This window comes from Dromiciops gliroides, chromosome 2, assembly GCF_019393635.1.
Source record: "Dromiciops gliroides isolate mDroGli1 chromosome 2, mDroGli1.pri, whole genome shotgun sequence".
In the NCBI taxonomy this organism is placed as follows: Eukaryota; Metazoa; Chordata; class Mammalia; order Microbiotheria; family Microbiotheriidae; genus Dromiciops; species Dromiciops gliroides.
In genome coordinates this window covers 566,995,552-567,283,909 of record NC_057862.1, presented here as the reverse complement: position 1 = coordinate 567,283,909, position 288,358 = coordinate 566,995,552, and the positions used below count along the sequence as shown (strand labels likewise).

Below are 288,358 nucleotides of genomic sequence, written 5' to 3'. Positions count from 1 at the left end.
AGGGGTATAGGAAGCAGGTAACACTTAAACTTAAGTTTCATCTGAACTAGTCAAAGAGAAGTATACATACCTACCCACAATGGAGTACAGAAATACATTTTACTAAATGGAGAAACAGGAGGTAAATGAGAGAAGGAAGAGGGGAAAATGAGAGAGGAGACTAAGAAAAGGACTACTATTCAGTAGTTTTTTAGTCATTCAACTCTGTGGGGCTTTCTTGGCAAAGATACTAGAGTGGCTTACTATTTCCTTGTCTAGCTCATTTTATATATGAGAAAACTGACCCCCAAGATCACACAGCTGGAATGTCTGAGACCATATTTGAACTCAGTTCTTCCTGACTTTAAGCCCACTATGCCACCAGGTGACCCTAAAAAAGGAACTAGTCCCAAGCTAAGCATATACTAATAATGTACAGTCAGTAAATACATATTTATTAAGTGCCTACTATGTGCCAGGCATGTGGTAAATGCTGGAGATGCAAAGAAATGTAAAAGACAATCCCTGTTCCAAAGGAGCTCAAGTCTATCGTGGGAGGAAACATGTGAACAAATAGGTACGAACAAACCATATACAGCATAAATTAGAAACAGTCAACAGAGGGATCGAGAAAGGAGTGCTGTAGGTGGGATTTGAGTTGGGACTTGAAAGAAGCGAGGGAAGCCAGAAGGCAGAGATGGGAAGGAAAAGCATCCCAGGCAAGAGGAACAGCTTGAGAAGGAATGAGTTGTTTAAGGAACAGCAAAGAGACCATTGTCACTGGATCATAGAGAACATTGGGGCAAAGGAGGGTGAAAGGCATAAGAATATTGCAAAAGTACAGGGAGGGGTAGCTTACAAAAGTCAAACAGAAGATTTCATATTTGATCCTGTAGTCATTAGGGAGCTACTGGAGTTTACTGAATAGACAGGCAATATATCCAGACCCAGGCTTTAGGCAACAATGTTGTAGAGAGGGATAAAGGAAGAAGAAGGCACAGGCCAGAGTTGAATGGGACAGCTACAGGTGGCAGGTCTGACTTATACAAAAATCCAGCAAAGGAGAATGAGAAGTGGTCAAATAGGTAAAAGAGGAACCAGGAGGGAACAATTTCACAAAAACCTAGAGAGAACAGAGTACTAAAGATGATTTATAATATTAAAGGCTGCAGAAAATTCAAGATGATTGAAGGCTAAGAAAAGGACATTAGATTTGTCAATTAAAAGATAATTAGTAACTTTGGAGAGAGTAATTTGGTTGAATGATGAGGTTGGAAGCCATACTTTAGATAGTAAAGAAGAAAGGGAAGAAAAAGGGAAAAAGAGGCACCTATTGTAGATGGCCTCAAGGAATTTAGCCACAAAAGAAGGGGAGAAGCATTGTTTGATAGTTGGTGGGGTAGATGGATTAAGCAAGGGTTTTTTTTTTTTGTTTTGTTTTGTTTTGTGGGGCAATTGGGGTTAAGTGACTTGCCCAGGGTCACACAACTAGTAAGTGTCAAGTGTCTGAGGCTGGATTTGAACTCAGGTACTCCTGAATCCAGTGCCAGTGCTCTATCCACTGCGCCACCTAGCTGCCCCAAAGCAAGGGTTTTTTGAAAATGAGGTGATATGGGAATGTTTGCATGGAGTAGAGAAATAGCCAGTAGCCAGGAAAAGACTGGAAATTAGTGAGAATAGGGATGATACAGGGGGGCTATGTGTTGGAGAAGATGGGATGGAATGGGATCATCCCCTTTTGTCCAGGTAGAGGAGTTGGCCTTGGAATGGAGACATGAGTGAAGGAGGATATAATGGTCGAAGACATCTGGGTGATGTAAGATGAGGAGGAGGTAAGAGAAAGTTCCTGGCAAAATGTCCCATTTTTAAGGCAACATTTCACTGTCTCTAAGAACCTGGGACATAAAGGCAAACCTTAACTCCCTTCACCTTCTCACACATCATGTGTACTAAATTCTCTGCTGCGTTTTCCTAGTTAATTTTCATTAGAGAGCCTTGATTTCTTAGCTAATTTCCATCTCAATTAAACACCCCTTCTGGCAATACTGGAGTGACTTCCTCTGAGGAGTCCTAAATCACTAAAGGCCTTGGAAGTTGTTTTTCTTCCAAGTGAAGAAGAACTCTTGTCTCAGTACCATATCAATACTGGAAGGTAAAGTTTTCATGAACACTGGGAGTTTTAAAAAAAAACCTCTCTAGAAAGGAACAAGAGGGGAATTGGAGGAAGATTTCAGTGATGAGATTCTATAGCAGTTGCTGCAAAAGGAAGGTTCTCCCCAGGAAACTCAGAAGCTTCAAGGTGGCTAGAGAGGTTTCCTTTTCTTGCCTCATAGCTCAGCTCTTTAAAATAATCCAGAAAAGAGTGACTGGAGTTCTCATTTCTTGGAGACCAATGGGACAATGATGAATCTACTCCATTCTTCATTTCTCCCTTTTGTTTTTAGTTAATTATTAAGGGTTTCTTTATTTCTTATCTAAATAAAGGTAAGATTATTTTAATGGCATTGTACTTGTGTTTTTCCTATAGAAACTATGAGAGGGAAGGAAAACTTGTGGCATTCTATTGGGCATGTTAAATTCAACTGACAGATCAGCATCAAAGCTTGGTCATCAATATATTGCCTGGTATCTTAAAACATTTTATGATTTGTTTAAGCTTTGCAAAGAAAGGAAGCCATGTGGAACTGGAGCCTTTGCCTAGCCCTAGATTAAAATCTTCATCAGTTAATCTCATTCTTGCTATTGTTTAATTATCTCTCACAAATCCAAAAATTTCTCATTTTCACTGTGTATTTTTAGTCATTTTTTCTTCATATTATATAAAATATATATTCAACATGCTAAGATATTTTCTTTGAACTTTCACTAATTTTTCTTTCTGTCTTTTGAGTCTTGCTTTTGGTTGATCTGCTTGGGAACTAGATTTATATCCAGCCTTCCTCCCTTGGAATTTTTCTCTTTTAGCCTTTTTCTTATATTCTCATGAGGTTGTCTCTGGCTTCCTTTCTCCTGCTGAACAGACCTTGAGACTGGGTATCCTCAGCTTCTTTATATTGAAGGCTCTAAGTACATAGAAGGCTCATTGCCCAGAGTAAACTCCTGGAGAGAAGACTATGATCCCAAGTGGATTTCTGTTCACTTTCTCTTAGCATAGAAGCCCCAATGGCTTCCTCTCTAATTGACTCTAGTCTGCCATCTTCCATGCTTCAAATGCTCTTCCTTCAAGTACCCAGGCAGAATCAGTGTCTTCCACCTTGTGATTATATGAGTGTATGTGGCGGCTAATATTAACTCCAAGGGGATTCAGGCAAAACACACACACACACACACACACACACACACACACACACACACACACACACCCTGAAACACAAATTTGCGAGACGTCTTGGTTTGTACCTAGCCAGGATAGTGGGAAGAGAGTGAGGATTCTGAGTCAGAGCTTTAAGCAGTTTGGAAGTTCAATATTATTTTATGAGACTTTAAATGTATTTAGTGTATTCTTCTTATGTGGAGGATTTAGCTTTAATTAGTCTATATTTGTGCATATGTTTCTTCTTTTGAGACGATTAGGGTGGAGGGGTATGTAGAGACAACCACCCTACCATTTTGTTGATTATTTTATAAAGCTAGTCACAAATTCTTCACTAGTCATTTGACTAAATTCAACTGATTGACATTTTTCTGGCTTTCTCAGAGAGAAAAAGCCTGTTTCCCATAACTAGGATGCACTGCTCACAAAATCTCTAGCTCTCAATAAGTCTCAGCTCAAGTCTCACCTATTACACAAAGTGTATTCTTGATACCCTGGGCAGTGTCCTTCCCACCAAAATTACCTTGCATTGACTTTGTATATGTAATAAGAACCTTCCCAATGGACCTCCATCCTTCAGAGTGTTCTGCCTGCTCCCAGGCCAAATGGAATAGACTGAGGAACCAATTTCTAGAAAGGTGTGATTACATGCCTATGAAAGGGTACTGATACCCAATGTGGAACATGATATCCAATTTGGGAACACTTTTGAGCATATTCTGTGTGTGCCTGGTTCTGATCTGCTAACCATATGGTGAAGGGATACACTACTGATTATCTGCTGAGCTGAAACTGGGATGTATTTAAAAGGCACTAACTGGCTAAATCGAGTCTCTGGCTCTTCTTCTTTCCTGCCTGGCTGTGTTTGAGGAGAGAGACATGATGGAAGCCTCTAGATGGGAAGAGACCTCAAGTATTCCCTACTAGGAACTAACATGTGACTGATAAATATGGGCCTTTAGTCTTTGTCTCTTTGCATTTGTTCTTTCCCACTTTTAGTGAAAGAGTATTGGAGATAGCAATGACCTTGTAAACTTTAAAAGGCCAGAGTGTTGAGGCACCAGAGGGCTGGAAGTCACAGTTCACATAAAATTTGGGGGATAGCTGTGAGAAGTAAATCCCAATATATTTGACTGAGCTGAGATAATAGGCAGCCAAGAGGAAGGGATAGGGATTCTTCCATTAGTTATGCCACACATTCATAAGTGAATTTGATGGGACAGATGTCCATAGAATCTATGGCAAGTTTGGGTGCCCTCTCCCCAGAGATCAAAGTGGTTTAAGAGAAAATATAACTGCCCCAGGATGTTGAGGGAAATATTGGTCATTTTTGTTTTTACTATATCTTTTTGGTCAGTCAGAAGTATTTATTAAGCAGCTATTATGTGTCAAGTACAAAAAAGGCAAAAGACAGTCCCTGTCTTTGAAAAACCTACAGTCAAATGGGGGAGACAATGTACAAACAACTAGGTACAAAATATAAACATAAATATGAACATATATGTAGAATAAATTAAAGATAATCGACAGACAGAAGAAGCTAGCATTAAAAGAAATCAGGAAAGGCTTCTTAGGAAATTTGGTGGAATTTTAGATAGAACTTGAAGGAAGCCAGGGAAGCCATAAGGAAGTGATGTAGAAGAACATTCCAGGCATGGGGAACAACCAGAGAAAATATCCCACGTCAAGAGACTGAGTATATTGTTTGAGGATCAAGGAGACCAGTGTCATTGGATCACAGAGTATGTTTGGGACATAGGAGGAGTGATATAAGATATAAGAAGACTAGAAAGGTCAGGGGTGGGGGACTGGGTTAGAAAGGGCTCTGAATTCTAAACAAAGAGCTTTATATTTGATCCTGTAGATAATCCAGAGTCACTGGAGCTTATTCAATAGGAGAGTGGCATGGGCCTACTCTTTAGAAAAATAACTTTAATGGCTGAATGCAAAATGGACTGGGGTGGGAAAAGAGTGATGGCAGGCAGATAAAATAGCAGAATATTATAGTTAGCCCAGGTATGAAGAGATGAGGGACTGCACCAGGATGGTAGCAGTATCAGAGGAAAGAAGGGGGCATATATGAGAGATGCTGCAAAAGTGGCATTGACAGACCTTGGGGATATATTAGGTATGAGGAATTGTGAGAGTGAGAAGTCAAGAGTGGCACCTAGGTTGTGAGCCTGGAAGACTAGGAAAATTATAGTGCCCTCAAAAGTAATAAAGAAGTTTATAAAGTGGGGGAGGGAAGAACTGGGGAAAAGATAATGAGATCAGTTTTGGACATGTTAAGTTTGAGATGTCTACAGAATATATAGTTCAGGGTGTCTAATAATTAATTGAAGATGATAGAGTAGAGATGAGCAGAGACCTTAGGGCTGGATAAGTAAATTAGAGAATCATAAACACAAAGAAGATAATTGAATCGAGGAGAGCAACTGAGGTAACCAAGCTAAATAGAGAGAGAGAAGAGGACTCAATTCAGAGTCCCATGGGACACTCGTGGCTAGTGGGTCTGGATGAAGATCCAACAGGAGATTGAGGACTGGTCAGATCAGTAGATGGGAAACTAGGAGAAAAACACACAGATACATGTTTGTTTGTGTATGTAAACTTGTAACTAAAGGCAATTCCCCAAGAGATAAGAAGTCAAACAAAATAAGCAATTCTCAAAAGAACTGCAAACTATTAAGAACCATATGAAAGAACTCCAAATAACTAATAATAAGAGAAACGCAAACCAAAACAACCCTGAGGTTTTACCTCATAACTTGCAAATTTTTACAGATAACAAAAAGATGGGAATGGTCAATTCTGAGGGGGTTTGGGGAAGATAAGAACATACTAGTGCATTGTTGGTAAAGCTATCATGCAACTTGGAATTATGCAAATAAAGTGACTATAATGTCATAGTCTTTAATGCAGATTCTATTACTATATTTATATCCTAAGGAGCCCCATTGATAAGAAGAAAGTCCCCACATGTACCAATATATTTGAAGCAGCATGTTTTGTGATATGAAAGAATTGGAAACAAAGTAGATGGTCATCAATTGAGGAATGTGATACATAACCATACTGGAATATTACTGTGCTATAAGAAATGACAAATAGATACAGAGAAGCGTGGAAAGATATACATGAATTGATGCTTAGTGAAATGAGCAGATCCAAAGAAACAATATAAATAATGGCTATGATGATGTAAATGGAAAGAACTGCACAAAAAATCAAAAGTGAATGTTGAAAAATTACAAAGAACAAGTTTGACTGAAAAGAAGAGATAAAAGTAGATGCTCCCAACCCCATCCCTTTGCAGAGGTGGCAAGTCAATAAGTGTTGTATATTATACATATTTTCAGAATTTTTCAACGTATTCTTTTTTTTCTTTTCTTTATGTAAGATGGCTTCTCTGGCTTTCTTTTTCTTTGCTTTATGTAGGATGGCTCTCTGGAATAGGGAGGAAGAGGAATAATGGGGGAAATTATGGTTGCATAATAAAAAGATATTAAAAAAGAAAAGTAATAAAGGGACAATGTCTCTAATTTCCTCCTTTCCTACCAAAAAATGTAACTGAACACACACTCTGTCATCTGATGGACCATTACAATGAGTGGAATCTTCATAGCACTGGATTAGTCTCCTAGCAAACTAGTAGTTGTAACTTTCTCCTTGACTTCTGGACAATGATTTCTTCAAAGCACATTGTTTAATAACCTGGGACAAAAAGCATTTCAACCACCTCACCTATAAATTATAGTACAGATACATGAAGCATAAGATGCTTTGCTTACAAACTACAGCCAGGATAAAGTGTTCAATCATGAGCTAACAAGCCTAAGTGAGAGATTTTAAAATTAACTCAGTCAAATGGGTAGTGATTAAGAGATTTCTTCCTAAATAAATTTACTTTCTACCATCTCTCAAATAAATTATTCAAGAACCTTTGCTTAGGGAATGAGGAGATGTACTGCCATACATGACTTATGTGTTCAGTAGCTCTTACTTAACAGTTGTTAATGTGTCCTGGGGAAACTCTCTTACTTTTGTTTAAATGCTGCGTTCAAGAGACAGTATGCCAGAATGGATAGTATGCTAGATGTGGGGTGGGAAAGAACTGGGTTCAAGTCCCACTTAAGACCCGTACTAGCTCTATGATCCTGGACAAGTCATTTAAGATCTTTCTGCTGTTTCTTGTTAAATGTATGCAAGGTAAGGATAATGATATCTATAACAAAGCTTCTTAAACTGTGGGTCACAACCCCATATGGGGTTGTGTAACTGAATGTGGGGGTTGTGAAAAATTTGGCAACAGTAAAAGTTACGTATACCTATTTTATATACCTATATATCCCAGGTCACATAAAAATTTCTAGGGTGAAAAGGGGTCACAAGTGGGAAATGTTTAAGGACCCCTGATCTATAGTACCTATCTCATAGGTTATTGTGAGGATCAAATGAAAAGTGTTTGAACCTCAAAGCACTATGTAAATGTCAGTTGTTAAACTCCAGCCAAAAGATGGGGCCATAAAAACCTCAAATAACAATCAATTCCTTACATTTTGAAAGCTATCTTCAGGGAATAGTATGGTACATTATAAAGAACATAGATGGGGAATCAAAAAAACTTGGCTTCTAGTCTTTATTCTGCTGCTAAATGATGTTGGACAAGTTGATAAGCTTCCCTGGACCTGTTCTTGCATCTGTAAAATGGGAAGACTGGACATGATGATCTTCAACATCCCTTCTAGCCCTGAACTTTAGCAAATCACTTAGTCTCTGCTTGACTCAGTTTCCTCATCTATAAAATAGAGATAATATTAACACCTCCCTCCAAGGGTTGTTGTGGAGATAATGTAACGATTGGAATGATGCCACCTGCTGAAGAGCTACTATAGGAAAGCTCGGCCATGAGGAGAAGGCATCTGAGGGCAAGCCATGAGGTTTTTCTTTGGTGTCAGGAAGTGACATTTACTTGTGGGAAGAAGAAGGGGTGAGGCTGGCTCTCTCTCTTTTGCTTTTGCCCGGACTCTTGTGGAGAGCGGAGCAGGAGAACTGTAGATGCCAAGATAGATAGATGAATCTAGGCCTTTCTCTCTTCACCAAATTCTTATTTTCCTTAATAAATGCTTAAAAGTCTAAACTCTTGCTAAAGCTTATAATTTATTGGTAACCACTCATTAGATATTTTAGACAGAGTAGCTAGAATTTTAGCCCCTTACAATAAAATTGGGTAAAGTGCTTTGCAAAGTAAAAGTACAATATAGATGCTAGCCATTATTGCTATTACTAACATCCTGTGACCCCATAATTTTAGAAAAACATGGATATATTTGCATGAAATAATGAAAAGTGAAATGAGCAAAACCTAGAGGATGTTTTAAAGAGTAATGACAATATTGTTTTAAGAGCATTGACTAAGTCATTTTGACTATTATAAATACCCAAAATAACTCTAAAGGACCTATGAAGAAAGACACTATCTGCATCCAGAGAAAGACCTGATAAATAGAAGGATGCATAGAATAATTTTACATATATATGCATATATATGTATATATGTGTTATATATACATGTACATATTTATGTCTAATGGCAGCCATATCTGGGAGGAGGAGGAAAGAAAAAAGTTACATGGTAACTTTATTTTATATTTAAAAGGAATAGCAAGTTGTACATAATAGATTTGCAGTTTTGTGTGCAATCATCATTTTTTTATTTTATTATGTTATGGAAATGCCTGTTTTATTTCATAAATGGAAAAGAAAATAAGTCATAAGATCATAGATTTAGAACTGGAAGGTACCTTTGAAGTCACCTACTATAATCCTCTTCTTAAAGATGAATAAACTTTTTTAAGATGAAAAAAGACAAGTTAATTAACAGTGCTTAGCACATAGTAGGTCCCTGATAAATGCTTGTTGGCTGACTGAGTAACTGACTTACCCAAGGTTACACAGGTAGCCAATAGCAAGGGCTGGGATTTGAAAGAACTAAACTGTTGGGGGTTGGGGGGGGGCAGCAGAGCACAAAGGGTAACATTTCATGGTACCATAAGCATAAGATTATACCACTTTCTTATATGTGTTTTTGTCTTTGAAAATATATTTAGTGTTATGTCTCAAAATGCTCAGGATTAGCAGACTTTGTACCCTTCTTTGAAATGTTCCTCTCACATGCAAAGTGGACTCCTCTGGATTGTGCATTTGAGTTAGAATTCAAAGAACAATTAAGCCATGGCATGTAAGGCTTTAAAACAATCTTATAGATCAACACAATCCAACTTTCAGCCATGACTAATACTCAATAAAGAAGGTAATCTTACTGACGACCTCTTGTCTCATCATAACACTGAAAATGTGCTAGTTATGAAAGCCCTGCCAAATCAAACATAATTTTAAAGGTTTTGAGGCAAAGTTTACCTATTACTTATTTCCCTTCCATGTACCTTATGCTGAAGCCAAACTGGCCTACCTTCTGTCCTTATCTCTGCTCTTTCTTCTTTTCCAATCTTTACTGAAACTATTTCCTATGCTTAGAATACCCTCTACTCACCTTTGTCAGGTAAATTCCTACTCAGTTTATAAATCACAAAACAAATGCTACTTCCTATTCCTTCTCAGACCAAAACCAGCAATTTTTTTGTATCCTCTACTGTACTTATGTGTTATATCATATTAGTTAGGTATGCTTGTGCCTTATCCTCTACTAGACTGTATGCTCCATGAAAGAGTTACAGTTTTCAAAGTTTGTATTTCCTCCACTGCCTAGTGCAATGTTCTACATAACATAAAGTAAGAATAAGTTTTACTACCTTATTAAGATAGTAGAAATAAATTTGTTAGCTTAGCAAAAACCAACATATCTTCAAAAATATAAAATACCCAAACTATCAGAAGACTACATAAGGAACTTATAAAGCCTGATCTAAAAAAGGAAATTGATATAGCTATAAAAGAATTACCAAAAAGCAGGGGAAATTTGTGGTCTTAGTGAATTTATAGAAAAATTCTATCAAATTTTTAAAGAACAATTAGTACCTATACTTCAGAAATTATTCTAAAAAACTGAAAAATTACCCTACCAGAATTCTTTAATAAGATAAATATAGTCCTAAAACCTTAACCAGGGAAAGATAAGCATAGAAGGAAAACTATAGGCCAATATCATTAATGTATATTAATTGATATAAATTTTCAACAAAATTCTGCCACACCATGGTGATTCATCCAAGAAACCATTCATTATGAATAAGTTAGATTAATTCCATATATGCGAAGATAGTTCAACATTAGGAGAACTATTAAAATAATTAATCATATTAAAAACCAAAACATTCAAAACCACAATTATCTCAATAGATGCAGAAAAACCTTTTGACAAAGTACCCCATTCACTTATGCTGAAAAAAAGTACATTTATCAAGGGACCTTTTCTTTAATATCATAAAAATATGTCTCCAAAACCAAAACTTAGCTTCATATGCAATGAGGATGAATTAGAACCTTTTCCAATAATATAGGAATAAACAGATTCCAACTCTTCCTACTGTTATCTGATATAATTCTGGAAATGCCAGCAATAGCCATTAGACAGGAGAAAAAAATGAAAGGCATAAAAATAGGTAAAGAGGAGATAAAACTATCTTAATCTGCTGATATCCTATATTTGGAAAATCCTAGGAATCAGCAAAGACACTAATCAAAAAAATTAATGCCTTCAATAAAGTTGTAGGCTGTAAAATAATCCCTCAAAAATCAATTGCATAAGGGGCAGCTAGGTGGCGCAGTGGATAGAGCACCAGCCCTGGAATCAGGAGTACCTGAGTTCAAATCTGACCTTAGACATTTAACACTTACTAGCTGTGTGACCCTGGGCAAGTCACTTAACCCCAATTGCCTCACCAAAACAAACAAACAAACAAACAAACAAATCAATTGCATAAAGAATTGGAAATCACACATGTACAAAAATATTTATAGCATCTCTCTAGGTGGTGGCAAAGAATTGGAAATCAAGGGAATGCCTTTCAATTGGGGAATGGCTGAACAAGTTGTGGTATATGAATGTAATGGAATACTATTGTGCTGTAAAAATGATGAGCAGTCAGATTTCAGAAAATCTTGGAAAGACTTAAGTGGACTGAAGCTCAGTGAAGTGAGCAGAACCAGAAGAACATTGTACATAATAACAACAACATTGTGTGACGATTAATTGTGATGAACTTAGCTCCTCTCAGCAATACAATGATCCGAGATAATTCCAAAGGACTCGTGATAGAAAATGCTCTCCACATCCAGAAAAAAGAACTGTGGATTCTGAATGTAGATTGAACCAAACTGTTTCTGTTTTTGTTTGTTTGTTTGTTTGTTTGTTTTTGAGATTTCTCCCTTTTGTTCCTATTCTTCTTTCACAACATGACTAATGCAAAAATATGTTTAATGTGATTGTACATATATAACCTATATCAGATTGCTTTCTGTCTTGGGGAGGGGGGAGGGAAGGGAGGAAAGAAGAAAAATTTGGAACTAAAAATCTTGTAAAAACAAATGTTGAAAACTATCTTTACAAGTAACTGAAAAATAATAAAATACTTTTATGATTAAAAAAAGGAAATAATAAGCAGGTGAATTTCAGAAAAGCCTGGAAAGACTTACATGAACTGATGCTGAGTGAAGTGAGCAGAAACAGGAGAACATTATACACAGTAATAGCAACATTGTGTGATTATAAACCATGATAGGCTTAGCTCTTCTCAGAAATACAATGGAACTATGGAATCTAAATTCAGACTAAACCATACCATTTCTACTTTTGGGGTTTTTTGTTTGTTTTTCTGAGGTTTTTCCCTTTTGTTCTGATTCTTCTTTCACAACATAACTAATATGTAAATATATTTAACATGATTATACTGTATAACCTATATTAGATTCCCTTCTGTCTTGGGCAGGAGAGAGAGAAGGAGAAAAATTTGGAACTCAGAATCTTACCAAAATGAATGTTGAAAAATATCTTTACATGTAATTGCGAAAAATAAGATATGATTAAGTGAAAAAAAATCAACAGCGTGTCCATATCATAACAAAATCCAAGAGGCAATACTAGAAAGAAAAATCCCATTCCAAATAATTATAAAATGCATTAAATAGCTGGGAATCAATCTATCAAAGAACATAAAAGACTTGTAATGGATTAAATTACAAAGTGCTCCTTAATTAAATAAAAAACAATTTCAACAGCTGAAGGAATATTCAATATTCATGGCTATGTTGTACCAACATAAGAAAAATAATATTACCAAAATTAACTTATACTTTTAATGTTATACCAAACAAATTAGCAAGGGCATATTTTAAGGAACTTGATAAAATAATAGTAAATTCATTTGGAAAAACAAAATATCTAAAATATCAAGGGCAATGATCAAAGGAGAAAGAGTCAAAGCACTTCCAAAACCTCAAATTATATTATAAATCAGCAGTCATCAAAACCATCTGATTTTAGTTAAAAATTAGAGAGACAAATGAATGGAATAATTAAACAAAGGAAAATCAGAAATAATGGAAAACAATAACCAAATGTTTGACAAAGTGGAAAACATAAATTACTTAAGGAAAAATTCTTTATTTGATATAAATTGCCAGGAAAACTGGAAAATAGTCTGGGAAAATTAGACTTAGACCAACATTTTATTTTATATTCCACAATATGTTCTATTTAGATATCTGATCTTAATGTTAAGGATTATTAAATTATTAAAAAAAGAAAAGAAAAGATATCTCTCATAGGTATGAGTAGGAGATAAATTTTTAATAAGACAAGAGATAGAGGTAATTATAAAACATAAAATATATAATTGATTACATGAAACTAATAGCTTCTGTACAGACAAAATTAATGCACCTGGGAAAAGAAGATAAAAAGTTGAATGGGGAAAAGTCTTTTATCATAAAAGTATTTTATTCTTATGGCACAATGGTATTCTATTATATTCATATACCATAACTTGTTCAGCCATTCCTCAATTGATAGCCATTCCCTTGATTTCCAATTCTTTGTCACCATGTAGAGAGATGCTATAAATATTTTTGTACATGTGGATCCTTTTCCCTTTTCTATGATCTCATAGGGATACAGGCCAAGTAGTGGTATTATTGGGTAAAAAGGTTTGCACAGTCCCATAGCCCTTTGGGCATAGTTCCAAATTGCTCTCCAGAATGGCTGCATCAGCTCACAACTCCACCAATAATGTATTACTGTTGCAATTTTCCATTATTTCAACATTTATTATTTTCCTTTTTTGTCATATTAGCCAATCTGATAGGTGTGAGGTGGTACATCAGAGTTGTTTTAACTTGCATTTCTGTAATCAATAGTGATTTAGAGCATTTGGGAAAATTCTTTGTATCAAATTTTCCTGATAAGGGTTTGGGATCCAAGAAATATAAACAACTAATAAATATTTTAAGGCTCCAACATGTAAGTTTCAAATTGCTCTACTTGTCTTATATTATTTCTGGACTTCCTTTAGTAATTATCTGTACATTTTCTAAAAAGATGTTTCAACAACTGTCTTTTATATATATACATATACATATAGATATATCCTATCCCTATCCCCTTCTTTCTCCTATCCCACTCTCCAAATTGGGAAGAAAAAAAAAAGAAAAATTATGCATATTTGTTAAGCAAATATGCACAATTCAGCAAAGCAAATTCCCACACTAGCCATATCTGAACATATATGTCTTATTTTTTATCTTGAGTCTATCAATTCTCTATTATAAGGAAGATAACATGCTTTCTCATCAGTCCTCTGGAACTGCAGCATTGCATTGATCAGAGTTCTTATAAATTATGTTTTGTATTAACTATTCTACTAGTTCTGCTCACTTCAGTCGGCCTCAGTTCCATGTCATCCTTTCTTATAGCATAATGTTATTCCATTAAATTTATATACCCTGGGGCAGCTAGGTGGTGCAGTGGATAGAGCACTGGCCCTGGAGTCAGGAGAACCTGAGTTCAAATCCAGCCTCAGACACTTGACACTTACTAGCTGTGTGAACCTGGGCAAGTCACTTAACCCCAATTGCCTCACCAAATATATATACACCCTAATTTGTTGAAACATTCCCAAATTGATGAGCATTACCTAAGTATACAGTTCTTTGCCACTACAAAAAGTCCATATGGGTCTTTTTCCTTATTCTTTGATCTCTTTGGGATACAGGCCTAGGAGTAGGATAATGGGGTCAAAAGTTTTAGACAATTTAGTGACTTTGGGAGAATAGTTCTAGATTGTTTCCTAAGAACTTTTAGTGCAGATTTTTTTTTTGTTCCTAAGGACTTTTATATAATCCTTGTGACCAAAACATTACTTTTTCTACTTAAATTTGTAAAATTACTTCTTTTTTCTGGATTTACTTCTTAGGCTTCTCTCAATCCAATCTTAGGCTTGGTGACTCACATAAGTAACCTCCATTTCTAGATTCTGGCTTTTTGCTTGGGTCAAATACTACCACTTTTCATATTCTTGGATGATGTGAGCAGGCTCTGCTTAGTTCTAGATTCAGCAGCTAAGGTTCAGTACCTCTTGTAGAAATTATTAAGTTTGAGTTCAGTCTCTTGGTGGAAAACTCAGATTCTTGAGTCTCCTCGACTCCGTGCCAACTGAGCTGAAAACTGGTCTGTCCTGGTCTTCTGCTGTGTCTCAAGGATTCCTAGCCTTTCAGCTGCCTGTGTGCTGGGGTTCTGTACTAATTGGACATTAGTCTGGCCCTGTCCTCCACTCTAGGTCAGTTCTCTCCTCCTCAGACTTATCTCCAATCAGAGAATCCTCAGGATTCTGGAAGACTTTTTATGCAGTGCTGGATTAGATGAAGGAGTCTATAGTTCTTTCTTTTTTTGTTTTTCTTCATCATTGTTCTTCCTGATGCATTTTGGAGATTTTCTGGTGTGATTATGAGGGATCTATGCTCCTTTAGGCCCTAAACACATGGCCATCTTTCCCAAAATTTCTCATCCTCTTCATTTCACAAGCTGTAAGTCTATGTAGAAGGGATTTTTACCCTCTGGAAAATATCCAGGAAATAGTTGGAAGCAAATATCTGCACACTCACAGTAGTTAGTATAGTTTCCTTTTCATTTTATTCTATGTAAAATGTATCACAGAATGCTGTCTTTCAATCTATAAATGCATTGGGGAATGACAGAGAGAATAGAATCTTCTATTGAGTAGGGATTCTGAATGAGAGGCACATAGATTTAATATTTTTATAATTTCAGCAATATTCTATTCCGTCTCTTAGATGAAATTTGGACCCAGACAGCAAGGCATTGAGTGAAGCTATTTTAACACTGCCACTTCCACATGGGTTTGGTGATACAGAAGCAACCTATGCAAGTTGTGTGTGCTAGAGCCAGCTCAAATATGCTTCTGAAAGCCTAATGTTAAATTTTCAGTGTGAGCAGTTTAACCTCAGAAATTGGCAAAGGTTACAAATCAGGGTTTGATTTATTGTTGTCTTGATATATAGACTTAAGAAAATGGTGGAAAATGTGCTAATAAGGCAGATTAAACTTAAAAGTATGCCATGCTTACATTTGTAGGGTGGGAAGAAGCCAACTGTTAAACATTTACCAATACTTCCCTGAACTTATATGTTTGCCTACTAAGAACTCTGAGTCTTGAGTTCCAGAGTCAGAGGGTGCATCAAGTACAGTATCAACTAGAGGTCAATACAGATACTGAATTCAGGAGTCACTGATCTCAAAGGCTTGGGGCCCACCTAATGCATTGATGTTGATCCTGCCAGTACTTTATGTGATCCATTAGGGAGCCATCCCTCTGCTTTTGGGAAGGAGGAATCACCACTACCCTCACATAGTCATTCCTCTTGGGGGGCTGGAATCATTTGGGGGATCAAGTGTTGTTGCTGGACAAATACTGAATTCAAGTAACTAAATTCCTTGACTTAAAAATTAACATAGCAACATGCTACATTTTGGAGACTTAAGGAATACAGCACTTGAGTACCCACAGGTTAATATTGTGAGAAAATAATGGGGTTGTATGAGACCCAGAGAACCTTGCCTGATCTTTCTTAGGGCCAGCCCAAGGTCAGGAGAATTAAAAGGAAATGTAGTTGGACCTTGGATTGTGAATAGAGACAATTAGAGATTAAAACCACACCTACCTGAAAGCCTTCCCCTCAGAAGGTCTGTCCTCTGTACTGTGACCTCAGCACGTACTGCTCCGGACCACCTTCAAGTCCAGTAAACCAACAGATTTGAAGGATGCTAGCCAATTAGCTTTGAGCAGTGTGGAAGGGCCGCCTCTCTTCCAAACCCAAGAAGTTTATGCTCTCAAGCTCGCTCTCTTGGCCCTGGAACACTGGAGGGAGCAGACACTTTTTTTCTCTCTCTCTCCCCTCTGAACTTTTGGGGTGTGACCCCCTCTTTACTAGTATTTAATATGCTTTAATAAATGCTTAATACCCAAAACTGATGCTACAGCCTCAATTTTCTGAGTAACGATAAATTAGAAACCCCAGCTAAATTCCCTAAAACTTGGGACTGAAATAGGGCACCCCATAAATTTTTAAATGATATAATATACATAGGAAGAAAGAAGAATTGACAAATATATTCATTAAAGTTTTATTTATACTTCTACTAACAAGGCCAATCATTTGTTTGTTTTTAGTATAAGACCCATCATTAAATTAATGTGCTCATCTGCAAATTATAATATATTTGATTATCTTTTGGCACAATCTTTGAATTTCACAGCTAGAATCTAAAGCTTGGTTAAAATTATCCTGTATTGATATCTGTGATCAAGTCATAATATCATATGTAAGTTAACAAAATATTCTGTTGCAATATAAATATAAACAAGAAATGGGTTCATTAATTTGCCAATTGTTCTTTCTTTTTTCTACTTATTATTTAGCACTAACAGTTACATCAAATACAGGTTAGGGCTTCATCTATTTAGGAATATGAGACAAAAATAATTAGTATAGACATGATGTTGAAAACTTTAGACATATGCTATATTATATGCTAGTTATTAAAACAATTCTCTGATAGACATATCTATTAATTGACCAATTCTACTCAATTGCTGATGGCTATCAAAGACACCAGGGGAAAATCTAAGGTAAAGAGTACAAAAGACAAAGAGCTCTGATGCATAATACTCAATTCTTATATAGATTATGACTTATCACTCAGTATTACATTCCTAATGATACCTTTCTCCTTTTACAGATGAATAATAAAAGGATCCTGAGCAAATCAATAAAATTTTCATCTAATGATATCATTTCTTTTTTATAGTTCCTGGGAGAAAGGAATTATTGTTATACATGTTTTAATGATGAGCAAACAGACTCAATTTATAAACACAAAATAATCAAGAGTCTATAGGAACCAGGATCATAGCAAATTATGCTTAAATACCAAAGCATCTTTAAATTCCTCACTGTAAATCCCCACCACCAAACTATGATTCAGTAGATAAGTTCAAGGGAGTTGCCTGAGGCACACAAAAGTTAAGTGGCCTACAGTCCAGAGACCTAAAAAAATGTCATAAGCTGGATTTGAACCCATGTCATACAAACTCCAAACCTAGCACACTGTTCTGGCATGGTGCAGTGAATGGAGTGCTAAATTGGGATTCAAATTCTGATTCTGCCTTTTATTATCTTTGTGACCCAGGAAAAACTGCTTAAAATCTCTGGGTCTCTATTTCCTTAACTATAAAATGGAGGTATTGTACTAGATGACCTCTTTTTTTTTTTCAGGGCAATTAGGGTTAAGTGACTTGCCCAGGGTCACACAGCTAGTATCAAGTGTCTGAGGCTGGATTTGAACTCAGGTACTCCTGAATCCAGTACCAGTGTTCTATCCCCTGCACCACCTGGCTTCCCCTAGATGACCTCTAAAGTCATTCTAGTAGCCAAATTAATGTTGTTTTGTTGTTGTTCAATCATTTTATTAATAACTGACGCTTTATGACCCCATTTGGAGTTTTCTTGGCAAAATAACTGGAGAAATTTGCCATTTCCTTGTCTAGCTCATTTTACAGAAGAGGAAACTGAGGCAAATTAGATTATGTGACTTGCACAGGGACACACAGCTAGTAAATGTCTGAGGCCATATTTGAACTCAGAGAAACGAGTCCTCTTGATTCCAGGTATGGTAGTCTATTCACTGCACCCCCTAGCTGCCCCTTTAATGTTGTTTTATGGATATATTTTGTTGCTTTTCTTTAAACAAGACCAGCAATTTTATTGGTATAGGAAATACCCCATCAGGGAATATGCATAGCATCTACCTATGTAAATTAGCCCCTGCTTTGCAACTTATTGTATTAGAAAGTTGCCTGACATATCAATGCACTGTAAATGGGTCCAGCCATTCTGGAAAGAAATTTGGAACTACTCCCAAAAAGTCACTAAATTGTGCGTTCCCAATGACCCAGTGCTACTACAACTAGGTAAAAAGGAATCATATATGTGTGTGCGTGTGTGGACACACACACACACATATACATATACATATAAACATAGATATAGCAGTTCTCTTTTGTTTATACCAGTTCACTTTTGTTAAATCAAAGAACTGGAAACTAAGTGTGGGGCCCATCAATTAGAGAACAGCTAAGCAAATTAAAGCAAATTATGTAATTGGGATAACACTATGCTGTAAGAACTAAGGAAAGGAACAATTTCAGAGAAATCTGAGATTTGCATGAACTGAGGCATGAAATTATCAGAACTAGGAGAGTTTCCGTGATGAAAACAGTACTATAAAGGCAACTTTGAACAGCTTTAAGAATTCTGATAAATAGGGGCAGCTAGATGGCGCAGTGGATAGAGCACTGGCCCTGGATTCAGGAGGTCCTGAGTTCAAATCCGGCCTCAGACACTTAACACTTACTAGCTGTGTGACCCTGGGCAAGTCACTTAACCACAATTGCCTCACCAAAAAAAAAAGAGGAAGCACCTGAGTTAAACCTTAAGGAAGAGAAATCTAAAGTTGAAATGAGGAAAGAGTACATTCCAGGCAAAAGACACTCTTTGTAAAAGGCAAGGATAGATACCATATATGAAATGCAGAGTTCAGGGACAAGTAAATAGCCCAGTTTTCCTGGAACAAGGAGTAACATGAAATAAGTCCAGAAGGATTGACTATAACCAGATTATGAAGAGCTTTAAATGCAGAATGGAGAATGTCCAAAACAAAACTCATTATCTTCTCCGCTAAATCATCCCTTCTTCCAAACTTCTCTACCATAATACTTCTGGGCACCCATCCCTACAAAATCATTGTCATTTTTTATTCCTTACACTTGCCTCACAGAACAAATGTGTTTCCAAGTCCTGATCTGGAGTCAGGAATACATTAAGTTAAATCTCACCTCAGACACTTACTATTTGACCCTGGGTAAGTCACTTAACTTCTGTCTGACTCAGTTTTCTCATCTATAAGATAGGGATAATAATTAGTATCTCTCTCCAAGGATTGTTGTAAGGATTAAAATGATATAATATTTGAAAAACACTTTGCAAAGCTTAAAGTGCTATAGAAATGCCAACTATTATTATCATTATTTTTATTATTATATTATCTTATATTCATCAACTTCTCATCTAGGTATAGGCACTTATCATCTCATACCTGGACTATTGCAATATCCTGATGGTTAGTCTCCATGATTCAAGTCTTTCCTCATTCTAGTGCATTCTCCATTCAATTATTTCTGGGGGGGCAATGAGGGTTAAGTGACTTGCCCAGGGTCACACAGCTAGTACATGTCAAGTGTCTGAGGTCAAATTTGAACTCACGTCCTCCTGAATCCAGGGCTGGTGCATTATTCACTGCTCCACCTAGCTGCCCCTACACTCAATTATTAAAGATCAGGTGTGATCATGTTACTCTGAATCTTTTCTGACTTTTTCCAGTCTTATTTTTATTCTCTTTCATATACTCTACAATCCATTGGCCTTCTTGCTGTTCCCCAAACATGATACTCCACCTCCCAACTCAACCTTTTCCACTGACTGTCCTCAGAGCTTGGAAGGTTCTCCATCCTCAGCTCTACCTCCTGGCTTCCCTGGCTTTGTTTCAGACTCAGATCAACCAGTTAGTCTTCCCCATCTATCCCCTAACACCCTTACTGGTGCCTTCCCTCTGATATTCCCTTCCATTTGTATGATTTTTACATGTTGTCATCCCTATTAGAATGTGAGTTCCTTGAGGGCCAGGACTATTTTTGCTTTCCTTTGTATCCCAAATACTTAGCAGAAATATCTTTTTCATAGTAAACACTTAACAAATTCTTTTTGATTGACTGAGAAGAGTTTGTACTTCATCCCAGAGGCAATAAAAGACCACTGGAGTCATTTGAGAAGGTAAGTGATCTGTTCACACCTGTCACTTAGGAAAATTATTTTAGAAGCTGTGTGGAAAATGGTATATGGAAAGGAAAGAGTAGAAAGAGTCCAGTGAGGAAGTTATTACACTGTTTTGACAAGAAATTATGAGCGTCTGAAGGTTTTAGTAGAGTGAGTAAAGAAAAGTTGAAAGATGTGAAAGAAATGGTGGAGAAAAAATTAGCAAAACTTGGGAAATGACTATATAAGGGCTAAGTGAGGGAAGAGTTAAAGATGGTTCCCAAGTTGCAAATCTTAGTTATTAGAAAGATGAAGTGTCCTCAATATAAATATGGAATTTGGGGCAAAAGGGTGAATTTGGTGATAAAATAAAAAGTCCTTCTTTGAATACTTTTGAGTTGAGATATATTCAGGGATGGATATATTTAAGATGATATTTCTATCTGGATATCCATGAGGCAGTTAGTAATGTGGGAAAGGAATCCATGTGGTATGAATATATAAATTTGGAAATCATCTACATAGAAGTGATAATTAAATCCACATGAATTGATAAAATCACCAAGAGAGAAAATATATAAAGAGGCCTTGGAGAAGACCTACCGATACAGGACAAAGACTATGGGGTGATAATTCAGTAAAACTAAACAATAATAAGAAGCTTTCTGACAAGTTGAGAGAGTACTGGGAGAGAGCATTGTAATGAAAGCTAAGTTAGAAGATAGTATCCAGGAAAAAAATAGTCATCAAAAGCATCAAAAGTTGTGAAGCGTTTAAGAAGGCTGACTGAGAAAAGACCATTGGATTTAGCGATTAAATGATTAGCTTATAGGCTTCAGAAAGGAGTCAAATTGAAGAGCAAGAAGCCAGACTAAAAGGGGATGTACAGTGAGTAGGAGAAGAGAAATTAAAGGCAACTGATACAATTGAAAACAAATGTGTAGCAGTGAAAAGAAGAAAGATATAGGATAATAGCTTGAGGGGAAGAAAGGTCAAGTGAAGGTTTCTTAAGGGACGAAGTAAAGAGATAGAAGTCTAGACATATTTGAAAGCATCTGGGTAGGGAATGAATAATCCCAAAACTGTGTCCCATTCCACCAAATCCCACTGTGGTCTTCCTACCTCAGAAACATTCCTAGAAAGCTGAGGGACAGAAGTTAAAAATGTGGTTTTGTTTTGTTTGTTTGTTTGTTTTACTGGATCTGATATTTCATTGGTGAAAGGATCACCTGGTGAGAAATTTCATATGCCAATGCAGATGGGAAACTTCTCTACAATTCATAGTCTTAGAAAGTTGCCTAAGATAAAGTGAGGTGCCCAATGTCAAGGTCACACCTCCAAGTCATATGGTTGGTATGCATCACAGCTAGGAATTTAACCCAGTTCTTCCTAACTCCCAAGGCCAGCTCTCTATCCACGATACCACAGTGCCTAATAAAAACAGCAATTTATATCTATACAGTGCTCTAAATTTTGCAAACTACTTCCCATACTTATTTGATCCTTGTAACAACATTGTAAAATAGATCTTATTATGTGCATTTTATAAATGAAGAAACTGAGGCTAAGAGAGGGTCTATAACTTTACTGTGTTCACACAGCTAATTAAGTGTCTGACAGGATTGAAACCTAGGTTGTCCTGACTTTCAGTTAAGCATCATATCTTCCACGCTGTGGTAAAAAAAAAATGAAAGTTTTTAACAGTCGGTTAGGATAACTGAAAGACGCCAGTTTTTGAAGGACCACCCTTTCGGGGAGGAGACCAATGGCATGAGCTACACATGCCAGTCCACCTGCTGCGCACGTCAGACTGCCTGCTAGCACTCCACTTCCGGAGTTCGAGCTTAAAAGGCAAGGAGAAGACAGAAGTGGGGACTTTTTCCTGCTCTGCTGGTCTCCTGACTGCGCTGCACAGGCTGATGCTGATGAGAGTTCGACTGGGCCCGGCTCGGGGTTAGCAGCAGCACGCGCTTGACACGGTCTCTCTCTCCCCAAAGGTGGCCTTCGGCTTTTGGTGAGTTTTATACGGAATATAGACTAAGCTTAGACTTAAGACAATTTGTATTGTATTTCTACTTTCCTATCCTTCTAATCAACATCATCTTGTGACTACCATACAAAAAAAGCTCTAACTAGAAAACCAGAAGCTTCTTCCATTTACTAGTCTGGGAGATAAATTAAGGGAAAGGTTAAAGAGGGGAGATTTAAGATCTAATATCCAATTTTAAATCTCACAACGCCATGCTACCTTTCAAATTTTTTAGTTTTAAACCCTTCAGAAATATGGTAAAATGGAATTAACTACATAATATAATATAATTTTTTTGATGGTTAAGTCCATATTTTCTATTCTCTGTCACTGTTTCCATCTCAATTGAGCACGCCAATGAAGAGTTTATTATCCACATGGCCACAAGAGGTCAGCATAAGCTCAGCCACTGAAATATTTTCCTTCATGTCTTACATTGTTTCAGTTTCCCTCATAGCTTCAAGGGGATCCTAGCCCTCTAACATCAAAATTTTGGAGGGAAAAAATGAGTGAATGAATGTCCTATTCCCCCCAACTGTCCCTCCTGAAAGCACCTACAGGTTGTAGTATAGTGAGAGGAGCATGGATTTGGAATTTGTGTGGCCATGAACAAATGGTTTCTTTAACTTGTTGGCCCTTCAGATTCCTCTTCTATAGAATGAGGAGGTGGGGATCATTGACATCTAAGTTCTCTCCTTGCCCTAAAGCTACAAGGATTTTTAACCCAGAGTCTGTGTACTGTTTTATTTGTTAGACTGTATTATTCAACTTTCATTTTTCCAAGAGGACATCCCCTGTGGTGTCCTGAATTGCACAGGAATTGGGATTTCAGTGAGGCAGAGCTGCACGAAGTTGTCAGCCTTGCTCTCTCTCTTCCTGAGTCATCCAAATCCAACGGCAGAACAAAAGTCAAGACAAGTGTCTGCTGATATCCCAGGATGCAGAGGATGACCTTTGCATCTCAATGTTTGACCAAGTTATAAGCATTCCACAACACCTGCTTCAGCCACCTTCACAGAAGGAACAAATTGTTCTCACCCACCCATTCCACAGTAGAAAGTCTTCACATGCTTAAGGTAGACATCCCCCTGACTCACCAACGGGTTTGAGGCCTGTCAGTTACCCTCAACCTGGTTTAGCCCGTTGGCCAAGACAGTTTACTGGGGTGTGTCCTCTACACATACCACAGCTTCTTGCAGCCACAGGTGAGAGTCAGGTGAAGACAGACACCAAAGGTGGGTGAGCAGCCCTGAAAAAGGCTTGGCAAGCCCTCACATTCCATGTACCACAAGATATACTCAATAGTTGCTGGGGGGGGGTTATTATTCATTTTTTGCACCTCTCTCCAAAGAGGATTTCTCTCCTTCATTTTCTTCACTATCTATCCTCCTTTTCTGTCTACTCCAAACCTTCATAACCCCAGTACTTCAGTACTTGTCTGTACAGAACCCACCAAAGTGACCAATGAGAAAAAAAAGGGCAAAAGATTTGTCATCACCCTGATATAATAGAAAAAAGCTCTTCGGAGGAGAAAACTGTTTTAGTTGTTTTGTATTGCCTTTACATTTGTATTGTCTTTGTCCTCCTGGAACACAGCACAGTGCCTTGTACAACTAAGTACTTAATAAATGCTTCTTGTGTAATATTCCTTTAGGAATCACTCTCCCCCAAATTGTACTGGAACTAGCAGGTTGAGTTCCTAAAGGGTTGGCTGTTATTATTTTCAGAGCTCTAGGGAGGTTAACCTTTAGGTGGCTATCCTCCTAACACTAACTCACAAGCCCCTATCTATCAATGTGCTTCTTCTTAAGAGTCAGTCAGTAAATTTTATTATTTTCTCAACAAAAGCATTTATTTAAATTATGTAGCAAGACGAATAATTACAAAACCATTCACTAAAAGAATGTAGTGGGGCTCTCTCCCACAAATATACCAAGTCCATGGGGGAAAAGTAGGCACAAACCATATTTACTAGTCCACTGTTTTACTTTTCATGTTTGAAGAAACATCACAATTATATATATATATATATATATATATATATACACACACACACACACACACACACATATATACATATACACATATATATATATGCAAAAAGCCCCTGTTGATATCTCAGTACTAGAACTGTTCTCTACCTAAATCTTTCAACAAGCCGCCAATTGATTTCAAAAGTTCTATTCATTTTCATAGCTTTGCCTACCCTGGTTATTTCCCAGGATATTAGAAAGAATACCAGATTATCCAGACTTTCCAGGGTCTCCATCCTTCATTAGGCCCTATATTAACAGAATCACAGAATCTCAGTGTTGGCAGGGTCACCGAGGCTATCTAGTTCAACTTTTACCTGAATAAGACTCTCCTCTACAATATAATTATACTACTTCTGCAATAAGACCTCTAGTAAAGAGATTAATTTATCAGCAGAGGCTTCTAATGGGGTATATATTTAGTATCCTCACCTGATGAGGCTCCTAGGAAAAGGGAAGTCCTGGTTCGGTTGGTTCTCCAGAGAAAAATAAGTAATGAAAGGACAGGGGTCTTTTAAGTATTAACTTTGGTATAAAAATAGGATGCATACAACCAGAGAGTGATATTTTAGCTACTTAATACATATGACCCTAATAAGGATGAGTAACTGTATTGGAAGTGTTAACTATGATGTAGTCTTTCTATTTTTGGTTTTACTACTGTCTTTCACCATAAATTTACATTGAGAAACCCACAGTGAACTGAAAAGATTTGTCATCACATAGAATAGATCATTAAGATCTGGGACATGGTCTTTCTGAAGAGGGAAGGTGAAGACTAGGATTTCTGGTTTTTATTTTCTATATTCTATCATTCTTTCATGTATTCATTACCCTATTTCTTGTCCTTTTTACAATCTTTCTGCCTTTTTCTTTTTCTTTTATAGTGCTGCCTATGAAGGCCTCTCAAATTCCCATGGTCAATGTTGTTAGTAATGGCCCTAAGACTATTTAAGTGATAGAAAGTACTTAAGAAGACTTTTTAGAAGACCTTGCATGTAGTAGCAATAATATTTACCATAGGCAGGCTAGGATAGGGTGTTGGATTTTTTTCCCCCTTAAAAAATGGTGAAATCATCCTTGAAATTTAGTTGGGGGAGTTGGTGGACTAAGGTTAAAGCTGTTAACATAGCTTTCTCATAGCCTGAGTGCAAAAGGCTCCCAGGCTTACTTAGTACATATATTTGACCAGACTATAACAATCACCAATGTGGAAGCAGGGAAGTTGTGCTCACTTGAATCAAGGCTTTATTGCTGGTATATATCCTCCATGCAATCAAGTTTAAGTTAAGCAAATCTTTTGTTAACTTTCAAATTGACTTACAAGTCTCTCATTTCATTTTACCCCTGAATACAAACCACTTGACTGTCTTGGGTCAAGCCTGGCCCACACTATTCACCATACATCCCTTTAATCATGAATTGTACCAAGGATATGAATCAAGTTAACTAGTTTATTGTTTATAGACTTGATATTCTTTGTCTTCCTACAGTCCTGAGGGAATTATATTATTTTCCAGTATTGCTGACAGTGGCTTAGAAATCTCATCTATCAATTTCTTCAGGAATTATTTGTGGGCAGTAAGTTTTCCAATGTAGTTACCAGATTCCCTCTCTATGGTGTTAGTAGAAAAATTATTTATATTTTATTGTTTGCTATATGGACCTACTCATGCTCTGTTCTATATTGTTGGAACTCAGTCATGAGCCTTTCTTTATGCTGTAGAGGATTGGTCGTTTCCTCCTCCATAACCTAGGGACAAGACCTATTCCATATTCTTCTGTCAGGCACAGATCACCTCTGGAATAATTTTAGACCACCAGGAAGAGATGTTTAGAGATTGCACATGGAGTGTGAAATTGACTACTTTTGAATTTAGTGACATGCGAAATACTTTACCTCACGTGTCTTGGTTTCTGCATGACAGATGAATAATCCCAAACCTTCCTAAAAAAATAGATTATTTCCAAAAGTGTTCATACATTAAAGAAAATAGATGTTTAGGAAAACAAATGGCAAACTACATATAAACTCACAAATACAAACCCAGATATCAGATAAAGACAAAAAATGAAAAAGAAAAGACTATGAATGCATTTCGTTTTACACACTCAGATAAAAAGAAATCTTAAAGCTATAGTGCTGTTTTGCTCTTTTTTCACCAACAATTTACTTTGGCTATTCCTATTCAGCCCAATGTGATTTTTTTTAATTACCTAAATTTTGTGGAAGTGGTGTGGGGAGGGAAGTGTTTTACAACATCTGACTAATTTTTCTAGTTTTGCACTTAACTCTACATGTAAAGACATATACTTTGTGACCATGCTTGCTACTTGGTTCAAACATTTTCCCAACCACCTGGAATATTTGAGCAGATCCATGCTATAAATCTGTATATTTAATTTCCATGCAGATGTTCTTGCTGAAAAGAGATACAGATTCATTTCCAGAATTGGAAAATATGGTACATATCCTATTGTCAAGGAAAAATGCTGGTATGAGGTATGTATGAATTATTTTTGGTCCAGACCTGAAATTTTATCAGTGTAAGGAACTCTATCCATTTACTCCCTGTTCCAATACAGATTCTAAACTCATTTACTGTACAACTTAAGGTCCTGGAATTATTTAAATGACCTGCCTAGGATCACAGAGCTAGTGTGTCACATGAGAGATTTGTGTCAAGGCTTTCCTGACTCCAAGGCCAACCCTCTATTTACTGCAGCATTCTATACAAAATATAACCCATTAGTAAAACACATACACAGCAGAGAAGCAATAAGTGTGGTGAAAAGGGGTCTATTCTTAAAGAGACTTAAGCTTTCGTTAGAACTCATACTCTGGTACTTAATGTTGGAGTTATGTTACATTGGGCAAGTCAATTAAGCTATCTTAATTTCCTTGGCTAAGAAATGCAGATAAGAGCCTGGACTCTTTCTCCTACCTGCCTCATTTTCTGTAATGATTGTTATTACTTCATAGACTAGCTTTCTGCCTATTAGACTAAAGAGAAATTATTTTTAGTCCCTTTTATTCTAAAACTACCTTTGTAAAGCTCTGCAATTCCTTTGTGCCTCAGTCTCCTCATTTGCAAAATCAGAGACAGGGAAAAGGCTTATTGTTAAATTAGCTGACATTAAAATTCTACTAAATTAAATGAAAGCAAGATAGTAAAAAAAAACTTATCTGCAAAAAACCAAAAAACAAAAAAACACTGATCATTCACAAAGACCACAGGATATAAAATGATAGAAAGGCCAGCTGGGCAAAATTAACACAAGTTCTTCCAGAGAAACTGGCTACTTTCATTAGTTTTTTCTTCAGACAAAAAATTCACTTGAATGACTACATTGACTGCAACAGTTTATATTGGTTGACAAGTGTTTGGGAAGTCCCTAAAATCATGTGATAAGGGAAAAAGAAACAAAATCATAGTATCATAAGAACTTAAATTTAGAGCTAAAAGGAACTTCAGGCAAGCTAATTCAACTACCTCATTTTAAAGATGAGAAACTAAGAAGACCCAGAAATGTCAAATAACTTGGCTAAGGTCACGTACAAAATAAGTAGCAGAGCCTGAATTTCAACCCAGGTCTTCTGACTCCAAATATAACACACATACTACACTACTATACCATGCTGCCTCCTAAAAAAATAATTTAGGGGCAGCTAGGTGGCACAGTGGATAGAGCATTGGCCCTGGATTCAGAAGGACCTGAGTTCAAATCCGGCCTCAGACACTTAACACTTACTAGCTGTGTGACCCTGGGCAAGTCACTTAACCCCAATTGCCTCACCAAAAAAAAAAAAATTAACCACTGGAACAGAAGAGCAGAGTGCTAAGCACACAGTAGGCAGACTGTCCATAAATACTAGATAAATGTATATCAGATTATTTTCTGCCTTGGAAAGGGAGGAGGGAAGGGAGGGAGGGAGAAAAATTTGGAACTCAAAATCTTATAAAAACAAATGTTGAAAACTATCTTTACATGTAACTGGAAAATAATAAAATACTTTTAAGATAAAAAATACTAGGTGAATGGAATTGCTGGAACAAACTGAATAAAAAGCAGTTGAAAAGCTGCTTTCTTATAGAAAGCTGACTTCTTATAAGATTCTCAGATTCTTCTGAGACAACATCTTAACAACAATGACCAATATTGCAGGGCAATTTTTGTGAATGTTGTCTGAGTCATAGGTAATGACTAAGGTTAACACCTAGAATTAAGTATCCCCTTTACCAAGGACAACAATGTTGTGATTCTAATAAAGAAAAAGTCAATAACAAACATCCTTCCTATCTGATACAAAATGGCATCCATAATTCTCGGTGAGACATATGTGTGCCAAGAAGAATCTCCTTAGTTGCTCCACATTTGGGAGATATCTTAAGGCCAAGGATTTAAAATACAAACTCTTTGGCATCTTTCCTTCCCAGAAAGTCACAGGGTGACAAGATTTAGAACTGGAAGGAACCCCAGAAATCATAGTCTGACCCTCTAATCTTATTACTGAAGAACTGTAATCCCAGAAAAGTAGTGTGTTTCCTATAGATACAGAACAAGGTGCCTATAACCCTATGCACCCCTCTGGTCTTCGCAGTTCTTCCCAATATTCAAGAAAATAGGATGGAGTTCAAGGAAGTACTGCCAGAGAGCTTGGATCTTATGAAAAGCAAAACTTCAGGTGACAAGTATCTGCAGATATTTCATTTCTTCAGTGTCACTGCTAAAGGCACAAAGAGAAGGCTTATAGAGCAGGGAGTATGGTGCAGATACAGAACTAGACTCAGAGGAACTGGTTTTTGAGGTTCTCAGCTCCTCTAATTACTACCTAATGCGACCCAGGGCAAGTCACCTCTCTGGGCCTCTATTTCCTCATCTAGAAAAAGAGGAGGTTGGACCAGATGATGTCCAAGGTACCTTCTAGCATCAATGATCCCATGACAATGTCATGTCACCATGAGGACAAAGACTGTGAGAGACGCTATCATGTTGTTGTTACTTCCTAACTATTTTATCCACCAGTTGGAAGTCAGAAATACTAGCTTTTAGACATAATTACAACATCTTGGAGTTGGAGAGGAAAATAGAAGTCATCCAGTCCAACCCATATTTGAAGAATCTCATCTACAACACTGTCAAATAAGTGGTCATACAATTTGTTTCAGAATCTCCAAGAAGGGAGAAGATACTATGGCTGGATATAGCTCATTCCACCTTAGGACAATTTATTCTTAAGAAGTGTTTCCTTATGTCAGGCTTAAATCTGTAACCCCATCCTTCCCCCAACACACACACTTAATCTCTAGTCAGTGATCCTAGTTCTGTCTGAGTCCCACAGAATAAGTCAAACTCCTCTTATACAAGAAAACCCTTAAAATATTTGAAGATAGATGAATTTTCTCTTAAGCTATTTATCCCCTATTCCTTCAACCAATTTTCTTTCAGCATGATTCGGAGACCCTTCACCATTCTGCTCACCTCTAGGCACTATCCTTTTCGTTTAAGTCCTTCCTAAAATGAAGTGCACAGAACAAAACATGATCCTCGGGGTGTATTCTGACTACAGCAATGTACAGTGGGATTTCCAGCTCCATTGTACCTATCTTACTAAAGAAGGTTCAGTAAGCAGATGGAAGGAGAACATGGAAAAGTAAGTTATTTTTTCACTGAAAAATATCATGTACCTAAATACATGCAACCTAGAAGAAATCACAGTCCCCATGAAGGTAAATGGATATCAGATATATTGAAAATCATTAAACACTCCAAAAGCAGTGTTAAAAAACTCAAATAGAAATATGTACATAAAGATCCCTGCAGGTCATATATTGACTTAGTTTTTAAAACCTAATAGTATCTATGTTTCATTGTATTTTTATTTATTGTGTTAATTTCCCGATTCCATTTTATTCTGGTTTGCACCACACTCGGTTGTGTTGTGGGCCGGGCCCTATGTTTGATACCTCTGGTCTTAAAAGATCTAAAGAAAAAAATCAAGGGGGAAGCTATGTGGCTCAGTGGATAAAGCACCAGCCCCATATTCAGGAGGATCTGAGTTCAAATCCAACCTCAGATACTTGACACTTACTAGTTGTGTGACCCTGGGCAAGGCAATTAACTCTCATTGCCCTGAAAAAAAAAGAAAAAGAAAAGGAAAGGAAAAAAATCAGTATGGTATATTGGGAAAAGCCTGGGACTTGGAATCAAAAGATGTGAGTTCCAGTCTCCTGGCTCTGCTTTTTAAATACTTTTGTGCCCTTAATCAATCTAAGACTCATATTCTTCATCCTGTTAACTAAGAATATAATACTTTCCCTCCCGCCACCAACTGGCAAGGATTCTGTGGGACCAAATGAGGTTACATTTGAGACATACTTTTAATGTAAAGCATAATATGAATGCTAGCTATTATTAATTTGAATATACAGTCCCTTTCTATCCTTTATAAGTTCAAATTCCAGTAGAATCAGTGTTTCTCAAAGCCAGATAAAAATATATTTACTGCTTCTGGGGAACAGAGCAGTAGATGGGCAATGGAAACAATACTAGATTTTTAATCCCTTCTCATTTTCTCCCTGTTTTGGCCTTTAGAGTAAATCAAACACTTCATTTCTCTGATCCTTAACTTCCTCTCTATAAATGAGGGAGTTTGAGTCTATGACCTTCTCAGGTGTCTCTTCCAGGCTGAAATCTATGATCCTATAAGGACAGAAGACAGCAGGATGGTTATAAGGTACTGAGAGAGAAGAGAATGTTTGTTTTATAAAGATTTTTTTATCAGATATGACTCAATGGGAGAAATAGAGATTTAAGGAATTTAGCAGATAAATGTTAAAATAACCAAGAATTTAACAAACATAGCACTGCATGAGCGCTTGGGGAGACAAGGTTTAAATAAACCAGTCCCTATCCTCATGAAACTTAAAAACATATCCAGGGCAGCTAGGTGGCACAGTGGATAGAATACCAGCCCTGGAGTCAGGAGTACCTGAGTTCAAATCTAGCCTCAGATACTTAACACTTACTAGTTGTGTGACCCTGGGCAAGTCACTTAACCCCAACTGCCTCACTTAAAAAAAAAATCCAAAAATGAATTAACTTTCCCCCAAAACCTATCCCTCTCAATCCTGCCCTCCCTCCCCCCCACACACACACCTGTATTCAATCTGTTACCAAGGCCTGTCAATTTTACCTTCATTACATCTCTTGTATACTCCCCTTCCTCTCCTCTGACAATGATGCCACCCTGCTACCATTCCTCATTGCCTCATAGCTGAACTATAATAATAATAGACTGCTGGTTGGTGTCCTTTCCTCAAGTCTCTCCCCACTCCAGTCCATTCCGCACTCAGCTAACAATCTGAACTTAATAAAATATTGGTCTGAACACGTCACTTGTCTATATAATAAACTCTAGTGGCTCTCTCACCTCCAAGGTCAAACATAAAATCCTCTGCTTGGCATTCAAGTCCTTCACAACCTCCTCTGCCTACCTTTCAGGTGTTCTTACACCTTACTCCTCCCAAGTATGCTGCAATTCAGTGACCTTGGCCTCTTTACTGTTACTTCTATAAGACATTCCATCTCCTAACTCCAGGCATTTTCACTGGCTGTTTCCCAGTGCCTAAAATATTCTCCTTCCTCATCTCCACTTCATGTCTTCATTCAAGGCCCAGTTAAAATACCACCTTCTCCAGAAAGCCTTTTCTGATATCCCTTAATGTTAGTATCTTGCCTCTATTATTTCCAATTTATCATATGTATACACACACACACACACACACACACACACACATATAGTTTGTACAGTTGTTTTGATGTGAATGAACTCCATTATATGTGAGCTTCTTGATTGTCTTTTGCCTCTTTTTCTATCTCCCATACTTAGCAAAGTGCCTGGCACATAGTAGGGGCTTAACAAATGCTTATTGACAGGCTACAAATAACTGTAAAACAAATTAATACATGGAAAATACATAAGAAAGATTCAAACAAAGAGCTACAGTAAGATCTTGAAGAAAGGTAATCACTCTTTTTCCAACTTGGGGGTGGAGGATATCCCTATCAATTGATTATAGTTATTAAAAAGGCCAAAGTGAAGAATTCTCCTGGTAACAGGGTCAAACTAGAGTTCACAAGGTAACTGTATCCAAAAGGCCAGCCAGGAGACAGAATTATTTGCAGAAGTGATCTAAAGGTTAATGCATAGTCAAAAAAGCACACTATAAGGGGAGTATCAGGTATATCAGGGATGTTGGTTTCTCTCACAGATTCTCTGGTGCTTATCTTCTATGCATGCCTCTTCATCACTCCACTGCATCAGTCTTGCCATGATTCTAGACAATTATGAACTGTTAGGTTGAAGGAAGGCTTCCTAGAGGTAGTATTTGAGTTAGGCTTTTTAAAATGGGTAGGGGGGGCAGCTAGGTGGCGCAGTGGATAGAGCACCAGCCCTGGATTCAGGAGGACCCGAGTTCAAATCCAGCCTCAGACACTTTACACACTTACTAGCTGTGTGACCCTAGGCAAGTCACTTAACCCCAATTGCCTCACCAAAAAAAAAAAAATGGGTAGGAATTTACTAGGTTTGGTAGGGAGAAGGTATTGAGTCATAGAGAATGACATGAGCAAATATACAGAATAAAGTGTGTATTGATACTAGTGATTAATTTAGGAGGAAAGGGTCTGTAGAAGTATTTTGAAGTAACTAAAAGAAAAACCAGTAGGGTGACAGTATCTTGTAAGAGAGCTTCAAACATCAGGCTAAGGGAATCTTAACTTTATTCAGAAGATAGTAGGAAGCCACTGAAATGTTGTGAATGGAAGAGTCCTATGACCATATGAATAAGGAAAATATACTGGCAAAATTGTGAAGGATAGAAGTAGAAATGCCAGTGAGGAGTCCAAATGATAGAGGAGGTAGACCTTTTCAGTGCATGGAATAACTTTTCCAGAAGACTGGAAATGAAATATTGATGGATAGTTATGGAATGATGAGGTTTGCTTGGCTAGAAAATAGTTCATAAAATTGATAGTAACAAGCATCAAATGTTATCACCCCATGAACTATTGACTGGCCGTGTTATGTAGCCATTATTAGAAGTGTGAATTTGACATGTTGGGGAATCAAAAGCTATTACAGAATTAAGAAAATAAAATTGGCAAGGAAAAAAGCTAGTGACTGTAGCTGGTGGAAAGAGAACCAGGTGGGTATCAGAAGAGCAGAATATGAGTATCTAGAAGAGTTCGTGGGCAGCTAGGTAATATAGTGGATAGAGTGGGAGGTCTGGAATCAGGACTCCATTTCCCTGAGTTCAAATCTGGCCTCAGATACTTCCTAGCTGTGTGACCCTGGACAAGTCACTTAACCCTGTTTGTCTGAGTTTCCACATTTGTAAAATGAGGTGGAGAAGGAAATGGAAAAGCACTCCAGCATCTTTACCAAGAAAACCCCAAATGAGGTCACAAAGATTTGGACACAACTGAAAAACAACTGAACAACAAAAGAAGAGCTCATAGAGGTGAAGTTACAACCACCTTGGGCCTTATTAGCTTCATTAGTTTATTCATATGTAGAATGAGAAGTTTGGACTAGAGAACCTGTAAGTCAGGGTGACATGATGTCAATAGCTATGAGTTCTCCCCAACTCCCTTCACAACAGAGACTAGTTTCCCCTAAAAGCCAGGAAAGCTGTCCCTAAGACCTGACTGTTCTTTGTCTCCTTTGATGGAGTTTCCTAGTCTAAGGCATAAAAAGTTCCACCCACATTGATTTAGGGTTCCTCTAACTTGGATGTCTGAAGATGACCAAAGTAACCATATCCCAGCCTTCTGAACAGAAGAGTTCCATATGGACGTAGGGAGGGGGGATTATGTCTAGTAAAGCTAAGTGCTATTGAACCTTTGCTGTATTTCCTTGTCATGTCATGTTAGGGCTAAATAAAAACCTTCTTTGGTTAACTATTCAATGACTCTTTGTGTGCTTCATTTTGTCCCAACAAAATCATGAACTAATAAGAGGATACTGTCAGGTCTACTCCTAACATAGGAGTTCTTAACTCTTTGTTGGTCATGGACCCTTTAGTAATCTGGTAAAAACCCACAGACTACTCAGAAGCATATCTTTAAATACATAAAAATAAAATATATAGAGAACCTGGGGTGAGGTTTCAGTCTAAGATCCTTGTTTCCATCCAAGGCAGATCTAAATCTCTCAGGGAGCTGAATCATAGGATCACAGAATCAGATTTGGATGAGACCTTAGAAATCAATCTGATCCTACTGTCTCATTTTAGAAGTGAGGAATCTGAGGCCCAACAAGGCTAAATTATTTGCTGAGAGGCCTAGTATAGCTCGTATGTAGCAGATCCAGAACTCAAGCCCACGTCTTCTGACTACCAATTCAAAGCTCTCTCCATTGTGTTATGCTGCCTCCCATTCGGCACCAACTTCCCTTACATAGGTTTTTTAGACCAATTAGACTTGTCTGTCCTAAATTAGTCCTCTCACCTCCATTTTCACTATAAGTGCCCTGGGATCTTTGGCCTCCAGAGATTAGGAGCAAGGATGCTTGAAAATCTAGCTTATTCCATATGATGGCACTCACCAACTCAGGAATCTCAGGCAGTAATTCCATAGTCTTGAGCTCAACTAAAATCTTTTACCTGTAGATGGTGCTAATACATTAATCTGGAATATAGTTAAATGTAACATATACACAAGTAGCCACAGTCTGGGTACATGAATTAAAATACCACATACATACACAATAAAAAAAAAATAGGTCAAAGAGACAGCCAGCCTCCCTCCTGAAAGTACTAAGCTCCTGTTCTCTCAAAGAAGCATTTCCAGATGTGTGGAGAACACCTGGAAGAGTTACAACAAAAGGCTTGCATAAGCAAAACACATAAACACAAAGCAGGAAAGAGTGCCTTACCCAAGAGGTTTCATTAAGATAAATCTTATCTGAACCTTAATAGCTATTCTTACAAGGTGGCTCTGACTCAGGCAGGTGATTTGCATTCATGCTGAAGCCTTGTACACAACCCCATCAAGCCTCTTCCAAGAAGCTAGGCTCTTCTCTGCTGGAGGTCCTCACTGTTCTTTGTCCAATGGTATTTCTATGAGGACATTCTGGGAACCAAAGAGCAAAGCCCAGAGTGGGCACAACACATCATTAACACCGACATTAAGAAAACAAAACCAAACCAAAAAATAACAGTAGACCGAGCTGGGAGTTAGGAAAAACAGATTCAAATGCTGCCTTCATCCCCAGCAAGTTCTTTGACCTCGGCCAGTCCTCTCTCAGCCTCATTTTCTTCATCTGCAAGATAACGCCTTTGGACTAGATGATCTCTATAAAACTTTTCAGCTCTAGCAATCTCTGACAAAAAAGGGTTGAGTTTTAGAATCCTCACTAGTGAAAGCAAGTAAAAGATGGTTAGGTCATAAGCAATCATTTGAGTAGATTGCTTTCAATCTCTTGGGAGGCTCTGAAATGTTACCACCTGAACACAGGACAATCCTACCTGAAAGGGAGCGCAGCTAAGTGGCTGCTCAATGACATAATGTCTTATGACACTAATACTAGCTGGTGCCATTGTTCTTTCCTTAACATGGACAATTGTCTTTAGTCTCCTTTTTCACATTTCAGAGTCCTGCTTCTGTCTGCACAAAAAAGGGCAACGACCACTAGCATTATGCTTGCTGAGCTGAGAGCATGGGTCTAAAGATTCAATAGGGAAAGGACTTCCCTTCTGTTATCCTTGATATTTGCAGAATGTCCATAGTCAATGGTATGTTTGACAACTAAATACCCCGGTCTTTCATAACCTCCATTATCTTCTCTTCCTCATCCCAAACCCTACCCCACCTACAGCTTACCTATCCTCAATTTTCATGGTTCTCCATTATGAACTCTCTCTACCTCTTCAAGGTAATTCTGTTTCATGATGCTGTGATTTGCTGAAGATATCTAGTATTTCCCAGTGCATCCAATTCCCAACCCATGTTCCTCCACTACTACTCCTCTTTCAAAAGTCCACTCAAAATTCATGTATCGAATGAAGTATTCTCTCTGTTAACCTTGTTTCATTACCCCATTTCCATTAAGCTTGTAAATATTAATAAATTAGGTTTGGATTAGATTCATTTGTTTCTATTAATGTCCTGTGGAAGTACTTGTATTTGCATATTCACTCCCACATTAGATGATAAGATGTTGAGGACAAGGTTTGAGTATTTCCTTTATACCTAGTTCAACACTATGGACAAATTAGCCATTTGACTGAATAATGTTTATGTAGTTCCATAAGAATATTTTAACTTCAAGTTCAAAGATTTCTTGGCTTAAATGCCAAATGTTTAAAAAGAAACAAATGGTTCTAATGTGATTTTAGCAATAGATCTTATGAAAATTAAATAATACCGAAGAGAATTCATTGTGCCCTAATTTTCTTTTTTCTTCCCTTTGGGCTTAGTTTTCGTGAGAATTCATATTTTTAAAGTACATCCTACATGCCACTTCCACATGCTTATGTTCTCTTTGACTAGTAACACTTAAAATATGCATTAAGGAAAACTTGTGAACATTTATTCTTGGGAAATTTGTGAACATCTGGTCCAAGACAGTATATCATCCAATTGGAGGGACTAAATTAGGAACTTTGGGTGATTCTACTGTATTATGGAGGGTTACTAGGCAGTTAAGGAAGGGAATTAATTAAATAAATTAAAGTTACTTCCAGATTTTCTGCCTCTATGATTTAATTATCCTTTCATCATGTTTCCTCAGTATTTTGCTGGAAATACTAAATACCCTTGTCAAAATTTTGATCCTTGTCCTGAGTGGGTTTTTGCCAGTAGCTATCTCATGGCAATATCTTTGGCTTAAGTTAGTACATTTTTTAAGTGAAAAAATGAAAAAGCAGTTATTAAGCACTTACTATGTGCAAAGTATTGAGGATACAAATAGAAAAGTAACATAGTTCCTGAAGGAGCTTATGTTATAATGGAAGACAACACATACAGGAAACTGCAGTGGTAGGTCAGACAGAAAGATTCCATGGTCCTTAGGCTACAAGACCAAAACAAATGGTAACGTATCTTCTTCAATATCATTTCTGTTCATTGAACCATATCTGTTTCTGATGTTGAACCATTTGAGAACAGCAAAGACTTTGGTGGAAAGAAAACTCTTTTCCAGGTCTGCAATAGCTATGGTTATAGCTGGAAGGATACAGAAGTTGCAGAGGGTGGAGCTCCACAAGGCTTGCCTCCCTCTGTGATAGCTGCAGCCAGGCTAGAATTATAGCTGGCAGCACTGCTACCCCCAGTACTCTTTGGATTACCTGACCATCAGTAGCAATTAGTGGTTGGTACTGGTGGTAGCAAGGATGGCAGGCTCCTTTTCCCTCTATGATGGCTAAAGGTGTTGGTAGGAAGCAAGGCCAATGGTCAGGTTTTGTTTGTTTGGGGTTTTTGTTTGTTTGTTTGTTTTTTGAGGGTTAAGTGATATGAGAGTTAAGTGATATGCCCAGGGTCACACAGATAGTAAGTGTCTTGTCTGAGGCCGGATTTGAACTCAGATCCTCCTGAATCCAGGGCTGGTGCTTGATCCACTGTGCCACCTAGCTGCCCAGTGGTCAGGTTTTAAAGACCAGGAACTGTATCCAATTAGCTTTGGATGCCCTTTAAGAGAGTGCTGTAGGCATTCAGTCTCTTAGTATGTACTGTGTAAAATAGAATTATAGATTTGTAGAACTGGAGAGCTGGAAGACTAACTCTAATTTTGATCATCTCATTCAACCTTCCACATGTTACAGATAAGCAAAATGGGTGAAAGAAAGGTTGTCATTCAGAGAGACAAGATGATGATGAGGTGAAGGTGATGGGGATGATGATGATAATAACTGATGATTAATGAGTGATTATGGTGGACTCAAATACAGTCTCAAAATTCTCAGGCAACGTATGAATTTGGGGGAGAAATTGGCTTATGAAAAAGCAATCTCAGCTAGGACTATGGAAAGGAAATTTGGGGATAAATGCTAAATATTTAAAATTTTAGTAGTTTTTTTTTTCATTTTTAGTATTTTTCATCATTTTTTTCCTGCAGGGCAATGAGGGTTAAATTACTTGCCCAGGGTCACACAGCTAGCATCAAATGTGTGAGGCTGGATTTGAACTCAGGTCCTCCTGAATCCAGGGCCAGTGTTTTATCTACTGCACCACCTAGCTGCCCTTCTTTTAGTATTTTTCAAAGAAGAAACCTAATTACACATGAGAGAAGGGGTTGAGCTGAACTATTAAGTAGTCAATAAAATATTCCTCTGGAAAGAAAAAAAAGCAGTGGTTTCATGTCCCATGAACTAAAAGTTAGGGAAAATTCTTTCTACCTAAAAAACATTTGCTTTCCCAGCACTGTCCTTCATTGCATATTCATATATCCAAAAATATTTTCACTCCAAAGTCAAACCAGTCTCTTCTGACACACTTTTCTCCCCTCCCTTCCCATCTACTCTGCACTCCTACCCAAAGAAATACTGAATTGCAAATGAAGACTGTCCTCCCTTAAAAACCAAACAGGTAAAAAAAAATTCTACAAATTTTACCCCACAAAGTTAGGCAACTTCAGCAGAGAGAAAGCTAAACACTTTAGGATAGTAATGAAAATCTCTCAAGCTTATCCTACTCCATTGTAGCTTCCAGAAACAAACTATGGGGGGAAATTCAATTCATGCTTTGCCTGGTTCCACAGTGAGCTTTAGGAACTTCTCTGATGTTCCTTTTTAAACTTTGGTTAATGGACACCTAAAGGTATGTTCTTCCTTTTTGGATTCTCCTCTAAATGGTTTCTGACCCTTGATAATAAAACCAATTCACATTGCTGTAGCACAATCTCGTGGGGTATGTGTTATAAGTTTTATTATACTTATTTTGCAGATAAGAAAATGAAGGCTGATAGAGATGAGGTAACTTGCCCTTGGCCACAGAGGTAAGTGGCAGAGCCTGATTCCAACTCCAGATCTTCTGATGATAAATTTAGTGTTTACACTTGGATACACTGCGTCCTTCATTTGGAGAATGTGGGATGTTTCACGATAACTGAAAGGTTTCATTTCCAAATCAAGAATACTCTGAGTGATGAATTTAAAGGGACCTTTTTGTATCCAAATGTCTGGTGAAGTACCTTCTCTTTTGTGGCTAAAAAATTTGGATATGATAGTAACAGGTATCCAAGAGCCTGGGAGCTATCTACTCTGTGATATTATCAGTGGTTTATTTATATCTAAAAGTTGAAAATGGAACTTGAAAAAAAATTTTCCAATGCAACAATGTTATAACTTGTGGCTAACTATGCTTGAAATAGTACTTATAATGCTGGGTATCAAGAATATTGTGAGTTAATAACAGAATCTCAAAATTCAAAGGGATTTCTGATGCCTTCTGATCCCATTTGTTCCTAACCAAGAATCTTATTTACACTATTCCTGACAAGTGGCAACCTGGTATTTGCTTAGAGGGTTCTAGTTAGGGAGAACCCACTACCAAGTGAGACTGCCCATTCTACCTTGGATAGGCTTGTTATGAAGTTTTTCCTTACATCAGATGGAAACTTCCTCTTTGCAATGTCCATAAATTGCTCCTAGTTCTGCTTCCAAGGGCTAAACTAAAATAATCTAATCCCTCTTTCATATTATAGCCCATCAAATATTTGAAGACAACTAAATTGGCTTTGGGGGCTGATCTAGGAATCTACTCATCATAGCATAAGTATACTTGTCTCGGGAGGGGCAGTGAGGTGGTACAGTGGTTAGAACACAAGGCCTGAAATCAGGAAGAGTCATCTTCCTGAGTTCAAATCAGGGCTCAGATACTTACTGGTTGTGTGATCCTGAACAAGTCACTTACCCCAGTTTACCCCATTTTCCTCATTTGTAAAATGAACTGGAGGGGAAAATGGCAAATCACTCCACCATCTTTGCTAAGAAAACTCCAAATGGGGTCATGAAGAGCCAGACACAACTGATAAATGACTGAACAACTTGTTTGGGGATTAGAAAACATGAGTGCAAGTTCTGATTCTGACTTTCATTGTGCAATCCTGAGCAAAACATTTCATGCCTCTCCTGCCCCCAAGATTTCTTATCTGCAAAATTGGATGTATGTTCCCACTCTGCTCTTTCCCTTCTAACCCTTTCTTCATTGATTTTATTTGTGTAGTCAAAAACTTATGTATTTTTATGAGCTCCTCTGTCCTTTTGTTGTTAAGACTTCTTCCCCTAACAATAATTGTGTTCCTTCATGTTATTCTCATCTAATTTTTATGGTCTTGTCTTTAGTAGTTGAATGTCCACTTTAAACTCAAAGAACATGTAGTCAAGGCATGAGATGTTGTTAAAATTCTGTTTTCTTCCCTCTGATTCACCCTAATCTTTAATCTGCTGCCAAGTTTTGTTGATTCTACTATTGCATTTCTCACATACATGCCTGCTTCTCCCCTCTGACACTGCTGTCCCCTTGGTGTACACCCCAAACATCTTCTGCAAAAGCCCTTTGATTAGTCTCCCTGCATAAATCTCTTCCCAATCCAGTCTGTCATCCAATCAGCTTGATTGCCCTAAAACACAGGTCTAATCATGTCACTCTACTATTCAATAAAAACCAATGGCTCCCTACTTCCTTCAGGATCAAATATAAAATCCTCCATTCGACTTTTAATACCCCTTATACCCTAGACCTTTCCTATCTTTGCACTCCTCTTACACTTTACTTTCTCCTGAATACTCTTTGATCCAATATTACTAATGGCCTCCTTGTTTATTAAATAAGACATTCTATCTCCTAACAGGGCATTTTCACTGCTTGACCTCTATTCCTGCAATATTCTCCCTCCTCATCCCCACCTCCTATTTTCCCTAGCTTCTTTCAAATCTGTTGATCTTCTGCAAGAAAGGAGAAGGAAAGAAGTAAGCATTTATTAAGAAACAACTATGTGCCAGGCACTGTTAAGAACTTTATAAATATCTCATTTGATCTTTATAATGGTATGTGTTGTATCCTCTTTTTACAGCCAAGGAAACTGAGGCAAACAGAGGTTAAGTGACTTGCCCAGGGTGACACAACTACTAAGTACTGTATGTGAAACAGGATTTGAACTCAGGTCTTCCAGGCTCAGCTCTCCATCCACTGTGCCACCTAGCAGAAGGCAAGAAGCCTTTCCCAGTCCTCTATAATATTAATACCTTCTTCTTAAATTATCTTGAGTCTGAAATATGTATGTATAATTAGAATATGAGCTCCTTGAGGGCAGGGACTATTTTTTGCCCTGCTTTGTATCCCCAGTGCTTAGAACAGTGCCTGAACATAGTGCAGGCTTAATAATTGTTGTTGACTATTTTCTTCCAAGATGCCTTTTTCAATTTTCCTAATTTCTTATCAAATAGGTAGTTTTTTTCTCAATAATTTATGTTCAGAATTTATCAGATACCAGGCTATTTTTATTTATTTCTTTTTGATCTCATTGTCTGTTCTACTGATATACTCTTTTTTTGTTTGTTTGTTTCTGTGGTGAGGCAATTGGGGTTAAGTGACTTGCCCAGGGTCACACAGCTAGTAAGTGTCAAGTGTCTGAGGTCAGATTTGAACTCAGGTCCTCTTGATTCCAGGGCCAGTGCTCTATCTACTGCACCACCTAGCTTCCCCCACTGATATAATCTTAACCTTTAATGACCACAATTTTATCATTTAATATGATATTTGGTAATGCTAAATCTCAGTCATTCACATCTCTCATTTGTACTCAAGATTCTAAGTATTTTGTTCTTTCAAATGTATTTTATTCCTTTGTCTAGTTCTATAGAGTATCCCTTCATTAAATTGATTGGTATAGCACTAAAGCTACAGTTTCATTTAGGTAGTATCATCATTTTTATTATATAGGAACATCCCAACCATGAATAAAGTGTGGATGATTATTCTTATACTATCATCTACCGTAAAGAGTTGTTTCAGTGAAAGAGCTCATAAGCTTCTAAGTACTACATAAAGGTAAGTTAGAGTAACAACATTGTTTCTCTAGTAAAATGTTTTCCCAAATGGCTGACTGACAGATGGACTTTGGGAACATAAACTGGTCATAAGATGTATACCGCCTATATATAATTTTTGACCAGTTCATTTAACTCTCCTTTGGGAATGAATATAAATTCCTCAAAGACATAATAGTATCCTGTTCATACTTTATAAATTTGCTCCTATATAAACTCCTCTGGTATTTAAAGCCCTTTACAACCTGGCTCCAACCTACCTTTCCAGCCTGGTTACACATTATTCCTCTTCATGCAATCTTCATTCCTGTCAAACTGGCCTTCTTGCTATTCTTCATGCACAATACGCCACCTCTGCTCCCTATGTTCTCTGTGCCTAGAATTCATCTTTACACTACCTGGGCCTCTTAAAATTGTGTATTTCTTTGAAATCTCAGCTCAAGTGCCAACTTCCACATGATTACTTCTCTTGCTACCCTTCCCCAAATTGCACTGGGGTTTTTATTTAATAAAAACACCAACAACAATAAACCCTTGTTTTTTATTTTATATATGTAATCCCACTTCTGAGGAAGCCTTGGATAGCTTTCCTGAGGGAGAGAGCCTTTTTAAGTGGTACATGGTCTTCTTACAATTATGAAGAAAAATAGCCTGGAGCTACAGATTTATAGAGAATCAAGCCCCCATCAAATCCCAGACTTCCACTGCTAGCTACCTTGGAGACTGTTCAGCAACTCCACCCCCATTCAACCCCCCCTAAATCTTCTCCTTAATTGAGATAAGAATATTTGTTGTTGTTGTTGTTGTTCTAACTTGGTTCAAGCTAAAGAGTTCATCTACTCTCCGATATTCTAATCTGTTCCCTACCCTAATCTGTTGAACTTCTTTGATTTGTTTATTGCTTACATTGATAAAGAGGTTTACTAGCTATTTGTGATGGTCATTTGTGTAATAAAAGTGGGTGGAAGGGAGCTACGCTGGCAATAATAAGTAAATGTTACCCTTCCTTTGACAGTGATCAGAGAAAATACATTTTGTTCAAACCTGTAGTACCCTTGCCATAAGATAGATGATGGCTGTCTACATAGTCACCATAACTCTGCTCTACTTGACCTTTCCTTGTTATACTACTAAAAGTACAGGCAGGTATGATGTTCATCTTACTCCTCACAAAGGCAGAAATCACTATCTTCCTTGGAAATTGGATGGGCCAGATCCCAGATCAGATATCTAACAAATGCCACATGTGGGTCAGCTCTATCTATAGTAGATAGACATCCACATATATCAACTCAAGAAATATATTTTGATACCACAGCCTAGTAGAAAGATAGCTAGTGTCAGAACAAAGAAGGACCAGGCTTAAGGATTACCTTTGTCATATGTTACCCATGTGACTTTGGAAAAGTGACTTAAATTTTCATTGCTCTGGGAATATTTCTTTTTTTATTTAAATATATTTTCAAATTAGATGTAAAAATAATTTTTTTTAACTTTTTTTAATTTTCAGTTCTAAATTCTCTCCCTCATTCCACTTCATTGAGAATGCAAGTAATATGATATAGATGTGCAAAAAAAGAGTTCCATATTAGTCACTGTGAAAGAAAACATAGAAAAAAAACAAGAAAAATAAAGAGTTTAAAAAGTAGCATGTTTCAATCTGCATTCAGCCCCTATCAGTTCATTTTCTCAGGGTGGATAGCATTTTTCATCATAAGTCCTTCAGAATTGTCTTAGCTCATTGCATTGCTTAGAAGAGCTGTCATTCACAGTTGATCATCCTACATTATTGCTGTTATTGTATACAATGTTCTCCTGCTTCTGCACACTTCACGTTGCATCAAGGTTTTTCTGAAAACATCCTACTCATCTTTTCTTATAACACAATAGTATTCCATCAAAATCATATACCAGGGGCAGCGAGGTGGCGCAGTGGGTAAAGCACCGGCCCTGGATTCAGGAGTTCCTGAGTTCAAATCCGGCCTCAGACACTTGACACTTACTAGCTGTGTGACCCTGGGTAAAAAAAAAAAAATATATCATATACCACAACTTCTTCAGCGATTCACCAACTGATGACATCACCTCAATTTCCAATGCTTTCCCCCCACAAAAAAGGTGTTGTAAAAAACTCTTTGTGCATATAGGTCCTTTTCCTTTTTCTTTGGTCTCTTTGGAATACAGATCTAATACTGCTATTTTTGGGTCAAAGGCAATGTACAATTTTATAGCCCTTTGAGCATAATTCTAAATTGCTCTTCAGAATGTTTGGATCAGTTCACAACTCCACCAACAGTGCATTAGTATCCCAATTCTCCCACATCCCCTTCCATATTTGTCATTTTCCTTTTCTGTCATAGTAGTCAATTTAGACAGGTGTGAAGTGATACCTCAAAGTTGTTTTTATTTGCATTTCTCTAATGAATAGCAATTTAGAGCATTTTTATCTGACTTATAGGCAGCTTTGTTTTCTTCTTCTGAAAGCTGCCAATTCATATCATTGACCATTTATCAATTGGAGAATGACTCATATTCTAATAAATCTGACTGAGTTCTCTATATATTTGAGAAATTAGGCCTTTATGAGAGAAACTTGCTGTTAAAAAAATCTGAACAAAATATTGTAGGATTCTGTTTTTAATCCACTCTATCTGCTTCCAATTTATCAGTGAACTCATCACATTCATATTCCCATTTCTCTCTCTCTCTCTCTCTCTCTCTCTCTCTCTCTCTCCTTTCATTCTGTCCATTCTCCTAATGAAAGTAAGGTTTAAGGTTTAAGTATTGCCTGCCCCCACCCCCCATCTTCCCGTCCATGGTAAAACTCTTTTGTGCCTCTTTTATGTGATACAATTTACCAAATTCTACCTCTCCTTTACCCCTTCTCCTAATGTATCCCTCTTTCTCACCCCTTAATTTATTTTTACATATCATCCTATCATATTCAACTCATACTCATGCCCTTGTATTTAATATTTGTATTTTGTTATTTAGTTGTTTTCAGTCATGTCCAACTCTTTGTGACCCCAATTTTGGAGTTTTCTTAGCAAAGATACTGGAATGGTTTGCTATTTCCTTCTCTAGCTCATTTTTACAGATGAGGAAACTGAGGCAAATAGGATTAAGTGATTTGCCCAGTGTCACACAGATCATAAGTGTATGAGACCAGATTTAAATTTAAGAAGATGAGTCTTTCTGATTCTAGACCTGGCACTCTATCCACTGTGCCACATAGCTGCTACTTTGTATATGTATACACACACACAAATATATGTATGTGTTCATATATACATATATGTAGATACACATTTATCAATTTTATGTTTATGCTGTATATAATTTATATGTCCTTGCTGTCTCCTTCATTATAGTGTAAACTTATATGGAGTAGGGATTATCTTGTTCTTTGTACTTGTATTCCCAATTTACACAATTAGTTGGAGCATAGTATTCATTTAACGAATTAAATACTTTTAGATTTTGTAGTGGCTAAGAATTGGAAATCAAAGGAATGCCCATTAATTGGGGAATGACTCAATAAGCTGTGGTATATGATTGTGATAGAATATTATTGTGCTATAAGAAATGACAATCAGGACAATTTTTAGAAAGGCCTGGAAAGACTTATATGAACTCATATATAGAGAAGTGAGCAGAACCAGGAGAACATTGTGCATAGTGACAACAATATTGGTTGATGAAGAACTATGAATGACTTAACTATTCTCAGCAATACAATTATCCAAGACAACCCCAAAAGACCACCTCCTAAGAAAGAACTGATACTGATTGAACACAGACTAAAACATGCTATCTTTTATTCTTTCACTTTTTCTTTAATTCGTTTTCTTATACAAAATGACAAATATGGTAATGTTTTACATAATTGCACATGTATAACCCACATCTAATTGCTTACTGCCTCAGGGAGAGGGAAGGAGAGGGAGGGAAGAAGGAATAGAATTTGGAACTCAAAACTTTAAATAAAAATGCTTATTATTATTTTAAAGTAAATTAAATGCTTGTAGATTGATTGATTATGGGCATATTTTTTTTATTCCTAGTGTATAGCACCATGCTTGGCAAATTGTAGGTGATTAATGAACGCTTACTGATTAACTGAAAATCAGTCAGTCATCCTGTATAAAACAGATGTCTACTTTTTTGAAGAATAAACACACTCATAAATCAAAATGTAACTGAACAATAAAAGTGAAACTTGAACTTTCTAAAAAAAAAAATGAACCAAGTTTCTACATGTTAGGAATGATACATCTTTGTCATATCTAAGATTCTTCAATATCTTAACATGCTGCATTTTGACTAACCAACCAATATTGAGAAATTCTTCACTGGGAGACATACTAGAACACTGAAGGAAGGCAACCCAGGACAGAAGTTTGTTGAAAGAGAAGAGAATTTCTTTTTATTCAGCCTAGATGTGTCTTCTCTATTCTTTTTTAGGCTCCAATGATATGACTTCCTGAGTGTCTGGTGCCAACACTACACCCCCACACCTTGTAGTATGTGGTTGAGAATAAGCAGCTAAGGCCCTCGCCCTACTGATAAAGCAAATCTGTACTGGCAGCTGAGATGTTGAGTATCAGGAATGGCAGAGACAGCATTAGGAAGTCAACCAAGGTTTCTGCTCCACCCTATTTTATATTATCTAAATATGATATTTAGAGGGGAGTTTAAGGGCTTAGCAAATAAAAATTATATAGCTGAGTTGTGTATTTTGAATCATACATTTTGTACTACAGTGAATCAAATGGATTTACTTGCGCACGCGCGCACGCGCGCACGCGTGTGTGTGTGTGTGTGTGTGTGTGTGTGTGTGTGTGTGTGTGTGTGTGTATTTTGCAGGGCAATGAGGGTTAATGACTTGACCAAAGTTACACAACTAAGTAAGTGTCAAGTGTCTGAAGTCGGATTTGAACTCAGGTCCTCCTGAATCCAGGGCCGGTGTTTTATCCACTGTGCCACCTAGATGCCCTGGACTTACTTTTAATTAACAACAATGGTTATATATATTAGGAAGGAAGGACAGGAGGGAGGAGGAATGGGAAGGAAAGAAGAGGAAAGCAAAAGAAAGCAAAGGAAAAAGGAAAGGAGGAAAGGAAAGAAAAGCGTGGAAAAGGAAGGAACCTATTGTATTTCTCCCTGAATCCACCCTTCTGCTAAACTTCTCTATTACCATTAAGAGTGCCATCATCCTTCCAATAACCTAGGTTCACAATCTCAGTATTATCCAGACCCTTCACTCTCACCCCATACATCCAAGATCTACAAGACTTAGACACACAAACAAATTAGAAAAGCAAGTTTGAAATTACCTTTAGATCTATGGATCAGGGAATTGATCATGATCAAAGGATAAACAAATTCACAAAAAACAAAATAATCAATTTGAATTATGTAAAGTTGAAAAATACCTTACACTAACAAAACCAATGCAGCCAAAATTTGAAGGAATGCAGGTAAGTGGGGGAAAACTCTTTCCAATGAGATTCTCTTATTTTTTTTTCTTTTTTCGTTTTTGTTTTTGCGGGGCAATGAGGGTTAAGTGATTTGCCCAGGGTCACACAACTAGTAAGTGTCAAGTGTCTGAGGCCAGATTTGAACTTAGGTACTCCTGAATCCAGGGCCAGTGCTTTATCCACTGCACTACCTAGCTGCCCCCAAGATTCTCTTATAAAGATCTCATTTATAGGTTATTTAAATAACTGCTTCAAATTTGTGAGAACAAGAGACATTCTTCATATAATATGAAAATAGTTTTCAAATGAAGAAATCAACTCATCAACAATCATAATAAAAATGCTCCAGATCACTAATAATTAGAGACATACAAATTAAAGTCCCTTTGAGATTCCACCTCACACTCATCAAATTGGTAAATTCAACCCCAAAAAAGAAAAATGACAAATTTTGGAGTGGGAAAAACACAATAATTCACTGTTGGTGGAGTTATACATTGGCCTCACCAATATATATGTAGAAAGCAATTTTGAACTATGCCCTCAAGGTTTGTCCAAACTGTGTGCATCCTTTAATCCAGAGTTACTCTTACTAGGGCCATACTCCAAAAAAGGTTAAAGAAAGAGGAAAAAGACCCACATATACAAAAATGTTTATAGAATTTTTGTGGGGGTAAAGAACTAGAAACAAAGGGAATACTCATCAATTGAAGAAAAGATTATGGTACATCAATGTAATTGGATGCTACTATGATATATAAGAAATGAGTAGGACAATTTCAAAGAAACTCAGAAAGAATTTTATGAATTGTTACAGAGTGAAGTGAACAGAACCAGACTAGAACAATTTTTATAATAACATCTTTTTAAAAGACAAATATCTTTGATGGATTAATAACTAATCAATGACATCACCAAGCACAATTTCAGATAACTTTTGGTGAAATATGAAACTCATCTCCTGACAGAAAGGTAATGGACTCAGGGTGCATCTTTTTTGGTCATGGTAAGTACAGGGATTTGTTTTGCTTGACTATACATATTTATTATAAGTATTTTCTTTCTCTTTTTCATTTCAACAGGAACACTAGAAGAAGAAGACAAATATTTTATTAATTGAAAAAGTTAAATTTTTAAAAATTCCTTGAACTGAGAAACATCCAAGTGGTAAAACCAGAAGACCAGAGCAACTCCATAAAAAGTCCAAGTAAAGCCTCAGAGAAAAGAATATTCTGGCCACAAAACCTACATAAGTAACTAGGAGAAATGCATCAAGAGATATAAAATAAAATATGTAGGTTAGAAAGAATGGGGGGGCAGCTAGGTGGCACAGTAGATAAAACACCAGCCCTGGATACAACAAGACCCGAGTTCAAATCTGGTTTCAGACACTTGACACTTACTAGCTGTGTGACCCGGGCAAGTCAATTAACCCTCATTGCCTCACTCAGAAAAATTTTTTTAAAATAAAGAAAGAATGAAAAGAAGAAACAATACCTTAAAACAGATGATGGTAAGTTTTACTACATGTGTATACACACACACACACACACACACACACACAAACACATTTTAAATGAAGAAAGAAAATAGAAGGCCAACAAGAAGCACAGATGACCAGTTTTTAAGGACAGTTTTTCAAGCTATAGTATGAATTTGTTATATACTTTAAAAAGAAGAGAATGCTGTACATAATAGATATCTGCAATTTCATGTACAACACTTTTTTCTTTTCTGCAAATTTATGTAAATGCTCATTTTATTTGGTGTTAAATTTGGGATAAAAACAAAATTTTAAAACAATTGTTCCCTATAATTTCTAGAATGAAAGATAGTCTTTAGTTTCATTTTTAATGCTTATCACCATCTAGTCCTTTTCCTACACTGACTTTCTCTCAAACCTGGAGCATCTGCTACACCTCTGCCTCCAGGGTTCATTGGTTTCCTTCAAAGCTCAGCTCCAGTACGACCTTCTACATGAAGCCTTCCCTGGTTCTCCACAGCTGCTAATGCCTTCCATGCAAAGACTACCTTATATGTATATGGAATACATACACTGTATGTATTTTTTTTTTGCAGGGCAATGGGGGTTAAGTGACTTGCCCACGGTCACATAGCTAGTAAGTGTCAAGTGTCTGAGGCTGAATTTGAACTCAAGTCTTCCTGAATCCAGGGCCAGTGTTCTATCCACTGTGCCACCTAGCTGCCCCCCACTGTATGTATTTTTAATGTATCTATTTACACATGCAGTACAAATAAAATACAAGATAGCTAGATAAATAGATAGATGACAGACATTATATAATATGTAACACAAGTCCCAAAGCCCACTGATACGGGATTCTTTCCTTATTAGTGGAAACCAATGCCCCATACCTTTGCAGAGGGGAAGGGTGGTGGTGGGCAAGAGAGGGAAAGCTCAAGTTCTCTTTGAGTCTCTGGGCTCTGCAGTTACTTCCAGCACTTCTGGCTTTCAGCTTCAAGAGAGAAGCTGGAGAGAGCCAACTACACTTCATGTTACTGAAGGAAATGACTCTGAGAAGTTGCATGAAAGGGACTGGCAGTCTCTACCATATCCCTATCCTCAACTTCCTATACTATAGACTTCAGGGAACTTCCCCTTGATCTAGGACTCTCACTCCCAACAGGAGAGTTTAGATTCCCCTAGGTTTGCCTTCTCTGATTTCTGTTTCACTAGGATTTGGATAAATGGGTTTCTTTGCTATTCACTATGTATTCATTGGTACCTGGTGGGAAAGGAGTCAAGCTTTGGATATAAAGCTTGGGGTCCTCTTTCCTCTGATAATGAAATAGCAATAAAAAGTTAGCTTGAACTTGAAAATCTTATCCCCCTAGATTAATCATATTCAAAAAACCAGGTAGATATAATTCTAACCTAGTACCCTCAGTCTTTCAGGGGAGCAGAGAGGCCCTAACCTCCTGCTTCCCATTGTGGTAAAATATGAAAGTTTTTAACAGTCGGTTAGGATAACTGAAAGACGCCAGTTTTTCAAGGACCACCCTTTTGGGGAGGAGATGAACAGTCCGCCTGCTGCGCATGTCAGACTGCCTGCCGGGTACAGTCCGCCTGCTGCGCATGTCAGACTGCCTGCCGGGTTTTTTGACTTCCGGGGTGGAGAGAAGCGGAGGAGCCTTTTTGCCTGCTTGGCGGGACTCCTGGCGGCGCAGCACAGACGGTCTCCCTCACTCCAAAGGTGGCCTTTTTTGGTTTGGTGAGTTTTTATAAGAAATATAGACTAAGCCTAGATTTAAGACGATTTCTACTGTATTTCTACTTTCCTATCCTTCTAATCAACAACACCTTATATACAATAAAGGCTCTATCTAGAAAACCAGAAGCTTCTTCCATTTACTAGTCTGGGAGATAAATTAAGGGAAAAGTTAAGTAGGGGAGATTTATGATCTAATATCCAATTTTAAATTTCACACCATCCTGGCAGGAAGTAAAGCCTCCCTTGAAGAAAGATATGAAGAGAAGAGGCTAGATATGTCTATTTTTCCTCCTTTGAACAGTACTATAGCACCCCATGTTGCAAGTGGGGCAGCCCTTACTATAGACACACACACACACACACACACACACACACAATTCTACATAGAAGCACAAACATATAGGTATACATACATGTACACATGTTATCTCCTCTAATAGGATATAAGTTTCTTGCAGGCAGAGATCATTTCACTTTTGTCTTTGTGTCTGAGCACTTAATATAGTGCCTGGCATATAGTAAGTACTTAATAAATTATCATGTATTGATTAGTGATCACCTTAGCTCTGGGAGGTGTTACTATTTCTATGCAAATGACTCTCAAATCTAGACAAATACCCTGCCCAAGTTTTCCATGTGCTGCAGTCTTTCTTTACCAACTGCCTATTGTGCATTCCCATTTTGATATCCCATCAACATCTAAAACTCCATATGTCCAAAATGGAACTCATTATCTTGACCCTTCCTTCAAATTTCTCTATTCCTTTTGAAGGTACCACAATCCTAATATTCGTGAGGGTTTACAACTTCAAATTATCTTGACACTTCCTTCCTCCCGGCATCCCAAATCCAACCAATTGCTAAGTCTTCTCAACTCTACCTCCACAACATTACTCAAAATAATTCTGTTATCACCATTCACACAGCCACCATAACTCTAGGTCAGTTGAGTAGTAGACTATTTCAACAGCTTACTATCTGGACTCCCAGCTTCTACTTCTTCCACTCCCCATTGCATCTTCCGAAAGTCTGATCCAACCATATAACTCTCCTACTCAAGTTATCTTTAGTGGCTTTCTATTACTTCTAGGATAAAATAAAAACTTCACTTAGTATTTAAACTCCAAGAAATAATAAGGAATTTAATAATCAAATTATTGAAATAGAAAGCAATTTATGAATTGGACTGACTTGGGTTCTTTTCAATGTAATGAGTATGGATTTGGAAGCTGGAGCAGGGGATAGAGTGCTGAAGACCCAAATTCAAATCCAGTTTAGACACTTATTATCTGTGTGATCCTGGGCAAGTCATTTAACTTCTATTTGCTTCAGTTTCCTCATCTGTAAAATGGGAATAATAATAGCACCTACCTCTCTGGATGGTTGTGAGGTTCTAATGAAATAATATCGAAAACCACTTAGGCTAATGAATGGCACAGAGGGCTATATAAATATTAAAAACAAATATATATTTGTAAGAGGAAAATGTATAAAGACAATACAAATGGTTCACCTTTTACAACAGCTAATTTGTTTTGAATGGAGGAATTGTTTTCTCCATGAAATTAGTAGTATCTTCAATATTTTTCTATTTAAGCTTTTGTTTCCTGAACAGTTCCTCTGATTGGAGATTAGTAGACTGCTCCTAGAGCATTCATTTAAGCAGGGCACTGAGGACAGTCAACTTTTTTATTTCCCAGCAAGCTCTACTCCCTTCAACTTCTATCATGCCCCCTCACCCAACACCTTCTCTCCCATCCCGCCTCCCCTTTCAGCTTCCTTTTATATGTTGTCTTTCTGATTAGAATATAAGATTGTGAAAGGCAGAAACTGTTTTTCTCTTTGCTTGTTTGGTGTTCCTGGTGCTTAGTATGTGTAGTATACAATAAGCACTCAATAAATGCATGTTAACTGTTGACTGACAACTATTTAGAATTAGAATTTTTAAAAAAACTGCTATCCTCTTACTTTAGACAGGACCTGAACAGAATTTTCAGAGGAGGTCATTCATTTATTTAATTTATTCTTTTTAAAAGTTTTTGTAATGCTGTCACCTTTTTGTATTTTTTGTAAAGTAATGTGAAAATTATTCAAATCTATGCAAATGCATTACCATAATTCTATAGAAGTTATATTTTCTTCTACATTTGAGGCAATTTGTTTATAATGTTTCTGAGGGTACATTATTGACTGGACACATTTTTCCATATTTATTATTGCATTAATTAACTTGTTAAAATAATCTTTTTAAATGGTCTTTGAAGCCCTTCATAGTCTAGTTCCAGTCTACCTCTCCATATTTATTTCACATTACTAACCTTCAAAGTCTGTTTAAGTGAAATAAGTTACTTGTTCTTAAAACTTGGCATTCCATTGTCCACTTCTTTGTCTTTGCATAGGCTGTCCTTCATGCATCAAATGTCCTCCTTCCTCAACTCTACCTTTTATAATTATTAGCTTCCTTTAAAACTCAGATTTGTTGAAAACTTTTCTGATCTGCCTGGTTGTTAGTGTTCTTCCTTTATTCATGTAATCCTGAATTTATTGATACGTTCATCCTTGAACAAACTATGGACCTTGTCACCTGACCTCTGTAAGCCTCAGGTTCTTCATTTGTAAAATGGCTTGACTAAGCCTGAGGTCCTACACAACAGTAATGCTCTATGGAGTTTTTAAGCTACTAACAAATGTATTCAAGTAATTACTTAGTCACTAATAAATAGCCTGCAAAAAGCTAAAAGAGTTCATTCACAACTGAAAGACAGCTTGTTGGCTTTGATTTATTGGAAAGATCAGCCTTGTGTATTTTTGGCACCTTTGGGTATGTGTAAAAAGATGTCTTCCTAGATTGGTGTCAGGGTTTCTTGTATACACACACACACACACACACACACACACACACACACACACTTTATCACATAAATATATTAGGTAAAAATGTGTTTTTCAGTGCCAGCTCTTGCTAAAAGTTGTTGCCATGGCCTGAGGTCCCTCAGGGTATCTTGCACTATATCCACAACAAGAGATTTCTAAACATGCTTAGGACCATAATTATGTGATTAGAACTATAATTTTTGGTCAAACCATTCCATAATGTTCTACCTATATGATGTGTCAAAGATAAAAGCAAACAAAACAAAAACTTGTTCCAATGAGGCACCCACAGGAACAAAATTCAATTCAGCAAACATTTATTAAGTGCCAACTATGCTCTAGGCACTGTGTTAAGTGCCTGACAAGCTAACTAGCTAATACAGTTATGGAAGAATTCCTTTCCTGTAGGAATTTAAAGTCTACTAGGAAGATACAAAATATATACAAATAAGTTAAGGCAAAGCATATGTAAAATGAGAACTAATAATAATTACTAACATTTATATAGTGCTTACTATGTGCCAGGTACTGTGCTAAGCACTTTTTATGAATATTATCTCATTTGACCCTCACAAAAATCCTGAGAGGGAAGTATTGTCATTATCCCCATTTTATAGATGAGGAAATTGAGGCATATAGAGGTTAGGTGACTTGCCCACACAAGTCACACAACTAGTAGGTTATTTGAGGCCACAACTGAATTCAAGTCTTCCTGACTCCAAGTCCAGGGTTTTATCCACTGTGCCACCCAGCTGCCAGAAATTATGAGTTCCATATTTTTTAATTGTGTAGCTACAAGTCATGGAATAACCCTGTCCCCAAAGAATTTAAGTTGAGGATCACTGAAAAGACAATTGAGAAATACATTATAAGCTTATTAGACTAACACAAATTATAAATGTATTACCAAGGGAAAGTAGAGGAAAAGATGTGATTAGAGAGAAGTATGACCAGAAAAAAGAGGTATATGTGTCTTCTGGCTTCCTTCAGGTCCCAACTAAAATTTTATCTTCTACAGAAAGTCTTTGCCAATCTCTCTCATTGCTAGTTGCTTCCCTCTGTTGATTATTTCCAATTAATACTGTATAAAACTTGTTTGTGTATAGAGGTATTTCCCCCATTAGACTGTGAGCTCTTTAAAAACAGAGACTGTGTTTTCTCTTTCTTTATACCCCCAGCATTTAATGGAGTGATTGGCACATGGTAGGTGCTTAATAAATGTTTACTATTGACTGACTATTGACTGATAACTGATATCCAGAACAGCTCCATTGGCAACTCAATGTGATTATGTAATTAATTAGTAAGATGGTAAATAGGTATTTTCCCAACAGTAATAGACAAAAAAGGAATCATGCAATAAATTTAAAGTAATTACAACTAAAGGCATAAAGAGAACCCTACAAAAGGTAAAAAATTGATAAAAGTACATCTGAGAACCTAAATACTTAGACTGCCACTCAGCATCCTCACACTGAACCAACTCCATTGTGTCAGGTTCCATGAAGACTTGTGACTGTTCAGATGAGGGATATCTGATAGAAGTAACTTAGCCTGAACCACACTGATCTTTACAAGAGGTAGGAGACAATGATTCTTCCTAGCCATGAAGAAAAGGGAAAGGGATTGGAGGGATTGCAGAAGTGTGGCATAATACCTGCACACCGAGCCAAAGGCTTTAAGGGGATAAAGATAGTTATCTGAGGTGATAGATGATGAGGAGAGACAGATAAGGTAAAGGGGCTTAGCTGAATTAAGTGACTTATCCAGGGTAAACAGTTACCAAATATGAGTTGAGACTTGAACCTAAGACTGTCTTTTATCCGTTTTAGTAACTCTAGTGCTTAGCACAGTGGTTGGCACATGATAGTTACTATATAAATGCTTATTTTCTCCCCTTCCCCTTAACTTGTTTTTGTCATGGACCCCTTTGATAGCCTGGTGAATTTCATAGACTCCACCCCACTTTCAGGTTGAGTATTCCTGCACATGCACACACCAGTGAAATAAAATATCCCCTGATCTATTTATGTGATTACATTGTAAATACTAAGAAAACACCTTTATTCCAAGTACACCAAAAGAGTCTTAGCTCCCTGAGGGCAATGAGAGGTTAAGCAACTTGACCATGATTACAAAGGTAGTATGTGTATGAGGCAAGACTTGAATCTATCTTCCTGATGCTAAGGCTAACACACTACCCAGTATACCATCCTGCCTCTTTAAAAGAGAAAATTGGGGCCGCTAGGTGGCGCAGTGGATAGAGCACCGGCCCTGGAGTCAAGAGTACCTGGGTTCAAATCTGGCCTCAGACACTTAACACTTACTAGCTGTGTGACCCTGGGCAAGTCACTTAACCCCAATTGCCTCACTAAAAAAAAAAAAAAAGAGAGAAAATTAAAGGCCAGTAAAAAGGTTTGTGGCCTGCTAGATTTTAACTTGTCTGCAAGGCTATTCCAAAATTAGGATCTTCAACTTTTTTACCTTTCCTAATGTGCTGGGGATAAATAGGCTTCCTAGAAAATAGGCTCAGGCTCTGGACTCAAGTGGACCTGGCTAAGACCCAGGGAAGCTCAACCCCAAACAGAAGGGATCAGGCTTTTTCCTGTACTTTTTGGAGCATTATGTATCCATTTGAATCCCAAAGAAAATCTCTTAAATTAAGATTGAATATGGCTCATGTCTAGGATCTTCTCTGAAAGTGATTAATAAGGTCTCATCTAGAAAAGTTACTCAATGGAGATATCAGGAAAAATAATTATTTCCTCTTATAAAAGATATATTTAAAACACAAAAGACTCATAAACATGCATTAACCAATAGTTATGGAATAAAAAATAACCCTGTCACATATTATGGTCTCGATCTGTTGCCCAGCAAGTGTACAGCTTGGGTTTTCTTAGTCTTTTCAGCATTTTACTAGCAGTGGGCATTTATTTTTCTGAGAAGGTATAACTGTAAGAAGCATCTCCTGATGGGCACCCACCACCAACTTGGAATACTAACCTGCAGAATTCACAAAGTAATCATTAAGGATAGAAATATCCATCTCTCAGGATGGCTATTTGGTCACCTATGTTCAGGAAAAGGAACAAAAGGCAGCCAATGATTTGAAGCTAGCAGTGTCTGCCTCAGGCTCACCTATCTCATCCTGTCAAGTCTCAGCCTTGGATTACTCCCACCATCTGATGCCTTAAATCCTAGTCATACTACCAAATGAAACTGTAGAAAAATCACAAAATAATGCTGACTGGGTCCACTACAAATTTATTTTATATAATCTCAAATGGGTCCTCACTGCTGCAAAACCAAGGGCTTCCTCTTCTCCATCTCACATTACTCAGATACCTTTTGCTATTGTCTTTGCCTTTACCTTTGTCTCAAAAGTTGAAATGCCATTTCTCCTTACCAAGTCAGACTACTTGCACAGGTGATCCCATTCTATTCCATCTTCTTCATAACACTTACCATCCCCGACTGTCTCACTCATCTTCAATCTCTCCCAGTCTAGTAGTTACTTCTTTACGACCTGCAAATATTTCCATCTTTCTCCCATCCGCAAAAACATCCTCACATCTTGTGACGTGACCCAGATGACTCAGGAGGAGAGTGATGCTGGTGACTTTGCATAGCCCTGCCTCACTTAAATCCAATTCACTGCAAGTCATTACATTACCTCAATGCTATGGTCCTCTTTGAGAACTAAGGACAAACAATATGACTGCTAACCTAACAACATTTTCTTAGACTGTATTCTAGACTTTTTGTACCTTTTCACAATATCAAACACCCCCTCCATCTGGATACTCTTTCTTCTCTTTTCTTCTGTGAAACTACTTTCTCCAGGTTCTGTTGCTGTTTCATCATTCATTTTCTATCCCTTAAGAGAAGAGATCCCTAAAAGTTCCCCTCTCAATCCTCATCCACTCTCTTTTTCCTTCTGTGCTTTCTTCCTTACTGATTGTATCAGCTCTAATGGGTTCAATTATTTAATCTCTATGAATATGATATCTGAATTTACACACTCTACTCTAGCTTCTATCCTGAACTTCACTTTTAAATTACCAACTGTCTACTGGCCATCTCCATATAGATGCACCAGTAGCATCTTAAACTCAACCTTTCCAAAACAGGGTACCCCTTCCTCTCCCATTCTCCATATAAACTCTGTTGTCAAGGCCTGTTAACTTTATCTCCTATGCCCTTTGTATTTTTATCCTTTTCTAAGTCATTAATACCTTTTATAAACTCCAAGTTTAAAGCTGCCCTAAGGGAAAGAGAGCTTTGCCCAAGGAGTAGAGAAGACTGATTAGGTTTCCCCTCATTTTAAGGTTGAGGTAGTAGCAATAGCATAAAGAAACAAAACTAAACCTCCAAGTGCAGTGCTTTGTGGCTTAATAATAGAAGGATGTTTATTTCCACCTTCACTGGATGAGTGAAACACTTCACTCCCTGTAATCACTTGGTTGATATTTCACTGCAATTACTCGAGAGTATTTTCCACCAGTGCCTATTATTCTCTATCATATAAAATGCAAGTATGGCAATATGGGTCATTGTGGTTTCTCCCCCTGAAAAAAAAATCCTTATCTTGTAGCCAATTGCTGGTGACTGATGAACTTCAGTACTTGATTAGATCAGTCCTTGGATGAGAGATAAGTATAGTCAATCAGAAGGATTGCCCTTGGAGCGCTTCTAGTTGGCACTTGCCAAGACTTATGTTCAAGTAGCATAGGAAAAAAAATCCAGGGGGGGTTTGACCCACAACAATACTCATATTCTCCATCTGAGACAGTGAAAATTACTATCCTAAGGGTACTGGTTATGTTCAGGTCATGGGGATACATTTCTGCTTCTGTAAAGTTATCTTAAACAAACACATAAAATTCCTATTTAGATTTTACTACAAGCCAGAAGTCATATTTCCCTCATTGTTTTGAAAAATACCTCCTTTTTTATTTGCCTTCCTGATGCCATTGTGATTTCAACCTACTGCTGAAGACATCCATTCAACTGCAATCACATTCTGAAAAATTTGTCAGACCACATTCTTCACAAAATACAAATGTTTTCATATGTTAGTCCTCATATGTTGGTATCTTGGTATCTTCTACCTTTATTACAGATTCAAATATTCAGTTAAAGATGGATTGATATCTCAGCATGACCTAGGCCTAATCATTCATTTCACTTATCTGTGCTTTCCTGTCTTCTTCTCTGCATCAACCTCCTAATTCCCAATGATCCCTTGTGCTAATGTAGTTCAATCTTTCAAGGATGTCTCATTCTGCTCCTGTAGGACTGCATTGAGTAAATAAAGTTGTCTGGAATCTGGACAAATCTGTTAAGAATCAATTCCCTTATTTTGCAGGCAGAGAAACTGAGGTAAAGAGGACTAAATGTTTTACCTGCAATAACATGATAAATGTAACCCAACAACCATTCCTAAAACTGTACTACTTGCTTCTCAAATAATGTAAGACCATTAACTCAAATGATTTCCTTTTTATTAATTCCTTATCACATGGACTTTATCTATAAAATGCAGGGATTGGCCTTAGTTGATTTCTAACATCTTTTCTTTATAAAAGACAAATGATTCCATCATTATAATTGTGTGCAAGTCTTAACCATTAGAGATGCAATGTCAGAAAAGGAAGAAACATTTTCTCTGTTGCTATCATTGACCAGTCCTACAAATGTTAATGTGAAGGTTTATTTGAGTTAGTGAATACAGAACTCCTATACTAGTGGTAAAGGAAAGAAAGTTGGGAAGAAAGCTAGATTTGGAGTTCAAGAACCTCAGTTCAAATATTTATTTCTCCACATATTAGTTGTATTGCCTTGGTCAAGTCTCTGAGTCTCAGTTTCCTCACCTGTAAAATGGAAGGGTTGTATTAGATGACCTCTCAAGCACCTTTCAACTCCAAATCTATGTGAATGAAAACATGAGGTGGGGAGGGGGAAGGCAAGGAGAGGGAGAAAACAATTGTGAACAGAGACTAATGCAGAGGCCTTGTGTCTTTAAATGACTCTCCACCTCCCTGCCCGCCCACTTTTATTTAGCCTACAAGCTACAGTGCACTGAGCTGGCTGCCTCTGTCCACACCAGGAATCAACAAGAGCAGTAGTTCTAGAAACAGGTTAGTTGCCATGGAGTCTGCATTCTGACTTATTGAGGTTGGAGGTGTGTAAAGGTAACAGTTTGTTTTTAGTTTCAAAGATCTGGCAAAAAGATAGGCAGTCGCTCCTCTTCTGGAAAAGCCTGACAGACCAGTAGGATTCCTTTTAGGGCTCAACCCAAAACTTTTTATCCCATCATTCACTAACTTCAAAAGCCAAGATCCCAGAGAAACTCTGGAAGAAGAAAACTTGACAGGATCATTCATTAGACAAATGGCTAATCCAGGAGGTGGTACTATCTGTAATGGAAAACTTCATAATCACCAGAAACAAAGCAATGGCTCCCAACATGGAAACCATAAAAGAAATGGGATCATTAGAGAAGCACAGGTAAGAACCAACTTTCTTCTCCTTGCTTTACTTGAACGAACTCTTCTAAGTCCATTTGAATCTCTTCAAAATGACCCAGTAAGCAATTTAAAACTGTTCTTCTTCTCTAATGCCTTAAGGATATATTCCTATATTGTTTTCATTTTTTTGGCTCTGGCTACCACTTGCTTTGAAATTTTCTCAAGTAAAATTGGGTAGAAGATTGGATGGAATTTTCTCTAGGAAGAAGAGAAAACATTCCTCTGATACATTTCTATGACAGAGAACAGGTCATGTGACCTTTTATTTTCTCTCTTCAAATTCTGGAGGGAAGTGGGGCTGAGGCATGAGTGAGGACCTTCCTTGGCCCAAATCACCTTCAGTGCCTAGGTCTGTGCGTGATGTACATTAGGAGAATGAAACACATATAGAATGGAGTGAAAGTAAAATCCTTTTTGCTGAAATTATGTGGTGTGAATGTCACTGGTAGAAGAACTATTTGGGTTGGTTAGTGACAACATTGTCAGGGCTTACAACTTCACTTTAAACCAAGTTGAGTTTCCACTGAGGTGCTTACAACAACCTAAAGCATTCCTTGCTTAGGAGTTCCAGGAAGTAGAGTTTCTGGACACTGGGCAAGCAGGTGTCTCAGCAGTAACCTATTCTTAAAACCTATTCTTCTGTGTGTGCCTTCTTGTAAGCTCTTCATATCGGCTGAGAGGAAGGTTTTGATGCCTCTGTGATCCAGGCAGCATTGTAATTATCACGGATTTATAGAAAGCACTTAGAAATGATTTCCTTCAAGAATCCAGTTCCAGGACAAATGCAGTCTGGAAATCTTAATATCTTGAGGGTCATAGTGATCCCACCTACCTGTTTGGGGGCAGATGCACATACAATAGAATGTACTTCTTCTTAGAAGCATGGTTGTGAATTTTGAAACTTAGGCCCCAAAGGAACCTTAGGAGTATTTCGTCCAACCTGCCCATTTTACATATAAGGGGTTAAACAAGTTCTCTAAGGTCTAACAAGTAAGTAAGTAACAGTGGTGGAATATGAACCCATTTCTCATCACCTCCACACCAACCTCCTTCAGGAGGAAGGTGTTTCTTCTGCTACAGCAGACAAAGCCATTTTCCTAACTTTAGGAGGTGTGGGAGAACCTCCCTTGGGAAATCCATGAAATACCAAGTTGTTCACTGGTAAGAACAAGGACTCACCCAGGGGAAAAGTTATTTTGCTCTAGGGCCTAGGAACAGGTAGCTTAGTTTCCTGGCTCACATTCAAGTAGGCAAATCTGTAGAGGGTGGAGGAATAGCACAATGGTGTGTGGGGAGATATTGAATCCTTTAAAACTGAGTGAGGTGAAATTGGTTCTTCACACCTTATCCATGATTGGCAAAAAGTGTAGTAAGGTTGACACTGCTGCCTAAGATTCATTGCCAAGAAGTCAGATGCCTTAGGATGGAGGTTATTAGGCCTTTTTCTACACAGGATGGTATAGTTGGACTTCATCTGAGTTCAAGATGGAACCTGGAAGCTGTAAAGATGGACAGCTTCCCATGTATGCAGCACATGGCAAAGAAAGAGCCATACCATGGTTTGTTTTGGTGTCCCAACTTGAGCCAGGCAGGGAAAATCACTATGGTCAGTCAATCACCAAGCATTCATTCAGGCCACTGAGAAGAACCTGTAGGTCACTCAATGGGTATCTATAATGGACTAACTAATTGTCCTCAGAGACCTCACCTGCTTGCCCTCTGGTGTAGTCTGACCTTGATAGTATTGATTTGGGAAGCATCTGTCGATGTCATCATGAGATTTGGTTCTGCAACCCTTCTAGGGGAAGAGGCAAGAAGGTTCCCATGACTCATTAATGGAAAGGGTTTGGCTAAGGCTCGAACACTAGGCTTCTAGAGGGGTTCATTAAAGAGCTGCCAAAAGAATGGAAGGGTTCTTTTTAGAGTTGGTACTCCTAAAACAGACATATAAATGTTTAGGGTGGCAACTTCCAATTTCTCAACAACTTTTGATATGATTTCACCTCATGGGAGTCTTACTAACAAGCATGGAACCAGTCTCTGTCAGAGTAGTCCAAAGTCACAGCTTGAAAATGCTTTTTGGGTAGAGTTGAGCTTGTCAAGATAAACAGGGGTATCATCAATATCGCCAATGCCACACTCTAGTTTCAATCTAATCCAATGAGCATTTATTAAGTGCCTACTTTGTAATATTTACTAGAGATAAAAGGACAAAAGTGAAACAATTGATCCCTGCTCTCAAAAAGCCCACATTCTCCTTGGGAGTTGGGAAGGAAGGGCAAAGAAAATACAGCATCCACCTTCACAAATGGTAAACCATATATGTTTCTAAATGTCCCCATTTTTAATGGCCCCATTTCCATTTTGCTGTCACCCAGTTGCTGAGGGACACTAGCAATGTATTTCTACTTCACCCATAGATAAACAGGGTCTGGTTTTCATCACCTGAATGATATAAGCTCTGTCAATTAAAGGGACCAAATGACACTTTTAGGGTTCTGTAGAGCTTATGTACAAAGAACTCTATGTAGATGTGAGTCATCATTATTAGAATCATATTCCTCCTCTGACTCCTGCAATAGGAGAAACATGTGCCAAGTGTTGCAATCCAGAGATTTAATAAGTATTATGTATAGAAACTAATTGTGGATTAACATAAACACAATCATCTTTTTCTCCTATTGACTAAGCTGAATGGTACTACTTTCTCTTCTCACCTTAACCTTTTTAGTAGGTAAGGGACCATGTTCCCCCTAGTTCCTAACAGAGTACTTTGTATTTTTTTTTTGGACTGATTACTGGATTTGTTGATCTCTTTGGTATAGGAAAATTTTATGATCACCATCCAACATGAAGGCAGTTTGTCTTCTTCTGTGTGATTTATAATCTTGAACAGTGGCTTGAAAAGTTAACTGTCACCAGGGTCACCTGGTATGTGTCTGAGGTTAGACCAGAACCCAGATTTTCATGACTCAAAAGTCAACTCTCATCAATTATGCCACAACTAGTTCTCAAGTTAAACATAGAAGACATAATACATCTTCATTAAATTTAAAGGTGATGTATGTATGTTTCCCTAGACTACTGTGTTCTTCTTATATATGCTCTTTTAAGTCAAGAAATGAGAGAGAATTTATTTGCCCAGTCCAACTAACATTCAAGGTACTATGCTAGGTGCTTATTATAGAAAGATATGATTAAAAAAGAGAGAGTCCTTGCATTTAAAGAGCTTAAATACTATTTAGGGTATGGAGTAAGGATGAACTATCCAAAGATATATACATGATTATCTGAGAGAAGAGGGAGGGCTAACAGGTAAAGAGATGATAAAAGAATTCCTTTAGGAGGTAGCCTCTAAGCTTAATCTTGAAGGTAGTCAGAGATTCTAATCAATCAATCATTTTGTTTACACTGGGAATGTGCTACATATACAAAGACAAAAATGAAACTGTTCTCAAGGAGCTTATATTCTATCAGAACAGATGCATACATGTAAATATATGTGTGTGTATGTATGACATATAAGGAATATATGTGGTGTGTATATATACTACACACACACACACATATATATATATATATATATATAATATACACATGTGAGTATATGCCTATAAATTTTATGAGGGAGGTAGTATTTAGCACCTTGATGGACTGGGGAAATCAGAAAAGTAGGTATCAGAAGGTAGTTCATGAGTAGAATTTCTAAAGAAATAAGGAATTCTGAGAGGGGGAGGATCAGGAAGAAGGTATGAGTGTAATGGCACATAGATAAGAGATGGAGCAAGGTATCTGAGGAACAAGAAGGACAGTTTGACAGGACAGTCAAGTGGAAGAAGGGTAATATATAAGACTGGAGAGACAAGTTGAGGTCAAGTTGTGAAGGGTTTTAAAAACCAAATAAAGGAACTTACATTTAATCCTAGAGTTAAAAATGAGCTACTGGAGCTTAGTGATTAGAGGCAGAGGTGAGGATAGATTATGTTTCAGACATGGAGGAGAGCCTGTTCAAAGGAACAGAGGTGGAAAATAGAATGTGATTTTGGGGAAAAGCAATGAAGAAGGTAGCTTGTTGTAGGAATAAGAGCTGGGAAAGAGAACCCTCTTCCAAATCCTGGCTCTTCCATTTACTAACTGTGACCACAGGGAAGTCACTTACCCTCATCTGTAATAGAAAAAAGTTGAATTAGATGGCCCCTAAAGTTTCCTTTGGTGTTTAACTTTATGATCCAAAGTAGTCCAATTCTGACTAGTCAAATACATCTAAAAAAAGTAGGATAGATCCAGACTGTGAGGGACTGTAAATGGAAGTTTGAGGAGTTTCTACTTTATTCTGGGGGAAATTGGTTTCTTAATCAGGGGATTGACATGACATATTTTAGAAAGGTGATTTTGTCAACTTTGTGTGGATAATGAATTGAAGAGACTAAAAGTTGAGACTACAATTAGTAGTTTGTTGTAATAGTACAGATGAAAGATAGATATGGACTATTTGTGTCCAACCTATGGAAGAGTCTTCTGAGCTCACTTTGGTCTGATAAATCACAGCCATACTTATTTTGGTTCTCTTTGAGAATGAAGGACACCAACCAAACAACCACCTCCATTTGAGAGACAATAAAATTGACAGGATGGCATATAATCGATTACTGGGGTCAAGTGGTGAGAATAATGTAAGAGGAATGGTGAGTGGGAAGAAAGAATTGAAAATATGGTAATTTCCCCTAGACTACAAGCAGGTTAGTGTCAAAGCCAGGTGGCATCATGACATATTTGAAAATTGGCTTCTTAATCAAATTATATAAGGAAAAAGCAATTGTTTTTTTTTTAAATCTCTTTGAAATACATAAATGTACAAAATCTTTCCAGAGGGGTTCAGATGTATATTATTCAAGGCCCTGGGTATCTTCCAAATTGTTATGCTCCAGGATTTAGATCATAGTGATCTATGGGCAATCTTGATTTGTATATTTATGTTGTCATATTAAAATGTCACAACCTTGCAGTCTAGGAGTTAAAAATTTAATAGAAATATATAACCTTCAGAAGGAAAGTGAAGGGAGATGGAGGGCACTAAATGTTGAGGGAATGTGTATCCACTGAGCATTATATAACTGAAAAGATCTTCAGAGTTCATGTAGTAAGAGCTTTCTTTATTTTATAGATGAAGTCACTAAGACTCAAGATAAAGTGGCCTATCCAAAACTATAAAATACACTCATATATGTGTGTATATGTGTGTATGTGTGTATGTATGTATGTATGTGTATATTTCCCCCAATTACATGTTAAAACAACTTTAACGTATTTTTTTTAAATTTTGAGTTCCATAATCTATACCTATCTCACTTCCTCCTTCCTCTATCCTCTTCCTGAGATAGTAAGCAATCAGATATAGGTTATATATGTGCAATGATGTAAAACATTTACATCTTGAAACAACAAAATGTACATGGAACAGATTACAGCTTATTTTGAGTATTCATTATGTTATGATGTGACAGTAATAGATGGCATTTATAGAGCACCTAATGTAATTTTATCATATTGAATAAAAAATTCTGTGAGTTAATAGTTCAGAGATTATCATTTCACAGATGAGGAAACTGAGGATGAGAGGTTCAATGACACCTGCCCAAGGTTAGACAAGTCTTCAATCAAAAAGCATCTACTAAATGATTACTATGCTTGTTGATTTGCTAAGCACTGGGAACTCAAAGAAAAGAAAATGTTGTGTCCTTGCCAACTGGAAGCTTACATAGTAACTAACTTTTGGAGACAGGGTTCAAAATCAGATATTAACTTACTTTTAAGTCCAACTTCACTAACACAAAAAATTAATACAAAGTAGTTTGGAGAAAGAGGGAACTAGCTCCTGGAAGGATCAGAAAAGACTTCATGTAGAAGGTAGCATTTGAATAAAAGTTTTGGGGGGAAAAAAACAAAACTGAGGTAAAAGATGAAGAGAAAGAACATTCCAGGCATGGGGAACAACCAATTCAGAAGCAAAGAGATGAAAATTGAATGTTAAGAAAAGTAAACCATTATGACTAGATCATAGAGTGCATAGAGGAGAGCAATGTATAAGAAGATAGTCAAGGCAGGTTGAAGCCAGGTTATGAAGAGCTTTAAAAAACAAAACAAAACAAAAACCCATTATGTATTTATTTGGCTTTAACATTCTTTTTGTTTTGTTTTGTTTTGTTTTTTTGAGGGACAAAGAGGGTTAAGTGACTTGCCCAGGGTCACATAGCTGGTAAGTGTCAAGTGTCTGAGGCTGGATTTGAATTCAGGTTCCTCTGAATCCAGGGTTGGTGCTTTATCTACTGTGCCACCTAGCTGCCCCATAACATTCTTTTTAAATTGAGTTCCAAATTCTCTCCCTCCCGCCAACCTCTTTCCTACTCACTGAGAAGGCAAGTAAAATGATATTAATTACACATGTGAAATCATGCAAGACATATTTCAATATTAGACAGACTGCATAATAATAAAAGAAGTAAAGAATACAAGAAAATTATACTTCAATTTGCACTCAGAATTCATTAGTGCTCTCTTTAGAAGTAGACAGCATTTTTTTCATCATGAGTCCTTTGAAATTGTTTTGGATCAGGGCAGCTAGATGGAGCAGTGGATAGAGCACCGGCCCTGGATTCAGGAGTACCTGAGTTCAAATCCGGCCTCAGACACTTAACACTTACCAGCTGTGTGACCCTGAGCAAGTCACTTAACCCCAATTGCCCCACCAAAAAAAAAATTGTTTTGGATCACTGTGTTGAACAGTGGATTATAATTACACAAGTCTTTCACAGTGGATTATAATTACATTTTGCCACTGTGCACAATGACCTCCCATTTTTTCTTACTTCACTTTGTAGTAATTCATATAGGTCTTCCCATGTTTATTTTTTTCCTGAAAACAGTCCCAAGTCATTTCTTATAGTAGAACAGTACTGCATCAAAATCATAAACCACACTCTGTTCAACAATTCCCTAAATTGGCAAGCATCCCCCTCAATTTCTAATTCTTTGCCACTACAAAAAGAGCTGCTATGAATATTTTTTTAAATTAATAAAGTATTTTATTTTTTCCGTTACATGTAAAGATAGTTCTTAACTTTTGTTTATACAAGCTTTACAATTTCAGATTTTTCTCTCTCCCTCCCCTCCCTCCCCCCTCCCCTAGACAGCAGGTAATCTGATATAGGTTATATATACATATACACATAATAACATTAATCCTATTTCTGCATTAGTCATGTTATAAGAGAAAAAATCAGAGCAATGATGAAAAACCTCAAAATAGAAAAAAACAACAGCATCAAAAACAAAAGAAATAGTATGGTTCATTCAGCATCTATACTCCGCAGTTCTTTTTTTTTTTTCTTGGATTTGGAGATCCTCTTCCATCACGAGTTCCCTGGAACTCTTCTGTGCCATTGCATTGGTGAGAAGAATATAGTCCATCACAGTAGATCAACACTCAATGTTGATGATACTGTGTACAATGTTCTTCTGGTTCTGCTCATCTCACTCATCATCAGCTCACGCAAGACCCTCCAGGTTTCTCTGAACTCCTCCTGCTCATCATTTCTTACAGCACAATAGTATTCCATTGTATTCATATACCACAACTTGTCCAGCCATTCCCCAATTGATGGGCACCCCCTCAACTTCCAATTCCTTGCCACCACGTAAAGAGCAGCTATAAATATTTTTGTACATGTGGGTCCCTTTCCCCTTTCCATGATTTCTTTGGGGAAAAGACCCAAAAGTGGTATTGCTGGGTCAAAGGGTATGCACAACTTTATCGCCCTTTGGGTATAATTCCAAATTGCTCTCCAGAATGGTTGGATCAGTTCACAGCTCCACCAACAATGGATTAGTGTTCCAATTTTCCCACAGCTTCTCCAACATTTATTATTTTCCTTTTTTGTCATTTTAGCCAATCTGATAGGTGTTAGGTGGTACCTCAGAGGTGTTTTTATTTGCATCTCTCTAATCATTAGAGATTTAGAGCATTTTTTCATATGGGAATAGATAGCTTTGGTTTCTTCATCAGAAAACTGCCTGTTCATATCCTTTGACCATTTCTCAGTTGGGGAATGACTTGGGTTCTTATAAATTTGATTTAGTTCCCTATATATTTTAGAGATGAGGCCTTTATCAGAAGTACTGGCCTCAAAAATTGCTATGAATATTTTTGTACATATAGGTCCCTATCTTTTTCCTTTGATCTCTTAGGGGTACAGACCTCATAATGAAATAGCTAGGCCAGAGGTTTGATAGCCCTTTGGGCATAGTTCCAAATTGTTCACCAGAATGGTTGGACCAGTTCACAACTCTACCAACAATCTATTAGTGTATCTATTTTCATTCATCCCCTCCAGTATTTGTAATTGTTGATATGTGTGAGGTGATACCTCAGAGCTTTTAAATTTGCATTTCTTTGATCAATAGTGATTTAGAGCACTTTTTCAAATGACTATAGATAACTTTGATTTCTTCTTTTGAAAGCTGCCTATTGATATCCCTTGACCATTTATCAATTGGGTAATGGCTATTTTTATAAATTTGGCTTAGTTCCCATATATTTAACAAATAAGGCCTTCAAGAAACTTGCTTTAAATTTTTTTGGGTATTACTTTATTGACCATGGTACCATTTAGCAAAATATATTTTCTCTGATTATCTCTTTTAACTAAGTCTATTTTTGCTTTTGTTTTGTCTGAGATCATTATTTCTACCCCTGACTTTTTTATATCATCTGAAGCATAACAAATTCTATTCCAACTCTTTATTTTGACTCTGTTTCAAATGTGTTTCTTTTAAATAACTAATGATTGCACTTTAGTTTCTAATCCATTCTACTACCCACTTCTATTTTATGAATAAATTTACCCCATTCACATTCACATTCACAGTTATACTAATTGTATATTTCCCTCCATTCTATTTTCTTGTTTATCCTTTTCTCTTTTTATCCTGTCCCTTATCAAGTCTGTTTTGATTCTTAGCACTCTTCTCTTAATCCATGCCCTCCCTTTTATCATCCAAACCCCGTCCCATATACCTTATCCCCTTCCCTTCCTACTTCACTATTTTGTTAGATAGATTTCTAAACCAACTATATATACCATATATACATATAGTCTTTCCTCTTTGAACTAATTACAATGAGAATGAGGTTCAAGCATTGCCCACCCACCCCACTATAAAAGCTGTTCCTTGCATGCCTTTTATGTGAGAACATTTTCACTACTCTATCACTCCTTTCCCCCATCTCCCAGTGAATCCCTCTACCTCACTCCATCATTTGGTTGTTTTTGTTGTAATCGTTGTTTGTGGTTTTTTTGCAGCTCATCTATGTAGACTCCTTCTAACTGTCCTAATAATGACAAAGTTCTTAGGGGTTACATATATCAGCTTCCCATAAAGCAATGTAAATATTTTAACTTTATTAATTTCCTAATAATTTCTCTTTCATATTTACTGTTTTATGCTGTCCTTGAGTCTTGTGTTTGATGTCAAACTTTCCATTAGCTCTGGTCTTTTGATCAGAAATGCTTGAAGGATTATACTCAATTTTGCTGGAAAGGTGGATCTTGGTTGTAATCCTATCTCCTTTGCCTTCTGGAATATTATATTCTCAGTCATCTACTTCTTTAACATGGAAGCTGCTAAACCTTGTGTTATCCCGACTGTGGCTCCATAATATTTGAATTGGTTCTTTCTGGCTGCTTGCAATATATTCTCCTTAACCTGTGAGGTATGAAGTTCCTAGGAGTTTTCACTTTGGGATCTCTTTCAAGGGATTACCAGTGGATTCTTTAATTTTCTATTTTTCCCTCTGGATCTAAGATATCAGGGTAGTTTTCCTTTATAATTTCTTGAAAGATGATGTCTAGGCTCCTTTTTTGATCATGGCTTTAAGGTACTCTAATAATTCTTAAATCCTCTCTCCTCAATCTATTTTCCAGGTTAATTTCCCAATGAGATATTTCTATTTCTTCATTCTTTTTACTTTGTTCTACTGTTTCTTTATCTCTCATGGATTCATTAGCTTCCACTTGCACAATTCTAATATTTAAGGAATTATTTCTTTCATGAAAATTTTTCTACCACTTATACCATTAGGCCAATTTTTTTTTTTTGTGAGGCAATTGGGGTTAAGTGACTTGCCCAGGGTGACACAGCTAGAAAGTGTCAAGTGTCTGAGGTCAGATTTGAACTCAGGTCCTCCTGAATCCAGGGCCGGTGCTCTATCCACTGCACCACCTAGCTGCCCCCAATTTTATTGTTAAGGTGTTATTTTCTTCTGTTTTTGTGCCTCCTTTACCAAGCTGTTAATCCTCCTTTAATAATCTTTTAGCATTAATCTCATTTATTTTCCCAATTTTTTCCTCTGCCACCCACCTCTTTCTTAAACTTTTCCAGGAATTCTTGTTGGGTTTGGGTCCAATTAGCATTTTTACTTGCAGCTGTGCTTGTAGCTGTTTTCACATTGTTGTCTTTTTCTGAGTTTATATCTTGGTATTCTCTGCTTCCATAGTATATTTTTATGGTCAAGTTCTTTGTTGTGGTGGTGGTTTGCCCATTTTTCCAGCCCATTTCTTGAAATTGAACTTTAAGTTTAGTTCAGTTCACCTGAAGGTGGGGAACCACTGTCTCAAGCTTCAGGCTTTCTCCATGCTGCTCTTTTCAGAGCTAGTTCTGGGGATCTGCAAGTTTTTCATGCTTCCCTCTGAGACCCAGAACTGCTTATAGGCAATATAGTTACCAATAAGAGCAAGCTGTACCCAGTTCCAGCAAAAGGTCTTCTGTAATCTCTTTCTCATTAGTTGTCTGACTCCTTACAGTCTCTGGGCTGAGAGTGCCGGAAGTTGTAACCCCCTCCAAGGCCCACTGCTAGTGATGCTGCTGCTGCTACTACATTCCAGGCAGGCCCCTATCTTGGCATCATAGACCTCTCCTGCCAACCTCCTAAGTTGTCTTCAGCTAGAAGAAAGTTTTACTCTGACCTTTTGTTGGCTCTGCTGCTCCAAACTTTGATTTGAGGAGTCCTTTTAAAGTTGTTCAGAGAGAAAGTTCAGAGAGTTTAGTTGCATTACTGCCTATACTCCACCATCTTGGCTTCATCTAACCTGTGAAGAGGTAGGGCAATGACTCCTAACAGAGGAGTTTATATTGATCTTAGAGGTAATGGATGTACTGGGGTTTTAGTGGCAGTATGACACATTAAGACATTTACTTAAGAAAACTTACTTTGGTGGCAGTGAGGATGATGAATTGGAGTGGGAAAAGAGAGAATGGAAGAAAGGAAAACCAAAGGGGGACCACTGAAATAGTCTAGGAAAAAGTTGATGAGAGGTCAAAATGGGAGGGGAAAGGGGCATATTTTAGATATCTTGTGGGGACAAAAACAGCAGGATTTGGCAATTGAATGACTTTGTGAAGTAACCATGAGAAGTTAGAGATGACACCACAGTTGCAAACCTAGGTAATTAAAAGGCTGTTGAGAGTGAGCTCTCAAATTCCTGACATGATCACTCAAAAAAGCATCCAAATAATGCCATAGGGCAATTCCTGGAGCAGCAAAATCCACAGAAGACTGTGATGAGATCATTTTCCAACCAAGGACAGCTTGGAAGGTCGGAAGGAGGGAACCGCTGTGCCGAGACAGGAGTGGAGCCCAACCCCACAGTCATGCTGACACAGATCCTGTCACAAGAAGGCCTCACCAGAGAAAGAGACTCCCAGAGCCTTTGAATCAGCTGCAGCACCAGTGTCTGGTAAGAGGGCTGAGCCCTTGGCAGGGTGGAGATTAAAATGGTTTCTGTTGGTGCTGAGGCAGAACTTGGGTTTTTCATGCCTGCTGAGGTAGGCTTGAATAGCAGTGACCCAGGTTGGTGAGGGGCACAGGCTTGTCAGAGCTGACAACCACAGCACATAAAGCTGGTTGATTAGCAAGTAGGTCTGGGGCTATCTAAAGACCAGGGAACAGGCCAGGTGAGTGAAGAACCTGATCCTCCTTAAATCATACCACCTGGGACCTCCTCAAGCTTGGGACAGTGCAGCCTGGAAACAGTGCCCCACTTTAAGGAGATAAAAGTCAAGTAAAAGAATGGCAAGATGAGCAGACTGAGAAAGGTGAGGACTATAGAAAGGTTCTTTAGTGACAAGGAAGAATGAGGTGAACATTCATATAAAGATGTCAACATCAGGGCCCCTATATCTAAAGCTTTCAAGAAAAATACTAATTGGTCTTGACCATAGAGGCACTCAAAAAGGACTTTGAAGATAAAATTAGAGAGGTAGAGGAAAAAGTGGAAAGATAAGTGAGGGTGATGCAGGAAAGACATGAGAAAAAAGTCAACAGCTTGAAAAGCCAAATGGAAAAGGAGATACAAAAGCTCTCTGTTGAAAAAAAAATTGCCTACGAATTAGGATTGAACAAATGGAAGTTAGTGACTTTATGAGAAACCAAGACACAATAAAGCAAATCCAAATGAATAAAATAATGGACGCCAATGTAAAATATCTTCTTGGAAAAACTGCTGACCTGGAAAATAGATCCAGGGGAGATAATTTGAAAATTATTGGTCTACCTGAAAACCATGATCAAGGAAAGAGCTTAAACATCATCTTCCAATAAACTGTCTGAGAAAATTGCCCTGATATTCTAGAAACAGAAGGTAAAATAGAAATTGAAAGAATACATTAATCATCTCCTGAAAGAGGTCCCCAAAGGAAAATTCCCAGGAATATTATAGCCAAATTCCAGAGTTCCCAGGTCAAGGAGAAAATATTGTAAGCTGCCAAAAAGAAAGAATTCAAGTACTGTGGAGCCCCAGTCAGGATAGCACAAGATTTAGCAGCTTCTACATTATAGGATTGGAGGGAATGGAATATGATATTCCAGAGGGCAAAGGAATTAGGATTACAACTAAGAATCACCTACCCAGCAAAACTGTTCATAAACTTTCAGAGGAAAAAATGGGACTTCAATTAAAAAGGGGACTTTCAGGTATTCATGATGAAAAGACCTGAACTGAATGTCAAATTTGACTTTCAAATACAAGACCCTAGAGAACCATAAAATATTGGAGTTGGGGGACATACCTGGGGTCGTGCAGTGGGTGAGTGTCTTGTGTCTGAGGCCAAGTTTTGACTGGGTCCTCCTGGGTCCAGGGTGGATGCTTTATCCACTGTGTCACCTAGCTGCCTCATGATGACATCTTTTAGGGTAAAATTGACAGGTGAGAGGAATTCACTGGGGCAGGGGGAAGGGCAGAGATAACATGGGGTGAAATCCCACATGAAAGAAACAGTAAAGGGCTTATGGTATGGGGGAAGAGATAAAGGAGGATCAGTGGAGTAAATGAACTTTATACTCATCAGAATAAGCTTAAAGACCTCAATCTCATCAGAGATGGCTGAAGGATGGATTAACACACACACTCAATTGGGTGAAGTAACTATCTAACCCTGCAGAAATATAGGAGGAGAAGGACATAAAGAGAGAGGGGCAAAAGAAGGGAGGGAAGATTAGGGGAGGGGACAAACAGAAACAAATCCCTTTTGAAGAGGAATAGGGTGAAAGAAGATAGATAATAGAGTAAATATCATGGGCAAGGGAATACAATGGAGGGAAGCAGTTAACAATAGTAATCTTGAAAAAGAAAAGGGGGAAAAATTGTACAAAAAATATTTATAGCAACTCTTTGTGGTGGCTAAGAATTGGGAATCAAGGGAATGTCCATCAATTGAGGAATTACTGAAAAAGCTATGGTATATGATTGTAGTGGAAAGGTATTGTGCTATAGGAAATGACAAACAGGATGATCCCAGAAAAACCTGGAAAGACTCATATGAACTGATGTATAGTGAAATGAGCAGAAGTGGGAAGACATTGTGCATAGTGACAACAATATTGTTCTATGAGCAATTGTGAATGACTTAACTACTCTCAGCAATACAATGATCCAAGACAATCCCAAGGGACTAATGATGAAGTATACTATCCACTCCCAGAGAAAGAACTGATAAAAAGAGCACTTGTGGATTGTACATATATAACCTGTATCAGATTGGTTGCTGTCTTGTGGAGGGGAGATGAAAGGGACGGAGGAAGAAAAATTTGGAACTCTAAATCTTATGGAAACGAATGTTGAAACCTACCCTTACATGTAACTGGAAAAAATAAAATAAATGTTTGTTGCATTGAAAAAAAAAGGCTGGGGGGCAGCTAGTTGGCGCAGTGGCTAAAGCACTGGCCTTGGATTCAGGAGTACCTGAGTTCAAATCTGACCTCAGACACTTGCCACTTACTAGCTATGTTACCCTGGGCAAGTCAATTAACCCCCACTGTCCTGCAAAAAAAAAAAAAAAAAAGCCTTTGATCAAGAAAAAAAAAAGACCGTTGATACCTTCAATAGTAATAGAAAATAGAAAAGTTCATAAGTTGGATGGCTTGGGGGAGGGAAGGAAATGAGAGGGAATACAAGTTCTATTTGGACATGTTGAATTTGAGCTATAAACAGGAAATCTAGGTTAGAATATCCAATTGGCTGCAAATAATGTAGAAATAGAGCTCAAGAGAGAGACTGGGGCTTGGGATATAGATGTAGAAGTCATCTGCATAGAAATGGTAATAGGAAAATATTTTTATTACATAGAGACTCAATTTCCTCATCTGTAAAATGGGAAGGGTGGTAACAATACCTGTAGTAATTACCTCAAATTTCATTACTTGTACAAAGGTAAAAACACCTACTTTGCAAGGTTGTTCAGAGGATCACAGTGTCTGGCATATAGTGAGCATTTAAATAATGCTTGTTTCCTTTCCCCCATCCCTACCCCACATGTCTTATCTCTACTCAAGTATAAACATCCTTGAGGAGGTTTTGTTCATGTTTGTAATCTTCCTGAATCTTACTGAACTTGTTAAAATGTTTTTTAAATGAATGAATAAGCTGTCCAGTTTTCCAACACTAATCAATATAGACACATTATACTGACAGAAAGAACAACCTTACTCTAACCTCTACAGTACCACTTAAGAAAAAGCCCTAAACTGTAAGCCCAGGAATTGAAAATTACAGATTCTAACCTGAGTCACAGACTTGACATACGTCTGAATGAGGTGCTACTGAATTCCTGCATTGCCACTTTTGCTAACCATATATATGTATATGTATGTGTGTGTATGTGTGTGTATATATATATGTGTGTGTGTGTGTGTATCTCCTTGGAATTACACTGGTCATCAAGTGACTATCATTCTCCCTCTCGCATGTGTTTACTCCTACAGTCTGTAGTGTAGGATAAGAGAAAAATGAAGAACAAAGAATTAGACATATTAGTAAAATGGTGCCCATTACCTTGTATTTCCTTTGTATATTTTAGGTATCTTTTGTTTTTCCCCCAGGTGGATTATAAGCTCCTTGAGGGCAAAGGCTGTTTTAATTTTGTCTTTGTCTCCTTGTGTTGGCACAGTGCTGGACACCTAAACGGTGCTTAATAAACGCAGAATGAACGGTGGTTTTATGATCCTTTGATTTCAATTTCTCTTTAATATCCACTTAAGTCCTTACTTTTCCCAACCTCTATAAAGAGAGGCCTTTCCCAGTTACCATTTGCCCCTCCACCTTTTCCTACCCCTACTAGTACCTTCTCTCTGGGACTACCTGCCATTTATCCTCTATGTATCTTCTTTGCATGTTGTCCCCCTCATTAAAATGGAAAGTTCTTGTTGGCAGGCACTGTTGTTATTGTTGTTTGGGGTTTTTGTTTTTGATTTTCTTTGTATTCCCAGCACTTACCAAAATAGTGGCACATATTAAGCACTAAATAAATATGTTGATTAATTTGCATAGAACCCAAAATATTTTTTAAAGAGATGAGTGATTAAAATCAAATTAATTCTCTAGGGCAAATCTCGTTAATTCAATAGCTCATAGGATCACCAATTTAAGATCATTTATTCAATTCATTCAGTAAACATTTATTAAGATTCTATGGGAGGGCAGCTAGGTGGTGCAGTAGATGAAGTACCAGCCCTGGATTCAGGAGGAACTGAGTTCAAATCCAGCCTCAGACACTTGATACTTACTAGCTGTGTGACCCTGTGCAAGTCACTTAACCCTCATTGCCTGGCCAAAAATTAAAAAATTAAAAAAAACAACAAACAAAAAAGAGTATAACACGCTAGGCAGGGCAGCTAGATGGTACAATGGATAGAGTACTGGCTTGGTAGTCAGAAAGACCTGAGTTCAAATCCAGCCTCAGACACTTACCAAATGTATGACCTTGGGCAAGTCACTTAACCTTATTTGCCTCAGTTTCTTATCTGTAAAATGAGCTGGAGAAAGAAATAGCAAACTATTATAGTAACTCTGCCAAGAAAACTACAAATGGGGTCATAGACACAACAACAACATGACAGGCACTGTGGTAAGTACCAGGGACAGTGCAAATAGAGGCAAAGGACAGTCCCTGCCCTCAAGAACCTTACAATCTAATGTGAGAGACAACATGCAAACAAATACAAAGCAAGCTATATACAGGAAGAAAAGGACATAATTAAAAGAGGGAAAACACTGGAATTTAGAGGGGTTGGGAAGGCTTCATATGGAAGATAGGATTTTAGTTGGAACTTAAAGGAAAACAGGGAGGTCAGCAATTAGAGCAGAGGATGCCTGTAGCTCAGAGATAATCTTGTTTGTGGAAAAGTATGGAGGCCAGTGCCACTGGATTGAAGAGTACGATGGGGAGTAAGAAGTAAAAAAGACTGGAATAGGAGAACAGGAGTTAAGGTTATGAAGGGCTTTGAATGCCAAAAAGCATTTTGTATTTTCTCCTAACAGCATTAGGAAGCTACTGAAGTTTATTGAGTGGGGGGTTGGGGAGGGAGGTAGAATGACACGATCAGACAAATATTTTAGGAAAATCACTTTAGTGGCTAAATGGAGAATGGTTTGGAGAGACTTGAGGCAGGCAGACTTATCAGACAAGTATTGTGGTAATCAAGTAATGAGGTGACGAGGGTCTGTACCAGGGTAAAGGCAGTGTCAGAAGAAGGAAGGAGGCATATTTGAGAGATGTTGCAAAGGTGAAATCAAAAGGACTTGGCAACAGCATGAATGTGGGGAATGAGAGAGAGTGAGGGGTCTAGGATGACTCCTTGATTGCAAATGTAGGGAAGGATTCAGGGGAAAATATAATAAATTCTATTTGGGACATTTTAAGGTTAATATGTCTACGGGACACCCAGTTAGGGACATCTGAAAGGTAGTTGGAAATGGGAGAGTGGAGGTCAGCAGAGAGACTGGGGCATGAAAGGTAGATTTTGCAGATGACCCAGGTCCTCTGACTCTAAATCGACACTAATAAATTTGAATTTGTAATCTGCTGTAATCTACCAAATCTACCAAAAAAAAGTTCTCTAAAGCAAATTAATCATATAAACAATAGTATTTTTGAGGGTAAAGTAAGGGAGGTATTTATTTAAAAGAATGAATTACTATAAGCACATTGTTTTCTTTCCCCTAAGTCAATGTAGCTAATTGTGAATAAGTTTTATCTCTTCATTAAAGCACAACACAGACTTTTTCTTGAAAATTATTTTCAACCCAGTATATGTTCCTACAATTATTAGGTATTTAATTCTTTTAAAATGTTAGTTAGGGACTTTTATGTATGAACTAGCCTTCATCTCATTTGATCTAAAATAGTGAGATTTTGCCAAATATCTTACACTTGTAAATCTCAGGAAGAAATCTACTATGCATAATACATTTTATGCAAAGTTTGCAAAGCTTCTTTATATAGATAGATATAATATATAGAATTCTTGATTAATTAACAGAATAATAGCTCAGATTTATATAGCACTTACTATGTATCAGGCATTGTGTTAAGTGCTTTACAATTATTATCTCATTTGATCCTCATAACCACCCTGGGTGTTAGGTGCCATTTTTATCCCTTTTTTACAGGTGAGAAAATTGAAGCCGACAAACATTAAGTGACTTGTCCAGGATCACATAGTGTCTAAGTGAGTGTCTAAGGTCATATCTGAACTCAGGTCTTCCTGACTCTAGGCCCAGTGCTCTATCCATTGTACCATCTACTTCTCCAACATGGAATCTAGAGTAGGAAATACAAACAAACACAATCATAGCTTAAACTGCTCTCCATAGACAGTCAACTTAATCTACTCGAATGTACCATAGCTAGGACAATTGAGTGGATACCCCAACCACACTCCCCTGAATAATACTGCCATGTCACAGACAGTTGGACAAGATATCCATCTGGCCACAAACAAGAATAACATACAAATAAGCAAAGGATAAATCCATATAAAATCCTTTGAAGTCATCTTACTCTCTCTTCTAGGCTCTGACAAAGAAGTAGCTCTTCTTCCTGTCAGAGCCAACCCCTCTACATGTATACTTGATACCATCTCCTCTTGTCTTCTCTAACAAATTTCATCCTCAACCTCTTTCTCTTGAATTCTCAACCTCTCCCTATCTTTGGTTTCTTCTCTCCTGCTTTCATACATTCCCAGGTATCCTCTATCCTTAAAAAACCTTGCACAAAACTGGGTTACTTCCCCTTCTAGTTATCATCCTGTATCTCTCTTCCTTTTAACAGTCCTGTGGGGGAGGGGGGGAAGCTATTTAAATTTGCTGCTTCTACTTACTCTCCTCTCACTTGCTTCTTAACCCTTTACCATATAGCTTCTATCCTTATCCTCAATTGAAATGCTTCTCTCCAAAGTTACCAAAATGATGGCCTTTTCCCAGTCTTCATCCTTCTTGATGTCTTTGCTGCATTTGACACTCACCCTATTTTATTGGATATTCTTTTCTCTGGCTATTTATGATCTTCTTCTCTCTATGTTTTCCTCCTACCTGCCTGAATGCTCATTCATAGTCTCCATGTCTGGCTTATCCATATCACACCTCCTTACTACAGGAGTTCTCAAGGTTCTCCACTAGACTCTCTTCACTTCTATATTCTCTCTCAGTAATGTCTTCAACTCCCATGAGTTTTAACTATCATTCAAATACAGATAAGCCACATAAATATGATCAGCTCTGGACCCTCCCCTGAGCCTTCAATTCTGCATCACTGACTGCCTACCAGACACTTCAAATGGAATGTCCCAGAGATATCTCAGACTCAATATGTTCAATACTGACCTAATTATTTTTCCCTACAACCTCTCCCATCTTCCAAATTAACCTATTTCTATCAATGGCAGTACCATCCTTCCAATATCCCTATAAACTTAGCATTTTCCTGGTCTCCATACTCTCTGTCATCCCACAATCCAATCAGTTGCCAAATCTTGTCACTTCTACTTTCACAGCATGTCTTGCATCTGATCCCTTTTCTCCATTCACACAGATACCAACTAAGTTCAGGCCATTGACTCACCAAGACAATTGCAGTTGTTTCCTAACGAGTCTTCCAATTTCTTACCACTCCAGTCCATCCTTCCCACTGCTGCCATAATAATTTTCCTTAAGTGCAGAGTTGACCACATAACTCCCCTACTCAGTCAATTCCAGTGCCTTTCTATGGCCTCTTTTTTTTTTTGCAGGGCAATGAGGGTTAAGTGACTTGCCCAGGGTCACACAACTAGTAAGTGTCAAGTGTCTAAGGCTGGATTTGAACTCAGGTCCTCCTGAATCCACGGCCAGTGCTTTATCCACTGTGACACCTAGCTGCCCCTCCTATGGCCTCTTGAACCAAATATAATCTCTTCTGTTTAGCTCTTAAAACTCTAAACAACCTGGCCCCAAAACAAACTGCTCCTTTCCCCGCTTCTTCCTCACATGGATCATACCATCTCCTATCTCTGTGTCTTTGCATTAGTCATCCCCCATGCCTGGAATACACTCCCTCCTTATCTCTGCCTCATAGAGTATAAGTCACTCTCTATCATTTGCCCATTGGGGTGGAATCTGTGGACCCCAGGTTAAAAGCCTCTAATATAAAGAGACTAACAACCTGACTATCATTTTTGTCTCTCATGGAAAACATATTTCCATTTCTTTCTCTCCTGGAATATAACAGAATTTTAAGAAATATATAGTATACATGTTGAATGTAGGAAGCATTAGAACACTTAGTTACCACAAACAAAATAAGTAGAAATACCCTTTTCCATTAAAAATATGTGAATGAGTCTCAAAGACTTCAATCTCATTAGAATTGACTCAAGGAGGGAATAATGTACACACTCAATTGGGTGGAGTAATCTCTATAACCCTGCAGGAAAATAGGAGGGGAAGGGGATAAAGAGAGAGGGGCAAAAGAAGGAAGGGCAGAATGGGGGAGGGGACAGACAGACGCAAATCCATTTTGAAAAGGGATAGGATGAAAGAAGATGGATAATAGAATAAATATCATGGGGAAGGGAATAGGATGGAAGGGAAACAATTAACAATAGTAATCAATTAAAAGAGAAAAGGGGGGAAATTGTACAAAAAATATTTATAGCAACTCTTGGTGGAGGCTAAGAATTGAGAATCAAGGGAATGTCCATCAATTGAGGAATGATGGAAAAAGCTGTGCTATATGATTGTAGTGGAATGGTATTGTGCTATAGGAAATGACAAACAGGATGATCCCAGAAAAACCTGGAAAAACTAATGAACATCGATGCATAGTGAAGTGAGCAGAGCTGGGAGGACATTGTGCATAGTGAAAGTAGTATTGTTCAATGAACAATTGTGAATGACTTAACTACTCTCAGCAATGCAATGATCCAAGACAATCCCAAGGAACTAGCACCCCCATAGAAAGAACTGATAAAAAGAAGACTTGTGGATTGTACATATATAACCTGGTTGTGATCTTGTGGAGGGGGGAGGAAAGGGAGGGAGGGAGGGAGAAAAATTTGGAACTCTAAATTTTATGAAAATGAATGTTGAAAACTACCCTTACATGTAACTGGAAAAAATAAAAATAAATGTTTGTTGCTAAAAAAATTCTTTTTAAAAATATGTGAATGATGGAAAATAATGTGAGGATCCAACCAGTTCAAGGAATCCAACCAAAGAATTAGGATGACTCTTTCAAACAATATAGCCTATCACTTGGCCTCCTTTAACCATTATCATACAAACGAGTTACCACTTTGTAGCTGGCATACCATCAGTTGAAATTTATGGGGAATTTTTAGAGGATACAAAAGATATAGCTAACTCTAAATCTTATGAAAATGAATGTTGAAAACTACCCTAACATGTAACTGGAAAAAATGAAATAAATGTTTGTTGCAAATATATATATATATATATATATATATATATATATATATATATATATATATATATATATATATATATATATATATATATATATATATATATATATATATATATATATATATATATATATATATATATATATATATATATATATATATATATATATATACATAGCCTAGGTCCTTTAGTAATTTAAACAACACTCCAAATTTGCCAAAGTAGCAAAATTCATGTCTAATTTACACTTTTATGCTATCTTATATATGTGATTCACTAAAACATTTGAGAGGTTCAAAAGACCTCAAGTTCAATATACATCAACAATCCAATATAGAAACTAAGAAAGCTAATGAGAATTGAGGCTACATTACAAGAAGCATAGCTTCCAGAGATGAGAAGGTAATCATCTTGTTTATACTCTGATCTGATCATGCCACCTTTTAACTCTTCTGTTCAGTTTTGGGTATCACAGTTTAGGAAGGAAACATAAGTAGAGAGCATCCTGAAGGGGACAGCCAGGATAATAATGGAAAATCATGCCATAAGAAGGCTGGCTGAAGAAACTTGAAGTGTTTAGTCTGGATAAGGGATGAAAAAAGGAAGACATCATAGCAATCTTCAAGTTTTTGAAGAACTACTATCATAGGAGAAAGGGACTAGACCCTACATTCCTTCAAGTTATTTTCATATATCTCTCTTCCTTGAGACAATCAAACTGTAAAAAGCTTTCTATACCTATTACCTCTACTTCCTCTCTCAGTCACTTCTCAACCCTTTGCAATTAGCTTCTGACCTCATCACTCACCTGAAACTGCTCTCTGAATCATTTCCTGTCTCCTTAAGGGCAGGGACTATCTTTTTTCCTCTTCTTATATCTCCAAAGCTTAGCATAATGCCTGGCACATACTATGAACTCAATAAATGTTTACTGATATTGGTGATTATTGTTTACAAAGATGGCCTGCCTTCCTTCGGTCCTTCCTTCCTTCCTTCCTTCCTAAGAATAAGAGGCAATAGATAGTCCTTACCCTCAAGGAGCTTACAATCTAATGAGGAAGACATGCAATCAAATATATAAAAAGCAAAGTATACACAGGTTACATCAGATATAATTATAAAGGAGAAAGGCTTCCTTTAAAATATAGGATTTTAGTTGGGACTTAAAAAGAAGCCAGGGAAGTCAATAGGCAGAGTTGAGAGGAGGGAAAACATTCCAGGCAATGTTGGGGCGGGGGGGGGGGGGGGGGGGGGGGGGAATAAGAGAAAATTCCTGGAGTCAAAAGATGGAGGGTTTTCTTCATGGAACAGCCAGGAGGCCAGGAGTATCAAGGAGTATGTGGTAAGGACTAATGTGTAAGAGTACTGGAAAAGTATAAGGCAGCTAGGTTATAAAGAGCTTTGAGTACTAGAGTTTTGTTATTGTTGTTGCTTTTATTTCATACTTGGGGCAAGAGGGATCCAGTTTTGGGGGGAAGGGAGGTGATGGGTTACATAATTAGAATTGAACTTTAGGAAAGTCACTTCAGTGGCTGACTGGTAAATGTACTGGAGTGGGGAGAGAGTTGAAGCAGACAGACTCACCAGGAAGCAACTTCAATAGTGCAGGCATGAAGTGATGAGGGCCTGCACCAGAACAACAGCAATGTTAGAGGAGAGACGGCGGGGGGGGGGGGGGGGGGGGGGGGGCACATGAGGTAAAATCAACAAGCCTTGGCAACAGCTTAGATATGAGGGTGAGAGATATTGAGGAGTTGAGGATAATTCTAGGTCACAGACCTAAGGGATTGGAGAGGATGGTGTTCCTCTACACTAATAGGGAAAGGGGGAGGCAGGGTGGAGAGGTTTAGGAGGAAAGATAATGAGTTCTGTTTTGGATATGTTTAGTTTAAGATATTTACTGGACATTTAGCATGAGCATAGTAAAGCAAAATAATAACACATGTCTAAAAACGTCTTAATTTTTTTTTTTCTTCACAATTTTGCTGTCCTGGTATAAACTGTTCATACATCCAGAATTCTCCAAAATCATCTCTTTCATCAATTCTTATGGAATAATATTCCATTACATTCATATACCACAATTTGTTCAGTATTCTCCAGTTTTCTAAGAAGCATTTTAAAGCACCCACTTCAATTCTAAATGTTTTCTTTCTCTCTTTCCATCATCCCCCTTAGGATCAGGAAATTAGTTTTACTTCTAATTAGTTTTTCCTTCACTAGTCTAATTCTTCCTCAACCCACTTCCACTCCCCTTTTGTTTTTCTGTTGATTTTAACACCAGATTCTTGAATTTAACCCTCTTTTGTCCATTTTCAATAAGAGTAAGATTTACTGGAAGCCAATTTTCCCCATTCCTTCCTCCATATTTGTATACTCTTCTTCTCACATACCCCCACATATGAGAAATTTGATGACCTCCTTCCTTTCTACACCAGAGTATTCCTTTTACCCCCTCTTCTTTCTTCTCTTCAAACACTCAGAACAAAACCACTCCATCCCCAGGACCTGTTGTTCTTAATCAGTTCTCAGTACCTTTTGAAGATATTAATTTAAACTTCTGAAGGCACATTTGTTTCTTCTTCTATTATTATAATGTTAGTACTATATCTTAAACTGTGAGCTACCTGAGACTGTATTCCTGTGTTTGTATTTCCAAGTTACTATCAATGTTGATCTTTTCAACAGAAACGTTGAAAATATTCCATTAAAAGGTATATGATTGTAGCGGAATAGTATCATACTACAAGAAATGACAAACAGGATGATACCAGAAAAACCTGGAAAGACTCATATGAACTGATGTATAGTGAAGTGAGTAAAACTGGGAGGACATTGAGCATAGTGACAGCAGTATTGTTCCATGAACAATGTGAATGACTTAACTACTCTCTCAGCAATACAATGATCCAAGACAATCCCAAGAGACTAATGAGGAAGCATACTATCCACCCCCATAGTAAGAACTGATAGAAAGAGCACTTGTGGATTGTACATATATAACCTGGTTGATGTCTTGTGGAGGGAGGGAGAAAAATTTGGAACTCTAAATCTTATGGAAATGAATGTTGAAAACTACCCTTACAAGTAACTGGAAAAAATAAATGTTTGTTGCCAAAAAAAAAAAAAAAAAAGGAAAAGAAAATATTCCATTAAAGATCAATCCTCACCCCCCCACACACTCCCTACAGAATTATACTTCCCTTTTCAGCATATTACTTTTTACTATAGGGCTATCTTTTTTTTTTTGCTTTTGGAATATTATATACTAAGATCTCCTCATGTTTATATTAGTAACTGTCACGTGTTGTATGATCATAACTGTAATTCCTTGGTTTTTGAACTCCTTCCTGGATCCTTGTAGTATTTTTTTTCTTTGATGTGGGAACTGGATTTTGGCTATGACTTTTCCTTTAAGACTTCTTTTCAAGAGATGATTGGTGGACTCTTTGCCCTCTAGTTCAAATAAATCTAGACAGTTTTCATTTATGATTTCTTAAATTATAGAGACTGGCTATATTTTAATCATGGGTTACACAGGGCTCCAATGACTTTGAATCACCTCTTTTTGACCTATTTTCCAAGTCAGTTTTTTTTTATATCATATCTTACACTTTCTCCTACTTCTTCAATGATTTACTCATATCTCTAGCTTTACTTCCTGAAGTGAAGCCAGGATTTGCCTCCTACTGGTTTTTGGGTGGAGTGGTTAGTCATACTTGATCCCCTAGGTTCCTATACTAACCTCCCCTTTCCAGAGTTATGCCCTCTCAGATCTACAAGGTTCAGAATGCTGTCCTCTGGGCCCTTGATAAAGGCTCAAGGCAGAGTATAAGGGACCTCAGGGCCTAGGGTATCCCAGTTTGAATACTGTGGCACCAACCTAGTTCATGCCCATTACTGCTCCCAAGGGTTTACAAGATATGTACATCTTGGGGCTTTCTGACCACTCTGGGCATTTCTGGGGATAGAGATGCTCTGTTCCTACATGTGGACACAGAGTCTAACAGGTTACACTGTATGGCCCTTCTCAGTTGCACTGAAAGACTACCCTGAAATGGTACTTGCTTCACTGGCAACATTTGCCCCTGGACTTCTGATTTATGCCATGAGCGGTTCTGGGGTGGAAGAAGTCCCTTAATGTGTTTTCTCATTGCATCTCTTGATCATTGTTCAGTCTAATACAAGCTTTAGGGTAGTTATCTGGAACTCGGAAGTGTCTCCCATTAAGGCAGTCATCTTGCTCAGTAGTCTCTCATTGAGACCACTGCAATAGCCTCCTAATTTATCACCTTGATTCTTCTCACCCCTCTCAAATTCATCCCATACATAATACCTAAGGGATTTTCCTGGAGTATTGGCTTGATCGTATCACTATCCTATTCAATGAACTCCAATAGCTTCCTACTTCCTCTAGGATCAAATATAAGCACTTCTTAACTTGGCCCCACCTTACATTTCTAATTGTATCACACATTTCTTTTCTTTCCATATTCTGTGGTCTAGTCAAGCTGATCTTCTTGCTGCCCTTCACATGTGACCTGCCATCTCTCATCTCCATGACTTTTCAGTGATTGATCCTAATGCCTGAAATGCACTTCCACTTCACTTCTGAATCTTATGATGCCTTGTTTCCTTCAAAACTCTATTCAAGTGTAACCTTCTAGATCCTAGCTACTTAAACTTTGGGACATGACCCCATATGGGGTCATGTAACTGAATGTAGGGGTTGCAAAAATTTGGCGACAGTAAAAAGTTACATATACCTATTTTATATAACTATATACCCCAGGTCCCCTAAAAATTTCTTGGGCGAAAGAGGGTCATGAGTGGGAAGAAGCCCTGTTCTACATAAAGACTTTTTTATGCCACTAGCTTCTAATTACTCTTTTCCAAAAATGTTTACCTTTAATCTTTTTTTTTTTTAAGTGAGGCAATTGGGGTTAAGTGACTTGCCCAGGGTCACACAGCTAGTAAGTGTTAAGTGTCTGAGGCCAGATCTGAACTCAGGTACTCCTGACTCCAGGGCCGGTGCTCCATCCACGGCATCACCTAGCTGCCCCTTACCTTTAATCTTAATTAATTTCCTTCTATTACATATGAAAATGGTGATTGTATGTAATAAATGTACATACTGTCTCTTCTGATCAAATAAAGGTTCAGGGCTGGGGGGAGGAGAAGGAAGAGGGAGGGACTTTAATTTTTGTCTTTATATTCCTGACCCCTAGCATGGTGTCCAAGTGCTTAATGAATGCTTGTTTATTTGACTGGCCCTAGAGGGCAAGCTTGGAGCAATGGGTAGAAGTAGCCAAGGGACAAATTCAAGTTCCTAACATCCAAAAGTGCAATGGCCTGCCTCAGACTTCAGGGGAATCTTCTTTCTGGTCTGGATGACCAGTTTGTGGGGTATGTTGTAGAAGAAATACTTTTACAGCTATGGGTTATAGGGAGCAGGGAACAGTGGAAAGAATACAAAGAACCTGTGTGTGAGTCCCAGGTCTGATACTTATGTAAGCTGATACTGTGTGACTTTGAACAAATTACTCAACTTCTCTAGACTTGGAATAAGGTACAAAATGGTTTCAATTTGTTTTCATTACTTTTCAATTCTACTCATACTTATTCCTAGACAGGAACAAGTGTACCTTTAAAACATCTTTCTAAATGATTCTGAGCAGATTATATATTGTCCCAGTTTAGTTTTCTGTTAGTACTTTATATATATATACACATATACATATATACACACACACATATGTATATATAATGTATATGTATATATGTGTGTGTATATAATGTGTATGTATATGTGTGTGTATATATACATATATATACTTTCATATATATATATACTTTTGAGTCTTATTAATGAAGTAGCATCTGGAAAATTACCACATCAGGTATACCTGTACATGTGGGTAGGACTTGTCAGGTTGTGACATAATAAGTCGTGAGTCTAGGTATGGTTATGGCCCTATAGACTCAGTGATAAATTCTACAATATGAAACAAAGGGAGCGTCTTCTTTGGTCTAAGTAATACAACTGGATTGGCTACTTACAGTCTAACCAATAGATCAACTTACTTTAACTAATCAGTTAAATCTTCTAGGTCAATCCTAATCACCCAGTTAGATCAACCATGCAAAGATCTGCTCTATGACTAAGTGCTCTGCTATTGTAAGCTCCAAAAAATAAGTGGATTTATTAAAGAATAATTATTCAAGAGTAATATATACCAAAACACTTTTGAGGAGGGATGGGGTGAAAGAAGATAGAAAATAGAGTAAATATCAAGGGGAGGGAATACAATGGAGGGTAATACAGTTAGCAATAGTAACTGTGAAAGAAATGATGAGCAGGATGCTATCAGAAGGACTTTATGAAAAATGCAATCCACCTACGGAGAAAGAACTGATGGTATCTGAATACAGGCTAAAGTATATATTTTTTGTTAGTTTCTCTTTCTAAAGTTATTTTGTCTTTTCTTTCACAACCTGACTAATGTGAAGATGTTTTGCATGACTGAATTGCTTGATTTCTTAGGGAGGGAAAAGGAGGGAGGAAGAAAATTTGGAATACAAAGTTTTAAAAAATCAATGTGGAAAAAAACCTGTTTTTTTACATGTAACTTGGGGAAAATTCTAAATAAATAAATAAATGCAAAAATTTAAAAGAAAAAAAAGAGTAATATATAGAAATAAACTTATTTAGGGAAAGAGGTACACTGAAAAATGCAGGAGGTATTAAAAAAAATAATCAACGTTTTATTTATTTTTTTTTAAAAAGGCCTTAGTTGAGATCTAACTCAGGAAGACTCATCCAGGGTGCCATAAAGATATAAATGCAGAACTGGCTACGAAGAGTACTGTATTTTCATGAAACAATTAAAAACAATTTGTGCCTCTACACACACTGGCAGTGTGACCCTGGGCAACTTACTTGTACCCCAGACAATTCTCTAAGACTATTAGTTGTAGAGAAGATGCCAATCTACACTGACATTTACTCTTCTGGGAGCTCTCTATACCAATGAAATCACAGGCTCATTAAACTGCTCTTGTTCTTAATGGACTAGTCTGACTTCCTAAATAGACCTACATTTCTTGCATAGAAAGAGCTTTATATTGATAAAGTGAATAACTAATGTATTAATAACTTTTAGTGAAAGTTTTGATATATTCTGCTATAAACTCACTTTCTACATAGGGACTCTTTGTGTCTCCTGAGAATCAGAAATGAACAAAGATTAAAAAAAAAAACCATGTCTGGCAAGAGTGAGGGAGTTTTAATGATAAACCAGGAAGAACATTCCTGGGCATTCTCTGTCACAAAAAAAGTCAGAGGTTTTTCTGGGTGGAAGGGAGGGGATGAATTTGTGAGTCTGAACATTTGTAACTGCCAACCTGCTGATCTACTCTTAATAATTGCACAAGGAAAGGAATCATGAGCTAGATCCTACAAGTTTCTCTCTTTCCCAATAGAAAGACAGTTTTTGTCTCATTCAGCTTAGCTTAATTGCTCTTGCATTTCATATTATGCCCAAGCTGAGGTCAGTTTTATGTGTCTCCAGGTATAGATGAAGACCAAGAAAGAATTTAGAAAAGGTTAGTGTGAAGGACTAAATCGGTGCTCTGAATTTATTCTTATACTAGTGATCCTTGGCCAGAGGGTTTTCTGAGCCACACACTTCACTAAACCTGTTGGTATCTAGAAGCCTAGCCTATCACTGAGTCAGTCCCTGCTTGCCTCCTGTGATGATGCAATACATTGGCACATACCACACCATAGTACCACATGATAAGGTTATTTAGTTTATTCACTTGGTATCTCTGGACATTTGCCTTCTATTCCTATATCTCCAGCTACCAAAGGTCCAGATAAAGGACAATATGTTAAATTCAATTGCCTAGATATATCTATTTCATATGTGACTGGCATGGTGGTGGGGTAAGTTGCTTTTCACAAACTTCTGCAACCCAAAAACCTTATAGAAAGAAACTGTAGGGGCAGCTAGGTGGCACAGTGGATAGAGCACCAGCTCTGGAGTCAGGAGGACCTGAGTTCAAATTTGACCTCAGACACTTAACATTTATTGGCCTATGTGACCCTGGGCAAGTCACTTAACCCCAATTGCCTCACCAAAAAAAAAAAAAATACCGGAAAGAAACTACCAGAATAATTGAAGTTGACTTTATAATATGGTCAAAATGCTAATCAAAGGGGTTTTTTTTAATCCATAAAATAATGCAAAAAATAGCAATTGAAATAGAGAAAATAAGCAAAAAATACACATCTAAATGGAAACTTAATATATTCTAATAATGAGTAACTCATCTCTATACTAATGCTGCCTATACTCCAGTTATCATCCTTATCCTCCTTTCACTGGAACCTTGGAATCCAGCCCCTGAGGAATCTAGGCCCTGAAAAGTGAGCTTTTACCCCATCTTGTCCAAACTGGGCCTCCAGCCACTTCCCAAACATCTCTATATTATGCCAGTGTGTGCAAGCCTCACCTGCCCTTTGACCACCTCTTGATGTACTTTCTTCTCCCATTAATCTCCCTGAGGGAAGAGGCTATTCTGATTGCTTGTATTTCTTTCCCCAGAATTTTGCATAATAACTGGCAAGCTCTATCTACTTATGTATCAAAGAAACAATTAATAGCTATAAGAAAGAGAAGGATAACAATAAGACAAAGTAATACTTGGAGGAAATAGAAAATGTGGACTGAGAATTTATTTAAATTACAAAAATCAACAAATAAGCATAAAAAGGAAAGCCTGAAAATTAAAAAAAAAAAAACACAGATCAATGGAAAAATAAGACTGCAAAAAATGATCAAAGCAAAAAACTGAAAGCTGATAACTTGAAAAGTAGCTGAGTAATACTGTGGATAGAGCACTGGGCCTGGAATCAAGAAGACTCATCTTCCTGAGTTCAAATCTGGTCTTAGACACTAGCTGTGTGATCCTGGGCAAGTCACTTAACCCTCTTTGTCTCAGTTCTTCATCTATAAAATGTCCTAGAGAAGAAAATAAAAAACCACTCTGGTATATCTGCCAAAAAACAAACAAACAATAGGGCCAAAAACAACTGACAATATTTGAAAAGACTAAAATAATAAACCTTGAGTTAACTGGATTTTTAAAAAAGAGAGAAAGATAAATTAAATTACCAAAATAAAAATAAATAAGGTAAAATAAAAAATAGAAAAGAGGAAAAATTACCTGGATTCTTATATCCTCTTAGGTGGTTCAGTGAATAGAGTGTTGGACCTAGAGTTGAGAAGACCTATGTTCAAATCTGGCCCCAGATACTTACTAACTGTGTGACCCTTGGTAAGTCACTTTAGCTCTGTTTGCCTCATTTTCCTCAGGTATAAAATGGGGGTAAAAACACCATTTACCTTGAAAGATTGTTGTGAGGATTAAATAAGATCTTTGTAAAGTGCTTAGCACACAATATATAAATGTTTCTTTCCTTCTCCCTCCCCACTTCATTCTAAATCTTTTCTTCTCCCACTCTCCAACTTCTAAATAACTTCATTCCTATACATGTTCTCCTGAATAAAGGTAGAGAAAATCACAACCATTTCCACTGGGTCCACAACAAATTTATCTTGCACAACCTCAACTGGACCCTCATTGCCAGTAGGGAATCCTACTATACCACCCTCATCAACTCACTATCCCATTGTCCACAGCTACTCTTCCAAATCTTTTATCCCTCTTCAAATCTCCCATGGCTCTCCCTCAGCACACTTTCTCAGCTGAAAACCTTGCTCGGTATTTTACAGGAAAAAAAATTGAGAGTATTCATCATGATCTCCTTCCTTATCTCATATTACTCAGGTGCCTTCTGCCACTATCTCCTCCTTTACCTTTGTCTTACAAAAAAGAGGCAGTTCCATTCCTTGCAAATCCCCCTACCTGCAGTCATTCTAGAATCCTAATATCTTTCACTTTTCATATCTAATCTGTTGTCAAGGCCTATTGATTTCACCTTTATCGTATCATAAAATATGCCCCCTTCTCTTCTCTGATACTGCTATCACTCTAGTCGAGGTCTTGGACTGCCACAGTAGCCTGCTGGTGGATCTGCCTGCCTCAAGTCTCTCCCCACTCCATTGTATTTTCTATTCAGCCACCAAAGTGATTTTCTTAAAGCACATGTGTGACCACATCATCCCCCTACTCAATAAACTCTCAGGGCTCCCTTTACCTCCAGGATTAAATACTAAATGCTCTGTCTGGCATTCAAAGCCCTTCATTTCCTACCTCCCCTTAACCTTTCCAATCTTCTTAAACCACTCCCTACCACCTGCTCTTCAATCCAGTGACATTGACCTCCTCACTATTCCCCTAAGACACTTCATCTTTCAGCTCCAGGCATTTTGCCTTTTATCCCCCATGTCTGGAATGTTTCCCTTTTTCATTTCCAATTCTGGCTTTCCTGGCTTCCTAGTAGTCCTAACTAAAAGCCCACCTTTTCAGGAAGCCTTTCCCAACCCCTCTTAATTCTAATGCTTTCCCTTTGTTCATTATTTCCTATTTATCTGGTACATAGCTTGTTTGTACATATTTGTTTCTTTTCTACCCCATAAGATAATGATTTCCTTGAGAGAAAGGACAGTCTTTTGCCTCTTTGTAGTATCCCCAATACTTAGCACTTGGTAGGCACTTGATACTTATTGAATGTCCAAGACCAACCAATATTCGTAATGGAAAAATACTGTAAGTTTTTCCAATAAATACACTACAGGAGTAAAGCAATGAGGATGTTTTTTCAAATCTACTGTTACTTTTCTTAATTTTCTTTTTTATTATGAACTTAATAAACAACAAACATGAACATACCAGTGAACAAATAAGATAAGAGGTTTGTAGGTGAAACTATCAGATTCAGTTACTTACAATTTAAGTATATATTAAATTTAACATAATAGTGACAAAACTGCCCTGCTTGTCAATTTCCCTTCTGAACTTCCTTCAGCAATCCTCTGTATTTTTTAAATGTTTCATTGGTGCTGTTTTCTCCATATTTTGTATCATTCTCATTCCTGACCAACTTTCCCTGTCACTATATAAAAACCCTCCACCGTAATCAATAGGAATAGTCAGGTAAAATAGGCACATTAGTAGTGTGAATAAATGTCTATCTCTTTTTTGCACATTTAGTCTATTACTTCTCAGGCCAAGAGGTGGAACAAATGCTCCATCATCCTTAAGTCCTGATTGTTACTGCTTTGATCACGGTTCTGAATTCTTTCAGGCCTGTTTTCTTTTTACATCATTATGATAACAGTGTAAATTATTCTCAGTCTTGCTCATTTCAATTCAAATCAGTTCATATAAGAATTCCCAGGTTTATCTTAGTCTATCATATTAATCACTTCTTTTAGCACAATAATATTCTGTTACTTTCAATACTACAATCTGTTCAATCATTCCCTATCCTCACTATCATCTGACATAATTATGGAAACAACATGACAAAAGAAAATAAAAGAAAAATACTGCAAAAGAGATAAAATTATCCCAATTTGCAGGCAATACAATCATTTACTTAGAGAAACCCAGAGAATCCATCTTGTTGAACCCATAATACTTTCGTTAAAATAACAATATACAATAATGCCTCAAAACTCATTAGCATTAGTGCAATAAGAAAAATCAGGAGGAAACAAAAAAAGAGAAATCCCCTTTAAAATGTGTGCAAAACACACAAAATACCTGGGAATCAACTTATCAAGACATAGAAATACAATTGCAAAAACACTTTTAAAAGAAATTAAGAATGATTTAAATATAAATTTGTAACTTATAGTTGAATCATGTTGGTATAATAAGAATTATTTTACTATGTAAGTGAATGTACAGACTTATGCCAATCAAATTACCAAAGGGGTACTTTATATAAATATGCAAAATAATAATACAATTTAATTGGAATAACAAATAGTCTAGAATTTCCAAGTAAATGATGAATAAAAGTAGAAGTAAAGGATAAGTAGCTATTCAACACATCAAAACACATTACAAAGCTGTAATAACCAAAATATTTGGTATCAATTTTTTCCCTAAATCATTAGAATAGACTAGATAAGCAAACACCAGAAACAAATTAAATCAACGATATGATGTTTGATGAATGAGTAAATATATTGTAGTTTGTCCTTCATTCTGGAAAAGGATCAGTGACATCAGGAGGGTTGGCTTGATTTGTAAGTATTTAAGTGACAGAGAGCTGTGCAAAGTCATCAGCTTTACTCTTTTATCCAGGGACATCTGACTCTAGTAGCAAGACATAGATCAGGATCATCAGAGATGATCCCAGATGCAGTGGGAGACCTTGGCCTTTTTGAATTATGGTCTTTCTCAGGTCTCAGTTTGTCTGAGACAACACCCATTCAGTGATTTAAGGAGCAAAGATGGCCTAGCTTGCCTACGAAAAACAAATGAAGGGGCAGCTAGGTGGCACAATGGATAGAGCACCGGCCCTGGATTCAGGAGGACTTGAGTTCAAATCCGGCTTCAGACACTTAGCTGTGTAACCCTGGCAAGTCACTTAACCCCAATTGCCTCACCAAAAAAAGAAAAAAAGAAGAAGAAAAACAAATGAATAAATGAAAGACTTTTAAAAAATCATAAAAAATCAAACTGTCAGGGGAAGACCCTCAGGGTTCTCAGCCATAATAGAACAATTACTATTTACACTCACTTTAAGCCATCAAAATCCAAACAAAGACCAAGTGAGTCTTGGGGTGCAACCTACTGTTGGCCAATCTATGAGAACCAAAATGATTTGGGTTTAAGGCATGTCAGATAGTTCCATTTGAATCCCAAGGGACTTTATCAAAGTCTGGTTTTCCAGTGCTGTATTTCAAGAAATCATAAATAAAATTACAAGGGGCAAAAGAGTTAACTGTCCGAGTTTTTTTTTTTTAAATGACAATAAATAAGTAGAAAAGATAAAGAAAAATAATCTAGCCTGTAAACCCCAATAAATCTTGTGAGTTTTCAGAGATCAAAATTTATATTCCTTTGGGCAGAGTAAGGGTATGATTCCCCATGTGGAAAGAGGGAAAGGAGGGAGAAGAGAAAGAGTAGGGAGGGAGGGAATGAGTGAATATAAACTTCTTAGGGAAGAAGTTCCTATTTGATAAGAACTACTTAAAAAATGAAAATCAGTTTGACAAAAAGGGAGTTAAGATCAGCAACTTATATAATATAAATTCAAAATAGGTAAGTGACCTGAAAATATATCTCAATATTAAAATATAATAGAAGAGAACAAGTTCTGGGTATCTTTCTCAACTAGGGTTGGGGAGATAATACTTAACAAAAATGGGTTAGAAAAGATCATAAAAGTTAGAATAAATAATTCCATATTCATTTAATTAAAAGGTACTTCCCACTTCTGAGAAACCAAGGCATCCTTCAAGATTCAGCTCAAGTGCCACCTTCTACAGGAGGGGTTCCTTCTTCCCCCTAATCAGCTTGCAAAGTTCTTCAGTGTAGTCTTTTTTTTTTTGGCCTTTCTTTGAATCTTCAGCCCAGTGTCTGACACACAGTAAACCCTTAATAAATGTTTGTTGACTGAAATAATCATTGAAACTAGGATACAGAGGGAAACTGTCAAATAACAAAAAAAACTCTTTGTATCAAATGTCATTGATAAAGTTATGACATCCAATTTTATAGGAAATTAAATACATAAATTAATATAAATTATATATATGTAAACATTTTCCAGATACTGGGAATGGGAAAATATCAGTAACTAGATGAAAAACTGCTCCAAATAACAAAAAAAGGGTGCTAGGTGGTGCAGTGAATAAAGCACCAGCCCTGGATTCAGGAGGACCTGAGTTCAAATCCAGCCTCAGATACTTGACACTTATTAGCTGTGTGACTCTGGGCAAGTCACTTAACCCTCATTGCCCTGCAAAAACAAACAAAAAAACAAATAACAAAAAAATTAGACAAATCCAAATGAAAACAACACTAAGTTTTTATCTAATACACAGAAAATTTCATAAGATGACAATTTGCCATTTTGAGGGGGGGGGGGCTATAGAAAGACATGTACACTGCTGTAATGTTGGTTGAAATGTAAACTTTTCCAACTCTTCTGGAATCATGGCCCCAAAGTCAAGTCAATTCAATAAACATTTATAAGGCACCTACTATGTGCCAGGAACTGTGCTAAGTACTCAAGATTCACATAAGAAAAAGAAAGATAGTCTCTTGATCAGCTTATCCCAAAGAAGTCAGAAATAGAAAGAAAGGTCCCAAAATAATCATAGCAGCACATTTTTATTGTAGTAAATAACCTGTTGCCAATATTCAAGAATAGCAAGTAAATCACACACAAAATGTCCCTGTTCTGAAGAAGCTTACATTGTAATTAAGCAGGAGTGAATTGATTAGACCTATGCTTTAGGAAAATTACTTTGGTAACTACATGGAAAATATGGAGTGGGGGAGAGAAACAAGGTAGGGAAACCAATAGACAGCTATTTATTGCAATAATCCAATCAGGAAATGATGAGGACCTGAACCAGAGTGGTGGCTGTCTGAGTGAAGAGGAGGGAATGTACACAAGAGATTTTGTAAAGACAGAAATGATAAAAGAAATGACTGGATCTCCAAATGGTAGAAAGGCTATGAAGTGAACAAATCTAAGATAAAAGGGAATTAGTTAACAACTTGAAGAGCCCAGAGGGCATAATAAAACAGGATGTCAGAAAGTATATACTGTAGAAACAAAAATAGAAAAAGGAATTTTGCCTTAGAAGATAGTGACACTAAAGCACCAGGATAAAGAGAGTAGAAAGTGGGAATTTGCACATATATGATAGAAAATAACCAATTGATGGGGTAATCCAATATTTCTTTTGCAGGGAAGTGAGGGTTAAGTGACTTGCCCAGGGTCACACAGCTAGTAAATGTCAAGTGTCTGAGGCTGGATTCGAACTCAGGTCCTCCTGAATCCAGGGCCTGTGCTTTATCCACTGCACCACCTAGCTGCCCCCAGAATCCAATATTCTTGAAATTGAGGGAACCAAACTGATCCAACTTAACTCAACCATAAATATGTACTGAAAACAAGATGATATTCTTGGGTTATGTGATGGTTGATCATACATTCATTGAGGGTGTTATATCTTAAGAGTTCTGAGATGCTAGTGGCTGAGAAAAAATAAATGAGATTAGATCTCTGGGACTCTTAGTTGAATTCATACTCCATACCATTTCAGGAGTCCCAACCCAAGATCTTGAGGAGTGGGCATACCTGGGGGATGTCCTACATATATTTCACACCAGTTGCCTGGCCCCACTGAGGATGACTCCACTCTGAGTCCAATTCAGGATGGACTGATTTGAAAGTGCTTGACTGTACCTGCTATGTTGTCAAAAGTTTCAGCCACAATGTCACACCCTCAAGCTTATCCCACCTCCATACCAGCCACCTCTTTCCCATCCCCAGGAAGATAATATGCCTGAACTCATTTTTTAGTGGTTAATAAAATCCCACCCCAGGCAGCTAGGTGGCACAGTGGATAGAGCACTGGCCCTGAAGTCAGGAGGACTTGAGTTCAAATCCGACCTCAGACACTTAACACTTACTAGCTGTGTGACCCTAGGCAAGTCACTTAACCCCAACTGCCTCACCATAAAATAAAATAAAATAAAATAAAATCCCACCTCAATCATACTCTCCTCATTCCAATGATTCCAAAACCTTGGCTGTCAATGGACAAACCTCATTCTCTATCCCTACTGTCTTGCTCCCTTATTTCTATCCTCCTTAATCCCCTCAACGTCCCACTCAAGTTCTCCCTACCTTTCCCACTGAGATCTTTGGAATGTCTGCTACATAATTAACAATCTTATTTTCATATTAAATCTCTTCTTTTCCAATTCCTTCCATTTTCTTGAAATTACTGAGACCTCGTTCCCTCCTAAAGACAAAGAGTCCCTGACTACCTTTAATGTCACTGATTGCAATTTCATTCATAAGATTTGATGGAGGTGACTCAGTATACTCCTTGCTTCCCATTGCCATTTCAAGACTCCCTCTACAATCATTACTTAGTAATCTCTCCTTCCTTTGAAGTTCATGTAATACATATTTACCACTCAATCGAGATTCTGGGGGCAGCTAGGTGGTGCAGTGGATAAAGCACCGGCCCTGGATTCAGGAGTACCTGAGTTCAAATCTGGCCTCAAACATTTTGACACTTGCTAGCTGTGTGACCCTGGGCAAGTCACTTAACCGCCATTGCCCAGCAAAAACAAAAACAAAACAAAAACAAGATTCTGGAAGCTGTTATCTACCAACCTTCAGCACTCACTCCTCCATCCTTCAAAGAGGTCAATGCCTGATTACTTCATGTTATAGTTCTCCTTCCCAACTCCTGCCCTTATAACAAAGAACTCCAACATACATATTGATATTCCTTCAAACACTCTTATTTCCCAGATCCTCCTTTATTCACACCCCATTATCTATTCCTCCACCCCATCTCAGCTACACACAGAGATAGCATACCATTGATCTTGCATTCATTAACAAATGTTCTACTTTGTTTTCGTAAACTGTGAAATTCCTTTATTTGATAATAACCTTTCCATCTTTCTCTCTGCCTCATGACCCCTAACCTTGATCTTCTTCTACACCATGACCTCCAATTCCTCCACATTTCAGTTCTTTCTCAAACTATTACTCCTGCACTACCTATACTTACTGCCAACCCTCTGATGAACCAGTTCAACTCTACATTATCCCCCATTCTCAAGTTCCCTGTCATCCTATCCTATTGCCTTGCTCTCCCAAGTCCCAACCTTAGATTACTCCCACCATACACTTCCTTCATTACCCATATCATATAAAGACAAGTCTACACACATACCATCTTTTCAAGTAGCTTGTACCCTCTAATCATTCCCTCCCTCTCACTAATCTTTAATCTTTACCTTTATACTGGCCACTTATCTAATACCTATAAATATACCCAATGTCTCCTCCACTCTCAAAAATCTCTCACTTTATCTATCTACCCCTCTTGTCTATTGTCCTATATCTCTGACCACATCACATACTACATACCCCCATTCAATATACTACTTTGGTTCAAATATAAAACTATCTTTGGGGCTTTTAAAGTCCTTATAACCTGGTCCCTTTAAATCTTTCCAATCTTAAATTTTCCTCCCTTCCATGTATTCTGGAATCTAGTGACATTTGCCTCCTTGTGGTTCTTTACACATAAGACACTCTATCTCTCTACTGTTCAGGTTTACTGGCTGTCTCCTGAGCCTGGAATGCATTCCTTCCTGACTTCCCAGGCTTCCTTCAAGCCTCAGATAAAATTCTACCTTCTTTAAGAAGCCTCTCTTGGCCTTCTTTATTGTTAATGTCTTCCTTATAGGATTATCCCTAATTGATCTTCCACATGTATTATATGAACATAGCTGTTTGCATGTTATCTCCTCCATAAGAATATGAGTTTCTTGAAGGTAATAACTGTTTTTACCTTTATTTGTATTTACTGGCACTTAACAGAGTGCCTAAGTTGTTAGCTGATTTATCCCTTTAATCTCAAAGATTGAGTCCTGATAAAGTTTATACCCTCAGAGACAGAAGACAAAGGTTTACTAAAGTCATTTCTATAATATCTAGAAACTAAACCTACCTCAGAGTAGGTTTACTATTTCTTTATTATTAATGCGGTCTTTTTCAAGAAGGTTAGTTTCTAATGTTGAGTAATATGTGATGGGCTGCATCCCTAATTGGCTTGCATCTTTGGTGGGCTAGAATCTGAAAGATTCTTCTTCTTGGATACATAATTTACATTTACCTTTCATAGGATTAGCAAAGTAGTTTAATGGAAAATATCATGTTGAACTATTTAATTCAGCAGGCATAATTTGGCTTGTTGGAGGGTAGCTAAGGCATAATTTCCTTTAGGGATTATATTGGTTTAATAGTTTAGTTAAACTGTTTTTGTCAATTCCCTAGAAATTCATTCAAGTATATGTTTCTAAACTATACATTTTTCAGAGATGTTCTATGAAGATGTTTTCCGACTAAAACATGGTAGCCTAGGCTGTTTTCCCTAAAGAACAGCCACTAAGCAAAATTCCTATTCCATTTACTCTTTCATTAAAGGACAAAGAGAAAGAATCATGTAACTACAATATGAATTGATTTTAAGTAGAGCAGATAGAAGGAAAAAAATGCAGTGTAACCAGAGGACTGTGAAACCTGAATCAGTTCATATGACATAGCTATTGAATAAAATCAGGTCATTTAGGCATGCACTATCACAGAATCTTAGTGGAAAAGCCATCTAAGCAATCTAATACAAACTACATATGACTGAGAATCCGCTTCTACTATATCTATAAAAAGTAAAGATCCATTTTCTGCTTGAAAATCACAAGAAGCAAACTGTTATATTTCAAAGAAGTCTATTCTACTTTTAGATAGATTTGATTGATAGATTTTCCTTACATCAGTAGAAATCTGGCTCTTTAGAATTTCCAGCCATTGTTCCTAGTTCTGCCTCAAAAAGCTAAGCAAAATAAATCTTATTCCTACTAATGTGATGATAGCTATCATGTAATCCTTAAAAATCTCATATGTACCCTCCCCCCCCCCCCGCCCCGTACCTCCACAAATCCTCAAATGATCTTTATGCCCTTCAACATCCTGGATGTCCTTTGGAAACCATCCAAGTTCTGAATGTCCTTCCTCTAATGTTATACCCAGAAGTGAACACAATATTCCAGATATAGTCCGAATAAGTACTTAACAACTTAAAGGCCCTTTTTAGTCTGGTTTGCTACAGTCACTGTATAAGGACACTGGGGTAGATTGTGAGCAATAATTTGCATTCTGGTCTTTGAGTTTTGTTGTGAGAAGAAATAAATTATTTTTTTTATCTGTTGCTTGAGTAGGAAGGACAATGAATGCCCACTGGATACCTCCAGGCAAAGCTATGAGTCATCTTTATGGTTCAGAAAACAAGTGCCATTCAAATTATAGAAAGTCAATAAATTTGAATAGGTCACAATCCCCTATATTCTAGGGATGCTCTGAGCAAAACAGTTGAAATTTAGGGCTTTGTCAGGGGAAAATGAGTTTATTGTAGAATTTTGTTTCCAATATTTAAGACAGTAAACTAGATAGGTGCCTCAACAGATAGAGTGTCAGAGTTGGAGTCAAGAAGACCTATCTAAATTCAAATGGGGACTCAGAAGCAAGATGCTTAGCCCTGTTTGCCTTAGTTTCCTCATCTGTAAAATGATCTGGAGAAGGAAATGGCAAACTACTCCAGTATCTTTGCCAAGAAAAATCCCAAATGGGGTAACAAAGAGCCATGAAGAGTCGGACATGATTGAAAAATGAATGAAGAATAACAAAAGCTAGACAGTGGTGTAGGGGCCAAATTTAATATGGGGAAAGTTCATTGGGTGGCTCACCATAATATTGGGGTTCAGAAAATAATGAGGGACCTCTAGGTCCAAAATTTCCTCCCTTCCAAACTGCTTTTTTCAGTTATTTCTCCCAGGCCAATAAGAAAGGAGATTAATAGCCACTTTTCCACAAACAAATCAGGTTTTATTAATGGGAATAAAATATATAACAAAGGTGAAATTAATAAAGCCAGGGACAAGGAAATAGAGGAAGAGAAAAATGGATAAGCTCCCTGGCTCTAGCAAAGACTGACTCAATCACCAAACTTGCTTCCAGCTCAGCTAATTCAAAGAGCTGGCCTAGTTTCTATTAACTCAACACCTGGGGTCCATAATCTCTATGGGAGTCACCTGTGCAGCCCCTCTCCAGTCCTCTCTCGGAAGCTTACCAACAGGAAAAGAGAGAGCTCAGAGTGAGTGTTCTCTTTTCTACATTTTCTCTCCCTCCCCCGAAAAGGGAGGTCCTTCAAGTTGCTTGGCCAAGAGTGCCCCCCCCCAGTGACATCAGTAGTATATGTCACTCAGGGCATGCCAGGTATGGCCTATATCTAATCATCTCAAGTAGGTACTTAGTTGGTTTCTCAAACAATACTAGATCAATCAGGTGGCAACCCTGGGTGTTTGCCAAATTCTATTACTTTATCACAGTGGAAAATAAGTGTGAACTAGACACTTTTAGAGATGTCATTTACTAATTTAAGCCACTAAGATATTAACCAACATAACAAAAAACCCACATAAATAGAAGGGAGAACCTATCCCAATCTGTGCTATAATGGAAATTTTTTAATAAAATAAAAATGTTCTTTACTAATATCAAAATATGTATAACATGGCTATAGATAGATAGATAAATAGATAGATAGATAGATAGATAGATAGATAGATAGATAGATAGATAGATAGATAGATAGATAGATAGAGAGATAGAGAGAGAGAGAGAGAGAGAGAGAGAGAGAGAGAGAGAGAGAGAGAGAGAGAGAGATAGCCTCTATCTATTGCTTGCCATCTTGGGGAGGGAGAAGAGAAGGTAGGGAGAGATTAAAATTTGGAACCCAAATCCTACAAAAATGAATGCAAAAAAAAACTTTTACATGTAATTGGAAATAAAATACTACCAAAAAATTAATATGTTCTAAAGGAAATGTGACTTCATATCAATTTAAGAAAAATCATTCATAAATGGAAGAAAATTCAGAACTAGCTATCCTAACCTTAAATGTTAATGAATTAAATAAAAGAAAATGGCAGAATAGATGAGAAAAAGATACAACAATATATATATATATATATATATATATGTATGTATATATGAAATAAGATACAAATATAATGAAAATGAGAACATAAGAAAAAACTTACCATGCATCAGGCAATTCCATAAAAACAGAAATGACAATTGTGCTTTCAGACAAGACCCAAAAAAGTCATACTCCCAAGAGAGCATTTCTCAAACATTTTGGCCTCAAGCCCCCTTCATACTTTTTTAAATTGAGGAAAACAATATTAAAAGCCCCAAATATCTTTTGTTCATGTGTGTCATAATAACATCATATTAGAAATTACAACATGACTTTTAAATATTCATTTAATTTTTAAATAATAAAAACCTAACATGTTAATATATATAGCATATGTATACTTGATAAATTTTTATTTATATTTTGTTTCTTAACTTATCCCAAATATTCCTCTCCTTTCACCTCTCAAAAAACCATGCTCTAGGGCAGCTAGATGGTGCAGTGGATAGAGCACTCTGAAGTTGGATTTGAACTCAGGTCCTACTGAATCCAGGGCCCATGCTTTTTCCACTGTACCACCTAGTTGCCCCATTTTTGGTGTATTTTTGATGATTTTTCCATTTACACTGTTATAATTACTGTGCATACTGTCTTAGCTCTGCTTACTTCACTATGCCTGAGTTCATATACATTTTTCCATGCTTCTCTATATTAATCACACATATCATTTCATGCAGCATAGTAAATTCAGTAATAAGAGTCTTTGGTTCAAAGAGTTTGGACATGTTAGTCACTTTATTTACATAATTTTAAATTGCTTCCCAAAATGGCTGTACCATTTTACAACTCCACCAATAATGCATTAGTTCCACAACCCCTCCAAAATTGACTATTGCAATTTTTTGGGTCATTTTTTTGTCAATTTGAAGAATGTAAAGTAAAACTTCAGGGTTGTTTTGATTTTATTACTTTCTCTTATTATTAATGATTTAGAGAATTTGTGATGTGGTTGGGAATACACTGCAATTATTTGAGAACTCTTAATATACTTTGACCAATTATCTATTGGGGAATGAATTCTATTGTTTCTGAATCACCCTTGTCTTATATGCTCCACTGATCTATTCCTCTATTTTGTAACCAATACCAAATGATTTAATCACCAGATGGCTTGATACTTTAGAGTACAGTTTGAGGTATGGAAGGCTTATTCCCCCTTTGTCCTTATCATCTTTCATCATTTCCCTTGAAATTCTAGATCTTTTGTTTTTTCCAAATGAATTTTATTATTTTATAAAATTCTATAAAGTATCCCCTTGGTAATTTGATTAGTTTTGCATTAAAAGTGAAAACTAACTTTGGTAATATTTTTTTTTATTATATTGGCCACGATTACTGAATATACCTCCAGCTATCTTAGTTCTTTATTTCTTTATTGATCTATATGGGTCTTTTGTGTGCTTTAGGAGGTCAATATCCATATATTTTATGTACTTTGTAGTTATTTGGAATGGAATTTCCATTTATATTATTGTTTCTTGGATTTTGTTATTATTATGTAGAAATGCTGTTGATTTTTGTGGTCTTATTTTGTGGTCTGCTAAACCTATTGTCTCAATTAGTATCTTTGCTGATTCCCAAGGGTTTTCAAATAAACCATCATATTTTGAGCAAACAGGGATATCTTTATCTCTTCTTTACCTATCTTTATACTTTTATTTCTCTTGTCTTATTGAGTTTCCTAGCATTTTCAGAAATCTATAAAATTACAGTGGAGGGAAACAAGCTTCCTTGCTTCACTCCCATAATAATTAGAAAAAGTTTTAATCTATCTTCATTGCATTTGGTGTTTGCTTTTGGTTTGAGATAAATTTTTATGATAATAAAAAGGTCCCTCTATGCCCATATGTTATAGAGTTTTCACATAAAAAAGTATTGTATTTTGTCAAAGGATTTTTTCTGCATCTATTGAGATGATCATGTGGTTTGGATGTTTTGGTATTTGATATAATTATCACTATTGTTTTCCTAATGTTGAACCATCCTTGCATACTTGATGTATCCCACTTGATCATAATGATCGATTTCTTAGATAAATCATTGTGATTTACCTCAGAGAATTTTTCTTTAATTTTGAGTTACTGGGGCAGCTAGGTGGCACAGTGGATAAAGCACTGGCCCTGGATTCAGGAGGACCTGAGTTCAAATCCGGCCTCAGACACTTAACGCTAGCTGTGTGACCCTGGACAAGTCACTTAACCCCAACTGCCTCACCAAAAAAAAATTTAAAAATAAATTTTGAGTTACTGTTAATTAATGATATTGGCTAACAGTTTTCTTCCTTTATCTTTCCCAGGTTTAGGCATTGTTACTATATATCTCATAAAAATATTCTGGTAGTGTTTTCTTTCTCAGTTTTCAAGAATAATTTGTGAAATATGCAGACTAACCGTTCTTTAAAAGTTTAATAGAAATCTGTGAATCCATCATGGCTGAGAGTTTTAGTTTTAGTTTTTTTTTAGTTTAGTTTTTTTAACCCCTTTGGTATTTCCTTTACAACTCTATTTCCTTTTCTGAAACTGGATGGTTTAAGATCTGTATCTGATCTTCTATAGTTTGAGCATTTTATAATTTTGAAGGTATTTATTTCTTTTGTGTTCTCAGTTTCGCAAGCATGTAACTGCATAATATGATCTGATTTTTAATCACATAACTACTGTTTGCCTCAGTTTCTTCATTTGTAAAATGGGATAACAAAAGCACCTTTCTCCGAAGGCCATTGTGAGTTTCAAATGAGATAATAACTGCAAAGTTATTAGCACAGTGACTGGCACTGTTAGTTATCATCATCATCAATACCACCACCACCACCATCACCATTATTATTTCCATTATTGCTTTCTCCCTGAGAATTGCTTTAGCTGCACCCAAGAAATTTTGGCATGTTGTTTCATTATGTTTTCTTTTATTGGATTTTTTTCACAATAATTGCTTCTATGATTTATTCTTTGACCCACTCATTATTTAGGATTTCATTCATTGGTTTCCATTTGCAACTGTATCTTTTGAGCTATCTAAACTAATTACTACTTTTATAGGATTATAGTCTATAAATAGTATGTTAGTTATTTCTGCCATTTTACATTTGTTTGCAATATCCTTGTGCCCTATTACATAGTCAAATTTTGTAAATGTTTTATATGATGCTAAAATATATGTCTTTTTTTTGCTGTCCCGTTTAAAAAACACCATGAGTCTTTTAACTCTAGTTTCCTCAGAAATTTGTTCCATTCCATTCCATATTTTCCTTTTATCTTTCTGTTAGATTTATCTAAATGTCTCCTGTCACTTTTGTTACTATATCTTCTTGTAACTCAGATGATGCTTCCTTCATGAATTTTGATTCTAAGGCATTTAAAGCTTCAGTTTATTATTGATGTTGGTTTGTTGTCCATAGTCTCAGAATAATATGATTTCTTTGTTTATACTTTGTCATATTTAAGTTTGTTTTTGCTTTGCTGAATAGTATGATCTCAATTCCTGCTTTTTTGGATTCACTTGACACACAACAACAAAAAATCCCCAACTCCTTTAGTCTTATTTTGTGTATATGTTTGTTTTTTAATGTTTCTAATAAGGAACAAACTGTAAGGTTTTGTTTTCTTATATAATCTGCCACATTTTTCTCATTTTATTGGATTATTTAATCCATTCACTTTTTTGTGAGGCAACTGGGGTTAAGTGACTTGCCCAGGGTCACACAGCTAGTAAATGTCAAGTGTCTGAGGCCGGATTTGAACTCAGGTCCTCCTGAATCCAGGGCCAGTGCTTTATCCACTGCACCACCTAGCTGCCCCCAATTCATTCACTTTTTTTTTTTTTTTTAGTGAGGCAATTGGGGTTAAGTGACTTGCCCAGGGTCACACAGCTAGTTAAGTGTTAAGTGTCTGAGGCCGGATTTGAACTCAGGTACTCCTGACTCCAGGGCCGGTGCTTTATCCACTGCGCCACCTAGCTGCCCCAATCCATTCACTTTTAAAGCTATGAGTTAGGTTTAAAAGTTTCTCTAGCTGTCTCTAATATTGAGGGTATTTTTTTTTAATTATGATTATTTTCTCCTCTTCTTCTATAAACATAATATGTTCTTCTGTTACTTTACCATAAACTTTGTTTAAGGTATACCTGTTCCCACTGGCTCTCTTCTCACATTAATGCCCTCATCTCATTTGTTATCCCTTTCCTTGGGTATTTTATTAGTTTGTTTGGTTTTTTTACTCTCCTGCTTCTATTTGCTTCTATAACTCTTCCCCCTCTTTTTTCATTTCAGTTATGTACACTCCTCTTCCTCTCTTCCCTTTCAATTAATCCTATACATCGTATTTTTTTTTTAATTTCATATCTTTGCACTCTTTTCCAAAAAGGAGAGATGTTAAAGGAGCACATGATCCTTTGGTTTTGGTTTTCTTTCTAAAATTGTTTCAATGTTTTAAAATTATAGAATATCCATCTTTTGTCCTGTATGGACAAACCCAGATTTATATGGTAAATCATTCTGGGATGTAGCCTGAGCACTTATTTGGTACCACAATATTTTTGTTCCTCCTATATTTTCTAGTGGGTGCAGAATAGTTTTGAATTATTCAAATGTCCTTTTCTTTGCATTTGAATGTCTTTCTCCTGATTAACTGAAAAACTTGTTGTTTCTGAAATGAATCCTTAAATTTAACCACTGGAGTTTGTAGATTTTCATTTTGGGGGGATTTGGTGGGGGGTTTTCCCCCTGGAGGGTTATCTGTGAATTCTTTTAATTGCTATTTCATATCCTATATTCAGAATTTTGGGAATTATTTCTTTGTTAGAGTGTTAAGGTTCTTTGTCCTGTAATGTTTTTCTTTGAGATCTGTGATCCTTAGGTTGTTTCTGCATCCTATTGTTGAGAAAACTATGTTTTGCTTAAATAATGAGGATATTTTCTTTTAATGTTATGGCGAGGGGGTGTTGCTTCTCTTCTTCTAGATCATCCTTCATTCCCAAATATTGTTCTCTCTTTTCTTTTTATTTTAATGAGGCCTGCCATTGCAAATTCTAGTTGGGTTTTTTTTTCTATTCTTCCCATTATTTTTGTTGTACAAGCTATAAATTCTGCTCTCATAATTCACTCAGGGCCAGCATATTCTGGTTCCATGTTTCCTCAAATTCCTTAAGATCCTCTGTCTCATTAAGTATTGGAACATCTTCCTTTGTTTTGTAGTATTAATTCATAAATGTCTGAACATGTTTACTAGATCTGGAGACCATATTTCCTTCTTCTATAACTGCTTTTCCTATTGCTTTATCTGCTTATGTTCAAAGACCTGAAGTTTTCTTCTTTCTGAAGTCTCTGGTAACGTCAGGTCTTTTTCTCCCCTTTATTTTCCTTATCAATCACTTTCTGACTCTCTCCCCTTTGACTTTGGTTTCCTTGAGGGCCAGATCTCAAAGTATCTCAACTTCCACCCATGCTGGGCAACTCACAGTTCATTAGCCTAGTTCTTTGACCTAAATGACTTTTAGGTGGATAGAACTGGCCAGAGCCAGAAGCTGTGCTCTTTCCTTCAGGCTTAGTAGAGTGCTACACTGTGCCTTCCCCTTCCCTTTACAGATAGGCAGTGCCCTATTCTGCTCCTTCTATTTCTTCTTTGGCCAAGCACTGGCAAGTCAGAGCTTTGCAGAACTTTTATTGTGTTGTCTGCCCTGGTACAGGCTCTGCTTATGCTACAAGGTTGTAGCCAACTCCCAATCCCCACCCCCCACAGGTTTTTACTATCAGGAAGCTGCAGTTACCTGACTGCCTGTGATTGCCAGGGCAAATCTGCACAGAATGGAATCAGGGATTATACAACATAGGAAAGCATTGTGTTCCTGCAACTGCTAGTGGAACCTCACTGACAACAGTGTGGAAAGTGAGGAAGGGGTTTCTGAGTGAGCTCATGGTCAATGAGCATCAGTTCATAGGGTTTGGAGAGAAGGGGTTTAACCTTTTTTAATCATAAAAGTATTTTATTATTTTTCAGTTACATGTAAAGATAGTTTTCAACAATAGTTTTTTGTTTTTTGGTTTGTTTTTTTTAAGTGAGGCAGTTGGGGTTAAGTGACTTGCCCAGGGTCACATAGCTAGTAAGTGTTAAGCGTCTGAGGCCGGATTTGAACTCAGGTACTCCTGACTCCAGGGCCAGTGCTCTATCCACTGCGCCACCTAGCTGCCCCCAACAATAGTTTTTATAAGATTTTTAGTTCCAAATTTTTCTCCCTCCCTTCCCTCCCCTCTCCCCAAGACAAAAACCAATCTGATATAGGTTATATATTTCTGCATTAGTCATGTTGTGAAAGAAGAATCAGAACAAAAGGGAAAAACATCAAAAAAGGGGAAAAAACAAGAGTGAAAACAGTATGGTTCAATCTTCATTCAGATTACAGAGTTCTTTTTTTCTGGATGTGGAAAGCATTTTTCATCATGAGTCCTTTGGAACTGTCTTGGATCATTGTATTGATGACAAGAGCTAAGTCTATCACAGTTGATCATCACACAACATTGCTGTTATTGTGTACAATGTCCTCCTGGTTATACTCACTTCACTCACCATCAGTCCACCTATCTTTCCGGGCTTTTTCCAAAATCGGCCTGCTCATCATTTCTTATACCACAATAGTATTCCATAACATTCATATGCCACAACTTATTCAGCCATGCCCCAATTGATGGGCATTCCCTCAATTTCCAATGCCTTGCATCACAAAGGGATCTGCTATAAATATTTTTGTACATGTGGGTCCTTTTCTTTTTATGATTTCCCTGGGATACAGACCTAGTACTGGTATTACTGGATCAAAGTGTATGCACAGTCCCATAGTCCTTTGGGCATAGTTCCAAATTGTTTTCCAGGATGTTTGGATCAGTTCACAACTCCACCAATAATGCATTAGTATTCCAATTTTTCCACAGCTTCTCAAAACATTTATCATTTTCCTTTTTTGTCATATTAGCCAAACTAATAGGTGTGAGATGGTACCTCAGAGTTGTTTTAATTTGTATTTCTCTAATCAATAGTGATTTAGATCATTTTTTCATATGGCAATAGATAGCTTTGATTTCTTCATCTGAAAACTGCCTGCTCATATCCTTTGACCATTTCTCAATTGGGAAATAACTTGCATTCTTATAAATTTTATTTAGTTCTCTATATATTTTAGAAATGAGGCCTTTATCAGAAACACTGGCTGTAAAAACTGTTTCTCAGCTTTCTTCTTCCCTTCTAATTTTGGATACACTGCTTCTATTTGTACAAAATCTTTTTAATTTAATGTAATCAGAAACAGAATCATCCATTTTGCATTTCATGTTTTCTATGTCTTGTTTGCACATAAATTGTTTTCCTCTCCATAGACCTGAGAGGTAAACTATTCCTTCCTCTCCTAATTTACTTATGGTATCACACTTTATGTCTAAATCATATATCCATTTTAACCTTATCTTGGTATACTGTGTAAGATGTTGGTCTATGCCAGTTTCTGCTATACTATCTTGCAGTTTTCCCCGAAGTTTTTGTCAAATACTGAGTTCTTATCCCAGAAGCTAGGGGTTTTGTGTTTATCAAATGGTTGATTACTAGAGTCATTTACTACTGTGTCTCCTGTGACTAAGCTATTCCATTGATCCACCACTCTATTTCTTAGCCAGTACGAAATAGTTTTGATGACTTCCACTTTATAGCATACCTTCAGATTTGGTATGTCTAGCCCACCTTCCTGTGTATTCTTTTTTCATCAGTTCCTTGGATATTCTTGACCTTTTATTCTTCCAGATGAATTTTGTTATTATTTTTTCTAGCTCTATAAAACAATTTTTAGGTAGTCTGATTGGTATGGCACTGAATAAGCAAATTAATTTAGGAAGAATGGTCATTTTTATTATATTAGCTCAGCCTATCCATGAGCAATTGATATTTTTCCCAATCATATAGATCTGATTTTATTTCTGTGAAAAGTATTTTGTAATTGTGTTCATAGATTTCCTGGATTTGTCTTGGCAAGTAAAGTCCCAAATATTTTATGTTATCTACAATTACTTTAAATGGAATTTGTCTTTCTATCTCTTGTTGCTGAGCTTTGTTGGTCATATATAGAAATGCTGATAATTTATGTGAATTTTTTTTATATCCTGCAACTTTGCTAAAGTTGTTCATTATTTTGAATAGTTTTTAGTGGATTCTCTAAGTATATCATCTGCAAGGAGTGATAGTTTTGTTTCCTCCTTGCCTGTTTTAATTCCTTTTTCTTCTCTTATTACTAAAGCTAACATTTCTAGTACAATAAATAATAGAGGTGATAATGAACATCCCTGTTTCACCCCTGATCTTATTGGGAATGCTTCTAACTTATCCCCATTACATATAATGTTTGCTGATGGCTTTAGGTAGATACTGCTTATTATTTTAAGAAAAGCTCTATTTATTCCTGTTCTCTCTAATCTTTCTAATGGGAATGAGTGCTGTATTTTCTCAAAATCCTTTTCTGCATCTATTGAAATAATCATATGACTTTGGTTGGTTTTGGTATTGATGTGATTGATTATGTTGATAATTTTCCTAATGTTGAACCAGCCCTGCTTTCCTGGTATAAATACCACCTGGTCATAGTCTATTCTCCTGCTGATAAATTGCTGTAATCTCCTTGCTAATATTTTATTTATGATTTTAGCATCAATATTCATTAGGGAAATTGGTCTATAATTTTCTTTCTCTGTTTTGGTTCTGCCTGGTTTAGATATCAACACCATATTTGTGTCATAAAAGCAATTTTGTAGAACTCCCTCTTCACCTATTTTCCCAAATAATTTATATAGTATTGGAATTAATTGTTCTTTAAATGTTTGGTAGAATTCACTTGTAAACCCACCTGGTCCTGGAGATTTTTTTCTTAGGGAGTTAGTTGATGCCTTATTCAATGTTTTTGGTTTGTTTTTTGTTTTTTTCTAAAACGGGGCTAGTCAGGTCTTTTGTTTCCTCTTCAGTTAATTTGGGCAATTTATATTTTTTGTAAATATTCAATCATTTCATTTAGATTGTCAAATACATTGGCATACAGTTAGGAAAAATAGTTCCTAATTATTGCTTTAGTTTACACTTCATTGGTGATGAATTCACCACTTTCATTTTTGATACTGGTAATTTGGTTTTCTCCTTTCTTTCTTTTTAATCAAATTAACCAAAGGTTTACGTATTTTATTGATTTTTGATAAAACCAACTCTTAGTTTTATTTATTAATTCCTTACTTTTATTTAAAATTTATTAATCTCTCCTTTGATTTTCAGAATTTCTAATTTAGTAGTAAATTAGGTATTTTTAATTTGTTCTTTTTCTAACTTTTTTGGTTGCATGCCCACTTCACTGATCTCCTCTCTTTTTCTATTTTATTCATGTAAGCATTTAGAGATATAAAATTTCCTCTAAGAACTGCTTTGGCTGTATCCCATAAGTTTTGGTATGTTGTCTCATTGTTGTCATTCTCTTGGATGATGCTATTGATTGTTTCTATGATTTGTTGTTTGACCCACTTATTCTTTAGGATGAGATTATTTCTTTTCCAATAAATGTTCAGTTTATCTTTCCATGGCTCTTTATTACATGGAATTTGTATTGTATCATGATCTGAAAAGGATGCATTTACTATTTCTACCTTTCTACATTTGATTGTGAGGTTTTTGTGCCTTAATACATGGTCAATTTTTGTGTATGTGCCATGGTCCACTGAGAAAAAATATACATACCTTGCTATTCCCATTGAATTTTCTCCAGAGGTCTATCATGTCTAACTTTTCTAAAATTCTATTCATCTCTTTAACTTCTGTCTTATTTATTCTGTGGTTAGGTTTATCTAGTTCTGAGAGGGGAAGGTTGAGATCCCCCACCAGTATAGTTTTGCTGTCTATTTCCTCTTGTTCCTCTTGTATCTCATTTTAACTTCTCCTCTAAGAATTTGGATGCTATACCACTTATTGCATATATGTTTAGTATTGATATGACTTCATTATCTTTAGTATCTTTTAGCTAGATGTAGTTTCCTTCCTTATCTCTTTTAATTAGATGTTTTTTTGCTTTTGCTTTGTCTGAGATAAGGATTGCTACTCCTGCTTTTTTTTTTACTTCAGCTGCTCCAAACTTGTACCTTTACTCTGTGTGTATCTCTCAGCTTCAAGTGTATTTCTTGTAAGCAAAATATTGTAGGATTCTGGTTTTTAATACACTCTGCTATTCACTTCCATTTTATGGGAGGATTCATCCCATTCATATTCAGTTATGATGAGTGTCTATTTTTCTCCATCCTATTTTCCCCTTTGTACTTTTTTTTCTTCTTTCACCCTATTCCTCCTCACCAACATTTTGCTTCTGATCACTACCTCCCTCAATATGCCCTCCATTTTATCAGCCCCCCCTCCCTTTTCTTTCCCCCTTCCTCCCCTGCTTCTGCCCTACCTTCAATCAGTGCCTCCTTTCCCCCTTACTGTCTTACTTCCCTAATGGGAAAGCTAAATTTCTTTATCCAAATGAATGTATTTGTTATTATTCCCTCTTTGAACTAAATCTGATGAGAGTAAATTCAAAATAATGCTCACTCCTCCCTTCTTTCCCTCTATTGTAATAGGTTTTTTGTACCTCTTCTTATGATGTAATTAACACCATTCCACCTCCCCTTTCCTCTTCTCCCTGTATATTCCTTTCTTTCACCCCTTGATTTTCTTTATATCATTGCATCAAAGTCAATTTATACCTATATTCTCTATGTATACTTCTGTCTGCCCAAATAGAGATACAGTTCTCAAGAGTTATAAGTATTATCTTCCCATGTAGGGATGTAAACAGTTTAAACTTATTGAATAAATTTTTTTTTCCTTTTTACCTTTTTATACTTCTCTTGAGTCTTGTATCTGAAGATCAAATTTTCTATTCAGTTCTGGTCTTTTCATTAGGAAACCTTGAAAGTCCCCTATTTTAATGAATGCCCATCTTTCCCATGACAGAGAATGATCAGGTTTTTTTGATAGTTGATTATTGGTTGCAATCCAAACTCCTTTGCCTTCCGGAATATCATATTCCAAGCCTTCTAATCCTCTAAAGTTGAATCTTCCAGATCCTGTGCAATCCTAATTGTGGCTCCATGATATTTAAGTTGTTTCTTTCTGGCTGCTTACAGTATTTTCTCCTTCACCTGATAATTCTAGAATTTGACTACAATATTCCTTGGAGTTTTCCTTTCAGGGTCTCTTTCAGGAGGTGATCAGTGGATTCTTTCAATGACTATTTTATCCTCTGATTCTATAATATCAGGGCAGTACTACTTGATAATTTCCTGGAATATGGACTCCTTTTTTGATCATGGCTTTAAGGTAGTCCAATAATTCTTACATTATCTTACATTATCTCTCCTTGATCTATTTTCTAGGTCAGTTGTCTTTCCAGTGAGGTATTTCACATTTTCTTCTCTTTTTCCATTCTTTTGATTCTGGTTGACTGATTTCTGGTGTCTCATGGAGTCATTAGCTTCTATCTTTCCAATTCTAATTTGTTTGTTTGTTTGTTTGTTTTGTTTTTGCAGGGCAAAGTGACTTGCCCAGGGTCACACAGCTAGTAAATGTCAAGCATCTGAGGCTGGATTTAAACTCAGGTCCTCCTGAATCCAGGGCCGGTGCTTTATCCACTGTGCCACCCAGGTGCCCCATGTGACCATGAATTTTAAAGATCTGATTTTTAATTAAGCTGTATCCATTTTGTCTTTTATTACAATTGTTGCCTAAATAAAACTGCTCCCTGGTGTTGAATCTCCCTTTCAAAAATATTATACTATATATGACATTGTCATCTTTAATAGTGGTGATATAATTTTTTCCATAAACTTTTTTAATGTTCTCTTAAAGACTAGAAGATGTGTAGACTGAGTGTAGTTTTATTAAATACAGAATTAGTGTAACTTTGCTTTGAAAAATACCTAATATGTTGCCCATATTAAGGATACTGGTATTTTAGGGAGACTTGCCTCCACATTTCAAGTAAGTAAGAAAGTCACTGAAATAATGGTTCAGAAAAGGATTACAACTACATAAGTTTTAGATTTTTCAATACTGGCATTTTTAAAAATGTACAAATTGTTGATAATATCAATATACTTGATTATAAAAGAAAAAGCAATTCCTGTTGTGGATTCAATAATAATACAAATGATTCTAGACGATAGAATAACTATCCTCAGTATTTGAAGGGCTATCAGTGCATGATGGGTTAGGCTTCTGTTTGGCTCATGAGGTCAGAATTAGGAAAAATGAGAAAGATGAAAAGAGGCACATTTTCATATGATTCAACAAAGAGGAAAATTTCTAATTATTAGGTAATTGTAACGCTGGAATGGGTTGACTTGAGAGGTAGTGGATTCTCCAGCAATGGAGATTTGAAGCAAAAGTTGAATGATCAATTGCCAAGTGTATTCCAGATGGAATTCTTTTTTCCAGGTATAGGTTAAACAAGCTAGCCACTGAAATCTCTTCAAACTATGAATTCTAGGACTCTGTTATCAAGCTCTAAGCTTCGCCTAAGCTTAAATCCTTCATCTCCAAGTGTCTACTAGGCATTTCTACTTACACTCTCTTTGTTGGTTCAAAGTTAAGGAGTCTAAAACCAAGATAAGCCTTTCCCAATCCAACCTTGGCAAGGCAAACAGCATGAGCTCCTGCAAAAAGATGAAACAAATGAAGCATTTAAAAAGGAGACTTAAAACAATTCAAGCTCCAATAATCAGAAACCTAAATCCAAATCTTGGACCCAGGCTGTCAGAACAGAAACTGGGAGTAGAGTCATTCTCACCCCACCCCCACCGCTCCCTCCCCTATACACACCCTCCTCGTCAGTGCACAAGGAATCACGGAACAGCCATGCACATAGACATATACAAACATGCACACCTGGCAGCACAGGAAGCCACAACAGGAGACCAAAACACCTGAGCACCAGGGAGGCTCTGCAATGTGAACTGCTAATTGACTGTTTCATATGGAATGTTCATTTTGTGTTCTGCTGTATACATGGAAATGTTCCTTTTTGATGTTTGTTAAGAATTTTAAAAATTGTAATAATGGATGCTTATATATAATATGGAATTATATGTGTGTTACATATATATGATATATTATAATATAGAATTTTCAAGCATTCTTAAAAAAAAGACCAGAACTGAGTAGAAATGCTAATATATAAATGAGAATCAAGAGAAATCTAAAAAGATACATTTTTGTGAGCAACTGGAAGGGGCTAAACAATAATAAAGTGGTTAAAGTTTATTAGGCAGAGAAAAGGATCAAAAAATTAATATCTTCATTAAAGTTAGAGTTCAATAAAAGAAATAAAAAGCCTGGGTGTAGTTCTGTTTTACTTTGATGATTTAAAGTAAGAGAAAGGGGGTACAATAGGTACAATAGGGTACAAATCAAGAAAGAGGAGGGAGAAACTTATCATTTCATATAAATAAATTGCATGAGAATATTTTTAATGGAGGGTTGCTAACATTTCATAATCTCACTCTATCTGAACCAAAAAAGAGTCAAACACATACCTCCTCCTATTCTTTTTTTAAATTTACATTTCTTTCTTTTCTTCTTTTTCTGAACATATCAACAATTTAAGAAGAATTTATTAAATGCCTACCATGTGTCAGAAACTGTGCTAAATCCTGGGGATAGAAAGAAAGGTTAAAAACAGGGAATGTCATTACTATTACTCTCCACACAAACTACTAAATCCTCTTCCCAAGTTAAAAAAAAATCCTACTTAGTAACAAATAAACATAGTCAAGCAAAACAAGTTCACACAATGGCTGTGTCAAAAAAAAATGTATTTATCATTGCTAATCTCCTACCTATCACCTCTTGGTCATGGCTAAATCAATATTTTCAAAAATAATAAAGCACATTAAATCACATTTGTTTCACAAAAAATATCATTACTAATCATCAAATTGATATATGATCTAATCATTTTGGAAGTTCCCTCCAATGATGCAAATTACAACCCCTCCATGCTATCCTATGATACTCTTGTCCATTGTCTCCCAAAAGTTAGTCACATGAGGTATCCTTACTAAGACTGAGAAGCAATAGAATCTGGATCTATTCTCTGCCACTTGTGCTAATTTTGGCCTGACACTCAACACCAAGAAAATAGAGTTCTCTATCAGCTAGTTTCTCACCATCTATATGTAGAACCATAGGTTACAACAAATGGAGAAATTCTGAATGCTGTAGATAGTTTGCTTACCTTGGCAGTATACTTTCTAATGATTTGCACATAGTTCATGAGGTTGACACATGCTTTGCCAGAAATAGCTTAGTATTTTGGAGGCTCTGAAAGAAAATGTAGGAGAGAAGTATTAGGCTGCCTCCCAAACACAAGATCTACAGAGCCACTGGGTGTCCTTGTAATATGCCTGTGAATCCTGAATAGTCTACCAGTGCCATACCAAGAAATTGTACTGCTTCCATGTGAATTGTCTTAGCAAAATTCTGAAGGTTACCTGACAAGATAAGATACCCAGCACTGAAGTCTTCTCTTGAGTGGAACTGCCAATCAAGCATTCAAATTACATTGCAGAGAATGTAACCCCAATGGGGTGGCCATGTAGCTCAAATGCCAAACATATTTTTACCTAAAAGACTATTTTACACCAAGGAAATATGTGATGCAAAAAATCTAGAGACATCACCATCCCAAATGTTCAAATGGACTATTTGTGTCCAACATGTGGTAGAGTCTTGTGATCTCATACTGGACTGATCAGCCACAGTTGGATACAATCTACCTTGAATCCAACATCATGATGTCATTGGTCTTCTTTTGAGTATGAAGGAAAAACAAAAATCCCAACTCCAATTCCCACTCTTGAGTCAGTTCCTTAGTGTGGCTAGCTATATCTCACCTTTGGATTCTATAAGTATGAGAGGTCAAGGGAAATTACGTAATTCCATCACCTTGAGCCCCCAATGATGTGATTCCTTCTGAGATTATCTGTTGGAAACAATTAAGTCATTCAGCCTTAAATAACTTTCAGAAAGCAGTATCTACTAAGACAAAAACAACTGGTAGAAAATATCCCCCTCAAAATCTGTAGCACACTCTCCCACAAGTACATATAAGTATAGCCCAGGGAGTACATACATATATAAATATAAATATATAGATATACACATATGAATATATAGATATAGATATAGTTTTACATATATAGTCCAAGGAAAAGTTTTCAAGCATAGACAGCACATATACAAAGGATAACTCATAGCTTCTAGTTACTATAGCTGCTGCTGCTGCTCCTCCTCTTCCTCCTCTTCTTCTCCACCCTGTTGAATATTAAAATATAGCTTTTGTATCTGCCTGTCTCCTACGAACAAATCAGGGAAATAATCTTTAATCTCTCCTACAAAATTAATAAATAGATCAGAGAAATTATAATATAATATCTCCCACCAAAACCAGATCAGAGAACATGACATCTCCTACAAGACAAACCAGATAAGAGACAGACAGAAAAAACATAATATCAATTTAATATTTTGCCCTAAGAAGAAATATATAACATATGATCATATTTGGAGTCTCTCCTCCTAAGAAAGCTTGAGGCCTCCCTGTTTCTGAGGATATATAAGGTTTTCTTTGCTCACTGGTTACAGGGTGATGACAGTTTTATTAACATGATACAAATTAACGTAAAACAAATACTATAACAGGCAGCTTAAAGACACAGGAAGGGTTTACCAAGGACAAGGATGTCTAGATATTTGCTAAGAAGAACAATAAGATCTATTAATTCTTTTGTTTTGTTTTTTTTTTGGTGAGGCAATTGGGGTTAAGTGACTTGCCCAGGGTCACACAGCTAGTGTTAAATGTCTGAGGCCGGATTCGAACTCAGGTATTCCTGAATCCAGGGCCGGTGCTCTATCCACTGCCATCTAGCTGCCCCAGATCTATTAATTCTTTGGGGGAAAGAAGATAATGAATGGGGACTCATTAATTGAAGTTTAGTCAAAAGGGGCATTTTGATTTGTTTACTCTCTTGGGGAGAAAAGTCAGTAAATAGGGACTTATTTGCTAGTTATCTGGGTTCAGCCTGAAGTTTTAGCCAAAGAGCATTTTCCAGGGTCTCATAAAATCTATTTGGATAGTAAGGTACCTCCATCAAATCCAGGTGATCCATATATTCATGTTAACAACCCAAAGAATATGTTTGCTTGCCAAAAAGCCCAAAGATGTCTTGGGGTTTATGTTCTAGATTTCTTCTAAGGACCGCTCCTTAAACCCAAATAATTCTGGCTCTCATTGATTGGCCAACAATAGGTCCCAACCCAGGCCTCATTTGGCCATTGTTTGGCCTCTGAATGGCTCAGAGTAGGCCTAAAGAGCAATTGTTTCTATTTTGGTAAGAAACACTGAGGGTCCCTCCTGCCCCAATCTATTTATCTATTTACATTTTTTTCTGCCTAGGTAAAAAAGGCCTTTCTTTGCCTCTTTACTTACCTAGACTTAATCACTGAGTGGCTGTTGCCTCAGGCAAACTGAGACCTGTGAAAGGCTTAAAAGCTTAGGCTTAAAAGGCCAAGATCTCCCAATGCATCTGTGGCTTCTCTAGTTGACCTGATATATATCTTCTACTGAACCCAGATGGCTATGGAGGAGACAGTAAGGTTGGTGACTTTGCACATCCCTGCCTCACTTAAATCCAATTCATTCCAAGTCATGACATCACCCCATGTCATGGTCCTCTTTGAGAACAAAGGACAAACAACAACAACCACTACCATCATTGGAGTGCTCTGGCTGTTTACCTGTTATCTCTCACTCTTGCTGGTGACCAACTCATCTTTTCTTCTTAATATACAATTCTTTGATGACTGACATTTACTCTTCTCTAGAGTTACTCACTGATCATAGGTTGAAGCCTGCTCACACCCTATATCATGTGCTGATTGAATACCCTTTCCAAGATATCCATCTTTAGTTCTTTAGAAAGAGTAGTGTTGTACATCATATTGCCATAGACCAGTAACAGTAAGATATCTATATTGAAAATATGGGCCTTTACTTTCATGGACAGCTTGTGTTTAGTAGAAGACCAAATTTTCCCAAAAATCATGTAGCCCACTCTCCTCCTGTTCAAGTTTGAACTTTCTAATTGCCTATCTGTACTGTCCCATCTATACATACTATAGGGTAAATTCTATAGAGTGTCCATCCAAATTCATGTTGCAATCTGGGCAATAGACATTCTTTATCCACTTGTCTTTTCTGTGTGGACAAACTTGACAGTTGTCTGAGTGGTATTAATGGTCTTATCAGTGGTATTAGCATAGTATCATGTGTAAATAGAAGCATTTGGAGGATTTCAGTATCCTTAGGCAATCCCTCTTTTATCTGCACTCTATGCTGGTTCACCTCTATCACAGTAGCAAATCCCTTTAGCAAGCATACATTTCTCTCATTTATGAGCCATGTTATCTTTTGTTTGTTTGTTTGTTTTGGTTTTTGGTTTGTTTTTTTTTTAATTTTTTTTTTTTTTTTTAGTGAAGCAATTGGGGTTAAGTGACTTGCCCAGGGTCACACAGCTAGTAAGTGTTAAGTGTCTGAGGCTGGATTTGAACTCAGGTACTCCTGAATCCAAGGCCGGTGCTCTATCCACTGCGCCACCTAGCTGCCCCTTGTTTTTGTTTTAGTGAGGCAATTGGGGTTAAGTGACTTGCCCATAGTCACACAGCTAGTAAGTGTTAAGTGTCTGAGGCCACATTTGAACTCAGGTACTCCTGACTCCAGGAGTCCAGTGGTGCTCTATCCACTGTGTCACCTAGCTGCCCCAAAGCATGTTATCTTTATTATCAGAGGTGACTTAGGAAATATCAATAACTACTGAGCTTTATGCCTATCTGTCCACCTATATAAAATCTTCATGAGAGTCAGCTGTAAGCAAATCACAGTCATCCTTGATGTTAGTACGGAATAAGATTTCTGAAAGAGATATTCAACAATGGACCACATCTTTCCATTTCATAATAAATTAAAATATGTAGAGACACAAAATCTTATTATGCCTATTGTTTTTGATTATATAAAAAGCTTTTATTTCATAGAACAAAACATTACTTAAGAGTCTCTTTTACAACAAGGCGTTTCCTGCATATACATCAAGATTCCTGAAGATTCCTAGCAAGATGCAACAATGGAAATAATCCTATTCAAAGAACCTCAGATAAAATTATCATTATTAACAATAATGAAAGGGAATTATAGCACAGCAGATATTTCGTTTTGGAATCACAAAAGTATGAAATAAAATACAGCCTCTGACACATATTTCATTCTGACCCCAGATACATCACTGAACGTCCTAGGCAATTCTCTGATACTATAAATTGCAAAGGTGGGAGATTCCTTATCTAGAAATTCCCTATATCCATAAAATCACAGGTCTGATCTCTATCCATGTAAATAAAGATATTTTCTAGGACAAAAAGGTGTTTTGTACACCACTAATAAAAAATATTATTTCATCATAAGCACCCTCCTTTTAAAATTTCTGTTGTGTAAATTTAATAAAATATAAAACTATTATATAGTATTAAATATGTAATATTTAAAAATAAACATATTAGAGTTTCTAATTCATTGTTTACAGATAGAGGTGAGAAATCAAAAAAGGTCTACAAAAGACTAATCTAGACAAATAGGCATTTTTCATCTACTTTATTCAAATATGATTACTTGTGTGCAACTGTCTTTTTCACAAGAAGCTGACACCTTTAAGTATACCTTATTGGTTATCTTCTTATATTTTTAATATTTGATGTGTTCAGAAAAGGAATAAGAAACTATCTAATACCTACTATGTGTCTGACACCATGCTAATTGCTTTTACAAATTTTATTTCATTTGATCCCTGTAACAACCTTGTGAGGGAGGTGCTATTTTTGTCCCCATTTTAGAGTTGAGTTAACTAGGGCAAACAGAGATTAAGTGACTTGCCCCTGGTCATGCGGTTAGTGAGCCTCCAAGGCTGAAGCTGAACTCTGGTCTTCTTGGCTCCAGTTCCAGTAATCTATCCACTGCCCTATGGAGCTTCCTCAAACTAAACTGTTGAGAACCAAAAATATTTTACCACCTAGATGGAAAATAACCAGCCAAGTGCAAATGTGAACAAGTGATGAGCTGGACTGTATTTAACCTAATATTTTCTTTTATGTTTTCAGCAAAATGGAAAGCCACATCTATACAACAAGCCATTTGTTGAATCTTTTGAAGAAGTACCAATGTACGTTGCTATTTTCACTTACTTGGGTTATGGAATTGGAACATTATTTGGCTACCTCCGAGACTTTCTGAGAAACCATGGAATAGAGAAATGCAACATGGCTGTAGAACGAAAAGAGCAAAAAGTATGTATGAGTATCTTACCAAATTCCATTAACCCCATACTTGTTCATAATCTTTTTCCTGTAGGTATATACAGAAATTGTAGATGTGTACATATGATTTTGATAGAAAGGGATATCTGGTATAATTGAAGAAGGGATTTTCATGTAGGTCAGAGACTCAACTTTTTTTTTATACCAAGAATCTCTATCATTCGGGTGAAATTTATGGATCTTTTCTCAGAATAATGTTTTTAGATGTGTAAAATAAAATACATAGCATTACAAAGCATACCAATTATATTAAAATGGTTATAAAAATCTGTTAAAAAAAAAGTTCACAGCTATCAGGTTAAGAACCCCTGATCTAGGTGATTTGGGTTCCTGAAACACTCATTTCATGTTTAGTTTGGGACTAATTGACTCAGCTTGGTTAATGTTTAGAGTTTTCCACAAGGTTGACACAAATTACCAAAGCTTTTATATTAATAATGCCATAGAAATATGATCAAATTAATTCTCTGGGGAATGGGGAAGAGGAAACACCTCAAAAGAAGGAATGAATGCTATTACATAGCATTTATGTGGGCATCCTACAATTAAACTAGACAAAAATTCTGTATAATGAAGTCATAGACAAATCAAAACAAGAAATATAAAGCAATTATAAAGTAATAATTTGGGTGGGGGGGTGCAGGGCAATAAGGGTTAAGTGACTTTTCCAGGGTTACACAGATAGTAAGTGTTGTGTTTGAGACCAGATTTGAACTCAGGTCCTCCTGAATCCAGGGCTAGTGCTTTATTTATTGTGCCACCTAGCTGCCCCTAAAGTACTTACTTTTTAAGGTTTTGTTAAAAAACCCCAATAAAACTTTAGTCAGAAGATCTAGGTTCCAGTTCTGGTCTTGGCATTTACCACATCTATGACACTGAACTTCCCTGCTTTGAGTCTCAGTTTACTCATCTATATGTAGTGATACCTCTGGGCTTCTCCTTCCAACTTGTAGATTTCATCTCAATGGTAGCAACTACTAATTTTAAGGTACTTTGTATGTCAAAACTCTTAAAAGCTATATAGCTCACAATCTCCATGAGTAACTATACTTTTAATAGTCAGGCAGGCAGTAATTAGCCCAAAGGAAAGATAATACTGAAATAGTATTACAATAACAATAGTAACAAAACATCCTTCTCATCTCATGAACCAAGGACACACTTTCCTACCACTACAAATAGTGTCACTGGGAAGAGACAGTACACAGAAAACACTTAGAGAAACACGCAGTGTGCAGGGACTGATTTGGCCAAATATTTTTGAACAGCAATGAGAACCTAGCTGAGGTCACATATCGTAAACATATAGAGGGTGAAATACTGATTTCATGACTTTATCCAGCAATACTCAGGAGGCAGGAGCATCGATGGGATCAAACATTTCACATAATGGAGAAAAGTTAAAGGTCTTTCCCATAAGATCTAGTAAAACAAGGTTTATCCATAACCACTACTACTAATAATGTAATATTTGTCATCAATATTCACTAGAAAAACTGGCCTATAGTTTTCTCTCTCTACTTTTTGACTCTCCTTGGTTTAAATTTCAAGATTATTTTTGTGTCATAGAAGGAATTTGGCAGGACTCTTTACAAATTTTTAAAAAACAGTTTATGTGGCATTGGAATTAATGTTTCTAAAAATGTTTAGTAGAATCAACTTCGTTCAAGCTTTTTTTTTCCTGTGGGGATTAATTTTTGACTTATTACATTTATTTTTATAAAATAAAGTTAAATATTATATTTCCTATTCTGTTAATCTGAGAAATTTATATTCTTGTGAATTCTCATCAATTTTATTTAGATTTTCATTTATTTCAACTAGTTTTTAGTTGATTCTCTAAGATTCTCTCAGTATACCATCATATCATTTGCAAAGAGTGATAGTTTTGTTTCCTCATTACATATTCTAATTTCTTACATTTCCTTTTCTTCTCTTATAGCTATGCTTATTTTATACATTAACTACATAGTTAACATTTCTAGAAGAGTATTAAATAATAGTGGTGATAATGGGCATCCTTGCTTCACACCTGATCTTACTGGGAAGACTTCTAACTTATCCCCTTTATACATATTTGGTGATGGTTTTAGATGGATACCAGTTATCATTTGAAGGAAAGCTCCATTAATTCCTATAGTTGTTAATGTTCTTAGTGGGAATTGGTGCTGTATTTTGCCAAAAACTTTTTCTGCAGCTATTGAGATAACATATGGTTTGTTGGCTTTGTTATTGATATGGTCAATTATGTTGATACTTTTACTAATATTGAACCAGACTTGTATTCCTGGTATAAATCCTACCTGGTCATACTGTATGATCTTTAGGATATATTGCTGTAATCTCCTTGCTAGTATTTTGGTTATTTTTTTTTTTACCAATATTCATTAGGTCTATAGTTTTCTCAGTTTTTGCTCTTTCTGATTTAGATATCAGCATCATATTTGTGTGATAAAAGGAATTGGTAGGTCTCCTTCTTTGACTATTTTTCCAAATAGTTTAATCCATCAGTCCTGGAGATTTTTTCTTAGGGAGCTCATTGATGGCTTGTTCAATTTCTTTTGCTAAGATACGGTTATTTAAGTATTCTATTTCCTCTTGTCATGGCCCTTTTCAGGAACAAAGGACAAACAAAAACAATGGCTAAGTAGGTGTCTGAGATAAGGTTTTAATTCAGAACTTCCTGATTGTAGGTCAAGCACTATATCTGTTGCACCACCCAGCTGACATTTACAATTTAATATAGTACTAGAAATGCTAGCTATAGCAATAAAATAAGAAAGAGAAATTAAAGGGATTAACATAATCAAAAGAGAAACAAAACAGATCTTTCCACAAATTATGCGGTCTATATAGAGAATACTAAAGTTAATAAAAATTAATAAATTTAGCAAAATTGCAGGATATAAAATAAATCCTTATAAACTAGGTGGTACAAGGGAAAGGCTACTAAACTTGGGAGTGAGAAAAACCCCAATTCAAATCCTGACTCATACAATTATTAGCTGTGTGACCCTGGGCAAGTCACCTAATCTCTCTCAGTCAATTTCCTTATCTATAAAATGAGCATAATAATAGGACCTACCTCTTAAGGTTATTGTGAGGAAAAAATGAGGTAACATATGTAAAGCACTTTATGAACCTTAAAGCATTATATAAATATTATTATTAATGAATCATCAGCATTCCTGTATATTATAAATAAAACCTAGGAAGGAAAGATAGAAAAAAGAATTCTATTCAAATTAACTATAGAACATATACAATATTTGGGAATCTATATAGCAAGACAATCCCATGAAACTACAAAACACTCATTAGAGAAATACAGACCTAAATAACTGGAGAAGTACTAATTACACACGAGCAGTTCCTGCCAATATAATAAAAATGATAATTCTACCTAAGTTAAATTATATATTCAGTGCCATGCAAATTAAAACTACCAAAGAATTATTTGATAGAGCTAGAAAAAATAAAGAAATTCATCTGTAAAAAATAATCAAGAATTTCAAGGAAAATAATGTGAAAAAAGTGGGGGGGAGGGGAAGAGAGGGCTTACTTGTACCAGATCTCAAACTATATAAGTGTATGTATGTATATATGTGTACATATGTGTATATATGTATATGTGTATATACACATGTAAAGCAGTAATCATCAAAATAATTTTAATACTAGTTAAAAAGTAGAAAGGTTGATCTGTAAAACAAATTAGATACATAAGTTACAAAAACAAATAAAGCATGGTGTTCAATAAACTAATTACTAGAGTAAGGACTCACCATTAAAAAAAAACTACTGAGAAAACTGGAAAGTTTAGTAGAAATTATATAAAGATGAGTATCTCATACCAAATACCAAAATAAACTCTAAATGAATACATAATTTAGAAATAAGAGGTCACAAATTAGTAAATGACCTTTCAGCACTAAGAATAGTTGAATAAATAAGGGATCCAGAGACTCACAGGAAATAAAATAGGTAATTTTGATTATAAAAATTAAAAAGGGTTTGTACAAACAAAACCAATGTGGTTAGTATTAGAAGGGAAATAGGTAACTGAAGAAATCTTTGCAGGAAATGATTTGAAAAAGGACTAATTTCTAAGATATGTATAAGTAACTGGTTTAAATTTATAAGAACAAGATCATTCCCCAATACATAAATAATTAAAGGTTGTGGAAAGTCAGTTTTCAAAGGAAAAAAATACAAGCAATCAAAAATTATGAAAAAATGTTCCAATCACTAATGATTACACAATTGTATATTATTAAATGAACTGAGGTTCAAATTCACACTAGTCAGATTGATGATGACAAAAAAGGGAAATGACAATTACTGGAGAGCCTTTGGCAATGAACTGTTTGCATTGTTGGTGTAGTAATGAAGTAGTTCAGTTATTCTGGAAAGCAATTTGGAACTATGTTTAAAAACTCACTTAACTGTGCATATCCTTTGACCCACAATACTAATACTGAAAATAGCTAACATTTATATAGTACCTACTAGGTACCAAGAATGATGCTAAGTATTGTGGTAAAAAAAATATGAAAGTTTTGTAACAGTCGGTTAGGATAACTGAAAGACGCCAGTTTTTCTTTAAGGACCACCCTTTCAGGGAGGAGACCAATGGCATGAGCTACGCACGCCAGTGCACCTGCTGCGCATGTCAGACTGCCTGCTATGCACTCGACTTCTGGGGTGTGAGCTGAAAAGACAAGGAGAGAATGGAAGTAGGGATTTTTCCTGCTCCGCTGGTCTCCTGGCTGCGCTGGACAGACAGACGCGGACTGGAGTTTGACTCGGCCCGGCTCTTGGTTAACAGCACGCGCTTGACTCGGTCTCTCTCCCCAAAAGTGGCCTTGGGTTTTGGTGAGTTTTATACAGAATATAGACTAAGCCTAGACTTAAGACGATTTGTATTGTATTTCTACTTTCCTATCCTTCTAATCAACATCACCTTGTGACTACCATACAATAAAGGCTCTATCTAGAAAACCAGAAGCTTCTTCCATTTACTAGTCTGGGAGATAAATTAAGGGAAAGGTTAAGTAGGGGAGATTTATGATCTAATATCCAATTTTAATCTCACAGTATTTTACAATTATTATCTCATTTGATCCACAACAACCCTGATAGGTAGGTACTATTATTATCCCAATTTTATAGATAAGGAAATTGAGACAAACTGAGGTTAAGTGACTTACCCAGGGATATACAGATAGTAAGTGTCTAAGGCTGGATTTGGGTCTTCCTGACTCCAGGCCTGGTGTTCTATCCAGTGCATCATCCTGCTGCCCATTACTAAAAATATACCCTATGAAAGAAAAAGGAAAGAACCCACAATAAGCAGCTCTTCTTAAAATTAAAAAAGAAAATTCTGTAAAGAGGCTAGCCATCTGCTTGGGAATTGCTTAAACAAATTGTGGTATATGGATATAATAGAATTTTTTTTTCCATATAGAAGGATGAAATGGACACTTTTAGAGGATATTAGGGGGGCAGCTAGGTGGCACAGTAGATAAAGTATTGGCCCTGGATTCAGGAGGACCTGAGTTAAAATCTGGCTTCAGACACTTGATACTTACTAGTTGTGTGAACCTGGGCAAGTCACTTAACCCTCATTGCCCTGCAAAATAATAATAATAATAATAATAGAGGATATTATGAAGACCTTTATGAACTAATGTAGAGTGAAATAACCGGAGCTGGGAGAGTAATTTATACAATGTGATAATAACATTATTTTTCTTTAATTCTAGTCAATGCAATTACAAACTAGGATTCCAGAGGACTAATACCTCCTGCCAGAGAGGCAGCAGACTCGAAATACAGAATGAGACACATTTTTGGACATGGGCAATAATAGAATTTGTTTTATTAGACTGTATATTTGGTATAAAGATGATCTTTTTCTTCCTTTTTCATTCAGTTGAGTTGGGGAGAAAAGAAGGAAGAGAATAATAAACACAAATAGAACAAATTATAGGCTCTATGAAGTTTCAATTAAGAGTAGGAGCCCTTCTGGTAAAATCAGAAGACCTATGTCTCTTCATTTTGCTGTTTAATAGCTATGTGGACTTTCAAAAATAACTTAACCTTTTCAAATCTAAGTTTCTTTATTTACAAAATGTATCATAAGATCATTAAGCTGGCCACAATCCCTCATTTTATAACTTGATATTGTGAGATTTAAAATTGGATATTAGATCATAAATGTCCCCTCTTTAACCTTTCCCTTAATTTATCTCCCAGACTAGTAAATGGAAGAAGCTTCTAGTTTTCTAGTTAGAGCTTTTACTGTATGGTAGTTACCAGGTGATGTTGATTAGAGGGATAGGAAAGTAGAAATACAAAACAAATAGTCTTAAGTCTAAGCTTAGTCTATATTCCATATAAAACTCACCAAAACCCAAGGCCACCTTTGGGGAGAGAGAGAAACCGTGTCAAGCACGTGCTGCTGCTAACCAGGAGCCGGGCCAAGTCAAACTCCAGTCAGCATCTGGAGTGCAGCGCAGTCAGGAGACCAGCAGAGCAGGAAAAAGCTCCCACTTCCATTCTCTCCTTGCCTTTTAAGCTCGCACCCCAAAAGTGGAGTGCTAGCAGGCCAACTGGCATGCGTAGCTCATGCCATTGGTCTCCTCCCCAAAGGGTGGTCCTTAAAGAAAAACTGGCGTCTCTCCATTATCGCTAACCGACTGTTAAAACTTTTTACCACAATATAAAGGCAGAGTTAAGGGACTTGGCCAAATTCACTGGGCTTTAAGGATCAGAGTGAGGGTTAGAATCCAGGCCACTTAACTCCAAATGCCAGCTTTCCTTCAGTCTGTGCTACCTTACTGTATCTAACATAACCATCTGACAGCTATAGATCATAGGTCCCCCATCAGTAAATACTGAATGAAGATGATGATATACAAGAACCTCCTCATTATAACAATAAGTGAAGTGTTTCCTTTAACCCCAATCTACAGGCCCTGAACTACAGGGAGAAAAGCCCACTTATAAATTGGAACCCTAAGTATCTGCCCCATTCAATCATTTTGTTCCTACTTCTTTGGCCCTGTAATCATCAACTCAATCTAATCTCCACTGTCTGATTTTTGCTGGGCTACTCCATGCAGCTGGAGTAAGGCTCAAAACTGATCTGATTCCCTTCACTAAAGATTTGTAAGCTCCCAATGGAGCTTAAATTTATTCTAACTTTCTTCTCAAGCCCTCAGTCCTATATTCACAAAAGATGATCTTACTTCTTCCCACTTTGTAGAAAGTAAATGATTAAAAAGAGAGAAAGAAAAAGTAAATTACTATCCATCAAAAGTTCTTCAGTGTCTTCACTTGTTCTCTCTTCCCTTCCTTGCTATATCAGAAGAAAATCTGTATATACTCCAAGACTAACTCTTTTACCTATGCACTTTATTCCATTTCTTCTCACCTTTTTTTTTTCCCTTACAGGACTTTGCCAGACCAATCATTTCCCCTCTTACCAAGGAATCTTCAATATTTGCCTTTCTTTTCCTTCTGCCTACAAATATGATCAAACATTCCCAAAATGATTTTTAAAATTATTTTATTTTAATGATAACTTTTGTTTTTAATAATATATTTCTGAATATAAGCCTCCCCAATTTCCCTATCCAGCAAGTCATCCTTTATAACAAAGATCTATAAAGAAAAAGAAGAGGTAGTTTTGTAAAACTCACCAACTTCTTATAGTATTTGTAATATTCCACAGCCATAGTTCCGCACCTTTTGCAAAATCAGGATGTATTCTCTCAGCTCTATTCTGTTGCCAAGCCTTGTTACTATATTAATGCAGCACTTGGTTTTGTTTTTTATTTGTTTATGTTTTCTTCAATTTATATTGTTATGCTCATTGTGGATATTATTTTCCTGGTCCTCCTTACTTCACTCGATACCAATTCATGTCTTAATTCTTTGAGCTAGTAATATTATTTTTGTTCTCTGATATAATATAAATAATATTACATAACAATTATGGAAATTATTCTAATTCTCTTCTCTGAATTAATAATTATTTTCTGAATTCTTCATATATGTTATTTCTTATGGTACAGTAATATTCCCATTATAGTCAAATACCACAGTGTTTAACCATTTTCAAAACAAAGAATGCCTACTTAAGTTTCCAGGTCTGTGCTACCATAAAAATTACTGGTAAGAGTATTTTTGTTGCTCAGTCATTTTTCAGTTATGTCCAGCCTTTCATGTACCTTTGGGGTTTTCTTGACAAAGATACTAGGGTTGTTTGCCATTTCCTTTTCTGGCTATTTTTAAAGATGAGGAAACTGAGGCAAACAGGGTTAAATAACTTGCACAGGGTCACATAGCTAGTAAGTATCTGAGGATAGATTTGAACTCAGGAAGATGAGTCTTTCTGACTCTAGGCCTGACACTCTATCCACTGTACTCACCTAGCTATCCGTTATAGGATTAAAAAAACAAAAATAAAAACCAGGAGCACAGTGGATACAATGCTGGGTTTAGAATCAGGAAGACTCATCTTCCTGAGTTCAAATCCAGCCTTAGACACTTGTTAGCTGTATGACCAATGGGTAATTCACTTAACCCTGTTTGCCTCAGTTCCTCTTCTGTAAAATGGACTGAAGAAGGAAATGGCAAACCATTCCAGTATCTTTACCAAGAAAACCCCAAATGGGATAATTAAGAATCAGACATGACTGAGTAAAATGACTCAACAACAAACACAAAAACAAAACAAAACAAACCCACTCAGACTTTCTGTCCTACCAAGGAACCTTCTTTCCTCAGGTTAAAGGCCAATGGGAATGCTTTCCTAGGGTGTGCCAGCATACCAGCCCATGTTTTATGCACCATTAGAATCATTTCATTCCCATTTCCACTGTCACTATTATTGGACAGTTCTCATTACCACCTCCCTAAATAAAATAAAATAAAAGGCAATAGCCTTCTAACTCAGCTCCCTATTTTCACTCTGTCTTTGCTCCAATCTATACTTCAAATCTCTGTAAATTTAATTGTCCTTATCTGCAGATCTGAACATGATACCTCTCTCATGAAAACCCTTACATAATTCCCTCCTTCCTATTAAAGTCCAAACTTCCTTGGTTAGAATTAGAATACATCTCAAACGTGGTACCTCCTAAACTTTCTAGCTTAATTTCCTATAATTTCCTTCTAAAAGCAGTACCTTTCAACCAAATTGGACTTATTACTGGTTAGCACACACTTAATGCATCCTCAGTGCCCTTGCTCACATTGTTCCCATATGTCTGGAATGTTGTTCTACTCCTCACCCCACCCCTAACTCCACCTTTTGAAACTTTGCCCATCCTTTAAGGTCCCGCCCAAATGCTACCTCCTCCACAAAGTCTTTACTCATCCTTCCCCACCCCAGGCAGAAATTATCTTTCCTACCTCAGATCTCACATAGCACTTTGTACCTCTCTTATTTTCTTATTTTACTTAGTTCTGCATTATAATTATTGTAGGGAGAAAAGGAGAAATTTCTTCTTGCTTTAGGCCCCACAATTCATTATTTTCAAAGCAATAATACTTAATTACTACTAATTTAAAATTACTTTATTATAAGCTATTGTGTGAGATAGGCTATACTGAATTTTATATTCAATTCAAATTCACAAACATCTGTTCAAGTTTATAGTGTGCAAAGCACTGTGCTTGGCACTAATCTTCTGGAATGCCTATTCCATAGGCAACAAATTTCCCTTCACCTTAAATCTTTTCTTCTCCCACTACTTCCATGTATAAGCTTTTACTGAAATCTGGCTTCCCCCTGATGACACAGGTTCCCTGACCACTCTTTCCAGTACTGGCTTCTCCTTTACTTATTCCCCTCCACTCACTGGTAAAGTAGGAAAGTTGGAATACTCCTTGCTCCACAATGCCACTTCCAGGTTCTCTCCCTTCCTCCATCACTCACTAATCTCTCTTCCTTTGAGGTTCACGCTATTCATATTGACCACCCACTCAAAAATCTGGTAGCTATTGTCTATAGACCCACCTCCACCCTCAAGTCCCTCCCTTCCTTCCTTAATGGCTCTGATGTCTGGTTCACAATTTCTCTTTCCTTCCCAACACCTGTCCTTATACTAAGGGACTTCAACATAAATATTGACCTCCATGATCAAGAATTCTGAAATTCCCTTATCTGACCATGATATATTGTTTTACCATCTTCCCTTATATAACCCTACTCTTCATTTTACCTGTGACTGCCAATCCTTTGACCCCTCAATTCTCACTCCAGTGACATTAGTCTCCTAACTGTAGCACAAATAAGCCTTTGCATTCTCTATGGCTATCCACCATGCCTGTAATGCTTTCTCCTCCTCTGTAACTACTAAACTCCTTGGCTTCCTTTAAAAACAAACTAAAATACCAACTTCTACAGGAAGCCTTCCCCAACCCCTCTTAATTCCAGTGCCTTCCCTCTTATAAGTATTTATCCTATAGCATGCTTTGTATTTACTTGCTTGAATGTTGTTTTGACCCCCCACCCCTACTCATACTCCCCCTCCCCCCCACCCCTACTACCACCCCCCCACCCCTGCCATTAGATTGTAAATTCCTTAAGGGAAGGGAATATCTTTTGCCACTTTTTGTATCCCAAAATAGCTTAGGACAGTACCTGGTATATAGTAGATATTTTAAAAATGTTTTTTGGTTGACTGATATTTGTTGTTTGTCCTTCATTCTTGAAGAGGACTATGCCACTGGGAGGTGATGTCACGATTTGCACTAAATTGGATTTAAGTGAGGGGAGGGGTGTGAAAAATCATAGACCTCACTCCCTCCTCCAGAGTCATCTGGGTCCAGTGGCAGGATATATATCAGGACAACTGGAGATTATACCAGATGTTTGAGGCAATAGGGGTTAAGTAACTAGCCCAAGGTCACACAGCTACTTCCTGTCAAGTGCCTGAGGCTGAATTTAAACTCATGTCCTCCTGACTCCAGGGCCAGTGCCACCTAGTTGTACCCAGTGATCATTTTCAATGATTTCTTCAAAGTCCTACTTGCTCCATTGAAATCCATTCATCCTTTTTCTTTTTTCCTGTGCAATTCTTCTCTATGTCCTTCCATAAACTTCTAGAGAACTTTCTACCCAGAATTTTAGAGACTTGTAACTGTTTCTTTATAAACAATTAAGCTATATCTGTTATCCTTCATTTTCATCCCAGTTTCCCTACATTTCTAGTCTTATATGCCATGAATAAGTTCCTTTATGAAGTATTTGCAATTTTTATTCTTCTTAGATTTTGTTGCCTCATGGTTCAAACCACATAGCATCAATCAGAAAATATTCATACTAAAATAATGGATTTTGGTGGCAAGGAGCAGTGGGATCATTCAAAGCACCTCCCCCCATATGTGCAGAGGTGGAGAACTACCAGTGTGTTTTGTTGAACTACTTTTTCTCTCATTAAAAAAAAAAAACTATTCATAAAAGGGATGGCTTGCTGAGTAAGGGGGGGAAAGGGGATATGTTTGAAATGAAGGTGATATCAAAATAAGCTATTAGTAAAAAAAAAATTTTTTTTAATTTGTGTTGGCATTATACTACTAATTCACTGTGCTACCTTATTTTGCTTATGTTTTTCTTCCAAAGAAAATAACCTTGTACTGGAAAGTACAGAATGTATATCACTAACACAAAGTTAATATCCAAGATAAGTAAGAAAGTAAAAAGAGAATACCAGCTATCCTTGATGAATTACAATTATCTGAACTAAAAAACTAAATGCTCTGGTAGTGAATTACTTAGTGGGCTTAACTGCTGAATTACTATCAATGATCTCTGAAATATCATGGAAAATGGAACTGAAGAAAGACAAATATCTTAATTTTCAATAAGGAAAATTAAAGATTATATACTTGTAAGTTTGATTTTGATTCTTGGCAAAATCCTAGAATACCTTATTAAAAGGATGTTAAATAGACTTCTTGAAAAGCAATCAGTGATCATGACGAGTCAATGTGGTTTATAAAGGGCAAATCATGACAAACTGATCCTAGTTCCTTTTTCTAGGGTATGGCTAAACAGGTAGAAGAAGGGAATACCAAAAAATAGGAATCTCTCCCTAATCCTGTCCTGTTTGACATTTTTATCAATAACCTGCCCTAGCTATATCACTGCTAAGTCTATACCAGAAGAGGTCAAAAAAGAGGGGGAAAAATTATAGCAGCTCTTTTTTGTGGTAGCAAAGAAAAAACCTTGAAACTAGGAAGATTCTAAAAACTGAGAAATAGCTGAATAAGTTGTGATATATGTGATAGAGTACTTACTGTGCTATAAAAAATGAGGGAAAAGATACTTTCAAAAAGGCATGAAAAGAGGGGCAGCTAGGTGGCGCAGTGGATAGAGCACCGGCCCTGGATTCAGGAGGACCTGAGTTCAAATCCAGCATCAGACACTTAACACTTACTAGCTGTGTGACCCTGGGCAAGTCACTTAACCCCAACTGCCTCACTAAAAAAACAAAAACAAAAAAAAAACAAAAAAATGCATGAAAAGACTAATATGAAATGATGCAGAATGAAATGATCATAGCTAAAAGTACAATTTACAGTATTAGATCATTATGAAAATGAATAATTTTAAGGTCATATAAACTTAAGAATAGAATGAGCAGAACTAGAACAGTTTATTACAATGATAACACTACAACTCTGAATGCTATACAAATTATGATCAATAAAATATCCATGTTTGCATGATTACAAAGGACCAGTGATGAAGACATGTTATCCATTACAGATAGCAGACAAATATTACTTGACAAGGGTTTTTATTGGACTACAAGCTCAATAAAAGTCATTAATGTAATATGGAAGGAGAGAAAGTTAATATAAACTAAGGCTATATTAAGGCATAGCTTCCAGGAATAAGCAAGTGATAGTCCCACTATGCTCTACTGTAGTCAAACTATATTCAGAGTACCATGCTTAGTTTTGGATACCACATTTTAGGAAAGCCACTGATATGCTAGGGAGAGTCCAGAGGAGGACAAATAGACTGGTGAATGACCTTGAGTATGAGTTATAGAAGTAGTTGAAGGATTTGGGGCTGTTAAGACCTGAAAAGAAAAGACTCAGGGGCAAGTAGGTAGTGCAGTGGATAAAACATCAGCCCTGGATTTGAGAGGACCTGAATTCAAATCCAACCTCAGACATTTGACACTTAACTAGCTATGTGACCCTGGGCAAGTGACTTAACCCTCACTGACCTGCCAAAAAAAAAAAAAAAAGAAGAAGAAAAGAAAAGATTCACAAGGGACATGATAGTTATCTTAAATATGTGAAGAGCTGTCATGTGGAGTATTAGATTTATTCTGTTTGACTTCGGAGGAAACAACTAGAACTAGGAACAATGAGCAATGGCTGCAAAGAGTTAAATTTAACTTTGCTATAAGGAAAAACTTCTTTATGATTAGAGCTATCAAAAATTACAAATTGGTTACATGGGGAAGGTAGTAAATAACACCTCTATTTTCTTCCCCCTCAATTAATTGCACATTAGATTGCCCTCAAAGGCTAGGTGACCACTCGTTTGGTATGTTGTAGAGAGAACTATTTTATTTATTCTTATAACACACCCATATACACATATATGTATGTATGTATATATAGGTGTATGTATAACTATAACTACATTTAATTATATTTATATTATATATTATTATACATGATGTTGTGGACAATAATATATAATACTATATATAATTATAATACATAATATTATGTAATTATATAAAAATATAGTAGATTAAAAGGCCACTGATATCCCTTTTACTCTGATATTCTGTGATTCTCAATTTACCCCCATATAAATATTTAATAACTCTTTGCTGTCCATATGTAATAAATCTTATTCATGTATTTTTGCAAAGCTTTTTTTACGATCACCATGTCCAGTATTTTCCTAACTCCTTCATGACATATAGGCATGAAATTTCAAAATGATCTAATATTCTTTAACCCCATATGCTACAACTGCCTTCATGATGGCTGCTTTGCCAATACTCATCATGAATAACAGAAGTAAACTGACCATAAATATTTTTCCCATAAATACACAATAAACCAAAATATAATTTTCCTTTTCCTACTCCAAGGAAAACCTACGATTCTATGATTCTTTCTTCCTCTTATCTGTAATTTTTAAGGCTTATAATTTCAGAAATAAAGTCTATTAAGGATGTAATTTAGTGCCTCCACAATATATCAGGTTGTTGATTGTTGAACAACCCTCTAACATGTTGATTAGGAGAAGTTTAGCTTTTTGTGACATGTAAAAACTGTATAGTTTTGGCACCGTAGGCTCCTTTTTCTGCCAGTGTTATGGTGAAATCAGAAAGACTAAGGATTCATTTAATCATTCTGTCTTTTTCAAAGTTTCTCCCATGAACAGAAAATTCATCATCTAGGCACCAACGTAGGGAACTATGCCTTTCTGTTCTTAATTGCACTACTCCATGTCCGTCAGTCTGTTTCCCAGACCGTATTCACAGCTGTTTCAGTTTGGTAGTCAGCCAGTTTGTACTCCATTGGCATAACCTTTTGAGAACCCAGTTATGATTAGGTATGACTTTATGGAGGAGGCATTAGAGATACAAAGATAAAACAATATAGAGCCCTATCCTTCAAGGAGTTTATAACTTATATCTGAATTACAGGGGGAAAAAAAACTTGCAAAGGAAATAGGGTAAGCAAGGGAATATTTACCTTAATTAAACAGAAAAGCCAGTAAATAAATTTTTCAAGATCTAGGAATAAAATTTTGTATGCAGATATGAATATGTATATGAATATGTGTTATTGAGCTTCAAATAAAAGTTTGGGATGTTTTGAATGTCGTTGTATGTCCAGAAGGACATGTGATCCCAGACTGGTGGAGAGTATATTGAGCATTATGCTGCAAATTTGAGTGAGGGGCTGAGTTGCTTCCAGAGCTTCCTGGGGGAAAAGACAATTGGGCAGAGGACACTCTAGGATGGGGAGAGAGAAAGTCACTGGAAAGGAAAGACGTATAGAAGAAGAGAGTTGTTCAACATTTCTAGCTTGTCTCCCCATGGAGGGATTTTACAGAAAGTATTTCTCCTTGGGGAAGCTGGGCTTGGAATCAGAAACACACCTCTTAAGGACTTCAAAACTGGCTTCAGACACTAGCTCTGTGACCCTGAGCAAGTCATTTAACCCTGTTCATTTTCATACTGTAGAATGAGGTGGAGAAGGAAATGGCAAAATGGGTTAGATATGACTACACAAAAAATTTCTCCTTGGGTGAGATGGGACCTCTCTCTTGATTTAAGTTGAGCTCTTATCTCACTCCCAGAATAAATTTAAAAAAAAAACCCAAAAGCAAAACTAATTTACTCTAATCTCCAAAACTTCTCTAATTTGTGTTTTCCATTATGCTTGGTTAAATAGGCTTATTCACTATTTGCTATTTTTAATTATCTTTTGTATAACAAGTATTAGGGAAAAGAAGCTAAAAAAGCCAAGTTTAAACTAAGGCCTACTCTCTGGAGACCTTAAGAGGTACCACGGAAGCAGATTCCCTTCTGAATCCCTAAATACTATATCCTTAGATAAGTATAGTCCATTCTATTTGGAAACATGAATTTTTAACATCTCAAAAACATCCGATTTTTTTCATGACATATTAGGGAACAATTAAAGCATAATGCAAATCTTACATTAGCTTATGTATAATTTTGTCCACAAGAAACAGCAAGAATGTAGAAAACTGCACCACTTCACAATAACTCATACCCTGCCTACACCCACTTCCACAAGGAAACTAGATCTTTTTCAAGGTAAAGTACCATTTACTGTATGTCTTCTGGTGCAGTAGGAACTAAGAGAAGAAGAATGGTTCTGAAAACCACTCATCCACTTTCTGTTATGATCCCTTAAGATCAAGATTTTCAATCTGCCCAACTTGTTAAACTTTGCTAGACCCTATGGGAAATGAGGTACAAACTAACAGCAGCCCTCATACCTCCATTATTTACTCTAGCAATTATGTATATCTTAACTATTTAAGTACCAGTTTGATTGGTTCCTAAATTGTGTCGCTGATGATGTTTTTGAGTGTTGTGCCCCTGACCCAATTTTTTCCATAGGCCCTTTGGTCTTTATAGTTGGATTTTGGTGACATGTAGAAACACATACGTCATGTTATAGCAGAACTTACTATGTTTGAGAGGGCAAACAGAATTCTAGCCCAATATACTTCTTGAAGATGAGAGCAGGAAGAATCAAATTTCCATCTACAGCTCTTTTCTTATTCTCCTCAAAGTGAAAATCATAGTCTCCCTTGGAAAGGAGAGGGCCAGATTCTAGAAATATCTATCCATGTCATCCATGAGATGTCTCTCTATATATTTCGACAACCCATATTGACATATATCATGTATGGATGGATGCATTTACACACACAAGCACATGTAAATATCTTGCATAGGCACATATATCTTCTTTTTTAATATAAAGACAGTAGTACTAGCCGCTAGGCACAGTGCACAGAATGCCAGGGCCAGAGGCAAGAAGCCTAATCTTCCTGTTCAAATCTGTCCTCAGACACCTACTAGTTGTGTGACCCTATACAAGTAATTTAACCCTGTTTGCTTCTGTTTCTTCATCTATAAAATGAGCTAGAGAAGGAAATAGCAAACCACTCCAGTGTCTTTGACGAGAAAACCCCAAAATGGGGTCACAAAGCATCAGATACAACTGAAAAATGACCTAACAAAAACAATATTATTTGTCAGCATTGTTCATATCTATACCTGAAAACTGAAGAGCTAAGAGCCAAAAGGTACCTTAAAGATTATCTAGTTCATTTCTTTTATTTTACAGAGAAGGTACCTAAAATAATTAGACATTAACTGAATTGTTCTAGGTTACATATTTGTTGAGGAGTAGACTCATTATTTGTACTTGTACTAGGTCACACATAGAGGTAACTGGTAAAGTTGCTTCTCCTGACCCCTTATCAAGTGCTCATAATACTATTCAAATATTCAAATGGAAGTTATCTCTTTAATTTGGAGGCATACTTCAACCATGCAGATCACAATTCATCTGTGCCTGCCCAATCTCTGACATTCATGTCCATGGCCTCCCTTATGTTTGCCCCAGAGTGGGATCTGCCTTGAGGCTTTCCACTTTCTTTTGATGATAATATTAGTAAGGAATATGGAAGTTTCAGCTAACAACCTTGAACAGTAAATCATATTTCTTTCTACTCTATGCCAAGTAAATGAAATTATTTCTTAAAATTTTTTTTAATGTTTTCCAAATATCTTCTCTCAGCCAACCTGACCTCAGGCTCAGTTTGGGCTAATTTTCAGATTTTTACTCTATATTTCCGCAACTAAAAAAAAAAAAAAACCACATTTTTTTTCAATAAAAACACCTTGAAGGGCAGCTAGGTAGTGCAGTGGATAAAGCAATGGCCCTGGATTCAGGAGTTCAAATCCAGCCTCAGACACTTGACATTTACTAGCTGTGTGACCCTAAGAAAATCACTTAACCTTCATTGCCCTGCCCCCCTCCCCACAAAAAAGGAAAAGAAAGAAAGAAAAGAAAAAGAAAAAAACACCTTGATCTTTCTCAACTGTGTTTCTATGAGATTTTAAATGCTCCAGAAAAGAATAATGGTTAAAAGACTAGGGCTGGATTTAAATAAAAGACTCTCTTACTGTTACAGCACGACTGACACAGAAAATACTCAGCCAGGTACTCAAGGTGGAGAGTTTGTTACATGTGGGCCCAAGGTGGGGGGGAGGGGTCAAACCTCCAACAATGGGCCCTGAGTCTTGTAGCCCACCTGGTTATATACAAAAAGAGTAGATATGGATAGTGGCAAGTTTATAAAACAAGAATGAGGTCAGTATTCACTGAACAAAGGATGCATAGTGGCACCTAGTGGTTTAGGCATTATTACAGGAAAGCAAGATACATATCAGTGTATCACATAAGAATGAGATAAGTGGTTATCATATAAGGGAGGCTTGTAGGTGCAGCTGGAGTACCTCAAGGCCAGAGCTTGTCTGAGACAGACAAGGTTAGAAAGCATTGATTACCTTTGCAGTTGGGATACAGCAAGGCCAGGGTCTGTCTGAGTCAGACAAGGTCAGAGGCTATGTGTGATTTTCCACGTCATCACAAAACTCTGAATATAGGCAACTGAGAAAGGAAGTAATGAATTTGTTTTAAAAGACTTATTTTATTAGAATATGAATATATTTATAAACTAATTGAAAACTTTAGCCATGACTTTAAAATCTGTGTGCAGTAAGAAAATAATAATCCCCTCATATTCTCAGTAACAAGAAAATTAAATAGAAATAATTGGGTTTCTGTCTAGCTAAGAAAACATTAAAAATCTATAGATGAAGGTGATATTTTAGGTAATATAGAATGTATATATTAAGAGTATTCTCAGTCCTGGCTATGCCTATGGGTTTACTCCATAGTCCTGCTCTAGATTCAGAGCAACAAAGCTATAAGACCCAGGCCTGTTAGTCTCTGCTGTGGTTACACAGCCCTGGACTAATTCCACAATTATGAGCTAAAAAACAATCCACTGTTTCTCCATGGATTTCTTGATCACTTCTTTGTAAGGGTACCATTCCTCAATCTTAAGTATTTGTTTCAGAGAGTCAGAATGTATAGCTTCCTTTGATTCTACCACTTTTTCTAGTATCCTTCATGATTACTTGAAATACGCTATCAGAGAACTTGATTTCGTCATGGCCTTTGGGTAGACCGTGTTTACTGGATCAGTTGTTTTGGGGATGTGTTCTTTTTCAGTCTTTTAATTTTAATATTTCCTTGTTTTCATTCTCCATTTGATCAACAAAGGATATGAATAGGGAGTTTTTAGACAAAGAAATCAAAGCTATTTATAGTCATATGAAAAAATGCTCTAAATCACTATTGACCAGAGAAATGTAAATTAAAATGACTCTGAGCTACCACTTCACACCTATCAGGCTAATATGATAAAAAAAGAGAAATGTTGCATGTTGGGAAAAGTGGGGCACTAATGCATTGTTGGTGGAGTTGCAAATTGATCCAACAATTCTAGAGAGCAATTTGGAACTATGTTCAAAGGGCTATAAAACTATGCATAGCCTTCAATCTAGTAATACCACTACTAGGTCTGTATCCCAAAGATATACAAAAAAAGGAGGAAAGGACTTATTTGTACGAAAATATTTAAATATATATGTGTGTGTGTATATATATGTACAAAATATTTACAGCAGCTCTTTTTGTGGTGGCTAAGATCAGTTGGGGAATGGCTAAATAAGCTGTGGTATATGATTGCAATATAATATTATTGTGCTATAAGAAATGACAAGCAGGATGATTTCAGAAAAACCTGGAAAGACTTACATAAACTGATCCATAGTGAAACGAAAAGAATCAGGAGAATATTTTACACAGTAACAACAATATTGTTCAGTGAAGAATTGTGAATGATGTAGCTATTCTCAGCTTATGATCCAAGACAATCCTAAAGAACTAACGAAGTGTACTATCTGCCTCCAGAGAAAGAACTGATATTGATTGAATACAGATTAAAGCATGCTATTTCTCACTTTTTTTTCTTTTAATCAATTCTTCTTGTATAAAATGACTAATATGGAAATGTTTTATGTAATTGCAAACATATAACATATCTAACTACTTATCTTCTTGGAGTGGAGGGAGGGATAGAATTTGGAACTCAAAACTTTAAATACAACTTTTTAAAATGTTTTGTTTTCCCATGCAGGAATTTACTTGTGTTTGAAATATTCTAATTTTCAAATAATCTTATTTTCATGAGGTTTTGCTCATCTTGTATTAAACTATTAATTCTCCTTTCAAATATTTAATCTAGGGCTCTAATTTCTTTTAATATTTTCTCCTAGAGAGCTCATTTTGAGGATAACATCATTTTCTGACTCTTGCTTCATTTATTTCAGAAATTCTAGTTGAAATTGTGGCCAAACTATGTTTTTATTTGAGGATTTGTTTGAAGATGTTAGGGAATGATTTTCTTCTGCTTTATGTCTTAGATACCCGTGGTTCCATAATATTTTTTTTAAAGCAGTATCTTTTTCTTGCTTATTCATTGGTGCTTTTTGTTAAGGTCAGTCTCTGAGCCCTTCTGGAAAGATGTTGGTGTCTTGTTTGGTCCTTATCTATATTATCTTTGTTATATACATTACCTTTGTTCTTCAAGGATCCCAGGGGCATCTCAGGTTAGCAGGCTGTGCAACCACTTTCAGGACCATGAGTATTCTGATCTAGGGCATAGTCTGACTACCTTCCCAGTCTGACCTTTGCAGGCTCTAGACATAGGTTCAGGATCTTAGTGACTCTGCTGTAGGCCTGGCTCTCCTTAGTGCTCTACTAGGCAGTTGCTGGCCCTAATTCATGCCAGCCCTCAGAGGCTCTACAGCTTCATAACTATAGAGCTAGAGGCTCAGTCAACAAGTATTTATTAAATAACTGCTTAATACTAGGTACTGGGCTTACAAATACAAAGAACAAAATAGTCTCTATTCCACTACTTACATTCTCATGGGAAGGTTAACAAGAACGTATAAAAATATGTTCAGAATAATTTTGGAGTTAACAAATGCAAATATATACAAAGTACTTCAATATAATATAATTTGAAATGGAGGGATTAACAGTGAGAAGGATCAAAAAAAGCTTCATAAAGAAGATGTTACCTGAGTTACATTTTAAAGAAGTAGAGAGACTTTTTGAGAGAGCTAAGAAGAGGGTTTATTTCAGGTATTTAGGGATGGCCAGTGCAAAGTCACAAAGAGAAGAAATTGAGTGTTTTGTTTTAGAAACTAAGGATAGGCTAATTTGGTTAAATGCAAGGAGGAGGAATAATGTCCAATGAGGCTGTAAATATAGGTTGAGTCCAGGTAAAATAGACTTTTAAAATTTATTCTAGAAGTGAGAAGAAACCACTGGAGTTCATTGAATAAGGGAGTTACATGGTCAGATCTATGAGAAAGAAAAATTACTTTGGCAGCTGTGCATAGGATAGACTGGATGGTAAGAGACTGGAGAAATGAAGAACAATTAGTAGGTGACTAGAATAATATAGAAAATTATGTGGACAATAGTCCAGCAAAGGAGATGGAGGAGAAATCAGATAAATAGGGAAATAAAAGGGAGAACCAAGAGAAAAATTAGTGTCATGAAAATCCAGAGACAAGAGAATAACCATGGTGAACCACGTTAAGTGTAACACAAATGTCCAAAGGGAAGAAGAGTGGAAAAGACTATCAGATTTGACAACTGAATAATCACTGATAACTTTGGAAAGAGTAATTTTTGTTGGGTGATGAAGTTGGAAGCAAGAATTCAAAGGGATTAAGAGTGAGGACCGAGGAAGTAGAGGTAATCAAGTGTAGACAACTTTTTTCAAGGAGTCCAGCTGAGAAAGGGAGGAGATAGAGGATGACAGCTTGAGAGGATGGTAGAACCTAGTGATTTTTTTTTCCTAAAGAGAAGTGAGTATATTTAAAGGCAGAAAAAAAGTTGAAGATTCAAGAGAGGTAGGATGATTGAAAATGCAATCTGCTGAAAAAGACAGGAGAGGATGGGATTAAGTTCATATGTAGAGGGCTTGACCTGGACAAGGAGAAAGGCCATCTCTTTGTTATAGACTGGAGAAAAAGAGGAGTGGAAGATTATGTCAAGAGAAGAGAATTCACATTGAATGACCTTAATTTTTCCAGTAAAATAAGAATCAATGTCCTAAGAAAGGAAAGCTATCCATAGTCATATGAAAAAAAAATGCTCTAGATCACTACTGATCAGAGAAATGCAAATTAAAACAACTCTGAGGTATCACCTCATACCTATCAGAGTGGCAAATAAAACACAAAAGGAAAATATTGGATGTTGGAGGGGATGTGGGAAAACTGGGACACTAATCCACTGTTGGTGGAGTTTTGAAAAGATCCAAACATTCTGGAGAGCAATTTGGAACTATGGCCAAAGGGCTATCAAACTGTGCATACCCTTTGATCCAGAAGTACCACTGCTGGGTTTACATCCCAAAGACATTCCCAAAAAGAGAAAAAGACCTATTTGTACAAAAATACTTATAGCAGCTCTTTTTGTGGTGGCTAAGAATTGGAAATCAAAGGGATGCAAATCAAGTGGGGAAATGGCTAAACAAGCTGTGGTATATGATAGTGATGGAATATTATTATGCTATAAGAAATGACAAGTAGGATGATTTCAGAAAGGCCTGGGAAGACTTGTCTGAACTGATATATAGTGAAGTGAGCAGAACCAAAAGAACATTGTGCACAGAGATAGCAATATTGTTTGATGAAGACCTGTGAATGACTTAGCTATTTATTCTCAGCAACAAAATGATCCAAGACAATCCCAAAGGATGAATGATGAAACATACTATCCACCTCCAAAAAAGGACTGATAGTGATGGAACACAGACTGAAGCATGCTGTTTTTCACTTTCTTTCATTTATTCTTTAATTCAAGTTTTCTTGCACAAAATTACTAATATGGTAATTAATGCTTTACATAATTGCATATGTATAATTTATATCTGATTGCTTAATGCCTCAGGGAGGGGGGAGGAGAGAGAGGGAAGGAGGGGGAAAATTGGAACTCAAATCTATAAATAAAAATGTTTCTTATTTTAAAAAAAAGTAATGACCTCAGCTGAGAGGGAGAGAAGAAGGAAGGGGGCTTGATAAGGGAAAAATGGAATAGCTTCTATGGGGAGTAATAAAGGACTGTCTTTTAGTGAGGGCCCGGGTAAAGTTAGCTCCCTTAGCTCATTACTCAGTTTTAGACCCCAGCTATGATCCCTACCCAGGCTCCAAGACCCCATTGAAGGACTAGAGTAATAGGAGATTGCCCTTAGTCCACATTCTGACAGACCCCAGCTCAGGATGGCACTGGAAGGTTCTGAGTCCACTTTTCACGATCAGGACTATACAGCTCTAGCTCTTCCTGGTATCTCTATCTTTATTCAGGGCTTCCTGTTTAGAGCCCCTCCCCCGTGCCCAGAGGTCTCTGGCTCTCTCTCTGTGATAACCTGATCTAGGAAAAGGACCCACTGTGGTTTCTCTTCAGATTTCCTAATCACCACTCAACTTGGTTTTCTGTCTTTGGTCAAGGACTGGTGGGGAGACAGTTGAGCTATACTGCTTTTTCACCGTCATCCTGGCTAGTTCCAAATCAAAATTGTCCATGAAGATTTTTCTGATCAATCGCCCCTTATTTCTCAGTGACAGACTGAGAAAGACATTGGTTTGGGGCAAGAAGAATTGTCAGTATGTCTTCTCCCAACCACAGATGTGGGGCCCTTTAGATAAGTAGCTGTGATTTCATAGAGCTATAGCATTTGTTTTATCTTTAGGATACGCTACTATGTATAAGTTTGGAGTGGCTGAACCTAGGAATAGGGCATATATTATTTCTATTGAAGGTATTATTCTTTAAGAAATTGATAAAGCTGCTATCTTTCAGTATGTAAAACCAATATGAATATATAGGCTTGAGGTTCATGGAATTATTGACATGTTTCTTGATAACATGCACACGAGCTGTGGAATACTTTAACTTTATGTGATCAACAACAACAAAATAGAACTTCCCGGATGATCAAAACTAGAAATAATCTCTTCTTCTCTAGTCTCCTCATATATATATGGAGACTAGCTATATGTATGTGCATGTGTGTACATATATATACACACATATACATACATATGTATACACATACATATATACACATGTGTGTGTATACACACACACACACTCCTTTATTGTCTTGTATTATAAGTTATCTTTCATGTCTTATCTCCTCCTCTTACTTATAAACTCTATAAAGTCAAAGACCTCCTTTCATTGACTCTCAGGGTTAAAAGGGACCCTGGAGACCATCTTGTACAATCTATACTTGAGCAAAAATCCCCTCTAAAATGTAGTTTTCTTTTCTTACTTATTTTTGCCTTACTTTCAATCCTCCATTATTCACATATGGTAGGAATAACATAAATATGTTAACATGGCATTCAATATGCCCTTAACTTTAAAAAAGAAAAAAATATATCCAGACTTAATTATTTCTCTTACAACAGGATTTTGTGCCCCTATATCAAGATTTTGAGAACTTTTACACCCGGAACCTTTACATGAGAGTCCGAGATAACTGGAACCGGCCAATCTGCAGTGTGCCAGGGCCTACATTTGATGTGATGGAACGAGTGACAGATGATTACAACTGGACATTTAGGTGAGTTAGTCTATGACCATGAGAAAGGTGTTTGGTTGAGAGAAAGTCCTTTTTGCTACCTTATATATACAACATTAAAAAAAAAAAGGAAGATAGAACCAGATACTTTGCTTTCATATCAATTAGCTCTCTCTCTTTCCCATGTGAGGTCTAGGGGACAGTTTACCATGATGAAATTTTCTAAAGCACCTTGATTTATATTGCAACTGAAACTATGCATATGTCGATATATACTGATTCTAGGAAACAAATCCATCCACACATAGGGGTTCTATGGAAAAAAGCTTCAAGAGCAAATTAATTACAAAAAGACGTGGACTCTCCTCTTGAACTCTGATTCTCACCTAAGGTTCCAATGATGGCCATAATTCAATCTTTTCAAATATTACTTTGCAAGCTATACAAATACATTTAAGAATATTCAGGAAAAACGAAGAGCTAGGTATTAATTCTTTTTTTTATAGAGGGTACCTTTGGTGCTTTAGAAGAATCTTGAGTCTCTTGATAAATTTTAATTGTGGAATTACTTTACCCACCACTGAAACGCAACTATGTTGTGGCAAAAAGAGAGTTTAGTGGAAAGTAAAAGAGCAAGTACTTTTATTTTTAAAAATTGTGAGTCATAATTGAAATAATTCCAAGTTGTAAATGGGCCAGAATTTGAGTGTTTGGTATATTTATCTGGTCCTGAAATGAAATATAATGAATGATTACTCTTTTTTTGCTCCTCTGTCATTTATTCACTTTAGGTTTACTGGAAGAATTATCCAGGATGTCATTAATATGGGTTCTTACAACTACCTTGGCTTTGCAGAGAAAACTAATGAAAGTTTAACAACAGTAAGGAATGCACTAAAGAAATATGGAGTGGGTGTATGCAGCAGCAGGCAGGAAATGGGTATGTACACTCACTATATGAGTCAATGTTCTCTTGTCATCTTAGTGTATCCTTCATCTACTTCAGAGTTGTGAGAATCAAAACATATGTAAATATGCTTTCACAATGCAAAATACCGCATTAATAAAAGGTAGCATTATTTTTACATGTTTTAAGAGCTTGAACTAACTAAATATAAAAAAACCAGAACTGGACCATCATTTTTACTTTTAACTAAAATAGCCTGCCTTATTAAGAGTAAAAATTATGGGGAAGCAATTCCAGAGCCTCTTCTGAAAGAAAATTATTATTATTGTTGTTAATAATATGTTTGTATAGCATTTCAGTTTTCAATATGATTTCATATTTATCACAGAAGTGTCATTACTAATAGGTATGTCATACTTTAACCCCTGCCTACTACACTCTGTAATTCTGCCAAATTAGCCTTTTCTGTTCTTCACATTGTAATACCATACCCCATCTCAGTGACTATGTTGGCCCTCCCTTGACTAGAATGGACTTTTTCATCACCTCCATTTCATAGATTTTTTTTTCCTTTCAGTTGTGGCCTCCAAACTACCAGCCATATAAAGCCTTTCCTAACTCTCTCAGTTGCTAGTGCCTTCCCTCTCAAACTATAATATTTAACTAATTTGAATTTATTTGCACTATACATATGTGTGTATATACATATATAATATGTATATATCAGCTATATACACACTTATTGTTTCCATTAGATGCAAATTCCTATAGGCAGGCACTTATTAAATATTTGTCAACTGATTGGTTTAAGATTTGTAAAAATTTATATATTGCCTCATTTGGTCTTTTTATATTAGAACATTCAGTGTTCAGAACAATACTCTTAAAAAAGCCAGGAGAGGTGTTATTATCATCATTTTGTAGATGTGTAAACTGAAGATCCATATGTTAAGTAACTTCCCCAAGATACTTGATAAATGAATGACAGAATTAGGATTAGAATTCAGGATCTTCAGACTTTAGTCCTACATCTAGTTCAACACTTGCACAATGTGGGCAGCTAGGTGGCGCAGTGGATAGAGCACCCACCAGCCCTGGAATCAGGAGTACCTGAGTTCAAATCCAGCCTCAGACACTTAACACTTACTAGCTGTGTGACCCTGGGCAAGTCACTTAACCCCAATTGCCTCACTAAAAAAACAAAACAAACAAAAAAAACAACACTTGCACAATGTCTCTGTGATGTACTGAATAATCTAGAAAGGTCCAGGTTTACCCATGAACTCAGGCACAGACTATAAGGCATTTACTTGATTAATGAATATGAAACCCTGTTTAAGCCTTGGAGTTAAGAGTTATTAACCACAAGGATTGTAATAGATGTATTAATCGTTGTTTCTTGTCCTTCGTTCTCCAAGAGGACCATGACATCAGCACTGAAAAGAAAGCAAAACCATATTCATTTTCTTTATTCTCCCACTGGTTAAATGTCATTTTCTAAAACATTCCCAGAATCTAATATATTTTATACTATATAACTTAATGTTAATTATCCAAATGGTCACAAAGTTCATGGCAATAAGCCATGAGTTTAAAATCATCAGAATTATAGTATTAAAATAGAGCAGCAAGATATATAGCATAATATGGAATGGTATCATGTTACTATTTCTAATATTTGTTTTGATTTGTTTGGACACATAATAATCTTATATATATGGTTAGTCAAATCACCAATAATAACTCTAAATACACTATTTCAATATCCCATTTCAATTTCCCTCTCCTCCTTACAATCTATTACAGTATGTTCAATATTCTCTAAACTAAAGTTTGGCAACCCTGTGGTTCTTTTCATTTTAAATTCCTACTGGAACAAAATAGATTTTGAAAGTTAAAAAGTAGTTGATTCTTTGTAAGTTATTTCCTATTTTGCTTGTTTTCAGCACTAAGTAAATGTCTTTTCAGGTTTTGTTAATCACCCTCAAAGATTCTGGGATCCAGTCAAAGTGGCCTCTACTTCTCCTGTCTCTGTGCCTTTGTACTGGCTCTTTCCCATGCTTCCTCACCTCTTTTCCTTCAAGATACAACTCAAGCACCACGGCCTACATAAAGCCTTCCCTACTTCTCTCAACAGCAAGAGCCTTTCCTTTCAAACTACCTTGCATTTAACTACTTCACATTTATTTATAGTATTTTTATATTTATTTCATATATAGGATGTCCCCAAAGTCTCAGTTCAGTTTTAAATTAGAATAACTTTGGGGACTTTTAAAAAAGACTTTCAGGATACCCTGAATAAATATACATCTTTTTTTTCTCTCCTTTGAGAATGAAATTCTAGAATACAATCCTTGCCATTGGTAATATTTTATTTACTATATTTATATCTCTCAGAGCCTATCACAGTACTTGGTACATAGTAGATTATTTCATAAATGTTTACTGATTGACTAACTTTCTTTGAAGGAATACATGTAATCCTGTTGATTTCCTGTTAGTAGGGACTGTGAACATAGACTAGCAACCAACATGTTTTCCTCGAAATCATCTGGTTCCTTTGAATGCATCTCAAACATAGCAGGCATTGAGTGGTATCTGAGAACCATCAAGAAGCTAAACTGGATTTAATGTTTCCCTTTGTATGTCAAAATAAGCTAAGTGAGGATCCCATTGCAAAGTTCTCTGCAAACGTTATAGTGCTATATAAATGTCTATCATTGTTATGATTATAATATTCCCTGAAATTAGAGCCACCACAAGAAAGCAAACATAAAAAACCCCATACTGATTGTATCTATGTAAAACCATAATAATAAGAGTATTATATCAACACCGGCTAGTTGATTAAGGAAATAAATCAGTTAGACTTCTTATTTAGTGGACAATGCCCACAAAAAAATAAGTGTTATGGGTTTGTTTTTTTTTTACTGATTTTTAACAACTTTTTAAACTTACTGCATTTGCATCATTTTGTTGTTATTCAATCATTTCAGTAATTTCTGACTCTTCATGGCCCCACATAGGATTTTCTTGACAAAGATACTGGAGTGGTTTGCCATTTCCTTCGCCAGCTCATTTTACAGAAGAGGAACTGAGGCAAACAGGGTTAAGTTACTTGACCAGGGCCACTCAGTTAGTAAGTGTCTGAGGCCAGATTTGAACTCAGGAAGATGTCTTACTGACTTCAGGACTGACACTCCATCCCCTAACTTCCCCATTCATCCTTTAGGCACAGTAAAAGAGATGCTTTGGGGGAGGCATCATAATGGAAAGAACACTGGATTCAAGTCCCTGCTAAAAGTTGTAAGAACTTGGGCAAATCAATTTATCTCACTACACTTAAATTTCCTCATCTGTAAAGACTTGTCTTTTCTACTTCACAGAGTGATTATGAATATATGAAAGACAAAATCAGATGAAAGGCAACAATATATGTGAAAGTCCTACTCTGTTGCCTCATCCTGTTGTAGAGGTAAATCTCTCTCACTCTACTCTGCATCTGCTGTCCAGCCTGGTTTCAACTCCAGGGAAGAAGATGCCCTCCCAGATTTAGCTCATCACCTATAATCTCATCACTATGCTGCTAATTCAAGCCTTAACTGACACTCCCTCCCCCTAGTCTCCTCTTTCCTCTGATTGGTTGACTGGAGTGTAAAACACTAAACTTTCCAATGCTCTCCTTTAGAGGGAAAAAACTGGACTTTTTTGGCTCGCTCTGCTCTGTATCTGCTGTTCTCCCTAGTTTCAACTCCAGGGAACAGGGCAGTCCCATGTAAAGTTCCCCTTGTTTCCCTTTCCCCTTTTCTGCCTCCTTTTGTGTATTATCTCCCTCTCCCCCACCAACAATAGATTATAAGCTCCTTACAGGCAGGGGCTGTTTTTCTTTTTTATTGATCATATCCCCAGCTCTTAGCATAGTGCCTAGCAAAAGCAGGAGCTTAATAAGTGTTTATTGGATTGAATTGGATTGAGTTCTTGTCAGTAGAGCTTAAACTCTGGTAGGTACTGACACACTGCAAAGGCTTCAAAAGTATGGTTCTGGGAACAGTCTCTTTTCCAAGAAAAATCAATAATGTAGAGTCACATTATCAATAGGCTGGTCATCAGGTGGTAAAACGTTTTGGCCACAGCAACCCATGAAAAAAAAAGAAAATTTTTAAATGGCTCTAAAATGCAGCCATCAACAAATACCATTTGCCATTGGTAAACATGAGACCATTGTCCAAAGACCAACAAATGGACATATTGCTAGAGGATCTGAATCATATCAATCTTAACATTCTTTTTTTTTATAGTAAACTACATTTATATGGTACTTTAAATGGAGATTTCCTTACAAAACACCCATGAGGTTGATTATTGCAACAACAATAATAGCTATCATTTATATAGTACCTTATACCTGAAAAAGAATTTTCTTTGCAATATCCCATCCTAATCATCATCTTTGTCTCACCATGCTCTTGCCTCTGCTTCCAATTTTTCCCCCAGTTACTATTGCTGTTTCCCTCCATCCTATTCCCTCCCCCATGATATTTACTCTATTTTCTATCTTCTTTTACACTATCCCTCCTCTAAAGTGTTTTGCTTCTGACTGCCTCTTCCCCAATTTGCCCTCCCTTCCTTTCCTTCACCCTCTCCCCTTATCCCCTTCCTCCCACTTCCCCACAGTGCAAGATATATTACTATACCCACTTATGTGTGTATGATATTCCCTCTTTGAGTCAATTCTGATGAAGGTGAGGTGCATTCACTCCCCTGCTCCTCCCCCAACTTCCCCCCCCCACTCCATAAGCTTTTTCTTGCTTCTTTTATGTAAGATACTTTGCCCCGAACCACTTCTCCCCTTCCCTTTTCCCCAGTGTAATCCTCTCACCCCTTAATTTTATTTTAAAGATGTCATCATGGGGCAGCTAGGTGACACAGTGGACAAAGTACCTGCCCTGGACCCAGGAGAACACAAGCCCAAATCCAGCTCAGACATAAGACACTCCCCAACTGTGCAACCCTGGGCCTGACCTCCAACCCCAACTGCTCCCCCCAAAAGATAAACAAACAATAAATGCTTTACAGATATCACCCCTTCATAATCAATTCCCACCTGTGCCCTCTGTCCAAATTCATTCCTTTCATCTGTCCTAATACTGAGAAAGTTCTTATAAGTTAGAAGTATCATCTTCCCATGTAGGAATGCAAACAGTTTAACTTTTTAACATCCCTTGTAATTTCTTTTTCCTGTTTACCTCTTTATGCTTCTCTAAGGTCTTGTATCTGAAAATCAAATTTTCTGTTCAGTTCAGGTCTTGTCATCACAAATGCCTGAAAGTCCTCTCTTTCATTGAAGTCCCACTTCTGCCCCTGAAAGATTATACTCAGTTTTGCTGGGTAGGTGATTCTTGGTTGTAATCCCAGTTCCTTTGCCCTCTAGAATATCATATTCCATGCCCTCTGGTCCTTTAATGTATAAGCTGCTAGATCTTTTGTTATCCTGACCATGGCTCCACAGCACCTGCATTTTTTTCTTTCTGACTGCCTGAAATACTTTCCTTTTGAACTGGGAGCTCTGGATTTTCGCTATAACTTTCTGTGGTTTGCCTCTTTTTCTGTCTGATCATTTTGCTAACGTATATCTTGACTTTTAACTCCTTAAAGTTGGGCCCTACCTCCAGGATGCACTGTCCCAAGCTCCAGGTGGTCCCAGGTGGTAATGATTTAAGGAGAGGCAGGTTCTCCACTCCCCTGGCCTGTGCTCTGGTCTGTTAATAGCCCCAGGCTTGCTTGCTCTTTAACCTCAAAACAGAATTCTGTCTCACTATGGTCGCTAGCTTTGGGAATGCTTATGCCCCTCCCCCACCCCAATACAGCAGAACTTTCCTGCCAACCTTCTAAGCTGTGTTTGACTAGAAAATGATCTCATCCAGTCCTTTTGAGGGTTCTGCTGCTCCAGAAATTGTCTTATGGCATTATTTGGAGGTTTTTTTGAGTAATCATGGGGAGTGCCGAGAACTTACTACCTTTCCTCTGCTGTCTTGGCTCTGCCTTAACAATCTTGATATAAATAAAACAAAAAGAAAGAAAAAAGTTGCAGTTATAGGTTAAGGGTGTGTCAAAGGTGTCTTTAGAAAAACAAAGAAAGGAGTTTTCAAAGTGAGTTTTACCGTATTCCCCCAAGGCTTCAAGAAATATGGGTCATCATATACTGTATTATTAATAATAACCATTTGGAAAAAAATATTACAGAAAAATATCAGTTCACACACCATCAGTTGCCAAGGACAAAATGGTAGATAAATTCTATGAAGAACCTTATAAAACTTGCCAAATTAAAACAATATGCTCTAATATTTGGTGAATTTTAACCCAAAGTTAGGAAAAGGTATAGACATGAAGAAATATATGGAAAAATATAATTTCAGAGGGATAAAAAAAATGAGAGCAAAGACATAAATTATACTGAAGCCTTATGCTTCCATGTTATGAACATTGTTCTGAAAAAAAAAAAGAACTGATAAGCAATGGACATGTAAAGTACCAAATAATATCACAGAGAATGAAAATGACTGCATTTTAATGGGCAGGAAAAGATTCATAAGGGGTGTGGGAATTATTCCTGAGTAATTTGTCAATGCACAGACAGCCCTAAGATCAGAATTCCTAATAAATGAGAAGAAAGATGAGTCATGAGAACAAGATATAGCATATAATTAATAATATTTAATCCATAAAAGACCCTAATCAGCAAACATTGTACTTACTTGAGAGAGAAGCGGTTACCAAAGGCAACACTGTGTTAAAATATAAACTTATCTGTAAAATCATATAAAGAATGATGATAGGGGCAGCTAGGTGGCACAGTGGATAGAGCACCGGCCCTGAAGTGAGGAGTACCTGAGTTCAAATCCGGCCTCAGACACTTAACACTTACTAGCTGTGTGACCCTGGGCAAGTCACTTAACCCCAATTGCCTCACTAAAAAAAAAAAAAAAGAATGATGATAGTCAGTTATGACTAATATCATCTCACAAATTGAGAGAAGCAGTGGAGCACAAATCTAGTCTAGAGAAAGATTGGTAAGATACAAACTAAGCAGGGCAGCTAGGTGGCGCAGTGGATAGAGCACCGGCCCTGGATTCAGGAGGACCTGAGTTCAAATCCAGCCTCAGACACTTGACACTTATTAGCTGTGTGACCCTGGGCAAGTCACTTAACCCCAAATGCCCCGCAAAAAACAAAAAAAGAAAGGTACAAATTAATCAAACTCATGTGAATGATATTCAGGGATGAAAAGAAAAAGAGGATTACAAAGCAAACAAAAAAGGGAAAAGATTTGAAAAAAATACAACAAACCATTTCTACATCAAGGATAGTGAAACTACCATGTTTGGGCCCTAACACAACAGTCCCTAAGATATTTAGAGAGGAAGCAAATGAATTAAAGAAGACAGACAAAAAAGCAGCCATGTATACAGGGAGGATGTCTATGCAAGAAGTGATATAATTGTGAGCACTTTGAGAGACTGATATATGAGGTATCTAAAAGACATAAGAGATACCAAAAGCATGGGGGGGGCGGGAATCTCAGATCTTACTGATACCAAAAAAAGTGACTCAGCAAAAACCAACAACTGATGTATATGCCTAATTTCCCATCTATTAAAATATCTTTATGAAGGATCATCTATACATGAATTGAGAGCATCCTTGATGATATTATTATTAAGGATTAAGCAGGGCTTTATAAATAATATTACCATCTCACAACTGACTGAAAGATATAGAGAATATTGAATCTCGTTGTGCTTGTTTGTTGATTACCAAAAGGTAGTCAACGTAGTAGAAACCACCTTATAAGCTCTTTTATTATAAGATGCCTCCCATCCAAATATTATCATTCAGGATTCCCTGGAGATGTAACGAGTATAGGCCTGTTCAATGACTTTCTGATAATAGGTATCAGGTGAGATATAAAACAGAGAGGCATATGCATGAGCAAAGTACCATCTTTGTGACAGAGACAAAATGCATAATCCAAGTCAAGAAAGAACTCTGTTAATGGTGAAGTCTTCCACGTGCTCCTGTTTGTGGATGACATTATATCAACCCCCAAGGCATAGCAGAGCCACTTGGAAATATCTGTAATCACTCAAAGGAGTTTGGGCCTTTCTATTTACACAATGGATGAGGAATATCTATTGCTACAGATTTCAATATGCACCTGAGCACATCCAAGATTTTGTTGATCAGGGACAGACAATAAATATTGTGAGTTAGAACCAACGTTGAAGAGAGTGGTATGGATTGCTTTTGGGAAAACTGCAAAGCACTTTTATTAACACTTGCTTTCCATAAAAGCAAAAGGCTCATATTTTCAATACAAACATTTTACTGGTGATGCTTTTTGGCAGTGAGACCTGGAACACCATTTCCTTTAAAGAACTAAAAACAAGGGGCAGCTAGGTGGCGCAGTGGATGGAGCACCGGCCATGGAGTCAGGAGTACCTGAGTTCAGATCTTGCCTCAGACACTTAACACTTACTAGCTGTGTGACCCTGGGCAAGTCACTTAATCCCAATTGCCTCACTAAAAAAAAAAAAAAAAGAACTAAAGACAAGGGGGCAGCTAGATGGCACAGTGGATAAAGTACCAGCCCTGGATTCAGAAGGATCTGAATTCAAATCTGGCCTCAGACACTTGACACTTAACTAACTGTGTGACTTTGGGCAAATCACTTAATCCCAATTGCCTCACCAACCCCCCCCCCCCAAAAAAAGAACTAAAGACAAGCATCACTCAGAGGACAAAGGAAAGGAGCATGGTAGCTGTGAGCAGGCTGCAACATAAAACCAACAAGGAACTCTAAAGAATAGGAATAAGGAATGACATCAAGAAATTGTATAACAGAAAGAAAAACTAGGCTAGTCACATGGCATGGTCAGAGTCCATGGTCACAATGTGAGAAGAAAAAGGGAAGTACTTTAACACTGTTGTGACCTTCTGGGAAGACAAGGATCAGGGTCATATAATCAATCAATAAACATTTAAGTGTCTACTATATACCAGACCCTGTACTGAGTGCTAGGAATAGAAAAAGAGACAAGAGACAGTCCCTGTCCTGAAGAATCTTACAATATAATGGCAGAGACAACAGGCAAAAAACATATATACATACACAGAGAGAATGAAGAGGCATAGGTGGATTGTTAGCTTCATCACTGTAGGCAATTCTAAATTTATGAGATTACTGATCCACTTGAGTATCTGAATATGTGAAAGTACTTTGAAAACTGTAAATTACTAAATAAAATATGGGTTGTTCATGCTGTCATTCCTCTCCAATTCTAAATATTAAAATATCTTGTTCTGCTCATGACTCTAGGCTATATCGTTATGAAGTAAATAATACACTTAGGCTTTAAGCAAATCTATTGTGAACACACAAAATACCATAAGACTGTTGTGTTATTCTATAAGTTTGTTATCAATGCTGTTCAGAGAATGGCATGCCAGTTCTTATCTTGTTGTACATGGGCTAAGATGTACTAGGAGATATTAATACCAAGTTCAGAAAACTTCAGTAAATGTGAGACAAGGACAAAAAAATAGGTCTTCCAGTTGTGATCACACTTAAGTAAAGAGACTACAAAATGTATTTACCTTATAATTCTAATAGAATCAGAGAAATTAAAACTTAATCCCATTCAGCTATCAAAACAGATGTCTGGTTTAAAGCTATGTGGATTTTTTTTTTTTTTTTGCGGGGCAATGGGGGTTAAGTGACTTGCCCAGGGTCACACAGCTAGTAAGTGTCAAGTGTCTGAGGCCAGATTTGAACTCAGGTACTCCTGACTCCAGGGCCGGTACTTTATCCACTGCGCCACCTAGCCGCCCCTGCTATGTGGATTTTTATTCTTTGGCTAGCATGGCTGCATACTTTGGTCAATTTTGATAACTAGCAAAATGCCACCAACACATTTGATGTTGTGAAGATATAGCCCCAATATGTCAGAGTTATTCACAATGACTATGGTTACCCATACAAAGTAAAATATACAACAGAAGCAAATACCCAGGTAATCCATGAAAAAGTGGAACAGCCAACTGAGGCGAATAATTATATCTTGTTTAAATTAATAAGAGGAAATATATCATAGTCGATTGAGAGCTGGTCTCAAAGCCAAGAAGACCTAGGTTCAGGTCCTCCATCAGAAACACAAAGTGGTTGTGTGATTCTGAGAAAGTTACTTAATCTTGTAGTGTTCAAGACAACTCTCCAAGACTAAAAATTGGAAAGGTAACTATCTGAATTGGTAGCAAGAGTTTCCTTACACAGGAGTTCCCTACACCCATGAAATCATAGGTCAAGTCCCTATCCCTCAGACTATCAGAAGAATTGCTTCACTTCACTACTTTGCATGTCTTAAAAGAGCTTCTAAATATTATAGTGCAGCATCTAACTCAGATCACAGCTTGTTGATAGGGATTTCTTTTTACTTCTTAAGGATGTGATTAATCCTCTGGCATTTTCTTCCCCTCCTAGTCTTTTGTCCTTCATAAGAACCTGAAAGCATATGGTGGTTTTGTAATAACACTGTCAAACTTGCTTTTATATTACAGTAAAGCATAAATCTATTGTACCATACTATATTGTGTTACTGGGGAATTAACTTCTGAGATAAAAAATTTCTGTGATGATCCAAGTGAGGCACTGGTACCAAAGGCAGCTAACTTCAACTGTTGAGATGTTTCACCTTTGGGAGGGGTTTCGTGTTTTAATTAAGAGAACTTCATAAACAAAGATGACACCATGTCCTTCGAGGCATGATATTTAGGGAAGGATGTGATATGTTGGAATGCACCCAGATAACAGCAATAAGGACAGTTCATGATCCATGAGACCAGAATGAAGGAACTAAGGAAGATGATCTTTGAGGTTCTTTCCAATACTTAAGCTATGAGTCAGTGATCTTATATTTAACCTTAAGAAGAAAAGAATGTGTGAACATGATAGCTGTTTTCAAGAAACTAAAGAGTTGTCATATCAAGAAGCTTAGATTTGCTCTATTTCAGTTAGTGAAAATTATGAAGATAGAATTTAGTTTTGATGTCAGAGAAACATCCTAAAAATTACAATTGTCACCAAATGAAATGGGCTGCCTCCAGAGGTGGTAGGTTCCACTTTCTTTGCTCTTCAAACAAAGACTGGAGGACCCCTTTTTAGCAAGTTGTAGAGGCCATTCTTTTTCAGTTATGTGTTGGACTAAGTGGCCAGCAAGGTCATTTTCCAACCTTTATTCTAGTTTCAGTTTAAAGAAGCTGCATCCAAGTATTTTTTGTCATTACAGGCTATTCTCCATACCTAGAATGTAATCTCTCCTCTCCTATGCTTCATGTAATCCCTAGCTTCCTTCAAAGTTCATCTTCAATTTTAGCATCTATAGAAGACCTTTCCTGATCCCACCACCAATGATATGCCTCATCTAGCCCAGTAACCTTATCAAGATCTTTGTGAACCCTGACTTTGTCATCCAGTCTGGTAGCTGTTAACTACCACTCCTAGATTTGTGTCATCTGCATATTAGTTTAGCATATATCCACCTTTATCCAATACAATATATTAAATAGCAAATAATCAAACAAAATTCCACTAGAGCTGTCCTTTCAAGTTGAACATAGTTTATCGCAACATAAAAATATACTAACATAATAATATATACTAACAGTAGTATTTTTACTTACTTTGATACTCTAACCTATAGATAATATTTATATATTAGTACTTACCTACATAGATATAAATATAATTTTTTAATCTTCACACCTATTATAAGCTGATTATTTCACCCTGTTGCACTCCAAGTCAAAAAATTAAGAAAGAGCAAAATAATGGGAGATAATGAATGATAAACCATTCTCAGTTGCCTCTAAGTAAACCATAAAATACATAGGTTAGGGGCGGCTAGGTGGCGCAGTGGATAAAGCACCAGCCCTGGATTCAGGAGTTCCTGAGTTCAAATCCGGTCTCAGACACTTTAACACTTACTAGCTGTGTGACCCTGGGCAAGTCACTTAACCCCATTGCCCGTGAAAATAAAATAAAATTTCAAAAAAAAAAAAATACATAGGTTAAAGGATTTAGAGAGCAAATATGTACTGTTTTCCTGGAATTCAAAGAGTTCATTATAAACCTGCTATTCAGATGTGGAGAAATCCTGGTACCCTTTAATTCTTATAGATTGATGTTTCTAAGAATAGATCATTAAAATTATGTACTCTTTCAAATTAAAAAATGCAATATATTTTATTCTTCCTTCAGGTAACATCGATAAACATAAAGAGTTGGAGGACCTGGTAGCTCAGTTTCTGGGAGTAGAAGCTGCCATGGTGTTTGGAATGGGCTTTGCTACCAACTCAATGAATATTCCAGCACTGGTTGGAAAGGTAAGTATTATTTTAAGGTATCTATGCATTATTATTTTGAAGAAATATAGCATTTACCATTTTTAGCTACACTAACAACTAATTATATTTCCATTCTCTGAGAAAATTTGGCCCATTTACTACTTTAGTAAATGTACTTGGTTGACAAAGTGACTTCTTTGGTTCCAGGTTACCAGAGTGCAAAATTGTTGGAATTTATCTGGATGATAAGTCAGCAATAACAAGACCTTGCTCAATCTTTTCATGCCTCTAAACCCACAACATATTGTGTAAATTAACTGGTTAAGCAAAAGACTTTGAAAAATTGTGGTAAAGAACTGGAAACTAAGGGGGTGTCCTTAAATTGGAGAATGGTATAAAATAAAGCAGATGAATGCAATAGAATATTACTGTCTCATAAAAAATAATCAAAGGTATGATTTCTAAGAAACCAGGAAAACTTTTATAAACTGATGATGTAAAGTGAAGTAACTGGTTCTAACCAGTAGAATAAAATATAGTTTCAAAAATATTGTTTAAAAGAAAACATCAACTTTGAAAGATATAAGAACTCTGATCTGCAGCCTCCGGAGCGGGAGCCGAAACGGGGCGGGCACCATGGCTGGTATCACCATCGAGGCGAAGAAGCGCAAACTTCAGGTTCTGCAGCAGCAGGCTGATGACGCCAAGGAGAGGGCCGAGTGTCTCCAGTGGGAGGGGGAGGGGGAGAAGCGGGCCTGGGAACAGGCTGAGGCTGAGGTGGCTTCCTTGAACCATCGGATCCAGCTGGTTGAGGAGGAGCTGGACCGTGCTCAGGAGCGCCTGGTGACAGTTCTGCAGAAGCTAGAAGAGGCAGAGAAGGCAGCTGATGGGTGTGAGAGAGGTATGAAGGTCATTGACAATTGGGCCTCGAAGGATGAAGAGAAGATGGAGCTGCAAGAAATCCAGCTGAAAGAGGCCAAACACATTGCAGAGGAAGCAGACAGGAAGTATGAGGAGGTGGCCTGAAAAATGGTGATCATTGAGGGAGATTCGGAACGCACAGAGGAGCGGGCCGAGCTGGCTGAGGCCCGTTGCCGGGAGATGAATGAGCAGATCAGACTGATGGACCAGAACCTGAAGTGTCTGGATGCTGCTGAAGAAAAGTATTCACAGAAAGAAGACAAATATGAGGAAGAGATAAAGATTCTTACTGATAAACTCAAGGAGGCAGAGACCCGTGCTGAGTTTGCTGAGAGATCGCTAGCCAAACTGGAAAAGACGATTGATGACTTGGAAGATAAACTAAAATGCACCAAAGAGGAGCACCTCTGCACACAAAGGATGCTGGACCAGACTCGACTTGACCTGAATGAGATGTAGAAATCCCTTTACCCCCAGCCCCACCCTGTCACTGCTCCTTCCACTGACTGACTTCACTGGAGGCCAGCCTGCCTGAAGCTGATCTTTAAACTGAGGGCTGATCTTTATCCTGAAGACTGCTTTCTTCTCTGGGTCCTTGCTTACCCTCTCCCCACTCTCCCCCTACCCCCCAACTCCCCATGTCATTTTCACCAAACTGTCTCTGCTGCTCTCCCGTAGGGATCCCAGAAGGGCTAAGGGTTGAACACTTTGGGGAACAACATTTAAGGGAACATGAGCACAATGCAATGGTGTCTTTAAAAGCATGTTGTATGATGTATACATTTTGTAATTACCTTTTTTGTTGTTGTCAGTAGCAACCATTTGTAAGACATTCCAGATAATTCCCCAGCTCCTGGGCTGCATCTAATCACTTTTCGTCCCTTTGGATGGTAAATATTTCTACCTAAAACAATGGCCCTTCTCCATAGAAGAGGGTGTTAGCCTGCCTTACCAAGAACTGAATGTAGCCCAAGAAAAGACTCCACCATGGGAAACCTCATTGCCTAATATACCAAGCACCAGCTAAACCAGAAAGGTCATTCCAGGAGTTTGGCAAAAAAAAGTGCTGTTCAGGTTTCCAGCTTTAAGGTGTATTGGGGTGTTTTTTCTTTTCCTTTTCCTTTTTTTTTTTAAAAACATTTGCAACAGTAGCAAACATGCAAACTACACAGACAAGACCTCTGAGACCAAATTGTTTTCCCTCTCCTCATTCACTCACAGAATGGATCATGTGCTCCAGAAATTGAGGTGTCTACTCCCATCCCCCACTCCGCCTTCTTCGAAAAATACCATTTTTGCCACTGATTAGCCAAGTGAAATCCATCTCATTACCCATTTCTGGGTCTGAAACTGCTGTCTCTAAAAGTGCCATTTCGTTGTGCTTTGTATCACTCAGTGCTGGAGAAATCTTGAATAGCTTGTGTACAAAACTTTTTTTTTAATTTTATATATATTATTTTTGAAGCTTTATTTCTCTTGGGTGGGGAGTGCCAAAACCAACCCCCACCCCACCTCTACCCCACCTCCACCCCAATCTGGCTGTGAGTGCTGTCTGCAGTCCATGGGCTGGCAGTGTGCTTGATTTTTTTTTTATTTTTATTTTTTAATTTTTTTTTTTTTTGGTGAGGTTTCTGTGAGGTCTGTGTTAGGTTTGCATCGTGCAGCTTATTGGCTTAAGTGTATTCTCCTTTGGTGTGGTCTATTTGGGAGCCAATCTGGAGAAAAAGGAACCAATAGTATAAGTGTTTTGATACTGAAAATTGACAAAATGTCTTTGAAATAAAGAACCAATCCCTCCACCTTCAGAAAAAAAAAACTCTGATCAGTACAACAACCAATCATAATTCCAAAGGACCAATAACAAAGATTATTGCCCACCACCAAACAGAGAGGTGATTCTCAATATGCCAAATGAGGGATACATTTATGAACATGGTCATTGTGGGAATTCATTTTGCTTTTCTTTGTATATTTATCACAAAGATTTTGTTTTTCTTTTTTTTCTTTCTCAGTGGGAGAAACAAAAGGGAGATGAAATAAATGCTTATTAATTAGAAAAATTAGTTTTGATCTTAAAAAGAAAAGTAATTTTGTAAGCAATCATATAAACAATATTATCCCTAGCCAGAAAACTGGCCTATCCCTCTTAACTGGGGATAGACTGACAAACCTTTGCATATTCCAAAGCTTCACTTGAAAGTGATACTTTATCTTTGTTTTTCTTTATTGTGGGGCAATGAGGGTTAAATGACTTGCCTAGGGTCACACAGCTGTTAAGTGTCAAGTGTCTGAGGCCAGATTTGAACTCAGGTCCTCCTGACTCCAGGGCCAGTGCTCTATCCACTGTGCCCCTGATACTTTACCTTAAAAACATGTTTATCTGTTAAATATATTAACACTGATAAACTACCAAGAATACTCTGAAAGAGTTAAGAATACATTGGAGATCAGAACTAAGCAAGACATTTGTGAGCCCTAGGAAAGGCTTTTAAATTGTACTCCTGGGGTGGCTAGGTGGCACAGTGGATAAAGCACCAACCTTGGAGTCAGGAGTATCTGAGTTCAAATCCGACCTAAGACACTTAACACTTACTAGCTGTGTGACCCTGGGCAAGTCACTTAACCCCAATTGCCTCACCAAAAAAAATAATAATAATAAATAAATCGTACTCCTTCTATTACTGTCCACTGGAGGCTTTAAGGCTTGACTGTAAAACAAGCAATTGGACATCACAAAAGGAATAGCATGATGCAGAAAACAAAATTTTCTGCCATGAAAAAATATGTACACCTCAGCAACTACCCATTCCTAAACCTAGCCACACTAAAAACTTTGTGAAATGCTGAAAAATTGTACTTCAGGTAATCAAGTTTCGTCAGTATATGGTTAAGAGTAACAAACAGTAAGTAGATCATGAGAAAAAAAAAAACTTTCCAAAACACCTCATTTATAAATGAGCATGCTCAAAAGAGCAGATGACGGAAATTTCAGAAAAGACAGAACTCCCCCAGATGCTCTTGCCAAATACTTCGGCCAAAAACCAAATGTTATTAGCAGATACAAAGGGTCAACTCAGTTCTGACTTTCAATTTTTCCAAATTTGCGTATAAAACAACAACAACAACAAAAGAATACTTAACTTTCACTAAAGATATACAGTGTTTTCATATTATTAAAAATCACAGAATTATGAGACTTAAAAGTTATCTTGAAAGGTCCCTTTTCATTATCTGAAGGCATAATCTGCTCCTTAAAATATTCCAGAAATTTAGTCTAGTATTAAAAATCTCCTGAAAAAGGGACATTACAACCTTCTTAGATAATTCAATGTGATTTTAATAGCTCTTTCTAAATCTACTTCTTCATGTTGCAGCTTAAACCTGCTGCCCACTGAGATCATGGTTATTGTCTTTACAACAGAAATCAGAAGAATTCTAGAGAGTATCCCAATCATCATTCAAGTAATTAAAATATTGTTCCGGAAAATTAGCTCATTTTAAGATTATCTCTACTCAAAGTCTTACCCACAAAAACATTCAAGTCATTTGGTGGTCTTTATAATGATCGAGTGATTGGAGACCTGATGTGCTCTTACTGGATTTAAATTTAGGAGATCTAAGTTCCAGGACAAACTCTGCCACTCACTAGCTGTGTGTCTTGGGGCAGGTGACTTAACCTTTCTGTGCCTAAGTATCCTCATCAACAGAATGAGAAGGCTGACCTAAAGCATCTATAAGGCCTCTTCCAACTTTAATGGTCTTTAAGTCAATGGATTTGGCTGCCTTTGTCAGTAATGTTTTCCCCTCACCGAAGGTGTTCAAGCAAAAGGTGAATCATAGAGGGCTCTTGTTCAAGCATGGCTTGGATTGGATGGGCCTCTGAAGCCCCTTCCATATATGAAATTTTGTGATTTTGTTCCTGTCTTTTAATATCATAATGATCAAATAATTGTTTTTCTCTTTCTTCACAGGGTTGCCTGATTTTAAGTGATGAACTAAATCATGCCTCTATTATTCTTGGAGCCAGACTTTCAAGGGCAACGATTTGGACCTTCAAACACAACAGTGAGTACAAAGGGAATATTTCAGATGAAAGCATGGATGGGGCATTTTGTTTAGCCTCATTATGTTTCACTTTCTGCCTAGAATACACTAAGAAAATTGAGTAGTAGTTGGCTGTGAAAATGAAACTTCAGCTACTACCGCTGCCTTGTGGCTCCATGGTGACCTCAAACAAATGGCTAAAGTCCCTTAATCTTCCAGGGTGAGAGGTGTCACTGTGTTGAAGGCATAATTAATTTCTTTTAAGACCATATTTTAATTCCCACAGTGCTGCAAATCTTCCTGAACTCTTAGGAGGAACTGGACAATTTTGATGTTTATTAAATATGATACAGGAGAAAAGTGTTTTCTTATTTGGCATGTACTTCTCCTATGAATATATACATATATGTATCTATGTGTATATCTATGTGTACATATATATGTATCTACATATACTGTATCAGAATACATATATACATATGTTCAAATGAACATGGTCGGGTTGTAAGTATACTGCTTATAATGAAGCAAAGAGAGCCCCATTTCTTCTTTGGCCTGCTGAAAGCAGGTCATGTGGTGTGGCAGAAACAGCACCATAATAGGAATTAAGTGCCCTGACCTACCACTAACCTACCTGATTAGGCTTCAGATATCACTCCATCTCCCTAGATCTTGGCTTCCTTATTTGTAAAGTGAGAGCTCACTAAATGGGCTCTGAACTTTGTTCTAAATGAGATTCTACGAAATTTTCATTTTCTGCACCCTTATAGTCCCAATAACCCTCCCAACAGATACATACTTCTGAACTTGGCTTTCAGCTCTCTGCTCTTCTGCTTCCTTCATCCTTTTCTGTCCTGTGACTTTCTTGGCCTCTCTCTAACTCCACCGCCAAAGCAACAGATACTTGAGAGAAGAGGGAAGATGATTCAAAGATTAAAACATGAAGGAAAAAAAGGCCAGACCTTTTTCCTAAAACTTTGAGTCAGATGACAAGGGGACAAGAAGTAACATTTGCAACAAGACAGAAAGTACATGTGTCGATAAACCTTTGATCATTATGAGTTAGATTATTGTCTAAATAAAAAGTCAGTTTGGTTCATGAAGTGAATTGATTTCTTTTGTAAGTGCAAAGGTTGCCCCACACCTGCCCAAATACCAAGATAGAGGATAGACCTTGAGTCAGGAGGACCTCTGTTACAAGCTGTGTGACTCTAGGAAAGTAACATCTTGTGTCTTCTCTCAGGTTTAGCATCCATAAACTGAAAGTAATAATAGCATCTACCTAGAATGGCCATTAAGACAATGAAATGAGATATTTATAATGTGCTTTTTCTTCCTTCCTTTCTTTCTTCCTTTCTTTCTTCCTTTCTTTCTTCCTTTCTTTCTTCCTTTCTTCCTTCCTTCCTTCCTTCCTTCCTTCCTTCCTTCCTTCCTTCCTTTCTTTCTTTCTTTCTTTCTTTCTTTCTTTCTTTCTTTCTTTCTTTCTTTCTTTCTTTCTTTCTTCCTTCCTTCCTTCCTTCCTTCCTTCCTTCCTTTCTTTCTTTCTTTCTTTCTTTCTTTCTTTCTTTCTTTCTTTCTTTCTTTCTTTCTTTCTTTCTCTTTCTTTCTTTCTTTCTTTCTTTCTTTCTTTCTTTCTTTCTTTCTTTCTCTTTCTTTCTTTTTCTTTCTTTCTTTCTTTCTTTCTTTCTTTCTTTCTTTCTTTCTTTCTTTCTTTCTTTCTTTCTTTCTTTCTTTCTTTCATTTTTTTGCGGGGCAATGAGGGTTAAGTGACTTGCCCAGGGTCACACAGCTAGTAAGTGTCAAGTGTCTAAGGCCAAATTTGAACTCAGGTTCCTCTGAATCCAAGGGCAGTGCTTTATCCACTACACCACCTAGCTGCCCCCCTATAATGTGCTTTTCAAACCTTAAAGTGCTATGTAAATGATAGCTATTAACATTAAATGCATATGTAACCAAAGGGAGGAAAACCTCTAGTGTCATTTTTGCCCAAAATTTTGTACATTTTAAGACAGTAAAATATTAATATCAATCAACTCTCAGTATTCACAACAATCTAACAGAGGAAGTAGACCACAGATATCATCCATAAGGAAATTCAATTGCCACCTACAAAACAAGATGAAAACATTGATTTTCAATTCACTGATTGTTTAATTTTATCAACTGCAGAAAGTAGTTGCTGTTATTCTGCAAGAAGCAAGTAAAAGTACATTTTCCCCCTGTTTTGTAAGTAAAAAGTTTATCATCATCAATATTTAATGAATCTATCATCTTATTGTCAAATTAAAGTCCTCCCTTAACCAATGCAGAATGGAATCCATCTATACCTTCTTATCCTTGGGGATTCCTGTCCATATTTTCCGTAGCTCCTCTACAGAGGATGTACCCAATGCACTTAAGATTTTTCTCTAGTTCTCTTAATATTTCAGGGATACTCCTTGCAGTACTCGAGCCACCAACCTGTAGAATCCTCACTCTAATTACATTCCTGGCCCTTCTACATGTGCCTGATAATGTCTTTTACACTATTCCTCAACCAAAAGTCATCACTGGTAACAACCAACAGCCTACTTGTCCTTACCATACATTTTTCCATTATTTTAGGGATCACCTGAAATTTTGTTTCTTCTGTGATCATATTTTCCTATAATAGGTAGTTACCTGGTATCACCTGGAACATATCAGCATCTAAAAAAAACCTTTGTGATAAAGGGCCACATAAGATCCCTCCATGTGATATGACATTTCATGAATTCGAAGCAGCCAAATGCATCTTCCTGTTCAATTCTGGATTTATATTATTATCTATCCACATCAACAACAACTTGTATTTATCATATGTCTACAACTTTTGGTATGAGGGCAAAACCCTACAATAAGATTACAGTTCAGGCTCTCAAGAGAGACATGATATATGCATAAAGGGTGGACAAAAATATAAAACAGCATATATACAGTTGTAAATGAGAGGTGTAGGCAATAAGTACTACATAAAAAGCTCATACATAGGGTATAGAAAGAAAGGAGAAACAAAGATCATTGAAAGCTGGTGTAACCACAAACAACTGGATGGAAGAGATGTAGATGAAAGAAGATTCAATTTAGAGTCAAAGGACCTGGTTTTGAATCCTAGCTCTGCCATTTACAACTTATGGGACCTTAGGTAGATCACTTTATGACTCTGGGCCTCAGTTTCTTCATCTGTAAAATAAAGGGTAGACTAAATGACTTCTAAGGTCCTTTCCAGCTCTATCTGTATCTAGAAGGGGATGATAGGTGGAAAGGAAGTAAAAGAATATTTCAATGAGGACAAAAGAAACAATATTACAATATTCTATAATTTAGTAGAATGATAAAAGACAGATTCTTATCATGAGGAAGTTATTTTGTATTTTGAACTATCCCATTGTGCCTGAAGCAATTAGTTGACATAGTGGATCTAGTGATAGACATGGAATGAGGAAAACCTAAGCTCAAATCCAGCCTCAGACACATCTAGTTGTGTGACCCTGGGCAAGTCACCTAACCTTTGTCTGCCTAAGCTTCCCCTTCTATAAAATAGGAATAATAAGAGCACTGAATTTGCAGGGTATTGTATGGATCAAAAGAGATAATATTTATAAAACATTCTGTAAACCTAAAAGTTTAAAAGTGCTACATGAGTTCTAGTTATTATTATTATTATTATTATTATTATATAGCTGTCTTTATAGAAGCTAATTTGGGGCTTGCTTTTGGCTAAGAATTTCCAGTGATGTCCTAAGGTATTTTGAGAAATTCTGATAATGAGCCTTGCAGTGAATCAGGATCTAAAAGAGTACTTGGCACCCTACTGAAATCTGAGGTTATTAGCAAACATTTGAAATCTTTAGTGTACTTAGTTAAGTCAGTGATTCAGATGGTCCAAACTCATGAAAGAAGTGAGAATGCTTTGAACCACTGGCAGGAATGTATGTAAAAAGTATAAGCTAACTATTGATATAATTCACTACCTCCAAATAAACTATTTCACCCAATCTAGGTCCGTCCTGTATCACAAAATAAATGGAAAGGGAAAGTATCTTATCCCAAAATATTATGAAAAAGAAATTCATGCATCTGGCATTGTGCTCTGAGCAATGTTTTAATGCATTACTGGTACTAACAGCTTTTCTAATTATTGATGGAATTGATTTCAGTTTTATGTCGCTGTAACTTCATAAAAGCACTGTAAAACAGCACTCTATACATAATCTCTAGTATCAGTAACTATTTCTTCTTTTTAGTTCCCACATCTTACCTTTTTCTACTCATTAGTAATGAGAAACCAGCATTTAAGCTTTTAAACTTCTTTGTGTTTGTTCACTGTAACAACTCTTAGATAATCATCCTGCTCACAGGTGTCATGAGGATTAAAATAATACTGGCACAAGTGCTTTAATAAGCATTATTATTAAAAATCCTTTGCAGATGTTAACATGTGGCTTGTTGAAACTATAGAATCCCATCAGGCCTCAGAAATATAAACTGTAATCTCCTGAATTACTGGGGATCTCTAATTTAAACACTGAAGCTTTGTGTAACAAGTTCCTGAGAACCAGATATGAAACTGACCAGAAACCAACTCTGGTTGCAGTATCCACGCCTTGTGAAGACAACATGGATATTATCCATCTTTGACTTCTGTAATTCAAAGAGGTCATCTAGTTCATTCTCCTAACAGGGGAGTATTGATTGATTATTTTTCCTCTTCTTGGGACCAGTGTAAGAACATAGAGGTGTTTTGTTTGGGGTGTTTTTTGGGGGCGGAAGGAGGTAACATTCAAATAAAAAGGTACTCCCCTTGGAATTTTCATTACAGGTTAAATACAGTTACTTCCCCTACAATTTAAAAGTGATTGAAATTTATCTTCCTTCCCTCTGAAATATACATAAAGAACAGCAGCGCAATTTAAAATCTTATTTTGATGCCCTCAGTATCACCAGAAAAATTTAAGAAAAAATATCTATTTAGATTGGGTATTATTCTTTTGAAACATAATTACACAGTAATCCTACATTTTTTAAAACATAGTAACTTTTTTGGGCAGTAGCAAAAATGCTCCCAAATGTGCTCGGGTTTTCTTTAACAAAAAGAGAGAGAGAGAGACAGATTTATGGAAAGGAAAACAGCTAATGACCAAACAAGAGGTAGAGAATATTATAAATTGCAAAATGGATGATTTTGATTACATTAAATTAAAAAGGTTTTGCACAAACAGAAGCAATGCATCCAAAATTAGAAGGGAGGCAGAAATCTGGGAAACAATTTTTATAGCCAGTGTTTCTGATAAAGGCCTCATTTCTAAAATATATCAAGAACTAAATCAAATTTATAAGAATCCAAGTCATTCCCCAATTGAGACATGGTCAAAGGATATGAACAGGCAGTTTTCTGATGAAGAAATCAAAGCTATCTATTGCCATATGAAAAAATTATCTAAATCACTATTGATTAGAGAAATGCAAATTAAAACAATTCTGAGGTACCACCTGACACCTATCAGATTGGCTAATATGACAAAAAAGGAAAATAATAAATGTTAGAGAAGCTGTGGAAAAACTGGAACACTAATGCATTGTTGGTGGAGCTGTGAATTGATCCAACCATTCTGGAGAGCAATTTGGAACTATGCCCAAAGGGCTATAAAGCTGTGTATACCCTTTGACCCAGCAAAACCACTATTAGGTCTTTTTCCCAAAGAGATCATAAAAAAAGGGGAAAGGACCCACATGTACAAAAATATTTATAGCTGCTCTTTCTGTGGTGGCAAGGAATTGGAAATTGAGGGGATGCCTATCAATTGGGGAATGGCTGAACAAGCTGTGGTATATGAATGCAATGGAATACTATTGTGCTGTAAGAAATGATGAGCAAGCGGGTTTCAGAGAAACCTGGAAGGTCTTGCATGAACTGATGATGAATGAGATGAGCAGAACCAGAAAAAAACATTGTATCAACAACATTGTGTGTTGATTAACTGTGATAGACTTGACTTTTCTCAGCAATACAGTGGTCCATGATAGTTCCAAAGGACTCATGATGGAAAATGCTCTCCAAATCCAGAAAAAAACAACTATGGAATCTAGATGCAGATTGAACCATACTATTTCTACTTTTTTTTTTCTTTTTTTTTTTTTCCTGGGGCACTGAGGGTTAAGTGACTTGCCCAGGGTCACACAGCTAGTAAGTGTCAAGTGTCTGAGGCCAGATTTGAACTCAAGTACTCCTGAATGCAGGGCCAGTGCTCTATCCACTGCGCTACCTAGCTGCCCCATTTGTTTTTCTTTTTTGAGGTTTTTCCCTTTTGCTCTGATTCTTCTTTCACAGTCTTTCACAGACGAATGCAGAAATGTTTAATGTGATTGTACATATATAACCTATATCAGATTGCTTGCTGTCTTGGGGAGGAGGAGGGAGGGAGAAAAATTTGAAACTAGAAATCTTAAAAGAATAAAGGTTGAAAACTATCTCTACATGTAACTAGAAAATAATAAAATACTTGAAAGAAAGAAAAAAGAAAGGTTAAGAAAAGAAAAAATATAACAACTAAAACATGTGGGGTTATTTTAATTTTCTTAATGTTGAATTTTAAAAATATAAAATTAAATAAGCATTTTCATGTTAAAAGTAAAACAGAAAAAGAATGTGAATCCCTTGCTCTTCTTTTTAAGTATGTAATAAATTCAACATGTAACTATCATCCATCAAAACTGCCCCATTTTTCTATTTACTTCCATCCTTCCTTCTGTTGATGTCTGTGCATATTTAACAAATGTTTCAATGGCCCCCATTTCTTCTTTTTTCTTTATCAAGTCATACAAGTCTTCTCAGACTCCTATAAAACTCTTCCATCATGTTTTACAACACAAGAAAATTCCATTACATTCAAAAAATACAATTTGTTCAGCCATTAAAAAAATTCATTTTTTTTAATTGGAAGAGAAAGACATCTAGTATCTTTGACAGCTATGGCATGGGAGAAAGTTCTTAACCAATGAAGGGATAGTAGAAATCATAAAAATACTAGATAAATAAAATTGATTACATAAAAATAAAAGCCTTTCTACAAGTAAATTCAATTTAGCTAGCTTAAGAAAGGCAAGTGTCAATTGGTAAATAATCTTTGCATCACATATATCTGGTAGGCTTCTGACAGTCAAGACATTTCAGAATTCCTATATACATGAAAAACTGAGAATCATTACCTCATGACTATGTGTTCCAAGTACAGCAACAAACAGTTCTGAAAAGAAGAATTTCAAACTATTAACAACCATGAAAGATTGCTGCAAATCAATAAGGATAAAGGAAATGAAACTTCAGGGTTGTTTTCACTGGCATCTCACATTCAGCAAAATAGAAAGAGATAGAACTAGTTTGAGGAAAGGTGTTGTGGAAAGATAAGACACACACAACTAGCTGTCTGACCCGAGAACTGTGCTTTAAAAAAAAAAAAAGATAATAACACTCTTTTATCTTGAAATCCCACTGCCAGGCATCGAACTGAAGGTAGTCCTATATACACCAAATATTGAGAGTAGTGCGTTTTTGCGGTTAAAAAAAAAACAAAACAGGAAATAGAGTTCAAGTGAATCAACTGGGGATGGCTAAACAGTGTTATGTGAAGGCAATAGGATATTTTATGCTATCACAAGACTACAGCAGCACAGGAGAACTGATGAAATGCTACCAAATGAATTAATAGAATAAGGAAAATGATAGACAAAATTATTGCAATCACAAAAATCCCAACAACCAAATAAGGGCAACTGAACATTAGAACATTGCAGTAGTAACCAAATTCCACTTTAAAGTTGAGAAAATTCACCTCCCCCCTTCTTTATAGAGGTAGGAACCTATAAGTGTGGGATTCTGGATTCCACTGGAATATTGGCTAGTTTTTCTCAACTACTTTTTCTCCTTCTTTCCTTTTATTCTAACAAGGGAAAGGAAGGCGAAGGAATTTATTTAGAAGTGAAAGTGATATAAAATCCATAAACTGAAATAAAAGGAAAACAAAAAAAAAATGAATGACCCTTTTCTCAGGGACGAGAGCCAGAAAAGAAAGAAAGAAAAGAACCCACAAAGTAGTTATGTTTGCCTTCAATAACAAGTTCATATATATGTCTTATTTTCCAATCCAATACTGTAAATTCAAAGAAGGGGGGGGGCACATTATCTAATTTCTTTCCACATCATTCTGGGTTTATAGTAGGAAGTCAACAATTTCTTACTAACTACATAAGAAAGTGTCACTCACTTTCAATAATATACTATTTTTTTTTTGGTGAGGCAATTGGGGTTAAGTGACTTGTCCAGGGTCACACAGCTAGTAAGTGTTAAGTGTCTGAGGCCAAATTTGAACTCAGGTCCTCCTGAATCCAGGGCCGGTGCTCTATCCACTGCACCACCTAGCTGCCCCTCAATAATATACTATTACAGACACATAGCTAGCTCCTTTCACCTCTTTGTTTTATTGTTCTTCAACTCTTCATCCTATCAAACATTTTTCACACAAATAAAGTCAGATCTAAAACTCTAAACATCTGTGAACTGATGAAGCCAACCTTGAATTAACAGAAGACATTTTCCAAAATCTAAATGATAACTGTCCTTAAATTGAGAAGGAAGAATTTCTGGCACCAAGATGGTGGAGTGAGGAAGGAACCCTTTGAAGCCCTCTCAAACTTCCCCTCCAAACAACTAGATAAAGACTTCCAAATTTTCCCAGGAGCAGGGAAGTAGCTTACCAGACCAGCAAGAAAGGTCTGTCTTACCTGGGTGGGAGGGGATTGAGGTCCAAGGTTTCAGCAGCAGCAGCAACACTGGTAGCAATGGTAGTGGCAGTGGGCTGTGGGGACCTGCAGCTGGCAGGGCACCTGTAGCAGGGCACTAATCCTGGGACAATCCCCTAGTAAGGCCATGCCCTCTTGAAAATAAGCAGCCCCGTAGGCAAGTGAGCAGTCTGGGACAGCATAACAAAGCCTACCCCAACCCAGTGACCAGCACAGGCCACCAGTAAGACCTTGATCCCATTGCTGAATGGAAGTGAATGGATGAATGGATGAAAGTGAAGTCCTGCCCAGAGCCCAAGCACAAAAATTTGGGACAGTGCAGGACTAGAGCCCAACTCTCACATAAAAACACCAAATCACCAAAAAAAAAAAAAAAACACAAAAACCAACGACAACAAACAAGAAAAAGCTTGACTACAGAAAATTACTATGGCAATAGGGAGGATCACGGCATAAACTCTTAGAAGCAGGTAATAGTTTTAAAATGGCTACAGGAGAAACTTCAAAAAAAATTGTTCGCAGGATCAAAAATAATTTTTGGGAGAGCTTTAAAAGGATTTTAAAAAGCAAATTAGAGAAGTAGAAGAAAAATTTGGAAAAGAAATGAGAATAATTCAAGAGAATTAGGAAAAGTAATATACAAATTTGCTGAAATCAGAAATAGCTAAATGGAGAAAAAAGTTCCTTAAGAATTAGAACAAGTAGAAACTAATGACTCTATGAGACATCAAGATACAATAAAACAAAGTCAAAAAAATTTAAAAGAAATAGAAGAAAAGGTGAAATTTTTCATTGGAAAAATAACTGATCTAGAAAATAGATCTAGGGGGCCAGCTAGGTGGTGCAATGGATAAAGCACTGGCCCTGGATTCAAGAGGACCTGAGTTCAAATTTGGCCACAGACACTCGATACTTAGTAGCAGTGTGACCCTGGGCAAGTCATTTAACCCCTATTGCCCCACAAAAAAGTAAAGAAAATAGATCTAGGAAAGATAATATAAGAATTACTGGACTAAGCCATGATCAAAAAAACAAAAACAAAAAACCTGGACAATAGCTTTCAAGAAATGATCAATGAAATCTGCTATGATATATTAAAACCAGAGGGCAAAATAGAAATTGAAAGAGTCCACCAATCACCACCTAAGAGAGAGCCCAAAGTGAAAACTCCCAGAAACATCATAGCCAAAGTCCAGAGCTCACAGATCAAAGAAGTATTGCAAGCAGTCAAAAAGAAACAATTCAAGTATCATAGAGCTACAATCAGGATTACACAAGATTTGACAGCTTCTATATTAAAGAACCAGAGCGCTTGGGATACAATATTCTGGAAGGCAAAGAAGTTAGGTTTACAACTAGGAATCACCTACCTAGCAAAATTAAATATAATATTTCTGGGGGAAAATGGATATATAATGAAATAGAGGATTTTCAAGCATTTCTGATTAAAAGACCAGAGCTGAATTTTAAAAAACTGACTTCCAAATACAAGACTCAAGGGAAATATAAAAAGGTAAAAAAGAAACAAAAAGAAAAAATATGAATTCAATAAGGTTAAACTGTTTATATGTAATTCTTTTGGGGGGGGGTAGGGCAATGGGGGTTAAGTGAATTGCCCAGGGTCACACAGCTAGTAAGTCTCAAGGGTCTGAGGCCGGATTTGAACTCAGGTCCTCCTGAATCCAGGGCCAGTGTTTTATCCACTATACCACCTAGCTGTCCCCCCTAATATCCTCTAAAAGTGTCCATTTCATCCTTCTATATAGAAAAAAATTTTCTATTGTATCCATATACCAAAATTTATTTCATCCATTCCCAAGCAAGTGGGTAGCCTTTTACTTTACAGAATTTTCTTTTTAATTTTAAGAAGATCTGCTTATTATAGGTTCTTTCCTTTTTCTTTCATCTCTTTGGGGTATATTTCTAGTAATGGGCAGCTGGATGATGCACTGGATAGAATACCAGGCCTGGAGTCCTAAAAAACAAGTGGGTCAAAGAACAAATCATAGAAAGAATCAATAATTTTATTAAAGAAAATGACAATTAGACAATATATCAAAATTTATGGGATGCAACTAAAGTGGTGCTTAGGGGAAATTTTATATTCCTAACTGCTTATAGCAACAAAAATGGAGAAAAAGCAGATCAATGAATTGGGTGTGCAATTAAAAAAAAACTAGAAAATTAAAAAATTAAAAATCCTGTATTAAACACCAAATTAAAGGAGAGATTAATAAAATTGAAAATAAGAAAACTACTAAACTAATAAATAAAAGTAGAAGCTGGATTTATGAAAAAACAATAAACTATAGAAACCATTAATTAATTTGATTTCTAAAAAGGAAAAAAGAAAAACAAATTACTAGTATCAAAAATGAAAATGCTCAACTCACCAATAATGAAGAGGAAATTAAGACAATTGTTAGGAACTATTTTGCCCAATTGTATGACGATAAATTTTACAACTTAAATGAAAGGGGAAAATGTCTACAAAAATATAAATTACCCAGATTAACAGAAAAAGTAATAAAATACTTAAATAACCCAATCTTAGAAAAAGAAATTGAACACACCATCAATGAGCTTCCTAAGAAAAACTCCCCAAGACCAGATGGATTCGTAAGCAAATTCTACCAAACATTTAAAGAACAATTAATCCCAATACTTTATAAACTATTTGGGAAAATGGATGAAGAAGGAATCCTACCAAATTCCTTTTATGAGACAAATATGATGCTGATATCAAAACCAGGAAGGACCAAAACAGAGAAAGAAAATTATAGACCAATCTCCCTAATGAATATTGATGCAAAGGGATTACAGCACTATATCACAAGGATCATACACTATAATCAGGTGGGATTTATAACAGAAATGCAGGGCATATATGATCAGCATCATTGACCATATCAATAACAAAACCAATAGAAATCATATTATTATCTCAATAGATGCAGAAAAGGCCTTTGACAAAATACAGTACCCATTCCTATTAAAAACACTAGAGAACATAGGAATAAATGGAGCTTACCTTAAAATGCTAAGTACTATTTATCTAAAATCATCACCAAGCATCATCTGTAATAGGGATAAGATAGAAATCTTCCCAATACAATAAGGGGTGAAACAAGGATTCCTCTTATTACTTCTATTATTTAATATAGCACTACAAATGTTAGCTATAGCAATAAGAGAAGAAAAAGAAATTAAAGGCATTAGAATAGGCAATGAGGAAACAAAACTATCACTCTTTAAGGAGGATATGATGTTATACTTAGAAAATCCTAGCGAAACAACTAAAAAACTACTTGAAATTATTAACAACTTTAGCAAAGTTGCAGGATACAAAACAAACCCACAAAAATCATTGGGATTACTATATATTACCTACAAAGTCTAGCAGCAACAGATAGAGAAATTTCATTTAAAATAACTTTAGACAATATAAAATACTTGGGAGTCTACCTGCCAAGACAAACCCAGGAACTATATGAACACAACTATAAAATCCTTTTCACACAAATAAATTCAGATCTGAACAACTGGAAAAGTATTAATTGCTCATGGGTGGGCCATGCTAATATAATTAAAATGACAATCCTACCTAAATTAGTCTATTTATTTAGTGTCATACCAATCAAACTATCAAAAAATATTTTATAGGGCTAAAAAAGATAATAACAAAGTTCATCTGGAAGAACAAAAGCTCACGGATATCAAGGGAATCAATGACAATAATATGAAAGAATGTGACCTTGCAGTACCAGATCTCAAACTGTATTATAAAGTGGTAATTATCAAATCAATTTGGTACTAGCTAAGAAATAGAATGGTCTGTTAGTGGAATAGAATAGGCATGAATTACATTACAGTAAATGACAATAGAAATCCAGTATATGATAAGCCCAAAGATCCAAGCTTTTGGAATAAAAACTTATTATTTGACAAAAACTGCTAGAAAAACTGCAAAACAATATGGCAGAAAACTAGGTATAGAGCAACATCTCACACCATATACTAAAGTAAGGTCAAAATGGGTACATGATTTCATAAGCAAATTAAGAGAGCATGAAATAGTTATGTCAGATTTATGGATGGGGAAGAATTTAGGACCAAAGAAGATATAGAGGGCATTACAAAATATAAAATAGATAATTTTGATTATATACAATTTTTTAAAGTTTTTGCACAAACAAAATCAATGTAATCAAAATTATAAGGAAAGCAGAAAACTGAGAAAGATTTTTATAACAAGTATCTCTGATAAAGTCCTCATTTCTCAAAAATATAGAGAACTGAGTCAAATTTATTAAAAAAAAATACAAGTCATTGCTCAATTGATAAACGGTCAAAGGATATGAACAGGCAGTTTTCAGACAAAGAAATCAACTATCCATAGTCAAATGAAAAAATGCTCTAAATCACTAATGATCAGAGAAATGTAAATTAAAACATCTCTGAGGTACCACCTCACACCTATCAGAGTGGCATATATAACAAAAAAGGAAAATGTTGGATGTTGGAGGGGATATGGGAAAACTAGGACATCAATCCATTGCTGGTAGAATTGTGAACTGATCCAACCATTCTGGAAGGCAATTTGGAACTATGCCCAAAGGGCTATAGAACTGTGCATATCCTTTGATCCAGCCATACCACTGCTAGGTTTATATCCCAAAGACATCCCCAAAAAGAGACAAATGCCTATTTGTACAAAAATATTTATAGGAGCTCTTTTTGTGGTGGCTAAGAATTAGAAATCAAAGAAGTGCCCATCAAGTAGGGGAATGGCTAAACAAGCTGTGGTATATGATTGTAATGGAGTATTATTGTGCTATAAGAAATGACAAGCAGGATGATTTCAGAAAGTCCTGGAAAGATTTATATGATGATGTATACAGAAGGGAGCAAACCAGGAGAATGTTATACATAGTAACAGCAATATTATTTGATGAAGAACTGTGAATGACTTAACTACTCTCATCAACATAGTGATCTAAGACAATCCCAAAAGACTAATGATGAAACATACTATCCACATCCAAAGAAAGAATTGATATTGATTTAACATCAACTGAAGCATGCTATCTTTCACTTTATTTCTTTAATTTTTTTTGTTTTTTATACAAAAAGGACTAATATGGTAATATTTTACACAATTGCATATGTATAACCTATAAATGCTTACTGCGTCAAAGAGAGGGGAGGGGAGGGAAAGAGAAATAGAACTTGGAACTCAAATCTTTAACCAAAAATGTTCATTATCAAATAAATAAATAAATTGAGAAAGAAATCATAGGAGTTGAGTACAAAAGAATATCTGGCCTCTCCTTCAGAGCCCACAGCTGAGACATATCCCCTATCCCTGTTAAGTTCTCTTGGTCACCAACATACTATTCATTCCAAAATTTCTAAGATTTTAATGTCTTGTCCTTTCCATTTAAATAAGACATTTATATAAATTATTGCAAAATCATTCCTAATACTTGCTCTCCCCTACAAAGCACCACTGATGAACCAAAGAGAAACAGCTGGATAGTGAATTCAGAGTTAGAACATACTTTGTCTCCAACACATCACTTCGGTACTCTATTCCAGCAGTAACTGGAGAAAGTCCAGCAAACTGGGTGCCAGGAGAGATTCCTCTAACATGTGCAGAGTTGGCTGGTCACGAGGGTAAAAGCTACCAGGAATCTCTCCTTGGCATATTCCCAGGATTGCCTTGTGGCAGATGGCTCCTTCTGAAAGGACCTCACTTGGTGTCACCTCAGTCCTTTATTTCTGACCCCTGGAAAGAATTGTAAAACTAACGCCTGGATTAAAACTAAACTAACACACAATCCTACTAGGCCAGGCTGGTCTAGGCACAATGATCAAATAAGCATCAAAGAGAAGCACTATGGGAAAAAAGCATTTGCTGTGTCTACAACCCACTGTTTCTCCTTCCCAACTGAAAGAATCCATCTTCTAAATAACAGGCCAATTATCCTACCCAGGGAAAGCCTGTGTCACTTGTGATCTGAAATCCAGACTTTTCAAATATTACAGTCTGTTATTATTCCTTTGAACTAAAAAAGAAACTAATTAATAGATGTGGAGTAGATTATATTACATTCTTGTTGATCTCCAATAAGAAAATTCCCAGAGAGTGAAGGGGCAACAACATCAAATACTTTCCTAAAATAACAACCATGAGTAGTCCTATAATCTCTGAACACTACTACTTGCCCTCAATTATAAAGTAATCTCACAAAGGAAATTTTTATAGGAGCAGCTATAGGAGAAACATCATTGTTGAATCAGTCAAGAAATTTTTCTGTATAGCTGCTAGAGATCTCTTAAAATCTCCTCCAGGGAAGGGTCTATGATGATAGCGATGGTATATGTGGCAGTGAAGTGCCAACCATGTCAATGATCTTCATTTATGAGGAAAAGGTGGGAGATTGGCAGCACTAACGCTAAATTGTTTTCCATTAAACCAATATTTCAGGGCAGTTAGTGGTATAATAGATAGAGTGCCAACCCTGAAGGCAGGAGGAGTAATCAACAAAAGAACAACAAAATCCAGTATTTCTCACACAATAAAACTACTTATAGTTAACAAAAACATAGCCCTTTGTGATATGAGCATTTTGGGTCCTAAAATGTAAATTTAAGACTCTGACCTAGACCAAGGCTTCTTAAACTTTTTCCACTTGAGACCCCTTTTCACCTGAAAAAATTCTACATAACCCCAGGTATATAGGTATATAAAATAGGTATACATAACTTTTTACTGTTGACAAATTTTTCATGACCCCTATATTCAGTTAGGCAACTGTATATAGATTCACGACCCGCAGTTTCAGAAGCTTTGGCCCAGACCACATTTTAAATCATGTTTGTATATATAGCATATACATATATGTATATATTTGTATGTATATGTATGTTTGTTTATGTATATATAACAATATCAACAAGAACATGTTTATTAAAAGGAATTTCAAATAATAATTTGAGAGGATGTTACCATGATGTTTCTGTCAATATGTTATTTAATAGAGGTTTATGTTGTATTTGTTGTTGTTGAGTCCTTTCAGGCATGTCTGACTCTTCCTATTTGGAGTTTTCTTGACAAAGGTACTGGGGTGGTTTGTCATTTCCTTCTTCAGTTCATTTTATAGATGAGGAAACTGAGACAAAGAAGGTTAAGTGACTCACCCATGGTCACACAGCTAGTAAGTGTCTGAGGCTGGATTTGAACTCAGGTTTTCCTGACTCCAGGCCTGGGTCTTTTTCCATTGTCCCACCTAACTGCCCTATTACAGTTTATACCACTGTGGAAAAGTTAAAGAAACACTGCATCAAATTGTTATCTCATAATTCGATGAAAATATGATTAAAAGAAGCATGGTAAAGTAGATGCAGTACTGTATCTGAGGTAAAAAAAAAAAAAACAAACCTGGGTGCAGATTTCACCTCTGACCCTTCAATTAATTCTCTGAGCCTCAGTCTGATCACCTGGAAAATGTAAATGCTGATAATACTACCAGAACCTGCCTCTCTGGGTTGTTGTGAGAATAAAATGAGGTAATGGTTTGAAAGAGCTTTGACAGCTTGAAAATGTTATAGAAGCAGCAAGGTCTAATGCATAAATTGATGGCATCCAAAACAAGAAGGACTGCCTTTGGCACATACCTATGTGATCACAGGGAAATAACTTAATTTCACAGTGTCACAGACTACTCCCTAAAATTCACATCCTCAACAAATGGAGAGAGATTCCAAACTTAGGAATTCTTCAAAACAATGAAATACAGATTGGGATCTTTTCAAATCTTCTAGCTTAGAGAGATCTGCTAGTGGCCCACATAGCCAATATTCCACAATTCCCTCTTCAAGAAGCAATAAGATTCCAGGAAGTAATCAAGGCATACTGAATATTCATCCTGTTGGCTTATAAGGACTATAACTACAGTTATCCCTTCCATATCACTGGGATCAGGGGCACAAAACCACTGTGATCTAGAAAATCCTGTCTAAAATTTTTTAGACATTCCCTTCAAACCAGAGAAGTTTGAATTTTTTTCTTTTTTTCTTTTTTATGGGGTGTTTACAGTACCATATTGTAAAATTTGGGTTAAGTATTTGGTCATAGGCTCTGTCATCTGCTGGCCTTCAGGTGTAGTCTGCATCTTCCACAAAACTCCCCCCAAATTCCCATTTAATCATTTAATTTCTTGTGCTGACCTGTGATATATCGAAACTGTAATGAGGAAAGTCAGACTGTGTAATGGCTAACTTGATTTACACTTAGAATTCATCAGTTCTTTCTCTCTCTGGAGGTATATAGAATTTTTCTTCATGAGTCCTTCAGAATTGCTGTGGATGGCTGTCTTTATTAGAGTAACTAAGAGTTTCAAAGTTGATCTAAATTCATTACAAGATTGCTATTACTGGGTACAATATCTCATGGTTCTTATTTCATTTTCTTTTTCCGTCATGTTGTGAATCTGTTGTATGAGATGATACTTCAGAATCATTTTAATTTGCATTTCTCAAGTTATTAGTGATTTAGAGCATTTTATGATATGACCATTGATAGCTTTGATTTCTTCTTCTGAAAACTGCCTATTCATATGCTCTGACCCTTTATTAACTGGAGAATGCCTCTTATTTTAATAAATTTGACTGTTCACTACATATTTGAGAAATGAGGCCTTTATCAGAAAAACTTGCTATAATTTTTTCCTACTTTCCTGTTTTCCTTCTAAGTTTGGCTACATTGGTTTTGTATAAAAACTTTTTAATTAGATGTAATCAAAATTATTCATTTTGCTTCTTGTGATCCTTTCTATCATTTGGTTGGTCATAACCTCTTTTTTTATCCATAGATCTGACAGGTAATTTTTTTTCATGCTATTCTAATTTCCTTATGATATCACCCTTTATGTCTAAAGGATATGCCCATTTTAACCTTATCTTGGTATATGTTGTGATATGTTGATCTATGCCTAGTTTCTGCCAAATTCATTAGTTTGTCCAGTAATTTTTGTCAAATACTGAGTTCTTGCCACAAAAGCTTAGATCTTTGGATTTATCAAAAACTAGATTAACACATTCATCTACTACTTGGTATTGTATCACTAATCTATTCCACTGATCCACTTCTGTATGTCTTGCTAAGATACTTTTGATGATTACTGCTTTGTAATATACTTTATAGTCTAATATTGCCAGGCTACCTTTCTTCATATTTTTATCATTAACTTCCTTGAAAACCTTTTGTTCTTAAAGATAAATTTTATTATTTTTTCTAACTCTAAAAAATAAGTCTTTGGTAGATTCATTGGCATGGCACTGAATAAGTAAATTAATTTAAGTAGAACTGTCATTTTTATTATTACATGTTTGGTCTAGCAATGAGCAATTCATATTGTCAGTTGTTTAGATCTGCCTTTATGTGAAAAGTGTTTTGTAACTATCTTCATATATTCCCTGGGTTTGTCTTGAGAGGTATAGTCCCAAGTATTTTATATTATTTGCTGTTATTTTAAATGGAATTCCTCTATCTATTCCTGCTGGGTTTTGCTGATGACTTATGTTAGTTTATTTTAAATCTTGCAATTTTGCTAAAGTTGTTAATTGTTTCAACATTTTTAGTTCATTATCTAAGATTCTCTAAGTATACTATTATATCATCTGCAAGAAGTGATAGTTTTATTTTTCTCATTGCCTATTCTTATTCCTCCAATTTATTTTTCTTGTCTTATTGCTATAAGTAGCATTTCTAGAACAATTCTGAATAACAGTGGTGATAATAAACACCCTTATATCACCCCTGATCTTACTGGGAAACATTATAGATGATTCCATTTATAGATAATGCTTGCTCATGGTTGTTGGTTTTTTTTCTGTTTTCTTAAAGCTCCATTTATTCCTATGCTTTCTAGTGTTATTGATAGGGATATGTGTTATATTAGGTCAAAAGCTTTTTCTGCATCTATTATGTAATCACGTATTTTTATCATATATGTGTGTACATATATATAAATATCTATACATATATGTAGAGATATATATGAAATCTTCTCATGTAGGAATATAAATAGTTTAACATTATAAGTCTCATGATTTCTCTTCCATATTTACTTTATGTTTCTTTGAGTCTTGTGTTTCTCAAATTTTCTATTCAGCTCTGTTTTTATTTTCCATCAGGAATGCTTGAAAGTCCCTTTTTCATTAAAAGTTCATTCTTTCCCTGAAGTATTACACTCATTTTTGCTGGGTAGCTTCTTCTTGGTTGTAACCTTTGCTTCTTTGTGTTGTAGAATATCATGTTGCAAGCCTTCTGCTTCTTTAACATAGAAGCTGCTAAATCTTGTGTGAAACTGACTGTGGCTCCACAATACTTAAATTGTTTCATTCTGGCTGCCTGCAATATTTTCTCCTTGACCTAGGAGCTTTGGAATTTGGCTATAATATTCCTGAGAGTTTTCATTTTTAGATCTCTTTCAGGAGGTGATTGGTGGATTCTTTCCATTTCTATTTTGCCCTCTGGTTATAAGGTCAGTTTTCTATTATGATACCTTGAAATATATGTGCGGCAGCTGGGTGGCACAGTGGATAGAGTACCGGCCCTGGATTCATGGAGACCTGAGTTCAAATCCAGCCTCAGACACTTGACACTTACTAGCCGTGTGACCCTGGGCAAGTCACTTAACCCCAATTGCCTCACCAAAAAAAAAAAAAAAAAGAAAAGAAAAAAAAGAAATATATGTGTAGACACTTTTTTTAATCATAGCTTTCAGGTATCTCAATAATTCTCAAATTATCTCTTGTAGATCTATTTTCCAGGTCAGTTGTTTTTACAATGAATTATTTCAAATTTTCTTCTATTTTTCAATCTTTTGTCTTTATTGTCTCTTAATGTCTCATGGAGTCGTTAACTTCTACTTGCCTAATTCTAATGCTAACAGAATTATTGTCTTCAATGAGCTTTTATACCTCTTTTTCCATTTGGCCAATTCTTCATTTTAAGGTGTTCTTTTCTTCAGTGACTTTTTGTGCCTATTTCGTCACTTGGATGACCTTTCTTAAGGTATTATTTTCTTCAGTATTTTTTGTTCTTTACTAAACCATTAATTCTCTTTTCATAATGTTCTTGCATCACTCTAATTTCTTTTTTACAATTTTTCTTTTACCATTCTTATCCTGTTCTTTAGCTTGTCAAAGAATTCTTGTTACCCTCATGTCCAATTTGCATTTTTCCCTTGATGCTTTGCCTATACTCATTTTTACACTGTTGTCCTCTTCTGAGTTTGTGTGTTAATCTTCCCAGCATAGTAGCTTTTTATGGTCGTAGTACCTTTTGTTATTGTTGTTTGCTCATTTTTCCAGCCTGTTTCTTTATTACAAACTTTATGTTAAAGTTATGTTCTGCTCACCTAGGGACAGGGAGGCACTGTCCCAAGCTTCAGTCTTTACCTGGGCTGCTGTCCTCAGAGATAGTCCTGGAAGTCTGTAAATTCTCATTCAGTGCTTCCAAAGTGGTATGATCTGGGGAGAGGTGTGGTCACTGCTCTCTTGGTCTGCACTCTGGTCTTTATGTGGGAAGGGCCCCTGCTCTCTCAGAGCCACAAACACTAGCATTCTTCTCTGAATTGGAACTACAACCAGGGCACCTTCTTCCCTGGAATGCAACCATAACTTTACTCTGGAACTGTATTTGGGCAATGAAGTGGCCAAACAGCACGTGGTCCTATGCTGAGTGACAGCTCAGGGTCCTCTGTATTCTCTTTCTGACTAACTGTTTGATCTCCTTAGCATCCCTGGGATTAGAATTTCCAAAGATGCAGATGCTACTGTCACAACTGTCTCAATAGCTGACCACTGGCATTGCCACCACATGAGCTTCTGGTGAGCTTTTACCCTGGTGTTACAGAGCTCTTCCAACCTCCTAAGTTGTCTTGGGCTGGAAAAATGTCTCACACGGACCTTTTGTTGGCTATGCTTCTTCAGAATTCAAACTGACACAGTATTTTAAAACTGTTTAGAGGCCAATATTGGTAGAGCTTAGCTGGGTTACTGCTGCTGCTCCACTATCTTGGCTGTACCTCTCAAGAGATTCTGTTTCATACCTATTAGCTCTATTCAAGATTTCTCTCAAAATGGGTGAAAGTCCATGGTTACTTCTTTGTTACAATAGTCTCTGAACATTTCTTGAAGCAATTCAAATCAAATAGAACAATAAATTTCTTTGATTACTTTCTCTGGGTCAGACTTCAGAGAATGAAGAGTTAATTCTATAATAAATTATTTCCTTAACTTGAACTTGCCTCTTTCCTGAGCACATAAGTAAATTAATGGTATTCTTACCTTAATGAAATGTGTGACTATTTCTCTAAATCTCCATGCACACCCATTTCCAAAAGCAAGTATTTCTTGCTTATCCTGTTTACCCTCTTTGGAAAATCATGCCATCGTGTACCTTTTTTCTGATATGTGTTACGGACATCTACTGGATAGAATCATCCCTTCTTAGGGAGTACAATGAAGAAAACGGCTTTCCCCATTTCTGGTATGCTTTTTTAAACTCTCCAGCTGTTAAGAATTCTGCTTCAAGAGGTAAAAACCTCAATTTAAATATGTTTCTACTTTTTGTATGAGTAGCCTGTGGTGACGTTTTTGAACTGGTTACTATAGAAGTATTATTTTACTGGTCACCTCAGGAATTGGCAAACCACCCCATGGACAATTAGGCATTGTCTTTATGCTAGTCTGACCCTTCTATAATATTCCACAGAACAGGGATTGGGGAAGGCTGTTTAGGATGGTGGTAGAGGGTGGAAATAAAGAGAAAGAGGAGAATGTAAGACATATTTAAGAAGGAATGTAGTTAGCCATAGGCAATTGTCTAGGTCATAATCACAGAACCTGAGTTGGAAGGGATCACAGACACCATCCAGCACAGTCACAGCTGAACCAGAATGTCCTCTACAACATCTGGTTCTTAAGAAGTTTTTCCTTATATCCAGTCTAAATCTTTTTTTTTTTAACAACTCCCACTACTTCTCCTAGTTCTGCTCTCCAGGGCCAAACAAAACAAGTTTAACCCCACTCTCACATGATAGCCCTTAACACTTGAAGACAAGTAGCACATTTCTTCCCTAAGTCTTCTCAAATCTAAATAACTCTCGTTCCTTCGACTGACCATTAAGAAGCAAGGGCCTTTACTATTTTAAAAATATATTTCTTAAAAGTGGCACCTAGAACTGAATGCAGTACTCCATATGTGGTTTTAATATCCTGGGGTGGGGGTTGGAGGGAGAGGAGCTATTATGATCATGATCCATGCTTAGAAGGGATCTTTAGGAGGAAAGGCAAAAAGCCATCAGCAGGATCAAAATGGCTGAAGGGAGGAAAAAAAACTGATCAAAGAAATTCTTTCCTGAAATGCCCAAATTACTTATGATCTGGGGAGCTGGGGATGGGGGGAGGGACTTAAAGGATTTCATCTTATATAATATGTCTTTCATATATATGCATATATATATTATATGTATGTGTCAGTTTTCTTTAAATCTAAACATTTTATATTCCCTAGAGAAGACTGCTTTTTAAGGGAGAATTAGAATCACAGAATCAGATGTTTAGAGCAGGACAAAACCTCTCAAGCCAAATTTTAACCCACCCCCCTCATTTTATTGTTGAGGAAACAAAGACCAAGAAAGATTAAGAAGTATTTGATTAAAAATCAATACTCTTTCCAACATACAATTGCTCCTTCAATATTGTCAATCCTTTTTTCAGAGTGAGAAATAACAAGTTTTCTGCTGTATAAATGTGATTTACACATTTATTAAATTTGCTTAAAGCAGAAGTAAACCTAGATAAAAATCTGGTGGCTATGACCAAAAACTATTAAGTAAAAAATATTAATTTTTTTTAAAGATTCTTTATGAAAACACACTGACCTTGTGATCCAAGAAAGAACTGGATTTGAACAAACCTAGGCTCAAATCCTGGCTCCCCCACTAAACTATGTGACCTTAGGCAAATTACTTAATATCTTGGACTCAGTTTCCTCATCTGTAAAACAAAACAGGGAGTGGTAGGGGGGAGGGAGAATGTACTGTTAAGGTCCCTTCTAGATCAAATCTATAATTTATGATTCAATGGCATAGTTCTTCATTTCCCACCAGCTATACCACAAGGGGACTTCTTTGGAATTCTCCAACATGCCCCCTTCCTAAGTTCCTTTCCTCTTTCACGTACCTAACCCACTGCAGACTTTAAGAGTAAGGTTCAGAGGGGCAGCTAGATGGCATAGTGGATAGAGCACTGGCCCTGGAGTCAGGAGGACCTGAGTTCAAATCTGGCCTCAGACACTTAACACTTACTAGCTGTGTGACCCTGGGCAAGTCACTTAACCCCAATTGCCTCACTAAAAAAAAAAAAAAAAAGAGTAAGGTTCAGGATCAAATCTGAGGAGCTAAGGGGGAAAGTTTTCAGGTGGTAATAATAATATACTAGAAAGGACATTGACCCTGTAGTTGGATGCCTTTTATTAGAATATTGACAATCTCAGGATAAATATGGGCACAGAATTTAAGGGTTACAAGGGACCTCTCAGTGTCCATCCAACCCAGCCTTCACAACCATCATCCAAAGAAGCAACTACTCTAAGAAGTTACCAGCCATGTCTATTAACTGCCAAACAAATTCCACTTACAGAGTAGGTAGTCCAGCCTTGCTGAGCAGCAAGGCACCCTGAGGGAGAGATAAGAGGCAGCATGTGCCAGGCAGGTCAAACTGCCACCTTGACCATCATCTCCCCACTGACCCTGATGGAGACTGCTGAGAGCCCTGAACCTAAGAGTCTTTTTTTTCTTTTCTTTCTTTGGGGGTGGGGGGGGGCAGGGCAATGAGGGTTAAGTGACTTGCCCAGGGTCACACAGCTAGCAAGTGTCAAGTGTCTGAGGTCAAATTTGAACTCAGGGCCTCCTGAATCCAGGGCCAGTGCTTTATCCACTGTGCCACCTAGAAGCCCCCCTAAGGGTCTTTAGAATAATTTTAGAATGCTTATATCCCAGTGCCCTCAGCCATCATCTTGGGAAACAATCCCCTGGGAAAATGTAGTTTGGCTAGTGTTACTGCATATGCTACAGTAACAACTACTGAAGACTCAGAAAAGAAAGCTCACTGCCTTCAAAGTACTGGCACTGTCAAATGGTTCAACATTAAAACTGATGTAGGGACAGCTAGGTGCCCCAATGGATAGAGCACTGGCCCTGGAGTCAAGAAGACTCAAGATCAAATTCGGCCTCAGACACTTGACACTTGCTAGCTGTGTGACCCTGGGCAATTCACTTAACCCCAATTGCCTTGCCAAAAAAAAAAAATTAAGAAAACTGATGTGACTTTATCAATAGAAATTACATCAAAGAAGAAGCATTATCATCTGTTTTGCTTCCATATCCTAAAAACCATGTGACCTTTCTATTTGACTTGCAGCTGAAGCCATCAATTTGCACTGTCTCCCCCAATAAAACATAAGCTATTTGAGATCAAGGGACTTTCTTACTTTTCTATTTGTATTATAAATACTTAGCCCAATGCCCTGCAAGTTTAAGAGTTTAATACTTCATTCACTCATTTGTCCATTCATTTATTCATCTAGTCCAAGTCATAAATCAAAAATAATCCCTTCAAGTAGCTATTTAAACTCTACCTGAAGATCTGCAGGAAGGGAAAATCCATTACTTCCAGAGGCAACCCTCCACTTTTAGATATCTCAACTTGTTTGAAAATTCTTCCTTATATCAAGACTGTATTTTTGTAATTTCTACTCATTATCCCTAATTCTACCCTCAGGGTCAAGTAAAACAAGTCTATTCTTTCTCATATATGGCAACATTCCAAATACTTGAAAGTTCTATCCCTACTAACTTTCATCCAGGCTAAATTTTCACAGGGCCTTTGACCACTCATTATATCATAATCTGGATGCCCTTCACTATCCTGGATGCCCTTTTTTGGTACACTCTACCTTATCAATATCCTCACTAAGAGGCTGCTAGGTGGTGCTGTGGATAAAACACTGGCCCTGGATTCAGAAGGACCTGAGTTCAAATCCGACCTCAGACACTTGACACTTACTAGCTGTGTGACTCTGGGCTAGTCACTTAACCTCCATTGTCCCACAAAAAACAAAAACAAAACCAAACCAAAAAAATCCTCACTAAAATGTGGTATGAAATATAGCAAATATATAATGAAAAGCAACAATGACATGGTGACAAGTAGTGATGACCTATACTATATCTGGTCAAGTTGCAATGTCTTGAGTCTTAGTTTCCTTTTCTTTAAGTAAGGATAATACCTGACCTGCCATGATCACAGAATAATTCTAAGGATTAAATGATATACATTTTTTGCAATCCTAAAGACATACAAATGTAAGCTATTATTATAAGCATTATAACAGTAGGGTCCCTTACCAGTAAAAAACCCATAAACATTTACTGCTCAACCAGACACCTCACCACCATACCCATGGAACTTTCTTTTCTACTGATAAAGGTAAAATGCCCTTCATATTTTCCATTTCCTCATCTGTTTTTTTCACCTATATCCTAGAAAGTTATGTGTATATGGTAATAAAGTTTGGAGGTACTAAATAACTGAGGATTCATATACAATTCAGAAGAAAATCAGATTCAAACTTTCAGAAGAATATCAGATTTCATCCCAGGAATTAGGGAATAGAGAGAGGTTTTAGGACAAAAAGTAGAATGAAACACCTGGGACAGGAAGGCTTCACAGAAAGAGGGGGGGGGGGCGGGAAGAGATTGAAGTGCTAGAGCTCTGACCAGTGATGAGGAAAAGAAGGCTAATTACTATTTTTACCCTATCTGTGGCTATCCCTTACTGAAGTCCTTAGCCTCTGGCTAAGGATGGTGAGAGTAAGGAAGGAGAATTCTCCTAAGTTCCTTCCAGATGGAGCTGATGCACCCATCAGACACAATAGGGAAGGTCAAATGCAGTCATCAGTAACTTTGTGATGCAGCATCATCACCGTCCAAAGTTTTCAGCTTCTGCAGTTCCTTAAATACTTCAGAAGTTCACATTGTGAGCCACCACACAAGTCTATCCCCAGGGAAACACCACAGAAAAATACACACAGATAAGGTTTGTATAAGGAAAGCCACACAGATAACCAGACTACCCAGAGTGGCACTGCTCTGACACACAAAGGTCTAATCTGATTTTCTGTCTCTACTGGCTCACAGCACAATCAGATATTCACTATGAGGGTCAGTTTAAACACACCAGCCCAGATTCCCAGGCTATTCTGTCTTATGGCTACAGGCAGTCTTAGAGTGGGAGAGAGGTAGCTACCCTTAGAGTAATTGTTAGCAGCTGTTGCTGCTGCTTTTTCTTCAGAAGATCAAATGACTAATCTCTGTGATTATAGTTATGTAATGTCCTCCTCAGACACATCCTAGACTCACCCAGGACTGGTGTATAAAGAGGAATAGTTGGTCCAAGAGAACAATAGATTGAAGAAAATAAAGAGAAAGGAAAATAACAATATCCTCAGTTTACAGGAAGAAAAGGGAAAGATGCTATTTGAGTCACTGGATCAACATGAATAGGTACCTCTAAGTAAGGGATTGCCAGTTACTATGCACTATCATTCATTTTCTTTTAAAAGAAAGCTATTTCTTTTAAAAATAGAGCTAAAAAAGCATGCCAAGTTCTAATACCAGCATATTAAAGAAATGATCTCTGCACTAAGGGAATAATATGTTTGGGGCAAACACTCTCTTCTTTATTCACAGGCTGTTTTTCTTTCATAGCATGTGTGCCATATATAGACATATGCACTATTAAGATGTAACCATAAAATATGGGTAGCAGAAGTCCTTTACTTGGGTGGTCTTTTGCCCCAAGATAGATGCATTTGCATGAGGTTTTGGCCCAGAAAAAAATCTTAAGAGAGGAGGCATAAGCTCAAAGCATCTACTCAGAAGTTTTACTGTACAAACAATGTTTTATGTTCATTAAATAAGAATATCCATGTTGCAAAACAATCTTAAATTAAGTTGAATTTGAGAAAAGTCTTCCACGCTGACTTAAAATCTAAATGTGTGGGGCAGCTAGATGGCGCAGTGGTTAAAGCACCGGCCCTGGATTCAGGAGGACCTGAGTTCAAATCTGGCCTCAGACACTTGACACTTACTAGCTGTGTGACCCTGGGCAAGTCACTTAACCCCAATTGCCTCACTTAAAAAAAAAAAATCTAAATGTGTGACTAAAATCTAATGTGTGGTCACCTTAAATTAGAAGCTGATAGCACCAGTCTTTGGGCATTAAGCATTTATTAAAGTATTTAGAAGTTAGCAAAAGAGAGAGGAAGAACACGTGGAGTTCTGAAAGAGCCCACGCACAGCTCCAAGCTAATTGGCTGGTAGCATTGATTGACATGACTTACAGGAGGTTCTAGGAATAAATGTAACTTCCAGACGCTACCCTGGTTCTCAGCAGGGAGGTGGCAACCTGATTCTCACACTTCCCATGCACTCCCAAGTCACTGAGAAAAGTTTCAATGGGAAGTATTGTCCATTGGGCATTGCTGAAGAACCAAGTTAGATTTAAAATCTGTTTCTGAATTTGCTGAGACAAAACTCCATTTATTCTATTTATTATTTTTACTTAGCACTATATTATTATTATTTTCTTTGATATCATACTGAAGAAGTATAGATGAGTGAAAAAATACTAGAATGAAGGTGTGAGCTCCAATCCTGACTCTGACAACTCTCAGTGCTGTGAGTTTGAATAAATCACCTTCCCCTCAGAGCAATACTTGACTTTCTCCTCCATAATATAGGGATGCTGTTATTTATACCACCTACCTCACAGAGGTATTTACAAAAACACTCTGAAAACCTTGCAAATGACATTGGAATGACTATTATTAGAAAATACTAAGTCCCTTGAAGTAACATTTACTTTTTCTAGACTCATAGCACACATCTTATGACCGGAAGAAAATGAAAAGCTAAACAACTTGTGTTTGTTAGATTTGATAGTTATTCAGTCTAAAATGACTGAAAATCTCTCACCTGAAGAGAATTTCGTAACAGCCTACAATTTTTTTCAGTAAGAACATCCTTATTTGAATATTGTTTACATAAACATACATATATATGACAATTTGAGAAACCTAACTCTGAGTGTGTGAGGCAAAGGGAGAAGGTATCACAATTATTTATTAAAACTCCCACATCTAAAATATAGTTTGAAATCATAGGTGTAAGAGAGAAAAGATAATCATAGAGAAGAAGGTAACATCCAAGTTTGTAGTGAGAGGATGGTGGGAGTAAGGAAGGAGAATTCTCCTTAGTTCCTCTGGAGGGAGCTAGTACACCCATCAGTTAACTTTCCAGGACTTTTTCCAAAAACTGGGCACTACTCCAGGGACTAGCTGTAATTAAGGAAAAAGAAAGACCAAATTTGGCAATGTCCACTGAAAAGAAAGACATCATTTAGCCTCATCTTAAGAAGCCATAAATGTACTCCTTGCCTCAGTTGATATTAGAGTTGATAAGCATCAATTTCAGGAGGTGATTGGTATCCTTGATCATAATGAAAATTGGCTTCAGTGTTTCTATTTTACTCTTTTTGGGTGTCTCCTTTTACAGCCATTTAAAATGTGACCTGTGATATCTCGTGGTAGATTATGGCCAGATGCTTCTTCCTTGTAGCACTTTAAATACCTCTCCCTTACCTCATCACTGAAACAATGATACTAATGTTCTCAAACATTTTATTACAGCTAAGACTGCCAATGGAGTAGGATTTCTGCCTTTTAAAATATGATCTAGGTCTTGAATAAAAAGAACTTGGAGTTTTAAATTCTGCAAGCAGAGGAGGCTCTGGAGATGCAAAGAAACATAGAAGTATCTATAAATATATATATATTGTGACCTTGTCGCTTTTATCTTTTATTCAACTCTTATAACAAAAAAGTAGAAGTAAAAGACAAGTGAATCCCACATTTCCCAGTTTTTCTAAAAAAATAAAGTACCAGGGCTAAAAAGCAAGCCAACTAATTTAAGCTCTTTTATTTAAAGTGGTTTCAGCTTCAGAGTATATCAGTGATAATTTGCTGTCATTTTATACTCCTTGTTAATACAGAGTCATAAAATTTTAGAGCAGGAAGGTTTTCACAACAGATAGCCAAAAAACTGAACTGTGGAAGGTAGTGAGGCAACAGTTCCTGAAAATCACATTAACCTCCCATACTGCCAATGAAATAAAAAATTGGGTAGAATAAGGGCTGGTGCTGAAAAGCCTTGCTCATGATATTGTTTTGTAAAACTGAATGACTAAAAAGGAGGGGAGAGATAATAAGCTAACTGGGACCTCTTTGTGGCATAATAGTACAGCTATGGGAGTTCAGTATGCCTAGGTGAACTTCCTTATGTATCTGCTTGTGTCCTCATGTTAATAATCAATCAAAAGTATTTATTAAGTACACCATATATGTCAGGTATAGTGCTTGGTGCTAGGGATACAAATAAAAAGAATAAAAGTATACCTACTCAAAAGAAGCTTACTATTAGAGAATAAAACATGCATGAAAACATTTAAAGAGTAAATGTAAAAAAAATTAAATACAACTAAATAGAAAGTATAGTTAAATACATGATAGTTTGGTAGGGAGGGCACTGGCACTTGGAAGGATCTGAAAAGGTTTTACATAGAAGGTGGTGCCTGAGATGCATCTTGAAGGAAGAAAGGGATTCTATGAGGCAGAGTTGAGGACAGAGTACATTCCAGGTACTAGAGAAGAATTTAGATTGTTGTATGTGAGGAAGAGAGAGAACATCAGTTTAGCTGGGAAATAATGTATTAATGAACCTGGAAAGATAGTTAGGGACCAGACTGTGAAGGCCAAAAGTTAAACAAAGAAGTGTATATTTTATCTTAGGAATGATAAGGAGGAGCTAGAGTTAATTGAATAAAGCTTAACTATGATCATACAAAATTGGAAGACTTTTCCATGAACAAAATAATGTAAGTGGGATAAGATGGCAAACAGTTGATTGGGGAAAAAATCTTTGCAATAAGTATCTTTGATAAGGATCTGATATTAAAAATACATAGGGAATAAAAAAAAATGTGACCAAGAGCTATTCCCAAATGGATAAGATTGAAAAAGAAACTAAAAAAATGCTTCAATCTGTCTTCAGACACCATAAGTTCTTTCTCTGGAGATGGAATGTATTTTTCATAAGTCCTTCAGAGTTGTCTTGGATCACTGCATTGCTGAAAATAGCCAAGTCATTCTCAGCTGATTATCTTACAATATTGCTGGTACTTTGTATACAGTACATCTCACTTTGCATCAGCTCATGTAAGTCTTTCCAGGTTTTTCTGAGAGCATCCTGCTCATCATTTCACAGTTACTACTGCTAACTGAATTTCCCTCCACCCTACTCCCTCTCCTTGGCATTTACTCTATTCTCTATCTCCTTTCACCCTTTCCCTCTTCAAAGGTATTTTCCTTCTGACTGCCGCCTCTCCCAATCTGTCCTCCCTTCTATCACCTCCACCACCTTATTCCCTTACCTTCTTACTTTCCTGCAGGGTAAGATACATTACTATACCCAACTGAGTGTGTATGTTATTCCCTCTTTGAGCCAATTCTGATGAGAGTAAGGTTCACTCACTCCCCATCTCCTATCCTATCTTCCCCTCCACTGTATAAGCTTTTTCTTACTTTTTTTATGGTAGATATTTTATCCCATTCCACTTCTCCCTTTTCCTTTCTCCCAGTGCATTCCTCTCTCAAGCCTCAATTTTATTTTTTTCAAGATTTCATCCCTTCATATTCAACTCACATCTGTGCCCTCTGTCTAAATATACTCCATTCGATTGCCTTAATAATGAGAAAGTTATTATGAGTCACAAGTATAATTTTCCCATAAAGGAATGTAAACAAATTAACTTTTTAATATCCCTTATGATTTCTTTTTCTGTTTACTTTTTTATACTTCTCTAGAGTCTTATATTTGAAAGTCAAATTTTCTATTCAGCACAGGTCTTTTCATCAAGAGTGCCTGAACGTCTTCTCTTTCATTGAATGTCCATTTTTCCCTGAAGGATTATACTCAGTTTTGCTGGGTAGGTTGTTTGTTGTAATCCCAGTTCCTTTGCCCTCTGGAATATCATATCCAAAGCCTTCAATCCTTTAATGTAGAAGCTGCTAAATCTGACTGTGGCTCCACAACACTTGACTTGTTTCTTTATGGTTGCTTGCAGTATTTTCTACTTAACCTGGGAAATCTGGAATTTGGCTATAATATTCCTGGGAGTTTTCATTTTAGAATCTCTTTCAGGAGGTGATGGGTGTATTCTTTCAATTTCTATTTTACCTCCTGGTGCTAGAATATCAGGGCAATTTTCCCTGACAATTTCTTGGAAGATGATGTCTAGGCTCTTTTTTTGATCATGGCTTTCAGGTAGTCCAATAATTTTCAAATTATCTCTCCTGGATCTATTTTCCAAGTCAGTTGTTTTTCCATTGAGATATTTCATATTGCCTTCTATTTTTCATTCTTTTGGTTTTGCTTTATTGTTTCTTGATTTCTGATAAAGACATTAGCTTTCATTTGTTGAATCCTAATTTTTTTAATTATTTTTTTTTTTAGTGAGCCAATTGGGGTTAAGTGACTTGCCCAGGGTCACACAGCTAGTAAGTGTCAAGTGTCTGAGGCTGGATTTGATCTCAGGCCTTCCTGAATCCAGGGCCGGTGTTTTATCCACTGCATCACATAGCTGCCCCCCTTTTTCTTTAATTAATTATTTAATTTTGTTGTTGTTGTTGTTCAATCATAATTTTTAAGGAGTTATTTTCTTCAGAGTTTTTGTATCTCCTTTTCCATTTCGCCAACTAAGCTTTTCAAGGCATTCTTTTCCTCATAGGTTTTTTGTACCTCTTTTACCATGTGGCCTAGTCTATTTAAAAAATCCTTAAAAAGGTGTTATTTTCTTCAGTATTTTTCTGTGTCTCCTTTACCAAGCTGTTGACTTTTTTCCATGATATTCTTGCATCCCTTTCATTTCTCTTTCCATTTTTTTCCTCTACCTCTCTTTATTTTCAAAGTCTTTTTTGAGTGCTTCTATGGCCTGAAACCCATTCATCTTTTTCTTGGAAGCTTTGGATGTAGAAGCTTTGACTTTGTTATCTTCTTCTGAAGGTATATTTTGATCTCCCTTGTCACCATAGAAACTTTCTAGGGTCAGCATTTTTTTCTGTTTGCTCATTTTCCCAGTATTTCTTGACTTTTAAGTCTTTGTTAATATAGGGCACTATTTCCAGGTTGGAGGGTGCACTGTCCCAAGCTTTGTGCAGCTGTTTCCATAGCTACTTCTAGGAATTTGTAAGTTTTTAGTTCTTCCAAGGTGGTATGATTTAAGGAGAGATATGTTTACTACTCTCCTGGCCTGTGCTCTGGTCTGCAAGCAACCACAGGCCTGCTTTTCTGCCCTGCAATTATGAACAGAGTCCCGCTTCACTGTGGCTGCAAGCTCTGGTGTGCTTGTGTTCCTCCTCTGCCCGGGACTGCCACCCAAGACTGTGAACTGGATCTGAGTAGGGGCAAAACAACAGAGTCCTGCCTCAATGCTAGCAAAGAGTTCCCTGTAATCTCCTTCTGGACAATTGTTCAACCCCTTTACTGTCTGTGGGCTGCATTCCAGAAGCAGTTACTACTGCAGCTGATTCAGAAGCTCCCAAAGCCTGCTCCTGGTTTGCAGGCACCGGGTCTGCACTGGTGAGACTAGCACTTGGCTGAGCTCCACTCTCACCCCAGCACAACAGACCTTTCCCACCAACCTTCTAAGTTGTCTTTGGCTACAAAATTATTTCACCCTGTCTTTTTGTGGGTTCTGCTGCTCCAAGAATTGCCTTATGGCATTATTTGAAGGCATCTGGAGGGGTCTTTGGGAGAGCTCAGGCAAGTCACTGCCTTTCTTCAGCCATCTTCCACATGAAAGATTTCTCCAAATCATTAATAATAAGAGTAAAGCAAATCTCTGAGGGACTCTGAAGTCCTCACACTCAAAAACCATCAGATAACAACTCATTCCAAAGGCATTTATTAAGGACTTACTATTATGCCAGGAATAGTGCTAAGTGCTCACGATAAAAAAAAATTAAAAGACAAAAACATGGTCCCTACTCTCAAGAAGTTATCATTTAATGGAGAAGTCAACATGCACACAACTACTACATATAAAAATGTAAAATGGAAATGAAAGGTAATCTCAAAAGGAAAGTACTAGTTGAGGGGCACTAGTTGGGGAAAAGGATGAGGTGTATAGGACAGGGAAAGGTCTCTTGCAGAAGGTGGTAGCTGGACCAAGGGTTAAAAGAATCCTGGGAAGCCAGAAGAGCATATAGGAAGTAGAAGGCAGGGAAGCATTTATTAAGTGCCTACTATGTGCCAGGCACTATGCTAAGTTTTACAAATAATATCTCATTTAATCTTCCCAACAAAGCTGGGAGATAGGTATTACACTTTATCCCTATTTTATAGTTGAGGAAATTGAGGTAGACACAGGTTTGGTGACTTGTCTAGGGTTACACTGTTAGTAAATATGTGAGGTCAAATTTGAATTCAGGTCTTCCCGACTTCAGGCCCAGTGCTCTACCCATTGCACCACTAAGATAAAAGACAGATAAGGATGATGAGAATTCCAGGCATAAGAGAAAGCCAGTAAAAAGGAATAGAGTTGGAACCTGGACTGCTATATATAAGGAATAGGAAATAAATCAGTAGGCCTGGATAACAGATTATATGGAGGAGAGTAAAGCACAAGAAGATTGGGAAAGTAAGGGACTGGCCTCAGACACTTGACACTTACTAGCTGTGTGACCCTGGGCGAGTCACTTAACCCCCACTGCCCCGCCCCCCCAAAAAAAAAACAGAATAGGTAAGGGAAAGGTTGTGAAGAACTATTTTATGTAACATTCTAGAGGGAAGAGAATCATTAAGCTTGGTAAATGCTCACATCTTGACTTTAGGAAAATCACTTCTTAGAACAGAGAATAATTTGAGGAAGTGAAACCAACCAAAAGGCTATAGCAATAGTTCAGACATGAAATCATATGGAACTACTCTAGAGCAGCAACTATGTAAGTGGAGAGAGGGAACTTATATGAAAGATGTAAAAATAAAAAAAAAACAAGACTGGGCAACAGATTGGATATTTAGGGTGAGTTCAAATGAGAATTCAAGGATGATACATACCTAGAATGTGAGCCTGGTTTGCTATGACAAGGTGGTACCTTTGGTAATAATAAGGGAAGTTACAAAGAAGGGAGTTTTTGAAGAGAAGGAAAATGTGTTCTGTCTTGGACATTTGAGATACCATGGGATATCTATTTTGGGGCATCCAAAAAGTAATTGTTAATTTTGGCCTAAAGGTCAGGAAAAACGTGAAGGCTAGATATATAGAGCTGAGAATGAGTAGCATATATAATTAAACTCATAGGAGGTGATGAGAACATCAAGTAAGATAGTGTAGAGAGAGAAGAGAAAGCCCAGGACATATTTTTGGAGGAAAAACACAGTTAATAAATAAGACCTAAATTTGGTTTTGTTGTCATCTAGTCCTTTCTGTCACGTCCAACTCTTTGTGACCCATCTGGGGTTTTCTTAGCAAAGATATTGGAGTGGTTTGTCATTTCATTCTCCAGCTCATTTTAACATCCAGGAAAGGCAAGTGAGAAAAAGCAGTCAAACAGGTGGGAGGAGAACCAGGAGAAAGAATGAAAATCTAGAAAATGAAGAGGTACAAAGTCATAAGGAGACAAAGTAGTGGAAGTGGAGGTACTTAACAAAGATGTCTTTTTTTTTCCCTTTGTGAGGCAATCAGGATTAAGTGACTTGTCTGGAGTCACACAGCTAATAAGTATCAAGTATCAAGTGTCAAGTGTCAGAGACTGGACTTCTACTCAGGTTCCCCTGACTCCAGGGCCTGTCCTCCATCCACTGTGCCACCTAGTTGCCCCTGAAGATGGTTTTCATAAGAGGTTGAATAAAGTGGGGCTGATCACATGAAATGAAGGGTTCTATTTAGGGTAAAGGGCATTATGTAGGCATCAGGAAAGGAGGCAATCAATAAGGAGGTGTCAAAGATAAAAGAGTAGGATTAATAGAATGGACATTCTGTTTGAGAAAATGGGAAGGGATGGCATCAAGAGGACAAATTAAATGATTTGTGTTGATAAGGCAAAAGGTCACTTTTTGTGAGACAAGGATGAAGTAGGAAGGAAATAGAAGAGGGAAATCTCTGAGCCATATGAGTAGGTAGAGTATGGGAGAAGAGTAAACAATTACCTCCATTTTGGGGTGAAGTTATGAGAAAAAGGTACTCAGAGGAAGTGCTGTGAGGAAATTAAAAAGATATGGAATGTTCTTGAATAAGATAGTGAATTAACTAAAGAGCTGAAAAGCACTGTCTTGCTGATGTGAGGAAGGTCCCAGTTGTTATGGAACAAATTTATAACAGGCCATATCTGCATGGTTTTGTGATTTTTTTCAAGTTCTATTCAGCAGCTCATGAAAATAGCAAAGAAGGCAGACGGTGAGAAGAAGCTATAATCAGTATTTGACAAGGGGTGATTAACAATAATACATAAAGGTAAGAAATAAGAGTGCAGAGGACAGTGGAGAGGAGGCTGGTCATTATTATCATAGACAAAGCCTTATAAGAGGCAGAGGGGATGAGGAAATGTACTCCAGGCCTGGAGGGAGAAGATGGGATATATCTAGAAGACCAAGTTAGAGAAAATACAGTAGAAATGAATTGAATGAAAGTCCACAAAGGCCTGGTATTATAAGTGAAGAAAATGGAAAATATATGGAATATGTTGCAGAGTAGAAAGAACAAGACTTAGTAACTGATTGGATTGGGGGAGGAAGCAGGAAAAGAGAGAAAAAAGTCAAGGATGATCCCAAGGTTAAAAAAAATGTAGCAGTGACTAAGAAGATAGCACTGGTTTCAACAGGAATAGTTAAATTTGGAGAGGATATGGGATTAGATAGGGAAGAAAATGAACATGCTGAGTTTAAGATACACTTGGGAAAAATCCAAGTAGTAATGTCCAGTAGGCAACTGGTAAGGCAGAACTGGTATTTAGGAGAGAGATGAAAGCTAGAAAGACAATAGAATAAGTCCCTAATTATAGGATTTCCAGTACTAATCCACGGGATAAAGAGATATAAGTTTAGGAAAAACTTTACCAGTACCCTTAAAATACAAATCTTACTAAATGAGATAATACATGTAAAGTACTTTGTAAACCTTAAAGCATTGTATAATGCTAGTTATTATCAACAATATCATCACCATTATCATAAGGAAGGACTTGATAACAGAACACTACTGTTACTTCCTTGTGCTTATTATTTAAAGAGGGGGAATGTGTCTTTTTAATTCTGATTCTAACACTGGTCACAGAAAAGATATTTTTAAGCTTGAGTCTAAAATAATGAAGAACTCTTAGAAACTAAAGTGGATCAAAAAATCCGCCTCACTCTCATAAGTCATTTTCTTTTTGCTTATTTAAAGACATGCAAAGTCTAGAGAAGCTACTAAGAGAAGCTGTGATCTATGGCCAGCCTCGAAGTCGAAGAGCATGGAAAAAAATCCTCATTCTAGTAGAAGGCATCTATAGGTATGTGAATGACCAGGGTATTTAATTTGTCATCTAAATATATTTGGGGCAGCTAGGTGGTGCAGTGCATGGAGTGTCAGGCCTGACATCTGGAAGACTCATCATCTCAAGTTCAAATCTGGCCTCAGACACTTCGCAGCTGTGTGATCCTGGGCAAGTCACTTAACCCTATTGGCCTCAGTTCCTCAACTGTAAAATGAGCAAGGAAATAGCAAACCACTCTAGTATTTTTGCCAAGAAAACCTTCAATGGGGTCACGAAGAGTCAGGCATGACTAAAACGACTGAGAAACAACCAAAAAAAAAATTTGACAGATGGGGAAATACCTACAAACTCCACAGGTATGCTGAGAAGTTAGACAACCACAAGTCTACAAAGAATCTGATTTGAAACTACTCTAATAAGCCATCAAGTATCAGTGTAGTTACCTATGGGGTAACCTTCATTGTCAGATAACTGGAAGCACAGAATCACACAGAACCTCACAATTGAAAGGGATATTATATAAGATCTTTTTGGACAAAGACTACTTGCTTGCAATGTCTGGCACACTATCCTTCAATATAGTAAGTGCTTAATAGGTAAACTGAATTTGTTGACCTCAGAGGTCATTTAATACAATAGATATCTGAATAAGAATCCCTCTTATACATCTCAAAACTTATCATCCAGGGGGCAGCTAGATGGCTCAGTGGATAGAGAACCGGCCCTGGAGTCAGGAGTACCTGAGTTCAAATCCGGCCTCAGACACTTAACACTTACTAGCTGTGTGACCCTGGGCAAGTCACAACCCCAATTGCCTGACCAAAAAAAAAACCTTATCATCCAGGTGACACTTTAGCAAGGGGGAACCCATTACCACCAGAGACAGCCTACTCCATTTCTGAATAGCTCTACTTGTTAGGAAGCTTTTCCTTACCTCATGTCTGCTCTCTGGATGTGGTTTGATATCATGGGAATTTTTTCAGCCTGCTTTGTGGAGGAATGCATATGGAAAAGAGTTAACTTGAATTGATTCTTTTTATAAACTTTGCTTACCATATATTGAAGATCACAGGGATATTTTACCCTGTAATATTATTTGGCATGAATTCTCATGACATTTCATTCATACCTAATCATAGAGTATCTTGAGAGGTGCCTTAGAGTATCCTCTTGAATTAGCTAATATAAGCCATTTTTATAAAAACCACAAAGAGCTATCAATAGCTAAAGGAGCTACCAGAGTGTAGAATATGCCTATCACATTCAGACTATGGTGCCATTGGGGCAACTAACGCCTTCATAGTTTGGCTTAGAAGGATTTTATGTCAAAAATTCAATTCTCTCTAGCCAATGTTATGAAATTATAATTCTGCATCTAAAAAATAGCAACATTGCTGCAAAAACAGCCAGGAAAAGCAGAGGCAACATTTTTTTTTCTTTTTAATCTAAACTTTCCCTTCAAGTAACATAATTTTAGCCAAAAGAATAACAAGCAGAAAAGGAAAGAAATGTGTTTCCTGTCAACAAATATATTTTCACAAACTGAAATTTAAAAATTTGCTTTTCTTTATAAAAACCGACTGCAGCATTTATTGTCCAGATTATTGGTCAGAGCTAAATAGTCAACCTCCCCATACATACCCTCACCTTACCTGATGCAGGTCTGATTGTTTCACATACTACTATACAGTTGTAAACATGGCATTTATAGTTTATTGTCAATCACTGATTTTCTTCAAGACCTATCAGAATGTAAGCAAGGTGACAATCTCCAGTGTGTCCTATGCATAAAGACTGTGAGAGTACACTAGAATAATTAACTACTCATTGGCCCTGAACTTGCTACTTAAAAAAAATAATAATTCCACACTGACTTTATGCTGTCATAACTTCAAGGCTCATTCTTCCTCCTGTGTAATTTGTGCCAGCTGCAGTGCACCATAAAACTGGGGTGAGAGAACAAACCAATTCTTATCTAAACACCTGTCATTCAGGATTGGAACAGCTTAAAAGCTGATCAGCTGAGCCAGAGCAGGCTGGACATCTCCTTTTAAGCAGAATAAACAGAACCAAACTGCAAATAAACACAACTTGGCACAACTAAAGGAAAGTTAAGTTTTAAACACTTTGATCATGGTTGAAATTAAGAGGACCACCAGCATTTTACTGTCAAATATTCTTGTCAGTTACCCAGCCTACAGAAACCACTGCAAAGGCTGGGTTTTTTTTTTTTCATTTCGTAAGTCTCATCTCTGTTCTACCACAGTATCAGAAGTACAGGCTTAAAAGTTATGGAAATCAAGAAATCGTACCAGATTTCAAGTTTAAACATCTCTAAAATTTGCAACTTAATCTGTGATTTATTTTTTTCTGATGAACTCTTTTCAAAGAGCTTGGGAAACAGCTTTTAGGAACTCTTCATTGGAGAATGATTTTTCTGTTGGTTTTTTTTTTCCAAATTGGTACATGAAACTTTCCATGAAAATAATCTCCAACCCAAAATGCCTTTCATGGACAAGTAATAACCTCACTGGACTTTGGTTTCTTCATCTTTAAAATGAAAGAGTTCAGACTAGATTATCTATACTCCCAACTCAATCATTCTATAACTTTATGATATTGTGTGACTGACCATCTTCTAACTTCTGCCATAACTAAATACTGAATAAAACAATCTTCGGTTGATTTTTCTTAAGAGTGATGTGAGAATTCTCATTTTTAAATGTTTTGTTAGTATGTACTTTGTGGACATCCAAACAGACAGTATCTTTGGGCTGCCTTTAGAATTTTACTATGTTGATTTTTTTTTCTTTTCTGTTTCTTCCAACATTACTGATCCAAGATCCAAGATCCCTTATGCAAATAATCAACAGTAGACAAAAGATTCATGGGAAGATTAAGGACTATTCAGAACCCAAAGGTCAAGTCACTGATGATTCTTGGACTCCACTTAAATAACACTATTTTAGTGTCACTAAATAGTTACTGGATTTAAAAGGTGTATCAACGTGCCATGAACAAAAAAAAAAAATGGCATCAACTTTAAAAAGGGAAGCGAATACAGGACCTTTATTTGCTAAATACACACTTCACCAAGTGTTGTAGCTATGATGTATGACAAACATAACGTAGTTATTGGTAACAAAAGAAAAGTATGGCAGAAAATTGGAGGGTCACAGCTTTTAAAATACTGGAAGAGAAAAAAGGTATACTTGAATTTATGACATCAAAAGATGCTTTTCAGCAACTACAGTAACTTTGCAAATGGAACAAAATGTACAGAAACCTGGGGAGCCCAGGACAATGTCTAATCCCTCTTCTACCCAAACTTTTTTGTGTACTCGAAAAGAACTCTGGTATCCCACAACTAAGTCTTCTCCTGTCTACATGCTAAATTCTAATGGAGATAAACATGAAAAAAATACTAATACATGCATATGCAAGGAAAATAGGATCCAGAGAGGACCCAGACTTGCCCAAGGTTATACAATAAGTGGCACAGGTAGAATTTGAACCTAGTTCTTATAATCACAAAGTCAGTACTTTCTTTTCTACTGTATTATATGAAATGTAAAAAGGATAAATAAAAAGTCTACATATAAGCTAAAAATTATTAACTTCCAAACCCAGGATGAGAAACATCTAACTTAATAGGAGTTCATATGATTTTGAAGATTTTAGTTAGTTGAATGTTCAATCTGAGTTAACAGTACTGCTAAAAATAAGTTAATTCAATCATAGGCTTCATTAATAGTCATATAATGTTTAACACAATGGAGATGATAGTTTCATCATAGCCTGGTTAGATCATATCATATTTGGTTTTGTCTCCATTCAAAGATATATCCTAATCAATGCAAGATACCATGCTATTATATATGCTATATTAAGTTTGACTTGACTTGGCTTATGTGAAGTAATGGGGATATAAAAACAAAAATATTCGAAATTACCCCTGCCCTCAATAATATTATACTGCACTGGAATGCAACAAATTGCTTTCCTCAAGATCTCCAAACTTTATCCTCTTTCTCAATGTATCTACTTCTGTTAGTGATTCCTCTATTTTCCCAGTCACCTAGATGCAAAACCACAAAGCCATCTTTGATTTCCTTTTTCCTTACCCCTCCCACCAAATTACAGTTGCTAATCTCTGTCAACACCTCCCCAACACTTCTTGCATCTACCCCTTCCTCTGCATTCTTATACTACCACCACCCTGGTTCAGTGCTTCATCACCTGTTATATGGTCTACTGTAATAACTTCCTAAGTGATTTCTCTGTCTCCAATGTCTCCCCAATTCCAGTATTTTATATAGTTACAAAAATAATCTTCAACACAGGTTTGACCATATCATTTCCAAAAACATTCACCCTACTTCCTAGATAAAAAATAAATCTGTTAGCCTGGCATTTAAGACTTTTTATTATCTGTTCTTTGACCTCCTTTCCATCTCCATGTATTTGCAAAATATCTACTAAGCACCTACTCTGTACAAAGCAATGGAGGAGACACAAAGTATCACAATCTGTGATACACAGATCTGTGTTCTCTCATGAAGCTTACAGTTTAATGGGGAATATCACAGATAATTGATAACCACACTGTAAAATAATACATTCTAAGTGTACAAGACACAATGGGATGAGCTAAAATACATAAAGTCAGGACCAGAACTCAGCTAACTATGAAGCATCTGGCAGACACTAAAAATTATACCAGAAAGGAGTTGAATACCAGAGGAAGAGAAGGGCTGAGAAATATCAGAGAATTTTCATGGGTGAGGCAAATAGAGGTCAAATCAAGTTCATAGAAGATCAACTAAAAATGAAATGAATTCCAGGAGAGTTGACTGATGCAATCAGGTAAATAACATAGGGGAAAGGAGGAAGATAATAAGCATGTATTAAGCACCTACATGATAAGCAATGTGCTAAATGCTTTACAACCATCATGCTTTACAACTAAGCAAGGTAAAGAGCCTATCAGATTATAGTACACAAAACAAGCAGCATCTTTAAGTAATTGACACTAAAAAGAAACCCTGATGCCAGGGCAGAGGCTGTTTTCTTTCTCAGTGCCTTGTCTTATATTACTGGCTGGGTGTGGTCAGTCCAAGGTCTATAGTTAGTATTGAGCACAGCCAAGAAAATACAGATTAAACCTGCTCCTGATTCATACAAAGGCAAAGGTGATAGGATCATTGAGAGGTACTAACACTATTTCAATTCCCTACCAAAGAAAACAAACCATAATAAACTATGTCCACTTGCATAATAGGGTATATGTAACAGCATTTAACTTCTTTAATTAAAATGAAAGAAACATTACATTGATACAATCTGAATTTTTTTCTAACGAGGAAATTCATAATAAAGTACATAGTCGTCACTCAATCTGAAATTAACTGAGTTTTTTACTTTTTCTATTATTACTCTGAAATATCCAAATTACTTCTGGTTTATTTCCAGTTTTGAAATTTATATATCAGTTATACAAATCAATAACAAAGGGGACTTTTCCAAATGATCTGGGACTTCAGGTAGCAAAGTTACAGCCAAAACTTTCAACCCACTGGTAGTTAAGAAATAATTTGATGATGAATCACCTATTCCTAAAACATTCAGTCCTTCCAAAAAGTTAAGTCCTATATCATGGAGATGTAATTTACTCCAAAAATGACTGAGATTTCCCACCCCAAAACCAGTGGTTGAGATTTTCTTAACTCCAAATGTCAAGCCCTATATTTTTCCAGTTGCAATAAGTCAAAACATAAAAGAACAAGAAAAGAAAAAGGACAGTAGCTACTTAATTTTAAAGCAGTAACTTATTATTTCCTTTCTTATCTCAGGATATGATTTGAGCCCACAAGGAAGTTTTTACACTATGTAAATTGGCGAAGAGTAGCTTTTGTTCATTGTTATCATTTAGTAACTCAGATTATATGTAAGGAGAAGGGAGAAACAAAATTTCAAGAAGAAATCAGTACACTTAGTTAATACGTTATATAATAGTACATAAATATATATATATACATACACATATGTATATATTCACAATGTTGTTAATTCAAGTATAATTCAAGGTCCTGAATATTGCTTTAAATTAGCTGGTAGATCTGTATTCACTGATACATTTATACAGTATTTTTCCAATAATGTTGAAAGGGATTGAAGAGGACCTCCATTTCAAAGGAAAAATAATATTCTAATAAGTAATAAATGTAAAGAACATTATTATTATGTTTCTAAATGTGACTCAACTTCAAATATTAAAACAGTGAAGCAATAAAACTTTAACTAGCCTTAATTTGACTCAAATCATGGCCTAAACACACACACACACACACACACATCTGTGAAAAGGTTTTGTTTGTTTTTTACTTTGATCCTTTACCTACCACCTATTAAGCTAGGGATACATGCTCAACCAATTTTACTGTTTTACTATCTAAACTGACCTGTCACTTAAGTGTTTAATGGGGAAAAAATAAAAGCATTAAATTCAGTAAAGGGAAAGAAAACATTAAAATTGACAGTTTGTCTTAACTGGCTTCCTTAACTATTTTTTAAATTGAGATAATCATTTAATACAATCAAAACTGTGCACAAAGATATTGAAATCAAGGTGGTCTGAGAACGTATTAAAAGCTTGAAATTCCAAGTTTTTACATAAATTTGACATTGTTATTTTATTTTAATAAGATTTATATCCTGCCTAATTCCAAAAGGAGAAGGAGCTTATAAATTCAAATATAAAGAAACATGACTGGGGATAAAAAAAAAGAAGTTTCCATTTGCAGGAAACTATTAGACATATAAAATAAACCATTTACTACCATGAAACATTGAATCTGGCTCTATAAGCACAGTTATTTTTTTATGTTTAACTCTTCATAACCTCAAATGAAGTTCTTTTATGGCTTTGTCCCTGTAACCTTCATTTTTCACCAGCTCAAAAGAGGAGACTGATAGAATCCAATTGGTCAATAAGCATTTACGGACCTATCATCAGTCAGTTGGATCATCATATAATTGAGCCAATTCCACCATTAAAAGGAATGTTATTTTAGCACCTTAACAATTAAAATGAATAAACTACACACTGAGATTCTTTCCTTACTGATCTCAAACTCACCATGCCAATTCAACAGATAATTGATTTTAGTTCTTCAGGAAATGTGGCAGAGGGGCATAGCCTTCATTTTCAAAATACTTAGATTCTTCCCTGGTTTCAAAAACTTTAACTTACACTTTAAAAAATGTATCTTAGAGGAAACAAATGGTAAGTGCCTGTCTTTAACAAAGGGTAGAAGCTAACTGTCAAATCTATATTCAAAAAGGAAAAGAAAGAAAAGTTTTTCAGAGGATAGATTATAATATTAGCATTTCTTTCTATAATCTAGCATGGAAGGTTCCATTGTGCGCCTGCCTGAGATTGTTGCCTTAAAGAAGAAGTACAAAGCCTACCTCTACTTGGATGAAGCTCACAGTATTGGAAGTTTAGGCCCAAGAGGCCAGGGGGTTGTTGATTACTTTGGAATGGATCCTTGTGATGTTGACGTGTTCATGGGAACGTTCACCAAAAGCTTTGGAGCAGCTGGAGGATACATAGCTGGAAGAAAGGTAAAACTAAAAACCTTGTACCTGGATAAATCATACACCCTGAGAACAATCTTTTGCATTAAGCCTAATTCTCTTAGTGTGGATTTAATAAGGCAAGATTTCCTAAGCATAAGCCATAATACATATCACCTGCCACATATAATATGAAGCATCCCACTGCTTACATTCACATTCAAATATGTTGTTGTTCAGTAGTTCAGTCATGTCCAACTCTTCGTGACTCCATGGACCATAGCACGCCAAGCCCTTTTATCCTCCACTATTCCCTGAAGTCTATCCAAGCTCATATTCATGGCTTCTAAGACACTATCTATTTCATCCTCTGCCTTCTCCTTTTGCCTTCAATCTTTCTCAACATCAGGTTATTTTCCAATGAGTCCTGTCTTTTCATTATATGATCAAAATATTCGAACTTTAGCTTCAGTATTTGTCCCTCCAATGAACAGTATGACTTAATTTCTTTAAGTATTGACCTCCTTGATGTCCAAGGGACAAGGGTTGTTTGTTATTATATACACAGAGATTTACACTATGCATAGCACATAAGTGCTTAATAACAATTAATTAATTGAAAGATTGTCCTATAGTTTGCAGACTATTTGCTTCCCTTTTTAAAAAAATCTCTTTTTCTCTAATTTTGTAATTATCATTGACAGTGATAAACTAAGTCCTTAAGTATCCAAGTATATAATTAATCTACACTAGCCCTGAATTCTTCTAGGACAAGTAGATGCTCATTTACTACCTATTAACTTATCTTGGGTTGCATCTCCCTTTGGACATTTTTTTCTGTCATTTTTATCACAAAAGTCGTTCTCTTTGGCAGAGAAAACGAAATCCAGAAAAATAAATAATAAAGGTTTTTTGCCTTGTTCTCATAAGTTACCTACCTCATATAACATCTACCTCTAAGAAAAGAGTCCTATCCCTTCTTCAGTCCTCATATTTCCCGTAATACCCACTTTCCAAGCTTTAGAATTCCTGCTATTATTTTTACAAAACCATGTCATGCTCTTATAGTTATCCTGTTAGTTGCACTTACTTCCATCAACTGTATGTATAATTTGGGGGCAGCTAGGTGGTGCAGTGGATAAAGCACCGGCCCTGGATTCAGGAAGACCTGAGTTCAAATCCAGCCTCAGACACTTGACACTTAATAGCTGTATGACCCTGGGCAAGTCACTTAACCCTCATTGCCCTGCCCCGCCCCCCAAAAATATGTATAATTTTAAAATCTAAGTTTGTTGGGGAATTCCCTGTGTAACCACACTGGTCTCTTCAAACAAGTCTCATTTTTCCTCTTCATCAGAAGTGTTTCCCTTTCTATCTTCAGAATTTCATTCCTGAAGCTTTTCCAAATCCTCCTATTCCAGTTTTCCTTGGAGAATTTCAGTCTGAGGCATCTTCCCTATACTTTCTCTGAACCCTTAGAAATCATTTTTCTCCAATCGAGGGCACAGTCTGACCATGCCTGGTTTTCCTCTTCTCTATCATAAATTCTAAGGAGGGAATGATCATTGTCTAATATTCCTATCATTTTTGCTCCCTAATCACCAAGTAACTCACCGATAATGAGAATCAGATTGAGATTCCTCTTCCTTTTGAAGGCTAAAACTATCATTAAGACAAGTCAACAAGTTATTAGCTGTTCTACTTTTGCTAAAGAGACAACACTAAGAATTTCTGGATAACCATATTTACCCACCATGCCAAGAATGTGATGTTTCCAGAGCCCTTGATCTATATCCTCTTTCTATTCAGGTGTTCTATAGTATACTCCTATCACCAAACTGATTCTGTTTTTCTGATATTCACCCAAATGTTTTCAACTATGATTTTGTTGTTTGGTTTCCAGATTTCCTTACCAGTATATATTCTTTTTGTTTGTTTGTTTGTTTTAGTGAGGCAATTGGGGTTAAGTGACTTGCCCAGGGTCACACAGCTAGTAAGTGTTAAGTGTCTGAGGTCAGATTTGAACTCAGGTACTCCTGACTCCAGAGCCGGTGCTCTATCCACTGTGCCACCCAGCTGCCCCACCAGTATACATTCTTAACATTCAATGCTACACTGCACCCAGTTAGGAGACATGACATGGGTAAACAGTCAACAAAGGAGTTTTATAGGTAAAAAGGAAAACAATGAGAAAGAGGGTCATGAAAATTCAGAAACGAGAGATTAATCAGAAGGAGAGAGTGGTCAACTGTATCAAATCCTACAGAGAGGTCAAGAAAGATGAGGGCTAAGAAAGAACCATTAGATGCAGCAATTAAGAGATCACCGATTCTGCCTTCTAGGACTAAACAGATAAGACTATTTCCTTTACCATATTAATAATCCTTCAGAGAACTGAATACAGCAAAAATACATGTCTTTCCTGAGTCTTTGTTTCTTGTTCTTCAATTTTCCTCAATGACAAATTTCCCCCCAACCTCAATTCAATCTCTGACCTTCACAAATAGGAATTTTTCTGTATCAACTTCACAATTTCCTTCCATGTGAATACACTTCAGTTTTTCCTCTCTTGCTTCTCTCACAGCACTGCCCCCAAGACAATCATAGAAAAAAGGAACATTTTGTATTTATGTGTGTAAATATTCTCCTCTCTCCCTCCCCACCCCAGCAGAATATAAGTTTCCAGAGGCCAAGAATTGTTTCTATTTTGTCTTTGTATCCCCAGTGCCTATCACTGTACTTGATTTATAATAGGTGCTTAATAAATTTTTAAAAAATTAATCAAATACCACAAATTAACAGTACCATGTAAATATATAAATTTGTCTTCTAGAAACCTTTTATTTCATGAATAATAATTTATATTCATACACTTTACAATTTACAAAGTACTTCTGAATATATTATTGCCTTTATGTATAAGCTGTAACATAAAACATCTTCCCATTTTTAATTCAGAGAATCCAATAACACTGCTCTTTACCTCAACAATTCTTATAGTGTACAGTACAATGAAACTTGCTATGTGTGTGTGTGTGTGTGTGTGTATGAAATGATCAACTTTCAGAAAAAAACTAGATTTCTATAGTGATTTTTATACCCTTTATATTACTCTGTGACTTTCATTTTGGACCTCAGTTTCCTAAATGTACAAAGAGGGAGCAGGTCTAGATTGCATCAAAGATTCTTCCCAGCTCTAAATCATGAGTCATATACTCTATTTTGCACTGTAGTTTTTTATTCTGCCACTAGATGGTAGAAAGAAATAGAAAATGAGAAACAAGCCACTAAAGCAGTTATCAGAACTTCCCAAGGAAAACAGACCTCAAAAATTATCTGGTCTAGTAAACAAACAAACAAACAAAAAACCATTGCCCTGTAGCTCTAGGAAGCAAAATCCAAAAATCAAAGACTGGGTATAGGGAGAGTAAAAGGTATACAGCATGGTATACTACTGGTCTTTGAATCAGAAGAGACCTGGATCTAAATCCCATTTCTGACCATAGGCAAGTCACATATAATAGCTACCTCAAGTAGTTATTATGAAGATTAAATGAGATAATATAGGCAAAGTACTTTATAAGCCTTAAAGCATTATTTATGAATATTGCTGCTGTTGATCCAGAAACTGACTACATGCCCTCTGGCCTACCAGTTCTTCTTGGGTTGGTACCTGTAAGGACCTCTACAGTCTCCATCACATAAAGAGTTCATGATTTACTGGATGTCATGCCTGTTCTTCATAGTCTTCAACCTCAGTTTCTAATGCGGTCTTTAAATGAGAAAGGATCAGTGTGAATTTCCATTTAAGAAAGTCACATTTTAATTGTAAGAAGCATTTGTATTTTGTTTATTTTGTTTTCTTTACTTCAGGTTTCCCTTGTATAGATTTTCCCTCTGAATGTTGACTGAGTAAAGAGTTTCTATCTTGAATCTGATTTTGTTATTGTTTTTCACTAAAAAGACATACCATGCAATCATAAGAATTCTTGAATTGAAAGAAGTTTCTTCTACTTAATAATCTTCCCAAAAATAGAATACCTCATATTTTTCAGAGGTTAAAAAGTATAACAAATGGAAAGTTTTAAAATGTGCATTATTGGGAAAACTTTTCCCCAAAATTCAAAATCAGTGCTAATGGAATTTTTTAAAAGCTACTTTTTGGGTTTTTTGGGGAGTTTGGGGTGGGGTTTTTTTGGTGGGGCAATGGGAGTTAAGTGACTTGCCTAGGGTCACAAAGCTAGTAAGTGTCAAGTGTCTGATGCCAGATTTGAACTCAGGTCCTCCTGAATCCAGGGCCGGTGCTTTATCCACTGTGCCACCTAGCTGCCCCTAAAAGCTACTTTTTAAAAATGCATCAATTCAAAGAATTTATTAATTCTAAAAAAATTCAAATAGATATTCAATTGGTTCTCAGCTAACCTCAGGACTCTTACCTATCAGTCAAGTAGCAAAGTTTGGCAAAATGAAACTTTATGTTTCTCCACTATAAGTGGTAGTATTAACATTAGTATATATGTTTGAGACTGGCAACTCATTATGGGATGGCAATAACTCTGGATTCACAAAGGCTAATGCCAACTGTGGAATACCCTACTAAGCTGGCTAGCCTTCAAGAAATCTATTGCTAGAGGGCCAACGGAATGAAGTTCTGAGAAGTGTTCTAACTATAGGAGTGATAAATTCCAGCCACAGGAACTCACAAAAACCATCTACTATAGATAAAAGAGTTGTGATCTCTATCAACAAAGCGAGTAACCATACCAACAAAATCACAAATCCTTGAAGTACTAAATACAAGTATAAAAAGACCATGCATGGTAATAGCATCTTGCATTTATACAGAAAGTTTCTCTATGGGTCCCAAAGTTATAGCTTTATATTAGTAACTAGAGAAATCCTTGGTATATTAGGCATCATACTATAACATCTCAAACTGATGCATAACAAAGAAAATGATTAAATAATCTGAGATGACCAGGAAAATCAAATTACAAATAGTTTAGTGACCAACAATGAGGGAGGGCCAGAAAAACAAACTGACCAAATTAAGGTTTACTCTACGGCTTTTAGACTATGCCAAAGTATCAAGCATTTTCAAATGTTTCCCCTCTCTCAGCATCCCTTTCTCTTTGCAGGTGAGTTGATAGCATTCTTTATTCTTTTGTCTACTAAACATTACAAATAAGACAAGACAGTAACCTCCAGATAGCAGCTTCCAGAAATCTTTTCTCTGGAAAACTCTACATGAAGGAGAAACAAATATTTGGAAACAAAGGTATAGGTGAGAAATGGTTTGAGCACTATGATGTTCACACACACACACACACACACACACACCCCAAAGCATTCATTTTCCCTGACAAAATATAAATGTTTATTTCCCCTCACATAGTCTGCCATCATATATAGATTGAAAAATTGTAGCTGAGCTGCCTTCTTCTCTCCTCACTCCCTACAAGTTACTAAAATTCTTTCTCTAAAGCCAAGCTTTGCTTCTTGTCCATTTTGAGATTATATGTGACGATTCTCTGGCTGTTGGCAGCTCCAATCTGAAATCTTCTCTTTTCACGACTATTGAGAAAAAATTCAAAGAATTCCCTCTCTGCCTGTCATGACTTGTTCTTATAAATGGTTTGTTTAGAGAAAGGGATCAGCTGATGAGAATTGTTTGTGTCTTTCCACTTGTCTAGTTGCTGAGGAGATTCTGTAAACTATGCTAAACCCAGAGGGATCCAGATTTTCTTAGGTGCATAATGTTTTGTTTAATATCTTGAGTGGTTTTGTATGCACTGAACAAACTCTTGGTCATTGCAGATTGAAAAGGAAAAATAATACAGAATCTTTTAAATGATGGTAGCCATCATAATTCCAACCTGCAGGGCTAGAATTCAGGAGGGGAGAACAGTGAAAAACAAGAATGTCATAAACTGCAGCATACCTCTCAGCTGAAGGTTCAGTCAAGCAGGTTTGGCATGGGTCTTTCAGCTTGGTGAAATTCTGCATTCATCCACAGCAAGCCTGGTTAAATCTGACTCTGAGCTCAGCTCAGCTCTGGCCCAAGTTCTTTGATATAGCTGTGTTTAACAACCCTTTGAAGTAAATGGGGGTCATGAAATGAACACTAAAATGTTTATCCAAACAATCCTCTTGTCTGAATTCCTTTAGTAAGGCTACCCCTGTCCTTGAACCGTGCACCTAAGGGTAGGGAAAATAATCAGAATTTTGAACCTACATTTGTGCACTGTAACCTCTGCATAACTAGATCTATAGCCTGCTCTGAAGCAAGACACAAAACAGACCCAAATTGCAAAAGGCCAAAGTCAACTATTAATTAATTTTTCATGATGCCTGAATAGAAAGGAGAAATCAATAATCAAGACTTGCATCCTTCCTTGATGCTCCCCAGACCTCAATCCATAGTTCTACTTTCTGACTAGCCATTCTAAGTGGAGTGAATCCACAAATATAATCTCTAAAAAACAAGGCTAGACCAAAAAAAAAAAATAGAAAGAAAAAGAAAGAAGCCTGCAGGCAAGTTAAGACCTTAAATTTAAATTCTGTTATTCTTTTTGAAGTAATACTCACATTACCATCAGAGAAGCAATGACTGCATAAAATTTCTAGATGTGTTAAGGACTAGGAAAATTAGCAGGTAAAAAGAGGGTTGGCACATTTTTATGAACCTAAAGAAGTTCTTCCAAAGATCTTAACTTTCATTCCTTGCTCCAACTTCCACCCCAGAGTTTATTGTATACATGATCTAGTGAATTTGGTTTACTTCCCTAGCACAATCAGGAGCTCTCTGCCACCCCATACTACTGCCCATCAGGGAAGCTAGGTGGTGCAGTAGATAGAGCACTAGCCCTGAAGTCAGGAGGACCCGAGTTCAAATCTCGCCTCAGATACTTAGTACCCCAATTGCTTTAAACATCCGGGGCTATCTCCAGTTGTCTTGATGTATATCTTGCCACTGGACCCAGATAGCTCTGAAAGAGAGACCTTTGCACAGCCCTCCCTCACTTAAACCCAATTTACTGCAAGTCATGACATCACACTGATGTCATGGTCCTCTTTGAGAAAGAAGGACAAACAACATCTACTGCCCATCAATCTCAATCTAATCAAGCAACCAAAAGCACTGATGAAATACTTATGTGCTTACATTATGCTCACACTAGATATGGCACTATCACAGAAACCCAATACATGATCATCTACCCTATCCCTTCCCCCCTCACCTCCCCACCCTCCCAGCAATTTCTTTGCAAAACAAAACTAGAAAGGGTTCAGAAACGCATGACTCACATTTGCTATATGATCTTAGGGATTGTTCTACTAATATTTATAATACATGCAGGGAAGAATGGGGTAAATGACCCAATTTACCATTCAGCATGCACTTCAACTGTATCTGACAGGGGTTTCTCAGCTCTGCAGTTGCCTTGTCATATATGCCAAAATACTGATGGTCTCATTTTCCCACATACAGAGTCCCCAAAATAATCTCACCGTAGACCTACTCTGAAATCAAACAACCATTTTCTCACTAAACATATTCACTACTTCTCAAAAGTTAAATTGAGGGGGCAGCTAGCTTGGATTCAGGAGTACCTGAGTTCAAATCCTGCCTCAGACACTTGACACTTACTATCTGTGTGACCCTGGCAAGTCACTTAACCCTCATTGCCCTGCCCCCCAAAAAAGGTTAAATTGAAAAGTACAGTATTAAGTATTACAGAAATTCAAAAGAGAGAGATCAATGTGGATTAGTAGTCCAAGAAGACATCATAGAAGGTGAAGGGATATGAGGCTCAGATTTATCATTTTGCTCTTAAACCAGTTTCCTTTTCCAACTTTCCAGTCTTAATGATGCTACTGTTTTCCCAATAATTCAGGCTTGAAATCTGCCTCATTTTTGCTCTTTCTTTTTCATCCCTTATCTAGTCTAAGTCTTTAATTCATCCCTTCATCCCATTTCAGTTGCCTTTATCTTATCAATCCTCTCCTTCTCTCCAGGTCTACTGGAACAGCCTCTTAACAAATCTCTGTCTCTGGTCTCCAGATACTATCTCCCTCCAAACCCCTCCCCCAACCAACTTTCCTGTATTTTACTGATGGCTAATCTGCCCCAAAGATTCCAATTTCATCATGTCACTCTCTTGATCATAAGCCCCCTAGTTCCACACTACTTATAAGAAAAGTCCAAACTTCTTAGTCGAGTATTAAAAATTGGAACAATCTTGCCCTATCCCTATCTATCCGATCTCATCTCTCACCACTCTCTAATACAAAATCTGCCACTGATGGTTGCTTATCACAACTCATGTATATATCAAAATCATTCCCTGTACCTTTACCTGAGCTATTTTCCTACAATGTCCTCTCTTCTCCACCTTCCCAAATGTTACCTATCCTACAAGACCCGCCTCCAGTTTCAGAACCTCCATGAGGTTTTCCCTGATCACTAATTCATATTCATTTCCCCATTCTATGAACTACTATTCTACTTTTTGTCTATATTGCTCATTCTGGCTTTTAATTGTATTCTACTTTGAATTGTTTTTCTAACATTGTGTAAATATAATGTATCTGCATCATAACTTTCATTTGGATATGTCTTTTCTTCTCAATTAGACTATAAAATCCTAGAAAGCAGGATCTGTATCTTATGCTTTTTCTGTATGTCCTTTGGAACACAGCACATTGCTATTAATGTATCAATAAATATCTGAATGAATTATAGTCAGTAGAAAAGAGGAAAACTGAAATCAATCAACAAGTATTTATGAAGAAACTACTTTGTCAATGGTACTGAGCTTGGCAAGCTACTAAAGGTATTGGAAAAGAAACAGCATGAACAAAAGTGAAAATGTCAAAATAACTGATAGAGAGGAGGTGGGCCTGACATGAAATGTGAATACCAACTGTAGAATAAAGAATAATATTTTCTCACTCTTCCCTGAGCTTTTTATTGTCCGGATGCCATAATTGGCCTCCTGTCTGGCACCGAGTGTTGTAATCTACCCTTAGGTACTGTGAGATTTAAAATTGGATATTAGATCATAAATCTCCCCTACTTAACCTTTCCCTTAATTTATCTCCCAAACTAGTAAATGGAAGCAGCTTTTGGTTTTCTAGATAGACCTTTATTGTATATAAGGTGTTGTTGATTAGAAGGATAGGAAAATAGAAATACAGTACAAATCGTCTTAAATCTAGGCTTAGTCTATATTCCTTATAAAAACTCACCAAACCGAAAAAGGCCACCTTTGGAGAGAGAGTCTGTGCCGCGCCGTCAGGAGTCCCGCCAAGCAGGCAAAAAGGCCTCCTCTCGTTCTCTCCACCCCGGAAGTCAAAAAACCCGGCAGGCAGTCTGACATGCGCAGCAGGCGGCCTGTACCCGGCAGGCAGTCTGACATGCGCAGCAGGCGCACTGTTCATCTCCTCCCCAAAAGGGTGGTCCTTGAAAAACTGGCGTCTTTCAGTTATCCTAACCGACTGTTAAAAACTTTCATATTTTACCACATTTCCCCCCTTTGCTTCCTCAAGAAACGGAATGTTTCCTTGATGGAACAGTAAAAAGAATATAATAACTTTTGCTGACTAATAATATGCGAACAACAATACAGAAAAGGAAGAGAGGAAAGTTTTTGTCCAGAGGGGCGATTTTTTTTTTCCTCATGAACCTACGCTTTGACATTAGTCTTGCAAAGGGAGAGCCTCTGCAGAGAGTACATGTTACAGATAGTATATAACAGAAAGGAGATAGTAAAAGCTAATAAAGCAAAACAGTTCGTATAAAGTCTCTGAGTTCTCTTGTCTTCTTGAAGTGGTAAGATGTCATCAGGAGGAAACTGGATTCTGGTCTGGAAAACTGGATTCTGGACTCTGGTCTGGATTCTGGACTCTGGACTCTGGTCTGGAAAGCTGGATTATCTTCTTTAACTGTTTGAATTGCTGTATTTTTAAAACCTTAGCATAGCATTGTCAATGATCAAATTAATAAATTCCATTACATTCCCTCCTTTATATGGTTAGACTTGTAATAGAGGGTTGAGGTAGTTATGCAATGTGTAACACTTTTTACCACCATGTGTCTGGATCAAAGCCAAATTTAGTATGTGTTCATGACACCTGAAAATGTTATGGAAAGGTTATCATACCATATCTCATGGTTCTGAGACAGCCAGTGATTGTGCTAGGCCACAGGTGAATTCAACTGAGTGAGATAAAAAGATAAATAAGTTCAGTTAAATTAGGTTAAATTAGGAGGGAGAGAGGATGAATACTGGACTGTGCCTAGTAATTGTGCTCTACATAGTCACCATCATAAGCAAACCATGGACTTACGTATACCTGTCTCTCCTTTTGTTGCACATATATTCTCTCCAGGGCCTGCATCAGAGTTCACAGCAAGTTAGTCTCTGAAATGATAAGTTTCCATATTTCTGAAATCTCATTAATTTCACCAAAGACAATATGATGGTAAAAATGTGTGCTATGCTGCATAACTGAGAATATATTAGTGATATATACAATAATTCCAAACCATACCCAGAGTATAATGACATATAAATAATAAACGAATGTAAATAGCTGATTATATTAGACATTGTTACATAATCTTCTTTTAGACATTATTACATAATCTTCTTTTAGCAAGTAGACCACATCATCTTATACATGAATTCTCTAGTATAACAGTAGCAGATACTTAAAGTGGTGATTAATTCATCAAAAAGAAATAAGACTTCAATTAGCAAGATTCAATATTCAATGTTTTCAGTGAGGTATCAAGCAATTTCTGGTACTTTTTAGTTAAACAGAACAACATACAAGAGAAAGGAGAAAAATAAATAAATAAAACAAAACTCATTAGAACTCATGGTTCTCTCAAAAAGAAAGAGTAAATAAAAAAAAAAAAAGAAGAATTCTGGTAGCTTCTGAGGCCCGATAGCCTCACCCACAGCATATACTTAAAATGTCTTTGAATAATCACTTAGTTTACAAAATTTAGTTTTAAAGAAAAGCAAAAGAAACAAAAGTAAAAAAAAAAAACCAAAGCAAAACCAAAAATAAAAAATAAAAAGCAAAAGATTCGCTAAGCACCCTTTTGTGCTCTTAAAGAACTTAAAGGTCCGGTCAATTCCAGGTCTTTTCAGTGCCTTTCAAAAGTCAAAACAAAAACAAAAACAAAAAACAAAAATTAATAAAAAAAAATAGTTGAGGTGGGCCAGAAAACTAGGCCATGTGCTTCAGTGCTTTTGCCTGTAGAAGGAAATGCTTGTTAAATTGTAAGGTATTTAAGCTGCTAGAGTTTGGGGTATGCCACATTGTTTTAACTGGTTCCCCAATTCTCTGCATGCCAAAGTGGCAGGGGTTTCTGAATTGTCATTGATCTTTCTAATGCTGTCATAATGTTCTTTATGGTAGAAAATGTGGAGTTCTCTAGCATCAGTTTTGTCTGTGCCACTGATTTTCAATAAAGGCTGATTTAATTGATGAACCACAACATTCAGCTGATGCTGCTTAGCAAATGCTACAATTGTATCATTTCCTCCCCACTTTCCAAATTTCTTTAATTCATCAACATATTCTTCAAAAGGGGAGTCATTTACTCTAAAAGACTCAAACTCTTGTCTATGGTTAATCATATAAGAAGCAGCTTCTTGTCTGTGTCTGAGATGATTTCTACAGTGACCTTCTAGCTGGTCTGCTAAAGCCCTAAAAAGGCAATTTCCGTCTCCTGATACTTTACGAAGACTGAGTCCCAAAGCATTTAACTGATCAGTGGGATTATTAAATGGGAACTGCCTGTTTCCTCTGAACTCTCTTTGCTCTTTAACAGTTGCTATCTTTAGGGTTTTTACCTCTTTAGCGTCTACCTCAGGTCTATCTGAAATCTCTTCACCTATGAATGGTGCAGGCTTTATATGAGAGCAATGAATCCATGAGTCTTTTTCACCAATTTTAATGGCAGTAGGAGTTGTCAATAATACCTGAAAAGGTCCTTCCCAGGCAGGTTGAGTTCCACTGGTTCTCTGAAAATTCTTTACATATATTTTATCTCCTGGGTTGAAGTTATGCAATGAAAAGTCTAATGGTCCTGCCTGGACCACAGCTCCTGCCTCATGGAGTTCACGTAGCCTGGTCTGTAATTCCTGTATATAGGAAGCAACAGAAGTATCACCTCCCACCAGTGATGTATAAACTGGGGAAAAAGTTTTAGCTTGGATAGGAGGGTGACCAAAAAGCATTTCATAAGGAGATATATGAAGTTCTCCTCTTGGTCAACTTCGTAGATAGAATAATGCCAATGGTAGAACATCAGGCCATTTCAAATGGGTTTCAGTACATAATTTGCCAATCATACTCTTAAGCTCTTTATTCATACGTTCGACTTGGCCTGAACTTTGTGGATGGTAGGGCGTGTGGAATTTTGGAGTCACTCCCAAGAAAGAGTAGATTTGGGATAAAATCGAATCAGTGAAATGTGTGCCTTTGTCAGAATCGATGCGGGCTGGTGGGCCAAAACGAGGTACTATCTCTTTAAGAAGAATTTTGGCAACAAAGGCAGCTGTGGCTCGGGGGCTGGGAAAGGCCTCCACCCACCGAGTGAGCTGATCAACTATAACAAGGCAAAATTTATAATGTCCTGCTTTTGGCATAGTAATATAATCAATTTGTAAGTGCTCAAAAGGTGTATATGCTAGAGGACGCCCTCCATAAGTTTTGGCCTTAAAAGCATACTGATTATAAGACTGACATGTGGAGCAGCCCGAGCAGATTCGAGATGCTGTATTAGTCACACCTGGTGCTATCCAGGTTCTCTTAATAGAGTCTACAATGCCTTGTGTACCAAAATGGCCTTTTCTGTGAACAGAGAGGCATACCTGGTGGTAGAATTTCCGGGGAAGAAATGGCTTACCTTCCGGAGACACCCAGATGCCATTGATCTGTTTCGCCTTAAATTTCTTTTTCCACTTTTCTACTTCAGAATCGTCATAGGTTAGGTTGGAAGGAATATCCTCAGAAGGTGAAAGGTTAAATACATGTTCAGGAGCTTCTAATGCAGCAAGCTTGGCTGCAGAATCGGCTTGTGCATTTCCCTTTGAAACAGGATCACTATTCCCTGTGTGGGCAGGGCAATGTACAACGGCTAGGGAAGAAGGCAGTTTCAGGGCATCTAAGAGGTCCTTGATAAGGTCCCCATTGGCAATAGCCTTGCCCGAGGATGTTAGGAAGCCTCGTTGACGCCAAATCATACCAATAAAGTGGCATATGCCAAAGCCATATTTCGAGTCAGTAAAAATGGTGGCACTCTTATCTTTAGCTATATTACAGGCCTGTGTAAGAGCCACAAGTTCAGCAGCCTGTGCACTAAAATGGGAAGGCAGAGAAGCTGCCCAGAGGGTGTCATAATCAGAAACTACAGCAGCTCCAGTAAAACGGGTTCCCTCTCTCATAAATGAGGAACCATCTGTATAGAGGACAAGATCAGGATTTTCTAAAGGTGTATCAAAAAGATCATCACGGGGTTTTTCAGCCATATCAACTAAAGAAGCACAGTCATGCAACGGTTCCCCCGAGAATGGTAAATTAGGGAGTAGTGTTGCTGGATTAAGAACTGTGCAGCGTTTTAAAGTGATATTCTCATTACCTAACAGGGTTATTTCATACTTAGCCAGCCTTTGATCTGAAAAGGCTTGTGTCCTGTGACGTAGTAAGAGAGCCTCCACTTCGTGAGGGCATTGCACAGTTAGAGGGTTACCTAGGACCAAATCAGAGGCTTTTTCTACCAAAAGCGCTGTGGCCGCCACTGCTCTAAGGCAAGGTGGCGCTCCAGCCACTACAGGGTCCAGCTGAATTGAATAGTAGGCTATAGGACGTTGGTTAGGCCCCAGTGACTGAGTCAGGACTCCAGAAGCCACCCCCCTTTGTTCATGCACAAAGAGAGTGAAAGGCTTACTATAATCTGGTAGTCCTAGGGCAGGTGCTGATAACAAGGCCCGTTTTAATTCTTTTATGGCTGAGAGATGCTGGGGATCCAACTGTAAAATGTCTGGAACAGAACTTTTTGTAAGAGCTATGAGGGGTTTAGTAATTTCACCAAAAGAGGGTATCCATTGTCTACAGTACCCAGCTGCTCCCAGAATGGCTCTCAACTGCCTCTTAGTAGTGGGGGCAGAGAGTTGTTGAATGGCCTGGACTCGCTTAGAAGAGACAGAGCGAGTTCCAGCAGCCAAAATAAATCCTAAGTATTCTACCTGGGGCAAACACCATTGTACCTTTGTCTTGGAAACCTTGTGTCCTCTCTTGTGCAGCTCCAGCAGTAAGTGACGGCTATCTTCCTGACAAATTTCAGCATTAGGAGAGGCCAAAAGTAAGTCATCAACATATTGTACTAGTGTGGAGGCTTTAAAGGTAATAGAGGCCAGATCCTGCTGTAAAATTTGGGAAAATAATGTGGGACTGTCTACAAATCCCTGTGGGAGTCTAGTCCAGGTCCACTGTCTATTTTTCCAGGTAAAAGCAAATAAATATTGGAAGTCCTCATGTACTGGTATGGAGAAAAAGGCAGAGCAAAGGTCTACCACTGTGAAACATGTAGATTCATAGGGAATTGATGAAATTATCATAGCCGGATTTGCGACTATAGAATGTCTAGGAATAACATAATTATTAATCGCTCTAAGATCTTGCACAAAGCGATAAACAGGTTTACCATCTGGCCCAGGCTTGGGTTTTTTAACTGGCAAAATGGGAGTATTGCATGGAGAGTGATGACATGGAATAATAATACCCTGGCTTTTCAAAGCCTCAATTATAGGGGTGATCCCTTCTATTGCTTCCCTAGACAATGGATACTGTGGAATGGAGGGGGGTGGTCCCCCCTTAACTTTAAAGGTAACAGGCATGGCAGACTTAAGGAGCCCCACCTCATTAGGGGATGAGGCCCATAAAGACTCAGGAATGTCAGAGGGGATTTTGGATACCTCCCCTGCTGTTCCTTGAGCTTCTGTAAGTAAAATTGGTAATAAATGAACAGTATCCTCTGGCAATTGTAGGGAGACAGCCCCATCTGGAGCACAAGATATGGTTGCTCTAAGCTTACAAAGGAGATCACGACCTAATAAATTTACAGGGGCATCAGGCATGAGTAAAAATGAATGTTCTACTGTTAAGGGCCCCATAGATACCATGCGAGGATTCAATTTTGCCACTCTCTGGCTCTTTCCTGAGACTCCCACTACATTCAAAAATCCTACAGGTCTACACCCAGCATCTGGTTTGCTTACTAATACTGATTTAGAGGCTCCTGTGTCTAGCAGACAATCATAATAAGTCTCCCCCACTTTTAGGGTGACATGTGGTTCTTTACTCTGGGGAGGTGAATGGACTGGTACAAGGGCATTCAAAAAATCTGGATCTGGGAATATATGGCTTTCATTATCTATGTTCCATTCCTCCCCAAGACCCCGTCAATCCTGTGCCCTCCTCTGAGAGGGACCTTGGTCACCATTATTCTGGTACTGCCTTTCTGTATTCCTCCGAAAAGATCTATTCCTATTTTGATTTCGCCTGTAATTAGAATTAGAATTTCTTCTCCAAGTCCTACATTCTCTCAATTCATGCCCCTCCTTATGACAGTAACAACACACCTTAGTGTCCTTGTTCCGGTGTTCACATGGCTGACAGGAACAACACACCTTAGTGTCCTTGTTCCGGTGTTCACATGGCTGACAGGAACAACACACCTTAGTGCCCTTGTTCTGGTGTTCACATGGCTGACTAGAACAACACACCTTAGTGCCCTTGTTCTGGTGTTCACATGGCTGACTAGGAATCACCAGTGCCAGAATGCTCTGTTTGGGGTGATCTGGACCTGTCTCACGTGAGTCAAAGACATAATTTGCAAGTTCCTTAAGTCTATCAGCTGTTAAGCTCCTCCAATCTGGACATTGGGTCAGAAAATATTTGCGTACTTCTGGCAGTGAATTACAAATAAACATGTTGAGAATAATATAAGAATCTTTTGAATCAATTGGATCTAATCTGGTGTATTGCCTGGCGGTCTCACAAAGCCTATCGTAAAATCTGCTTGGTCTTTCATTAGCCTCCTGAAATGTGCTCATAAATTTCATCCAGTTTTCGGGTTTTCTAGAGCATAATTCCATTCCCTTCAGAAGTGTTTCCCTAGCATCCTTTAATCTTTGAAAATCCCTGTCATTATTATAATTCCACTCTGGATCCTTTAGAGGCCATTCCTCATCGGCCTTACCCTTCGCAACAAGGGCATTTCCTGCCGAGATAATATCTGTCATCTCAGTTGGGGACAGTAAAGTTTCCATAAGGCAAGTAACATCAGCCCAAGTGGGTTGATATATATTAAATATAGTCCTTAACTGTGAAACTACACCATTTGGATGTTTCTCAAAACTAGGGAAGATTGTTTTCCATGAGCTCAAGTCAGTTGCTGTAAAGGGGTGATATTTTCTAACCTGAACTGATACTCCCTTTTTATTAAATTCTATATCTTCCTGCAAAGGACGTAGTTTCAGCTGATTTGATTCTAAAGACTGGCCAATATCCGTTTCTGTAACTGGGTTACCTCCAGTAGGGGGAGCTATCTTAGCGTCTCCCTCGCCACGTGGTGAGGCTGGGTTACCTTCAGCAGAGGGAGCCATTTTAGTGTCTCCCTAGCCACGTGGTTTACCTTTAATCTCTTTCCACATTACAACCATGGTAATGCCCATAATGAGAGTTATAGTCATGTGAACTATCGTGAGTATGGTATTACAATTTATTTCAACTGCAGGCATAAAATTCCTACTAACATTAAACACATTTTCAGTGGAGACAGTTACACTCATACCATTATACCAAAAAGATTTTGCTGTGTGAGTGAGGAGGAGACCTATAACACAATGAAGGAATACCGAGTAAACTAGATGTCTAAGTTTGGACAGTATGGTACCCCAACATGCTCCAATGCAAAAAAACGAAAAAAACAAAGGGAAAATGACATATTCGATCATATTTTAAACTGGGCTGGCTTTTTCCTTTAAAACAAGGCTTTTAGAGGCTTAAAGTCTTTAAGGGAGATTAGACAAAGGGAAAGTCCGTGGGGGGGGGGGGGGGGTATTTGGAAAATCCACCGAATTAGCCGGCTTATGGCCAAACTAGGGAGGGTGGGAGGGTCCTTAAGGTCCCTTCAGGGTCGCCAAACTGTGAGATTTAAAATTGGATATTAGATCATAAATCTCCCCTACTTAACCTTTCCCTTAATTTATCTCCCAAACTAGTAAATGGAAGCAGCTTTTGGTTTTCTAGATAGACCTTTATTGTATATAAGGTGTTGTTGATTAGAAGGATAGGAAAATAGAAATACAGTACAAATCGTCTTAAATCTAGGCTTAGTCTATATTCCTTATAAAAACTCACCAAACCGAAAAAGGCCACCTTTGGAGAGAGAGTCTGTGCCGCGCCGTCAGGAGTCCCGCCAAGCAGGCAAAAAGGCCTCCTCTCGTTCTCTCCACCCCGGAAGTCAAAAAACCCGGCAGGCAGTCTGACATGCGCAGCAGGCGGCCTGTACCCGGCAGGCAGTCTGACATGCGCAGCAGGCGGCCTGTACCCGGCAGGCAGTCTGACATGCGCAGCAGGCGGCCTGTACCCGGCAGGCAGTCTGACATGCGCAGCAGGCGCACTGTTCATCTCCTCCCCAAAAGGGTGGTCCTTGAAAAACTGGCGTCTTTCAGTTATCCTAACCGACTGTTAAAAACTTTCATATTTTACCACAGTACCTATGTTAGAAAATGTTCAGAAATGATCAGAAAGCAAACTACTAAGCCTTTTTATTATCTCAAAAAGAGTGATTGTGGTTAGTTCATTGCAGATATTGTTACCTATAGAGAAATCTATCATCAATCTCTTAGCCCCATTCTGTAGGAAATCTTGAGTGTTTTCAGACTTACTCCTATACCAGTAAGGCACCAACCATAATAACATTGGATTGGGGTGGAATGTCCTATATCACCATGTCTGTGCCATCTTCATCATCCCAATTTCTAAACTTATGGACAATTTTATTAAATCAGCTGGGGCTTTTTTTTTAGTGAGGCAATTGGGGTTAAGTGACTTGCCCAGGGTCACACAGCTAATAAGTGTTAATGTCTGAGGTCGGATTTGAACTCAGGTACTCTGGACTCCAAGGCCAGTGCTCTATCCACTGTGCCACCTAGCTGCCCCTTGCTTTTTGTTTTGTTTTGTTTTCTTTGCAGGGCAATGAGGGTTAAGTGACTTGCCCAGGGTCACACAGATGGTAAGTGTCAAGTGTCTGAGGCCAGATTTGAACTCAGGTCCTCCTGAATCCAGGGCCGGTGCTTTATCCACTGCACCACTTAGCTGCCCCATAGCCGGGGCTTTCTAAAGACATCAACACTTTTCATTCCTTCAATAACTACTCCTGACCAATTCTTCTGTGCAAGCCCCTCTGCTAGGTACATTGTTGGAAATGCAAAGAAGTATAAGATATCTTTCCAACCCAGGGCAAGACACATAAATAACTAAATTATAAAAACTCAAGTACATAAAACAAGGCAGGACATAAGAAATATCACATGACTGATACAATGTGCAGTAGAATCCAGGAAAAGGAGAGTACTTCTAGTATAGCAGGGAGATATGGATGGGGGGAGGTATTAGAGAAAGCTACAAGGAGAAAGTGACCTTTGAGCTGGGTCTTTAAGAATGTTTAAAATTTATACAGAAGTGATATATAGGGAGGGCATGCCAAGAAAAGAAAATAGTGTGAACAAATTGTGGAGGTAGCAAAGTGCAAGATGTGTTTGGGGAATAGCTTGTTTAATTTGGCTATAGCATTCCTATAGGGAGGTAGAAGGAAACAAAACTGGAAAGATAAATTGGGCCAAACTGACCTTAAATTGCATGATAAGGAATTTTTCTTTTGTGTCTACTAAACTTTCCATTGGGCTACTGGCTTTTCTACAAATTCACTCCATTTCCCACTTCCAGGTATGCTCAGGAACCCCCTTCGCTGTCCACCTAGAAATGCTCTCTTCCCCATTTTCTCCTTTCACAATCCTTCTCTTCCTTCAGGATTCAGCTCAAGTACACCACCTCTGTGATGTAATCCCCAATCCCTACAATCAATTGGTCATGATTTCTCTCTCCTCTAATTTTCCTAGCGTACTTCCTCTCAATCTCTGCTTTGTATTATTCATATCCATATATAGTCATTTTTTTCTTTCCCAATAGAAATAAGTTCCTTGAAGACAGGCAGTATCATTTTTTCATTTTCATATTCCAAGTGCTTAGTTCAGTGCCTTCCATAAGAAGATACTTGAAAAGAACACTCAACTGGCACCACTTAGAAATACATGACTTTTCTAAAAAGTAACATTCAGGCTAGCTTTTGTTCAAATTAGTTCTTAGTGGAGTCATAATTAATTAGTTTTGCCTATAGTTTTTATTTTGGTACCAGAAGGAACAAAGGCTAATGATTTTTCCTACTAATTTCCTACTAATTAAGACCACCATTTTATTAACAATCAGGTCAAGAATTTTCAATATTCTCCACTGCTTCTGTATTTTATTCAAATGTCTAAATCAACCTGGGATTACAAGCCTTTTACAATCTGGCCTCTACCTACCTTTCCAACTTTGTTTGTTTGTTTGTTTTGTCTGGCAATGAGGGTTAAGTGACTTGCCCAGGGTCAAACAGCTAGTAAGTGTCAAGTGTCTGAGGCCAGATTAACCTTTCCAACTTTGTGTTCTCTTACTATCCTAGGAAGCAGCTAGGTGACTCAGTGGATAGAGCCATGGGCCTGGAGTTAGGAAGACCCGGTTCAAATCCAACCTCATTTACATACTAGCTGTGTGACAATGGGAAAGTCACTTAACTTCTGTTTGCCTTAATCCACTGAAGAAGGAAATAGCAAAGGACTCCAGTATGTTTACCAAGATGTGTGTGTGTGTGTGTGTGTGTGTGTTGTGTGTGTGTGTGTGTGTGTGTGTGTGTGTGTGTGTGTGTGTGTGTGTGTGTGTAAGACAGCAGCATACAGATAATACATTACTTAATGCTGCCAGGGAAAAACAAATGAGCCCTTGACTTCAAGGAGTTTACAGTCTGGTTGGAAAGATAAGAAAGGCTCACATAGGTAAAAACTAACAATACTACCTACTGTTTTACTAGTGTGTTTTACATTATTCTCCCCATGCAATCTACATTCCAGCCAAACTAGTCTACTCTTCTTTCGCCTTTGAACAGACCTAAATTGGGCCATGGGGAAGATTACTACTTCTTGTAAAACACACACACACACACACACACACACACACTAAAGCTTATTTGATTTGTACTTTGGTTTTCTTTTTTTTACTTTATTTCAGGACCTGGTGGACTATTTAAGAGTTCATTCACATAGTGCTGTTTATGCTACATCTATGTCTCCACCTATAGCAGAACAAATAATCAGGTCTATGAAATCCCTCATGGGACTAGACGGAACAACAAATGGTAAGACAACAAATGTACATAGATCACATTTACTCTGCCTCCCAGGGTTTTTCCTGCCCTTCTTGTGCCTGAACAAAGTCCAACTATGTAGAATATATACCAGTATTTTATTTGTATTTTGTTATGAAGTATTTTACATAAAATGAGTTTTTTAAATCAGCTTGTTTTAAATGAACTATGCAAAATATCGATTTAAGAAATCTAGGGCAAATAATCCCATTTGAATTTGCTAGACAAATTTAAGGGTTTATTTTTATACTGGTTTTTATATTAATTGTTTTTTTTAAATATGGCATATCTGTTGGTTATTTTTTCTCTTAAGATGCAGCTCCATGTTGCCTATTAATTATATTAAGTCCAAGGGAGGAAGACAGAACACAGGAAGAATTATTACTCCCTTTAAAAAGAATGATCAGTAGTCATAGAAGAAAAGCACAATGACAGTAAACCTAAAGTTTACAATTTATTCATCCTGTTAAAGCTACTACTCTACTAAGGCTTTTATTTGAAGTAAACAAATGTACATAGTACATTATTGTGAGGACCTAATGTCTACTTTAAATTGAAATGAGGAATGAAGAACACAGGTTGGGAATCCTTCCATTACTTTCTCTTTTCTGCCTAGAAAAAATAACTTAGTAATTAACTTATGGAGTAAAGCTCCCCAAAACTAAAAAGGCCCATACTATTGCCCTGCTATTGCTATCTTAAAGGATTTGAGAAGGAGACTAGCATTAAAGCCTTCATCTTTGGCTCACTCTGTTGTGCAACTGTAATCGAAGCCTGAAAAGCTTTGTTTCATCCTGAGTTTGGGGAGTGATTTGCCAGATCTGTTTCTTGATGAATGTCTTCACTTTAATCTGCAATGCAAAGTCATCCGCTTCAAAGACAGGCAAGCAACAAGAATAAGGTCAATGTTTCTTTGATGCCATGGTTCAAAGATGAAATAGCAGTGCCACTAAAATGACAGTGTTTATGCAAAAACAGCCACTCTTCACTCCGAAGCTAGGCTGGCGAGGAGTTAATGCATAGACTGAGGGACTACAGACAAACAATGTAGAACATATGCACTGTAGTCCCTTTTTCATCTCCTGTGTATAATCCTTAACAGAGTTAAATGAACCCAGAGAGAAGACTTGATTTTTCATCCTAACAAATGTTGGGTGGCCTCTAAGAGTATGCAAGACAATAATTCCTTGAGGATAGAGTCCCTGTCTCCTATCTATTTTGTATCCTCCTCACCCCCCAGGACTCGCATAGTGCTGAGAGCTTAATAGATGCTCATTCGATGTAAATCAAAAAATTATTTTTTCCTCCAGTGAAATCTAATAAGGTGCAATTTCACATGCCAGCTAAGACTAAGTGAAATGGCAGAGAAATAGAACAAAGATCAAGCCTTTGTGTAAAACATGAATATAGTCACCAAGATTCAGTTAATCAGCTCTCCACACCAACTCTAACAGGATTTTCCAGAGACCTGTCAAATTCAAAATGTCCAAAACAGAATTAGCTATCTCCCAAACCTACCCTTCTTCCAAACTTTCCTATTTCTGTGTAAAGCACCACCATGTTTCTGGTCTCCTTGATTCATCTTCCTCATCTTCCTTATTCAAGCAATTACCAAATCTTGCCATTTCTAATTCATCAATCTCTCTCACATTTGACCCTTCTTGCCTAACCACCACTTTAGACCAGGTCCTCACCATCTCTAGATTATTATTTTGGCCTCCTAATTTATCTCCCTGCCTCAAGAATATCCAAACTTTAGTTCATCCTTCACACAGCTCCCAAAATATTTTTCCTTAAATGCAGATCTGACCATGTCATTTCCCTCATCAATAAACTCCAGGGACTCCCTGTTGTCTCTAGGGGAAAAATTATAAACTCCTCTATTTAATTTTTAAAGCAGTTCACAACCTGGACCCAATCAATTTTTGCAGCGTCTTCATTCCTATACTCTGTTATTCAGCCAAACTGACCTCTCTTATTACCACTCATCTCCCATCTCTATACCTTTGTCCCATTAAAATGCAAGCTCTTTTTGAGTAGAGATTATTTCATTCTTTGTATTTGTATCACCAGTGCCTAGCATACAGTAGGCACTTAAAAATACTTGCTTGAACTTGTCCCTTTCAGTATCAGATAACCCTACTTTCTGTCTTGTTTCTATACTAATTCTACTATTTTCTGAAATGTCTACTTCTAGGCCCAGGAAATGGGTCCAAAATCATATAATCCCTCCTTCATCCTGAAGGACTGAAATCCTATATTAATTGTATAAGCCCTAAGCATTCTTCATCTGCTTCATTTATCACCAAGGTTGAGGTATGAAGTAAAGGTTTATTCAAAAAGCGGCCTACCTCTAAAAATAAAAAATCTAAAATTAACTTGAATATGAAAGTACTATTTCTCTATCCACAAAGCAACATGAGAATTAAGGCAAAGACAAAAAAAATGTGATTTTTGCCTCAATTATGTATATCAAGGAAAGCTTTTGCAATTGCCCTAGATCTTCCACTTACCATCTCTCCATTCCCATCAGTAGATGCTCTAAGCCCTCTCTCCTCTCTTTAATCTTTACAAATTTCCACAACCCTCTGTCATCAGATGTCTTCAGCTCCTAATTTACTGAGAAAATATACATCATGTACTATAACGTCCCTCATCTGCCCTAGTCTACAACTTAAATTTGTCTAGACAATCACCCATCCTCTCTGCCTGGACTCCTGTCTCTGAAGGAGAGATGAACCTTCTTGCTAAAGCCAACCTCTATTACCTTCTCTCTTTTAAGAAACCTTCCCCCTAAGGTTAACTGCTAAATCTCTTAACTGCTAAATCTGATGATCTTTGGGGATGCATTCTCCATGATCTCCACTGACCTTTCTGTAGCTTTTGGTCCTATTGACCATTCATCTTTCTAGATGCTCTTTCCACAAAAATGTATTGTTTATCTTTCTCCTATATGTCCGACTACTCTTCTGTCTCCATTGCTGCCTCATCACCCATCTCCTGACTACAACAAAGGGCCCTTTCTTAGATTCACTTTGCTTCTGTCTCTATACATTCTTCACTGAAGCTGTAACCATGACTTGTGGGTTTAATGATTGCCTCTATACAGATAACTCCCAAATCTATATATTCAACCCCAATTTCTCTCCTGAACTCTAGTTATACAACATCAATAGCCTGATGGATATCTCCACCAGAATACAGCATATGCATTTTGAACTGACCATGCCCCAAACAATTCATGTCATTTATGAAGCATTTACTATAGGTCAGCACTGTGCTAAACACTCGACCCTCACTCTCCTTAAAACAGTCAGTCCAAACTTGAGGGCTCATTATCCTATGAGTCAACACAGGTTCCCACCAACTTCAGAATAAACCTTTAATATTTTTTCTTCACTTCTCACATCCAATCAGTTGACAAATTTTGTCAATGCTAATTAAAAACCTCTCCCTACCAATCCTTTGTCTTCAAGTAGCCATCATCATAGAGTAAGCTCAGATCTCCTCTTGCTTACCTGGATTTTTCTGATAGCCTCCTAATTAGTCTTCTTGCTTACGATCTTTCCTGTCCTCAAACCATCTTTCATGCAGCTGCCAAAATAATTCTCCTAAAGCACAGGTCTGATTATGTCACTCATATGTTCAAAACTATTCAGTGGCTCCCTGCTGTATATACAACAAATACTTCTAAATCTCCCATTCTCTGGCTCCTACCTCCTTTTCCTGTCTTGTTTCCTACTACTCTCTATCACAAACTCTAGATTATAACCAATCTGATCTACTTGCTGCTCCTAAAATTGGATACTTTAACTCCAAACTGTATTGATTTCCACAAGATGACCCCATGACTCAAATGCATTCTCATCTCATTGCCATTTCTCATAGTATTATCGTCCCTGGAGGCTTAAATTTGGCACCTTTATGAAGGCACTTGCTCCATGAAGTCTTCCTTGATCTACCCAATTGTTGGTATTTTCTTTTCCTTTCAACATTTTGTGTATTATAGTATGGATACAACATGTGTCCATAATATGTGGTGACAGTCCCAGTGTCTGTTGCCCTAGACAGACCATAAGGTCCTAGATTTAGAGCTAGAAGAGACCTCAAAATCATCCACACCCTCACTGTACAGATGTGGAAACTGAGGTTCTGAGAAGCTAAGAGACTTGCCCGGGGTCACCCAGACAGTAAATGGCACTGATACAGTACTACATTCCATTCGGGGCACACATTCTAGGAAGCTATTGGTCAGGAAGTATTCACAGGGGAGCTAGCAAGGTAATAGACCTCAAAGCTCATGCTATATGAAGACTGTCTGAAGAAAACGGAGAAAAGAAGACTTAAAGGAATATTAAAATTTCTAAGTACCTGAAGGGCTGTCAAATGTAAGAAGGATTAGACTGCTTAGTGATGGAAGGCAGAAAGAGGTAATAATTCAAAGTGGTTAGTTTAAGCTTACTGTAAAGAAAAAATTCCTAATATTAGAGCTATTCATAAGAAGAATGGGATTCCTTGTAAGATGTTAGCTGTCCCTTCGTGGAGAATCTTCAAGCAGAAGCTGAATGACTACTTAGATATGCAGTAAAGGGAATTATTTCTCAAATACAGGTTAGACTAAGTGGCTACTATTGTACCTTCCATAGCTGGCATTCTGTGATTCTGTGCAATGAATTAAATTACTCATGCAGATGAGCCACGTAATCTCTAAATGTGAAGAAGTATAAAGTGCTTTGGAGAATTTAGCCAGAAGACTTATAGGAAAAGGATGAGGGAACTTAATTTGAAAGGTAAAGTTAAATATTATCAGTCACCCCTTAGACAAAAGGAAGTCTTGGTGGAGTAAGCTCTCTTTTTTTTCTTCAGATAGACTAAGAGGATGCTGGTCTGCATTCTGAGATGTATAATAAAAATGTTCACCAACAGAGGGCCTCCTTGGACTTGTCCTTTCAGACTTTTTATTTACTGAATGACAAATAGTATGCCAACTATTCTGTCTGTGGTGAACTTGTTAAACTTTTCCTTTCAATATTGCTTATGAACCACATGATGCCTTAGTAGATTGACAGGAAGGGCCCTGCTTAAGAGAGTACCCTTAAACTTAACAGTGAAACCTCTTAATCCACTTCACTATTTCCTTTTTTGATCACTGATCCTCTTGGCAATAGCACATTGCTCAATAAAGATTGTGTGATCATACTGACTTTTTTTGCCCACATTCAATTAATTAAAAAGCTACTTTTACTGACAAAGCTGCTTTATAATATTTGGGTAAAATTAATATATGGCCCTTCCTTGATATACTTCCCCTCAGAAAACATATTCTAGGAGACTAGTAACTTTTTTCTGTTTCTACTCAAAGGAAATTTGTTTTATATAATTATTTTTTCAGTATTCAACTGGAATTGGAAGAGAAAAAGCAAGGCTGTACTAGTCAATCTGAATTGGGCTTACAATAATAACTAACCCCACACCTCAATCCACGCCCCCTTCTTTCCTTTGGAGATCTGGGCTCAAGGCTGCAGAAGGTTGCTAGGGCCTTGGTCAGCATCATGGTGGCATTCAGCATTCTGTGCTTCAGTAAAGGAGCTAAGAAACAGAGGGAAAGGGGTAGGATATACATACATACATACATACATACATACATACATACATACATAGATGATAGATAGATAGATAGATAGATAGATAGATAGATAGATAGATAGATAGATAGATAGATAGATAGATTTGAAATATAGCTCAACCAAACATCCCAACACATCTTTCCTCATGGAGCCTTGAAGATCCAAACTCCAAATGAGAGAAATCACCCCTGCATATAGTAACACCAAAATGGCAGCACTTTGAACTGCTGGGTTAGAAAACTGAGGAACAGAGAGAATAGGATAGTATATATATGAGAGTGCTATGTAGCACTCCACTAAGCCTGAGGGAAAGAACCCAGCACCCAGCTAGAGCCATCTAACTATATCCTGCCCCCTCCCAAATCTCCAGGGGCAGAGACCTAGGATAGTGAACAATAAATTTGTTCAATATGAGAGAAAGCTGACACACTTTAAGATCCAACCTCCAAGGACACCATTATATAAGAGGAGAGGGAATCAGAAAATGAACAAAAATGGAAAATAACGGTGGGGAAGGAGAGACTGAAATTACTAAGGATCTCAGGAGGAAGAAAATTCAAAAACCTTGAACATAACCACATAAATCAATAGGAAAATCCCTAACAATAGCCGAAAATAGAAATCCAAATCTAGTAAACCAATACAGGCATTTATGAATAAATATTGCAAAACAAAGTAAAACAATTCAATATTTTATGACATAGAGGAGCGTGTGTGTTTTAAGGAGAACATGGAAACAACACACTATTCCTGAGTAGATTTAAAGAGAAATGAAAATTGTGAGAATAGAATCTATGGCCTGACAGCAGAAGTAACTGACAGAATAGAAAAATTGGAATCTGTGATATGTCTCCCAAAGAAACAAAAGAGAAAACAACCGATTCAAAATGCAAATATACAGTAATGAAGGCCAATCTAGAAGAGAAGCAAAAAGCAAAAACAAAAGAAAACATGCTCTCCAAGCAAAACATATTGATATCAAAGACAGAATGTGCAGAGACAATCTAAAAATTACAGTTCCCCCAGAAGAACACGTCAAAAAAACAGAACACCATTAACATAGATCTTCCCAGAACTTCTGAACACAGAAAATGGAAAACCAATTGAAAGAATTTATAGATCATCTCCAGGATAAAAAAAAAACCACTCATGGTTGCAAATTAAAAATCAATTCAGAGAAAAAAAATTCTGCAAGCAACTAGGAAAAAGACCTTGAAGTAAAGGAAAGGAAATGTGAATAACACAAGACTATCTAGATCCTCTAGAAAATGGAAAATGGAATGTGATCTGAAGCTCAATGGAACTCAGGATGTGTGATTTACCCTACAAATCTGAACTTAACCATAAGTGAAAAAAGATACATATTCAATAATACAGACCATGCTGAAATAAAGACAACTATTGTTTTAGGGGCCACAATCAAAAGACACAAGCCCAGAGGACTTACAATGAAATCCTAAATAATGAGTGGGTCAAAGAACAAATTATAGAAACAAAAATTATATGACAAATGATAATGATAAAACAACATATTAAAATTTCTGGGATGCCCCTAAAGCAGTCCTCATGGAGAAAATTACATCCCTTCAAGCATACATTAATAAAATTGAAATAGAAATAATTAATGAACTGAATATATATTTTTGAAAATTAGAAAGACAAAAAATAAGACAAACTTAAACTAAGCACAAAAAAGTGATTACAAATTGAAAGTAAAATAGATAAATTGGAAACAAAAAATAGAAATGATAAAACTAAAAGCATGTTCTTTGAAAGACTAATAAAACTTTTAGCTAACCTGATTTTGAAAAAGAGGGAGGAAATCAAATCAATAAAATAGCAAATAAGCAAGGTGAAATCACAACAAAACCAAAAGAAATTAGATCAGAACATTTTATGCACTTACATTCTAACAAAACTGAGAACATAAAAGTAACAGCAAGAATATAAAATACCAAACTATCAGAAGACCAGATAAAGATCGTAAATAACCCAATATCAGAAAATGAAACAGATCTAGATGTAAAGGAAATGCCAAATTAAAAAACTCCCGGTCCTGATGGATTCACAACAGAATTCTATCAAACTTCTGAAGAACAATTACAAGACTAACATAGTTCTAACACCTATACTATGAAAAGATAAAACAGAAGGGCAATTATAGGTGAATACCATTACTGAATGCTGACTGAAAATTTTTCAACAGAATCCAGTGAAGTGTTTGGTGAATAAATGGATATATGCATTCATGAATGAATGAGTGAAAATGAATTGACAATAATTTTTTTACATAATCAATCTGGGTACAAAAACATACCTGCATGGTGTTAAATGGCACTAACATTTAGAATTACTTTAATTGTTCTTTGACGAAAAACTGATATCACAAGATCATTGAATCTCAGACTAGATCCGTACCCTCTCAACTAAAGGATAAGGGAACTCTGATAATGCAAGCTAATACCTTCCCTTGGCAATGAGTTAAATGATCAAAATAAATTATTTACTTAAATTAACAGTCAATTTAATTGCTTCAGTTCTCTAATTTGTCTGGACTAGGTGAACTGTTTTCTAATTGTTAATCAATAGAAGCTAAATACCAGGTAATCTTACAGCTCATACTACTCTGTATTTCTAAATAAAGAATGGTGAAGTATTTAGGTATTCAAATGGCATTTTTGGATTTTTCTTCCATCTGACGGCATTTTGCATTTATGGTCCTCAACCAAACTTACCTATAAGTAATGTCAGTCAGTCAATTTATTAAGGTCCTACTTAAGTGCTGTGGATACAAAGAAAGGCAAAAGATAGCCATTTCCCCTCAAGAAACACAATCTAAAACAATGTTTGTTTCCAAAAGACAGAAATATTAAAACCTTAGAAAGAAGGGATTTCCTTCATACCATATATAATGCATGAAAAGTAGAAGTAAATTCAAACTCAATATCCTTGACTCCTTACTTTTACTACCTTTCTGTGTGGTACCAAGTCTCCATCAAAGATGAAGACTTCCTGACGGAAACAAGCAACAACCACCACCAAGCAAAAATAGCCTATTTGGGCTAGAACTCAGGCAGCCTTGTTTTCAACTGTTCCCTATTAACTTGGTAAATACTTAACCTGGAAGAGGATAAAAGAGAAGATAAGAATATAAAGAAGATAAATTCATTCTGGCTTAAGGAAAGATTTGCTGCCTCTTGTTCTAAGGTCTTAGGGGCTGACACTCCTCCTCTTAATAGTAGCCACCAGTTGCCTTATGGCCTCTTATTTTTATGTTACAAACAAAGAGGAGATGTTTAAGTCTAAGTGTAATTCTAGAAGAAACAGAAGGAAGACATTGTCTTTGGGGTAAAAAGATGATTTTACTTCACCAGACATTAGTAAGATAATGTACTTTGAATTGCTTTCTTGGTAATGGTGAATGAATTTAATCTATCCACAGGTTTACATTATCCACTAACCAATACATATGGAGTTTCTTGATTTATGGTGTCCATACTCTCTTAATCATTTATGCTCATTTACCAAGAGGTTAATTAGGATTAAGAGCACAATCCCCAGACAACAACCTAAACAGGCCCACAAAGAAATCAAAACTGAATTTGCTCTCAGCACTGTGCTCTAAGGCTAAATAAGTCACAAATGAACACTTAGGATTTAATTCTGAGCCCAGGATCCCAGATTACAGAAGTAAAAATTAAAAACTACATTTCTAGGTCAGTACAAAAGGTATGTTTCTGATTTTATATTACTTCGATTGGCTAATCTAATTTTTAATTCCCTAAGTTGTTTGCTTGAGCAATCATTGATTTTAAGACATATTCTTTGGCTTTCAAAATATAGTGTCCCAAAAGCCCTAATGCAGTTTTACACCTTAGAATTACCTGTGGGTTTTAACTTCATTTAATTCTCTACTGAATTGCCAGCATGGCATAATAGCGAAAGAGCTGTCAGAGTCAGACACCCTGAATTCAAGCTTTCCTTTTAAGATATGCTAGCCATATCATCAAGGCAAGTCACATAACTTCCCACTGCCCCAGGCAATTCTTCCCATTTAAAATTACCAAGAGTTTCTGATTGAACTCTTCATTGGCAGCAGTGGTTTCCATAACAGCAGTTCAGTGATGAAAACACTGGTCCAGATACTTTCCCCTTCAAAGGAAAAATCATTTATGAGGAGTTTAGAAAACTCTGAAGGGTCTTCACTAAATCTATTGATTAATTTATGACATAGTATCTTTCTTTGTCAGCTGATGAAATGGCTTAAGATAAAGAAAATTATAAAAGTTAAAATATATTAGGATTGAATAATTTGCTTTTAACCAGTTTTACCCATTTCATATCTATTTCATTCCATCTTAATTAGAGTTATTTATATGTGTTTGAGTTCATTTGTATACAGGAATAAAAATAGAGACCGAATCTGTGATTTGAATGGTATAGCAACTCTTCAGGGCAAGTAATCTTGGTAGTTTTCTCAGCTCTAACCACAGGGCCTAATGCATAGTTAGGTGTTAAATAAATGTTTACTGAATGAATGAGTTTATACAATTTTCTCCAGAAATTAGCAGGTGAGATACTGAAATGGCTTCTGATCCAAGACTGATTTGAAGAAAGTGGCACTAGCACTTTGCAGGTGTGACCTTGAACCTCTTCTCTATTAATTAGAACAGGGCAAACACTTATGCTTGGATCTGATAGGTTTAAAAACTGGAACAACTAAGTAAGGAGATTTAGGGCTCTGGAAAAACAATACATAGTATTCCGGGTGACAGCAATTAGCTATCCAAACAGAATTTTTTTTTTCACTCTTCTCTTCTTTATGTGGGATAAGGTCACAAATTTCTGAAGTGACATACTGCTTTCCTCTGATGCAGCATTAATTTTGGATTCAAGCTTTCAGAAAACATTTCTATTCATATTAATGATAAATATAATATTTACAATTATTCCATTTAATCTCTTTAAGAGTTATAATCTACCTGGGAACTTTTATCCTTATTCATATAAAGAAAAAGTGAAAACCAAAGACAAAAAAAATGTTAGGTGCTAACTATACATTATCTGTAGACTTTCACTGCTTAAAAGGAGATCATTATGGATGTTCACATACATCCATGTGTGAAATGTGTATGTCCATTTTCAGGTGGTGCACATATGCATAATTTTAGATTTAGACCTGAGGGGCAGCTAGATGGTGCAGTGGATAGAGCACCGGCCTTGGATATATAGAAATAGATTTAGACCTGGAAGGGACCTGAGAGGTCACTGAGTCCAATCCTTTTATGGGATCGATGAAGACACTATAGCACAAAGTAGTTAAGTGATTTGTTCCAGGTAGGAAGGAGCAGAATCTGAAACCCTTTCCACTGCTGTCAGGTTACAAACACAAACTGAGCTGATGACATTTCTTCTACACACATATCACGGAAGCCTAGGAGTAGCCAGGAGTCTACAGAGAGGCCCTAGGAACAGAACCCTGGGCTCTTACCTGCCTCTGCCACTTCATTCCCTGACATCTTACAAACTCTTCACTTCTCTGATCTTCAGTTTCTTCATCTGTAAAAAAGAATATTTTGGGGCAGCTAGGTGGCGCAGTGGATAAAGCACTGGCCCTGGATTCAGGAGGACCTGGGTTCAAATCTGACCTCAGACACTTGACACTTACTAGTTGTGTGACCCTGAGCAAGTCACTTAACCCCAATTGCCTCGAAGAAGAAGAAGAAGAAGAAGAAGAAGAAGAAGAAGAAGAAGAAGAAGAAGAAGAAGAAGAAGAAGAAGAAGAAGAAGAAGAAGACGATGACGACTATCTGCCTTGCTCAAATCAGGCTCAAATGAGACATTTTCTAAGATGTAGTATTGAAAGAACCAGAAATCTCATTTAGCAGCTTTAAAAAGAAATTTGCTGATACACACTGGCTAAGTGGCATTTAAACTTGATAGTTATATTTCAATATAACTGGTTTCCTTTGTAGTTTTTTACATTTTTATTTTATGCATTTAAAAACAGTAATCTAAGGAGGGGTCCATGAGCACTAATAGACTGTGAAAAGGGTCCAATGACAAAAAAAAATTAAGAACCCCTGCTCTAAGGCCATATAAATTATGACACAGGTGCTGATCTGCATCAGTAAAGGGAGTTTCCACACCAGAATGTCTTTCCCAAAGAAATTGCAGATCTGCTACATTTTTTTTAAATATTGAAGTATTCTGTAAATTATAAAGTGCTATACAAATATGAGTTTTAGTTTTTAGGTTCATTCCTTTGAAACCCTTTAGTGAATGTGTTCATTAGCCCATAAAGTAAATATCATATTCTTCATGCACTGTCTGCATATCTCAATATGCATTCTAACCCTCTACCAAAATAGGGAAGAACCTGCCTGATGTTTTATAAATCCAACTGACAATCAGTCGCTAACTACAGACAGAGACAGACAACTAAGCAAAGGAAAAAGAAGGGAAGGAGAAGAGAAAGAGGGAAAGATAGGAAGGGAGGGCATACACTGCCCTTTCCTAAATGGTTTCAGATCATTGGCATTTCAGCAATACCTAATATGTAACAGATGGAGTGAGATATGCACTGCTGGCTTTCAGCTGAGAGACTGACATGTCCTGTGATTAATAACCTGTTGTGTGTAGTAAATATGTTCTCCACAGTACTGAGTTTTGATCGGGGTGGGGGGGGGGAGGGGCGGGCAGCAGTGAAGGCATGGCCTCATTACTTTATGCCCATTTCCATGCAGCACAGATTCAGATTACTTGGCAAACATACCGTTAGCTAATGAACTAAAACACAGTGACAAGGACATAGATGCTTGGCTTTATATGACACTCATAAAATGACCGCAGCCACTTCTACCTTCCCTCTTCTGCCCCTCTACTTAAAATTACTATTGCTTCATACCAACTCAGGATAAAGTTTTACAACAGTTCAGTAAAAAACACACTTGATTTTGCCTTGAAGAGCTTACAGAACTGAAGTATTAGCAGCACATCACTGGATGGCTTTATGGCAGAGAGAGAGAGAGAGAGAGAGAGAGAGAACCTTTCTTTTCTCTTTCACTCTTCCTAAAGATTTCACAGCATGAATGATACAGAATTGTTTTCTTTTTCAAGCTTATTTCCTCTAGGTGTATAGGTTACAGAGTAGAAAAAATCACTAAATCATATCTAGGACTAGAAGGGCCCATCTCATCTAGTCTTCTCACTTTATAGATTAGGAAACTGAGGCCAAGAAAGGTTAAGTTACTTTGCCCAAAATCACGGCATGGGATTTTGGTCCCATAACTACAAATTCAGCTCTTCAAGAAAAGCATTCGTTATCCCATATCATGAGTTTGGATATAGCACAAGTGGAATTACAAATTAGTTATGTTCAGAGAATAGATGAAAATTATTTCATCCATAACACCAGTGGTTTTGTAGATAATAAGAACATTCTCCCCATCATTAGCTCATTTTCAGCTAAGCAGTAAAGAGCAAAAGGGCAGTGGTCCTCCACACCCTGGCACCACTGAGCAAAAATAAAATCTGGCCCTGGTTTGGAGAAGTCTGGTTGGGTAACTTGCTATCTCAGCAGGCCCTTAGAAGACACAGCTGGTGGATATTAAGGCAGGTGGATTTGTGTATTAAAGAATCCAACATGTGCTCTGAATTCAATGGAGCCTAACTCTAGTGTTTAAATACATCTGAGTGGTGTACCCATCAAAGGCTTAAATACCACTAGTTCCCTGGTTTTGTCTTTCTGAATAGTACTAGGGAAAAATGTGAAGTATTATCAACAACTCCCTAGAACTTCAGGAATAGGATAGTTTAGCTAATGCTAATAGCTAATGCTACTGAATAACTTTCTGGAATCCTGGATCATCTGTAAAGTACAAGAGTTTATGGTATAGAGAGATTTCTAGACACTAGGCATAATTTGATCAAGTTAGTGTGTTCCTCTCCTTCACAATATTAGTAAGGTCTGTCACCATCCACAAAACTCACTTCTACCCACCTCCTGAATGTAGAAACTGGGCACAGAGACTAAGTACTTCCCAAAATAGGACTAATAAGTGGTGAAAATGAGAATGTAGCCATTCCATTTCTATTCCTTCTATTTAGTCCACTGGACCTTCAAAATCAGAAGAAAATCAAGCAGAATGCTCCAGTGGAAAACATGATGCATCAAATAATGAGCTAAAAGGAGAATTAGTGATTATACAGCTGAAGAAACTGAAACCCAAAGAGATACAGTTATCCCTTCCACATTGCAGGGGTTTGGGGCACGGTGCCCCTAAAAGATGGAAAATCCACATAAAATGTTTTGCCCCTCCCTTTGTACCAGAGTAGAGGTCTGATTTTTTTTCTTTTCTTTTATGGGATGTTTACAGTACCTTATTGTAAAATTTGGGTTAAGTATTTGGTCACAGGCTCTGTATCATGTGCTGGCCTTCGCATGTCATCTGCAGCTTCCACAAAACTCCCCCAAAATTCCCATTTAACTTCTTCTGCCAACCCATGATATATCAAAACCACAATGGGGAGAATTGTGATGTGGACGGGATAACTGTAACTTATCCAAGGGCATGCAAGTGGTTAAGGGGTACAGATGGAATTCAAACTAGAATTCAAATCTTGTGCCCTTGCCTTTCTACCACAGCCATTCCCTTTCTCCAAAAACAACCCATTGATTATCTGATGTGGTATCTGGAAGTGTCACCGAACTCTCATTATGGCTCTTTTACAAGGCAAGCTCTGTATGAAATTGTAACTTTGTCTTCAGCAACCCTTTCTCCTTTCTAAGGACTATTACAACAGAACTCCTAGTTGTTCTCCCTACTTTAAGTCTCTCACCACTGCAATCCATCCTCTAAACAGTTGTAAATTGATCTTCCTAAAATAGAGAGCTGATCATATCACCTCCTTATTCACTAAGTTCCAGTGGTTCCCTATTACCTCTAGGGTCAAATATAAAATCCTCTCTTTGGCTTTCAAAACCATTCATAATCTGGCCCCTTATTACCTTTCCAATCTTTTTATACCTTACTCCTTTCCACAAAATCTGTGATCCAATGAAATAGGGGCCTCCTTGCTATTCCTTGCACACACCACTCTACCCCCTCACTCTGGGCTGACTGTCCCACATACTTTTAATTCTTTGTCTCCTTATCCATACCTCATAGCATCCCTTGGCTTCCTTCCAGAGTTAGCTAAAGTCCCATCTTCTGCAAAAAGCCTTTCTTAGTCCTCTTTAATCTTGGTACCTTCTCTCTAAGACTACCCACAATTCATCATGTATATATCTTGTTTGTACATAGTAGTTTGTATGTTCTCTCCCCCATTAAATTGTAAGCTCACTTACTAGCTGTGTGACCCTGGGCAAGTCACTTAACCTTCACTGCCTCACAAAAAAAAAACCTGTAAGCTCCTTGAGAGCAGGAACTAATTTTTGCCCTTTTATATTCCAGCACTTAGCAAAATGCCTGGCACACAGCAAGTAGTTAACATATCCTACTTCACTAACTCTCTGACCCTCCAACCCATCACAGGTACCTATCTCCATATACCATGCCCACAAAACCTCACTCTTGGCTGGAAGTTAGATTTGGAAAGAGAACTGATAAACTGTTCACCTCCTTTGAGGGGTCAATTGATAACATGTTAAAGTTTAAACCTTCTATCAATATTTTAACAATAGATATATCAACCAAAATGGAACTGCTCTCTAATAACAGAACTTCAGGGGCCCCAAGATATTTTTTGTTTCATTTTTTGTTGGCTTTTGTTTTTTGGTTCAAACCTATAATTTCATGGGTTCACAGAACTTGCCATAAGGAAACTCCCTCTATCAATTCATTCCAGAAACTACTCTGCAATTTATAATATTAGAGAGAATTGGGACACCAAGAGGTTATGTGACTTGTCAGAGTCACACAGCCAACATGTGTCTGAGGCAGCACTTCAACATAGTCTTATTGTCTCTCTCTAGGCACTATATCATGTTGCATGCCTTTCTCCCTAACAGATTTGGGAATAGATCATTTAAAAGCAGAGGAATGTTAGGGAGTAGATATTTTGGGGCATTCCTCAATTCCTAAAGGCATGCATAGGGAAAGACAGGAGGTAGCTTGTGGCAGTAAGCCAAACAGTCACTATCACTTCAACCATTACTTCTCCCAAGATCTTGATGGACATAGCCCGTGATCCTGAACCCAAGGCCTCAGGAATAGCACTGTCCCTTCACTAGTTCCGCTTCCAGTGCCCCATTAGACTTTGAGCTCAGAACAAGAACTCTCTCTCTTTTCTACTTATACTCCCAGTGCTGAGCATAGTTCTTTGCATAAAGTAAGTGCTTACTAAATGCTTTCTTATTCATTCAATGAGTCAGCTGTTTACTAGCAATATGAGCCCTATTTTTGAACATACATTTAATAGGGGAATCATTGAAGTCTAACTAGAGTCTATGAAAGTATGAGTTTGACCATAAAATATTTCTTAACCCTGGAACTTTAACATCAAAAAATGAACTAATCAAGCTCTAAGTTCCTCCTAGAAAATGAGCCTTAAAGGTTTTTGGGGTTTTGGGGGGTTTTTTCCCAGCCTGCCAAGTGAGTCTGTCATGTCTTAGTAATCCTTATTATTCTGGCAGATCACCAGACTCTTATCTTTTGGAGGATTCCTCTGCCACTAAAAGTGTTAGAAAACAAAGCGTTCTGTTGGACGTCTGTTTAAAATAACACACATCAAGTTTCTGCCTCCAAATTCAAACTTTTCTCCACAATCCTCTTCCCTTCTCCCACCTTAGAGCTTTGTGATGATCTGGGGAAGAATCTTTTTTCTGAAGGATTCCCATGGAGATAGAGGATAGGCAGAAAAAGAAGCAGAAGAAAGATTGCATAGTATTTCACAGTCAGAGAGTTTGGCCACCTATTTGTTTTTTATTCTGAATGTTTACTTTTTTAGAATAATGGATTTTTTTAAATGTAAGATATAATTTGTGGAAATATCCTTCTAGCATCAGAGAAAGAACTCTTATTTTCCAAGCAATGCTGTCTCACCATGTGTTTTAAATAGCCAAGTCTGTATCCAGTACTGTGCTAAATAATTTAAGGAAAGAGTAGGAAACGTGGTACAGTTCTGTATATATTTGAAGAAAACAAATAATAAAATAAGTCAACTCAAGGCATCTGGGCATATCCATGTTTCCTCTAATAGACAACCATCTTTTTGAAAAATACAGAAAAATGAATGTGGCACCAGAATTGGCCTACATGATCACCAAAGCCTTCTTTTTCATTTTTTTTTTACTAAAATGCCTTTCATTCTCACTAAATGCTGGATTGAGAGGAAATGTTCTTTAACTTTTGACAGATCTGGGAGCTTCCACTGTTCATATTTCCTCCTAGACCTTCAGAGATTGACTTGTACCAAACATTTTTGGAAATACCACAAACCATTGTTTTTATTAGCAACCAAAAAGCTTTGTAGTAGGACACTTTGTGTTTTGTTTTCCTTCTCCTAGCCCAGCTGGTTTTGTTTTAATAGCACTGGAGAGATGGTTAAAGTGTTTGTGGCCTTTTTCTAACCCAACAGATTTCTTAAGAAGGAAAAGTTTAGAAACTGAACTGATATAATAGCAATACACTGGGCTGTCTTCACAGATTGGTTAGCAAAGGATATTTCTTGCTTTCTGTAACATGGCAAAGGTAGAAGGTGAAATTTATTCAAATAAAACTAATCCCTTTGGAACAGGCACAAGACATTTAATCTCAGGGTTCAGTGTCTACCAGAGTACAAGATACACTTAAACCCTTAAAATCATAGGATTTAGAGCTCAAAGTGACCTTAGAGATCATCTAATCCAAAACCCTCACTTTACAGATAAGGAAACTAAGGCTCCTTCTCAGTTACTCAGTGAAGTGATCTGCTCAAGTATTAAATAACTGAGTTGGGATTAGAACCCATATCCTCTTACTCAAAATTTAGTGTGCTTTAAAAGTGATGGTGATAGTAATGGTGGTGGTGAGTATAATTATGATAATAAGTTTCTGAAAACCTATGGTAGAAATATACTCCAAATATGCCTTTTCACTCCCAACTTCTCCCTAGCCTAAACCACCACCTAAATCTCTCTTAAGTCAGAAACACTTAGCCCTCCCCTAAGAACCTAGTCCTCTAGCCAAGTACACACTTGCCTTCTTTTACCTACATTTTATTCAACCATGGTACCACATCTCCTATGCAATATGGTCTTAATGGTGATACCATGGAAAAAAAAGGTAGTAGGAAGGGGAACATGGCTACATCAAGTAGCACTCATACCACTAAAAAGGGATTTATCTGAGTGTCTTCTTTGGCGTAAGTGCTATGGATTGCTTACCTAAGCATCGAGAATGGTCAGTGCTAATGATGCATACCACCATTTAATCATGGACCTCAGAGAACCGTATAAGTATGGCAATCCCCGTTCAAACTAGATGAGGAAATTTTAATAGGAAGAGATGACTCCTCTGGCCCTCCAAGTCTGGAAATATGTTTTCAATTTTAAAGAGTGAGCAATATAGTGATTGAAAAGAACTGTAACTTATCCAACTTCCTGAAAAATCTTTCATAGGAGTCATTCATAGTAACCTACATAAGAAAACATAATAACCACAGAGTGTTATAAAACCCTGTCTGCTGTACTAGGCTGACTCGTTCAAGGATAGGAAACAAAGGACAGTAATAAAGCATACAGTTCTTAAAAGAAAAACATACTAGGGGTTGCTATTATTATCTGTTTCACCAGTTACTGAATGATAGGAAGTAAAATGGTGAAATTAGTTGATGACACAGTTTTATTTAGTTTAATTAAGAATGGAAGGGATAGAAGGAACCACTTAAGTGGAAGGGCAATGCAATGAAAGATGAGTCATCATGGACAAGTGCAAAAATGATATCACTAAGAAAAGCAATTTAGATCATTCATAATACTTTCAACCTATGAATTCATTGTAGCCTTTCAGGGGACACACTGCGGAATCATTAGAAACAGCCAGATGAAGTCATCTGCTCATTGTACAGGGGTAATCAACAAAAAGCATAAAAAGTGAAGGCAACTAACCATATGGTAAACATTTCAATGTTAATACTGTAAATATTATGGTACATTAGTTTCAATTTTCAAAATACTTCTCTCCCCACACCTCTTCATTCAGTCCTTGTTCTTTTTACTATCTACTATCTCCTTACCTCTGTAGTCCCTCATCATCCAAAATATGTATAGAACATTTATCGTAAAATGTTTTATTAAAAAGAAGAAAGAAATAGTATTGCCCGTTTTTGTTCTTCCTCTTTTTCAAATGTGTTACCCTCTATAACATGTGAAAGTTTCTAGGGTCACAACATGTTGAAAATGAGTCCTTTTTCAAGAACTACTGAGGCTACATCCATGCAACAAAATTCATCCAGATGTTTCTGCAGCTCTCCAGATTCCTTACTCCTGTCCATCCTTCACATCTGGATTGTTTTTTTCCATTTGCCTGAGTCTTTTTTCTTCCCATGGGGAAGTGAGAGGAGGTAGAAAAGGAAATGTGTATTTTAAGAAGCCCTACATCTGAATCAATCTCTTTCCTTCAAAGGAAAGTCTTGCCTGGTGGGCCAAGAATAAGTCCAATGACAAATACAAATTGGTTTCTACAATGACCTAAACTTTTTTTTTCTCTTCTCTAAATGCAAATCCACTAAAAAAAGGAAAATACTGCTAATGTAGAAGTGTGTCATTAAGATGGCTCTAGATCAAAACATTTGTACTCTCCAGGTCAAAGTAAATAATTTCCTAATCTTCCACTTCAGAAACCACTTAAATCATATTCACCTGAACAGGCGATGGATACTGAAGAAACAAGTCTACTGATTAGTAGACTAGGCCCTGATGGAGAAATATAATTTTTTTTCCTATTTCCCTAGCCAATACTAATTTCCTTCACTTTGTTTTTGAATGATCTATCCATGTCACTCTGTAACTAAATCTATATGTGTGTGTGAATTTTTAAGATTCCAGAACAAATCATTTCCAGTTATCTAGATAGCATAATGCTGGTGGTTCAAACTCCTGATCACAAATTTTTCATTCCTTCAAAAATAACAAGATTATAATTACTTACTATTTGCAAAGCACCATGTTAAATGAATCAGGAAACCGTATAGTAGTGTCCCAGGAGGGCATCATGTTCATAGCAAGAGAAATAGTCTCACTCTATTGTGCATGGCTTATAAATCCATGGATAACAGTATTCTAAACTCTCAACATCTCATTCTACAAGAGATACCACTCAACTGGAGCATACCCAGAGAAGCATAACAAGGATGGTAAGGGGATTCCTAAACCATGTCACATGAGAAATACATGAAGGGAATTGGGATGTTTAAGATGAAGAAGAGAGAACTTACAAAGATAATGATAGCTATCTTCAAATACTTAAATGAAAAAGATATTAAGTTTATTTTGTACAGTTCTACAGGATAAGTAGCATTTATACAGCACTTCAAAATTTATAAAGATATATATGCATATATACATATGATTTACATATATATGTGCATATATGTATATATATATATATAGTCCCACTTGAGCCACATAATAATCCTATGATGAAGGTCCTACGGAACTCACTAGTGCCCCTTCTATAAATAAGCACTATGATTTAGAAAGGCCAAGTGATTTATACTTAGGTCTTCCTGACTCTCAAGTCCAGCACTCTTATCTACTAGGCCATAAAAATCTCAGAAATAGAAAAGATATCAGAGGCCAAATTGTGCTCATATAGGAATATTCTGCACATAGCCAATGGTCATCTCACCAACCCCATATGGGATCGCATAACTGAATGTGGGAATCACAAAAAATCTGGCCACAATAAAAGTTTATGTATACCTATTTTATATACCTATACACATCAGGGTCACATAAAAATTTCTCAGTCAAAGAAGGGTCACAAGTGGGAAAAGTTTAAGAAGCCCTGATCCAACCTTTACTTGAAGACTTTCATTGAAGAAGAACTCTATCTCTAGTGAGAAAGAAATTTTTCATTACTTCAAGCGTAAGTCTGTCTCTTCCAAGTTTTTCTCAATATACCTTGTTCTGTCTAGTGAAGTTAAGCAATACAAGTTAATCCTCCTTCCACTTGAAATCCCTTTAAATACCTTAAGATAGATAGCTACAGCTCCAAGTCTTATCCTCTCTAAGTTAAACATCTCTAGTTCTTTCAACAAATCTTGCATTGGCAATGGTCTTGAGGCCCCTCATCCTCCTCACTCTTTTCTGGATGTTCTCCAGCTTGACAGTATTCTTCCTTCGCTGCCTAGCCTGAAACAATCTTTTGAATATTACTAAACAAGACCCCTTTCCAGCAATTAAATTGATCTCTCTGTTCTTCACAAATGGCACGCCAGCTTCCATCTCCCTATCTTTGCAGTGGTTTCCAATGCATAAAATTCGCCTAAAATTCATCCTCTTCATCTATGCCTTATTGAATTAATCTCTTCCTTCAATAAACTGCTCAAGCAACATCTTTTACACAAAGCTTTTCCTGCCGTCCCACCCTACTACATATTTAACTACTTTGCAACTATTTTATATTTATTCTGTATGTATTTATATACACAAATACTGTCTCCCAAGTAGAAAAGTTCCTCGAGAATAAGAATTACTTCATTCTTTGCATTTGTATCCCCAGTGCACTGACACTTAGTAGATGATTAATAAACGTGTATTAATTGTTTTTTGGAAACCAGAATTAGACACAATACTCAAAATGTTGTCTGAACAGGTACAATAAAACTGTTACCTTCCTCAGTACTTTATCACTCTCTTAATGGAACCTAAGATCACATTAGCTTTTATGACTGTCAGGTCACACTGTTGATTCATATTGGATTTTCAGTCCATTAAAACACCTCAGTTTTTTTCAAATAAACTATTATCTAACCATACCTTTCACCTTGTACTTATAAAGGTGACTTCTAAACCCAAGGGTAGGAAAGTATTATTGTTATTGTTTTTGATGTTATTATCTGGCATTTATATAGCATTAAATCATATTTTTCTATATTCATCTCAATAGTCTAGTCTCTCAAGATCTTTTTAAGATGCTGTCATTCAATGTGTTAACTGTCATTCTTAGCTTTGTACTACCTTTAAGTCAAATAAGCATGTTTGCCATATGTGCATTCATTCCAGTCACTTATAAAATATTACACCATACAGAATCAAGTATAGATCCACTTAACTGTTTCATCTATGAAAAAGATCCCTAGCTTTGAAAGAAATCAGGGTGGGGGACCTTGATGAGAATCAAAGTTAAATGCTTTGGTGTTTCTGTGGACATGATTCACATAGTTACCTGGGCTAATGGGGAGATGCTGGATATCTGCTAAGAAAATACATGTTTTGGAGTGTTGTGGGAAAATGAAAGTGAAGGGAAGTAATAGGGTAGGCATCAGCACTGGCAAATATATGTATTAGTAGTACAAATGAGATTAATGGCAAATAGAATGTTTGTGGGACTAAGATTCTATAAATCAATTTGAAACACCTCACTGCAAATTCTCAATGCTACATACAAACAAGTCAGGGGCCCATTTAAATCCTTAACCCTGAATTAAATTGATTCTTTTGTATTTGGCCTGGTCCAAAGGGGCAAATTCACTAATTTCACATGGGTTAAGATTTAGTTGTCTCAAATGCTTCAAACCACATTGCATCAATTCTAAGATATGGTTTACTTCTCTTATGTTTCATTCCAATTTTATAACATAAAATAAGAGAAGGCATATGTCCACACATTACAAAAAAAGATGTGACATAAACAAGAAGTGGTGACTTTTGTAACTCAATTTCTGTGTCTAAATGGTATTAGATTGTCATATTTTTTCAGACTCATATCTACTTAAAGACAGATTCAGGGCCCTCTCTCCAGAAAGTTGGTGTTATTATTAATCCACTTGAAAACAAAACAGAGGCCTGAAATCTGTGTTCAAACCCCTCTACAGATCAATCACTACTGACTGGACCTCCTTTGGTGTATGGTCAATTAGTCAACTAGCATTTATTAAGTGCCTACTATGTGCCAGGAATAGTGTTAAGTGCTAGATATTCAAGGAGAGGCAAAAGACAGTCCCTGTTCTCAATAATCTAATGGGAAAGACAATATGAAAATGACTATGTGCAAAATAGTTATTTTCATCTTGTTTCTCTCAATCAAGTATAAGCTCCTTGAGCACATAGTCTGTCTTCAAACCAGATATGTCCAGGATTAATTGAAGGTGAAGAGATAGGCATTAAGAGGGATAAGAAAGGGCTTCTTGTAGAAGGTAAGATTTTAGGGGGGACCTGAAGGATGATAGGAAGTAGAGAAAGGGAGCAAGAAAGTTTCAGACACAGGGAACAGTCAGTGAAAACACATAGAGTCAGGAGATGGAATGTTTTATGCTAGGAATTTAGCAAGGATGTCAGTGTCACTGCATCAAAGAATACAGGGTATGGAGCAAGTTAGGGAGCATAAGGTATAATAAGACTGGAAAGACAAGAAGAGGTCAGGTTATAGAGGGCTTTCAAAGCCAGAATATGTTTTACTTGGCTCTAAAACTAAGAAGGAGCCATGAGAGTTTCGCGAATAGACAAAAGATATGGTCCAACCTAGGGATTAGGAAGATCAATTTGGCAGCTGAATAGAGAATGAAGTAGAGTGGCAAGAGATGCAAGGCAGGGAGACCAACCAGCAGGCTATTGCAATAGTCTAGGTGTGAGATGATGAGGACCTACATCTGGTGGTAGTGTCAGAGGAAAGAAGGGGCATATACAAAGAAGAGAAGTTATGAAGGTAGAAATTACAGGACTTAGCAAATAATTAGATATGGGAGGAGGGGTAACAGAATAAGAACTTGATGTTGTCACCTATGTTGTAAGCCTGGGTGACTGGGATGATGGTAGAACCTTCCACAGTAATAGGGGAATTAGGAAGAGGGGAATGTTTGGGGGGGAAAGATAATGAGTTGTTTCTGTTGTGTTTTATTTAAGATATCTGCAAGACAATTCAGTTAGAGATGTCCAAAAGGCAGTTGGAGAAGAGAGATTGGAGATCAGGAAAGTAGTTAAGACTGGACAAATAAATCTGAGAACCATTTGCATAGAGTGAGTCAGTCCGTCAGTAAACATTTATTAAGTACATGTTATGTGCCAGGAACTGCGCTACATTCTGGGGATACAAACAAAGACAAAAGACTATCCCTGCTCTCAAGGAGCTCATAGTGTAATACAAGAGAGAACATGCTAACAGATATTTAAACAAACTATACACAGAATAAATTAGAGCTAATCAACAGAGGGAAAACACTATGATTAAGGCTTCCTGTGGAAGGTTGGAATTTTAGCTAGGACTTGAAGGAAGCTGGGGAAAGCAGGAGGCAGAGACAAGAAGGAAAAAATTCAATCAAGGGCACAGAGATAATAGTTGGATCCATAGAAATGGATTAGATCACCAAGTAAATAGAGAAAAGAGAAGAGAAAAGATACCGGTACAAGGCCTTGGGGAAAACTTACAGTTAACAGGCATCACACAAAGATCCAATAAAGGACACTGAGAAGGAACAGTAAAAAGAAAAAACCTAGAGAGAAGTCTGTCAAGCAGAAGAGGATGATCAACAGTGTCAAGGGCTGTAGAGAGGTCAAGAGAAAAGAGGAGTAAGAAAGGATTATTAAATTTGGTGATTAAAAGAACATTGGTATGAACAGGCAGTTTTCTGATGAAGAAACCAAAGCTATCTATTCCCATATGAAAAAATGCTCTAAATCTCTAATGATTAGAGAGATGCAAATTAAAACAACTCTGAGGTACCACCTGACACCTATCAGATTGGCTAAAATGACAAAAAAGGAAGATAATAAATGTTGGAGAGGCTGTGGGAAAATTGGAACACTAATGCATTGTTGGTGGAGCTGTGAGCTGATCCAACCATTCTGGAGAGCAATTTGGAATTATGCCCAAAGGGCGATAAAGCTGTGCATACCCTTTGACCCAGCAATCCCACTTTTAGGTCTTTTGCCCAAAGAAATCATGGAAGGGGGAAAGGGACCCACGTGTACAAAAATATTTATAGCTGCTCTTTACGTGGTAGCAAGGAATTGGAAGTTGAGGGGGTGCCCATCAATTGGGGAATGGCTGGACAAGTTGTGGTATATGAATACAATGGAATACTATTGTGCTGTAAGAAATGATGAGCAGGAAGAGTTCAGAGAAACCTGGAGGGTCTTACGTGAGCTGATGATGAGTGAGATGAGCAGAACCAGAAGAACATTGTACACAGTATCATCAACATTGAGTGTTGACCTACTGTGATGGACTATATTCTTCTCACCAATGCAATGGTACAGAAGAGTTCCAGGGAACTCATGATAGAAGAGGATCTCCAAATCCAAGAAAAAAAAAGAAAGAAAGAACTGTGGAGTATAGATGCTGATTGAACCATATTATTTCTTTTGTTTTGGGTGCTGTTGTTTTTTTTTTCTATTTTGAGGTTTTGCATCACTGCTCTGATTCTTTCTCTTGTAACAGGATTAATGCAGAAATAGGATTAATGTTATTATGTGTATATATATGTGTGTGTATATATATATCTATATGTATATGTATAGATATATATAGATATAACCTATATCAGATTACCTGCTGTCTAGGGGAGGGGGGAGGGAGGGGAGGGAGGGAGGGAGAAAAATCTGAAATTGTAAAGCATGTATAAACAAAAGTTGAGAACTATCTTTACATGTAACGGAAAAAATAAAATATCTCAAAAAAAAAAAAAAAAAAAAAAGAACATTGGTAACTTTTTTTTTTGGCAGGGCAATGAGGGTTAAGTGACTTGCCCAGGGTCACACAGCTAGTAAGTGTCAAGTGTCTGAGGCTGGATTTGAACTCAGGTCCTCCTGAATCCAGGGCCGGTACTTTATCCACTGTGCAACCTAGCTGCCCCCATTGGTAACTTTTTATGATAGGGGTGGAAACCAGAATGTAGAGATAAGAAGGGCACAAGAGGATACAGGAAGTAGAGACATCAAGTAAACAGTCTTCTCAAGGAGTTTAGTCAGAAAAAGAAAAACTATAGCATGATAGCTAGCAGAGATGGACAGATCAAATGAGGGCTTTTTGAGGATGGGAGAGACATGGGCATGTTTGCAGGCAAGGAAAAATTGAAATGCTTGTCTCTTCCCCATATTAACCAACGGGTTAATATGGGGAAGAGAGGAAAATGTAGTCAGTAGAGGGGTAATATCCTGGGAAAGAACAGAGGGTTAGATATCAGGGTAAGGATAAAGAACGAGTTTTGGAAATGCAAGGCAGAGGTAAAAGTGGATGTCAACAAAATGTGGTCAGATAAAGGAATTTCAGATGTAGAAGTGGTTCATTTGGGAGTGATAATAAGATCAAGAGTATGACCATCTCTGTGTGTATCTGTGTAGGGTTTCTGGGAATTAAGTGAATTAAAAAACTAGTATGTTAAGGTTTTTCAAGGAGTAAAGTCCCCCAGTATAAGGAAAAGGTTAGAAAGCTGAAAGCTAGAGGGACTGGGGAGGGAATTCCAGGTGTGAACATACTGTGTAGTTTAGGTAGCCAGAAAATGGGCCTGCAGTGTGACTCAATGACTTGCCTTGGGAGGCAATTCATTTGATCCATTTAATCACCTGAGTAGTGACCACTCTACATTCATCACCTCGAAGGTGCACCTTGTTAAGACCTTTATTACTTCATGCCCACTGATAAACACAAAACATCAGTACCTTAAGAACAGCCAAATAAAAGGAAAGACATAATTAAAAGTATGAAAGAGAGAATTAACACAGTGTTCAGGCCCAGGAGAAAGAAATAAAAAGGAATTCAACAAACATTACAGTGCCTATATGCCAGGCACTGCACTAAATAAATGCTTAACAAATATTATCACATTTGATCTTCATAACCACCTTGGGAGGCAAGTTTTAGTATTGTTCCCATTTTATAATTAAGGAAACTGAAAAAGAGGTTAAGTGATTTACCCAAGGACACACAGCTAGTGAGGCCACATTTGAATTCAGGTCTTCCTAACTCCAGGCCCAGCATTCTTTTCACTATATCACCTAGCTGCCTCTAGGTAGAAGCAGTAGATAGTTATCTAATAAAGCCAAATACTAACAAGCATAAGATTAGGAGTGGAAAAAAAAGAATCACTATCATCAGCATAAGTTCCTGTCCATCTTCCAGAGGATAATCTATTATCAGCTTCTCTCAGAATTAATATTTAGTTAGGCACATGTCAATTATGTGATTCTAAAGGGTACTTCTTACATTCCCCTACTCTGGTGGAAACACTGAAGGGCATAGTTAAGTTCCCCCTTTTATTAAAAAATGCATTTATATATTTTGTTTTTATACTACCTAGAGTTCATTCCTTCCTCCCGCCCAGAGAGCCATCCCTTATTTATTTATTTGTTTGTTTGTTTGTTGTTTGTTTGTTTATTTATTTTGCGGGCAATGGGGGTTAAGTGACTTGCCCAGGGTCACACAGCTAGTAAGTGTCTGAGGCCGGATTTGAACTCAGGTACTCCTGAATCCAAGGCCGGTGTTTTATCCAGTGTGCCACCTAGCCACCCCCTTATTTTTTAAAAAATTATGTTTCTTTTAAAAATAAAGCAGAGAAAATTCAGCAAAATTTGCCAGTACATAGAAAAAAATTGACAATATATGCAATATTCAACAATGGTGGAATACCCCCCCCCTTACAAAGGGTTAGGGTTTAGAAGGAGGAAGGTACCTTCTCATATCTCTCCTTTGATACCAAGCTAATTCTTTATAATTTTGAAACATTTACTTTAAATTGTTTTTAGTTTTTGGCTTAGTTCATTTATGTTCCTGGCTTTGCTTACTTTACTTTTTATCAGTGAAGTTCTGTGTTTCTCTTTATTCATCATGTTAGTCATTTCTTACAGCACTGTAATAATATTCCATTACAATCCTGTAGCACAGTTTATTTAGCCATTCCTCCATTGATAGGCATCTACTTTGTTTCTAGTTCTTAGTACCAAAAAAGAATGCTGCTGTATAAATAGTTAGGTGTATGTGGAACCTTTGTTTCTGTCAATGCCCTCTCTGGATTATATTTGCCTAGCAGTGGAATACCTGGATTGAAGGGTATGAACATAATCTTTGCCATTTATTTACTTCCAACTATAGTGCTTTCCAGAATGGTTATACTAATGCACAGCTCCATCAACAATGCACTAATGTGACTATAAGCTCCCCCTTCATACATTTTGTCTTCTAATTATTTAAATTATGATTCACCCTAACCAAAGAGCCAAAGAAGTTTGGGGTTTTTGTTTTCCTGATCCATCCAGCAGGCCCAAATAAGTCCAACCTCCCAATAATACAAATCACCTTCATCATTTATCAGAAGCTTACAAAATTGAAGTTTAATTCAAAAGTATTTTTATTAAACATTTTCTTGGAGCGACCTCACCAAGAGTCAAAGAGAGGCATTATTATCATCTGCATTCACCAAACAGAAACACAGAAGTACAGGAAATTCTGAAGGGTGTTATTTGTGTCTCTGAATTTAACAATTTAGTATTTCATAACATTAATTTCATAATTTTAAAAATATTACTATCACAAGACACTCAAAAAATGTCAAATTTCCATTTGGGCTGGTATACTTTAAAAATAACATAGAGGAGCAGCTAGGTGGCGCAGTGGATAGAACACCGGCCCTGGAGTCAGGAGTACCTGAGTTCAAATCCGGCCTCAGACACTTAACACTTACTAGCTGTGTGACCCTGGGCAAGTCACTTAACCCCTATTGCCTCACCAAAAAAATAACATAGATTAAGATGTAGCGTTGAGGTTTATTCCTCTCTGGGTCTCATCTGTGAAATAAGACCAGATAAGCTTTAAAATACCTTCCAGCTCTAAAAGTCTAAGGTTAATCTACTCAGAAGCAAGATTCTGACTAGAAAAATGACATAATTTTCTTTGATTGCCAATGTTTATTCCCATTTGTAATAAATGGAAATATCACTGGTTTATATTTTCAGAATAAGGAATAGACTGATATCTTGGAACATTCCCCCCCCAAAAAAAAAGCCCTTACCACAGTACAATTGCCTACTTCATGCATTAAAGTCTGATTATCACCCTTCTAGCTAAAAAAAAGAGTTCCCCTTCAGACCACCCACAAATCTACCCTAGCTTCAACATGACTCAACACTCTTCCAGCTATATACTACCTTTTTGAGTATGGATGGATGAATGAGGAGCTTCTCTTAGGTCCTGACTGGAATTAGAAAAGGAAGTGAAGAACCAATCTAGAGATGTTTGGCACATTAGCCCAGTGTCATTGAAAAGCCATTCTCTTGCTACTGTCTCACAGCCTAATGAACTGTACATGTTGTTATAGTTATATGTTGTAATACCCATAGAATTACACTCCCTTTTTTACTACAGCACCTCCTACACCTGCTGAGGGGAGCAGGCACACATTCTTTGCTGCATTTTCACCCTGCTGAACCAGAAGCAGCACCTGTAGTAGCAAGTATATTTCCCTTCCAAGAGTTCCACTGTGTTAGGGTGGGAGGCAGAGCAGCCAGAAGCTTTCTCTAGCCCAAGCATTTTACTATCTAGAATTCTGCCTAGCCCCTCACTGAGCCTACATAAACACCTGATGTGTTCCAAACTTATGGGACTTTTTCTTCCTTTTCCTGACAACAAACTATCATGTTAATTGAATGAACTGATTTCATGCCTATTTCTTTCTAGGAATACAGAGAATACGGCAACTTGCACAAAACACAAGATACTTCAGAAATAGATTGAATGAAATGGGTTTCATTATTTATGGCAATCAAGAGTCACCTGTTATCCCCCTACTCCTTTATTTACCAAGTAAAGTAGCGTAAGTATTAAAGTATCTTTCAAAGTAACATGTAAATGCTGATACAGCAAAATAATGCTAAACCTCTGACTCTAATCATATTATTCAGTTTGGGACTATATGAAATAACATAAATTTATAAGTTACTTTATGTGCAAACTACCAAGAGTGAACAATTATTTCCTAATTATCTCTTCAATAGCAGTTATTTCAAAAGTGGAAGTAGCACTGTCATAGGAGTGCATCCAAAGCTCTAATATCCAACTGCCCACAACCTAACAATCTATGTAACCTTGAGCAGTTCATTTTAAGGCATACATATATTAAGAAGGTATTCTCATGAGCTAACTTATGAAGCAAAGTAGACAAGCATAATTAAAAGCATTGGGGTGAATAGCTACAGATAGAAACAGAAGCAATATTATCATAAATGTATATTATAGACCAACTGGACAAAAAGAAGAAAGAGGAGAAAACTCCAGCAAATCAATCACAAGCCTGATATAGAGGGGTCTGTTCTTAAGAGCTTTTAGAGTTCTATGGCGCTTTTTTTTTTCAGGGCAATGAGGGTTAAGTGACTTGTCCAGGGTCACACAGCTAGTGACAAGTGTGTGAGGCCAGATTTGAACTCAGGTTCTCCTGAATCCAGGGCCAGTGCTTTATCGACTACGCCACCTAGCTGCCCCACTCTATGGCTTTTTAAAGATGTTTTTCTTTACAATGTTTTTGTCTTTGTATAAATTATCCTTCTGACACTGCTCACTTCTTCCTGTAGCAGTTCATGCAGGGCTTCCAAGTTTCCTTTAAAACTGTCTTTGTCATCATCTATTATAACACAATAATATTCCATTATATTCATATTCTGTAATTTGTTTAGCCATAACCAGATCAATGGTACCCCTTAGCATTTAATGTTGGACTACTACAAAAAGAATTACTATAAATGTTTAGTTACATACAGGTCCTCTTGCTCTTCTCTTGTGATCTTTGGGATATATTACAACTGGTAGTCAAGCTGGGTCAAAAGTCACAGTTTAGTGACTTTTTGAGTATGGTTTCAAATTGTTTTCCAGAATGGCTGTACCAATTCACAGCTCCACCAAAAAAACATAATAGTGTACCTCTTTTTCCCACTGGCCCACCAAAATTTATCCATTTCCTCTTGTCATCTTTGCCAATCTGGGAAGTATGAGGTAAAACTTTAGAGCTGCTTTAATTTTGATTTCTCTAATAAGTAGTTATTTGAGCAACTTTTTTAATATGATTATTGATAGCTTGGATTTCTTTTTCTGAAACTGCTTGTTAATATCATTTAATCATTTATCTCTTTAGGAAAGGATCTAATTCTCATAAATTTGCAACAGTAGTTTTTTGTTTATTTTAGATATACCCAGATTTTTATGAGAAAATTTTCCCCTATTTTCCTGTTTCTCTTCTAATTTTAACTGTACACAGAAATTTGTTTATACAAAACTTTTTAAAAAGTTTTATATAATCAAAATTATCTATTTTTTATATCTCTTGATTCATCATGAACTCTTCCCCTATCCATATGTCAGAAAAATAGTATCTTTCTCCTCTAATTTGCTTTGTGATATGATTCTATCTATATGATTTATCAATTTGAAGCGTATTTTATGGTTTGAGATATTGGTCTGTATATAGTATGTGATTTGAGATTATCTAAGCTGTTTTTGACAGACTTTTCTTAGAAATTTTTATCAAATAGTAAGTTCTAATCACAGTAATGAGCTGTCTTGCTTTTTGCTTTTTCAAACACTACTCTGTTCATCTGCTTCTATATATTGTATACCTAAATTGTTCCACAAATCATCCTCACTCTTTTTTAACCATGGCCAAAACCATGGTTTTGGTGATTACTGCTTTGTAATATCATTTGAGATCTTGTACTGCTTCCTTCCCTTTTTAAAAAATTTCCCTAGAAACTGCTTTTGCTCCTCCAGATAAATTTTGTTATTTTTTTCTAGCTTTATAAAATAATCCTTTGGTGTAGTTTGATTGTTATGGCACTGAATAAAATAATTAATTCATGTAATACTATCATTTTTATGATAATGACACCACGTACTCATAAGCAATTAATATTTCATAAATTATTTATTTATATATTTCTATAAAAGGTCTTTTGTATTTTTATTCATATGGCTCCTGGATGTGTCTTGGTCAATAGATTCCCAAATATTATACCCATTCTCTAATTAGTTTCTGAATCACAACGATCTTTAAAGGAGAAAAGGCAAAAAATAAAATTTAATATGAGACTGAAACATAAGGCAAATAGAAATATGAGACAACTTTTGCCTGCCCTTAATGTCACATCATTAGACCAAGATGAATTACATCTACAGTATTAAAAAGAACTGTCAGATGAGATCGTTAAGTCATCGTCAATTATCTTTTTTAAGATCCTGGAGAATAGGAGAGATTGGATTGGAGAAAGGAAGATTGTATTCAAGTACTTTAAAAAGGCAAAGTCATAGAATCTATATGGCTTTACACCAGTTACTTTGATTTTACTTTCTGCAAGAATTATAAAATCTGTTGTTAAAAGGATGGTTAGTGAATATTTTTAAAAGGAATCAGTAGGGACAAAGTCAAGATGATGGAGTACATATAGGTAACATTCCAGATGAACTCCCCCAACATTCACCTCCAAACAACTTTAAAATGACACATCAAATCGAATTCTGGAGCAGTATAGTCAACAAATGTTGGGGTGAGACATTTTTCTACTCCAAGACAACTTTGAAGGTCAAAAGGAGAGATCTGTGACACTGGAAAGAGTGCTGGCCCAGAGCTTAGCAGCCATAACAGCAATGGTGGGCTTTGGAGGCATTAGTAACTTCAGCAGCAGCAGCAGCAATTTCAAGAGCTCTCATCACCCAGAGACAGTAAGGAAATTTGACAACTAGTCAAAAAGAAATTTTAGGTTACTTCTTTGTTGCTACTGGAAAGACAATGCTGTTTGGCAACTCCAATGCCAATTTACACAGTTCCAAGGCAGAGAAAAGCAGTTGTGGTTTCAAGGGAACAGAGGCCCTGGTTCCAGCTCCATGACAGAAAGTAGTACTAGTGCTAGCCCTTACAAGAGCTCTTACCTGGATAATGACCATAGCAAAACCAGAAGACCAATAACCATACCTCTACCAGGATAACACCACCTTGGAAACAAAGGAAATTTAAATTACACACACACACACACACACACACACACACACACACACACACACACACACACACACACACACACACACACACACCCCTCTTCCCTTTTCAGGACTAACAGTGGAAAAAGTCTGAAGATTGGTACAGTGACCGCCACAGAGCCCAAGTCTAACATAAATTTCAAAATCAAGAAATAGTCTGGGGGAAAAAATGAGCAAAACAATAAAAAAGAACTTGACCATAAAAAAGCTACTATGGTAGTATGGAAGTTCAAGAAACAAATGCAAAAGAAAACAACATTTGAAAGCATTAGAAGAAAATGTTAAATATCTCATCAGAGAAACAACTCACCTGGAAAATAGATTGGAGAGAGATATTAAAGAATGATTGGACTAACCGAGAGAGAAAGAGAGAGAGAGAGAGAGAGAGAGAACACCTACAAATCATATTTCAAGAAATTGCAAATGAAAACTGCCCTAATACCTTAAAACCTGAGGGCAAAACAGAAATTGAAAGAATCCACTAATCATTTGAGATATAAATATGAAAACTCCCAGGACTATTATGGTTAAATTACAAAGTTCCCAGGCCAAGGAGAGAATACTATAAGCAGACAGAAAGAAACCATTCAAATACCATAGAGCAAAGTTGTGTGTGTGTGCACATGTGTGCGTGTGCGTGTACGTGTGTGTGTGTGTGTGTGTGTGTGTGTGTGTCAGGCAATTGGGGTTAAGTGACTTGCCCAGAGTCACACAGCTAGTAAGTGTTAAGTGTCTGAGGTCGGATTTGAACTCAGGTCTTCCTGAATCCAGGGCCGGTGCTCTACCCACTGCGCCAACCAGCTGCCCCAGAGCAAAGCTTTTTAAACAGTGGGTTGAGACCTCATATGGGGTCACATAACTGAATGTGGGGGTCACAAAAAATTTGGCAGTAAATGTCTGATTTGTATACATACACACAGAGTCACATAAAAATTTCTCAGATGAAAAGAAGTTAGAGAGTGGAAAAAGTTTAAGAAGTCCTACCATAGAGCCACATTCAGGATCACATAAGACTTAGCAGCTACAATTACAAAGGAGCAGAGGGCTTAGAATATATTTCAGAAGGAAAAACACTATAATTACAACCAAAAAGAACTTATCTAGCAAAAATGAGTATAATATTTTTGGGGGGGGAGGGGAATGGACATTTAATGAAATACAAAACTTCAAGCATTCCTGATGAAGAGACCAGAGCTGAATAGAAAATCTGACACTGAAACATAAGACTCAAGAAAAGTATCAAAAGGTAAACAGGAAAGAGGAATCATAAGGGACTTAATAAGGTGAAACTCTTTATACTTCTATATGCTGAAATGATAAATGTAACTTCTAAGAATTTTAAACTTACTAAAACACTTAGAAAGAGTCTACTTATACAGAAATCATGAGTATGAGTCAGTTCTGTTGGAATGACCTCAATAAAATTGACAGGTGAGAAGGAAGGGATACACTGGGAGAAGGATATGAATTATGTATATATAATATGCACTATATATCTAAATCTATGTATCTATGTGTAGATAGATAGATAGATAGATAGATAGATAGATAGATAGATAGATAGATAGATAGATAGATAGATAGATATGCAGGTATACACACATATAAACACACAGTTGGGTATACAATTCTATCTTGACCAATAGGAACATGGGGGAAAGGACCTAAAAGAAAGTGTGTGGGGGGGCAGCTAGGTGGTGCAGTGCATAGAGCACTGGCCCTGTTGTCAGGAGTACCTGAGTTCAAATCTGGCCTCAGACACTTAACACTTATTAGCTGTGTGACCCTGGGCAAGTCACTTAACCCCAATTGCCTCACTAAAAAAAAAATTTAAATTAAATTAAAAAAAAAGAAAGTGTGTGGGGAGGGTGTTACTGATAAGAGACAGGGCAGATTCAAGGAGGCAGTGGTAAAAAAACAAAACACAATTGTGAGTAGGGAGAAGTAAAAAGCAGAGAGATAAAGAGAGACAGAGAAAAAGAGAGAAAGATAAACAGAAGCAAGCAAGATGGAGAGAAGTACACAGTAATCATCTGTGATGAGAGCAATCACAGTAATCAACTGTAAATGTGAATGGAATGAACTCACCCATAAAAAGGATGCCAATGACAGATGGATTAGAAACCAAAATCTATATGTGTTTATAAGAAATATACTTGAAACAGAAAGACCAATCCAGAGTTAAAAGAATGGGATGGAAAGGAATCTATTATGCTTCAGCTAAAGAAAAAAGGTTGGTAAAGGTAGCAATCATGAACTCAAAGCAAAAGCAAAATTTGAAATAATTAAGAGATAATAAGGAAAGCTACATTTTGATAAAAAGGTACCAAAGACAGCAAAGTAACATCAATAACAAACATATATAACCCAAATAACTGAGCATCCAAATTCTTAAATGAAAAGTTAAATGAGTTAAAGGAAGAAATAGATAGTAAACTATACTAGTGGGAGACTTCAGCTTTCCCCTCTAAGAGCCAGATAAATCTAACTATAAAATTAAAAAGACAGAAGTTGAGATAAAATTTTAGAAAAGTTAGATGTGATAGAAAACTGGAGAAAACTGAATGGGAATAAAAAGGAATAAATTAATTGGAAACTAAATATAATCCTAAAGAATGAGTGGGTCAAAGAACAAAACATAGAAACAATCAATAATTGAACAATATACCAAAATTAAGAGGAATATTTATATTTCTAAATGGACACATCGATAAAGCAAAATAATTAAATAAAAGAATTAGTCAAGCAACTAAAAAATTAGAAAAAGAACAAATTAAAAATCCCTACTTAAACACCAAAATAGAATTCCTAAAAGGCAAAGGAAATAGTAATAAAATCAAAAGTTAAAAAAAATTTAAATAATAAATAAAACTAGGAGGTGGTTTTATTTGGTGGGGCAATAATAAACATTTGGTTAATTTATCTTAAAAGTCAAATTGCCAGTATCAAAAATGAAAATGGTGAATGCTTCACCAATGAGATGACATTAAAGCAATTATTAAGTGCCATTTTGTCCAATTATATGCCAATAAATCGGACAATCTAAGTAAAATGAATGAATATTTACAAAAATATAAATTTTCCAATTAACAGAAGAGAAAGTAGAATAATTTAATAACCCTACCTTAGAAAAAAATTAAAAAAAACATTAGTGAGCTCCCTAAAATTTTCCCCAGGACCAGATAAATTTGTAAGTGAATTCTATCAAACATTCAAAGAACAATTAATTCCACTACTATATAAACTATTTTTTTAAATAAATAAGGAAGGAGTCCTACCAAATTTCTTCTATGACACAAATATAGTTTTGATACCTAAACCAAGAAAACCAAAAACAGAAAGAATACTATAGACCAGTGTCCCTAATGAATATTGATGCAAAAATTTTAAACAAAACACTATCAAGGAGACTAAAGCAATATGTCACAAAGATCATACACTATGACCAGGTGGGATTTATACCAGGAATACAGAATTGGTTCAATATTAAGAGAACTATAAGCATAAATGACCATATCAATAACAAAAACAACAAAAATCATATGATTATATCAACCAATACGGAAAAATGCTTTCGACAAAAATACAGCACCCATTCATTTTTTTTTAAAACAACAAGAAAGCTTAAGAATCAATGGAGTTTTTCTTAAAATAAGTGGTATCTGTCTTAAACCACGAGCAACCATTATCTATAATGAGGATAAACAAGAAGATTTCTCAGTAAGATTTTATTCAAAATTATACTAGAAATGCTAGCTATAGCAATAAGGCAATAAAAGGAAATTAAAGGAATAAAAGTAGGCAAAAAAGGAAACAAATACTCTTTTTAGATGATATAATGTCATATTTAGATAATCAGCTAAAGAAAAGCTGAAAAAATTCACAACATAGCAAAGTACAGGAAACAAAATAAACCCACATAAATTGTCAGCATTTCTATATTTCACAAACAAAACTTAGTAGGAAGATATTCCATTTAAAATAACTGCAGATGATATGAAATATTTGGGAGTCTAACTGTCAAGACAAACCCAGGAATTATGTAAGCACAATTCCAAAACATTTTTTCACAAAAAGAAAGATAGTCATAAACAATTAGAAAGATATTAATTGCTCATGGGGTAGGCTGAGCCAATATGATAAAAATAACAATTTTACCTAAAGTAATTTACTTATTCAGAGCCATGCCAAACTACCAAATAATTATTTTGGAGAGCTAGAAAGAATAATAACAAAATTCCTCAGGAAGAAGAAAAGGTCAAGAATATCAAAAGAAACAATGAAAAAAATATATAAAGGAAGCAGCTTAGTAGTACCAGTATCCAAACTGTATTACAAAGCATAATCACTCTGGGACTGGTTAAGAAATAGAGCAGTGGATCAGTGGAACAGAGTGATGGTTCAGTGGAATAGATTAATCTACCCAAAGATCCAAGATTTTGGGACAAGAAATTATTATTTGACAAAAACTCCTGGGAAAACTTTAAAGCAGTCTGGCAGAGACGAAGTGCAGACTAGCATTCATAGTGTATATCAAGATGATATCAAAATGGACACATTATTTAGACATAAAGGGTAATACCATAAGCAAATTAGGGGAACAGGTAAAAACATATACCTGTCAGATACATGGATAAGGGAAGTTTATGATAACCAAACAAGAGATAGAGAAGATAACTGGAGATGAAAAGAATGATTTTGATTATGTGACATTAAAAAGGTTTTGCACAAACAAAATCAATGCAGACAAAATTAGAAGAAAAACAAAAAACTAGAGGAAATTTTTATAGCAAGTTTCTCGATAAAGGTCTCATTTCTCAAGTATATATGGAACTAAGTCAAATAAAATAGTCATTCCTAAAATGAAAAATGATCCAAGAACAGGAAGTTTTCAGAAGAAGAAATCAAAGCTGTCAATGGTCATATGAAACAATGCTCTAAATCACTAATAATTAGAGAAAATTAAAACAACTGAGGTATCATCTCTCACATATCGGATTACATGACAGAAAAGAAAAAGGACAAATATTGAAGGGGTTGTGGGAACACTAATGCATCATTGATGGAATTGTGAACTAATCCAACCATTCTAAAGAACAATCTGGACTTCTGCCCAAAGAGATATAAAACTGTGTATACCCTTTCATCCAACAATACCACTAGGCAGTTAGGTTGTAGAGTGAATATAGTGCTAGAACTGGAGCCAAGAAAACCTAAGTTCAAATTCAGCCTCAGACACTTGCTAGCTGGGTCATCCTGGGCAAGTCATTTAACCCTGTTTACCTCAGTTTTCTCATCCATAAAATGAGCTGGAGAAGGAAAGAAAACCCCAATTAGGGTCACAAAGAGTCAGAAACAACTGAACAACAACAAAGTCTGTGTCCCAAAGAGATTGTGTTGGTAAAGAATTAGAAATTGAAGGGATGTCCATCAATTGGGGAATGACTGAACAAGTTTTAGTACATGATTGTGACAGAATACTACTATGCTATAAGAAATGACAAGCAGGGGGGCAGCTAGGTGGCGCAGTGGTTAGAGCACTGGCCCTGGAGTCAGGAGTACCTGAGTTCAAATCCAGCCCCAGACACTTGATACTTACTGTGACCCTGGGCAAGTCACTTAAGCCCCATTGCCTCACTAAAAAAAAAAGAAAAGAAAAGAAAAAAAGAAATGACAAGCAGGATGATTTCAGAAAAACCTGAGACTTATGTAAACTGTTACAAAGTGAAGTGAGCAGAACCAGGAAAACCATGTACACATTTACAGCAGTATTGCTGTTGTTGTTTAATCAATTATTCATATCCAACTAGATTTTAGCAAAAGTTTTGTTAGCATCTCATGCCATTTTTTGCAATAGATGGAAAGATATGATCTAGATACTGGATATATTTTAAAATTATATTAATTGTGTAACGATTGGAATAACGCCACCTGCTGGATACTTACTGTAGAAGAGTTCTGCCCATGAAGCGAAGGTCTTTGAGGGCAAGACCAGGAGTCTTTTCTTTGGCATCAGGAAGTGACGCGGACTAGTGGGAGGAGGAAGGAAGAGACTGGCGCTCACTCTTGCTCTCTTTCCTTGGGACTCTGGTGGAGAGCGGAGCTAGAAATGTGCTCTCCCTTTAATAGATAGGAATCTAGGCCTTTCTCTCTCTTTACCAAATTCTTATTCTCCTTAATAAATGCTTAAAAGTCTAACTCTTGCTAAAGCTTATAATTTATTGGCGACCACTCATTAGATATTTTAGACAGTTTAGCTAGAATTTTAGCCCTTAACAATTGTTGTACCTAAATTGCAGTTATTATTTTTTATGTTAGTTGGAAAAAAAATCTCTAGAGGAATACTCCAAGGGACTGTGAGTATAAATCAATCAATATGTATTAATACATACATGCATATATGTATAACCCTGTGATACCACTGTGTATCTATTGTCATCTAGTGCAGTGGGCAGCACCAGAAGTAGCTCCATTCCTTTGGTGAGAACAAATGACATGAAGACTATGGAACTGGCCTTTTGGTATCAGCTTGAGATAATTAGTGAAGTAGTTTATACTGTAGAATTAAAAGCACTTTATTTCATTCGTAATTATTGAGCTCTTAATTCTATGGGTTTCATTCTACTATGTAGTGTAGAAAAAGCCTTTTTTACAGCTTTCTCAGCTAAATTTCACCATGTTCATCTAATTTTCTCACCCCAAATATAAAGATTAATCCTCAGTTCTTCAACAAAGTGGCTGTGAATTTTTTGTTGGCCTTTTAAAATGCTGTCTTCATTGTTTTGCTTGATAAATCTCCATTTGAAATTTGTAGGACGAAACACTAAAATTCTAAAAAAGAAGAATGAATTTATGGTGTTCCTCTTCCATATGGTTCAAGCCTTCTTTGTGAATTATGACTTGAAGGTTTCTGTAGAGCTGTCAGGCTCCAAGCCTAAAAAAACAGACTTAGCAACTTTTTAATGCTAACAACAGGTCTGAAGCATTTTTCTCTTGTCTGGGTGGATTCATTCAGGTATTAAAGGTTGCCAAATGGGATTTACTGGGCCTAACAAGAAAAGATTCACTTTTCAAGTTTATGCTCTATTGTCTGATGTCTGTCATTTGTACATAAATATGTAGGAGTTTGTACAAACTTTGAGGCTTTGCATTCCAAAATCTCTGCTGCTGCTAAAAAAGAGAAATCTTGATAATTTGACACACATGGATATATCAAAAAATCATAACAAGCTCTATTAGAAAGGATATTTGTCTTAGGAACATGAAATGTCTTGGAATTTGGGTTTTGTGTTCTTATAAACAAGTCATTTCACCTAATCTCAGTTTCCTCAACTATAAAATGGAAATAATAATATTTGTACTTCCTACATCACCACACTAGTGTTTTATAAACTTTAAAAAGTACTATATAAATGAGTGCTGCTTTAAAAAGGATTTGTCTAGCCTCTACAACCACTATAAATATAACCTCCACCCCCCTTTTTGATGTTTTACACATATGTATGAATAACTTCAACTTATTTCTTCTTGTTAGTTTGTTTGTCCTTGATGTGTCTGTGCTGATTTACCTTTCTAAGTGTAGTACCTACTCTCGGGGACATTCCACTAATTAGGCACTCTTAAAGTCTTCAAAGGGAGACTGACTATTTCCCACAGGACTCTAGGGGTTTTAGTACTGTTGTTCTTAAACTCCCATCATTGCACTTCTCATTGTTAAATTTAAGCTAGTGGACTCAATTAGTTTTTACAAAATACATTTATTAAGCAAGTACAGTAAGAATAGTTGGTACAAAACCATTTCCCCAAAACCTAAGGTATATTCTCCCACAAATATAGGCAACATCCAAGAGGAGAACAGAATCAAACTTTAAGTACAAGAGTAGTGAGGCATGTGTTTAGAGAAAATATCTGGCAATTCCTTTTTTACCTTCATGGAATGCTTCTGCAATCCCTCTTAGGTTTAACTCTGCTGAGCTGTGAGCATCAGTGATTTTCTAGGATCTATAGCCAACACTTCTTAGTCATGAAGGGTCACAGTATTTAAGGCTGCCAGTGTTCTCAAAATGTCATTCACCATCCATCTGCAGATATTTCTACTGTTGTGGGCCACTGATTCTGCTCCCAGTTACCAGTGGAACCTATGAAAATGCCTCTCCAAACTCACCAGGCCACTGCCTGGCGCCAGCCATCTCCAGTAAGGAAGGGTATCTAGGCCAGACACAGACTTAAAAGGCAGAGTATGTTTTCAAGACTACCAGTAACCAGGCAGGAGACTGAGCAACTGCTCTTCCTTCTGAAGATAACTCAATGCAGCTCTCTCTTCAAAGCCAAGAAGGAAAGAGTAATTAGTTCTAGCTCAGTAACCTGAATCATGAAGTTTTCCAGCTTTGTACCTAATTAAGATTGTTATCATCACAAAGTACAAGGGAGCAGCTAGATGGTGGGGGAAGCCAGGTGGTGCAGTGGATAGAGCACCAGCCCTGGATTCAGGAGGACCTGAGTTCAAATTCGGCCTTAGACACTTGACACTTAACTAGCTGTGTGACCCTGGGCAAGTCACTTAACCCTCATTGTCCCACCAAAGAAACAACAACAACAAAACCAAACCCAAAACAACAACAAAAAAGTACAACACCCCCCCACACACACACATGATGTCTAACTGAAACCAATAGGGGATTATCTAAGCATACTTCAAGAACTTTCTCTAGTATCAGTCTACCCATGCCATATTAACAAATATGTGTATATGTTTTATTTATATATATATATATATATGTATATATGTATATGTGCACACATAAACATATAATTTCTTTGCTGGTTCTGCTCTTAGAAAAGGAAATAAAATACATGGAGCCTGGAAATGAAATTGAATCAAGAGATGGTAGTGGATCTTAAGCTGCATAGTTTTCATGCTTCAGCCTACTGCAGCATTTGCTGACTACTAAAGATATAGAGAAGAAACTACAACAGATTTATAAGTGGTTTTACTGCTTAGGCAGCTAGGTGGTAGAGACAATTGAGTACTCGGCTTACAATCAGGATGACTTCTCTTAAAATTTAATCTTACACACTATGAGCTCTGTGACCCTGGCAAGTCACTTGACCTCTGTCAGCTTCAGTTTCCTTGTTTGTAAAGTGGGGATAATAACTACACATACCTCCCAGGATCATTGTTAGGATAAAATGAGATATTTGTAAAGTACTTAGCTCAATGCCTGGCACACCATAGCTATCATAAATTAGATAAGCACTTTGAATTAGTTATTATTTCTAGTTATTAGTAATTTTTATAATTCAATGGATCCATTAACTCATTAGTGTCTGTTGCTTATTTCTGTACACGTCACAATCTAGCCACACCTTCTCACCCTTCTGTAACTTTGGTCCATATCTTCAATAGATACCCTGTTAAAAAACAAACAAACAAACAAACAAAAAAAACCTCTCTACTGGAGGTTTTCCTCTAGCTGTTCTGTCACACAACATTCAAGACTGTTATTTTTCACTATTGCTAAAAGATTGGGGTTTTTTGCCTTTCTTTTTCTTTCCAGTGCTCTGCAAAGTACCTATAATGCAGTAAGCACTAAATGAATGATCATTGAATTAGTAACAAAGCTACATTACAAATCATCCCTCCTACCTAAAATGCACTGCCCCCTCAACCCTGCCTATTAGAAACCCTAGCTTCCTTCAAGAAACAGCTCAGGTGTTACCCCAATTGTTAATGTTCTCTCTATCCTTAATTATATTGTATTAGGGTTAGGATTAGGGTTAGGTGACCCAAAAAAAGCAATGGAAAGAGTGAGTATAAACAAGTCTGCAGCATATTACTTATAATGACCTGGCACACAAAATGCTTTAATAGATAACCAGGTGATATATGACCAGAGAGATGGACCAGCTATAACAAGTACTTATTTATGTTTTAAGGGGAAAAAACACTAAAAATCATAGGTATGGAAAAGATTTTCTTTAATGTACTCAAGAGCATAAAACTCAACCAAAAAAGACAATATAATCTGAGATGAGGAAATATTGGAAGTTTTTCTCTCAAGTCCACGGAAAAAGCAAAAGTGCTACTACTCCAATATTACTACTCGACATCATTAAGTATAGCACCAAAGCAAGGGAACAAAATCAGAGGTGTAAACAGAGAAAGAGAAACCAAAAGTGGCTTGTTGAATGACTTAGAAAACCCTAGAAAATTGGCACTGAAAAAAAATTAATTTAAATTAATAGCTCCAAGAAAGTATCAGAATAGAACATAAATACATAAAAACCATTTACATTTCTATACACTAGTCCCTCAAAATGAAAAAAAAAACTGGAAATACTAAAATGTTCATTTGAAATAATTACAAGGGGCAGCTAGGTGGTACAGTGGATAGAGCACAGGCCCTGGATTCAGTCCATATAAGTCTTTCCAAGCCCTTCTGAAATCATCGTGTTTGTCATATCTTTTAGCAAAATAATATTTGGTTATAATCATATACCACAGATTATTTAGCCATTCTCCAATTAATGGGCATCCCATTGATTTCCATTTCTTAGCAACCACAAAAAGAGCTGCTATAAATATTTTTGTACAAAGAGGTCTTTTTCTCTTTTGGGGGATGTCTTTTGGATAGAAACCTAGCAGTGGTATTGCAAGATCAAAGGGTCTCCATCTTATAGCCCTTTGGGCATAGTTCCAAATTACCCTCCAGAATGGTTTGATCAATTCACAATTCCACCAACAGTAGATCAGTGTCCTAGTTTTTCCACATCCCTGCCAACATCCAACATGTTCATTTTTTCTTATATTTGCCACTCTGATAGGTGTGAGGTATTACCTCAGAGATGTTTTAATTTACATTTCTCTGATCAATACTGATTTAGAGCATTTTTTCATGACTAAGGATAGTTGATTTCTTTGTCTAAAAACTGCATGTTCATATCCTTTGACCATTTATCAACTGGGGAATGACTTGTATTTTTATAAATTTGTCTCAGTTCTCTATATTTTTGAGAAATGAGGCTTTTAGCAGAGATACTTATTGCGAAAATTCTTTTCTGGTTTTGTTTTCCTTATAATTTTGGTTGTACTGATTTTGTTTGTGCAAAGGCTATTTAATTTTACATAATCAAAATTATCTATTTTACATTTTGTAATTCTCTTTATTCCTTTGGTCCTACATTCTTCTCCTGTCTATAAATCTGACAGATAAACTATTCTATGTTCTCTTAATTTTCTTATGGTATCACTCTTTACATACAAATCATATACCCATTTTGACCTTACTTTAGTATATGGTGTGAGATGTTGGTTTATACTTAGTTTCTGCCATACTGTTTTTCAGTTTTCCCTGCAATTTTTGTCAAATAATGAGTTTTTGTTCCAAAAGCTTGGGTCTTTGGGCTTATCATATAGTAGATTACTATAGTCATTTATTATAGTGTAATTCATACCTATTCTATTCCACTGATCCACCACTCTATTTCTTAGCCAGTGCTAGATTGTTTTGATAATTACCACTTTATAAAACAGTTTGAGATTTGGTATAGCTAGACCATCTTCTTTCACATCTTTTTTCATTGATTCCCTTGATATCCTTGAGCTTTTGCTCTTCCAGATTAATTTAGTTATTATTTTTTTGAGATCTGTAAAAGCTTGGCAAATTTTAAAGCACTATATCTGCACACACTTTTCAAAGCACCTTTAACAGATATTAAAATCTTTTCTTCAATGTCAGGAGATTTCAGTGCCATTTACAAAGGGCTAATCAACTTTCATCGCACCTATGATAAAACTATATTTAGCTTGGTCTCAATATTAATTTACTCATCCATTTCAAGCTATATTTGAAAGGTTACAAAATTATTGTCTTCACTAATTGATATGGTGAAACCCCTCACTCAAGATGTGGAGGTAATACTGGGTTGTAGAAGACTATTCTAACATAGCACAAACTCTAAAACATCCTAACACATTAGACAGCTATACAGCTTTGACCACATTGCTCTGTTATCCAAGTATCAGCCTATCTATATTTGAAGATATCAATCACCAGGCTTGCCAAAGGTCAATTAATTTTTCCCAGAAACTACCAAAGATCATCTACTAACTTTTAAAGAGGGCCACAATATATATTGGTGGAAGAAAAGCCTACACTTATGAAAAAGATAGATGATGTCTCAAAAAATATTTTAGGGGCAGCTAGGTGGTTCAGTGAATAAAGCACCAGCCCTGGATTCAGGAGGAACTGAGTTCAAAACCAGCCTCAGACACTTGACACTTACTAGCTGTGTGACCCTAGGCAAGTTACTTAATCCTCATTGCCCCACCCCAAAAATATATATTTTAAAGAAATCGTAAACATAAATTTCCTCCACTATTTTTAAGCTCTGACCACAAATAACTGTAATTTCTCTCATTTCTTCTCTTTTTAGGATAATGTTGGATTATTTCTAATTCTCTCTTTTTGTTTTGCTCCTCCTGTCTCATCCCCTGCACAGTGCATTTTCAAGAATCCTATTACAAAGAAAAATTGGTGTAGTAGTAGTGGGCTTTCCAGCCACTCCAATAATAGAAGCACGGGCTCGGTTTTGTATGTCATCTTCACATACTCGGGAAATGCTTGACACGGTAAGTTCTCAGGAATTGTTTTACTGGATTCTTTGTGGTCTTTTAGCCCCAGAAGTTCTGTCATTTTTGTTTTCAAAGATATTCAGTTGTTTAACATCTGGAGATTTCTAGGTCTCTGCTGGATGACTTGAAAAACTACAAATTAAAATAGTCTACAAAAACTAAGCCTATGACAACATGATGTCCAATCATTTGATAAATTCAGTAAATTTTGGGAGAGGGGAGGAAAGGATCAGCCAATTCAATGAAAAACTTGGTCAATTAAATTAAGCCAGTATTTTGGCACCATATAAAACTGGATGCTTTACATACTTCCACTGCTGAATTAAGGATCCATCAGAGGAACTGGAACTGTTTAACCCAGAAGTGAGAAGACCTTGGGGGGCTGGGCAGGACAATGATGACAATCTTTAAGTATGTCAAAAACAGATTAGTGTCAAAGAACAATACTGGAGGCAATGGGATGAAATTCAAGGGCAGATTTATGTTCAATGTAAGGAAAACCTCCCCAAAACTATCCAAAAGTATAAGGAGATAAGTTAAGAGCTCCTCATCCTACACCACCACCCCAGTGAAAACCAGATTCTTGGTCAGGTACAAGTTGCTAGAGGCAGTCTTTAAGGTGGTACCCACCTTCAAATTCTGAGGTTTGTTATTTCATAATTTTAATAAATAACATTGGCCTAATAGGGTACAACTAGGTGTGCTGTATAACTGTTAAATATAAAACAAACCTATCATAATAATAGATCCACTAGACCCAAGAGACCAAGTAATCCACTTGGACAGATCCAACAAAGCAATCAAGTCTTAAGTGATGTGAAAATAATTACAAATTAGGCTTTCTTTCACTGACTTTTTGTTTCAGCCTTTCCTATGTGATTCAGAGGAATATGGTACCTCACCCAATTTGAAGAAATAAAACTGGAATTTATGCCTTATATCCTGTGCATAGGTCCTCTGTCCTGGGCTCTCTTCTCTCTACTCTTTCAGTAATCTCATCAGCTCCCTATAGGTTCAATTATCCTTTCTATGCATGCCAAAATCTATAAATGCAGCCCTTATTTCTCTGAAGTTCCAGGGCCATATCACCAAATTGCCTGCCCCATTTCTATCTTCAACATGTCCCAAACGGGACTCATTATAGTTCCCCTTCCAGTTACCCATCTTAACAACCTCAAAAGCAGCCTAACCTCTTTTATCAGTTACCAAGACTCATAGAATCTACCTCCATGACAAATCTTGCATCAACCCCTTTTATTTCCACTCACATACTCCCTCTCAATAAGGTCCTCATCACCTCTTACTCGGATTAATATAATAGCGCCTTAATTTGTCTGCTTCTCATCTGCCCCTTCTCCAATCCATCCTCCACACTGTTACCAAACTGATATTCCTAAAGCAAGAGTCTGATCATTTAAATCTCCCACTTAAAAAGATTAAGTTTCTCCTTAACACCTCTAGGATAATGGCATTTAAATACCTTCAAAATATAGATCTAACCTATCTTTCCAGACTGATATCACATTATTCTCCTTCATTCCCTCTGTGCCTAACTTGCTATTCTCCAGTACATAAAATTCTGTGTCTCAAGTCATGAAATCACTTCTACCTCTTTAAATCCCTTGCACTTCTTTAAGTCTCATTTCAAATATCCCCTCCTACAGTAGGTCTTTTTAATGACCACAACTTCTAGTGCTCCCCAATATACTCACATAAATACAAAAAAAGAAATTATATCATATTTAGTTTGTACCACTTAGTACTTAACTATGTAAATGTATATTTGTGTCTTTATGTTCCCAATGCCTAGTATAGTGCCTTATACATAGAAGCAACTTAATAAATTCTTGTTGAATTGAATTATATTGGAATTTAAGTTCTATGTAATTTTCTGACCAACACACACACACACACCTCAAAACTGCAATGCCACTTCTGATTAAAGTCTTCATTTTATTTATTAGAAGATACAGTGCCTGTCACATGAAGTTTCTTTAAAAATGCTTGTTGACTGACTGGCTGTCACATCTTGTGATTATCACATAGATAGCTCTGATTACTTTAAAAAAGAAACAAGGATACCTGAGGCATCATCTACTCTATCCCTTTGCCTTCAGTTAAGACCACATGTTAAACTGTCATTTGTAAAGGTCTCCAAGAAAGAGATTCTATGAATAGAATCCACATAGCCATGGTCCCCTGATCTATTCTAACATTTGACAACTCTTATTATTCACAATTCTATATTTAGCCTATTCTAAATCCTTCTTGAAATAGCTTAGACCCATTTTTGCTTACATACTTTTCTCACAAAACCCCTGAGAATAGGTAGTAGTGTGACTATTTCTATGACCACTTTCCAGATTCATTTAAATTCAACAAGCATTTAAGCATCTACTACATATAAAGCAACTGTACTAAACTCTGGAGATACTCCCCCCAAAAAACACACACACACACACACACACATACACACAAACACATAGTCTCTAACCTCAAGAAGCTTACCCTTTAATGGGAAAATGTAACATGTAAAGAGAAAGAAAACACAAGATAATTTGAGGAGGGAAAGCACTAACAACAAATGAAACTTAGTTTCATCTCTATAGTCATATCCCACTTTCAACCTTTACCTCATTAGATAACAGTAGTAACTAGGTTAGGTATTATTTGATAGGTGAGGAAACTAGGTCTCAGAGAAAAGAGATTTTTCAGATGAAGGTACTTTTAAATACATAAAACACCAGATAAATGCTATGTAAATTTGTCTCTAATAATAAAAATAATTTATCAGAATAGAAGTTCCCACTTCTACTGTCTTTGCTGAACTACAGAGTCCTAAAGATAAGGCCAAGAGACAACCTAATCCATTGACAGCCAATTAAGAAGGTTGTAGCTTGAAAATTAACTGTCATGTGGAAGAACCTTAACATTTCCAAAAATCACTTAATATTTGTAATCATAAACTTCTTCATCATTAAAGCAAGATAGATACCTTACTTATTTGTGTAGAGAATGAGACAGATGCTATATGACTGGAGGGCAAATATTGTCCAATTTAAAGAGAGACAGAGACAGAGAGAGAAAGAGAGAGAAGAAAATGGAATATGAATGTAAACTAGAGCAAGTGAGTTTGTCTTCAATTCCATTATTCCTTCCCACTGCAACATACCACTCAGATTCAAAAGAATGACAAATCAATTAATCACTTCTAGTTGGTGGGTGAAGGGAAGGGAAGAGAGGAAAGAGGGTCAAAGAAAGAATTCATGAAGGAAGACATATGAGATGTTTTGAAGGATAAGTAGAATACTGAGAATGTGAAGAGATCAAATCAACAACTTAAAAGTTAATAAGGGTTAAGGTTCAGAAAAATAATTACAAAATCTTAACTTTCTTTTTGTTTAAATCAGATTACCATAAAAACAATACTGTAGGTATATCTAATGTGATATTTACTATTTACATGGGCTTCTCTGGAGAGAACGGCCTCAAGCAATCTGATAATGACTAATAGAATGTATTCTGATATTCTCTTTGCAGGTCTTAAAAGAAATTGATGAAATAGGTAATATTCTGAGACTGAAATACTCGCGGCACAAAAAATCAGCTCGCCCTGAACTATTGGATGAAACAAACTTTGAACCTGAAGATTAAATTTCCAAGCTTGAAGAGAACATAGAGACTTTGCCAAAAAGACCTCCCTCCTTGCCTCAAAAGAAACATAAATAAATGTATTTCTTTTCTTTCTTAGAACAATTTTTGTTTCTTGAGTAGCCAACTCAATTGAGGAAAGCACTGCTGTTGAAGTTTCACTGTCTCCAACTTGTGCCTATAGAGGTTGAAATACGGTTCCAGATTTAAGTTTCTCCTCTCCTAAGGCTTCCCAAAGAAAAACACACTAACTTAGTGTATTTTTGATGGCAAAGAGCCTAGGTCTCATTTGCTACTGTGCAGATTCATTGGTTCAGTGCCTTTCAGGGCAATGGGGAAAAGAGGTTTGAAATTTTAATTTAGCGGGTTTTATTGTGTTTTAGTTAAAGTTTATTTCATCTGCAGACTTGTGGGATGTTTTCATTTGTACGAACTCTAAAAGCACCCATCATCATTTGGGAATGTTTCAGAAAGGAAAAGATATGAAATTTTATTCTCCATATTTTGAATTTCTCAAAGGATATGTGCTGAGAGAAAAATAATGCTTTGAGGGAGGAAGTAGAGCTGGTCAATAAGTACTAGGGAAAGTCTTTGAAGAAAAATATTATTTTCCTCATATTGATCCTACATGGTTTATTCCAATTTTCTGAGTTTTCCTTTTGAGGGAACAAACCAAATTTAGGTCTGGATGTGAGTGTGGTTAAAAATAAAGACTTTTTCTCCTACAATGGTTGACTCTATAATTTATAGTAACCTAAATACTGGTAGTACAACTCAAAGTTTCTGTTTAGCATGTACACAAAAAATCTTGTGAATGAATAGTCATTCTAATATTTCTTTTTAAATCTGGAGAAAATGCTGAGTCAATTCATGTTCTTTTGTCCCTTTCCCAGGACTACTCTTTTTAATATTTTATCAATTCAAAAAAGATATTTAAAATAAATTTATAATGCACTTTATCAAGCTTATGACACCTAGAGGCAAGACTATCACGGAATCTGTGACCTAGTACATATACAGCATCTTGATGGAGATAAAAGTTGAGTTATGAATTCAGTGAGCTTTTTTTTATGTGAACACAATGACTGTTGCTGAAGCATTTGAGCTTGTGGCCTGTTGATGATCATTGATTATGAAGAGAGGCTCCTTAATGACCTATGCAAATTGTATCTGATTGACATGCTGGGAAAATCTTAACTATAAGAGAAACATCCAGCTGGCATTCAAATAGAGTCAGAAAGGATAGATTAGAATGATCTTTTAGCAAAGCTTCCCTAACTGGAAGAATGGGCTACCTAACATTTCACTCTCTCAAAAGACATCATTTACAAATCAGATCAAGAGATGTTTGGCTTTCTGTTGTACAGATATAACCAAATTTTCATGTTCTTTATTCTACAGTTATAACTCAATCCATGTCTATACTGCTATATTTAATGAAAGGTAGGAAGTTGAAGGACTAGATACCTGAGTCCCTGAAAAGGGTAGGGATTAGAGACCCAGACAACTAGGTGCCTAGTAAATGTGGGCGCTGAAGGGCTAGACAATCCAGTCATTAATGTTCATTGCTTATTAAAGGAAGCTTTTTATTGGGAAATAAAATACTTAATTATATTGGATTAAAAGTGGATTACTATATAGTATTTATGGATATTTAAAGGTTGTGTTTTATTGTGAGGAAGAGAGCAGAGCTAAAAATTCAGTTACATCACCATACTGTTGTTTTTGGTTTTGGTTTTGGTTTTCATAACTAATGTGGACTATAGTTAATGAACTGAAGAACTAGTTTTGTGCATGAAAGCAAGTTTACTGTATAAATGTAAAAATGAATTTTTTTTGTTTACTGGACAGATCCATTTCAATGGAATTATTCCTAGTAAAGAGTCCAAAATCAATGGGTCTTTGGTTCTATAAGTAAAATCGGGGGTGGGAAAGGCAGAAGAATAGGTTTTCCTCTTTAATTCTGGATCTGTGCATAAACTCCAAAGCTGTGAGATGTGTTTTAATTCCTGATGAATTCTTTTGGACACAGTCATATGCATATTCACCCAAGTGGCTTATTTTCACTAAGGAGCTAAAGCTGTATTTTTTGTAGGAAACTGATGACTTTTCCCCCTGTGGGGGAGGGTGCTTCCTCTTCATCAGAGTCCAAGGAATTTTTTTTTGGAGGGGGGGGCAATTTATTATACTCTTGTACTCAAGACAAAAGACCTCTCCTTTTTAGGAGGCTCTGTGTCCTACCTATGCTTAATGAGAAAACATTTAAGTCAAAGAGAACACTCTTTGAACACTTAAAAAAGGAAATGAGACAGAGCATGTTTTTTAAAAGGACTAGTAATATAATGAATGATAAAGGTGATTTGAATATAGAAGTAAATTTTTAGTTTTCATAAGAATAAAAAATCAGTTTTTGGCACATAGGGATTTGCTGTTAATTCCAAAATTTTCAAGAATTTAATAAAGGACTCACAACAGAACTAAATAAAAAGGTGTTTCTTTTGCTGAGTCTACAAGGCAAGTGTATTTCCACAATGTTATCTTTTTGGGTCTTCCTGTTATATTCTTGCATCTTTTCTCTAATACAGAATTTAGAGTGAATTTCCAACTGCCTTCTTAGCCCACTGTAGCTTAGAACTCCTAAATTCAAAAGATATGCCACCCTCAGTCTCCTAAGTAGCTGGGATTTCAGATATTTGCCACCATGACCCAATACATATTAATTCCTATTTGTCTTAACAAATAACCATGTATGTTACAGTGACAGTTTCGAAACATCTTACAGTGTTCTCTATTTTTGGTAAACATTTCAGTTTTCACCTATTTCATTTCCCTTTTTTAAGAGAGGGATTGGTCTTATAGACTAATATTATATAATGGAATTCCTAGGATATAAGTCCATTTCACCTACTGAAACTGAAGATATTTACATGGATTAATTGAAGCATATTAGGCCACTACTATAACATGGAAAACCTCTTTTCCTCAATTGCAAGATATTTTGCCTGAACTATTGTGCTGGCTTTTTGATGGTAGTACATTGTAACATTATAGAGCATTAGACTTAGATGTTAAGAAGACTGGAGTCTGAAATGTGTCTCAGACACATTAACTATGACCTTAAGCAATTCACTTAACATCTTTCAGCCTCAATTTATCTATCTTTAAAATAGGGAAAATAGCATCTACTTCACAGGGTTGTGGTGAGGATAAGGTGAGATAATATGTGTTAGTATAGTGTTTTGTGAACTTTAAAACCTATAAAAATGTTAGCTAATATTAATATTCCTTTTATCCACATAGACTCAAAATCACTACTAGATTCTAGTCATTTTCTCCTTTTCTCTTTGCATGGTTCTTAGATGTCCCCTTTCTTTTTCCTTGTGCATCCACTTTGAGTATCTTATCTTTTTCCCTCTTCCTTTACTCTTTGCAGGGGAAAAACAATGATAATTTTTTATCAACAGAAGCACTTATCCAAACACCCTTTTAAAAACAGTCATTATCTTCCATGGGTCTTGCTACAGTTATCAAATATCAAATATTCCACAAAACTCATCAAAATATACCTCTAAAAATTAAATTGCAGATAATACAACCTTGGCTACATTATACACATTAGCTTGATTTATAGCAGTTATTTTATTCTGAATCTAAATGCAATAATCCCTTTTGTCAAAACAGAGAAAGCAAAATCTTTGAGGGCCTAGATTTAGAAAGAATAAAGGAAAAAGCACACAGGTAAAATCATTTCAGACAACTGCTACATGGTCTTTTGCCCCTGAAAGAGCTGAAAAAAATTGATCAATATCACTTCTTGGTGTCAATAATTAACTTGATGACTAAATAATCAAAACTGATAGTAACAATTTTATTGATCAAGCATGATTACCCCAATGTCATTCAGTGAATTAGTGACAAAAGTGGGTCTAGTCAGGGCTCTTAAATTCCCAGTGTAGTACTCATTCCCATCACAAGTGAAAGCATGCTTTCCTATTCATTTAATGCTGGAGAAATTGATATGCATCACTAAAAAAGTACTACTGAGGCCATGAAGGAGTTTTCAAGAAGTTTGTCATGTATGAAGGTTTTTCTATCCCGTAATGTTTTCTTTCCTATAAACATAAATATCATAAATGGCCTTTCTACTAAGCTTTCTACATGCTTTTCTTACCTTGTCCCACAATGGAATTAGACAAAATGGGTCATAATTAAAGGAATAGTGTAGGCCGCATTATTCCTTTTGGTAGGACACATGCCCACACTGAGTGGAATTCTATTATTCTTAAATAGAGGCATCCACTGGCCTAAATGAAAGGCTTAATTTTGACATCTGCATGTCAGCTTCTCTTGGAAATTATCCCCTGGTATTAAAAGTCTGAATTCATAAAATGACCAACAGCAGGTCAAATTAGGTGTGAGTGAGGATTTTCATTGCTCCAAAGCATGAAAACAACAGTACCTCCCTTTACTCAGGTCAGAAACTAATTTTTGCTTCTAAATACTGATTAAAAAGAATAGTGATTGTTGGCACTCACCCAGGTTTATTCAGGAGTTTTCTTAATTAAGTTTGTATAGACTACAACGAATGGATTCACTACTAAGAGCAGAGCTGTCAGGGAAGGAAATAGTTCTTAAAAACTTTGAGCTACCCATGGCTGAAATAAGCCTGACTCAAATCATAGTACTAAATCTCCTACATCAACATGTCCCAAAATTCACCTTGGACCAAGTAAAAATAAGGCAATCACATTGCTTCATTCTTTCTTTTCAACTCTCAACTATGTTCAGATCTAAAACACACACTGAACAGAATTTGTGAGGAATGTTTTAAATAGGTCAACTGATTAATGATAGATTTCATTCAGAGAAGAACAAGTTAGTAAGGATCTTGACTATGACATCAGAGCCTAGAGAGGATACGAAGAATTAATAAACAAATGGATAATGTCATAAGATCAAAGACAGTGAACTTGTGAGTCTTTAAATGAGGATTTGCAAATTGACTAATACGGAGAATCATAAGCTTTTCAAAAATAAGGAAAATACATTTGACTCCTAAAATACATGTTTTTGTATAATATATCTATTTTGGGGGCTGCAAATACAGTTAAGTTATATAAATTGCCTCCTTTCAAATTGGTATTTCTACAACTGCAGATGAGTAATATTAAATCTTGTCATAGACTTGGATATCTTTAACAATAAGTGTTGCTTTCTTTGTTCATAAAATAATGTTTTTGCAACAAAGAACACAAAAAAGCTTTTAAAGACCTCTTCAGATAACCAGCTGCTTAAAAAAAAATCTTAACAGGACAGACTTCTTAGAAGGGAATAAAAATTTATGAACTAAATGAAAACAAATAAAAATTATGAAAAAGAATAAACATTTTTAATTTACCATAAGGGAAAAAGTTATGCGCATGTTTTAAAGAGTTTCACTGTATTAAGACATTAAATATCGGTGTAGAATAAATTTACAAGACAGTACACAGAAATACTCAATTATTGTTAAAAAATTATTAGTTTCTACCAATGATAGATTTTTGTAACTGAAATTAATCTTGTTTTGTTTTTTAATAGCCTCGTTGGTTGATTAGAAAATGTTCAAATCCAAAAAAAAATGCCAACTGGCTTACATTTTACTAGCCTTCCCATAATGTCCAGTGTCATGATATGTCAGTATCAAACATATTCAAGTAACTTTTGGGAGACCAAAAGATTTCTTGAATACAGACCCAGAGAACAGCCAGTAAACCATGTGCCAGGCACTGTGCTAAATTCTGGGTATACAAAGAAAGGCAAAAAATAGCCATTCACGGGGAGCTCATGGTCTAATAGACACAGCAAATGAATATGAATCTATCAAATGCAAAGCAAACACTATGCCCTATCTCTATACCCAAGATGGTTCATGAACACACGTTCTTTTGTTCTCATCTCAGTAACCATGTCATCGCCCAATAACAGCATCTCAATTTTGTTCTCAGATGCTTAGCCATGTATTCCAGTCAACTCATTCTCACATCTTTACAATCTCATTCAAAAAAGAGGAGGCCAAAGCAGAGGGTTAGGGAAGTAGGGAAGGGATGGGAGAGTAAGGGAGAAATAGGCCACCAGTCAGGGACATCAATATCAGTAAGGAACTGAACTCAGCAGGAAGACCTTCATTCCATTACTGCCTCAGATACTTATTTAGCTGTTTGAACTTGGACAAGTCATTTAACCTCTCAGCCTCAGTTTTCTAATCAGCAAAATGGGGACAACAGCACCAAGCTAACAGGATTGTATGAGAATCAAATGAGATAAACTATGTAAATCGCTTTGCAAACCTTAAAGTGTTATATAAATGTTAGCTATTGATACTGTTAAAAGTATTTCACTGAGGGGCAGCTAGGTGGCGCAGTGGATAGAGCACCATCCCTGGAGTCAGGAGTACCTGAGTTCAAATCCGGCTTCAGACACTTAACACTTAGAAGCTGTGTGACCCTGGGCAAGTCACTTAACCCCAATTGCCTCACTAAAAAAAAAAAAAAAAAAAGTATTTCACTGAAAGTGAGTACATGTATATGGATCATTTTAGCTGTCTTAATAAAAGTTAATTTGGCTTCTGCAGCAACTATTTGTTTTTCTACTATAGTGCAAGCCATATGATTCAATTCTATTTTCATTAGTGGGAATTACAAAGCAATACTGTGGAAACAGCCTTCTCAGCTAGGTATGTTTAGATCAAGGAGAATGACAAGTAACTGTTAAAAAAATAAATTTCCAAAAAGAAAATTTCAAATAATTCATACAACTGACTTCATCTTTCACTCACCTTCTTTTCAGAGAATTTGCTTTCTATTCATTTACAGCCACAAATTTTAAATGTAGCCCAGGTGCCTTTAACAGTCAAAAGCAAAAGAGGTGTGTCCTAGGTGATTGTTATGTCATCCCCTACCTTCTAAACCTAAGAATAAATAACAGAAGGTAGACCTAGACTTGTTTTTTTCATATTTCCTATCCAACACAAAGATGCTTAATGAACGTTTGCTGAAACCAGATAACTTTAAGGGGAGACTATCATACGGAAAATAGTATTGAATTTGATACCAAAGAACACGGATTCAAATACTAGCTCTGCCAGCTCATGCATTGTTCTTTGTGATTATTCCCTGAATACCATAAGCAACATGCAAGAAATTATATGCCATCTTGTAATAAATTCACATTACCTGGATATGCCTATTTCAGAGCCTATTTGCACATCTATAAAAATTAGGGGATTAGATTGGATTAGACAATCTCTAAAATCCTTTCTAATTCTAAATCCTACAACAGATCATGAAGTGTGCCAGTTGACATAAAACCATGTTGATGGACTCATAGCCTTTTAATGCTTTAAGTGTCCAAATGCTGCTTAGGCCAATCCCTTGCACGTAAACAGATTACATATGTCCTAGTAGGTTACCAATCAAACCCGGAAAGCTCTGGGTATGTGTGAGCTAACAACACAGTGGCAACTTTCCCTCTCTCTTAAGAGCCCTTGGCACTTACTTCCTGTCCATATGCCACAGAGGGATATGAAAGGAAAGGTGGCAAGTTTCACACTTCTGTGATCTCCTTTCTGCCTTTCAAATTGTCACACCTCCTTTCAGTACCCTCCTGGGTTTCAATGAAAATGGAATAAGTGAGCCAATCAGGAATTGCTTCTTTATCCACCCTTTTACTTCTACTGCATTAACAACCTGAGGTCAGTTCTTTAGTGAAATGTTACAACAGAGAAAACACTGAGATTTTATTGACCTATTCATGTTCTCTCCAATACACATTACTATTTGCTGGACTCATTCCTTTCAATATTTTGCAAGCTGGTCAAAGAGGGGTGGGGGGAAGACAATCACTACAATAACAGAAAGGACTCTGGAATTGTATTCTTTCTTTTCCTATGGCTTTGAATTTTAAAAAGGAAATTAGAATTTCACATGTAATTGCTTGAGCAATTCATGTGGCTCTCTGCTTATGATTGTGCCCTATATGCCATATATACAACCTACAAGAACTGATAACATGCCAAAAGAAAGAGCACATGAACCAAGTTTGACTTCGGTTGTTGCTCTTGTTCGGTTGTCTCAATTGCATCCAACTCTTTGTGACCCATTTGAGATTTTCTTGGCAAAGATACTGGAGTGGTTTGACATTTTTTTCTCCGGTTCATTTTACATATAAGGTAAGGCAAACAGAGTTTAACTGACTTGCCCAGGGTCACACAGCTAGTAAGTGCCTGCTACTATATTTGAACTCAGGTCTTCCTTAGTGCAAGTCTCAATGTTCTATGCTCTATTCGCTGCATAACCTAGCTGCCCTGACTATAAAACAATAAAACTTGAAAGACTCCACACAGACTAGCACTGGGGTCCATATTAACCCAAGTAAGGATTCACCAATCAGTCACAGTTGGATGACACTCAACATGAGAGGCCAATCCACATAATGCCAGATTATTGGAATGAGCTTATATCATTTATACTGTCACCTCTTGAGAAGAGGTAAAGCTAAGAAAGTCACAGTTCCAAAAAGTCTCATGGTGAACTCTGCAGACAATCAGGAAGACACCCAAATGTCTTCAAACTCTCCAGTATTTAGAATTCACCCAGTATAACTCTGAGCCAATTATCAGAACCTACCTTGTGCCAAAAGCACAATAAATATCAATCAGATAATATGGTATCTGGAGGCCCTTCATCATCCTTCTTTACCACTTTAACCTCCTTCATGACAACATAAGTGGAACATTTGTAGGTGACAGAAAGATCACAGGAATGGCTGTGCTGAGTGTGGGTGAGGTCAATCAAACAATCAAGAAGCATTTATTAAATACCAACTATATGTTAGGTACAGTATTAGAAGATGAGGATCAAAACCTGAAAAAATATCTATTCCCAGGGAGCTTACATTCTCATGAGGGGGACAAGAAGTAAATTTTTAGTATATATAGAATCATATAAATAGTAAAATATAAAGTAGTTAAGGAGGCAGGGAAGGAGTTGAGTAAATCAGGAAAAGTGTCATGTAGGAGGTAATGTCTGAGTTACATCTTTTTTTTTAAGTGAGGCAACCGGGGTTAAATGACCTGCCCAGGGTCACACAGCTAGTAAGTGTTAAGTGTCTGAGGCCACATTTGAACTCAGGTACTCCTGACTCCAGGGCTGGTGCTCTATCCACTGTGCCACCTAGCTGCCCCTGAGTTACATCTTTAAAAAAAGAAAGGGATTCTATGAGGCAGAGGTGAGAAGGGAGTGTATTCCAAGCATAGGGGATGGCCAGTGCAATGTCACAGAGACAGGAGATGCAGTGCCATGTATGAGGACCATAGAGAAGACCAGTTTGACTGGATCAGAGTAAGGGAGGGAGAGTAATGTATAATAAGACTGGAAAACGAGGTTGCAGTCAGGTAGTAAACTTTAAAAGATAGACTGAAGAGCTTAATATTTATTATTCCAGAGGCAGAGACAGTGGAGTTTACTAAGCAGGAGTGTGAAATGGTCAGATCAATGATTAACAAAAGTTACTTTGGAAGCTATGTTGA

General features: G+C 36.7%; 1 protein-coding gene and 1 pseudogene across 1 annotated transcript; both read left to right on the top strand.

Annotated features, from left to right (window-relative positions):
• Positions 1 to 60,796: 60,796 nt before the first annotated feature.
• Positions 60,797 to 278,865, top strand: SPTLC3 (serine palmitoyltransferase long chain base subunit 3). Its single transcript, XM_043985477.1, has 12 exons — positions 60,797 to 60,913; positions 122,263 to 122,448; positions 146,661 to 146,815; positions 147,565 to 147,713; positions 159,997 to 160,121; positions 164,975 to 165,068; positions 201,504 to 201,609; positions 209,001 to 209,220; positions 229,588 to 229,714; positions 259,164 to 259,299; positions 275,007 to 275,136; positions 278,680 to 278,865. Exons 1-12 carry the CDS (start codon positions 60,797 to 60,799, stop codon positions 278,791 to 278,793), a joined length of 1,659 nt encoding a protein of 552 aa, XP_043841412.1. The 3' UTR covers positions 278,794 to 278,865.
• LOC122741744 lies at positions 160,719 to 161,462 on the top strand (annotated as a pseudogene).
• Positions 278,866 to 288,358: the final 9,493 nt, after the last annotated feature.

What these genes read in the sequence shown, in the direction of transcription:
- SPTLC3 (XM_043985477.1), top strand. Translation starts at nt 60,797, where the DNA reads ATGGCTAATCCAGGAGGTGGTACTATCTGTAATGGAAAACTTCATAAT. An exon ending in GATTACAACTGGACATTTAG is followed by an intron (nt 146,816 to 147,564) that starts GTGAGTTAGTCT and finishes TATTCACTTTAG; the next exon opens with GTTTACTGGAAGAATTATCC. An exon ending in TTCCAGCACTGGTTGGAAAG is followed by an intron (nt 160,122 to 164,974) that starts GTAAGTATTATT and finishes CTTTCTTCACAG; the next exon opens with GGTTGCCTGATTTTAAGTGA.